Raw genomic sequence first — 288,358 nt, 5'->3', positions numbered from 1 at the left:
ATGCTGAGTTTCTTTGCAAGGTCACTCGCACATGTTACATCATTCATGTTTGCAATGAGATGTCTTAAAACACATTTTCTGTAGTGAAGTTTAAAATTTTTTATTATCCCTTGATCCAAGGGCTGACACTCTGCAGATGTGTTTGGTGGCAGAAAAACAATTTGAATGTTGGACAATTCAATGTGCGGGTGAGATGCAGCATTATCCATGAAAAGAATAATTTTTCTATTTTGATGAATCATGTTTTGGTTAAAGTGACTTATCCATTCGCTCATGATATCTTGTGTCATCCACGCTTTTTTATTAGACTTCCAGTCAACATTCAAAAGATTCAACTTTATGCCCTTGAAACAACGAGGATTTTATGGTTTTCTTTGAACAAGAGGTTGTTCAAAGTCTCCCAGCATATTTGTACACAATAGTACAGTCAAGCGTTCCTTAGAAATTTTTCCGCCCTGGCACTTTTCGTTTTTTAGACTCTGTTTTTTCAGGAAGAGCTTTAAAAAACAACCCTGTTTCATCACAGTTGTGAATATCCTTAGCTTCATAATCAGGACATAAATCTTCCAATTTGACGGTCCATTCTGTTACAACCCCAGTATCAACAGATCCACCTTCACCACTTACGGTTTCCCAAGAAATTTTATGCTGAGTTTTAAACTTGTCTAGCCATCCCACAGAAGCTTTGAACTCATTTACTCCCATAGATTTCGCAACCTCCAAAGCCTTTTTCCTAATAATAGGCCCATTAATGGGAATTTTTTTAGCACATGCGCGACAAAACCACTCATACGTAACATTGTCAATTTGAAGTCCAGCAGTTTTCGGGAATGATTTTTGAACCTGATCATTTCAGTGTTGCCAAAATTGTTTGAGCAGTTCATTTTTTTCCTTTAGGATGTTGCTTACCTGCGCTTCCCGATTTTGAATTTTGCAGCGAGATTGCAGACACTATTTTTTTGCCGATCATACGCATTATGATATCCCTTTGTTGATATCATTTATAAAAATGAGAAATAACAGTTGTCAGTGGTCCTTGAGGGACCCCCCACTCATGATGTTACACCAATCTGAAGAATATCCATTAACCACAACCTTCTGCCCTGCAGCAGTCCATCTTAGAATCTTACCAGTAATCCAAACTTGTTCGAGCTTATACAGTAACCTCTCATGAGGGACAGAGTCAAAAGCTCTGCTAAAATCGAAATAAACTATGTCCAGATCATGAGTAACTGTGTCAAAATAGCTTACTAATTTAGTTAAGCATGGTTTACCCTTAACAAAGCCATGTTGTGTGTCCTTCAGAATGCCATATCTCTGGAAAAATCTTAACCTCTTAAATTTTTCCTACCAATGAAGTCAGACTAACTGGTCTGTAGTTACTAACTTTACTCTTAGAACCACTTTTATTTTTATTTTATTGGTGATACATTGCCACTTCTCCAATATAAAGGAATCTCCCCCGAGTTCAAAGATGCCCTCATGATTAACCTTAATAGTTCAATATGCTCTGTCACGCTCTCCCTCAAACCTACAGGGTATATGCTATCATATCTGTGAGCCTTATTGCCTTTATGCTCAAAAGTTTTTCTAATAAACAATCATCTGTAATTATGACATCACTGCTCATGTTCCTCATCTCCACTGTCATGCTTGTCCATCTGCTCTAATTCCTGGAACTCCTCTGTTGTCAACTCCCTTTTGTGGTCCATCAATCTCTAGAGCCAAGGATTCACCAAGAGTGATAATTTCCTGCTCTAGAACACCTTCAGCTTCAAATCCTTCAAAATCATGGATGACTGAAGGCCATAAGTTCTTCCAGGCTGCATTGAGATACTGAGCTGGAACTTCATTCCAAGAACTGACAATCATTTGTACACAGTCTAAGATGTTAAACCTGGTCTTACAGAATTCCTTTAAGGTGCTGGCTCTGTCTCCTGAAGTCTCTTCAAAGCACTTAGCAAGCATCTTCTTTGTGTAAATTTTTTAAAAGTTGGCAATCACTTGCTGATCCATCAGCTGAAGCAGAGGGGTGGTATTGGGTGAGAGAAATTTGACAGTAATGAAGTTAAATTGCTCCTCCAGAGATTAGGCAAGTTGGGGATCATGACCTGGAGCATTATCCAAAATTAACAGTGCCTTTAAAGGAAGTTTGTTTTTTTTTAAGTAACCTTTGATTGAAGGACAAAACACTTCAAATAACCATTCATTGAAGAAGTGTCTTGTCACCCAGGCCTTGTTACACCGGCAAAAGACACCAAACCTGCTTTTCATGACCCTTTTTCTGTTTAAACACTCTGGGACTTTCTGAGAGGTAAACCAACATTGACTTAAATTTAAAATCACCACAGGCATTGGACCCTAATAGCAGAGTAAGCCTATCCTTCATAGGCTTATGACCAGGCAACGACGCCTCTTGTTTTGTGATATATGTTTGCCTAGGCATTCTTTTCCAAAAGAAGCCTGTCTGTATTACAGACTTGTTGAGGAAGGAAACCCTCCTTCTCAATGAGCTTTTGAAACACTCCACCTTAAAAATTTTTCAGCTGCTTCCTGATCAGCACTTCAAGCCTTCTCCATGCCTTTTGACACTTTTAATATCGGACCTTTTTTCTAAAACGGTCGAACCAACCTATGCTGGCTTTAAAGTCCCCATATTGCGTATCACTAGGCGAAGGTGTTTTAGTCTTTAAGTCCTCAAAACTCTGCTTTGCACGTTCAAAAATGTATTGTCCAGGAACTGTATCACCCTTCATTTGTTTTTATTTTATCCACAGCAACAAAACATTTCCATTTCTATAATCAGTTCTCTGCCTTTTTTGGACTGTGTTAGATTCATCACTTTAACTTTTTTAAGGTTTCCTTTTTGTTTCACTGTGGTAGAAATGGTTGACTGTGAAAAACCATATTCACACACTAATGAACTAATTTTAGCACCATAATCATGTTTTTTCACTATTTCTTGTTTAACTTTAATTGAAATGTTCTTCTTAACTGCACTCTTTAGGGGTCATATTATGCAATGTTGTACGTTCAAGAATTCAATACAGTAAATTTATGGAAAGTAAGCACAAAAAAAAATCACTTGAACTAAAGGATATGAAAACAAAACACATGTCCATCATGTTTACAAATGCTGCTATTGACTGAGACAAAGGACCACGTGGTCCGGTCGGAGACAATCATAAGCCATTGTAGAGTGAAATAAGTAAGCTCCAGTGATCACTGGTTATTAGAATCAGCCACTTAAATCATTAAAATGCACTACGCTTTCACCGTTTATTGCTATGTTTTGTTATAAGAATGAATTTTGAAAGCATTCCTGATATTTTTCTAAAGCACATTTCTGGATGTCATGACCAAAAAACAATACAAATAATTTGCACTTTCTGGTTTATTGGGCTTTTCTATTAGCGTAATATATTATAAACGGGTAGTAAAGTCGATCTTATTGCATTTGCGTTAATACTGATAACTGGAATTCTGTGTGTTTTTCCCTTATTATGGTGAAATGTATTTCACCTCCACTGAAATCATATGAAAAACAAAAATAATTTTCAGAATCTTCTCTTCATTCCTATTTTTTTAAGCTTCATTTAATAGAATTAATTAATTAAAATTCAATTCACAAACGTGATGACAATATCCCATGCTTATTACATATCATATAGGTATTTGAAATGAAACACATAAAATCCAAGGAAGTGAAATGGGAGCAGGTTTTTTTTTTGGCTGATGCTGTGAAAGTGATTTGATCATATAGCGAACTCATCATAAGGCGGGGGTACTGTACTGTACTGTACTGTACTGTATTATTATTTTTGAAATGAATGATGCAGAAATCCTTTATATTTATAATAAATACTGCTTATGAGAATAAAAATAACTTTAAAATAGTTTTTATTTTATTAGCATTAGCATATAACGCAAGAAAGCAAGTTTATGCAGCATCAGCCAAAATAAAAAAAATTAAAAAAAAAAAAAAAAAAAAACCCGCTCCCATTTCACCCCTCCGTTCATTCCAAATACCTGTCCAGCTCAGCGTTAAATTTATTTAGGCTATCAACTTCCACAACAAAACAAAAGATGTAAGTCTGTTCCACCAATCAACTACCCACTGGCTAAAGGCAAACTTCCGCACATCTATCCTAAAACTGTCTTTCCTTAATTTGAATTTATGCCCTCTCAGGTGATTATTCTGAACAAGAGGAAGAATCCCATCAGCATTGAGCATGCTCAAACCACTCAAGGCTTTATACACCTCAATGAGATCACCTCGCAGCTACCTAGTCTCCAAACACTGTAATCTGCAATTCTGCCCAGACACGATAGGAGGGAGTATATGATAAGAGCCCTGTCGATCAATTCGGCCCTGGAAAGATTGTGCAGGGCTAAAGGGGTAGAATTTTTTTCAGCCTGGTCTGTACTTGTTAACAGGAGAGACTGCTTCTACAGGGATGGGATACACTTAAATAGAAAGGGTGCAAGAATGTTTGCTGATGCTATCGAGGCAGTGTTAGGTGGGTCGGAAAACTGCTAGATTGGGGGGATACAAGGACTAATAGATTAACAGTAGCCACTGGCAGAGGAGAAAGTGATTCTTGCACTCCTTCTATTGGAATGAGCAGCAGCCTGGAAAATAAGATGCAGGATATTTCAGAGACTGCTGGGAATCATGGGCTACAAGTGAACACATGGGTTGTATTAGGGTGGCTAAGAGGAAGAGCAGGTGCATGTATACTTGCATGTACACCAATGCTAGGAGTTTAGTAAATAAATTTGATGAATTTGAGGTATTGCTCAAAACATCAAAGGCAGATATTGTTGGGATTTCAGAGACGTGGTGTCACACAGATATAAGGAATGCAGAACTGGAATTTGGGGAGTACAATGTCTACAGAAAGGATAGACAGGATAGGAAGGGAGGAGGGGTTATGCTATTACTTAAGAAACACATAAAATCCAAGGAAGTGAAGCCAGTCGACATCGCTGGACAGTGCAGTGTCGAGTCAGTTTGGTGTGACATAAGCATTGGGAGATCAAAATTGAGAGTAGGAGTGTGCTATAGGCCTAATGACTCTGATGAGTATAATAAGAAACTGTACAGGGAAATAGAGTGGGCCAGTAAATCAGAGAGTCTTATAAAGGGGGATTTTAATTTCCCAGATATTGACTGGAATTTGGGGGCTGGTCACTCACACACTAGCAAGGCTTTTGTGGATTTATTGAATGATTGTTTTCTACATCAGTATGTTCGGGAGGCAACTACAGGGAGTAATACTCTTGATTTGATTATCAGTAGTGATTCTTCATACATTAAGAATCTGCAGATAAATGAACCACTAGGTGGCAGTGATCACAGTGTTCTGAAGTGGGAGTTACTCAAAGTGGTAACTACCATTAGGGGTAAAGGGAAGGAGTATTGCTTTCGTAAAGGCGACTACGATGGACTGAGACAGTATTTAAATTCTATACAGTGGGATCAACTGATGATGTTACCAACAGCAAATTCAAAATGGGAAGCATTCAAAGAACTTATCTTGGAAGCTACTAGGCTTTACATACCAACTAAGAAATATTGTTCAAGGTTTAGGCCTAAATGGATGTCAGATGAACTAATGAGGCATATGGCAGAGAAGAAAAATGCATGGGATACATACAAATTAACACGTGACACAGAAGCCTATGATAGATACAAGTTGATCTGTAACCAAGTTACAAAGGAGGTTAGGTAGGCGAAGGCAGATTACGACAGATCCTTGGCAAGGGATGCGAAGAAAAACAGCAAAGAGTTCTTTACTTATGTAAACTCTAGAAGGAAGGAGATGAATCAGATTGGTCCACTTGATATCGATGGGTCAACTGTTGATGACCCTGCTCAGATAGCTAACAAACTAAATGAATATTTTGCATTGACATTCACACATGAGGAGTTATTCAGCGAGGGGAATGCCAGAGTTGTATTCAATTCTAGCAGTAAGCTAAAGAATCTTGTAATAACTGAGAGTAAAGTGGAGGAGAAATTGTTGAAGATAAACACAAGAAAGGCACCTGGGGTGGATGGGATCTATCCAGTTATATTAAAGGAGGCAGCAAAGAAAGTAAGCAAACCCTTAGCCATTATTATGAGAGCTTCCTTGGACTCAGGGGAGGTACCCATGGACTGGAGATGTGCAAATGTGACCCCAATTCACAAGGGAGGATCAAAGGCTGACACAAGTAATTATAGACCTGTGAGTTTAACTTCTGTTCCTGGAAAATTAATGGAGGCACTGGTTAAAGAAGCACTGCAGGATCATCTAGACAAGACTTCAGTTATAGCTGGGACACAGCATGGTTTTGTTAAGGGGAAGTCTTGCCTGACCAATTTGATTGGATACTATGATGCAGTCACAAAAGAACTGGATGCAGGGAATAACTTTGATATTATATACTTGGATCTTAGAAAGGCTTTTGATACTGTTGCACATGGAAGACTGCTGCACAAATTGGAGCAGTGTGGCATTGGAGGCAAATTGCTGCTATGGATAAAGGGGTGGTTGAGGGGGAGAAGACAGAGAGTGGTAATTAATGGACACTGCTCATCATGGACTAATGTTATTAGTGGAGTCCCTCAGGGTTCAGTATTGGGTCCTTTATTGCTTTCTGTATTTAGAAATGATATTGATGATGGTATATCAAGCTTAATGTCCAAGTTTGCAGACGATACGAAGGTTGGCAGGGTTGTCAAGGACACTACTGACACTATGCTGCTGCAACAGGATCTGGAAAGGTTGAGCAGATAGGCTGAGAGGTGGCAAATGAAGTTTAACATTGACAAATGTAAAGTACTACATATGGAAAACAGCAACCCCAGAGCAACGTATCAACTCTGTGGTACTACACTGACAGTGGTAGAGAATGAAAGGGACCTGGGGGTGGTTGTGCAGGCAAATATGAAGTTCTCTGAGCAGTGCAGACGGGGTGCAAGAGTAGCTCATGGTGTATTGTCAATGATATATAGGAATTTTTCTAGCAGGGATAAGGAGGTGATTATTCCCTTGTATAAGGCAATGGTCAGGCCACACCTAGAGTACTGTATACAGGCCTGGAGGCCTCATTTCAAGAAGGATGTAGAGCTGCTGGAACGAGTACAGAGAAGGGCAACAAGATTAGTGAATGGAACAAAGGGGTGCTCTTACGAAGAAAGGCTTAAGTTTTGCGAATTACAGTGTCTGGAGACTAGGCACCAGCGAGGTGATCTGATAGAGGTATACAGAGCTTTGAATGATTTGAGCATGCTCAATGCTGATGGGATTCTTCCTCTTGCTCAGAATAATCACCTGAGAGGGCATAAATTCAAATTGAGGAAAGACAGATGTAGGATAGATGTGCGGAAATTTGCCTTTAGCCAGCGTGTGGTTGGTAGGTGGAACAGATTTCCATCCCTTGTCGTGGAAGTTGATAGCCTAAATAAGTTTAAGGCTCAGCTGGACAGGTATTTCAAACGAACAGAGGGGTGAAGTGGAAGTGGTTATTTTTTATTTATATATTTTACTTTATTTATTTATTTATTTTTTTTTTTTTGGTGATGCTGCATAAGCTTGCTTTCTTGCATCAAATGCCTCTACTAATGCTAATCTGCAAAACTTAAGCCTTTCTTTGTAAGAGCAACCCTTTGTTCCATTCACTAATCTTGTTACCCTTTTCTGTACTCATTCCAACAGCTCTACATCCTTCTTAATTATATCTACAGTACTCAAGGTGTGGCCTGACCATTGCCCTATACAAGGGGATAATCACCTCCTTATCCCTGCTAGAAAAATTCCTGTATATCATTGACAAGACACCATGAGCTAACCATCTGCACTGCTCAGAAAACTTCATATCTGCATGTACAATTACCCCCCAGGTCCTTTTCATTCTCTACCACTGTCAGTGTGGTACCACAGTTGATACGTTACTCTGGGATTACTCCTTCCCATATGTAGTACTTTACATTTGTCAATGTTAAACTTCATTTGCCACCTCTCAGCCCATCTGCTCAACTTTTCTAGGTCCTGTTGCAGCAGTGTACTGTCATTAGTGTCATTAACAATCCTGCCAACCTTCGTATTGTCTGCAACTTGGACATTAAGGCAGATATAACATCATCTATATCATTTATAAATACAGAAAACAATAATAGACCCAACACTAAACCCTGAGGGACTCCACTAATAACATTAGGCCACGAAGAGCATTGATTACCACTCTGGCTTCTCCCACTCAACCATCCCTTTATCTGTAGCAGTAATTTGCCTCCAATGAAACACTGCTCCAATTTGTGCAGCAGTTTTCCATGAGCAACAGTATCAAAGACATTTCTAAGATCCAAATATATGATATCAAAGTTATTCTTTGCATCCAGTTCCTTTGTGACTACATCATAGTATCCAATCAAATTTGTCAGAGAAGACTTCCCCTTAACAAACCCATGCTGTGTCCGAGCTATAACTGAAGTCTTCTAGATGATCCTGCAATGCTTCTTTAACCAGTGCCTTCATTAATTTTCCTGGAACAGAAGTTAAACTAACAGGTCTGTAATTACCTGTGTCTCCCTTTGATCCTCCTTTGTGGATTGGGGTCACATTTGCACATCTCCAGTCCATGGGTACCTACCCTGAGTCCAGGGAAGCTCTCATAATTATGGCTAAGGGTTTGCTTAGTTGCTTTGCCACCTCCTTTAATATAACTGGATAGATCCCATCCACCTCAGGTGCGTTTTTTATGTTTAACTTCAACAATTTCTCCTCCACTTTGCTCTCAGTTATTACAAAATCATTAAGCACCTTGCTGAAATTTGATAACCTTCTGCCATTTTCAAACCTTAATAACTCCTCATGTGTGAATGTAGATGCAAAATACTCATTCAGTTTGTTTGCTATCTGAGAAGAATCATCAAAAGTCGAACCATTGATATCAAGTGGACCAATCAGATTCATCCACTTCCTTTTAGAGTTTATATAAGTAAAGAAATCCTTGCTGTTTTTCTTAGCATCTTTTGCCAAAGATTTCTCGTAATGTGCCTTTGCCTGCCTAACCTCCTTTGTGACCTGATTAAAGACAAGCTTATATCTGCCATAGGCTTCTGAGTCGCTTGATAATTTATATGCATCCCATGCATTTTTCTTCTCTCTCACGAGTCTCATTAGTTCATTTGATAAACATTTAGGCCTAAACTTTGAACAATATTTCTTTGTTGGTATGAAAAGCCTAGTAGCTTCCAAGATTAATTCTTTGAATGCTTCCCATTTTGAATTTGTGGGACCAACTGATGATGTTGGTAACATCATCAGTTGGTCCCACCGTATAGAATTTAAATACTGTCTCAGACCACCGTAGTCACCTTTATGAAAGCAAAAACCCTTCCCTTTACCCTTGATCGTAGTTACCTCTGAGTAAATCCCACTTCAGCACATGTGATCACTGCCACCTAGTGGTTCCTTTATCTGCAGATTCTTGATGCATGAAGAATCACTACTGATAATCAGATCAAGAGTATTACTCCCTCTAGTTGCCTTCCGACCATGCTGCTGTAGAAAACAATCATCCAATAAATCCACAAAAGCCTTGCTAGTGTTTGAATGACCAACCCACAAATTCCAGTCAATATAAGGGAACTTAAAATCCCCCATTAGAAGACACTCTAATTTTCTGGCCCACTCTATTTCTCTGCACAATTGCTCATTATACTCATCAGATTCATTAGGCCTATAACACATACCTACTCTAATTTTTCCTTTCCCAGTGTTTATGTCACACCAAACAGACTCAACTTTGCATTGTCCACCCACATCAATTGGATGCAGTTCCTTAGATTTTTTGTGTTTTTTAACTAACGGCATAACCCCTCCTCCCTTCCTGTCCTTTCTATCCTTTCTGTACACATTGTATTCCCCAAATTCCAGTTCTGCACTGCTTATGCCTATGTGACACCACGTCTCTGATATCCCAACAATATCTGCCTTTGACTTCCTGACTAGCACTTCAAGCTCATCGAATTTATTAACTATACTCCTAGCATTGGTGTACATGCAAGTATACATGCACCTGTTTCTACTCTTAGTTACCCTAACACAGCCCATGTATTTACTTGTTCCATTATGACTCCCAGCAGTACTGGAAAATCCCATTGCCTTGCTTTCCAGGCTGCTGCTCATACTAGCCATATGAGCATCTAAATTAGCATTTTAAATATTTGTTTTGCAGGATTTCTCTTGTAATGAGATCCTGTTTGTGCCCTAGGACTTCTAAAATGAAAAAGTTTCTGTAGTCAACACTACATGACTGACCAAAAAAAAAATAAGCCTTTAAATTATTATCCATCGCCAGGTGGGAAGGAGCAGCAGTGTGCAGCACACGCTTCTTGATTAGACTGGGGTTCGAGCCCATCACCACCAAATACGGAGGATGCGGAAAGGTCAGGGAATGACCACCGCATATCCCGGAGCAATATGGCCTTAGTTGCTAATGCTCCTAAAAACCAAATAACAAACAAGCCTTTAAATTATAGTTGATTGCATTTGATAATGCATGCATGCATGCATGATGTACTCATGGCACCATATGGTTTGCATTAATTATCTCTCTATACATTAAAAAGGTTTTCCTCCTAGTGATATTCGAGCCAATGGGAGAAGAGGGCAGGGCAGGGCAATTACATCACTACAAGTGCTCAGGTAAATAATTACATAGGCCATTTCCTGATTAGGTTTCAATCAGTACATTATAATGTTAGTATAGTGTTATACAAATAATAACATTATACAATACAAAACTATATAAATATTTACAAAAAACTAAACTGTTTACAATCATACCTTTACTATATTGGGATGATATGGGTCACTTCATCAGCTGACATTAATATTCAAAAAATGTTACGATGAACATCAAATGATGCTGGGTGTGGTAATGTATTAGACAGCGAAGCACGTGTATGAGGTTAGTGAACATTAAATGGAAGGAACACAAATCGGTTTCTGGGCAGAATCAGACACTTGTTGTTGACAATGTACAGCATATAAGTGGGACGCATGCCAGGTAAATAATTACATAGGTCATTTCCTGATTAGATATCGATCAGTGCATTTTGATAGGTGTCTTTTACTTAGAAAAAATTTGACTTACTCCGTCCGTAGCTGAGTGGTCAGGAGCGGGAGTGCAGTAGCATGCTCTTTGAGTAGACCAGGGTTCAAGCCCCTGACTGCTAAATACAGTCTATCTGCAAACCCGCACCGGACCAGCATGTCAGATTATGGTCAATTTCCCTCAGCATGAATTGTTGAGGCTTCCATCCTGCAGTGGGTTGATAATGGTGTTTACTTTTGGTTTTTTTTTTTTTTTTACTTTTAAATTTTACGTAGAAAAGCGTGCACATGGATTGGCGAGCGGGGGGCAGAGTTACCTAGTTATTATTATGAGTTTATATGAAAAGTTTCAGTACACTGTGTCAAGGAATTTTGGTTTAAAAAAAAAAAACCCCTAGAATTGTATTTTTCTGTGAAAGTGTTGGCAAGCATTCATATGATACTAGATTACAAAGCTTTGCTTTTGTTCTTTGACCTTCACAAATTTGCTTTTTTAAGTTTAAGGAATAAATAGAAGCAGAGCAGATTATTACAGTATACATATAGCGTATATTGTAATAATCTGTTCTGCCTCCATTTATTATTGTATGTATTTTAATACTACCCTACATTGATTTTGAAAGAATATTTTAAAAAGCACCAATGATGGATATATATATACTTGCTGAGGCTGGCTCCTCTACAGCTACTGTATTCAAAGAATACAATAGCTGTATAGCCATAGAGGAGCTAAAAATTTGTGAAATAAAACAAAAATAAAAAGAAAGGCTACTGAATGAAGATTTCACTTGCAGTCTGCCAAACCCCATGTACTTTTTCTGACAGAATCTCAATTATTGGTTGATTCAACTATTGCTCATCTCAATTGCCCAAATTATTTTCTGTATGATTCCTTTCGCCTCAAAGGTGGTATTTGTGCATATGTCCATTCCGATATTCCCTGTCAGAGACTTGGTAATTTGGAATCTCGTCTTTTCGATCTTCTCTGACTTAAAATCTCTCTACCTCATTGTGTCAAATTCATCTGTTGTCTCTACCATTCTCCCAACTCTACTAATCACTTGGAGCTCTTTGACTTCCTGTCTTTGCAACTTGACTTTCTCCAGTCCAACTTTCCTAACAGTGAGGTAATTTTCCTTGGTGATTTTAATGTTCACAACTCCAGCTGGCTTCCGTTTTCTAGTCACACTGATCCGGCTGGTCGAGATGCTGAGGCTTTTGCAATTACCTTGCACGGATTGTTCATTTACCTACAAGAATACCAGACAATCCTAACCATACAGCCAACACGCTTGATCTTTTTCTCACAAACAACCCTTCTAAGTATACGGTCGAAGTGAGAGGTCCTTTAGGTACCTCAGATCACAACTTGGTGATTGTTTCTTCACCAGTGGTGCCTTTATCTCATGGCTATTCCCAACCTCGTGTTGTTTGGCATTACAAGAATGCAAAATGGGACGACCTGCGTGATTTCTTTTCTTCTTTTCCTTGGTCGGATTACTTTTTCAAAACTTCTGATGTCAACGTTTGCTCAGATCATATCAGTGAAATTATTCTTATAGGGAATGCAATCCTTTATTCCACACTTCAATTTAAAATCTCGTCCTTTATCTAAACCTTGGTTTTCTAATAAATGTGCTAAGGCTGTTCAAGAGAAGAACGTTGCAAATCATAATGGGCTTGTTTCCAATTCTTCAGTTTCATTTTCTGCCTACACCAAAACTCGCAACAATTGTAAAGCAGTTATTAATCAATCCAAACTAGATTTTGAACAGGGTAAGAGTAGAAAACTTGCTTCTTGCCCTAATGGTAGCCGAGCATTCTGGTCTCTTTCCAAAGCTATTGGCCGCAACGTCTGCCCATCTCTACTCCCACCTCTGTCCAAAGCAGATGGTTCTGTGTGTCACTTCAGCCAAGGATAAAGCTGACCTGCTAGCATCCCATTTTTCTTCTGGCTCATGTATTAATGATCTTGGTAAAACACCTCCCACCATTCCCAACACGCTCCATTCAATGCCTCCTGTGGTCTTCCGTCAAAAGGATATCAGAAGGATTTTGATGAATCTTGATGCTAAGAAAGATCCAGGTCCTGATGGTATTTCTCCACTTGTTCTCAAAACCTGTGCTCCTGAACTTACTCCTGTTCTTTGCCGCTTTTTTCACTTTCTTATTCCAAAGATGTTTTTCCTTCTGCTTGAAAATTTTCTCATATCCAACCAGTTCCTGAAAAGGGTGACAAATCCCTCCCATCCAGTTATTGTCCCATTGCAATTATTTCTACTCTTTCTAAAGTAATGGAGAAATCAATAAACCGCCAACTCTTAAACTACCTAGAAACCTTCCGGCTGATCAACAATCGCCAGTATGGATTCTGTCAGTGTCAATCCACTGGTGATATTCTGGCTTATGTTACCCATTTATGGACAAATTTGAGGAAAATGTTTGGTGAAACGCAAGCAGTTGCTCTTGACATCTCAAAGGCTTTCGATTGTGTTTGGCATAAAGGTCTTCTAAATAAGCTTCCATCTTATGGTTTGCCAATTTTTTTTTTGTAATTGGTTATCCAGTTTTCTCTCTGATGGTGATGGCAGATGGCTCTGTCTTCTAACTTTTCCACTAATGCTGGTGCCCCCAAGGTTCAGTTCTTTTCCCCGCTCTTTTCCTCTTGTATATTAATAACCTTCTCCCATTGACTGGAAATCCTATCCATAGTTTTGCCGATGATAGCACATTGTATTCCACTTTCCATTTTGAGAAACCTTGCCCTGCTCAGTCAGGGTGAACTTCTCAAATATACGCTACCAATTCCTGATCTACAGTGTAATTCTCCAGTGGGGCAAAGACAACTTAGTTGATTTCAATCCTTCTAAAACTCAGTCTTGTCTTATATCTCACAAAAAGGATTCTTCTGCTCCTATGCTTATCTTTGATGACACTCCAATTTCTAGGCAAAATGATATATCTCTTTTGGGGATTACCCAACTTCTAATCTCTCTTGACACAAGCACATTACAAATATTGCTTCCTCTGCATCTAAAAAACTTGGTTTTCTCTTTCGCTCTCGGCGTTACTTTTCTTCCAAACAGCTGTTCACTCTGTACAAATTGCAAATCTGTTCTACCATGGAATATTGTTCCTACATCTGGGGCGGTGCCCCCAAAACCTCTCTCTCTCTCTCAGGCTTCTAGATTCCATTCAGAAGAGAGCAGTTAGGTTAATTAATGACTCCTCTCTAACAGAGTCTCTCCACTCTCTGTCTCATAGACGTACTGTTTCTGCTGCATGCCTTTTCTAGAGATCAGTCGAACTTCCCTATAACGAATTCGATAAATCCAGCGAAAAAATTCATTATAGAGAAATTTCGTTATATAGAGAATATCTTTTTTTTATTAGAAATGGTTATTTAATTAGAAAATGAAAATGAATCTACATTTATTTTTAATGTATTTTATTTCAAAAACACTTATTGAAATTATGTTGACACAATTTTCGCCGGTAAGTATCTCAAATGAAAAAAATCTGTAATTTTCATTTGCACAGTACAATTAAAAAATGTCTAATTCATCCTCACATTTGTTCAGAGCATTAAAAACATTATCAGGAACATTTGCACAAAACTGTAGACCCATACGAACCGTTTTAAAAGCATTAATCATTTCTTCGCGAGTTGGCTTTGCTAAATGTTGTTCTGATGTGTCTTCAACGTCATTGTTAATTTCTTCGTGATCATGGTCGCGTCTAACACTGTTCAGCAGTATTTCATCTTCATTTGGATGTTCTGTTGTAGTTAGATCTTGATCTATATAAACATAACTATCCAGTGTTATTTCATTTTCAATGTTTCCAGACGATTCTAATAATGTCCAAAAGTTTTTCAGTTGTGAAAGGGGCAGTTCATCTTGTTCGTCCAGTTGTTCAACTTCTGTATTCAATGCAAATCCCGTTTTCTAAAAACAATTTTGAATATTGTATTCACTGACATCGTTTGTCCAAACTTTTGCCAGTTCAGAGATGCAATCTCTAAGGTTAATTGTAACCTCCAAGTTTCTATTTTCTGATAATGCATTGACAATCTTCATTATTATTCTCTTTCGATAATGAAATTTAAAATTTTTAATAATGCCTTGGTCCATTGGTTGGAGTTTTGAAGTCACGTTTGGTGGTAAAAACAACAACTTCACACTTAATTTTGGCTGAAATACTGGCAGGATGTCGACCGGGCTAGCCGGGTGGGTAAAGTACCTGCCTGGCAACCCAAAGGTCGCAGGTTCGAATCCCGCCTCGGGCTTAGATCAAAGTACTGCAAAAAACCTCGGGAGGTGCATTATGGCCACAGAAGCCGATGTGCCAACAACTAACAAAAAAAAAAAATAAATAAATAAACTGGCAGGATGTGCCAGACAGTGGTCAGTTTACCAACACGATTTGCCCTTTTCTCTTGTCATACCACTTGTCTAGTTTTAATATCCAGTTTTCAAAGATATCACTTGTCATCCATGCTTTTTTATTAAAAGTGTAGTCAACTTCCAAAAATTTTGTGCCTCTAAAACATCTTGAGTTTTTTGATTTTCCGATGACTAAAAGTCTTAATTTTTCACTTCCTGTCATATTTGCTCCAACTAGCACAGTGATCCTTTCTTTGCTTTGTTTTCCGCCAAAACATTTATCATCCTTAAAAGCAAGTGTTCTATTCGGCAGACATTTAAAGAATAAACCCATTTCGTCAGCATTAAAAACATCCTTAAGTTCATATTCTTCCAAAATCTTCTTTAAGGTATTGTTCCTCCAACTGTTGCAATCTTTTTCGTTTACATTAACACTTTCTCCACAAATAACCTTTTCCACAATTCTGTGGTGCTTCTTAAATTTATCTAGCCACCCAGTGCTTGCATTAAATTCTGTATGTCCCAGGGACTGTGCAAATTTCAGAGCTTGTTGCTTAATTATTGGACCCGATATTGGTATATTCTTTTCTTGTATCATTTTGCACCCATTTTAGAACAGCTTTATCAACATCTTCATATATACACAACTTAATTCGCTTCTTGTCTGCTCCTCTTTCAATTGCATTTAAAATTGATTCTCGATTTTTTAAAATCGTAGATAAGCTATGCCATATTTCTCCGCAATATATTTTTTCCCAAAACCCTGGTCAATATCATGAAGAATCTTTACTTTATCATTAATACTTAAACACTTTCTCTTCAACATTGTTTCCGCAAATGTAAAAATTACTGGACTGCAGCTCTTGCTGATACATACACTGCCAACTTCCTTGTGCTGGCCATATAGTGAATTGTTAGTACCGCCTACTCAATGATGTTCGCTAGCCACGTGACTTTTCCTATCAATCACTTTTAAGAAATATACGACTTTCATTCATATATACACAAAAGAAAATTTACGGTTAATGTATGCTGTATGTTACCTTTCAGGAAAAAAAAAATAAAAATACAAGAGCATATAGCCTGTGTGATTGATGACAAATTGTTCTAAAAGAATGAAATTAAAAAAAAAAAATTCATAAAACCATCTACTGGGAGTCCAGTTAGATGAGAATGGACATATATAATGATTGACAGGAAGGTCACATGGTACGGTTGAGGTGAGAAGCGAATGTCACTCAGTAGGCGTTACTAAAAACCGACTATGGTAGCATTCTATGTATTGCCGCCACAGCATGCTAAAAGCTTACTGCAGCGAATTTCGTTTTCCCCTGAGCCAACATCAATTTACAAATCTACCTTATTTATTGTAAAGTTTGACCACTTTTAAGAAAACCCATTTGGTTTTATAACTAACAAAAATGAAACAAATACCCTCCTACGGGCATAAATGGCTACAAGTATTCACTAAAAGGATGATTAATTCCAGATGCTAATGTGCAATTTTGGAGGGAGGGAAGCCGTATATTTGAGTAGCTGTTTAGCAGTAAATGCTTGAAAATCTTCAAAAATGCTTTTACCAATTTTTTTAAAAATTCGTTATAGAGAGACTAATACTTCGCTATATGAGGTTAATTTTACATGTAATTTTGTTTCAAGGTGCAATGTTTTGCGAAAAAATTCCTAATATAGAAGTTCAGTGGAACACTGTACTTCCATGGGCACTGTTCTTCTGAATTGGCTTCTATAATTCCTCTCTCTTTCAAAACAGTCCGAACACATGCTGCCACCAGCTAACATCCATTTACTGTCCAACTTCAAACTCACAGAACCAACTTTCCATCTTCCTCATTGATTCATTCAACTGCCATTTTCTGGAACAGCCTATCTTCATACGTATTTCCTGAAAATTACAGTCTACAGAAGTTCAAGTCTAATGTCAACAAATATCTTCTTTCATCTTCACAACCTCCAACCCAAGCACGGTACTAAGTACTATAGGTTCTAATACCTCTCGTGTTTGGGGCTTTCATAAAAAAAAAAAAAAAAAAAAACTTGTTAAAACATATACAGTAGAACTCCGATGATCCGGAATGGTTTTCCGTCAGGGGAAAAATTCTATCGGAAAAAAAAACATTTCTGCTCCCTGACATTTGGGAGGGAATTTAAAACAATAAAAAAGATAAACAATCGATACCAAAGAACACCACATGCACAAATTGCAACTAACACAATATGCGCAAGTGAGAACAGAGTAACAAGTTACGAAACAAAAAATATGATTGAAGATTTCATGGAAGAGGAAATACATTTCACCATAATAACGTAAAAACCCACAGAATTCCAGCTGTCGGTGTTATCGCAAATTCAAAAAGATCGAGTTTACTATCCGTTTATAATAGATTGCACTAACAGAAAAGCCCAATAAACAGGGGACTGCTAAATGTTTTTATTGTATTATGGTTTTCACCTCCGAAAATCCAACTGGACCTCATGGTATGGTCAGAGACAATCATACGGTAATCTCAAGTGCTGGCCTATTCAGTTAACAGCTGCCTCTAGCATTATCCACGCGTACCCTTACCTCGCTTCTTTAGTGTGTTTTTATTTTGTTTATTTTTTGATTTTTTTGTGGTTTTGGGTTAAAAGAAGATGGCAACAAAAAGAAAGTGTTACCATGTCGATAGAACAAAAACTGAACGCGTTTTTTTTCCCTTGATAAGGGGGAAAGTTTAAAAAAGATCGCTCTTGATATAGGGGCGGAAAAACAAACTGTTTCCGATTAGAAAAAAATAGGAAAGCAATCAAACTTTTGTGCAAAAATGGTGACCAAAGATAGCTTAAGAAATAGAGCTACCATTAAGCAGGCAAAAAATGAAAATTTGAACGAGGCTTTATACATTTGGTTTTGTCAAGAATGAGAGCAAGGGTTTCTTCTTTCAGGCCCAATCCTTCAACCAAGGCCTCTTAGACTTAACGAAAAGTTAGGAGGTGAACCGTCTTTTTCTGCGAGTTTGGGTTGGTTATCAAGGTGGAAGAAGTGTCGTGAAATCCAACAGCTCAGAATTACAGGTGAAAGTCTTTCACCTGTAATTCTGATTGAGTTGCAAGCGAAGAATTTAAAGTAAAGTTCATTAATGAAGAAAGTTTAGTTCCATCCCAAATTTTTAATGCTTACGAGACTGGTTTATTTTTCAAAATGTTACCCAAAAAAACACTTGCCTCAAAACTTGACTCTACAGCTAAAGGACATAAATTGAGTAAGGAAAGAGTGACATTGGTTTTGTGCAGTAATGCATCCGGGAATTTAAAGTTACCACTGTTAGTCATAGGAAAATCTGCTGAGCCCCGCACTCTTAAAAATGTGAACTTAAATTCCATCCCAGCTAAATACACGTCACAAAACTCAGCTTGGATGAGCTCAGCTCTTTTTAAAGATTGGGTTTTCATCTCATTTGTTTCCCTAGTTAAAAAAATTTAAGGCATCAAGGACTGGAAGAAAAAGCGGTTTTATTCATTGATAATGCTCCAACCCACCCAGCAGAAGAACTGAGATCTGGTAACATCTGAGTAAAATTTTTGCCACCCAATGTTACTGCACTATTACAGCCTATGAATCAAGGAGCTACAGAGGCTTTGAAGTGATGGTACAGAAAGAAGTTGATAATCTCACTGTTAGAACAACAAGAGGCACTTGAAGAAAAATCAAACTTTATAGACCTTCTTAAAAATGTCAACATAAAGACAGTCATTTATCTACAGTTTGGGACAAAACTGACAAGACTACCCTTAACATGCTGAAAAGAACTTTGGCCTGATGTTCCAATGGATATTTCTTCGGATCCTGATGGTGACAAGGATGATAATGATTTTGTTCATTTATTTCAACGTTTAGGGAGTTGTTCAGATGTAACAAATAAAGACATTGACCCCATGGATAATGTGTGATAATGATCTAGGACATCAAATCCTCACTGAGGAAGACATCCTGCAAGCATGCTGCTCATCATCGTTACAAGCTAACAAAGATGACAACTCCGATGATGAAGTGTGTGAGGAAACAACTGGCGTGAGTCAAACTGAAGCAACCAGAATGCTGGAGAAGCTACTGATTTATTCGAGAGACAGGATGACACATCAGCTGGATGAGCTTCTGACCTTGAAGCATCTGCAAGATCGTGCGGCCCAAAAGAGTTTCAAAATTAAAGCAAAAAAACATTGAGGATTATTTCAAGTAAACTTCCCGAAAATAGTTTTGTTTTGTGTTAATTTTGTGTAATATAATGTTCGACATTAAAACTTTATTGCTTTGTACAGTATTTCATTTAATTACCATATTCTTTTACTTTCTATAATTTTTACTTTAAAATATTGTTTTATTAATTTAATATAGAAACCAATTTAGTTAAAATTTCATTATTTAGTAACTTTAAATAAAAACTGGTATGTTAAAGATAACTTCTGGTTAATTCGGACCGAGTGGGCCAGTCAAGTTCGGATTAACAAGGTTCTACTGTATATCTTGATCTACTATATAGGTGATCTTTATTGTAAGGTTCATAGGTGTGTACCTATGAACTATGAGCAGGTATCATGACTTTTTTACCCTTCACATCCCCCCGTGTAAGTCACTTAAGTCCTTGATAGTGAAAAGGCCAAACTTAGTAAAATCTGCCTTCAACTCCATATTTTAAATAATTTAGTGTGTAATTTGACTTAAATTTAATGAATAAACATTAAAATCAAGCTTTTCTGAAATGGGAATATTAATTTGTTTAGGTGAAAGTAGAGAAAAATAGAAACTATATCTATTTATATTCTTTTAATTTTAGAATATGTTTGAAGATGTGAGTGGCTTTGGTGCATGGCAAAGACGGTGGTGTGTACTTCAGGGAAATTATTTAGCATACTGGAAATATCCCGATGATCATGAAGCTGGAAAGGTATGTTTTGACAGAACTTACAATTTCATTGTTCAAATGCCGTTTATAGCCTATTTTCCAGTAGTGGAAAGTAGGGTAGTATTGTCCATTTAATAACTTCCATATTTATAGTCTGATATATGGTAGATTTATAGTACATATAAGGGGATACTATACGATCCTGACAGTAAAGTTCTTATTTTGATCCTTCATCTTGAAATAAGATGACCACCGCTCATAGTATAGATACCATCAGTCGAGAATTTCTTTTTTAAAGTCTGATTTAAATTAAACATATAGAAGAAATGATTCAATTGAACTATTAGTATGATCATCTTGCCTAATAGCATTGCCAATTCAGCACTGTTTTTAGGAATCATTAAAATTGCAGTTCTCCTAATGTATTTATCATGTCTTCATGAATATCCTTGCTGGATAACTCGTATCACAAAGACATTTTATTATGGCTAGATGTTCGATTTTAGCTGCTTTAACACGTGTGCATAAAATGCCTATTGCCTTTGCCACATCTGTCTGTCTGTCTGTCCACCCATATGTAATAACTTAACTTCCAGAAGGTCAGGGAATGACCACCGCATATCCCCAGAGCAATATGGCCTTAGTTGCTAATGCTCCTAAAAACCAAATAAAAACTTCCAGTGAACAGATTTTTGTGAAATTTTACATTTGGCTTATTTCATACATATCACATGTACTGTATATTGTAGTGTACTGAAACACTGGATATTATTTTATTATTATCATTTTACTTATTTGATGTTTTGTGAAAACTCCAAACAGAAAAGGTGTTAGACCTAATAAGTACTTAGTGCTGTGCATGGGTTGAAGGTTGCAAAGATACTTGTTGACATTAGATTTGAATTTTTATAGATTATAATTTTCAGGAAATACATGTGAAGGAAGGTTGTTTCAGATAACAGAAGTTGCAAGGATAAATTAGAAGAAGAAAAGTTGGTTCTGTGAGTTTGAAGTTGGACAGTAAATGGATGCTGAGACTGATTTTTGTGTGTGTTCAAACTAGTTTACAAGAGAGCAGGGGAATTACAGATGCCAATTAAAAAGAACAGTACCTATGGCATTGTTCTTAATTGGCATATGCAATTAACCTGATTGCCCTCTTTTGATTGGAGTCTAGAAGCCTGAGAGGTTTTGGGGCACTACCCCAGATATGGGCATAGTATTCAGTAGTAGGGCAGAGTGAGTAATTTAGAAGAAAAGTAATGCAAAGAGCATTACTTAAAACTAGAGCAAACCTAGTTTTATAGATACATTGGAAGCAAAATTTGTGATGTGCTTATACCAAGAATGATTAGAAGTCAGGGTAATCTGTAATAAAGATATGAGATCTTGGCTAGAAATCTGAGTGTCGTTTAAGATAAGCCTAGGAACAGTAGACTTTTTGCAAGGTGTAAGGCAGGACTGAGTTTTAGGATTGAAATTAACTAAATCATCTTTGCTTCATTGGAGAAATTTAAGCTATTTGTGCAGGGCAACATTGCTCAAACTGGAAGGCAGAATGCAGTATACTGTCATCAGCAAAATGACAGAAAGAATTTGTAGTCAGTGGAAGAAGGTCATTAATATACATGAGGAAAACAGTGGGAGAAAGAGTTGAATCTGGAGGAAAGAATTTTGAGCTGCTGGAAACAGATAAGTTTACAAAAAATTTTGCCATTTTTTGACCTAATTGTCATACTTAATTGTACTCCATAAGTAGATTTTCAGTCTTAGTCAAGCTTATTAATTTATTTTTTAATTTATGGCTAGATGTTCGATACATAGACCCTTGTATTGTTTGAATCTTGCTGTTATTGTTCCACAATAGCACGTAACCAGCAGTGCAGAGAAAAACAAGGTTTTAATTGCAATAAGTAGCTTGAATATTCTAATCACATGTTGGGCACATGCCTTTTTTGTATTTAGTTAAGGATATAACTAATTTAACATTCTAATCATTATGGTATAGCATAATGTGTATCTCGAACTTGATAACATAAAACTAAATGGCCTAATACATATCACTGCATTTTGGAATCTATTAGTTTAGTGTAGTATTGTCAATTAATCAATTAAATTTAGTTATCTTAACAATGTCAATTTAATTAATTAATTTAGATGGCTACGTTAAAATGATGCTTTTGCACTAACCTACATGTTAGACATTCTACCTCGCAGCATGAGACCTTTGCCCTTAAATATTTTATAGTCTTTATCACTTTAGCACACCATCAGGCATCTCTCATATTGTGAAGTTATACTTCATAACTGGGTTGTCACTATTGCAACACCAAGGTGTTGCAATAGTGACAAGGTACCTGCCCACCCACCGAAGAGAAGCCAACAAGCTTTGAAATGGTGCTGTCTGGGTGGTGGTATCCGCTGAGAATAAATAACAGTAGTCTTTTCCACTGGTGAAGTGTTATTTATTCGAGGTAGTGTAATACCATGGCAACTCGTTGTGAATGCATTCACAATATGAGATATAACCAAAACGATGCCAATCTACCAAAGTAGTTAAATTAATTAATTTAACTACTTTGGTAGATGGCTACATTAATTTTCATTATTAATCAATTAATTTGAACTTTAATGGAAATCATGCCCTAGATTAGAGCAGAAAAGCAATGTGCACAAAGCAGTGGGAGTACTGTGGCTCAGGGGAGAACCGAAACGGGCAATTCTACAATGCATCACAACCTAAAAAATTGTGCAACATGTGAAATGTTAGCATTATCATTAATAGAGGCAAACGATGCAAGAAAGCATGTTTCCAAATCTTTCTGGAACAGTACATGATCTAGCCAAGGAAGATGTCTTCATACCCCTGCACCTGTGCTAGGTGCAGGGGTATGAAGAAATGACGTGCCAACTTGTCATTCTGATGAACATCTATGAGAGTTTGAAGAGGAGGGTAGATGCCTGCAAAAGAATTAAATTGGGGTGGGGGGCATCAAACTCTCAGCCGCCCAACAGAATGCCAGAGCTCATTCTTGTGCACCAGGCAACACAGCAGCAGTCTTCAAGGCAGAATGTACTGTTCCGACAAACACCACAGGAGGTGATTTTTGTTGGTGACTATTAACAGGTAAACAGGAAATATATTGTGCAAAAAGGATAGGTGGAATAGGGCCAGGGTCTGTCTGCCAGGGGCAAAAGTAGATGATGTTGTAGAGCAGTTATCTTTTAAAAGCACAAAAGGTAATATTGCTAACATGTTGGCACTAATGACATTAAGAGTAGAAGATCTACGGACATACTTACCGAGTACAGATCGATGTAGGAAAAACCTGCGAGTAAGGGTTAAATTTGAAAGTGTCTCCAATTCTGCCCAGACATGGTAGGAGGAAGTATGATGAGAGTCCTGTCAATAAATTTGGCTCTGGAGAGATTGTGCAAGGCTTGTGGGGGTAGAATTTTTCTCAGCGTGGTCTGTGCTTGTTAACAGGAGAGACTGCTTTTACAGTGATGGGATACTCTTAAATAGAAGGGGTGCAAGAGTGTTCCTGATGCTATCGAGGCAGTGTTAGGTGGGTTGGAAAACTGCTAGTTTGCAGAGATTCACAGACTAAAAGGTTAAAAGTAGCTGTAGGCAGAGGTGAAAGTGATTCTTGCACTGCTTCTATTAGAATGAGCAGTGGACTGGAGGGTGGAGTGCTCGGTGTTTCAGGAACTGGTGGAAGTCATCGTGAAACAAATAAATACATGAGCTGTTTTAGGTTAACTAAGAATAAGAATAGATGCATGTATACTTGCATATACACCAATGCAAGTAGTATAGTAAATAAAGTTGATGAATTTGAAGTACTGGTCAAGACATCAAAGGTGGATATTGTTGGGATATCAGAGACGTGGTGTCACGGATATAAGTAATTCAAAATTGGAATTTGGGGAGACAATGTGTACAGAAAGGATAGACAAGATAGGAAGGGAGAAGCAGTTATGCTGTTACTTAAGAAATGCATAAAATCTAAGGCAGTGCATTCAGTTGACATGGGTGGTCAATAAAATGTTTGGTGTGACATTAGCACTAGGAAAGCAAAAATGAGAGTAGAAGTGCATTATAGGCTTACTGGCTCTGGTGAGTAAAATGAACAACTGTACAGAGAAAGAGTGGGCCAGCAAATCAGAATACCTTATAATAATGGATTTTAACTTTGCAGGTATTGACTGGAGCTTGTGGATTAGAGACTCTCAGACTAGCAAGATTTCTTGTTGATTTATTGAATGACTGTTTTCTCACATCTAATCTACAGTTTTCTCAAGCAGCATGCTCAAGAGGCAACCATAGGGAGTAATATTCTTGAACTGATTATCAGTAGTCATTAGCATTAGTAGAGGCATACGATGCAAGAAAGCAAGCTTATGCAGCATCAGCCAAAAAAAAAAAAAACCCTCCCATTTCATCCCCCATTCATTCCAAATGCCTGTCCAGCTCAGCCTTAAATTTATTTAGGCTACTGGCTTCCACAACAAAAGATGGAAGCCTGTTCCACCAATCAACTACCCGCTGGCTAAAGGCAAATTTCCGCACATCTAATCTACAACTATCTTTCCTCAATTTGAAACTGTGCCCCCTCCTGTCCCTGTATCACCTCCCTGTCCCTGCTAGCAAAATTCCTATATATCATTGACAAGACTCCATGACCTGCCCTGGCAGCCTGTCTGCAGTGCTCAGCGAACTTCATATTTGAATGCACAATTACCACAATGTCTTTTTCACTTTCCACTTCCCTGAGTGTAGTACCACCCAGTTGGTACGTTTCTCTTCGGTTATTGCTACCCATATGCAGTACTTTGCATTTGTCAATGTTAAACTCCAGTTGCCACTTCTCAGCCCATTATCCCAACTTATCTAGATCCAGTTGGAGTAGTATACTGTCATTAACAAACCTGCCAACCTTTGTATCATCTGCAAACTTGGACATTAAACCTGATATACCTTCATCAATATTACTGATAAATATGCAAAACAACAATGGGCCCCACACTGAACCCTGGGGAACTCCACTAATAACATTTGTCCATGAGGAGCAGTGTCCATTAATTACTACTCTCTTTGTCTCCCACTCAACCATCCCTTTATCCATTGTAGCAGCTTACACTTGATGCCATACCTCTCCAATTTGTACAGCAGTCTTCCATTTGCAACAATATCAAAGCTTTCCTGAAATCCAAGTATATGATATCAAAATTATTTTTGGCATTCAGTTCCTTTGTGACCACATCATAGTAACCAATGAAATTGGTCAGACAAGACCTCCTTTGACAAACCCATGCTGTCTTAACTATTACTGCAGTCTTGTCTAGATGATCCTGCAATGCTTCTTTAACCAGTGATTCCATTATTTTCCCTGGAACACAAGTTAAACTAACAGGTCTGAAGTTACTTGTGTCACCTTTTGAACCTCCTTTGTGAATTGGTGATACACTTGAACACCTTCAGTCCATGCGGACTTCCTTTATCTGCAGATTCTTAATGCATTATTCATGCATTAAGGATCTGCATATAAAGGAACCACTGGGTGTCACAGTGTACTGATGTGGGATTTACTCAAAGATGTAAAGGGAAGGGTTTTTGCTTTCATAAAGGTGACTACAGTGGTGTTACACTTTTTAAATTCTATAGAGTGGGACCTACTGAAGTTACCAACAGCATATTCTAAATGGGAAACATTCAAGGAATTAATGTTGGAAGCTACAAGGCTTTTAATTCCTACTAAGAAATACTGATGGATCCAATATCTCTCTATTACAGAAGATTTAGGAGAAGTCCGGTTGGCCTGCCTCCCTAAAATCCACTCATGCACACCTTCTCGATGGTAAGCCCTGTTACGTCACTTAGGTGGCAACGAACGTGTAGAGTGGTTCTCTTCAAGATGCCTGGTCAGCATGAAGAGGAAAAGACCAACCCCTCCAGCAATATGAAAGCACGACGAAACAAATGGCCCTCAGTCCCCAGCAGCTTTCACTCTCCCTCTTACGGCAGCGAGAGGATTAGAGTGGAAGCAGAGGGTGCTAAGAATCTCTGGGTACGACCAGGCTGCCATGCACGGAAACTGAACTTGGCCTGTTATAACGTAAGAACCCTCATCGGTGAAGACAGGATATTAGAGCTGGAAAAGGAATTAGAAAATGTGAATTGGAATATCATCGGTTTGGCTGAAACAAGAAGAAGAAATGAATCACTTATAAGTCTATCAAGTGGAAATCTGCTGTACACCAATGGAAACAGTGAAAGGAGTGAAGGTGGAATTGGGTTTCTGGTCCATAAAGATTTTAAAAACAACATTTTGGAATTCAAAAGTACATCACCAAGAGTGTCAAGACTAATACTAAAGATTTCTAAGAGATACAAGCTAAAGATTATAATGATTTATGCACCAACATTGAGCCATGATGATGAAGAGGTTGAAGAAATGTACACTGAAATTGAGAGTCTTCTAGATGAGCAGAAAACCCACTACACTATTATTATGGGAGACTTCAATGCTAAGGTTGGAAAAAGACAAAACAGCACAGAAAGGGGAACTATAGTCCTTGAATAGTCCTATAGGAAATTTTGGAATTGGTGAAAGAAATGAAAGAGGCGAAAGACTTGTGGAATTTGCAGAATCTCAAGGACTGTCAGTAATGAACACTTTTTTTTTTTCAAGAAAAGGGTGAACAGAAAGTGGACATGGAAGAGTCCAAATGGATTAACTACTAATGAAATCGACTTCATCCTCACTAATAGAAGATATATTGTGAATGATGTCACCGTCCTAAATAAGGTAAATGTTGGAAGTGATCACAGAATGGTAAGATGTACACTTGATATAGATGTAGGAAAGGAAAGGAAAAAACTGACTCGAGTAAATAATACAAAGGTCTTTGAGATAACAGAAGAGGAGAAAAAGCAGTATGTACTGGAACTTAAGAACAAGTATGAGCTTCTGCAGACTGCTGAGGACCAAGATATCGACGAGGAATATTACAACTTTTTGAAAGTGATAAAGCCCAAGAAACCTATAGGGAAAAAGAAATCCAAAGAAGAAAAAATTAGTCAAGAAACACTTGTCATGATGAACCGAAGACGACAAATGAAAAGCAAGAAAAACACTGACAGGGAGAAAATTGAGTATACTGAGTTATGCAAAGCCATTAGAAAGAGACTCAGAGAGGACATAAGAAGATTTAACACAAGAAAAGTAGAACAAGCATTAAGGGAAAACAAAGGATTTAAATCAGCAGCCATGAGCAGTAATACAGAAAGACAAATGATACTGAAACTGAAGAATAGCGATGGTGTACTTATAAACAGCAGAGAAGGCATAATTCAAATAGCAGAAGACTACTATAGAGAATTATACAAGGAGCAGGGGAATGATGCCAGCAGTGGGGAAGATGGATTGCAAAGTAGCAACACATACGACATACCCAATATTCTTCCTGATGAGGTAGAACATGCATTGAAGAAAATGAAGAATCAGAAAGCCCCGGGGGAAGATGAAGTTACTGTAGAGTTGTTAAAATTGGGAGGAAGAGACATAACACAAAAACTGGCAAGGCTCTTCACAAAGTGCATTAGAAAAGGTGTGACGCCTAAGCAGTGGAATAATGCAATCATAGTTTTGCTGCATAAGAAAGGAGATAAATCAGAAATTGGAAATTATAGACCAATTAGCTTGTTATCCCACATCTACAAGTTGTTCACAAGGGTCATTACTAACAGATTAGAAAGAATACTGGATGAGAATCAACCGAAAGAGCAAGCTGGCTTTAGGACAGGATTCGCAACTATGGATCACCTTCATGTAATATCACAGCTAATGGAGAAAGCAAATGAATATAAAACACCATTATGCCTGGCATTTGTGGATTATGAAAAGGCATTTGACTCCATACAGCATAAGGCAATGTTTCGGGCACTGGAAAGACAAGGCATTGATACCCCATATATTATGATTTTGAAGAAAATATACGAGAGTGCTACCTCCTTTATTAGACTAGACAAAGACAGTAGGAAATTTAAAATTGAGAAAGGAGTTCGACAAGGAGACACAATATCTCCTAAGCTGTTTACTGCTGCCCTTGAGGAAGCTTTCAGAAGATTAGACTGGTCGCAGAAAGGAGTCAATGTGAACGGAGAGTACCTAAACCATTTGCGATTTGCAGATGACATTGTGGTCATAAGCCATGATCCCAAAGAATTAGAGGAAAATCTTAATCAGTTATGCGCAGCTAGTAAGGATTTTGGACTAAAGATGAATATGGCTAAAACAAAAGTAATGATGAAAAAGTATGCCACAGAAAGAGACATAATGATTGAAGGAGCAGTAATTGAAAAGGTGGAGTCATATACTTATCTGGGACAAGTTATTATCTGTAATAATGATAAATGGCTGGAAGTCAAGAGAAGAATAAATTTTGGATGGATAGCATTCAGGAAATATAGTCACATACTGAAGAGCAATATCCCAGTTTGTCTGAAACGTAAAATAATGGACCAATGTATACTCCCCACCATGACTTATGGAAGTGAAACTTGGGCACTCACCAAAAGAATGGAAGAGAAGCTGAGAACCACACAGCGAAGAATGGAACGAATCATATTGGGAATAAGACTGTTAGATAAGAAGAGAAACACATGGATTAGGCAACAAACTCAAGTAAAGGACATTCTTATCAAAACTAAAGAACTAAAATGGTCTTGGGCAGGACACATAGCTCGAAGACATGATGACAGATGGACTAAGAAAATAACAGAATGGTATCCAAGAGGAGCTAGAAGAAAACCTGGAAGACAAAGGTGGAGATGGATAGATGAAATTCATGAGTTTGTGGGTAGTAAATGGATGTCCAGTGCTCAAAACAGAAGCAACTGGAAAGTTGCTGGAGAGGCCTTCATCCTGCAGTGGCTTGAAAATGGCTGATGATGATGATGATGATGAAGAAATACTGTTCAAGATTTAGCCTAAATGGATTTCAGATGAATTAATGAGACTCATGGCAGAGAAGAAAAATGCACAGGATTCATATAAATCAAGACTGCAAGGTTTGCAGTCTGTAATCAAATCACAAAGAAGGTTAAGCAAACAAAGGCAGGTTGAGAAATCTTTGGCAAAGGATGCAATGAAAAACTGCAAAGACTTCTTTACTTATGTAAACTCAAGAAGGAAGGGGATGAATCAGATTGGTCCCCCTTGATATCAAGGGTTCGACTGCAGATCCTGCTCAGTTTGCTCACAAACTGAATGAATATTTTGCATTGACATTCACACATGTGGAATTCTGTAGAGAAATGAAGGCCAGAAGCTTATCGAGCTCTAACAGCGAACTACATGATTTTGTAATAACTGAAAGGAAAAGGGAGGAGAGATTGTTGAAGTTTAAACATAAGAAAGGCATATCTGGTGGATAGATATCAGTTATGTTAAAGGAAGCAGCAAAGGAAGTAAGCAAACCCCTAGCCATAATTATGAGTGTCCTTGGACTGAGAGGAGATCACCCAGACTTGAGATATGCAAATCTGTCCCAAATTCACAAATGAGTGCAAAGGTGACACAAGTAATTAGAGGCCTGTTAGTTTAACTTCTCTATTGGGGAAAATAAAATAATGGAGTCACTGGTTAAAGAAGCATTGCAAGATCATCTGGACATGACTGCACTTATAGTTCAGACACAGCATGGGTTTGTAAAGGGGAAGTCTTGTCTGACCAATTTGATTGTATACTACACAAAGGAACCGAATGCAAAAAATTATTTTGATATCATGTATTTGGATTGCACATGGAAGACTACTTGAAAAATTGGAGCAGTATAGCCTTAAGGGCAAGTTGCTGCTATGGATAAAGGGATGATTGTGAGAGAGAGAGAGAGAGAGAGAGAGAGAGAGAGAGAGAGAGAGAGAGAGAGAATCAATGGACACTGCTCTTTCTGGACTAATGTTATTAGTGGAGTCCCTCGGGTTTCTGTGTTGGGCTGATTGTTGTTTTCTATATTATCAATGATATTGACGAAGGTATATGAGGCTTAATGTCCAAGGTTTGCAGGCAATGTGAAGGTTGGCAGGGTTGTCAATGACAGTATGCTACTGCAACAGGATCCAGAAAAGATGGGCAGATGGGCTGAGAGTTGGTAACACTTGCACATACCTCAAGATTTTTTGTTTGTTACTGCAACAGAACATATTAGCAAGATGTTCTGAGGGCAGAAACGTTTCAAATGAGCGGGTAGTTAATGCCAGGGAAGCAAGCTTAAATAACTTTAAGGGTTGTGTCAGGGTACTTAACTATACAAGGACACTAAATATTAATTATTTATACAGTAATATCAGAAGTATCATCAATAAAATGAGTGAATTCGAACTGCTGGTTAGGACAAGTAACACTGACATAATAAGGCTTACGGAAACGTGGTGCCACCTGGAGATAGGGGATGATGAATTTCTTTACTGAATGTATAATGTATTTAGGAAGGATAGGGAAGACAGAAGGGGGGGGGGGTCATGCTTATCAAAAAGAGCATGAGCCTGACGAAAGATTTCCTGGATTTAGACATTTCACATGCTAGTATAAAATCTGTATGGTGTGAGATAGTTGGAAGCAAAGGTATAATGAGAGTGAGTGTAATCTACAAGCCAGGTGATTGTGAAGATTATGATGAGCGCCTCTAAATGCAAATGGAATGGGCATGTAAGCATGAACGTCTTATTATGGGTGATTTTAATTTGGAGCAAATGGGAAGAGAACTCCACTTGGGGGACAAAATTTTTAAATCAACTAGATGATTGTTATTTCTATCAACATGTCAGGAAAAGTACTAGGGAAAAGAAAATTCTAGACCTCATCACAGCCCATGAACCAGATGACATAATAGGGCTGACAGTACTGGAAACACTAGCAGGAAGTGATCACAGAGTTTTACGGTGGACGATGAAGAGAATGGTATCAGTTAAAGGCAAAGGAATGGGTTATAATTTCAGGAAAGGAAATTACAATGGCTTAAGATGCTACATGGCCTCTATTAACTGGGTAGATATTTCACAGAGAGCAAATACAATTGAATTATGGATGGTATACCTTTAAAACATTAATCGGAGAAAAGGTTAGGCTGGCAAAGGCAAATTATGAGAAATCACTGACAAAGGGAACAAAGGGGGTGAGGGGATAAGCAATTCTTCACCTATATTAATGCAAAGAAGAAAAGGACAAACCAGATTCGAACCCTTATGTAATGTATGTAAATCGAACCCAGCTGAAGTTGCAGATGAATTCAACACTTACTTTGCATCGATATTTACAGAAGAAAAACCCTTTGTGTCAATGAGATATTATGGGCGAAGTTGAAAAAAATGTAAACGTAATTCCGTTGGATTGGAAAAGTGCCAACGTGTCTCAAATACACAAGGGTGGTTTTGAGAGTGAAGTAGGAAATTACCAGTCGGTTAGTCTAACTTCAGAAAATCATGGTGATCAAGGGTGGAATTCAGGATCATTTAGATAGAAATGGAATTCTGAAGGATACTCAGCATGGTTTTGTAAAGGGAAAATCATATTTAACTAATCTGGTTAGCTATTTTGACAGGGTCAAAATAGCTAACTAGGGCAGGAGGCAGAAGGTTGTGATAAATGGTTTTTCCTCAGATTGGGTTGATGTAATAAGTAGGGTTCCCCAAGGATCAGAACATAGGACCACAGTTGTTTTTGATTTTCATAAACATTGATTAAGGGATAGAGAGCAGGATGTCTAAATTTGCAAATGATGTAAATATTGATAGAGTAGTAAATGATCACTGCCAAGCAGAACTTCTTCAGAGTGACCTAGATAAACATCAGGGATGGTCAGAAAAACGGCAGCTATGCTTTAATCCAGCAAAGTGTAAGGTATTGCACCTGGGAACAGTAACCTCAAAATAACTTGTACACTTGGCAGATTTGAATTAAAGCCAGTAGTGGCGGAAAGGAATGTTGATATTACAATACAGTCAGATATGAAGTTCTCCAAGCATTGTAAACTGGTTGTAAGGAGGGCCCATGGTGTCCTATCGATAATTTATTGAACAATCACTTTATAATCCCATTATATAAGGCTATTGTTAGACCACACTTGGAATACTGTGTTCAAGTACAGAGACTGTACTTCTTGAAAGGGTCCAAAGACAGGTAACTCACCTGGTGAGATTGGCAAAAGGGAGTCCATATGAGGAAAGACTTCGAATATGTGGGTTGCAGAGCTTAGAAACTAGGCACCTTAGTGGAGACTCAATTGCGGTGTTTAAGGCTCTGAAAGGCATAAGTAATATAAGTACAAAACTTTTAGGGTTATAAATGATTCTAGAACTAGGGGCCATAATTTCAAGTTACGGGGGGGGGGGAGATGTTTAGACTGGATTGCAGGAAGTTTTATTTTAGCCAGCAAATTATAAATTACTGGAATAAGCTACCTACATGGTGGTAGAAGCTGACAGTTTGGGGAAATTCAAAGGTCAGCTGGATAATTACCTATGGGAGGAGGGAAATGCATAGCTTTTCTTTTTACTTTTCTCTTATTAATTATTATTATTTTATTCTTATTTTTTAATTATTTTATTTTATTTTTATTTTTTGGCTGGTGCAGAATAAGCCATTGGCTTCCTTGCACCATGTGGCCATTGCTAATACTAATACTAACTGAAGTTTAACATTGACAAATGCAAAATACTGTATATGGATACCAGTAACCCCAGAGTAACATACCAACTGTGTGGTACTAAACTCAGGGTAATGGAGAACAAAAAAGACCTGGTGGCATTTGTGCAGTCAGATATGATATTTTCTGAGCAGTGCAGCTCATGGGGTCTTGTCAATGATATATATGAATTTTGCTAGCAGGGATAAGGGAGTGATTATCCCTTTGTGTAAGGCAATGGTCATGCCACACCTTGAGTACTGCATCATACAGGTCTCTGGAGGCCTAATTTTAGGAAGGATGTAGAGCTGGAATGAGTACAGAGAAGGGAAACAAAGAGTTGCACTTACCAAGAAAGGCTTCAGTTCTGCAAATTGCAGCATCTGGAAACTAGGCACTTGCAAGGTGATCTGATCAAGGTGTATAAGGCCTTGAATGGTTTGAGCATGCTCAATGCTAATGGGATTCTTCCTCTTGCTCAGGTTGTGCACCTTAGGGCCATAAATTCAAATTGAGGAAATACAGTTGTAGAACAAATGTGCAGAATTTGCCTTCAGCTGCAGGTGGTTGATTGTTGTAATAACCTCCATCTGTCATTGTGGAAGTTAATAGCTTAAATAAATTCAAGGAAGAACTGAACAAACTTTTGGAGCGAATGGATGGGTGAAATGGGAAGGGGAGTGTTGGCTGATGCTGCATAAGCTTGCTTTCTTGCACCATATGCCTCTACTTAAGCTAACACTAGTAATAGCAGGAAAAGTTAGAAGATAATACTATCTACCATCACCTACACAGAGCAGTCAGTGAAAAACTCAATGACCACAAATCCAAAAAAAAAATGATCAGCAGTCCATAAGATCGGAGTTTGTTTAGAAGACATTGATGCCAAACACAATCAAAAGCCTTTGAAATGTCAAGAGAAACTGCTTGAGTTTCACCAAACTTCAAGCAAAATATGGTGAGGTATGTGCAGGGCAGTAAAAGGAATTCCTTTTATATATTATATATATATTCCTTTTATATATTAGTTAATTAATAATTAAGTGGTAAGAAGATAATTATTTATTTTTGCTTCTGATAATTGCAGAACAAGAAAAAATTCAATTAATTTAAGAAATAAAACTCAAATGCCTGAAATATAATACACTGTTCACATTACATAAATTGTTTCCATTTATATAAGCTCAAACCATAAAAAATAAAAAAAATAAAAGAAGTGTAGCAAGTTATGAACTATAACTTTGCTTGCATTTATGTAAATGTTCAAATTATAGAAAAAAATAACAAATAAATAAGCACACATGCACATGCACAAAAAATACATATCCCTTCAATGAGAGGTAGAAACTTATCAAATCATAATATAATTTGAATTTTCAGGTCTTCAGCGCAATTTTGAAACAGATAGATAACATCCTTCATGAAGCCCTGTAATGAGAAGTCAGATAAATTCTGAAGTAATGGGCAAGCACAGACAATCCATTTACCAGTGTAATAATAATCCAGAAATTATGCATATCTGGGGAAGGGAATACATGATGTGTACAGAGACACCTTGTTCAAGTATGCTGACATCCATATACATGTAAAGTTAGGAGCTAAGGAAGGTTTGCAACATGTCTAGCTAAATAGTTCTTGACTTGCTTTTGCAAAGAATAATGGTGAGGTTTCCCCCCCCTTCCTGCTCATGCTAATAATACAATACAATAATAATAGCAACATAGGAGCTGTCATGCTAATAATACAATATTCTCACATTTTCAGCACACAGATACATATATTGTAATAGCAATAGCAAATGATGCAAGAAATTAAGCTTATATAGAATCAGCCAAAAATAAATAAATAAAAACAGTGCACAGTTGACCCATCTGAGTACTCCAAGAATTTGTCTAGTTCTTCCTTGAATTTATTCAATCCATCCATTCCCACAACATATGGAAGCCTATTCCAACAATCAACCACCCGTTGACTGAATGCAAACTTCTACACATCTATCCTGCAACCATCCTTCCTTAACTTGAATTTATGCTCCCTCATGCATAGTCTCAGCAAGTGGAAGAATGCCATTAATATTCAGCTTACTCAATCCATTCAAGGCTTTAAGCACCTCGATCAGATCTCCCTGCAAGTGCCTTGTCTCAAGACACTGCAATTTGCAGAACTGAATGTCGAGTCAGTTTGGTGTGACATAAGAACTTGGAAAACAAACATGGGAGTTGGAATGTGTTATAGGTCTAATGACTGTGAATAACTAAGAGCTGTACAGAGAAATAGAGTGAACCAGTAAATCAGAATGTCTTATAATGGACGGTTTTAACTTTCCAGGTATTGATTGGAACTTGTGGATTGGTCACTCATACACTAACAAGACTTCAGTGAATATATTGGATGACATGATTGTTTTCTATGGCACATGTTAGAGGGACAACAAGAGGAAGTAATATTTTTGATCTGATTATCAGTAGCGATTCTTCATGCATTAAGAATCTGCAGGTAAAAGAAAACCACTGGGTGGTAATGATCAGTGTACAAATGTGGGATTTCCTTAAAGTTTAAGTAAATCCCACAACCTTTGACCAACTGTGGTCAAAGGTAATGGGAAGTGTTTCTGAATGAGTGACTACAATGATCTGACAGTTTTTAATTTCTATGCAGTAGGACAAACTGATAATTTTACCAAGAGCAAATACTAAATGGGAAGCATTCAGGGAAGTACTTGTAGAAGCTACTAGGCTTTCATACTAACTAAGAAATACTGTCCAAGCCCCTTGACGTGGGCACCTGTACGTGGTGAGGGAACCTCCAAGTGATGCTGCTGGCCTTCCAGGTTAGCATTGCTGGGATCTAACGCCCATACCTTGGTTCCAGGGTTACATCGTTGGAATCCATCGTATGCAGCAGTGCGCTGCAACCCGTGGAAACTCGGAAAGGGAGGGATCCTGGTGGTTGAGTGGTCCAGCCTTAATACACCATTTTGGCCCCTGCTTCGACAAGACGGGAGGTCCTGGACTGGCCCAACTGGGATCAATCAGTGGGTTGTTCTTACCGTTAAGTAAACTGTGTTCCAATAAGTCTTCCTCCCTTTGGTCCTGGGATGGGATCAAGGCTTATTGGAAACGTGGGTGTGATGCTCCTGAGCGAACTTGGCATCCCACGTGTGTAGGCAGTACCTGCTATTTCACGAGTGGGCATCCCCTCGTAGGGCTCCGTGATGGGTGAGGTACTTAGGGCATCTGAAATTTTTATCTTACTTCATGAGTAATTTAAATACCTCATTCTTCTGGGGGGGGCCCCAACAAGGCCCCTACCTAACAGATGTGATGATACCAATAATATCAATTCAAAAAGACCCAGAACTGAAGATAGATCACCATCAGTGACACTGCTCTTCCTCATTCTCCATTCCACTGGAGAGCAGTCACTTGGGAAAATGTCACCCTTCTTCATCCAGAAAGGATTAGAAGGGTTGGTAGGATCTTCAAAATCTGTCAAAAGGCTGCATTCTGGAGACATTTTAGTTGAGGCTGCAAGCCAAAAACATGCGCAGCAACTTCTGAAAGCCACACTGATGGGGGGAATACCCATCGTTGTTACCCCCATAAAACTCTGAACTTCTCATGTGGTGTTATTTCAAAATGGGACCTTCTTCATGTCCCTGAAGAAGAGATCTCCTCTGAATTGAGAGACCAAGGAGTGACAGCTGTCAAGAGGATATCGATGCGGAAGGATGGGAATCTCACTCCCAACCGAGTTCTCATTCAACACCACAACACTCCAACTTTGATCAAGGCAGGCTACTTAAACTGCCCAGTGAGGATTTACATCCTGAACCCACTGAGGCGTTTTAAATGCCAAAAGTACAGCCACTCCCAAACAGCTTGTGGCTCCCCTGCCTGTGCTCACTGTGGTGCTAAAGACCACAAGAGCAAGGAATGTTTAGCTTCTAAGCTAAACTGTACAAACTGCCAAGGAGAGCACTCGGCATACTCTCGAGCATGCCAGCGGTGGAAGGACAAAAAAGAAATTCAAAAAATAAAAACAGAGCTGAAAATATCCTATCAGGAGCCAGAAAAACGCATCCAACCAGTAAATAGCACAAAGCCAAAACCCAGATAGCATCTGGGAAGAGTACCATCGGGACCCAGACAGATATGACATTTCCACCAAGGGAATCATTTACTCCCATTGCGTGCTATTTATTAAGCTCGCAAAAGCCCACCCAAAAATCTCAGTCAGCTGCCACTTTTATATCCATACCTCCTAATGCTCCAGCACTTCCAAAACATAGTGCTAAAGAAATTGGAACAGCCACCTGTAATCCAAGAAACAATGGATGTGAAAAATAAGGAGGTACAGGAAGAATCAGCCCTGGAATTCTTTGCAGAAGAAGAAGAAATGGATACGGCCAACGTCCAGTCTTTCCTAAGAAAGAGAAATCCAGGACTGAGAAAACCAAGTCCTCAGCCCTTCAGAAGCCACCAGGCGGACCCAATAAATCTAAATAATGGGTACATTTAAATTTCTATAATGGAATTGTCGTGGATTCCATAGAAATAGTGATGACATCAAGTCTCTCCTGAGTAAGCATGAGCCAATTTGCTTTGCTTACAGGAGACGTATTTTAAGACAAATGCGGATCCTTACTTGCGTAACTGTTCAGTTATTCGCAAAGACAGAACTGGGGATGGACCTGCCCAGGGAGGAGTCGCCATCCTTGTGGGTATCCACACTCCCTTCCAAGCTATGCCAATTACCACCAACCTAGAGGCTGTAGCAGTTCGTCTTACAGTAGGGTTCCTCTTAACAGTTTGTTCCATCTATTTTCCACCTGGGAATGACATCCCCCAGGCAGACCTTGATAATCTCATTAAGCAACTGCCACCCCCTTTTTTATTATTAGGGGATTTCAATGGACATAATACTCTGTGGGGTAGTTCTTACACCAATAGAAGAGGTCGGAGTATTGAGCAATTGCTTGAAAATAATGATCTGGCCCTTCTAAATGTGGGATCTAATACCTTTTTCCACATTTCTACCCGAACCTTTACTGCCATTGATCTTTCCATCTGCTCAGCTTCCCTCTTGCCTGTGTGTTACATGGAAGGTTGAAGAAAACTTTTATGGCAGTGATCGCCATTTATAATGGAAGAAAATGCTACCAGTCTAGGATACCATGGTGGAAGATCAATCACGCAGACTGGGATGCCTTGGCCAAGTTTAATACCATCGCACTCGGGCAGGAGCCAATTAACGAGGCAGTAAAACCTTTTTAACCATTCATCATATTTTAACCGAATGTCCACGATATAGACAGCAGCGTTTTACGTATTTTAACGTTTTTAGCCATCTGACTGAGCCTTATACACTCAGTCAGATTTTATCTGACAATGACAATGTGTTAGCTGTTTTTAGGTTTTTAGAATCAATAAACCTTTTTGCTTGTATTTAAATATATCTTTATATTAGTTTACCTTGTACATATTTATAATTTTATACATATTGACATAGTGACCTAAGCAATTACGTCACTACAATTTTTACTGTTATCTGGTATGGGACGTGGTTTTGGCGCATTATAGCCCTAGTTGCTGATGCGCCATTAAAATCCAAACAACCAACCAACTGTCCAAGCTTAGATGTAAAAATGATAGATGAACTAATGAGATTTGTGGCAGATAAGAAAAATGCATCAGATGCATATAAAGTATCAGGTAATACAGAAGCCTATGATAGATATAAACTAGTCTCCAATCACATAATAAAAGAGGATAGGCAAGCTAAGATTATGCAAAGTCTCTGGCAAACAACGTAAAGACAAGCAACAAAGGCTTCTTTGCTTATATTAACAGTAGAAGAAAGGGATTGAATCATATTGGTCCTCTTGATGCTGTTGGTCTAACTGTTGATGATAATGCTCAGATCACTGAACACCCTGAATAGATATTTTGCATCTACATTCTCGCATGAAGAATACTTTCGGGAATGGGATGCCAGAAATTTATCAAACTTTAAGAAGGAGCTAAATGATTTTGTGATAATTGAGAGGAAAGTGGAAGAGATTGTTGAAACTAAACAAAAAAAGGTACCTGTGGTGGATGGGACCCCTTCAATTACATTAAGAGAGGCAGCAAAGATGTAAGCACCCCCTTAGTCATAATTATGAGAGTACCTGTGGTTTCAGGGGAAGTTCCAAAAGACTGGAGATGTGAAAATGTGTCCCCAATTCACAAAGGGGGATCAGAAGGTGATGTGAGTAATAACCTAATTAGCTTAACTTCTGTTCCAGGGAAAATAATGGAGTCATTGGTTGAAGAAATGATCAGCACCATCTAGACGGGAATGCAGTTATACTGAAATCACAACACAGATTTGTTAAGAGGCCATCTTGTCTGACCAATCTGATTCAATACTATGATGCAGTTTAACAAAGGAACTGAAGGCAAAGAAATACTTTGGATGTCATGTACTTGGATTCAAGAAATTTTTTGATACTGTTACACATAAGTATTAGTATTAGTAATGGCTGCATGGTGCAAGAAAGCCTATGGCTTCTGCTGCACCAGCCAAAAAAAAAAAAAAAAAAAAAAACCCAAATAAAACAATGATAAAAAAAATAATAATAAATAAATAATAATAATTAATAAAGGAAAAGGAAATTAAACCTATCATCCTATGTGCTTCCCTCACCCGAAGGCACTATCCAGATGACCTTTGAATTTCCCCAAACTGTCAGCCTCTACCACCCATGTAGGCAACTTATTCCAGTAATTTATAACTCGCTGGCTAAAATAAAACTTCATGCAGACCAATCTAAACATTTCCCCCCCTGTTACATGAATTTATGTCCCCTAGTTCTAGCATCATTTATAATCTTGAAAATTTCATCCTCATTCATTTTACTGATGCCTTTCAGAGCCTTAAACACCTCAATCAAATCTCCTCTAAGGTGTCTAGTTTCCAAACTCTGCAACCGACATATTCAAAGCCTTTCTTCATAAGGATGCCCTTTTGCCGATCTCACCAGGCGAGTTACCCGTCTTTGCACCCTTTCAAGAAGCTCGATGTCTTTCTTTAGGTGTGGTCTCCATACTTGAACACAGTATTCCAAGTGTGGTCTAACAAAAGCCTTATATAATGGGATTATCACGTTCCTATCTCTACTTGCAAAAGTTCGATAGATCATCGATAGGACACCATGGGCCTTCCTTGCAACCTGTTTACAATGCTCAGAGAATTTCATGTCTGACTGTATCGTAACACCCAAATCCCTTTCCTCCAGTACTGGGTTTAGTTGACCTCCACCAAGTGAATAAGTTATTTTGGGATTACTGTTTCCCAGGTGTAATACCTTGCTTTGTTGGATTAAAGCATAGCTGCTATTTTTCTGACCATTCCTGAAGTCTATCTAGGTCTCTCTGAAGAAGCCCAGCTTGACAGTGATCATTAACTATTCTACCAATTTTAACACATCTGCAAATTTAGACATCACGCCCTCTATCCCTTCATTGATGTCGTTTATGAAAATTAAAAACAACAGTGGTCCTAATACTAATCCTTGGGGAACCCCACTTCTTACATCAACCCAATCTGAGGAATAGCCATTTATCACAACCCTCTGCCTCCTGCCCTGAAGCCATCCTGCTATCCATCTAAGGATTTTCCCAGTGATTCCATCCTTTCCCGCTTATAAAGCAACCGCTGAAATCTACATAAACAATGTCATAAATCTACATAAACATAAACATAAAAACTGCTATATATGAATTGGAGTAGTTTCATATTAAGGGCAAGTTACTGCTATGGATAAAGGGATGGTTTAATATGAGAAGATAGAGAGTGGTTATTAATAGACACTGATCTTCATGGACTAATGTTATTAGTGGAGTTCCTCAGGATTCATTGCCGTGCACATTGTTGTTTTCTGTATTTATTAATGATATTGATGAAGGTATATCAGGCTTAATGTCCAAGTTTGTAAATGATACCAAGGTTGGCAGGATGGTTAATGACATTAATCAAAGTATACTACTGCATAAATATCTAAAAAAATTAGGCAGATGGGCTGAGAAATGGCAGATGAATTTCAACATTGACAAATGAAAGGTATACTGTATATGGGTAGCAGAAATTCCAAATTAATGAAACAACTGTGTGGTATGAGTACTACACTCAGGATAGTAGGATATGATGAAGACCTGGTGGTAATTGTGCAGTCAGATATGAAGTTCTCTGAGCAATGCAGACATACTGCCAGATACTGCCAGTTTTGTCAATGATATACAGGAACTTTGATAGTGAAGATATGGGGGGGGGTGATTTTCACTTTGTACAAGGCCATGGTTAGGCCACATCTTGAGTATTGTATACTGGTCTGGAGGCTTCATTTCAGGGAGGATATACATTTGCTGGAATGGGTGCAGAGAAGGAAAACAAGATTAGTAAGGGAACAAAAGGGTGGTCTTACCAAGGAAATGGCTTCAGTCATGCAAACTGCAGCATCTGGAAACTGGCACATGTGCAGTGATCCCACAGATGTTTAAGGCTTTGAATGGATTGAACAAGCTCAATGCTCCTGGTATTCTTTCTATTTCTCAGACTAGATGCATGAAGCATCATAAATTGAAACTAAGGACAGATGGTTGCAGGATAGATGCACAGAGAGAGGTTTGTCTTAAGCCATTGGGTGGTTGATTGTTGGAACAAATTTCCATCTGTTCCTGTGGAAATGGGTAGTTTGAATAAATCCAAGGAAGAACTAGACAAATTATTGGAGGGAGATTTGGGAAGTTTTTTGGCTGATGCTCTATAAGCTTGCTTTCTTGCATAATTTTTCACTACCAATACTAACAGTGTTCCCTAGAATCTGGGGCCCCAAAATTGAGTTTTACACTGGATTGTGGGGGGGGGGGGAGACGCACAAGAGATTGCATGTACAGGCAACCCTCGTACAACATGATAGTTAGGTTCCTATAAAATGTCATGTTATGCAAAACTGTGTTATACAAGAATAAGAAAAGATACAAAAATGGAGGTTACATTCCAAAAGCTAACAAAAATACGCTATTTCATTAACAAAACTAATAAAAAATACACCATTCTGGATTTCATGTATCTTCTACTCTCTTTAAAAAATCAGTAATCTGGGTTTGTTTGCTTTTGCTTGACTTTTTTGCTTTTGTTTTCTTTGTAAATTTCGTCATATGGAACTAAGCATTTTTGAAGTTCCCTTTTGAATTTTTGGCTCCTTTCATTCAAGAAAACTGCATAAAAAAAAAAAAAAAAAAAAAGATTCTAATTGCTTGGCTAACTTTATGCCTTCCCATATGCTTTTTAGTGTATAATTTGGAAGTTTAGAATTTTCATCTGCGCTATCATTTCCACCAAATCTGCTTTGCCAGCCTCTTTTTCTACCAGTAATTCTTGAACGTCTTCAGTAATCATATCTTTTTTTTTTTTTATTATTATTATTTTTTCAGGAGTATAGGCGACTAAGGCCATGTTACTCTGTGTATATTGTCTATAAATTGCATGTGTCCTGAGATCGATTTTCTCTCTTGCTGTGCGAAAAACCCGAGATACCGGGGAGGAAAAACCATGCTACTCTCGCCTGAGGACGATTAACTCAGCCATGTTGTGAAAAATACCCATAAAAATTCCTCCTGTCATCGGCGGGATTCGAACTAGGGTCTTTTCCATTTTGGAGTGGAGGGCGATTCTATCAATTGTGCTACCCATGAGGGCTTCAGTAGTCATATCATCAAAACCTTCCCCTCCTACCGACGTAGCAAGTTCTACTATTGCACCAATTCCTTTTCTGCTGGTTCGACCTTATTTCCTGAATGAACTGACTCTGGCCATACATTTTTCCACACGCATTTAACGTTGACGATTTTACTTCTTTCAGCGATAAAGCTATGATTTTGATACAGTCCATAATTGAAGAAGTTGTATTAACCTAATACAACTGTCGTGATAGGAATATAACTTCAATTTGGATTACTTAAATCTTTTGGATGGCCTGGTGTGCTATCCCAATAGTAATAAAACTTTGAAATCTAGATTTTTCCACAAGTTCAACAGCATAGAACGTAACACAGGGATTTTCCAACAAAATAAATACAGGGATTTCTCAACAATTTTTTTTTTGACTAGCGAGTCAACAGCGGGGATTCAAAAAGAGTGGAAATATTTAAAAATTACATCGAATATAATAGCAGGGTTTTCCCGGTACAAAAGTTCAAAAATACCCTGTTATGTGAGATTTACCGAAATTCTCTAACCATATTAGAGCGAAACCACGTTATATAAATACCATGTTGTGTGAGGATTGCCACAATTTATCAATCGTGTTAGAGCAAAACTGTGTTGTAAAAGTACCATGGTATACGGGAGTTGCCTGTACTTATAAAATGTACAAATTTTTAATTTGTTATAGCGATCCCATGCTTACAAACGAGGTTCTGTTTTTTGGTATGGCTAAGCATATGTCATTGCCATACTGAGTTACTGCATTATCTGTATGCTAAGTGACTGTAGCATACAAAGTGTAGCTATTAAATAATGAAATACAAAGGCACAGCATGCTACAGTCACTTAGCATACAGATAATGTATGCTAAGTGACTGTAGCGACTCTCAGTTTCTCTGTTTCGACTAGAGAAAGATTTTGCTAGCAAGTCTTTCCCTAGTCTGCAAAGTTACATTCCAACATGTTCATCATTGCAATGAGACATATTTCCATTACCTTGTGTTTTTGTAATTTGCCAGAAAAATGACAGATAAAAGAATTGAAAAATAAGTCAACTTAAAATTTTTAACAAAACTAAAGAAAACATCAACTGAAAGTTCTGAGTTATATAAAATTTATAGGAATGATAGATGTCAAAGGCTTATATCTTTGAATGGCATCAAACAATGATTGAATCACTGATTAAAGAAGTAATGCAGGACCATCTGGACAGTCATGCAATTATACTGCAATCACAGCATGGATTTGTTAAGGGTGGTCTTGTCCAAAAAATAACACGGCTTTGGCTTAGCTGTGTTATTTTTTTAAGTAGTAATACCTGGACAATGCATGGTTTAGGTTGTTCTGTTGTGAATACAGTCGGTTCTGCTATAATGTACATTTTTCGCAACACAAATTTGCTCAAATGTGACTGATATATTAGGGAACAATGTGAGTATAATGCAATTTTTGTGTTGGCTCATGCGCTATTTTGTCTGCAAGTAATACTGGGTGAACACAAAACCCGACATCAAGCTGTACGTAGCGATCTGTGCAGCAATTTATAAATTTACGAAGCTTAAAAAATGTCAAATGTGTGAGAGCTGTATTTCCCATTAACTGTAGTTGTATTGGTTGGAGAAACACTGTTGTTATTCATAAGATAACGTGATATTGTAGGCCAACTCATGTTTTCAGGAGGTCACTACCCTAAAACAATTTGCAGGTCCTGGTTTATCGGGCTTTTCTGTTAGTGCAGTCTAATTATATATGGGTAGTAAACTTGATCTTACTTCATTTGCAATAATACCTACAGCTGGAATTCTGTGGGTTTTTACATTATTATGGTGAAACGTGTTTCCGATTCCATGAAATCTTCAATCATATAAAAAAAACATAAATAAATTTTCAGAATCTTCTCTTCATTCCTTTTTTAAGCTTCATAAACTTGTCTCACTTGTGCAATTTGTGCATCCCACATTTGTCGTTATTGATTGCTTATCTTTTTTACTGTTTTAAATTTTACAATCTGAAAAAAAAAAGAAAATGTCAGTGAAAAGAAATATCAATGAAACAAACTTCATATCTTGTTAAGTGCTATATTTATTTATGTATTAGAAATTTGAAATGTTTAACCTGTGTTAGCAATTTTATTGGGTTTCAAATTTTTTTTAGTGTTTTGCTTACCAGACTGAACTTTTTTTTTTTTTTTTGAGTGCTCTGCCCCACCCCTATTTTTCCCATAAGCCCTGTTGTTTTTAATGCGCGAAATACCATAGTGCAGTGATTTTTAGGAATACATATACTGCATTATAGCAGAACTGACTCTACTAAAACCATTGCAACATTCAATGCAGTTTAAAATCAGATGGCAGTGTAAAATCAGTAAAGAAAGATAAGGGCACAGTATTTCAAGTGACTTTGCATGTAAGGTACAATTACAGTCAGTCCTCTTATAGCAGGATAGTTGTGTTCCTAGAAACCCTCGTGCAATGCAAAATCATGCAATATAAACAACAGGCCCTATGGGAAAAATAGGGTTAGGTGCCGCCCACCCAAGATTGAACACACATTTGTAACCAAAACATTACAAAACACAATAAATAATCATAATAAAATACTTAATTTTATTACAACTATTACGTAATAAAATATTGCTAATGCTTTTGCTTCTATCGTAAGAAAACTTGTTTTTTGTTTGATTTTCTATCCAAACAGATGACAGCCATTCCATCTCTTCCAATTCTTTGTGTCTTAATCTAATGGATTTTAATTACACTTTGAGTTGTTCCTGCTATGAAAGAAAGTTGTTTTTATTTTCTCTGCATTCTTTGTAATTCTCGGCATTGTCTCATTTAGGTCTGTAGCACATGCAATATCACATGGTCTTTCATTTCACTCAAAGCATTTCACAATTTCATATTTTTTCTCTATCGACAGAGGCGGACTGGCCATAAGCCATACCGGGGAAATCCCGGTGGGCCAGACGCCGGTGTGATTTTGGCCATAAACCATAGTATGAGGCCACTATAAATTTTCCCGGGTAAGAATTTTTGATCCAGTTTATCGATATTGCTTTTCTTTTTCTCTCTGAATCTGCAGTATCTTCCTTTTCCAGGATGCTTCCTTTTCACACCTTTTAAGTATTTTACTCATTTTTAGGGAATAAAGCACAATTATAAAACAAGGAGGCACGCTTGATACACATAAACAAAGCTGCGAGCGTGTAGCAACTGAATAAACAACACCGTAAAGGCAGAGATACATTATTAACACCTCACATTTTACTAAAGCACATTTCTGGAGGTCACTACCATAAAACAATGAAAACAATTTCCAGTTGCATTCCTGCTCGTGGAATCTGTTATAAATTTGTAGTAAACTCGATCTAATTGCATTTGCGATTAAACCGATTGCTGGAATTGTGTTGGTTTTTACATTATTATGGTGAAATGTGTTTCCCCTTCACTGATATAAAAAACAAGTACATTTTCAGAATCTTCTCTTCATTCCTATTGTTGCGTTCGGTTGGGGTGATTCTGCATTCGACTGCCATTTCTTGTGAACACAAAGGCGAATCGTGCATAAGCAAATTTGGTTCGTGTTATATAAGATATCGTTCCCCTATTTATAAATCGTGTATGATCGAATTCGTGTAGTGCAAACACGTGTTATACGAGGACTGACTGTATTTCATTTAACTCTCATAACACGAAGGTTTTGTTCAGATATTTATTTGGTTTTTAACGTGTTTACTTATTTCAGTAAATTTTTAAATAGCAGAATTTACAATGAAGTTATCAGATTTAGATAAATTTTATTTCTCAAAGGAGTTGAAATCATTGTTAAAGTGAAAATACAAGTACTATTTTACTAGTATAGTATACTATTAAAGATGTTCAGCTTGGCAACTTTTTTATATGTTGCCATCGAAAAATTAGTGTCCCTGCAGTTGCAACAACATTGTGAAGCTATTGACGAAAAATTGGTAGAATAAAATAAAAGGCGCCTCCGTAGCCAGGTGGGAAGGAGCAGCAGTGCGTAGCACACGCTTCTTGATTAGACCGGGGTTCGAGCCCGTCACCACCAAATACGGAGGATGTGGAAAGGTCAGGGAATGACCACCGCATATCCCGGAGCAATATGGCCTTAGTTGCTAATGCTCTTAAAAACCAAATAACTAACTAACTAACTAACAATAAAATAAAAGCTTACTTTCAGCATTACTGAAATTAAACTTTTATTTTATCATTAATCTTAACAATTAACAAATTTCAGTACTACTGTACCTGCGAATTAAGGTAATCCCCATGTATTACCAGAAACATCCTCCTGTGAAGTAACAGTGGGAAGAATCAGTCACATGTTTCCCTTGTGCAAGAATCTTGGTTAGACCCATACTTCAGTCAATTTTTGATGCTGCAAGACACTGATAATGTTGCAGTTTTTAATAAATTTACAAGTTTGCTAGGCAAACAAGTCAGGCTGTATATCTAAGCTGATGATTAGCCTGGGGTTCGAGCCCATGACCACCAAATACAGAGGATGTGTAAAGGTTAGGGAATGACCACCACATATCCCCAGAGCAATATGGCCTTAGTTGCTAATGCTCCTAAAAACCAAATAACAAACAACTATTTCATTATTTGTTGAGGTTGAGGGAAATCTAGATCACTTTTGGTGGACTCCCTACCCTCTTAAAATGATGACATTAGTCTAAAGCTTGTGTACAACCTATTGCAAAACCCTTATGCTATTTTAAGAAGATAAATGTTTCACTTGTGGGTTTCTGATTTTAAAGCAAAAATTTAACACAAGCGTTTTCTTTTCAAAATATCAGTCCACTGATATTTTGGAAAAGAAAAAATATCGAAGTACCAGTGGACTCCAACATTTTAAAGGCATAATACAAATATATTTTTTTGAACAGACCTTAACAGCATTTCACCCAGAGTGGTAAATACCCCACACTCTGCAAACCACTGCAGTAGCTTACTTCCTCTCTTGCAGCAGCTATTATTTAGATGTTAACTTGTTTTGTTTTTATTGTGAAATTATTTTTCTGTAAAGGGTGGGTGTTAATGTTTCCATCTTGGTAGACTTTGATCCACTACTATCTTGAAATAAGGTGCCTACCATTCATATAATTTACAATATGCAAAAAAGGTTTTTTCCTCATGAGTTCCTCTAGGATTTTCAATATGCATAATATGTTGATGCAATATGGTTTAAATTACTGATGCATCATAAGTGACGTGGGAAGGAATCTTAGGCCATCTGATGGGCAATGTTTTTATATCAGTCTGCAACCTTAAGTCAACATGATGACCAATCATATTATAAAAACTATATGTTTAGAACTTTTGTTCACAATTTGAATAATCACTGGAAGCAGAATCAGTATCTACAAAAAGCCTTGGGGGTATTTCTCATTCAATTATCCACTCAAATTATAAGCATGTTTGTAGTTCATAAAACTCCCTTCCATGGGGAGTTCGTGATATTCTGAGTGGGAGGGTACTTTCATTTTAATCTGTCATCTTGAAACTGGGTGATAGCCTATCAAATCATAAACACATCCATTTAGAACTCTTGTGTTCTGAGTCTGATACAAACCAGATCATCACATGATTGACTCCTGATGGGAACATTTTTATTTTGGGTCTAACTTGAAACAAAATGGAAATTGACTCCACTTCTCACCATGTTGAAAGAAGTGTTGAATGTAGATTATGTTAAATATTTGTAGAATATTTTATTTTTTAATATGATATAATCAGCTTGCACTGCCTAAACTGTAGTTCTTCATTCAAATAAAAAGCAAATATTTTATATTGATATTTTAGGATCCTATTGGGAAGATTAATTTGTGCCAGTGTATAACAGGGCAAGTTGGTTTGGTATCTAGAGATATCTGTGCTCGTTCTCATACATTTCAGCTCGTCAGTGTGAGGCCACAGAAAAAGAATGACAGAAATACTTTAATTTCCTACAGTCAAAATACCATTACTACTACCAAGTATGTATTTATATATTATATATTATCATTATAATGGAGAAAATATTTAATTTGTGCTGTAATAATATTAAACTTTATTTTCTGCATACGTGTTTTTTTTTACATTAAAGTTAATGATCTTCATGAAGCATTTTATTGACAGTGTTTAGCATGAGATGTAAAAGGATTGTATTATGTGAAGATGATATTGGGTTACTGAATAGTAAGTATCCTGTGTGATCTTCAAGAATCTGAATAAAATAAAGGTCATGGAGTAATATTAGTTACATAAAAATGAAAGTTAGGTGTGAAGCAGAAAAATTTAGTGTGTACAAAAATAGCAGAAAGTGAAACAGGTTAGTAATTGTGTATGTATCTAGGAACAGACTTAATGAAGACAGAAAATCAGCCATAGAAATAAACAATAGAATAAGTAAAACAGGAAGTGTAGGATGGCAAGTTAAACAAATTCATTTTGCAGTAAAAAAGAAAATTAGCTTTCAAAAGCTTTTAATCCTTTTTTTAACATGTACAGTAGAGTTGAGAGAAAGTAAGAAATAAAGGAATTGATCAAAAATTATAATCTTTGGAGATGAGAGTTGTGTGTATATATATATATATATATATATAAAAAAAAAATGGTAATAAATATCCAGCTAAATGTAAGTGGAAGTAAATTTAAGATGGTATGAACATGTAGAAAGAATGGAAGAAGGGAGATTAGGTAAATCATTACAACCACCCATCTAATAGCATGGTGGGTTGCCTTTTGCTGTGATTGCAGTTTGCACCCATCGTGGCATCGACTTCACAAGACTGCAGTAAGTGCCCTCAGGTACACTTACTGCAGTCTTGTGAAGTTTATGCCATGTGACTGCAGTAAGTGTCCTCAGGTATCCTGGCCAAGTGAACAGGAGATCTGAGAATTCAGCAACAGTGATGAAGCACTGGTGAATGCTGTGTTCCACCACAAACGTTCGACGAGTTTGATGTTGGGGGAATTTGGTGGCTAGGGGACCACCATTTCCTGCACAATGTGACCTTGTAACATAGGGCATTGTCTTGTTGAGAGTCCAGTGCCATCCAGATACATGGTCACCATGTAAGGCAAAACTTGGTCTGAAACAATGCTGACGTAGGATCTAGCAGTAAGGGTGTATTCAGTGGGAATGGAGGGGGACCAGGTGATGTTGATGAAAACATCCCAAACCATGATAAAACTGTTCTTAGCCTGTTTTAGTTTCAGTCTGGTTGCAGTAGCTCACATGCTCGCCATTGAATATGTATCCATCCATCAGCATGGTGGAGCTGGAACCTTGATTCATCAGATTGACTCTCTTCCAGTTGTCCAATGTCCAGGATCAGTGCTGCCATGCCCACTGCAGGCAGAGGTGTCGATGAGGGTGAGTGGGCATATGAACAGGTTGCCTAGTTCATAGGCCCCTCCACAAAAGCTACTGGATAGTGTGCTCAGAAACGTTTCTCTGTGCACCCTGGTTGTAGTTTTTTTTTTTTTTTTTTTTTATGTGAACCCCAAACACGAAAGGTATTAGAACCTATAGTACTTAGTACCGTGCTTGGGTTGGAGGTTGAGAAGACGAAAGAAGATATTTGTTGACATAGGACTTGAACTTCTGTAGATTGTAATTTTCAGGAAATGCGTATGAAGGAAGGTTGTTCCAGAAAACGGCAGTTGAATGAATAAATGAGGAAGATGAAAAGTTGGTTCTGTGGGTTTGAAGTTGGACAGTAAATGGATGTTGGCTGGTAGTGGCACGTGTTCGGACTGTTTTGAAAGAGAGAGAGCGGGAATTATAGAAGCCAATTCAAAAGAACAGTGCCCATGGAAGTATCTGTAGAAGAGGCATGCAGCAGAAACAGTACGTCTATGAGAAAGCGAGTGGAGAGACTTTGTTAGAGATGAATCATTAATTAACCTAACTGCCCTCTTCTGAATGGAATCAAGAAGCCTGTGAGAGGTTTTGGGGGCACCACCCCAGATGTGGGAACAATATTACATGGCAGGGCGGATTTGCGATTTATACAGAGTGAGCAGCTGTTTGGAAGAAAAGTAATGCCGAGAACGAAAGTGAAAACCAAGTTTTTTAGATGCAGAGGAAATTTGTAATGTGCTTGTGCCAAGAGAGATTACAAGTCAGGGTAATCCCCAAAAGAGATATATCATTTTGCCTAGAAATCAGAGTGTCACTAAAGATAAGCATAGGAGCAGAAGAACCCTTTATGCAAGATATAAGACAAGACAGTTTTAGAAGGGTTAAAATCAACTAAGTTGTCTTTACCCCACTGGAGAATTACCTGAAGATCGGCATTTAAGGAATTGGTAGCAGATTTTCGAGAAGTTGAAGCTGATTGAGCAGGACAAGGTTTTTTAAAAATGGAAAGTGAAATGCAATGTGCAATGCAAACTCTAATTTGGACTGATTAATAACTGTTTTACAATTGTTGCGAGCTTTGGTGTAGGCAGCAAATGAAACTGAAGAATTAGAAACAATTAATTACAATATACAATATTCTTCTCTTGAACAGCCTTAGCACATTTATTGGAAAACCAAGGTTTAGATAAAGGATGAGATTTTAAAGTGGAGTGTGGGATAAAGGATTCCATTCCTGCAAGAATAATTTCACTGACACGATCTGAGCAAACATTGACATCAGAAGTTATGAAACAGTAATCCGACCAAGGAAAAGAAGAAAAGAAGTTTCGCAGGTCATCCCATTTTGCATTCTTGTAATGCCAAACAGCACGAGATTGGGAATAGCCATGAGATAAAGGTTCCATTGGAGAAGAGACAATTACCAAGTTGTGATCTGAAGTGCCTAAAGAACCTCTCACTTCAACTGTGTACTTAGAAGGGTTGTTTGTGAGAAAAAGATCAAGTGTATTGGCTGTATGATTAGGATTGTCTGGTAATCTTGTAGGTAAATGAACAGTATGTGCTAGGTCATTAGTAATTGCAAAAGCCTCAGCATCTCGACCTGCTGGGTCGGTGTTACTAGAAAACGGAAGCCAGCTGGAGTTGTGAACATTAAAATCACCAAGGAAAATTACCTCACTGTTAGGAAAGTTGGACTGGAGAAAGTCAAGTTGCAAAGAGAGGAAGTCAAAGAGCTCCAAGTGATTAGTGGAGTTGGGAGAATGGTAGAGACAACAGATGAATTTAACACAATGAGGTAGAGAGATTTTAAGCCAGAGAAGATCAAAGAGAGGAGATTCCAAATTGCCAAGTCTCTGACAGGGAATATCATAACGGACATATGCACAAGTACCACCTTTGAGGCGAAAGAAATCATACAGCGAATAATTTGGGCATCTGAGATGAGCAGTGGTTGAATCAACTGATAACTGAGATTCTGTCAGAAAAAGTACATGGGGTTTGGCAGACTGCAAGTGGAAATGGACATCGTTGAGATTAGAATTGAGACCATGTATATTTGTGAAATGAATTAGGAAGTGCTTGGAAGGTTTAGATCTTTTCACAGATAAGCTTGCTCTATTAGTTTGGCAATTCATGGTGTATTCAATAGTAAGAAAAAGTGGGTGGGACATGCTGTATGAAGTAATGAAATTTTTGGATATGGCATACACATGGTATGAATATACCCAGATCCTTGTCATAACGTTGCCTCGACAATGCCCCCCGCATACACACTACTCGGACTCCCTCCAGTCACTGACTGGCAGAGTAGAGGTAGCAAGATTATACACTAGCTGATCCGAAAGCCTCCTAGAGAGTTACCAATAGGTTCGGTCCAGTGTACTGACTAGCGGCCGGCCTGCGAACACCATTTTAGAGCTGTACCCTTGAAATGTAAGGAATATTGGATCTCGCCACAATGTTCATCGTAACCTCAAAAGTCATCAATCATACTGCATGATGGAAGAGATACGGAAGGGTTGACCCGAACTTAGCTCTAGAGACTAAACATGGGTTCCACCACTTCAAGCCTCCAATGAGCAAAGTGGTGGTATTTCACTGGTTGATGAAAGTCATCTACCACCTAGTAATGCCTGGTAACATAGAGGAGCGGCGTTCCTCCATGTGGTGTGGGCGCCACACCTCAACCCCTGCTTACGTTGGTTCACACCTGGGTGGTCACCCACCATATACTTGTGCATGGAGGTTATACCGAGGATTACTAACAGTCCCACCACCGTGAAGGTGCATGCAGAGGATTTGGCTGTCACAGACTGTCCGGATTTCGCCGAAATTGGGTCCACTTGACTTGTGTCACCCGAATATCAGTTCCAGCAGCGTTTTAGACTCCCAGGTAGCAAGTACAGCTTGTCTGGCATATCTGAGAGAAAGTCTGTGACAACCTCAAGGACCAGTCTGCAGTTAATTGAGGGATTGTGAGCCATCTGTTGTCCCAGACAGCACATGCCAATTGCTGTTCACTTCAACTGTCAATCAGTGGTAGTCTTCACATCCTGCTCTCTCTACCTACTTTTCCCCGAGACCATTTCTGCAACACCTTCTTTATAGTGGCTTCGAACAGCCAACAATGCCTGCAGTTGCTGACTGCCACCTTCCTAACACTGCAAATAATTCCCCATTCAAACTCCGTCAGGTCCTTCCCTTACAGCTATTGCATGGGAATCGTATTGACAAACTGAGAGGAATTGCTTGTGCCATCATTATATATGGTGCACGGATTGGTGACATCGCTCCTAGGTGCTGTGGGATGCATCTACTCATGAAGACAGGAGTGGTTATGTTTTTGCTGAAAAGTGTAATTCTTATCCAGGTGAAAATTAAGTTGTGCATCTTTTCCTAGGATAGTTTTTATTAAAAAATCCAGACCTCAGTTATATCCAATTCATGACACAATAACTAATGGCGCCTCCGTAGCCAGGTGAGCAGGAGCAGCAGTGCGTAGCACACACTTCTTGATTAAATATTTTGCGCATTAGGTCATGATCTCTCCAAGATACTGAATTCATGATTTAATTTTAAAATATGGTTATGATTTTTATTATCTAAATCACTCCTATAAAAGTCTGGCTTTTATAATTGATTTAGAAATCAATTATATTTCAAAATCAATTATACATAATGTATATTTGGTGATGAAGTATGTTCATGCTGATGCCAAGTTGGATAGGTATCTATCCATCTGAGCTATGAATTTCCCCATGCTCGACCACTCATGGAGGCGACTTATTTCAATAATTAGCTCATTTGCTAAAAGAAAACTTCCTGCTATCCAGTCTAAATATCCCCTCCACTGTAATTTCAAGTTTCCCCTAGTTCTGTAATCATTTTATAACAGTGAAAATTTCGCTGTTCATTTCACTTTCACCGCCTTATACACCTCAATCAAAACTCCTCTAAGATTTGATCAAGGTGTTTTTCAAGCTCTTCAGCTCACACATATGAAGTCTTTCTTCATCTGAATGCCCTTTTGCAAATCTCACCAGGCACATTGCCTGTCTGTGGATTCTTAAGAAACTTTTTTGTTGTTTTAGGTGTGGTCTCGCAATTGCCTTATACGACCACTTATACAATAGCATTATCATAGGACACAATTGGCTCCCCTTACTGCCTGGAAACTACTGTTTTTAGTTCAACCCCAATGTTGTTTTAAGTTATTTTGGGGTGCTATTTTCTAACCTTGCATTTTGCTGCATTAAAACCTAGTTTCCACCTTTCTGACTATTTCTGAAATTTTTGTAAGTCATTCTGAAGAAGCTGTGCTTGGACTGATTACTCTACTAACCTTAATATTATACATGTTAGTAAACTTTGATAACACATCCTGTATCCCTTTATCAGTGTCATTTAATAAAGTTAAAATAAGTGGTCCCAGTAATGATCCTTGGGTTTCCCACTTCTTACAATAGAAATTGGTGAAATCTAAGTAAGCAATGTCAAAATTATTTCTTACTTGCAGCTGTCAAAATAGCTAACCAGCTTGATTAAATATGATTTTTCCCTTTACAAAATCATGCTGTGAGTTTCTGAATTCAATTTCTGTCTAAATGGTCCTGTAATACACACTTTTGTAATACTGCATACAACGGTTTAACCAGCCAGGTGCGCATCCAGAACGATTTATCTGAGGAATTTACCATCCAAACTGGAGTCCGCCAAGGGGATGTAGCCTCCCCGTTGCTTTTCAACATCGTGGTCGACGCCATTATGAGGCAAGCATTCAGAAACAGACAGGGCATACAATATGACAAGGATCACTATGTGACTGACCTGATGTTTGCTGATGATAGTGCTATCCTTGCCGGTAACGACGCTGAAGCCACGGAAATCCTCTACGACATTGCCCGCATTGCCCGGCCATACGGTTTGAAGATCAATGCTGGTAAGACAAAGGCCCTGACAACAGATGGGTCGCAAGCCACCATCTATCTCGAAGGCGTCCAGATCGAGCAAGTGCAGGACTTTAAATACCTTGGATCGCTGGTCCAGGAGAAGAAAGTTGCATCCACCATGGAAATTCACAGCAGAATTGGACAGGCGGCCACTGCGTTCGCCTCGCTCAAATGGTGTCTGTGGAAGAGGACCAACATTTCCACAAAGACTAAAATCCGACTCTTCCGGACTTTGATCCTGCCCATTCTTCTTTACGGATCGGAAACATGGATTTGTCTCAAGTTAGATTTGAACAAACTTGAGGTATTCCAAATGCGATGCCTGCGGCAGATCTTGGGCATCTCTCTTTGCGACCGCATCACTAATGATACCATCCGTGCCAGATGCCAACAGCAACCAACCATTGCCGACCAAATCCAGAAGCGAAGGCTCAGATGGTTTGGCCACGTATGTAGAATGGGCACGAACAGAATACCATCCACACTCCTTTGGAGACAACGACCCACCCAATGGAGCATCCAACGGACCGCGCCTAGGAAAACGTGGGCCAAGCAAGTGGAAGATGACTTGAAGAGCCGACGTCTCGACCTTAACCAGGCCAGGACTGAAGCCATGGATCGTAAGGTATGGAAGAACATCACAGAGCAAGTCCGAAACCCTGCGGCACCTACAGCAGCATACTGGTTGCGTGGCCAACCGCCTCCCCCAGCTGCCAGCTAAGGACCACAGAAGAAGAAGAAGAAGAAGAATACACTCTTTATCATTGCCTTCATGATTTTCTCTACCACTGAATTCAGTGGTAGAGAAAATCCCCTTCAATCTTAGTTAACATATAATTAAAGTTAACAGTGTTATTTATATTAAAATGTTGAACAAACATTTAAGGGGTTCTCGTTAGCTGAGGATAACTGGTTCCGAAAAATTCCACTTAAAACGGGGACCAAATTTTCGTAATATGTATTATGTACTTGTACATAGCAAAAAAATGGATTGAAGGAACTGAAAAATGAGACTATTATTTTATTAGACATTTTTTATTATAATATGTTGAACAATGTAAGGTTAATTAAAGTTTATTTAAGTTACACTACTTTTCAGTTTTACAAGAATGAATCCAGAATGAATCCAGAGTTGTTTGGGGGATTTTTTTGCCATATTTTTTCAGATGGAATTGTGTTGTAGCATTTAGCAAATGTTAAGTGTGAAGTTAAAGAATTCACACTTAACATTTGCTGCATGATCATGAAGAGGGTCATTCTCACAAAAATATTCAAGTGCTAGGTCAGTTTTCTCAAGGGCTTCCTTTAATTTTCATGTCCTCGTAACTGCAGGGACTCGGATAATGAATACTCTGATACCGGCGACCTCCTGTATGTAAGAATGCACACATTTATTTATATTTTTTCTTGCTTTATTTTTATAAAGTTAGAATATTAACTTGAGTCATTTAGTTATTCTTGTACCCAATTGCTTAACTATTTAATTAATGTTCTCAGAATAATTTCTCAAGTGGTAAACATCAATTATATATGGGGTTAGGAAAGAGATGGCTAAGTCATTATCTCTTTTTTTTTTCTTTTCTTTTCTTTTGCAGGTAACAACAAATGGCATAGCTTTAATTTTAGTACATTTAATTGTCTTAAGCTTTTCCTGGTAATGTCTTAACTGTTATAACTAATTAGTTGCTCAGACAACACAAGTAAATGAATGAAGAAAACATACCATTTAAAGGTATTCAGTTTTCTCTCTGACTGCTCACTTCAGGTACATGGCTCTAACTTCTCCACTAATGCAGGTGTTCCCCAAGGTTCAGTTCTTTTTCCCACTCTTTTCTTGTATGTTAATGACCTTCCAGTTACCAGAGTTATCCATAGTTTTGCTGATGATGGCACATTGCATCCCACCTTCCAGTTTCAGAAGCCTAAATTAAATTAAATTAGAAGTTAAATTATTTTCAATTCTTCTAAAACTCAGTGCTGTCTTTATATCTTGCAAAAAGGATTCTTCTGCTCCTATACTTATCTTCAATGTCACTTAGATTTCTAGACAAGATCACAGTATCTATATTAGGAATTACCCTTACTTCTAATTTCTCTCTCTCCATAAGCACATCACAAATATTGCTTCCTGTGCATGGGTTTTCTTTCACTCTTGGCTTTACTTCTAAACAGCTACTCACTCTCTACAAATCTCAAATGTGTTCTACCAGAAATATTGTTCTCTGAGGCAGTGCCCCCATAACCTCTCTCAGGCTTTTAGACTCCATTCAAAGGAGAGCAGTTAAGTCAATTAATGACCTATCTTTTGCCAAGTCTCTCCACTCTCTGTCTTATAGATGTTTTGTTTCTTCTGCATGCCTGTGGGCACTGTTCTTCTGAATTGGCTTTTCTAATTCCCCCCCCTCTCTTTCAAACCACTTTGAACACATTGTCACAACCAGTCAGCATCCATTTAATGTTCAAACTTCACACTCACAGAACCACTTTTTTTCCTTCATTTTTTCCTTCAACTTCTGTTTTCTGAAACAAACCTCCCTTCATACATATTTCCTGAAAATTACAATCTGGAGAAATTCAATTAAAGTAAAATTACTGAAGTAAAGTTATAATGTTATATCATTAGTCTGTACTGAAACAAAGGATTAGTTTACCTTTGTCATCAGGCCAGAAGGAGGGGCACATTCTACAAAATGCCCCGACCCACAGCAAATGTTAAATAGAGAACTTAATATACTTAAGTTTTCTATTCTATTGCAGCCCACATTCTTCTGTGTTCAGTCTACTACAATAACATGATACATGATATCATTTGCAGATGATACAAAGGTTGGCAGGGTTGTTAATGACAGTAATGGCAGTGTGCTACTGCAACAGGATCTAGATAATTTGGGCAGATGGGCTAAGAAGTGGCAACTGAAGTTTAACCTTGACAAATGCAAAGTACTGCATATGGGTAGAAGTAACCCCAGAGAAACGTACCAACTGTGTGGTACTACACGTAAGGTGGTAGAAAATGAAAAAGACCTGGGAGTAAATGTGCAGTCAGATATGAAGTTTTCTGAGCAATGCAGACAGGCTGCCAGGGCAGGTCATGGGGTTTTGTCAATGATATATAGGAATTTTGCTAGCAGGGAGGAGGAGGTGATTGTCCCTCTGTATAAGGCAATGGTCAGGCCACACCTTGAGTACTGCGTACAGGTCTGGAGGCCTCATTTTAGGAAGGATGTAGATTTACTTGAGCGTGTACAGAGAAGGGCAACAAGATTGGTGAGGGGAATGAAGGGATCCTCTTACCAAGAGAGGCTTAAGTTCTGCAAATTGCAGTGGCTGGAGACTAGGCACCTGCGCGGTGATCTGATTGAGGTGTATAAGGCCTTGAATGGGTTGAGCACGCTGAATTCTGATGGGATCCTTCCACTTGTTCAGATTACGAACCTAAGGGGGCATAAATTCAAATTAAGAAAAGACAGATCTAGAATAGATGTGCGGAAATTTGCCTTTAGCCAGTGGGTGGTTAATTGCTGGAACAAACTTCCATCTGTCGTTGTGGAAGTTGATAGGTTGAATAAATTTAAGGAGGAACTGGACAGGCATTTGGAGGGAATGGTGTAGTTTTTTTCTTTTTTTTTTGGCTGATGCTGCATAAGCTCATACACTTGCTTTCTTGCATCACATGCCACTACTACTACTACATTATAACCTTACAATTAGTACTGTTACTTCAAAAACCATTAAATCCAAGCAGTATGAAGCTTCCTTCATTCATTTACCTACAGCGATGATGAAAATTTAATACAAACTTTGTTTATAATGTATTTCTTTAAAAAAACCAGTATGCAATTTCATGACTACATAAATTTTTTAGAATTCCTACAGGTACAACATCCAAAATCCAGACAATTTTGTTTCAGATCCTTCTTTCTCCCCCCCCCCCAGTAATGTGAAATTTGTTCTTTCAGTAGTGCTGTTGGATAACGAGCAGATTCTCTCAATTTTTAAGTTAAAATTAAATAATATTTAACTTAATGCTTCTGAAAATTCATTTGGCACTTTGCTTCTCCATTACATTCAATGTACAAATGAGTGCAATCTATGTTTAGCAATCATCAGACTTTCTACTGCCATGAGCAAATGCTATTATACAGTGAAACTCCCCTTAATTGATACCTCTAAAAGGAACACCTCTTGTTGTGGACACAAGCTTGATTCCCAACCAGAAGTATTACAAATTACATGCTAGATGACTCTCCAAAACAGATACTTTCTAATACCTTCTTCTGACATATCGTTTCCCATCCAAGCCATGCATGTTGAATTTCGATTCGTCAGAAAAGATGACAATGTCCCATTGCTCTTTTGTCCATGCAACATGCGTTTTAGCCCAAGCAAGTTGCTTCTTCCTCATTTGTTGGGTCAAGAAAGGCTTCTTGAGCCGATAGGCATGCAGACCACATTCCAAACATCATCTTTGGATAGTTCGTGCACTTGGTTTAGCACCAGAGGTGCTGAAACAAGTGCACCTATCTCCAAGTCCAGTTTTAGATCAGGAGCACTAGCATGGCAATCAAGAAGGCATAGCCATTTCAAATCTTAGGAAGACGTAGCCATTTCAAATATCGATCTTAGGAAGACGAAGGCATAGCCATTTCAAATATCAATCTTACGGCCTGATCCAGGTCTCCTATTGACATCATTGGTTTCATGCTTTAATATCATCACCAGGGATACTGTTGACTTGGTCACAGTCTATTTTATCAGTGATAGCACATGGAGAAAGCCATTCCTGGCAATAGCTACACTTTTTTTTTTTCTTGGTATCAACTGAACATATGGAGCATTGCTTACACCTCTGCAAAACAGCATACTAATGAGTGTGTATGCCATATGCTTTCCAATGCCATATTTATAGAAATGGCTGATGCAAAATCCTTACTTTGCGACAAACAAAATGGCAGTAATCAAACAATATCTTATACACTACAAATGTTACTTTTAAGGTGATGCTGTTTTTTTGTCTGCCACTGTAGATGTATGTTAAACATGTAAACTTTGGGAACTGCTTGTGTGTGTGTGTGTGTGTGTGTGTGTGTGTGTGTGTGTGTGTGTGTGTGTGTGTGTGTGTGTGTGTGTGTGTGTGTGTGTGTGTGTGTGTGTGTGTGCGCCAATAAGTGAAATGTTGGAACTGTCCAATAGCAAATAATTTTATTTACAAATTGATATTTTTCAGGAATCTTCTAGCAGCTGACACTAAAGAGGAAAGAATTGTATGGTGCAATCAACTCAATAATGCATTAACAATTATTCGTAAGTGGAACACCAACAATGCATGTAAGGTTGTTAGCAAGATTGAAACAAACAAGTAAAGAACTGAGGTTTTTTTTTTTTAAATGTATTTTAAAACTAATAGTAACAATCATGGCGGATCAGCTTTACAGATTTTTAGATATTTTTGCTGATATGTTTTGTAAAAAAGACAACACAAATGGGGTTTATATATTCCTTTTAATTCTATTTAGTTTCCATGTCTGTGGCCAAAATTTGTATAATGAAGCACCTTTCTTAAATGTAAAAATTTTTTGATTAAAAATGATTTGTACATAAATTGAATCATTTCTTGCCTGTTAATTTTAAATTCAATCTGACATTTTATTTGTAGAAGAGTACTTGGTGTGCGAACGTTAGAGAATTCAGTTTTACTTTTTCATAGGATTTAGTGGAAGAAATGAACATTTTTGACTTCCTTCCTTAAAATAGGTAATTCTCATAAACTATATTATACTCAATTCACATCTGGATAAAATGGTGGATAGTGTAATATTTCAATCAGGAAGCGAAATGAAACTATGTATGTGTTCATTTCACTTCCTGATTGAAATATTGCACTAGCTACCATTTTATCTCAGATGTGAATTGAGCACAATAAAATTTACTAGAATGACTTATATATAAATCAAAATTAATGCCAGTAGCATGGCAAAACTTTTCTTAATTTTCGTATTTGTACCATTTTTTTCCCCGTTATTTTTTTAACTACTTCATTATGTTAATATATATATATATATATATATATATATATATATATATATATAAATATATATATATGAGTTTTTCAATGTAACTCTTTAAAGGAAAAGTTTAAAGAGGTATACAGCAGATGAAATGGTTTCAGTGAAAGCAAGTTTAATAAATTAGGTATGATAGATGAACCTAAAAGTGCAAAGCAGCATTAAAGGATGCAAGAGTAAGTTGTAATAATAATTAGCATTAGTAGAGGCATATGATGCAAGAAAGCAAGCTTATACAGCATCAGCCAAAAAAAAAAAAAAAACCCACTTCCATTTCACCCCTCCGTTCATTCGAAATACCTGTCCAATAATTTAATTAAGTATGTATAAATGGATGCAAAAGTTACACAAGGTGCCAGTAACTATAAGGGTGAGAAAAGTAGAAAAAGAAGATTAGTGAAAGGTGAAAGAATGTTAATATCCTAGAGGTTATGATGAAGTAAGTAAATTATGGGCTGAATTGCCAAGCCAATATAAAGTGGGGGAAGTGAAAATGGTATAGCTGTCATCAGATATGAGGGAACATTAGAAAATGCTAATTTCTTTTTGGCTTTTCACTTTTCTTCTACTACTAGGGACAAGAATGGAAATACAGTTCCTGATACATGATCAGGTGTAGTCTCCTGGTCATGTATCAATATTTATTTCTGCTGACATCAGATCAAGCATTTTATTTTGTTGTTTGTAGGATATTAACAACAAAAAAAAATGCAATATGTAAGTTGTAATTAAATTAATATTATTACAACTTATATGTATATAAGTTGGTTGATGAAGAGGACCAGAATATGAAATGAGCTACCAAATGGTAATTGGAGCTATGGAAAACACGAAAAGATATAGGACAAATAAAAAAAAGTAATTAATTTCAATATCATCTTCAAGGGTCAACCATTGAAATCACAGGAAAGACAGCAAGAAGTAAGGCTTCTTTTTCTGAAATGAAATATAGTAAATTTGAATTTAGTGGCAATGCAAATTTGGCGATAATGGGAGTTATGCCTAATAGCAGAGATATGCACAGGTGAGAGGTACTCATTTCCATGCTTATCTCTACTATGAGGCTAAATTCAAATTTCTTTGCCAATACTACCACATGCTTACATATATTTCATGTCAGAAACAGAGGCCTTACTTCTTGCTGTCTTTCCTGTGATTTTAATGATTGACCCTTAAGAATTGAAATCACAAGTTTTTCAACATTAAGTGCTTCTTTTTATTTTTCCTATATCTTTCTATGTGTTCTGCAGCTCCAATTGTCGTTTGGTAGCTCATTTGGTATTCTGATCCTCTGAACCAACTAATTTATATATCCATTGTCCGTCTACTATATATCCATCTACCGTGACCAGAGATGCAGTGTCAATAGTCCATATTACTATATTTTAATATTCCTCTTCATTCTCTTGTAAATACAATTTAACTATATACAGTGACGGACAAGAAAACTGCATCACCTTAAAAAAAAGGAACATTTGTAGTGAAATGTATAAGATATTGTTTGATTACAGTCATTTTGTTCGTCGCAAAGCAAAGGTATTGTGTCAGATAATGCTTCTATTGCATCAGCCGTTTCTATAAATATGACGTTGGAAGTGTATACACGCTCATTAGTATCCTGTTTTGTGGAGGTGTAAGCATGGCTCCATATGACTACACCGTCCCAAGATTAATATTTGAAACGGCTATGCCTTCGTAATCACCATGCTAGTGTTCCTGATCTAAAACTGGACTTTCAGATGGCCTGTGGTGTTGAAACAAGTGCACAAACTATCCAAAGGCAGCTTTTGGAATGTGGTCTGCATCCCTATCGGCCCAAGAAGAAGAAGCCTTTGTTGACCCAACAAATGAGGAAGAAATGACTTGCTTGGGCTAAAACGTGTGTTTCACAGACAAAAGAGCAATGCGACACCCTTATCTTATCTGATGAATCAAAATTCAATCTGCATGGCTCTGATAGGAAACAAAAATCAGAGACATACCATCCTGATATTAGGGATCACCACACAGAGTGACAAAACTGTATTTTTCAACAGGATTCAGCACCTTTCCACACAGCAAAATTGATAAGTTTTATGTTATTTAGATTTAATGATGAGTTTGTCTTGTCTCACAAGGCTTAAAACATATTTACACCAATGTTTTTCCTCGTTTTTCTCCCTTAAAGTGTAGTCATATCTCAGAAAAGCTGGAATTAGTATTGGAATGGTCTGGCAACAGTGTAGATTTGAACCCTATTGAAAACTGCTGGTACATAATGTCGTCTAAAATTGCTGAGAAGCCAAAATATTGAGGACTTATTTTACTGATTTACAGTACATAATACTTAATTGGCCATTTCAGTTGTACATGTAATGCAATAAAATGTATGTTTGGCTGTCATGATTTACCATTTTACCCTTTGGGAAGATATTTATGGCAATTGGATTTCATTGGATTGGATTTCATTCACAGAGTGATGCAGTTTTTTCGTCCACCCCAACGAAAACTGAATGTGACCTGTTGACCACTGGAGGTATGGGAGTGCGCAGTTAGTCGACCTACGTAGCACAGGTAAGGTGTCAGTGGTTAAGTAGGTAGTAAAATTCCGAGCATGATGGGTAAATGGAAGGATTTATCGGACATTGATAAAGGACAGATTGTGGGAACTCGATGAGCTGGTGCCACGATTTCCCAAATGGCAGAGTTTGTGGGGTGTTCGAGAGCCACTGTTCTTAAAGTATACCAGGACTGGCATCAAAATGGTCAAACAAAATTTTGTCAACTGCTTGCTGATTGTGTACACGCGCTGTTGCACTTTTTCCTGAATGGTGATGGTGTTTTCCAAGATGACAATGTGCCGAGACATCGGGCACGCCAAACTCCCCCAATATCAATCTCATAGAGTGCTATGAGATTGTCCATATTTACACTATGGTGTCTGGATACACCAATCACCTCCACTGCTAGCTGCATTACACCGCTTGGTTGGCCATACCTTCCGAAAGCTTACGCCATCTTGTTGAATCAATGCCACATCAGATAGCTTAAAGAAGTATTAGCTAGGTGGTCATAATTAAGTGATCGCTCAGTGTGCATATATATACAGTCGAACTTCCCTATAACGAATTCGATAAATCCAGCGAAAAAATTCGTTATAGAGAAATTTCGTTATACAGAGAATATATTTTTTATTAGAAAATGAAAACGAATCTACATTTATTTTTAATGTATTTTATTTCAAAAACACTTATTTAAATTACGTTTACACAATTTTCGCCAGTATCACAAATTTAAAAAAAAAATCTGTAATTTTCATTTGCATAGTACAATTAAAAAAATGTCTGATTCTCAAAGAAAACCTCAAATTTGTTCAGAGCATTATCAGGAACATTTTCACAAAACTGTAGACCCATATGAACCGTTTTAAAAGCATTAATCATTTCTTTGCGAGGTGGTTGTTCTGTGCGTCTTCAGCATCATCGTTAACTTCTTCGTGATCATGGTCGCGTCTAACACTGTTCAGCAGTATTTCATCGTCATTTGGATGCTCTGTTATAGTCAGATCTTGATCTACATAAACATCCAGTGTTATTTGATTTTCGATGTTTCCAGACGATTCTAATAATGTCCAAAAGTTTTTCAGTTGTGAAAGGGGCAGTTCATCTTGTTCGTCCAGTGGTTGTTCGACTTCTGTATTTAATGCAAATCCCGCTTTCGAAAAACAATTTTGAATAGTGTATTCGGTGACATCGTTTGTCCAAACTTTTACCAGTTCAGAGATGCAATCTCTAAGGTTAATTGTAACCTCCAAGTTTCTATTGACAATCTTCATTATTATTCTCTTTCGATAATGAAATTTAAAATTTTTAATAATGCCTTGGTCCATTGGCTGGAGTATTGATGTTACGTTTGGTGGTAAAAACGACAACTTCGCACTTTTAAGTTTGGCAGGATGTGCCGGACAGTTGACAGTTACCAATACGATTTTCCTTTTTTATTTTGTTATATGCTTGTCTAGTTTTAATATCCATTCTTCAAAAATATCACTTGTCATCCATGCTTTTTTATTAAAGGTGCAGTCAACTCAAAGATTTTGTGCCTCTAAAACATCTTGGGTTTTTGATATTCCGATGACTAAGTCTTAATTTTTCACTTCCTGTCATATTTGCTCCACCTAGCACAGTGATTCTTTCTTTGCTTTGTTTTCTGCCAAAACATTTATCATCCTTAAAAGCAAGTGTTCTATTCGGTAAATAAACATTTAAAGAATAAACCCATTTCGTCAGCATTAAAAACATCCTTACGCTTATATTCTTCCAAAATCTTCTTTAAGGTATTGTTCCTCCAACTGTTGCAATCTTCTTCGCTTACATTAACACTTTCTCCACAAATAACCTTTTCCACAATTCTGTGGCGCTTCTTAAATTTATCTAGCCACCCAGTGCTCGCATTAAATTCTGTATGTCCAAGGGACTGTGCAAATTTCAGAGCTTGTTGCTTAATTATTAGGCCCAATATTGAGATATTCTTTTCACGTATCATTTGCACTCATTTTAGAACAGCTTTAACATTGTATATACACAACTTAATTTGCTTCTTGTCTGCTCCTCCTTCAGTTGTATTTAAAACTGATTCTCGATTTTTTTTAAAATCGTAGATAAACTGCTTGAAGGTATGCCATATTTCTCCGCAACATCTTTTTTCTTAAAACTCTGGTCAATATCATAACAATCTTTGCTTTATCATTAATACTTAAACACTTTCTCTTTAACATTCTTTCTGCAAAACATGTTACTGCAGCTCTTGCCGAAACATACACTTCAAACTTCGCTGCGCTGGCCATATAGTACCACCTACTCGACGTTCGCTTGCAAATTCAACAGTATCGTGTGACCTTTCCTATCAATCATTTTAAAGAAATATATGGCTTTGTGAATTTCTTTTATTCTGCTTTCATTCATATATACACGAAAGAAAATTTATGATTAATGTATGCTACTTTTCAGAAAAAAAAAAAAAAAACAAAATACAAGAACATATAGCCTATGTGATTGATGACGAATGAAAGTAAAAAAAAAATTCATGAACCCATCTACTGGTAGTCCAGTTAGATGAGAACAGACATATCATATAATGATTGACAGGAAGGTCACGTGGTACAGTTGAGGTGAGAAGCGAATGTCACTCAGTAGGCGTTACTAAAAACCGACTATAGTAGCATTCTATGTATTGCCGCCAGGGCATGCTAAAGATCTACCTCAGCGAATTTCGTTTTCCCCTGAGTCAACATCAATTTACAAATCTACACTATTTATTGTAAAGTTTACGACCACTTTTAAGAAAACCCATATAATAACTGTAACAAAAATGAAACAAAGACCTTTGGGTGTCAATGGCCACGTGTTCACTAAAAGGATGATTATTTAATTTCAGATGCTAATGCACAGTTTCGGAAGGAAGGAGGCAGTAAATGCTTGAAAATCTTCAAAAATGCTTTTACTAATTTTTTTAAAAATTCGTTATAGGAGAGTAACACTTTGCTATATGGGGTTAATTTTACATATAATTTCGTTTCAAGGTGCAGTGTTTTGTGAAAAGATTCGTAATATAGAGAAATTCGTTAAAAAGAAATTCATAATAAAGAAGTTCCACTGTATATATAAGTTGGTGAAGACAAAACGAAAAGATGAGTTACAAATTGAAAAAGTAAAAAGCATAAATGATAAGAAATAATACATTTTAAACACAAGATAAAAATATAAGTATATATATACAGTGGATTCCGGTTATTTGGGCCACCGGTTAATCGGGGCAGCCGTTTATTTGGGGCAAATCTTAAAAAACAAAAACCAATCGAGAAAATAGCCGGGGTTTACTTCGCTTAATTGGGACAAAATGCCGTTTAATCGGGGCAGGAGACCTCAGCACTGGAGATTACCCTACGATTGTCTCCGACCGTACCACGTAGTTCGGTCGGATTTTTGGAGGTCACAATCATAAAACAATAAAAACAATTAGCAGTCACCTGTTTGTTGGGCTTTTCTGTTAGTGCAGTCTATCATAAACGGACAGTAAACTCGATCTTATTGAATTTGCGATAATACCGGCAGCTGGAATTCTGTGGGTTATTATGGTAAAATGTGTTTACACTTCCATGGAATCTTCAATCATATAAAAAAATAATTTTCAGAATCTTCTCTTCATTCCTATTTTTAAAGCTTCCTAATTTGTTACTCCGTTCTCACTTGCGCGTGTTGTGTTACTTGCAATTTGTGTGTGCCGTGTTCTTTGTTATTGATTGCTTATCTTTTTACTGTTTTAAATTTCAGCCCCCACCAACAAATGTCAGTGAACAGAAATGTCAACTAGTTTAGTTAGTATGTACATATTACAGTACGTATTAATTATTCCGATTATCACGTATATTCTTCCGATTTTCACGTATCATTTATTTTTTTAATTGGTAAGGTAATAAAGGGTAAATTTGTGCTTAATATATCTTTACTTTTATATCCTATGGATAATATTCCTCCTATTTTCGCTAATTAGAATCGCTGTTTAATAGAATTAAAATTCAATTCACAAACGTGATCACAATGACCGGCGCTTACTGCACTTCGTATAGTGAACGGTACTTTACTATTTTGAGTTCGTCGTAACGTGATTTGATTGTACAGTGAACTAATTGTAAAGGGGGGGGGGGTAAATTGTATTTTTAACTATTTACGTGAAACTTCGGATAATTGGGGCAGCCGCTTAATCGGGCCAAAATGCACAGTCCCGATGTGTCCCAAATAACCGGAATCGACTGTATATATATATATATTGTCGCATATCGCACAATCTTCAAGTGCCAACCACCAGATTTGACGAAAAAAACGACAATATAGTGTCCTCTGTTTCTAACATAAAGTACATTCCATGGCAAAGTAAAATTAATAAGAATTAAGGGGGAAAAGCAGGAAATAAATTTAGAGTACTATAATGTAAAAATATAAGCAAAAAGATGGATATAAGGGAGGATATATACACCGATGAGCCGAAACAATATGACCATCTACCTAATATGAAGTTGGTCCTCCACGTGCAGCCAAAACAGCTCGTACCTGGCGAGGCATGCACGCTACAAGATTTCTAAATGTGTCTTGTCTGGTACTAACACGTAACCATTAAATCCTGTAAAGTCCATGGTTGAGACGCTGCAGATCGGAGTTGCTGTTCCAGCACAACAGATGCTCGATGGGATTGATGTCTAGGGAATTTTGAGGCCAAGGCTACACCAGCAAGTCTTCCTCATGTTCCTCGAACCACTCGCAAACAATCCGGGTGTGGTATATTGCATTATCTTGCTGAAAGACTGCAAACCTTGCCTTGAAAGGTTGCCTGGTCAGCAATGATGTTTAGGTAGGTGATAGACGTCAGAATGCACAGCACATGGATGAGTGGACCCAGGGTATCCCAGCAGAACATCGTCAAAAGCATGACACTGCGGCCCCCTGCTTGTTTTCATCCCATGGTGCATCCAGGCGCCATCACGTCCCCAGGTAAATGACGCACACGTACCCAGCCATCCACATGTTGCAACAGGAAACGTGATTCATCAGACCAGACGACCTTGCAATCACTCAAGGTCCAGTTTCAATGCTCGCATGCTATTGCCGGAAAACTGTTGTTAGCATGGACACTCGGTGCAGCCTGCAGCTACGAAGCCCCATTTTCAGCAGAGTTCGATGTACTGTGTGTTGTGACACATTACTCCCGTCACCAGCATTCCAATTACCGGCGAGATGCGCCTTCGCTCACCTTGAGAAGCCGTGCTCGTCCAACACCTTGCCGGCAACTCATGGGTTTTCTCTCCTCAGACTACTTTCGGTAGATATTAACCATGGCTGACGGTGAACACCCCACCAGCCGGGCCGTGACCCAGTCATCTGGCCACTACAATTTGATTTGTTGCTTAGTTGGTCAAAACTTTATCATTGCGACTTGTTTGGTCTTCTGATAGTGCGGCTGGTTGTTTAGATCCCTGAACAACAAATTGTTTGAAGAGGCTCTTCCTCCTAGTGGTCTGGGCTGGGCAGCTGGGGTGATTGTTCCCTCAGCTGGCAGATAGAGCTTGTTTTGGATTGGTTCTTTTTGTAATTTCGTGTAATCAAAATTTTGATTTTGTGAGTGTTCTAGAAAGTCCTAGAGCATCATGCCAAGAACTAGGAAAAAGATTCTGGCTCCTCCAGTGGAAGAATCAGAAGAATCTTCGGAGGAAAGTTCGGAGTCGTCAATTGAAGTTACAGGAGAGGTCTCGAGTAGACCACCTGCAAGGAAAAGAATTCCAGATGGGAAGAGTTCAAAACGAAGACACCTTTGGATTCACAGGAGAGTTCCTCGGAATTTGTACGGTGTATGTTAGAACCTACCACCTTGGAGAATTTAGATCATTATAGAAGTAAATTAAGGGCTTTTGTATCAACTTTAAGAAAGCCAAGTATACACGATCTAGATATTGTAATGGGATACTGGGACAAGATGGCTGAGCTGGTGCAGTCCTTAACTGTTCGAAATGTGTTCCTTCACCTTGACGGAGCAGAAAGAACAAGATGCGGCTGTTCAAAGATCATATGCAGAGGCTGTCAGTTCTAGTGAGGTAAAGTCCAAGAACAAAATGATTATAGTGAAGGCAAAGGCGGACAACTATAGTACTAGTGACCAAGTTAAGAGTGAGTTGATGGGACGAGTTGCCCCTGTCTTAACTGACGTCAAGATAGTATCAGTTCGACCTATAAGAAATAAAAGGGTAATGATCGAAACTGCTTCTGAAGTCGATGCTAAGAAAATTGAAGAGTGTACGGAGGTACAAAAGCTTGGGATGGAGGTTGAAAGGCCCCTTCGTCGATTACCAAGATTAGTAATTTTCGATGTTGATTCAGATGTAGATCGAGAGTCCCTAATAAAGGAATTGTGGGAAAGAAATTTGGTTGACGGATTTGTCAATAAAGACCAAGTTCTCTCCGAAATAAAAATACTTGCTAAAAATAAGGCAAGGAATTCTCCTGGGTATAATGTTGTGGTGGAGGTTTCCCCACGTGTAAGGAGATACCTTTTAAAATATTCAAGAGTGTTTTTGAATTGGAGCTCACACCGTGTTCGGGAGTTGTGGACACCGACACAATGTTACAAATGTATGGCGTATGGCCATGTGGCCCGGTACTGTGATGCGGGCGAGTTCTGCAGTCACTGTGCCGGGAGTGGTCATACCTTTAAGTCTTGTACGCAAAGAGCGGATGCTCCAAAATGTGTAAATTGCTGGAGGAGGAAGGTGCCTTCTGCACATGGTGCTAATGATCGAACTTGTCCAGAATATTTAAAGGCGGTAGATACTTTAAAGAGAAGAACTGAACAAGATTAGTTGGTATCATGTCGGGGTACCCCTTTTCCAGTAATTGTAGGGAGACTTCTCCTGGTTGGTGGCTAGGGGTCGTCGGTCACAGTAATGTCAGTGTTGGTGTTCATGGGGACTGGACCGGTGTGAGTAATGTATGATCAATTGTTAAAATGAAATTGAAAGATCAATTGTTATAATGAAATTGTAAGATCAATTGTTATTATTATTTAGTCTGACAGATACCAGACTGTGTTTCACTAGATAGGGCAACCTACCTCCTCGTGGTGGGGACGGAAACTCGTGGTGGGGGCGGAGATGGCGACTCCACCACGAGGCTAAAGGTTGTGCTATCTTTGATTTTTGTCATTAGTCAAGTTAGACTTTTGTAATTGTTTGATGTTTTTGTTAATTTGATTGACCAAGGTTGTTAACAAATAAAACAGTTATGATTGTAAGTGGCAGATGAGCTACGGCTCAGGTGGCCAATTGATTTAGCTTGATTAATGAATTTAATGAATGCCTTTCCCATCTGAAGAACAAGAGTAACACTGATTAATGGAGTTCAGTATCAGGTGTTTTTTATAGTGTCCAGACCCACGCACGCTCAGTAGCTCAGTTGCTTTGATTTGCATAACGACTTGCTGGTCATAATATTTTGGCTCATTGGTGTAAAGCCAGCATGTAATTTACAGTTGACATGACAGGAAAGAACAGAAGACAAAAAGAAAAATTTATATACATCTAAAGAACTAAATTAAAACAAAGAACTATGAGTATAGGAATGAGCCCACAGTCATAAGGAGCACGTGGTAGAGGTGCATAATACTAAGACAATGGCTACCAAAAACTAAAGAAAAATTATGTGGCATGTAGTAGATAAATGTATTTTTTTTTTTTTTTATTATGTGAACCCCAAACACGAGAGGTATTAGAACCTATAGTACTTAGTACCATGCTTGGGTTGGAGGTTGAGAAGACGAAAGAAGATATTTGTTGACATTGCACTTGAACTTCTGTAGATTGTAATTTTCAGGAAATACGTATGAAGGAAGGTTGTTCCAGAAAATGGCAGTTGAATGAATAAATGTGGAAGAAGAAAAGTTGGTTCTGTGGGTTTGTAGTTGGACAGTAAATGGATGTTGGCTGGTGGCGGCACGTGTTCGGACTGTTTTGAAAGAGAGAGTGGGAATTATAGAAGCCAATTCAGAAGAACAGTGCCCATGGAAGTATCTGTAGAAGAGGCATGCAGCAGAAACAGTGCGTCTATAAGAAAGCAAGTGGAGAGACTCTTGTTAGAGATGAATCATTAATTAACCTAACTGCCCTCTTCTGAATGGAATCAAGAAGGAGGTTTTGGGGGCACCACCCCAGATGTGGGAACAATATTCCATGGCAGGGCGGATTTGCGATTTATACAGAGTGAGCAGCTGTTTGGAAGAAAAGTAACGCTGAGAGCGAAAGAGAAAACCAAGTTTTTTAGATGCAGAGGAAGCAATATTTGTAATGTGCTTGTGCCAAGAGAGATTAGAAGTCAGAGTAATCCCCAAAAGAGATATCATTTTGCCTAGAAATCGGCGTGTCACTAAAGATAAGCATAGGAGCAGAAGAATCCTTTTTGCGAGATATATGACAAGACTGAGTTTTAGAAGGGTTGAAATCAACTAAGTTGTCTTTGCCCCACTGGAGAATTACCTGAAGATCGGCATTTAAGGAATTGGAAGCAGATTTTCAAGAAGTTGAAGCATCAGCTTCAACTTCTTGAAAATAATAAGCAGGACAAGGTTTCTCAAAATGGAAAGTTGAATGCAATGTGCTATCATCAGCAAAACTATGGATAGGATTTCCAGTCAATGGAAGATGATCATTGATAAACAAGAGGAAAAGAGTGGGGGGAAAGAACTGAACCTTGGGGGACACAGGCATTAGTGGAGAAGTTAGAAGACAGAGAGCCATTTACCATCACCCTCAGTGACCGATCAAAGAGAAAACTGGATAACCAATTACTAAAAACAGTTGGCAAACTATAAGATGGAAGCTTGTTTAGAAGACCTTTATGCCAAACACGATCAAAAGCCTTTGAGATGTCAAGAGCAACTACTTGGGTTTCACCGAACCTTTCATTGAATTAGTCCATAAATGGGTAACATAAGCCAGAATATCACCAGTGAATTGACACTGACGGAATCCATACTGGCGATCGTTGATCAGACGGAAGGTTTCTAAGTAGTTTAAGAGTTGGCGGTTAATTGATTTCTCCATTATTTTAGAAAGAGTAGAAGTAATTGCATGGGATTGATTTGTCACCCTTTTTAGGAACTGGCTGGATATGAGCAAATTTCCAAGCAGAAGGAAAAACACCTTTGGAATAAGAAAGTGAAAAAAGGCGGCAAAGAATAGGAGTAAGTTCAGGAGCACAGGTTTTGAGAACAAGTGGAGAAATACCATCAGGACCTGGAGCTTTCGTAGCATCAAGATTCATCAAAATCCTTCTGATATCCTTTTGACGGAAGACCACAGTAGGTATTGAATGGAGCGTGTTGGGAATGGTGGGAGGCGTTTTACCAAGATCATTAATACATGAGCTGGAAGAAAAATGGGATGCTAGCAGGTCAGATAAATGTATTATTTGTATAGTGAAAACTAAAGAAAATATAGATGAAAGAGAGAAGAGAACTTACCTAATATGATTGAAACTAACTATAGGAATCAGAAGTTTTCACTGGTACCCTGTTGTTGCAATAGTGACACTGTCTCTACTGGAGACACCCACCACCAATGATAGGCCAAATAACCTTAAAACAGCTATCTGGGTGGTGATATCCACCAAGAATAAGTATGGACAGTCTTGTGCACTGGAGAAGCGTTTCTTATTCGAGGTAATGCAATACCAGGCAACTCGTTGTGAAGGTATTCACAATATGAGATATGATAAAAACAATGCCATTTTACCAATGTGGTACTTCACTTATGAAAAGACATGATGTAATGCACTAACTTTTTCGTTAAGTCATTAATGCTTTAAAAAGTTAAATCACCCTTTTAAAGTTTTCATCAGCAACTAAATGCTGATTTACTGTCTCAGATAACACACAAAAGAACAAATGTAAATTGGAAAAAGGATGCTTGCAGAATGAACATGTGGAAATAACTCAGTCAAACTGTGATTGTTGGAAGAAACCTTCCACTTTGTGTTATGGAATTAATTTAAAGTTTAACAAATTATTAAAAAGCAGAAAGAGCAGAGCAGTACATGCAACTGAGTTGACTGTGGTTCAAGCCTGCATAACTATTAAATGGGGGTTTACTACTGTATTCATTGTCACTGTGATTAGTGCTAAAATGCTCTGTTCTAATGGTCATGCGAGAGTATAAATGGAGCATCCCTAGCTGGTGCAGTATGACCTTTCTATAAATGCTTATGCCAACACAGCAGAAAAAACTCCACTGTTTTTTTCATTAGTTGTGTGGGTATGATATTACTTTCAAAGAAATATCAACAGCTTAATCCAGTGTCTAATGAATAAAGAGGATACCATAACAACGTCTTTTAAACAAATGGAAAATTTGTTTGTTGTGTTAGAAGTCAATAACAAGTTTGATGCAGTCCATCAAAAATGTACTCCATTGTGCTGCAAGAATATAAAGACTCTTCACAAATTAGTAAAACCTCCTGCTTTATTACTGCATAATGTATTCCCAGCAGAGATCAGACCAGAGCAGGATCGTTCATGGGATGGTTCCCGTCCATTCTGCAGTCAAAAGGTCCAGGTTCGCTTGTGGGATCTTTCTTGGGTCATTTCCCATCCGTGTTGGTATTTGCGTTACTGTTGTTTATAGAGTCATTTCTCATTGATTCGACTTTAGATCTACTTCAGAGTTTTGTTTATCATCGGAGGCCATTGGGTTCTAGGCGTCTTTTGTGTGATGATGTCCTTCGAGGTTTGTTCATTTCCTTATTGTGTCTGTGGTTGGTTGCAGTTCGCTGCAATAAGAGCCCTCTGTCTCGTGAACAGGGCCAGTGCATAATTGGGGAAAGCTGATATTCCTCCCTGGTGTCCAAGATGTGCTCCTGGCCATATGGTAGATACTGTATTTTGGTAATGAATGCGCTGCAGTCATCACAGAGCTGGCAATCATGCAGGAGGTGCTGCCAGCTCCCCCCCCCATGTGGGATCTTCCTGTATTCCAAGTAGGGGGGGATAGCTTTGCATTCAAAGCTCCATGACCTGTCAGAAAGTGTTACTTGTAGGCCCGGGGAGGTCAGGGACTTTGGAAAAACCTGGCCAATGTTGGGCAGAAACTTTCTGGTGATTTTGCCTTTTTAAAGGTGGCCCATCTATCCTGCCACAGGTGAGCATGCAGCTTTTTCTTCTCCATAGTCTTGCTATTGGTGATGTTGGTGGCGAATCCCAAACATGTCTTGGGATGCCCTTGTCCAGATGGTGTGTGAGGCCCCGTTGAATGATCTCTAAGTCTAGTGGAAGGACACCAGCAAGGACTTCAGGACATGCATGCTCACTCTGCTGCAAGCTCGAGTAATGGTCAGAAGGATTGATCGGTGAATCAAGTTAATGATTCATTTATTGACAACAGTTGTGGCTTTGTGATACCACGTGCCAGATGCATACATGACTATTGGGGTGAAGATGGTTTTATAGAAACGACGTCTGTCTAGGCCCCAGTCTCTGTGAGTGACTCTGACAACCAATGCGGTTTGAGTATTTCAGGTGGTCCTGAAATGATAGGTTGGATCTAGGATCACTCCTAGTACTTCAGCTGCTTTGGGAATTTTGTTTTCTGATTAATCTTGATTTGTGGGGACTGCCTGAGCTTGAGCAGGATGGATTTTATCTTTGCAGGGAATATTCTAAGTTGATTTTGCTTTTCCCATTCCTGAAGGATGGCCAGAGCCATTCTGCCAAGGTATCCAGTTGTGCCCTTGAGTCTGCTGACACTGTCAGCATGAGGTCGTCGGCAAAGACCTGTGATTTTACCTCATCAAAGTTAGGAAGGAGTCCATTACTACGTTCCACAGTAGTGGTCCAAGGACCAAACCCTGTGGACAGCCACAATGTATTCCAGGAGAGAATCCCATAGGGAGCAACAATCCTGATGGATCTGTTTGTGAGGATCTCTTGATGATGCTGTAAAAGTTGCCTTGGATCCCAGCAATCCGAAACCTCGCCAAGACGTTCGGCCACCAAAGTGAGTTGAACGCCCTGACAAAGTCCATGGCAATCACGAGGAAACACTTCTTGGTGCATCTTCTTACTTGTTCTTGTAGGTGCATTAAGGTGTCCGTGACTGAGCGAACCCCGCCTGAAGCCAAATTGGTTGGGTGAGGTCAGGCCGGCCCTGTCATAATATTGCTGTATTTGTCCATAGAGAAGGTGTTCGAGTAGTTTACTTGCAACTGTGAGAAGTGCGATCGGTCTGTATGAGTCCAGGAGGACTCGCACAGATTGCACTTCTCACTTGGTTCAATTTTTCAGAATTAGTTTGACGTTTGCTTTCTTATATGAAGTTGAAAAGATTACTGCGTAATGTGAATCACAATACTAAACATCAGATCAAGTTTTTTGCAACCTAGTACTGAGGATTTGTCATGCACTCAACATGGACACCTGTGCATGGTGTGGGCACCTCCCAGTAATGTTGCTGGTCTTCCAGCTAAGCATCACTGGATCCAATGCCTATAGCTTGGATTCAGAGTTAAACCACTGGAATCCAGCATATGCAGCTGTGCAACCCATGGAAACTTGGAAAGGGGATCCTGGTGAGTGAGGGGGATCCCAGCCCTTATACACTACTTTGCCCCATTCTTTGACAAGAGTAGAGGTCATGGACTGGCTTAACTGGGATCAATCAACAGGTGGTTCTTACTACAACAGTTGGCATTCCAATAGGTCTCTACCGTTTAGTCCTGGTATCAAGATCTACTGGAAATGTGGATATGATGCTCTAAATGAACTTGGTGTCCCATTTGTATATACAGTACCTTCTAGTTCATGAGTGGACATAAGAAACTTTTCTGTATTCTTATGGGTAATTTAAATCCTTCTTTTGGGAGAGTCCCAAAACAAATGACAAATTAGACAAATGACAATACATCTGTCAAAAGAGCCAGAACTGAGGATATGCCATTAGTAACATTACATTTTCCCCATTCCATCAAGAAGCAGGCAATCAGGAAAATGTCACCTTTTTCTCATCAAGAAAGGATAAGAAGGGTTGGCAGATCCAAAAAATCTGTGAAAAGGTTGAGAGCTAGTTGAAGCCTTGTATGCAAAACATGCCCAATAAGTTCTGAAAGCCACATTGATAGAGGGAAATACCCATCATCATAACCCACCCATAAAACTCTGAACTCACATGGTGTCATATCAGGGTGGAATTTTCATGTCTGTGAAGAAAATAACTGCTCTGAATTGAAAGATCAAGGTGTGACAGCTGTAAAGTGAATATTGATGTGCAAGGATTGGAATCTTGTTCCTACTTGAGTTTTCATGCTTGCTTATACAGTAATACCCCGAAGTTACGCGATAGGCGGGTCCGACGAAAATCGCGTAAGTCGAATTCGCCTAAGTCGGGGTACAACTTTGCATATAAATACATATAAATTTTGCTTAATTGGGACCAAGGACTAACAAAAACACTAGTTTAGAAGAAAAATATTAATAAAATTGCAGTTCTTTATACATATTAATACAAAATATGTATTAAAAAAACAAATGACTTACGTTAAAAAGTTATTTCGATGTCGATGGCTTCATAAAATCTAACAAATTCGTCTGACGACACAGCGCGTTCTTTTTTTCACGCAGAATTTCTTCGTAGCTAGCTAATAATTTTTTTATTCCTTGCTTTGTAGCTATAATCGTTGGAGTCTGTTTTCTAAAAATTTTAAGCCCTTTACAATTGAGCCCTTTTCAATTTTCAACCTGTCAAGTTTGCCTTACCTGTCAAGAGAAATTTTCTCGAAATTCAAAAGTCATGTGCTTTTCGCCGTTGCTTCATTTAGGCCTGTAGCACGTGCAATATCACATGGTCTTTCATTTCGCTCAAACCGTTTCACAATTTCATATTTTTTCTCTATCGACAGAGGCGGACTGGCCATAAGCCTTACCGGGGAAACCCCCGTGGGCCAGTGTGATTTTGGCCATAAACCATAGCATATGAAGCCACTATAAATTTTCCAGGGTAAGAATTTTTGACCCAGTCCGCCTCTGTTTATCGATAATTGCTTTTCTTTTTCTCTCTGAATCTGCAGTGTCTTCACCAGGACGCTTCCTTTTCACACCTTTTAATTAAGTATTTTACTCATTTTTAGGGAATAAAGCACAATTACAAAACGAAGAGGCACGCTGGATACGCATAAACAAAGCTGCGTGCATGTAGCAACTGAATAAACAACACCATAAAGGCAGAGATACGCTATTAACACCTCACATTTCTAGGGGTTACTACCATAAAACAATAAAAATCCAGTTGCGTTTCTGCTAGTGAAATCTGTTATAAACTGGTAGTAAACTCGATCTAATTGCATTTGCGATTATACCGATAGCTGGAATTTTGTTGGTTTTTACGTTATTATGGTGAAATGTGTTTCCCCTTCACTGATATAAAAAACATAAAAGCAGCAAAGTTGAATTTTGTTCATCTTTCGCTCTCATTCTCCGCCGTCGCACCGTATATCGATAACATATGAAAAACGACCTTGAAGATAGTGGGCGGCAGCGTTGCCAAACGAAAAAATCAAGAACCGCGTAACTCCGAGTTCGCGTAAGTCGGGGTAGCGTAAGTCAGGGTATTACTGTATTCAAAACCCCACAGCCTCCAAGTTCCATCAAGGCAGGCTACTTCAAATGCCCAGTAAGTATTTACATTACAAATCTGCTGTTTTAAATGCCACAGACCATGATAGCAAGGAATGTTCAGCTTCCAAGCCAATTTATACAAATTGCCAAGGAGAGCAACCTGCATACTCTTGACATGCGAGCTGTGGAAGAAAGAGAAAGAAAGTCAAAAACTAAAAAAAAACAAAACTAAACATTTCCTATCAATAAGTTAGAAAATGCATCCAAACAATAAATAGCAGCAAGCCTTCTGGGAAATTTGCCATTGGGAAAAAAATGGAGATAACCATACCACCATCAGTCATTCGCTTCTATTGCCCACCATTTATTGAGTTCATTAAAACCAACTCAAAAATTCAACTCAACTAAGAAAAAATGGATGTAGAAGTGAAGGAGGTAACAAAAGACTCTGTTTTGGAACTTTTTGCTGAGGAAGAAGTGAATTTTGAACATGTCCATACTTTCCCATAAAGGATAAACTGAAGTCTGAGAAAACAGTCCTCAGCAGATAATCAAATTGATCAACCTTAAGAAATCTGTGCCATGACTATCGTTGCACTCGTGAAGATGGATGTACTGATCATGCACTACTATTTTAACCTATGACTCCATTATTTTCCCTGGCAAAGAAGTCAAGCTTGCAGGTCTGCGATTACTCACTTTGATCTTTGTGAATAGGAGACACATTTGCACCGGGACATAGATAAACCTTTAAATTTATGGTTAAAGGTTTATCCGTCTTCCGCACTTCTGTTAATATAATTAGATAGATTCCATCAGGCCCAGTGCCTTATATTAAATACTTTTATCTTCATCAGTTTCCATTTGATATCAACATTCCTAAAAAAAATTAATTTGTGAATGTAGATGCAAAATATTTATTCATTCAGCAGGTTTGCATAAAACGATCAATAGTTGGGACATCTGCATCCAGTGGACCAATGTTTTTTGAACAAGCAGGTCACATCATTGCTTCATGTCCCAATAAAAGCAGTATAAGAATCAGTTTTATCTCTCCTTATAGCTGCAATAAACCACAGTAAATCATTACAGTGCATACTATTTTAACAAAAATATTGCTGGGTTGCAGCCGGCTTCCCTTATTATTAGTTTTCTGGCAGTCCCATTTGTATGAAACTGTTCTGACAAAAAATTCAGTATAAAACTTTTCAGTCTGCCAAAAGTGCTATGATGAAAGGAACACTTTATTTTTGCTTGAAATTTTGTTATTTTGTTTGCTGTTATTTTTGCTTGAAAGAAGAAATGGTAGTTTTAAGATGCAAAAGGATTTGGTAACACTGTTCTATGTTTTTCACATTTTGTGCATGTTTAGATTCTCTCTCTCTCTCTCTCTCTCTCTCTCTCTGAGTATGGGTATAGTGTATTGGCCCGTTTTTCACAAAAAAAAAAAAAAGAAAGAAAGAAAGAGTTTGGTACCCATCTTTTATTTTTTTAGTAAAAAAAGAGAGAAACAAAATGAAAGAGATCCAGCGTTTTCACGATTCTTGGAAATATTCCTAAGCCAAGAAGTTCTCAATGCCATGACTCTCTAAAATGATAAATGAACTTGTTTGGCAGGCTGGTGGGGGCTGCTATTTATTTTTTGCCCAGCTCTACTCCAAATTACGCTTGGAGGAAGAGCTGAGCAAAAAGTAAATATATTGCTCTCTTAATAATTAAATTTTAATCTATACGAAATAAATCAATGATAGAATCTTACAACTTTCTAAAATAAAAGCATTGGAAATAGACAAAAATTACATTTCAGGCGTTCAGGTGGTTGCCCCCCCCCCCCAACCTGAACGCCTGTAAATAAAATGCTGGGGGGGACAGGAAATAAAAGGAAAAAATTGTGACCACCATTTAAGAACCCTTGCTGTAAACAGTTCACTCAAATTTGTAGAATTAGTAATCCTGTTACTTGTACAGTTTTGTCAGTACATTTTTCATTAATTGTGAATTTTCATATTAATATGGAGAGAAAAAAACATTAAACATCAAAAAACAAATATTAATAATAAGGTTGTACCTATACTATATACTCTTCTACATAGCGTACATTCAAAACAATACTCTCTGAACAAAATATTTTTATTCTTGTAGTATTATTTATTTTAAAATCAGTATATAAATAAAGTGAAAATTGCTACTTCTATATATTAGAAAAGTGCAGCAGAAATTATTTGAGCAAATAATGATTCTTTTGAAATAATTTTTGGCAATATTCATTAAAATGAAATTGTGGTACAAAATAATTCATGCATCTCTGAAAAGTTCATTGTAACAGGATTTTATTGTATTATTCTGTTTCCCAGCCAGCTTAGTGGCTTGATAGAATCAGCAAATATCCTTGTACCTCCTGTTAATGAGCTGTGCCAAGAAAAATTCTACCCTATGAGCCTTGCACAATCTCTTCAAGGCCAAACTGATTGAAAAAGCTCTTAGCATACAGTCACATCTATCGTGCCTAAGCAACATTCCAGACAGTTTAAAATTTAGCCTGAACTTGCAGCTGTGGCTAAATCTTGGTAATCTCCTATGCTTAATATCTTCTATAATTTTGTCAGTACATGTACAATATCACATTTTGCACCTTAAAAGATAATTGTTTTAGTGTGGTGGGGGTTTTTTCAGCAGTGGGCCACATTGTTAGAAATGCCTTGTGTACCACAAGGGGCACCCAGAAGCTGCCAGTCAGTCCATAATTCCCCCCCCCTCACACACACACACATCTGTACCTAGAACTCCTGTAACACATTAAATATTTTTGGTAACCATGTAAAGGAATTATATGGCAAGTGCTTATAATAAAAAAAAAACTAAAACAATTTTGTTTATACTTAATGAATTTATTTTTTGGATTAACATATCCATGTTCGTTTATACAGAATTGATATCACGAGGAGCTTGCTAACCATCCGTCTTGCCCTGTTAAATTAACATTAAAAAGCTGGTAAATATGAAGTGTAGATTCCTGTCACGTTGAAACTTTTTTGTCATAATTTGTGGCAATGAAATTGTAGGCTGTGTTTATCTTTTTCTGATTTTTAAAATCAATTGTATAATTTTTTGCATTGTTTTTCCCCCAAAGTAAGAAGGAAACCAGTGACAAGGGCCGCACATATCAATTACTCTGTTCTACAGTGTCACTAACATTTGCTGGGAGGGGGGGGGGGGAAGAAACATACCCCGCTGGCAAATATTAGTGACACTGGTGCTCTTCCAGGTTAACTGAATCAGGGGTTCCCTAGCTTGTTTCTGGAAGTCATACCATACATTAAGCAGACTCTTATGGATGAGAGTAGGCATCTCCTTATTTCTGTAATTTTTCAATTTTATTTAAATTTTTGTTCACATGCAGGTGACAGCTGACATGTCATCAGTATTACTGATTGCAGTTTGCAATAATCTCTTCAACATGGTATGATAGTACCTTCATAAAAAAAAAGCATACTTTTTATTCTGATTGCGTTTCATTTTTCAGTTCTTCCCATTTGTACTGAAGTCACTTGAATCATGATTCAATGCCATCGTGGGCACCACAGTTGGTGGAATTGTCGTCCTCCCTACCTATATTGGGTGAAAAAGACCCGAGTTTGAGTCCCGTCGATGATGCAAAGAATTTTTATGGGACTTTTTCACAATGTGGCTGAGTTTGTCAGTCTCAGGAAAGGGTAGTATGGTTTTTTCTTCCAGCAAAACAGAAAATTGACCTCAGAACACAGGCAACATACAGACAATAGGCAGACTGGCCATAAGACTTATTGAGGCAACCACAGTAGGCTGGAGGCCAGTGTGATTTTCAATTTACACACTGATCTATTTGTTTTCCCCAGTCCACCTCTGCATATAGACAATATACATGGAGAAATATGGCCTTAGTCAGTGATGCTCCTTAAACCCTACTAAAACAACTTTATTCAAAGCAAATAATAACTTCATAAAGAAGTCCATTGGTGTACCTATCAATTTTCATCTCGTGATTGCAGCATTTTCCATTACACTGGCATTATTTTCAGTCACCTATTCTTTACTATAACCACACATTAATTCAATAGGATTTAAGTCCAATATATAATGGAATTAATAACATCATGCTGATTAGCTGAATTATCTTGTCTATTTTATATTGGTATATAAATGGGAGTAGTGCCAATATTCAAAAGGGGCTGCTTTTAGCCTTTGTTCATAACCATTCTATATATATATATATACAGGCATACCTCGAATAACGAATAGGATGCGTTCCACGAAATTACTTCGTTAAGCGAAACTTCGTTTTCAGAGGTAAAAATACTATGGCCAGAATAGGGATACGTTCCTACGTAAAGAAAATGAAAAGCTTTTTTTTTTCGAACAAAGAAAAGTTTTATTAAATAAACAGTCAACTTACATACAAAGTGAAATCTCATTTTAAAATATGAGTCTAAAGTTGATTGTTTATGCTTTTTTCCTCTTTCATTTAGCGATTGCCTATACGGAGTTATTGCATTTAACACTGATCGCTTAACAATAACACTTCTTCCTAAATCAGGATCATTTTCACTAAAAAAATTTGAAACGTTTTCAATGTCATTTAAGCACCCTTTTAAATCTTTGGTTGTTAACACTTTTTCGGCAGGAACTTCTTTAACTTCGTCTTCATCATCTTTGTCTTCGTTGCTAACAAGGTTTTCTAAATCTTCCACTGAAAAACCATCTTCTGCATTCAATAAATTTCTAACATCCTCTTCATCGACATTTTCGAAACCTAGTGATTGAGCCATCTGGATAACTTCATTTCTAATTTCTTGGATGTTATTTTCTTCTTCTAGTACAACTTCTGGCCATATTTTGTGCCAAACTCCATTTAAGCATTTCTTAGTGACTTCTTTCCAAGAACTATCAACGTTTTCAATTGCGTTTTTAATGGTGTAGTTTTTCCAAAAAGTTTTAACTGTCATTTCCTCTTTATCCTCTAGTTCAGTTAAACTGCTTAATGTTCGACGCAGATAATAAGCTTTAAATGATGCTATTACTCCCTGATCCAATGGTTGAATCAGGGAAGTTGTGTTTGCTGGAAGAAACACAACTTTGACAGGAATGCATGTGTCCAACGTGTTAAGATCAGTAGGATGTCCCGGAGCATTGTCTGACAACAAAAGAGCTTTTTCTTCAAAGTTGTTTTTTTTGACAATACCGTTTTACTTCAGGACAAAAGTGGTTAACAAACCAATCAGTAAATAACTCCTTGGTAACCCACGCTTTTCTATTTGCTTTCCATATTACAGGTAAATTCATTTTTATGTTACCTTTTAACGCCCTCGGATTTTCTGAATGGTAAACTAATAACAATTTTAATTTATAATCGCCAGAGGCATTTGATCCAAAGAGTAACGTTAAACGGTCTTTGGCTGCTTTGAACCCAGCAGCTGATTTTTCTTCAATAGAAATAAAGCTTTTTGTTGGTAGCCGTTTCCAGAACAAACCGCTTTCGTCAACATTGAACACCAAATTTGGAAAATTTTGACGTTCAATTATTTCCTTTAGTTTTTCTGGAAACTTATTTGCAGCTTCTCCTGTTAATTTTACACTATGAATCCTGGCCCGTTTTTTAAATTTCTCGAACCAACCACGAGAAGCTCCAAAGGTTTCCGTAATTTCTTCAGTTTGTTTAGATTTCAGGTGATTAAACTGGAATATATTTTTTTTTATGTTAAATGGGGATTGAAATTTCCGACTTCGTTATATCGAAGCTTCGTTAGCAGAGGTAATGTTAACCGAGGTATGCCTGTATATATATATATTTTTTTTTTTCCAGTTATGCATTCATAGGTTTTTTTTAACAGATGCCCCTTAGCTTTTGTTGCCAATTATGACAGAACTGCATGCTGCAACCAAAGCTGAAAGTGGGGGGGGGGATTGTTTATATAAGCCATGTCCCCAAAAATTTTCGGGATATATACAGCTGTTTTATAACCCCCTGTAATTTTTCAATATTTCCAAGAAAGACAATCGGTTTAAAAAATCTGTTGTTGCATTCTGGTTACAGTGTTTTGTCCTTTATTTAGCACTAAGTATCAACACTGGTATATGTGGTAATTATGAGTGATGTGTTGTTATTAAATACATCACTCAGCTGCCTTTAAAATAACACTACTTTTATTACTATTGATGAGTATTAACAGTGGTAAAATAGAAAAGATTTTTTCCAGTACAGTTTTCTATAAAAAATATATAAGATCTATAGTATCCTAAGTATAAACTCAGACTAGTTCAAACTGTAGTGTTTAAAATACAATATTTACATAATTCTTGAAGGACTAGAATGATAATAATAAATGATTAGAATGCTACATTATATATAAGAACAGTTAGGGAAAGAATAGTTTCAAATTCAAACTGATACAATTCTAATTGTAATCATTTTGAAAACTAAATTGCAATTAAATTTTGTACATTCATCTGGACAAATTCATTGAGCTATCTCAGCTTGTTTCCAATTCCAAGGAATGCAGATCTCACCATCTTGTAATACAGAATAGTAATGTGAAACTCGCAGTCGTGAATCTCGCAAATAAGCTGCCCAGAGATCAGCATTTTCTATTAAACGCTCACAGCACTTTACCATTAAGTCTGGCGTTATATTGTCATCTTTCTTTAATGACAATAATCCTAATACTGACATACTCAAGCAATGAACTTCCCACTCTAGAACTTTCATTCTGTCAAAAAATAAAAACAGTTGTATATGTAATTATTTGTATTATAATCATAATTGTATTAATAATATATTATTCCTACTAATCGTGTAGGAAAAATATATGTTGAATATGAATGTTTATTTCTGGAAAAATTTCAGCTTAATTACATATAGTCTGTTCACGACTGGACAAGCCTTGGCATTGTAGGTGACTACAGTGGTCTCAGCCAGTTCTTGAATTCTATACAGTAAGATCAATCGATGATGTTAAAAACAGTGAATTCTAATATGGGAGACCTTCAGGAAATTAATCTTGGAAGTTACTAGGGTTTTCATACCCATTAAGAAATATTGTTCAAAATTTAGACCTAAATGGTGTCAGATGATGTTCTTGTTGTTGCTTGGGTTTTATTGGTGCATTAGCGACTAAGGCTATGATTCGCCAAAACCTGGTCATAAAAAGTAAAATTTTCAGTGGCCTAATGATTTAGATCACTAAGTCAAGGTATAAAAATAAGTATAAATTAAAAGACAAATATCAGTAAAACAAGTAACAATAACAAGGTAGATTTTTTTAAATATGAGTGAAAAGGTTTACTGATTTCAAAAAGCTAAAAATAGCAGGCACATGGTCATAGTTGGATAAAATCTGACTGAGTGTATACGGCTCAGTAAGACGGTTAAAAGCGGTAAAACGGATATTGCTATAATCTGGACAGTCAACTAAAATTTGTCTAATTGTTAAAATTGTGCCACATGACTCACACATAGGAGGGTCATCAGCCCTCAGCAAAAACGAATGAGTCAAATGACTATGTCCTATGTGGGTCTGGGCAAGAACAACTTCCTCCTTACGATTCCTCCGCAGACTAGACTGGCACGGTTCAATTACAGGCTTTATACGATATAATTTATTCGTAGTCTGTCTATTCCACGAATCTTGCCATTGGGAGTGTATCTTCTCGTGTATTATTTGCCTGTAGTCTGTATAGGGGACTGACAGGCAGTGGTTATTATTGGGAATTGCTGATTTGGCTGCGGTGTCAGGCAAATCATTTCCCCTAATCCCAACGTGGCTAGGAATCCAGCAGAAGCGGATATCATATTCACGTTCACGGAGGAAGTGAATCTTCTGCTGAATGCTCGACAGAACTGGATGAGAATTATATCTTACAGTTATTAAAGCATGTAACACGCTGAGAGAATCGGAATATAAAATGAACCGTTGGTATAGGCATTTACTAATCTGATCCAAGGCTAACTCTATAGCGTGCAGCTCTGTAGTAAATATGCTGCATTCAGAGGAAATCTGCTTCGATGTAGTGCAGTCTGTAAAGACAGCAGCAGATCCCACATATGATTCTGACTTCGAACCGTCTGTGTAAACTGGCGTGAAGTCAGAATGTTCAGCTCGGTGTGCTGAATAAAGCTGCAGGTAGACAGATGATGGAGTGTCCGACTTTCCCCAATTTCTAAGGGAGAAGTCGCATGTTGGAACATGAGCATGCCAGGGTGGAAGGGGTTGCTTTGGTGTTTGGGCAACCTTGTCATTAAGGTCTTTGAGCATGACACTAAAAACTGATTCTTGTGGTACTCCCTCCTCTTGGCTAAAGGAACGAGAGAGTGAGTATCCCACATGAACTTGGAAAGATCGATTGGCTAGAAAGTTTTTAATAAAAATGGGAAGTTGCCCTCTAAGACCAAGGCTATGCAAATCTTTTAAGATGCCAAATCTCCAAGTTGTGTCATACGCTTTCTCCATGTCAAAGAATACAGACACCAAATGTTCACGTCTTAGAAAGCATCCCGGATGGATGTTTCCAGTCTAATAAGATGGTCCAAAGTGGACCCTGCGGAAGTCGCACTGGATGTTGGAGACAAGGTCATTTGATTCTAAATACCATATTAAACGAAAATTAACCATTCTCTCCAGGATTTTGCACAGACAGCTAGTCAGAGCAATAGGACAATAATTAGTAGTGACTTTTGGATCCTTTCCTGGCTTAGCAAAGGCAAGAACGATTGCCTTACGCCGGGAATCCAGAAACTGTCCTTCAATAAAGATTCTGTTACATAGAATGAGCATATAATCCATAGATTTTGGTGAAAGATGCTTAATCATTTCATAACGGATGCCATCTGGTCCAACAGCACTTGCTTTGGAAAGAATAAGAGCTCTTTTCAATTCCTGTATAGTGAATGGCCTGTTGTACGGATAGATGCTCTTAGACTTAAAATTAAGTGCCTGTTTTTCGATTTTATGTTTCAGGACAGGAACTCTGGGGAATAGGAAGATGTTGCAGAAATGTTAGAGAATGTTTCCCCAAGAGAATTGGCTATTGCAGTTGTATCTGCAACAGTGCATCCATTATAATCTAGGATTGAAGAAGGGTGGGATGTATATTTTCCCTTCATTTTCTGGATTTTATTCCAGACCGACTGAGTAACTGATGAAGTAAAACGGATCCACGATTCCTTCTGACTCTGGCGGCGGATATAGCATGCTTTGGCTCGTGCGCGTTTAAAGGCTATAAGGTTTGGTTGTGGTAGGATATCGGCAAAATATCCCCCACGCTTTGTTTTGAGCCTTTTTTGCTGTTGTGCATTGTTAATTCTGCCAAGGTTTGGGAAATGGTGGAAACCGTTCAGATGTTTTTGGAACAGCATTCGCAGCTGCTTGGACGATAATTTCTGTGATGTACGTTACTGCATCATTGATAGGCTCCTGACTGATGGTACTGAGGTCAAAATTTGCCTGTTGTTGGAAGGCAGTCCAGTCAGCCTGATCGGTCTCCCACTATGTAAAGAGGTTATCACAGGGAAGTGATCACTTCCGTATGGATTCTCCTCCACTTCCCAAGTGAGCGAACACTTGGGAAGTGGAGGAGGAGTTTCTTTTTCATCCTTCCACCGCTGGCATGCTCTAGAGTAGGCGGGGTGCTCTCCTTGGCAGTTGACACAGGTCGGTTTTGGAGCTAAACATTCCTTGCTCTCCTGGTCTTTAACACCACATTGAGCACAGGCAGGGTTACCACGACAAGATGTTTGTGAGTGGCCATATTTTTGGCATCTAAAACACTGCAGTGGGATAGGATATAAATCCTCACTGGACAGTTTAGATAGCCTGCCTTGGTGGAACTTGGAGGGAGTGGGGTGTTGAACGTGAGGATAAGAACTCGGGTAGGGACGAGATTCCCATCCTTCCGTATCGATATTCTCTTGACAGTTGTCACTCCTTGGTCTTTTAATTCAGAGCAGATCTCTTCTTCAGAAACATGAAGATGGTCCCACTCTGATATAACACCTCGTGAAGAATTCAGAGTTTTGTGGGGGGCTACGGTGATAGGTATTCCCCCTATGGATGTAGAGTTCGAGATTTTTTGTGCTGGAGGCTTCAAATCCTTTTTCAAATCAGAGCCTTCAAAACCCTTGTAATCCTTTCTGGATAAAGAAGGGTGACATCTTTCCAATTGACTGCTCTCCAGTGGAATGGAGAATGAGGAAAAGCGGTGTCACTGATGGTGGTGGTTTATCCTCAGTCCTGGCTCTTTTTGCAGAGGTGTTTTCTATATCATCGTCTAGATTGGGTAAGGGCCTTGTTGGGGCCCCAGAAGAAGATGGATTTAAATTACTCATAGGAGTAAGATAAAAATTTCAGATGCCTTAAGTACCTCACCCACCACGGAGCCCTATGAGGGGACGCCCACTTGTGACCTAGCAGGTACTGCGTACACGAATGGGACGCCAAGTTAGCTTAGAGGCACCATACCCACATTTCCAATAAGCCTTGATCCCATCCCAGGACCAAAGGGAGGGACTCTTATTGGAACACAGTTGACCCTAGCAGTAAGAACCACCCACCGATTGATCCCAGTCGGGCTGGTCCGGGACCACCCGTCTTGTTGAAGCAGGGGCCAAAGTGGTGTATTAAGGCTGGGCCCCTCAACCACCAGGATCCCCTTTCCGAATTCCACGGGTCGCGGCACATGGCTGCACACGCCGTATTCCAATGATGTAACCCTGGAACCAAGGTATGGGCGTAGATCCCAGTGATGCTAATCTGGAAAACCAGCAGCATCACTGGAACGTCTCCTCACCATGTACAGGTGTCCACATTGAGGGGATGTCAGATGAACTAATGAGGCTTGTGGCAGAGAAGAAATATGTATGGAATGCATATAAATTATCAGGCGGCACAGAAGCCTATGGCTAGTCTGTAATCAAGTCACAAAGGAGGTAAGGCAAACAAAGGCTGATTATGAGAAACCAAACCATTTTGCAAAAAGGGTAAGGTAAAGAGGTAGAAAATGGAGTGATCAGCCAGCCTCACACCTGACGTGTAAAAAAAAAATAAATTTACTGTTTATATTCCTGCACAACAACCAAGTAAGTAGTTTACAATAAATCGTCAATACAAATATTTATCATATTTAGTAGTTACGGGCTTGAATCCCGGTCCACTCAATTGTTATTTGTTGCACTATTCACGAATTCTATAGGTTTAGAAAGGTGTTCACACTTTAAATAAATTGGTGCCAGTTATAAGACAAATTTATGCATAAAATTTTGAAACAAATGGGGCTTAAATGTAAGAAAACAAAAAACCCAACAGAAAGTCTTAGAAAGAGAAATTTGTTCAATGAATTATTTGGAGCCATGGACTGTGGTCACACTGGAAAAAGATTATAATGAGTGCAGGAAATACAAACAGCTTTATTTCAAACTCGATGCTTACATATAATGCTGAAAACAACTACCATGAAGCCAAATGAATCAACATAATTTGAAGCTTGGCTAAAGCAACTACTGCCAAATTGGGCAAGTTCTGTAATAGTTTTTGATAATGCACCATATCATAGCAGTCAACAAAACAAGCCTTTAAACACTTTGTTGCAGAAGTAACATATTATAGAGTGGTAATGCACAAATGTATCATTTCAACCTAGTATGCATAAATATGAATTATTAGCCATTTAAACATTCCACATTGAATAGAATACTCCACGAGTTCAGACACGCTGCCTTAGATTTACTGCCAAACCATTGCAATTTGAATTAATATGAGCTAAATTGAAAAATTTTATTCAAAATCTAAATGAAATGGAATAAACGAAACAAGGAATAACTAGCATAAATCAAGAAAAATGGAAACTGTTTTCAAGATAAGAAACAATGTATCATTGAAAAATTTACCAGGTCTTTAATGTTTGCTACAAGTGATAGTGAAATGAAAACAGATCAACAGGATGATTAATGTAAGGTTTTAATTATGTTACTAATATTTATTGAATATTAAGATGTGAACATTTATGCTTGTATTTCTCAGTAATCTAGTATTAAAGTTAACTACTAAAAGAGTTATCATTTTACCAGCTTCATGCTCTTTATTTACCGACCCCTATTTCAGAGAATAAGGGTGCCTACTTAGCCACATCCTCAAGTATCTTCTCACAAAGGGAAGATTTTACTATCTTGCAGAGAGTAAGGTCCTCCATTAGTTGCAACAAAAACAACAGGGGGGGGGGACATAGCTGGACACTTCACATTCACTCTTCCTTCAGCCACTGTTGAATCATTCCAGCCCATATGGAAATGAGATATTAAAGTTCCAAACGTGAAGAATATGTACATTATAAACAGTGCTTATATCAGATCATACAGTACATACCTACCTATACAGTAATTTACCAATTAATCTTAATTTTATGTGCTAAAATTATCTTTACTCTCATTTATGAGAATAAGCAGAAATGTAAGATTAAGTTCCCATTTTTCCATGTCTTAATACAAACGGCGAATCTGGTACACCTAGTCCAAAAAGTTTGCAAAATTAAACGTGTATCAATTTACTTACACTCATTAATAACTGAAATTCATACCTTAAAAGGTAGTCAAAACAAGAATACAAAACATGTTCAAGCTCCAGAAAAAGCATTTATAGCTTTCTTTCAATCATTATACTATTACTCTTAATGAACAAAACCAGATAATTGTTATCATTTGTCATACATTGCATTCAAAATTGAAGCTTTACTGTCCAACAGAAAAACATTTTCCATGTTTTCTTCAAATGAGATGACTAAGCTTACTTAAATACACAACACTTATGGAATTCATCAATTTCAGCATATATCGATGAAAAAGACTTAAAGAGGCAAGTTCTGTAATAGTTTTTGATAATACACCATATCATAGCAGTCAATGAGACAAGCCTTCAAACACTTTGTTGCTTCTGCAACAAAGTGTGACAAGTAGTAGTAGTGGCACTTGATGCAAGAAAGCAAGTGCTTATGCAGCATCAGCCAAAAAAAAAAAAAAAATCACACCATACCCTCCAAATGCCTGTCCAGTTCCTCCTTAAATTTATTTAACCTATCAACTTCCACAACGACAGATGGAAGTTTGTTCCAGCAATTAACCACCCGCTGGCTAAAGGCAAATTTCCGCACATCTATTCTACATCTATCCTTTCTTAATTTGAACTTATGTCCCCGTAGGTTCGTATTCTGAACAAGTGGGAGGATCCCATCAGAATTCAGCGTGCTCAACCCATTCAAGGCCTTATAGACCTCAATCAGATCACCGCGCAGGTGCCTAGTCTCCAGCCACTGCAATTTGCAGAACTTAAGCCTCTCTTGGTAAGAGGATCCCTTCATTCCCCTCATCAATCGTGTTGCTCTTCTCTGTACACGCTCAAGCAAATCTACATCCTTCCTAAAATGAGGCCTCCAGACCTGTACGCAGTACTCAAGGCGTGGCCTGACCATTGCCTTATACAGAGGGACAATCACCTTTTCCCTGCTAGCAAAATTCCTATATATCATTGACAAAACCCCATGACCTGCCCTAGCAGCCTGTCTACATTGCTCAGAAAACTTCATATCTGACTGCACAATTACTCCCAGGTCTTTTTCATTTTCTACCACCTTAAGTGTAGTACCACACAGTTGGTACGTTTCTCTGGGGTTACTTCTACCCATATGCAGTACTTTGCATTTGTCAAGGTTAAACTTCAGTTGCCATTTCTTAGCCCATCTGCCCAAATTATCTAGATCCTGTTGCAGTAGCACACTGCCATTACTGTCATTAACAACCCTGCCAACCTTCGTGTCATCTGCAAACTTTGACATTAAGCCTGATATACCTTCATCAATATCATTGATAAATATACAAAACAACAGTGGACCCAACACCGAACCCTGTGGGACTCCACTAATAACATTAGTCCACGAAGAGCAGCACCCATTGATTACCACCCTCTGTCTTCTCCCACTTAACCATCCTTTTATCCATTGTAGCAACTTACCCTTAATACCATTCTGCTCCAATTTGTACAGTAGTCTTCCATGCGCAACAGTGTCAAAAGCTTTCCTGAAATCCAAGTATATGATATCAAAATTATTTTTTGCATCCAGTTCCTTTGTGACCACATCATAATAACCAATCAAATTTGTCAGACAAGACTTTCCCTTAACAAACCCATGCTGTGTCTGAATTATTGCTGCAGTCTTGTCTAGATGATCCTGCAATGCATCTTTAACCAGTGACTCCATTATTTTACCCGGAACAGAAGTTAAACTAACTGGTCTGTAATTACTCGTGTCACCCTTCGAACCTCCTTTGTGAATTGGGGATACATTTGCACATCTCCAGTCCGTGGGAACCTCCCCTGAATCCAAGGATGCTCTCATAATTATGGCTAAGGGTTTGCTTAGTTGCTTTGCCGCCTCCTTTAATATAACTGGATAGATCCCATCCACCCCAGGTGCCTTTCTTATGTTTAACTTCAACAATTCCTCCTCCACTTTGCTCTCAGTTATTACAAAATCATTAAGCACACTGGTACAATTTGATAACCTTCTTCCATTTTCAAACTGTAATAATTCCTCACGTGTGAATGTAGATGCAAAATACTCATTCAGTTTGTTTGCTATCTGAGCAGGATCATCAACAGTCGAACCATCGATGTCAAGTGGACCAATCATATTCATCCCCTTCCTTTTAGAGTTTATATAAGTAAAGAAATCCTTGCTGTTTTTCTTAGCATCTTTTGCCAAAGATTTCTCGTAATCCGCCTTTGCCTGCCGAACCTCCTTTGTGACCTGATTACAGACTAGCTTATATCTGCTACAGGCTTCTACGTCGCCTGATAATTTATATGCATCCCATGCATTTTTCTTCTCTGACACGAGTCTCATTAGTTCATTTGATAACCATTTAGGCCTAAACCTTGAACAATATTTCTTCATCGGTATGAAAAGTCTAGTAGCTTCCACGATTAATTCCTTGAATGCTTCCCACTTAGAATTTACTGTTTGTAACATCGTCAGTTGATCCCACTGTACAGAATTTAAAAACTGTCTGAGACCACTGTACTCCCCTTTACGGAAGCAAAAACCCTTTCCTTTACCCCTGACGGTAGTTACCTCTTTGAGTAAATCCCACTTCAGCACACTGTGATCACTGCCACCTAGTGGTTCCTTTATCTGCAAATTCTTAATACACGAATGATCACTGCTGATAACCAGATCAAGAGTATTACTTTCTCTGGTTGCCTCTCGAACATGCTGCTGCAGAAAACAATCATCCAATAAATCCACAAAAGTCTGACTAGTGTGTGAGTGACCAACCCACAAGTTCCAGTCAATATCTGGGAAGTTAAAATCCCCCATTATAAGACATTCTGATTTACTGACCCACTCTATTTCTCTGTACAATTGTTCATTGTACTCATTCGAGTCATTAGGCCTATAACACACTCCTACTCTTATTTTTGCTTTCGCAGTGCTTATGTCACACCAAACTGACTCAACAGTGCACTGTCCATCTATATCAACTGGATGCACTTCTTTTGATTTTATGTTTTTCTTAATTAACAGCATAACACCTCCTCCCTTTCTGTCCTGTCTATCCTTTCTGTACACATTGTACTCCCCCAAATTCCAGTTCTGCATTCCTTATATCTTTGTGACACCACGTCTCTGCTATCCCAACAATATCCGCCTTTGATGTCTTGACCAACACTTCAAATTCATCAAATTTATTTACTATACTTCTAGCATTGGTATACATGCAAGCATACATGCCCCTATGCCTATTCCTTGTTACCCTAACACATCCCATATACCCAACTATTCCAGGATGACTGCCATCCGTCCCTGAAACCCCCAACACCCCTCGCTCCAGGTCGCTTCTTATTCTAATAGAAGTTGTGCAAGAATCACCTTCACCTCTGCCTGCGGTTACTGTTAAACTATTAGTCTTTGTATCCCCCCAAGCTAGCAGTTTTCCGACCCACCTAACACTGCCTCGATAGCATCAGCAAATATTCTTGCACCCTTTCTATTTAAGTGTATCCCATCCCTGTAGAAGCAGTCTCTCCTGTTAACAAGTACAGTCCAGGCTGAAAAAAATTCTACCCCTTGAGCCTTGCACAATCTTTCCAGGGCCGAATTGATCGACAAGGCTCTCATCATATACTCCCTCCTATCGTGTCTGGGCAGAATTGCAGACACTTTCAAATGCAACCCTAATTCTCGGCTTTTTTTCAACAGTGACCTGTACTTGTTGAGTAATTCTGCCGGTCTCCTACTCTTAATATCATTAGTGCCAACGTGTACAACTATATCACCTTTTGTGCCCTTGAAAGATGATATCCGCTCTACAACGTCATCAACCTTTGCCCCTGGCAGACATACCCTGGTCCTGTTCCACCTATCCTTTTTACATAGCATGTTCCCCGTTTCCCTGACAATAGAGTCACCAACAACTAATAGTTCCTGTGGGACCAGCGCATTCTGCCTTGGGGTTTGCCGCTGTGTTGCGCGATGACCAAGTGCAAGCTCTGGCGTTGATGTGGGCAGCTGAGAGCTTGATGGGCCCCTCAATTTATTTCCTTCGAGGGCATCCACCCTGTCCTTCAAACCCTCATATAGGCCCATAACAACGCTGAGTTGTCGCCTGATTTCCTTACACTCCTTACATCTCGCACACACAAAGACATCCCCCATGGCAATATCATGTTCCGTTCCAGAGAGTTCGGCAAACATTTCACAAGTTGCACATTTTTTTAGGCTGTGACGCGTTGGAGAATCGCCCCCCTCAGTTCTCCCCCGAGTCACAACACTCCTGCCACTTTGTGCCCGTTGCTTTGCTGCTCTAGTTCGGGGCATGGTAGTTTAAATTAATAAAATCAATAAATTAAATGTCAGTAGTATTTGAATAGAAACTATGAAATAGAAACAGTGAAGCGTATTACTATATAATTATGCGTTAGAGCTACCTAGCTACCTCAATTAAAAAATTTGAATTCCCTACAAAAACTTTGAATTCCCTATATACAAAAACAATGGCTACAAAAATCAAACAAAAATAACGGTTTTACCTATCGTAAGTAAAATCCACAAAAACTCTTTATCTAAATTAAAATAAAAAATAACCAGCGTAACTATAACTATATGACTACGTATTAAGTACAATATAAAACAACGATCATGTAAATAAAAGGCAAACACTTATCGTTTTTGCGGAGCTTGTAACTGACAGCTGTAACTTTTAAATAGAGTCAGCGCCCTCTCAAGTATGACAAGAAATTTTCCATTCAGTGTATAGAAAGAGGTGGTTAGGAAGGTACACGTCTTCTCTGTTTAAGACTGGTAAGGACAAGGATGTAATTATGCCTCTATCTAAGACAATAGTTAGGTATACTTGCAATACTTATTCAGGTCTAGATTCATTAAAAAAAAAAGTTTGCAGGGAGTTCAAAAATGGCTTGAAAGGTGTGTTCAGCAAAGTTTCACAACTAAACATGTATGGGGGAACACTGACTGAGGTGTGTAAAGCACCCACACACTAGCACGACTTTTGTGGATTTATTGGAGAATTGCTATAGCAACATGTTGGAGGGGCAACTAGAGAGGGTAATACTCTTGATTTGATTATCAGCAGTGATGATGCATGCATTAGGAAATTGCAGATAAAGGAACAACTAGGTGACAGTGATCAGTCTACTGACATGGGATTTAACTACCATCAAGTGTAAAGGGAAGGGTTTTTGTTTTCGTAAAGGTGACTACAGTGGTCTCAGGCAGTTTTTGAATTCTATACAGTAGGATCAATTGATGATGTTAAAAACAGTGAATTCTAATATGGGAGACCTTCAGGGAATTAATCCTGGAAGTTACTAGGCTTTTCATACCAATTAAGAAATATTGTTCAAGATTTAGACCTAAATGGATGTCAGATGAACTAATGAGGCTTGTGGCAGAGAAGAAATATGTATGGGATGCATATAAATTATCAGGTAACACAGAAGCCTACGGCTAGTCTGTAATCAAGTCGCAATGGATACAAAGAAAAACAACAAAGACTTCTTTACTTATGTAAACTCTAGAAGGGCATGAATCAGATTGGTCCACTTGATATTGATGGTTCAACAGTTGATAATCCTGCTCAGATAGTTGACAAACTGAATGAGTATTTTGCATCTACATTCTTACTTGAGGAATTCTGTAAGGAAGCAAAGGACAGAAGTTCACTAAACTCTAACAGGGAGCTAAATGATTTTGTAATAATGGAGAAAAAAGTGGAGTAGAAATTGTTGAAATTAAACATAAAAAAGGCATCTGGGGCAAGATAGAATCTATCCAGTTGTATCGAAGGAAACAGCAATGGAAGTAAACAAATCCTTGGCCATAATTATGAGAGCATCCAGATTCAGGGGAGGTCCCATTTACTGGAGATGTGCAAATGTATGGCCCCAATTCACAAAGGGGGTTCAAATAATTATAGACCTGTTAGTTTAACTTCTGTTCCGGGGAAAATAATGGATTCACTGGTTAAAGAAGTGATGCAGGATCACCTAGACAAAACTGCAATAATAATTCAGACATAGCATGGGTTTGTTAAGGGAAAGTCTTGTCTGACAAATTTGATATTATATAATGAACCTCGATAACGGCCCACCACTGCAGGTGCACTATCTGTGGCTACTGCTGTTATATTAGTAAATGGAATATCATACATGTAAATATTCCTCCAATCGCTGAAAAATTGTCAACCCCATTTCATCACTTTCAAGATATTTTGCAAATAAAAATTCGTCAATAATTTGATGTTTGGTTTTACTATAATATCTTACATAAGAATAAAAGAACTATCGAATGTAGATTCATCAAGTTGGATAGAGAACTTACTATTTTTGAGTTCTGATGCTACAGTTTTTTCTACATCTTCAGCCATTTCATCAATACGCCTTTTCATGGTATTCACACTCAATGGTAAGCATTTTAAAACAGGGCCAGAATCTTTTTTCATTTTGGTTTCAATTACTTCTTTGATTGTGGGCATAACAATGTCCTCTGCAATTGTATATACTTTTCCTTTTTTTTTTTTTTTTTTTGCTATATTAAAAGCAATATTGTAGGAGGCTGTTAATCCTTGTTTATTGTCAGCTTTGGGCAGGTGCTTTCATAAATGATTTTATAGTTGGTCGATGTGTGTATTTCTCTTTCAGTTCTTTAAAAAAGTCAAGATCTTTATCTTTCTTATCGGGATGGAGTCTTTGAAGATAATCTTTCATTTTTGCTGGTTTCATTGCATTGTTACTAAAAGTTTTTTCACAAAGAAGACACATAGGCCTCGTTTCATTTGTTAATGAAGCAATAAACCCAAGTTTCAAATATTGTCTGCATTTCTTTTTAGAATCTGAAGCTGCCAATGTGGATACTGGATTAACAAAATAATTAAAATTGAAGTCAGTAAGCAAAAGTAATAAGTCTAAATAATATACCTACTCACGTATTTCTATAGGATGCACAAAACTACCAGCCCTGCTCAACTCTTCAACATAGAGAAGTTTAGTTTGTGAATGAATAACAATTGAATTATAATATGTATGTTGATGAATTTTAGAACATTAACACTCACTTGTATGTCGATGGGCAAAAATTATACTGGGATCGAATACATGTAAGTATAAGTAAATAAGCAACCAAGCACGTGTTGCAATCTCGCTCCTGCCATGCTGGCCGGGCAGGAACCATCGACATCCGTTTATTTTATTGGTAAATACGTCATTTTGGCCTACTTGATTGGCCTCCGTAACTATTTTCATAACCTTGCTCCGTCTTACAGGTCCTATTCATGTCACTGTTCCCACTATTCACTCTTAATTGCGTTGTCATTCAGGATGGAGGTAATCCAAGTTAACCGAATTAAATATTACCCGTACAATGATGTCTTATATTTTTCTATTGACCCCTGAGCCCCGAATCGACCCCAACAATGTTATATTGACCCCTGGTCTAGCATAAGGATGTAAGATTACACATAAGTGAAATGATAATATCATCTTTAATGGAAACACTGTTTGCAATGGTGAGCATGATAACAGGGTTATATATAGCAGCCTTCCTAATGAACCTGAAGCCATTCAGCTTCCTATACAGTGCTTGCTGATTTCTGGTGGCAATTCTGGGTTTAAAAAAGTGCATATAAACATGGGCCTGATTTCAAACAATTACAGAACTGTGGCTGTCCAAATTTTAGAAAAAAAAAACAAAGAAATTATGAGTGATATAAAATAAAAACAAACTCACAAAGATAACTGACATCTGGTTACATATGACTACAGTAGATTCTCAAAAACCTTCAACACAGTTTGCTGCCCATAAGTGAATCATGTGCACTGCTGGCCTAAGCTCATCATGGCCATCTTTTATGTGGGCCACAGCATTCAATTTGCAATCAAGTAATACATCTTGTATTTGAACCTTTGTATGGTATATGAGATCTTTCATCCACTCCCCCCCCCCACACAGGCAAAACAAAATCTAGAAATTTTAAGTGTGGTAACCTAAGTGGCCAATTTTGTGGACCATTTACTTCAATATATAGGCTTTGGATAAGGAATGTTCAAAATGCTCCAGTAGCAATATAAATTGCTGATGGTGGATGTGGTCCAACAATCACAGGTACACAGTTTAGACTGATGCATATACTTGTAACTGGTAATCTAGTTTAGATCATACAAACACATAATAAAGTGCATCAGCTGGACCTCAAGAAGTAAGATTACATGGAGGATTTGTGTTGTGCACGAAGTATTAGTAATGGCAAATGATGCAAGAAAGGCAGCTTATACAGCATCAAAAAAAAAAAAAACTTCCACATCACTTATCCATCACTTGAATTTATTCAAACTCTACACCTCCACAACAAGAGCCAAGTTTGTTCTGACAATCAACCATCCACTGGCTAAGGCAAACTTTTGCACGTCTATTCTGCAACTATTCTTCCTCAATATGAATTTTTGGCCCCTAGGTGTGTAGTCTGAGAAAGAATCCCATTAGTATTAAGCTGCTCACTGCTCCAGTCAAAGCCTTAAACACCTCAATCAGATCACCTTACAGGTGCTACAATTTTCAGACAGAAGTCTTTCTTGATAAGACCACCCTTTTGTTCCCTTCATCAATCACATTGCTGTTCCCTGCACCAGCAGATCTATATCCTTCCTAAAATGAGTCCTCCAGACCTATATGCAATATTCAATATGTGTGGCAAACCATTGCCTTATACAATTAGGATAATCACCTCCTAGCAAAATACGTCATGAGTGTACTGGCTGCCTGTTTGCACTGCCCAGAAAACTTCATATCTGACTGCACAATCCCCCCACCTCCCACATCTTTTTTTTGTTTTCCACTACATTGAGTGTAGTACCACACAGTTGCAGTTCGTACATTAATCTGAGATTACTGCTACCCATATGTAGTATCTTGCATTTTTAAATGTTAAACTTCAACTGCCATTTCTCATCTGCCTAATTTTTTTAGAATCTTATTGCAGTAGCATACCTTGATTACTCTCATTAACCACCCTGCCAATCTTTATATCATTTGTAAACTTAGACAATAAGCCTGCTATACCATCATCAGTAAATAGTGAAAACAACAATGGGCTCAGCACTGAACCATGGGGAACTCTATTAATAACATTGGTCTACAAAGAGCAATGTCCAATGATAACCACTCTGTCTTCTCCTGCTCAGCTATCCTTTTATATACATTAACTTGCCCTTATTGTCACACTGTTCCAATTTGTACACAGTCTTATGTGCAACATTATCAAAAGCATTCGTGAAATCCAGGTATCAAAATTATTTTTTGTTCCAGTTCCTTTGTTAGCCCCAAAAATCTGGTCTTGTGTACTACTGGGTAGCATTTTGTCCATGCCTCAATTCAGATTCAGGATGAAGATTACACCTGCAGAAAAAATAAACTTTCATAATTATAACCTGAAGCCATTGCTGTTCCCTGCACCAGGAGTTGAGGAAATCAACATCGTGCAGCTACCTTTCCATAATCATCATGCTGCACAACTGAGAATAAACAGTAAACCCCCACTATTCGCGGGGGTTACATTCCTGAGAAATGTCGCGAATACTGATAATGCGAATACTGAGTTATGGCTCCCATAGTAATAAAGGGGTTCCGTTCCAAAGTATGAAATATATAAGAAAAACTAGTCTAAAATTTTGTCTATGTATGTATTATACGTACCTTCATAATATGACTATGTACATAGACAGTACATAGTGAAATGCAAGCATATGGCATCGAATTGAAAATAAGAAACAATTTAATATTAAATGTAATATTTATTAGAAATTTCAAACAAATCTTTCAAACCAGCGCCTTTGCTAGCTAAAATACTTATCCCGCCAGTGCTATCACCAGTTTCGCTAATGTTGATAAAGGAGTTTTGCCTTTTCACGAATGATGAATGAACTTAACGGAATTTTATTTTGAGTTCGGTCTTCTATCCACAGATTTAAAGCTTTATTCTTTTTTTCTAATTTAATTTCACGAGTTACAGAGCAAATTTTTGAAGCAATTAGCGTGTTTTCACGGACACTACGGCGGATTTTTTCTTCCGATCTTTTGATTGATCGTACCATTGACTCGTTGATTTTATAATGTTTTGCCACTGAAGAGACACTTTCACCATTACAAAATTTGTCTAATAACTCAATTTTATTCGCTGATGTCATCACCTTCTTTGATCTTTTCACATTTCCCTTGTTATTCGTAGCCATATTTTTGTACGGGTTAGAAAGAACTTGTCCACAATAAAGTCACTTTCTTCCGTTAACACGCTCGAAAAAGTCTGTTTTACACTGCAAAATGGTACAATTATCACTTTTGTAAGCATATCAATTTATAAATTGATAAATTTATTCAATTTATAAACACATAAATTAAAAGCAAACAACGAAACCTTCCATGACAAGCGCATAACACATACTGAACAAGGATTAGCGAGAAACATCCACCCTCGCGATTTTGTCACCCCTCTCCTCCCACCCACTGAGCGCTGTTTTGACCGGGAAAGATAATTTTAGCCACGCCCATGTTTTTTTATGGCGAAAAATATTCACGGCGCTTTAAAATTCACATTTTTTTAGGTTTCATTTTATATTAAATCAGTGATCGTGAAACCACGAATACAGATACCACGAATAGCGGGGGTTTACTGTATTTTAAAATTGTCAACACAGAAGGTGATGTTTACAATTGGAGGAAGTTATCCTGTAATAGAATTCACTTTTATGGCATAAAAGTGTAATGCTTAAAACTGATGCTCAGGGTTCTCCCTCCTCTTGGCCAAAAGGCTGAGAGAGAGAGGATGGATGGATCCCACAAAAAGCTGGAAAGGACGATGAGATAAGAGATCCTTAATAAAAAAAAAAAAAAAACGGACATGACCTCTAAAGACTCAAGTTATTTTATTTATTATTTTTTTTCCCTTTATAAGTTGTTGGCGCATCGGATTCTGTGGCCATAATGCACCTCCAAAGGTTTTTGCAGTACTCTGATCCAAGCCCGAAGCGGGATTCGAACCCGCGACCTTTGGGTTGCCAGGTAGGCACTTTACCCACCCGGCTAGCCCGGTCGGCGACTCAAGTTATAAAAGTCTTTTAAAATACCTATCTCCAGGTTGAGTCATAAACTTTTACCATATCAAAGAAAACTGTCTCTAGGTGCTCATATTAGGAGAACATCTCAGACAGATGTTTTCCCATCTTATTTAATGATCAAAAGTGGATACCTATATTTTGAAACAGCCAGGATAATAATTAATATGACAGGGAATCCTTTCCTGGCTTAGTGAACGCTGGGATGTTTGCCTTATACCAAGCATCCAGAAACTGCTCTTCAAGAAAGTTTCTTGTTATAAAGGAAGAGCACTCACATAGATATGGTGAAATATTTCGCCATAGATATGGCAAAAGTGGTCCAAGGGCACTTTCCATAGTAAGAATTAACTCTTTCACTGATTAACTGACACTGATTAACTCTTGTATGGTGAATGGCCCCTTTAATATGAAATTAGTCAGTTTTTTGTTTATCAGTTTTGATCAGAACAAGGAATTCCGAGAAGTAAGATGTTCGAAAGTGTTTCCTAAGAGTACTGGCTCGAGCTGTTGGGCCTGATATGCCTTCAAAGGTCAATTTTCACCAAGATAACATTTTCTGTGTCACATATGATTTTGTGGGGTCCCATAATGGTGTTACACCTTTAAGTAAATCCCACATCAGTATACAGTGATCACTGCCACCAAGAGGTACCTTTATCTGTGGTTTCTTAATGCATGAATAATCACTGCTGATAAGTATTACTTCCTCTAGTTGCCTCTCAAACATGCTGTAGACAACAGTCATCCAGTAAATATCTGGAAAGTGAAAATCCCCCATTATAAGACATTCTGATTTCCTGGTGCACTATTTCTCTGTACAATTGTTCATTGTATTCATAAGAGTCATTAGGCCTATAACACACTCTTACTCTCATTTTTGTTTTCCTAGTGTTTATGTCAACCAAACTAACTCAACATTGCACTGTCTACCCATGTCAATTGGATGCTCTACCTCAGATTTTGTTTCCTAACAGCATAACCCCTACTCCCTCTCATCTGTCCTTTCTGAACACATTGTACTACCCCAAATTCAAATTCTGCATTCCTTATATCCATGTGACACTAGGTCTCTGATATCCCATTAATATCCGCCTTTGATGTCTTGACCAGCACTTCAAATTCATCAAATTTATTTACTATACTCCTAGCTTTGGTGTATATGCAAGTCACACACTTGTTCTTATTCTTAGTCACTCAAAAACAGCTTATGTATTTACTTGTTCCATGATGACTACTAGCAGTTCTACAAATCCTCAGCACCTTGCTTTCCAGGCTGATGCCCACTCCAATAGAAGCAGTGCAAGAATCACTTTCACCTCTGCCTGCGACCATTGTTAATCTATTAATCTGTGTATCCTCCCAAGCAAGCAGTTTTCCAACCCGCCTAACACTGTCTCGATAGTATCAGCAATATCTTCAACCCTTTTCTATTTAAGTGTATCCCATCCCTATAGAAGCAGCCTCTCTTGTTAAAAAGCATAGACCAAGCTGAGAAAAATTCTACTCCATAAGACTTGTACAATCCCTCCTGGGCCAAATTGATTGACAAGGCTCTCATCATATACTCCCTCCCATCGTGCCTGAACAGAATTGCAGACACTTTCAAATTTAACCCTAACTCGTAACGTTTTTTTCAACACTGACCTGCACTTGTTTAGTAAGTCCACAGATCTCCTACTCTTAATGTCATTGGTGCCAATGTGTACAACAATATCACCTTTTGCTCCTGGTCCTATTCCACCTATCCTTTTTTGCACAATACATTTTGCGTTTCCCTAACAATTGAGTCACCAACAATGACTAGCTCCTGTGGGACCAGCCCATTCTTGAAGATTGTCGCTGTGTTGCCTGATGCACAAGAGTGAGGTCTGGCACTGAGTTGGGCAGCTTAGAGCTTGATGGCCCCCCCATTTTAATTCCTTCGAGCATAACCCCTACCCCTTCGAGGGTTTCTACCCTACTCTTCAAACTCTCATAGATGCCAGAAAGGTCCAGAACATTTCAGAAGTTGCACATTTTTTTAGGCTGTGATGCATTGGAGAATCATCCCCTTCGGTTTTCCCCTGAACCACACCTCTCCCACTACTTTGTGCTTGTTGCTTTACTGCTCTAGTCTGGGGCATGATTTTCATTTAAATACTATTTAACTGATTAGCAATGAAAATTACTAAGGTTAATTGATTAATTGATAATACTACACTAAGCTAACAGATTCCTAAATGCTGTGATATGTACTATGCTATCTTGTTTTCTGTTACACTTACGCTACCAAGTTTGAGATATAAAATAGATAATAATATTATCTACTTAATGCCAACGTACATTAATTCAAACTTTCGAGATACCCATTTATTTATGTAATACAACTTATTAAGATTATTAGGTCAATGAATTGGCAAAACTTTTCAAAAAAGTTCTGTTCTCAGGAGTTCAAAATTCTTTGACTTCGCAGTTTGCATATTTTAGGGAACCTTTAAAGTGTCTGTTCCAACAATATATATCTTTATAATTTATTGCAATGTTTTTGAAAAATATGGCAATAGACTAAAAACAAAATGAATATACAATATTACTAAAAATTAAGACCATTTTTACCAAGCTTTGATTTGTTTTAATAGTCATATTAAAGGAAATTGCAATACTGAATGTCATTAATTCTGTAACACATTTTGAGAAAAAGATTTTTAAAAATAATATTCTTTTTGAGGGAAAAAAAAAAGCTACAGGAATTAGAGAAAATATATACACAACATGAATACTTACTTTTTATAGTTTTCCATAAGCAAAATGGCTTCAGACAAATTCTTAGAAATAAAGTCTACCAGAAGAAATGCAGGACATGATGCAGGGGCAATGAACTGGCCTGTAGGAGATAACATCAATGGCCCTGCCTCACTGAAAAAAAAAAAAATAATAATAATAATAATGAAATAAAATGAATTTTATATTAAAAGAAATATCTTTAAATTCTGTTTTTCACCTAATATATATTTATTTGTCCTTATGGTAAATAAAAATAAGAGAAACAAGTTTATTGAATTTTTTTCTCCCTCCAACTGTTATACCTATATTAGCATTAGTAGAGGCATGTGTGCAGGAAAGCAAGCTTATATAGCATCAGCAAAAAAAAAAAAAAAAAACCCATTTCACCCAAAAGTCTGTTGAGTTCCAACTTGAATTTATTTCAGCTGTCAACTTCTACAACAACAGATGGAAGTTTGTTCCAGCAATCAATCACCTGTGACTAAAAGCGAATTTCTCCACATCTATTCTACAACTGTCTTTCCTCAGTTTGAATTTATGTCCCCTTGGGTGACTAATCTGGGCAATAGGAAGAATCCTATCAAGATTGACCTTGCTCAAACCATTCAAGCCCTTACACACTTCAATCAGATCACCTTGCAGATGCCAGTCTCCAGACACTGAAATTTGCAGAACTTAAGCCTTTCCTTGTAAGAGCCAATCTCATTGTCCAATCTCATTGTCCTTGTCGCAGCATCACTACATCCTTCCTAAAATGAGACCTCCAGACCTGTATACAGTATAATACATTGCCTTATACAATGGGATAATCACCTTCTTATCTCTGATATAAAAATTCCTGTATATAAAAATTCCTGAGCTACTCTTGCAGACTGTCTGCACTGCTTAGAAAACTTCATATCTGACTACAATTATCCCCAGGTCCTTTTCATTTTCTACCAACCTGAGTGTAGTACCCACACAGTTGATACATTACTCTGGGTTTACTGCTACCCATATGCAGTACTTTACATTTGTCAATGTTAAACTTCAGTTCCCACCTCTCACCTGTTCAACTTTTTTAGATCCTGTTGCAATAGCGAACTGTCATTAATGCCATTAACAACCCTACAAACCTTCATATCATCTGCAAACACAGACATTAAGCCTGATATACATTCATCAATATCATTAATAAATACAGAAAACAACAATGGATCCAACACCGAAACCTGGCAGATTCCACTAATAACATTAGTCCACAAAGAGCAGTGTTCACTTATTACCACTCTCTTGTCTTCTCCCACTCAACCATACCTTTATCCACAGCAGCCATTTGCCCTTAATGTCATACTGTTCCAATTTGTACAGTGGTCGTCCATGTGCAAAAGTATCAAAAGCTTTCTTAAAATCCAAGTATATGATATCAAAATTATTTTTTGCTTCCAGTTCTTCTGTGACCACATCATAGTATCCAATCAAAATTGGTCAGACAAGAATTCCCCTTAACAAACCCATTCTGTATCTGAATTATAACTGCAGTCTTGTCTAGATGATCCTGCAGTGCTTCTTTAACCAGTGCCTCCATTAATTTCCCTGGAACAGAAGTTAAACTAACAGGGCTCAAATTACTTGTCACCCTTTGATCCTCCTTTGTGAACTGGGGTCACATTTTCATTCAGTCCATGGTGACCTCTCCTGGGTCCAAGGAAGCTCTCATAATAATGGCTAAGGGTTGCTTACTTCCTTTGCTGCCTCCTTTAATATAATAATAAATAAGATATTTACTGTAAGGTTCACTGATACACGCAGGTACCGTGACTGTACAATACCCATCACGGCACCATGCCACGGGGTTAACAAGCCGGAGAGATAACCTGGCCGGAATTATGAACATTAAATTATAGGCAGATTATGAATATAGAAAAAAAAAAAATTCTGATAGTAGATAATAACTTGGAAGGAAACTAATACAAAAAATAGTTTCCTTGAGTTCAGTTTTCTGTGAGATTCTTGCCCAGCCGTAACAATCTGAAATCAGTTGGTAGTTGTGGAGACTGCATGCAGATCTAGGATGAGCCATCTCATCCTAGATACTTTTTATCATCTATGATTTTAAACAAGTCAGAATCCAGGGATTGAATTAGATGGGAGCTTCTGATAAGGGAGGAACCGATCTTTAAAATGTAGCCTCAAAGGAAGAGCAAGAAGCTAGTGTAGTGGAGAGCTGGTGGGGGATCTGTCAGCACACAGTGTTCCAAATGTTGGGCACTGAGACTCTCCCAGCAATCATTTTTATGGTGAAGATGAGTCTTCTCTCGTGTGTTAATGCTGAAAGCCTGAATAACTTCAGCGCTTTGGCCATCGGTGTTGTGTGCTGCTGTGGTGGGAGATGACACTTCCAGGTTGCACACTTCAGGAACTTTTAACGGTTTAATTGTGGTGTTTGCAGTACACCTGTGAAAATCATCATCCTGATATACATTTTTATCAGGTTTGTGTTCTGAATGTGTAGCAAGTGCTGCCCGGCAACCCACCTGGATAGATCCCATCCACCCCATATATATAACAAGATTGCAGGAGTACATGTTTAAGCTTGTATTATGCTACACAACTGAATGTGAACATGTGTATGATGTGGGGGAATAAAGAATTAATTTCAGAATTACATATATGGCAGCAGTTTCATGAATTTTTGATGACTGTACAGATTCAATAGGTAATTTTAACCCTTTATTTGGGTATGTTGATGGTGAATATCCACCAAAGCAGCTTAAATTTAAAAATTAAAAGCATTCTAAAATACCTATTTAATTTGCATTAACATAAATGTGAATTTTAATATTCCTCTTATTATTGACCTAACTTTCAATCTCTATCAATAATTCTTATATTATAGAAGTTTGGCCATAAAAAAATAATAAAATGAGAATCTGTTATTTGTGCATATAATTACAAAGTGCTCAAAAGCAAAAAATTTTATTTCTTATAAAAGAAGTTCAACCACAAAACAAAGAGTTTATTAGGCTTCGTGAAGACAATTCTTGCATATAATTACCAAGTGCTCTAAAACAAGAGTTTAAAATTAGTGGCATCTGTCATCCACTAAATGATAGCGCAATCTTTCAGCTGAATCAAGTTAATGGAAAGACAAGTTGGAGACATATATTTATGTCTGAAGCAAGCTTTTCAGTTGCATCCAATCACCGCAGCACATGGTATTTTTTTATATTTGTTTCATTAAGATTTCAGTGACTGTGAATAAAATTTCAGTAAAGATAATGCCTAAACGTAAGTGTTAAAAAATTTTATTAAAAGTGCATGCCTAAAACACATGAGGATTTTATTTTAAAAAATTAATTAAAAATATGATTTTCTCAAATCTATATGATATCAAAATTATTTTTTGTATATAGTTCCTTTGTTACTGCATCATAGTATTGAATCAGATTAGTCAAGGCAAGATTGCCTCTTAACAAATCCATGCGGTTGCTGTATAATTGAATTCCTGTCTAGATGCAACTGTAATGGTCCTGCATTATGTCTTTAAACATTAATGATTCCATTATTTTCCCCTGGAACAGAAGTTAAGCTAACAGGTCTGTAATCACCATGTCACCTTTTGATCCCCCCCCCCCCCTTTGTGAATTGGGGATACATTCCCACACCTCCAGTCCACAGAGACCTCCCCTGAAGCCAAAAATGCTCTCATAATTATAGCCTAAAGGTTTGCTTGACTCTTTTGCCAGCTCTCTTAACATAACTGGACATATCCCATCTGCCCCAGGTGACTTATCTATATTTACCTTCAACAATTTCATCTCTGTTATCACAAAATCATTTAGCTCCCTTTCAGAATTTGATACTCTTCTGGTATCCCCGTCTCTAAAAAATTCCTCATGTGTGAATGTAGATGCAAAATATCTATTCAGTTTTTCAGCAACCTGGACAGAATCGTACAGTAAAAGTATTCATATCTAGTGGACAATGTGACACATGCCCTTCCTTCTTATATTTACATAATAGTTTTTACTACTTTTCTTTGCATTCTTTGCCAGAGAATTCTTGTAATCTCTCTCTCTTAGCTTGCCTAACCTCCTTTGTGACTTTATTGCAGACTAGATTTACTATATTCTGAATGGCTTATCAAGCTCAATGCTGATAGCATTCTTCCTCTTGCTCAGTCTACACACATGGGATGCATAAATTCAAATCGGAGAAGGATGTTTGCAAGATAGATGTGCAGATGTTTGCCTTCAGCCAGCAGGTAGTTGATTGTTGGAACAAACATTTGTTGTTGTAGTAGGTTTCTGTATCACTTGATAATTTATATGCATACCATGTATTTTGCTTCTCTGCACATCTCAATAATTAACACTTGTGGCAGTAACATCAGTTGGTCCCACTGCACAGAATTTAAAAAATTGCCTAAGATCATTGTAATCACTTTACAAAAGGAAAAGCCCTTGAGAGCAGTTAGATCTTTAAGTACAGGCAACCCCCGTATAACATGGTACTTCTACAACACTGTTTCACTCTAACACAATTTATAAATTGCTGTAATCCTCGCGCAACATGGTACTTATATAACACAGTTAGATAATTTCGGTAAACCTTGCATAACAGGGTATTTTTGAGCTTTTGCGACTTATCTATATTTTTTATGTTGGATGTAATTTTTTGATGTTTCCACTCTTTTTGAATTCCCTGCCATTGACTCGCTAGTCAAAAAAAAAAAAAAAAAAAGAGAGAGAGAAATCCCAGTATTTTATTTTGTTGGGAAATCCCAGTGTTACATTCTGTGCTATTGAACTTGTGCTTGTTGAAAAATCTAGATTTCAAAGTTCTATTACTATTGGATAGCACACCGGGCCATCCAAAAGATTTAAGTCATCAAAACGTTGAAGTTATGTTCCTACCACCACAGTTGTACTAAGTTAATACAACTGTATGGAAAATTTGTATGGCCAGTCAGTTCATTGAGGAAATATGGTTGAACCGGCTGAAAACAGAATCCGTGCGAGTGGAACTTGCTACATCGGTAAGGGAGGAAGGTTTTGATGATATGACTACTGAAGCCCTCATGGGTAGCACAGTTAATAGAATTGCCCTCCTCCCCACAATGGGTGGAAAAGACCTGAGTTTAAATCCCGTTGATGACAGGATGAATTTTATGGGTCTTTTTCACAATGTGGCTGAGTTATTCAGGCTCATGCAAGGGTAGCATTGTTTTTTTATGGAAACCCGGGTGTTTCGTCCAACAAAACAAAATCAACCTCAGGACACATGCAATTTATAGACAATATACACAGAGTAATATGGCCTTAGTCACCGATGCGCCTAAAAAAATATATGATTACTGAAAACGTTCAAGAATTACTGGCAGAAAAAGAGGCTGGCAAAGTGAATTTGGTGGAAATGGCATCAGAGATAAACCAAATCAATTCAGAGGATGATAGCAAAGATGAAAATTCTAAACTTCCAAATTTTCACTAAAAAGCACACAGGAAGGCATAAAGTTAGCCAAGCAATCAGAATATTATTTTTTGAATGCAGTTTCTTGAAAGGAGCCCAAAGTTCAAAAGGGAGCTTCAAAAATGCTTAGTTCCATGCAATGAAATTCACAAAGATTTAACAAGCAAAAGCAAACAATCCCAGATTACTGATTTTTTAAAGAGAGCAGAAGATACACAAAATTTAGAATGACGTATTTTTTTGCAGTTTTGTTAACATTTTGTTAATGAAATAATGTATTTTTGTTAGATTTTGGAACGTAACTCCCCCTTTTGTACTTTTTCGCTTAGTCCTGTATAACATGATTTCGCACAACACAACATTTTATAAGAACCTAACTACTGTGTTATACGTGGGTTACCTGTATATCGCACATCAATACACTTTGATCCCTGCCACCTAATGGTTTATTTATTTATTTACAGATTTTTAATACTTGAAGAGTCACTGCTGATAATCAGATGAAGAGTATTGTTTTTTTCTTGTTGCCTCTTGAACATGCTGATGTAGAACTAATCATCCAATAAATCCACAAGTCTTGCTGGTGTGTGTCACAAACACATCTAGATATTATAATTCCCCATTACACAACATTCTGATTTAATGGCCCACACCATTATTGTAAATTATTAGTAGTGGTATTAGTATTAGAGGCAAATGATTTACGAAAGCAAGCTTATCTAGTTCTTCCTTAGATTTATTAAAACTACCCACCTCTTCAACACCAGATCAGAGTTTGTTCCAAAACTCAACCACCTTCAGGCCGAAGGCAAATTTCTGCACATCTGACCTGCAATCACTCAGTTAAGTACACAAAAGGATGTGACAGAAGCAATATATGACAGGCTAGCAATGGTGTTATATGCTTCAATAATTAGAAGAGATGTACCAGTGAAGAAAATAACAAGAAAGTACAAAACTTAAACTGCCTTTATTGTAATGTTAAGGGTACATTTAATGAAATGGATGGTTTGAGACTACTGTTTAGCTATGCAGATGCTAATATTATAGGGTTAATTGATACTAGGTGTCACTCATCGTTCCCTGATATAGGGAATAATCAGTTTCCATTTGGAAAATATAAGGGCGTATCCAGGTATTATCGTAGGGGAGGGGGGGGATGGCGACCAAGCTTTTGAGTTTTTTTTTGAATGCCTCCTGCATTCTGTTTCTTCAATTTCAAATTTTTTGTTAAAGGTGGGGCATATGCTCTCTCTGCTCATCCCTGATGTGTATAGTATAGGAAGCATAAACAAGAATGGAGGGATATATTTCTAATATAAAGCTGCTTAGCATTAGCAGAGACACACGATGCAAGAAAGCAAGCTTATGCAGCATACGTGGGAAAAAAAAAAACCTTCCATTTCATCCCTCCATTCATTCCAAATGCCTGTCCAGCTCAGCCTTAAATTTATTTAGGCTATCAACTTCCACAACAAAAGATGGAAGTCTGTTCCACCAATCAACTACCCGCTGGCTAAAGGCAAATTTCTGCACATCTATTCTACAACTGTCTTTTCTTTCCTCAATTTGAAACTGTGCCCCCTTAGGTTCTTAATCTGAGCAAGAGGAAGAATCCCATCAGCAATCAGCTTGCTCATTGCTGATGGGATTCTTTATCAGCATTCAAGGCCTTATACACTTCAATCAGATCACCTCGCAGGTGCCTACTCTCCAGGCACTGCAATTTGCAGAACTTAAGCCTTTCTCGGTAAGAGCACCCCCTTTGTTCGCCTCACCAATCTTGTTACCCTTCTTTGTACTCGCTCTAGCAACTCCACATCCTTCCTAAAGTGAGGCCTCCAGACCTGTACACGGTACTCTAAGTGTGGCCTGACCATTGCCTTGTATAACAGGATAATCACCTCCATGACCTGCCCTGGCATTGCTCAGCAAACTTCATATTTGATTGCACAATTATGTCAGGTCTTTTTCACTTCTGAGTGTAGTACCACACAGTTGGTACATTTTTCTTTTTTTCTACCCATATACAGTACTTTGCATTTGTCAATGTTAAACTTCAGTTGTCACTTCTCAGCCCATTTGCCCAACTTATTTAGATCCAGTTGGAGTAGCATACTATTTTTACTGTTGTTAACAACCCTGCCAATCTCTGTATCATCTGCAAACTTGGACATTAAACCTGATATACCTTCATCAATATCATTGATAAATATACAAAACAACAATGGGCCCAACACCGAACCCTGGGGAACTCCACTAATAACATTTGTTCACAAAGAGCAGTGTCCACTGATTACCACACATTGTCATCTCCCACTCAACCATCCCTTTACCCATTGTTGCAACTTACCCTTAATGCCATATTTCTCCAATATGTACAGCAGTCTTCCATGTACAACAGTATCAAAAACTTTCCTGAAATCCATGTATACCATATAAAAAATTTTTTTGTCATTCAGTTCCTTTGTGCCACATGATAGTATCCAATCAAGTTGGTTGGACAAAGACCTCTCTTTAACAAACCCATGCTGTGTCTTAACTATTACTGCAGTCTTGTCTAGATGATCCTGCAATGCTTCTTTAACCAGTGATTCCATTATTTTCCCTGGAACACAAGTTAAACTTAACAGGTCTGTAGTTACTTGTGTCACCTTTTGAACCCCCTTTGTGAATTGGTGATACAATTTGCACCCAGTGGTGCTTTTATCTGCAAATCCTTAATGCATGAATAATCACTGATAATCAGATCAAGAGTATTACTCCCTCTGGTTGTCTCTCAAACATGTTGCTGTAGGAAACAGTCATCCAATAAATCCACCAAAGTCTTGCTAGTGTGCAAGTGACCAACCCAGAAGTTCCAGTCAATATCTGGAAAGTTAAAATTCCCCATTATAAGACATTCTGATTTCCTGCCCCACTCTATTTCTCTGCACAATCGCTCATTATACTCATCAGATTTATTAGGCCTACAACACACACCTACTCTCATTTTTCTTTTCCCAGTGCTCATGTCACACCAAACAGACTCAACATTGCATTGTCCACCAACATCAATTGGATGCACTTCCTTAGATTTTATGTGTTTCTTAACTAACAGCATAAATCCTCCTCCCTTCCTGTCCTGTCTATCCTTTCTGTACACATTGTACTCCCCAAATTCCAATTCTGCACTGCTTATATCTGTGACACCAAGAGATGTGCATAAATTTGCCTTTAGCCAGCAGGTGGTTGATTGCTGGAACAAACTTCCATCTGTCATTGTGGAAGTTGACAAACTTTTGAACTAAACAAACATTTGGAGTGGATGGATGGGTAAAATGGGAAGGGGATTTTTTTTTTTTTTTGGCTGATACTATATAAGCTTGCTTTCTTGCATCATATGTCTCTACTAATGCTAAATTCTTATCATATACAAACCCCAGAAATTTGACTCGGTGCTACTGGAATGACATTTGTTAAGCTTTAGTTCTTGTCCATGATGGAGGCACTGTTTGTGACAAATGTACAGTCTTCGGAGGTGAGAACCTGAAACCATTAGTCAATGCCAGGAAATGAGGTGGTAAATGGCTTGGAGCAATTGTCTTTTGATGACCCTCACATTGCATAACAATACTGGTAATCAACAAAGAGGTCACTGTGTGCAGTTGAAAGAAGTTTTTCAGTAATAGAATTAACTCTGATAGCAAAAAAAGTGCAACACTTAGAACTGACCCTTACAGAAATCCTTCCTTTTGTCAAAAGGACCAAGAGAGAGTGAGAGTAAGAGTAGACCCTCCAACACAAACTTCAAATAACCAGTTTGATGTGAAGTGTTTAATAAAAACTGTAAGGTGATTGCAAAGACCGAGGTTGTCTTTTAGAATTTGAAATCTCCAAGCTGTGTCATACACCTATCCACACCAAAGAAAACTGATGCCAGATGCTCATGTTTCAGGAAAGCATCTAGGATAGTTGTTTCCAATTCAATCAAGCAGTCAAGGATTTACAGATTTATTCAAAAGCCACACTGGAAAAGTGGTCATTTGCTTCCAGATACCATATAATATAAGCATGGGCACCAGCAGCATGGTGCAAGGTGGTGCAAGTGCACCACTTTTGGTTGTTGAAGTAATAAACAATTTTTAATATTCTTATTAATTTATTGAAACATTCAAACAATACAAATTCTACAAAAAAAAAAAAAACAAATTATATTCAAATAATTTATTAAAACCAGAACAAAATTAAAATAACTCTTGCAAAACAGAATTAGACCCCATTAATTTTTGTCATTATGTTTAAATAAAAATTGCAATATTCTCGGCTTCTCTGCGAATATAGTTTGATATAGTTGCGTTCATAAAATCTTAATTGCCAATGACAAAATTTCACGCCTTTTTCTTTTTCACTCTGCCTGAATGTGCTCACAGTCTGCACAGTACTTTCTCCCACCAATCATTAAACGTTGGCTTGGCTGTAGACATAAATCGGTCAAATTTGACTTAATTAAGATATTGCATGTATTCAAAAATTTGTTGAACAAACCATTTATTCCCACATGCACCACCTTCAGTCTGCACGGGTAGCACAGTGGTATTGTTACTGTCCTCCCCACACCGCATGGAAAAGGTTTATGGGTTTTTTCGCTCTGTGGCTAAGTTAGTCAGTCTCAGGTGTAGACAGCAAGGTTTTTTTCCCCAGAAACAGGTTTTTTTTTGTCCAGCAAAACAGGCAAATTGTCTACAGAACACACGCAATTTACAGACACAATACACATGGGTATATGTAATATACTTACCAGGTGACCCTATTTTTATACAGTAGAACGTCGATTATCCAAACTGATTGGGACCAAGGTTGGTTCAGTTAATCAAACAGTTCGGATAATCAAACATACATGAGAATACCCAGTTTATACAAAACAAAGTATAACTAGGCCTACAATTAAATTATTGTACGCAAGGTTATTGCTACTGTATTTTTAAATATGAAGTATTATAAAAAATAAAATAATAGATTTAGGAAATGGTTTGTAAATAATAACCAAAACGTTTTGAAGAAACAATGTATATTACATATTACATTTATTTTAAACTTACCTAATTGTTTTACATGGTTTCAACTATACATCACTTTTTTTTTTCTTTTTTTTTTTTACATAAACAGACATAAACAAGTAATTGCACATAAATAAGAGTATAACGAATCTTAGAAAAGTTTATTTTTTTAAAATATGTAACCTTGAATTTTTCTTTGAACCATGTGAGATTTTTTTTTGTGCCAAGGTATCTCATCCTCTTTAATAGCAATATCTCCATAGAACTGCATTCAGACAGTTGCCCACACCATGCCATTGCAGTTTCTAGCCAGTGAAGGCCTCCGCGTAAGCGGGCTGGCTCCTTCTTCTTCTTTGTCATCAGGATCACCTTGGTTAAAGTCAGCACATTCTTCATCTGGGACTAATGCAACAATTTCTTCGGTTAAAATACAGATAACCAGGATCATCAGCATCGTTGTTTAACCATGCCTCTGCATCACCTTGCCCACACTCGGAAAACCCGGGAATCCCTTGAAATAAAGTTACGATCTCACCTACATCTTAATTCAAATCTTCAACATTTGTGACCATCTCTTCAGCAGCACCCCAAAGTTTATGCCATGCCTTTTTCAGATTTCTCTCTGACAACATCGATGGTTGGTTGACAACATCTTCAAACATCGATGGTTCGACTGTTGATGATCCTGCTCAGATAGCAAACAAACTGAATGAGTATTTTGCATCTACATTCACACATGAGGAATTATTAAGGTTTGAAAATGGCATAAGGTTATCAAATTGTAGCAGGATACTTAATGATTTTGTAATAACTGAGAGCAAAATGGAAGAGAAATTGTTGAAGTTAAACATAAGAAAAGCACCTGGGGTGGATGGGATCTATCCAGTTATATTAAAGGAGGCGGCAAAGCAACTAAGCAAACCCTTAGCCATAATTATGAGAGCATCCTTGGACTCGGGAGGTTCCCACGGACTGGAGATGTGCAAATGTATCCCCAATTCACAAAGGGGGATCGAAGGGTGACACGAGTAATTACAGACCAGTTAGTTTAACTTCTGTTCCGGGTAAAATAATGGAGTCGCTGGTTAAAGATGCATTGCAGGATCATCTAGACAAGACTGCAGCAATAATTCAGACACAGTATGGGTTTGTTAAGGGAAAGTCTTGTCTGACAAATTTGATAGGATATTATGATGTGGTTACAAAGGAACTGGATGCAAAAAATAATTTTGATATCACATATTTGGATTTCAGGAAAGCTTTTGACACTGTTGCGCATGGAAGACTATTGTACAAATTGGAGCAGAATGGTATTAAGGGTAAGTTGCTACAATGGATAAAAGGATGGTTAAGTGCAAGAAGACAGAGGGTGGTAATCAATGGGTACTGCTCTTCTTGGACTAATGTTATTAGTGGAGTCCCACAGGGTTCGGTGTTGGGTCCACTGTTGTTTTGTATATTTATCAATGATATTGATGAAGGTATATCAGGCTTAGTGTCGAAGTTTGCAGATGATACAAAGGTTGGCAGGGTTGTTTATGACAGTAATGGCAGTGTGCTACTGCAACAGGATCTAGATAATTTGGGCAGATGGGCTAAGAAGTGGCAAATGAAGTTTAACCTTGACAAATGCAAAGTACTGCATATGGGTAGAAGTAACCCCAGAGAAACGTACCACCTGTGCGGTACTACACATAAGGTGGTAGAAAATGAAAAAGACATGGGAGTAATTGCGCAGGCAGATATGAAGTTGTCTGAGCAATGCAGACAGGCTGCCAGGGCAGGTCATGGGGTTTTGTCAATGATCTATAGGAATTTTGCTAGCAGGGAAGAGGTGATTATCCCTCTGTATAAGGCAATGGTCAGGCCACGCCTTGAGTACTGCGTACAGGTCTGGAGGCCTCATTTTAGGAAGGATGTAGATTTGCTTGAGCGTGTACAGAGAAGGGCAACAAGATTGGTGAGGGGAATGAAGGGATCCTCTTATCAAGAGAGGCTTAAGTTCTGCAAATTGCAGTGGCTGGAGACTAGGCACCTGCGCGGTGATCTGATTGAGGTGTATAAAGCCTTGAATGGGTTCAGCACTTTGAATTCTGATAGGATCCTTCCACTTGTTCAGATTACGAACCTAATGGGGCATAAATTCAAATTAAGAAAAGACAGATGTAGAATAGATGCGCGAAAATTTGCCTTTAGCCAGCGGGTGGTTAATTGCTGGAACAAACTTCAATCTGTCGTTGTGGAAGTTGATAGGTTGAATAAATTTAAGGAGGAACTGGACAGGCATTTGGAGGGAATGGTGTGATTTTTTTTTTTTTTTTTTGGCTGATGCTGCATAAGCTCATACATTTGCTTTCTTGCATCTCATGCCACTACTACTACTACTACATGTTCCAGGTTGGTTGGTTATTAGGAGTTTTATGGCACATCAGCATCTAAGGCTATTGTGTGCCACATGTTCCAGGCATCTGCTAACATGTAACAACAATCCTTAATGTTGAGCTTCTTTGAAAATTCAACCATGCTCTCTTCATCTCCCTCTGGTAGCAGCAAGCAATGCAAGACTTGTTTTTGTACATCTTTTTTAGTTTTTCTGTAACACCTTGATCCACTGGCTGCAGCAGGGCTATAACATTTGGTGGTAAAAATCTGACAATGAAGTTCTCATCAATTGAATTAATTTTTTCAAGGAGGGTGGGATGGTGCATTATCGATAATAAACAAAACTTTACCAGCTTTACCCTCATTTTCTCGATGTCCCTTCACATTTGGAACAAAATCTTGGCTAAACTAATCTAAAAAATGATGGAATTCATCCAAGCATTTTTCTGTCCATTATATCGTACTGGTAGGCACTTTACACCTTTAAAGCATCTTGGATTCTTAGATTTCCCAATCACCAACAATGGTAAAACATGCTGTCCACTTGCATTTGCACACACCATAACTGTAACACACTGTTTGTTAGCTTTGAAACAAGGAGCAGCCATTTCGCATCGTGATGCAAGCAATTATGAGGGAGTGACTTCCAATTAAGACCAGTTTCACCTGCATTGTAAATGTCATCCTTGGAAAACCTTCTTCCTCCGCCATTTTCAGAAAAGACTTTAAAAGCTTCTGCTTCCAGGACATCACCTGATAAAGCTTCTCCTTGAATTTCAAGTTCCCTTATACTGTGGCAAGATTTGAAAATTTTCAACCATCTTGTACTAGCTTTAAATTCAGATGGGCTTTTAAAATTTTGATTCAATTGTAAGCTGTTTCACATAACAGAGGTCCAGAAATAGGTTCGCATTTACTTCTCTTTTGTCAAAATCATAAATAAACAGTATCTTCTAATTTCTCTCATCACTAGCTTTTTTCATGGTTTTCCTTTTTTTTAGAGCCATGTTTATTGTCTAACTTTGAAGTAAACTTCAAATTTTAATTTTTTTTTTCTTCTCTTTATGTCAGATATGGTTGCTTTACCAATGTTAAAAATCTTAGCAAGAGATACACCAGTTTTGCCCTTTTCCAGTATATTAATAATTGTTATCTTGTCTTCTGTCAACAACACATTGCAGTTTCTTTTGCCTGTAGACGCCATTATTACCAGAAAGGGATAGCAGTATTAAAATTTAAAAGCAAAATGAGACAATATTTCACTTTGAAATAGCCACGAACATTACGTGATCAGAAACAAAATGACTGAAACAACCTCACACTTCAGTGGCTCACAGCAGACTGAGTGAAAGCTAACTGCCCCCCCCACCCAAACATACTCCTGAGGTCACAACGGTACAACAGACAATGATGCAACAATGTCACGGGAGACTATCCTGAGTCCACACAGTAGTTAAAGCCAACATTTGATTTTTAAGTCCTGTAATGACAAATTAAGACTATTTTTATGTTATACTGCATATAACTTCAAATAAATAATCGGAAACAAATGCATAAAAATTGGCAAGAGTAATATTTCAGCATAACAACCAGCGCACTAAAAGTTCAGATACTGTAATATTTTTGGGGGGCAGAGGCAGTTCAGATAATCAATGTTCAACTGTATTTTTTTTTTTTTTTTTTTTTTGCACCACCTTTCAAAATATCCTGCAGGCATTAATCATTCTTTCCAGGATCTTCTTGCACAAGCAGGTAATCAGAGCTATAGGATGATAGGTGTTTTGGATTTTTAGATCCTTTACTGGTTTGGTGAAAGCATAATTGCTTTATCTTAAGAGTCAAGCAACTGCTCTTATATATTACTTGTTGTCTATACAAGATATGTTGTATAAACAACAAGTAATATATAGATTCTGATGAAGGATGTTTAATTATCTCATAATGGATGTCATCTGACCCAATGGTTGCCTGGGAGAATGAAAGGCTGCCATTTTAAGTTCCTGCTTTCTGAATGGCTGACTGTAAGGCTCAGAGGCAACAGAGGACAGCTTCAATGGCTGTTTTTAGGTTTTCTGTTTCACAGCCAGAAACTCCAAGAAGTACAATTTCATTACAAATACCCCTGCAAAGGTTACGTAGAGGGATGGTAATTTCAGTGGAGTCTGCAGTTGCACATCCATTATGTTCTACAATTGATGAAAAATGCAAATGTATATTTGCCTTTCATTTTCTGTACTTTGTACAGAAAATGAGTGGTCTTTGTCACCCTGGTGATGAAAGTTTACTTTGGAATTGCAACTGATGCTGCTGCTTTGAAAATACTTTGTAATGTACTCACTGCTTCACTGATTGGTTCCAACTGAGTTTACGAGGGGGGTATCAAAAAGTAATTTGTACCCTTATCTAGAAATAATAGCCCTAGAAAAGTGAAACTTCACAGGAACTTTAATCCTTTTCTATGTATTCTCTATGTATAATAACACATTTCTCCAATCAATGAATCAGTTGTTTAATGCCTTGATCATAAAAGTCCGCACTTTTTGCCTGAAACCACGATTTCACTTCATTGATGACTTCCCGAGACGAATCAAAGCGGCACCCATGCAATGGTTTCTTTATTTCTCGAAGCAAGAAGTCTGGCGATGCTAGGTCAGGAGAATAGGTTGGGTGCTGTAGTAGTTCAAAGCCGCAATGGGCAACAAAGTTGGTGGTGGCAACAGCCACATGAGCCAGCGCATTGTCTGACAGAAGACGAACACCTCTGGTTAACATTCCATGCCTTTTCACCTTCAAAACATCGTGTAACTTTTTCAAAAGATTTCTGTAGTTTTCTCCAGTAAGTGTGGAACCACAAGGTAGATAATTTGTCAGGATAACCCCTTTTCTGTCCCAAAACACTGACAACATCACCTTCTTCGCAGATGGAGTGGTCTTTGCCTTTTTTAGAAGTGGGGAGGAGGTTAGCTTCCACTGCTTTGACATGTCTCTAGTCTCCAGATCATACTGGTACACCCAGCATTTGTCATTTGTCCCCAACAGATCAAAAAAGTTCTCAACATCTACATTACACAAATTCAACAGTTAGTGAGATTGCAGTTTGCATTCAACATTGCATCTGCAAAGGCATCAGCAATCTTGGAACCCATTGTGCAGAGACCTTAGATATGTGCACATGGTCATGTAAAATGCTGTGGGCAGACTCATAATTAATTTCCACTGCATTTGTGATGAAATGAATTGTCACTCAGCACCAACTGCTCAACCTTTGCAACAGTCTCACTGTCTGTGATGTTGATGGCCTTCCTTCTCTTGGCTCGTCAAAGACACTTGTATGGCCACACTGGAACTCCCATTTCCACTTTTTACAGTGTCATAAGATGGACAATTTTGCCCATGCACAGCTTTCATTTCTTTGTCAATTTCCTGAGCTTTCTTGCCCTGCAAATGGAGGAACTTGATCACTGCTTGATACTCCACTTTGTCAACCATAGCGTCCTTCCTCAGATTCTGAGCTCCACCTCTGGTGTACGATCACCTACGGGAATGAAATTTCACATGTTAGTTATTGAATATATGTAGACAACTTATATTAAAAACAGCATCTTCTTACTGATGTTTTATCTAAGTCAGGGTACAAACTTGTTGATACCCCTCATAGTGGTATTGAAAGCTGGCAGGTGTTTAAAAGCAATCCAGTCAGATTGATCAATCTTCCAACAATATCTTCAATGAGGGGCACAGTCTCATTACATGGGTAAGTCACTCCCATATAGATTTTCTTTGATTCCCCCCATGTACAAACAGAGAGGGGAGCAGGGAGGGGGGAGAGATTAATGGCAGTAAATGTGCAGGTAGGAATGTGGATAAAGTTCTCGGAGCCCACATTTAGAAGGGCGAGGTCATTATTTGAGGTGTGGTAGCTGATTGACTCCTTTGAGTTAGTTTTGACAAACAGTAAATGATGAGCAAAGAGTAATGACTGATGTCAGTACAATCATCTGTTTGTGTCTTGATAGTATAGAAGGAATTTGGATAGTATAGCATTTCCTGGCCTCTTCATAGAAAATAATCAGTTCTGTTGTCTGTTTCTGAATTTCTTTCTCCACCACTGGTATGTACGGTGTTCTATTTGGCAATTTGTACAAATTGCCTTCAAAGCTGAGCATTCCTTGCTGTCATGGTCTTTGCCACCATGACATACTGTTTGGCATTTAAAACACCTCAATGGATTTGGAATACAAATCCTTACTGGGCAGTTTAAGTAGACTGCATTGATAGAACCTGAAGGCTGTGGAGTGTTGATAAGGTTGAGTGGGAACGAGGTTCCCATCCTTATGCATAGATATTTGCTTGACAGCTGTCACACCTTAGTCTTTTGGTTTAGAGCAAACCTTTCTTCAGAAATGTGAAGATCCCACTCTGACATTACACCATGTGATGAATTCAAAGTTTTATGAGATGTTACAATGAATAGGTATTCCTCCCTCCCATCAACATGGCTTTCAAAGTTTGCTGAGCATGTTTCGAACATGAGGCTTCAACTAAAATATTTCCAGAACCCAGTCTTTTAACAAATTTTGGGAATCACCTTTTCTAATCATTTCTAGATGAAGAAGGGTGACATTTTCTCAATTTCCTGCTTTCTAGCAGAATGGAAAGAGGAAGAATGGTATCAGTGATGATGATGTATCTTCAGTTTCGGGTTTTTTCAGCATATTTTCATTATTATGTTATCATTGTCACTTGATTGATTCGGTAGGGGCATTGTTGGGGTGCCCCAGAAGAAGAGGAATTTAAATTACTGATATGAGTAAAGTGATTTCATATACCCTAGGTACCTCATCCACCATGCAGCCCTATGAGGGAATGCCAAATCTTGAACTAGCAGGATGCATAAGAAAATGGGATGACAAGCTTACTTAAAGCATTGTAGTTGTATTTTCAATGTCTTGATACTATCTCAAGACCAAAGGCAAGGAGATCTAAAATACTTTAACCCCCAGCAGTAAGAACCACCTGCTGATTTATCCCAGGACTTTGCATCTAGTTGAAGAAGAGGGGGGACAAAGTGGCATATTAGAGCTGTCCCCCCTCATCAACCACCATGAATCCTCTTTTCCATGGGTCACAGTGTATGGCTATACATGCCAGATTCCAATAATGTACCCCTGAGACTAAGATGCTGGATCCCTGTGATGCTAATCTGTAAGGCCAGCAGCACCACTAGAAATTCCCCTCACCACACATCTGGTGGGCTCAGGTTTTTGCTATCTGCTGTGGTTTACACATTTTCCTGCTGGGAACAATCGCCGTAGTTATATGTATTAAATTCAGAATTGATGATACAAGCAGATCAGTGAAAAGATACAAGCAGATCAGGTCTGCACAGTGGGTCTTACAACAATAATAGTTTCAGACATGAAATATCCTAGGTAGTTATAGCCTTGCACTTCAGATAAATAAAAATGGAACTCATCTTTCCATCTTCCACAGCTTCTTAATTCATGACAGACCATAGGAAAAGCAAAAGGCAGAAAGTTCTTATTACCTTTATTTCACATCCATAAATATATACTGCACTACCAACTATTCAACACAAGTGTAACAAACTTTGCTCCCATATGCCTTATTAACAAAAAAGGAATTGGTATGTATGCGTAATATTTTTTTCTCCCTTTGAAATAGTAGTAGTAGTAGAAGTAGTAGTAGTAGTAGTGGCACATGATGCAAGAAAGCAAGTGTAGGAGCTTATGCAGCATCAGCCAAAAAAAAAAAAAAAAAATCACACCATTCCCTCCAAATGCCTGTCCAGTTCCTCCTTAAATTTATTTAACCTATCAACTTCTACAACGACAGATGGAAGTTTGTTCCAGCAATTAACCACCCGCTGGCTAAAGGCAAATTTCCGCACATCTATTCTACATCTGTCCTTTCTTAATTTGAACTTATGTCCCCGTAGGTTGGTAATCTGAACAAGTGGAAGGATCCCATCAGAATTCAGCGTGCTCAACCCATTCAAGGCCTTATAGACCTCAATCAGATCACCGCGCAGGTGCCTAGTCTCCAGCCACTGCAATTTGCAGAACTTAAGCCTCTCTTGGTAAGAGAATCCCTTCATTCCCCTCACCAATCGTGTTGCTCTTCTCTGTACACGCTCAAGCAAATCTACATCCTTCCTAAAATGAGGCCTCCGGACCTGTACGCAGTACTCAAGGCGTGGCCTGACCATTGCCTTATACAGAGGGACAATCACCTCCTTTTCCCTGCTAGCAAAATTCCTATATATCATTGACAAAACCCCATGACCCGCCCTAGCAGCCTGTCTGCACTGCTCAGAAAACTTCATATCTGACTGCACAATTACTCCCAGGTCTTTTTCATTTTCTACCACCTTAAGTGTAGTACCACACAGTTGGTACGTTTCTCTGGGGTTACTTCTACCCATATGCAGTACTTTGCATTTGTCAAGGTTGAACTTCAGTTGCCACTTCTTAGCCCATCTGCCCAAATTATCTAGATCCTGTTGCAGTAGCACACTGCCATTACTGTCATTAACAACCCTGCCAACCTTTGTGTCATCTGCAAACTTCGACATTAAGCCTGATATACCTTCATCAATATCATTGATCAATACACAAAACAACAGTGGACCCAACACCGAACCCTGTGGGACTCCACTAATAACATTAGTCCACGAAGAGCAGCACCCATTGATTACCACCCTCTGTCTTCTCCCACTTAACCATCCTTTTATCCATTGTAGCAACTTACCCTTAATACCATTCTGCTCCAATTTGTACAGTAGTCTTCCATGCGCAACAGTGTCAAAAGCTTTCCTGAAATCCAAGTATATGATATCAAAATTATTTTTTGCATCCAGTTCCTTTGTGACCACATCATAATAACCAATCAAATTTGTCACACAAGACTTTCCCTTAACAAACCCATGCTGTGTTTGAATTATTGCTGCAGTCTTGTCTAGATGATCCTGCAATACATCTTTAACCAGCGACTCCATTATTTTACCCGGAACAGAAGTTAAACTAACTGGTCTGTAATTACTCGTGTCACCCTTCGATCCACCTTTGTGAATTGGGGACACATTTGCACATCTCCAGTCCGTGGGAACCTCCCCTGAGTCCAAGGATGCTCTCATAATTATGGCTAAGAGTTTGCTTAGTTGCTTTGCCGCCTCCTTTAAAATAACTGGATAGATCCCATCCACCCCAAGTGCCTTTCTTATGTTTAACTTCAACAATTTCTCCTCCACTTTGCTCTCAGTTATTACAAAATCATTAAGCACCCTGCTACAATTTGATAACCTTCTTCCATTTTCAAATTGTAATAATTCCTCACGTGTGAATGTAGATGCAAAATACTCATTCAGTTTGTTTGCTATCTGAGCAGGATCATCAACAGTCGAACCATCGATGTCAAGTGGACCAATCATATTCATCCCCTTCCTTTTAGAGTTTATATAAGTAAAGAAATCCTTGCTGTTTTTCTTAGCATCTTTTGCCAAAGATTTCTCGTAATCCGCCTTCGCCTGCCGAACCTCCTTTGTGACCTGATTACAGACTAGCTTATATCTGCCACAGGCTTCTGCGTCACCTGATAATTTATATGCATCCCATGCATTTTTCTTCTCTGTCACGAGTCTCATTAGTTCATTTGATAACCATTTAGGCCTAAACCTTAAACGATATTTCTTAATCGGTATATAAAGTCTAGTAGCTTCCACGATTAATTCCTTGAATGCTTCCCACTTAGAATTTACTGTTTGTAACATCGTCAGTTGATCCCACTGTACAGAATTTAAAAACTGTCTGAGACCACTGTACTCCCCTTTACGGAAGAAAAAACCCTTTTCTTTACCCCTGACGGTAGTTACCTCTTTGAGTAAATCCCACTTCAGCAAACTGTGATCACTGCCACCTAGTGGTTCCTTTATCTGCAAATTTTTAATACACGAATGATCACTGCTGATAACCAGATCAAGAGTGTTACTTTCTCTGGTTGCCTCTCGAACATGCTGCTGCAGAAAACAATCATCCAATAACTCCACAAAAGTCTGACTAGTGTGTGAGTGACCAACCCACAAGTTCCAGTCAATATCTGGGAAGTTAAAATCCTCCATTATAAGACATTCTGATTTACTGGCCCACTATTTCTCTGTACAATTGTTCATTGTACTCATTCAAGTCATTAGGCCTATAACACACTCCTACTCTTATTTTTCCTTTCGCAGTGCTTATCTCACACCAAACTGACTCAACAGAGCACTGTTCATCTTTATTAACTGGGTGCACTTCCTTTGATTTTATGTTTTTCTTAATTAACAGCATAACACCCCCTCCCTTCCTATCCTGTCTATCCTTTCTGTACACATTGTACTCCCCAAATTCCAGTTCTGCATTCCTTGTATCTTTGTGACACCACGTCTCTGCTATCCCAATAATATCCGCCTTTGATGTCTTGACCAACACTTCAAATTCATCAAATTTATTTACTATACTTCTAGCATTGGTATACATGCAAGCATACATGCTCCTATGCCTATTCCTTGTTACCCTAACACATCCCATATACCCAACTATTCCATGATGACTGCCATCCGTCCCTGAAACCCCCAACACCCCTCGCTCCAGGTCGCTTCTTATTCTAATAGAAGTTGTGCAAGAATCACCTTCACCTCTGCCTGCGGTTACTGTTAAACTATTAGTCTTTTTATCCCCCCAAACTAGCAGTTTTCCGACCCACCTAACACTGCCCCGATAGCATCAGCAAATATTCTTGCACCCTTTCTATTTAAGTGTATCCCATCCCTGTAGAAGCAATCTCTCCTGTTAACAAGTACAGTCCAGGCTGAAAAAAATTCTACCCCTTGAGCCTTGCACAATCTTTCCAGGGCCGAATTGATCGACAAGGCTCTCATCATGTACTCCCTCCTATCGTGTCTGGGCAGAATTGCAGACACTTTCAAATTCAACCCTATTTCACGGCTTTTTTTCAACAGTGACCTGTACTTGTTGAGTAATTCCGCCGGTCTCCTACTCTTAATATCATTAGTGCCAACGTGTACAACTATATCACCTTTTGTGCCCTTGAAAGATGATATCCGCTCTACAACGTCATCAACCTTTGCCCCTGGCAGACATACCCTGGTCCTGTTCCACCTATCCTTTTTACAAAGGATGTTCCCCGTTTCCCTGACAATAGAGTCACCAACAACTACTAGTTCCTGTGGGACCAGCGCATTCTGCCTTAGGGGTTGCCGCTGTGTTGCGTGATGACCAAGTGCAAGCTCTGGCGTTGATGTGGGCAGCTGAGAGCCGATGGGCCCCTCAATTTAGATCTTTCGAGGGCATCCACCCTGTCCTTCAAACTCTCATATAGGCCCATAACAACGCTGAGTTGTCGCCTGATTTCCTTACACTCCTTACATCGCGCGCACGCACAAAGACATCCCCAATGGCAATATCATGTTCCGTTCCAGAGAGTTCGACAAACATTTCACAAGTTGCACATTTTTTTAGGCTGTGATGCGTTGGAGAATTGCCCCCCTCAGTTCTCCCCCGATTCACAGCACTCCTGCCACTTTGTGCCCGTTGCTTTGCTGCTCTAGTCTGGGGCATGGTAGTTTAAATTAATAAAATCAATAAATTAAATATCAATAGTATTTGAATAGAAACTATTAAATAGAAACAGTGAAGCGTATTACTATATAATTATGCGTTAGAGCTACCTAGCTACCTCAATTAAAAAATTTGAATTCCCTACCACTATATCCAAAAACAATGGCTACAAAAATGGAACTAAATAACGGTTTTACCTATCGTAAGTAAAATCCACAAAAACTCTTTATCTAAATTAAAAATAAAAAATAACCAGCGTAACTATAACTATATGACTACGTATTAAGTACAATATAAAATAACAATCATGTAAATAAAAGGCAAACACTTATCGTTTTTGCGGAGCCTGTAACTGTTAGCTGTAACTTTTAAAGAGATTCAGCGCCCTCTATGCTTTCTTTTTCAATCGTGGTTGTTATTCCTATATTTACAGGAATGATGACCACATTCATAAACTTAAGGTAAGTCAATTATAACTGACTTACCTTAAGTTTACTTTCCTATTTGTAACCCAACGAAAATTGCCTTCTTTGCTTTTAGTACGAGATAAAAAAAAAAAACAGCAACATGTGTCAGGTTTATTTACTCAGCCTTTTGTACTATACTGCACTACCAAACTTGCAAAGGTAGACATAACCATAGGTTTACTTTGATTGTTCTACACAAACTAAAAGAGTACACAGAATGATGCTCCCTTGAAGTATAATGTCCACTTATATAACAATGCCATATTTCTCTGCATGTGCTATTTACAATCATATGAGAAAATTTGATAATCAGTTTGCCAACCATTTAATAGCAATAATATAAGACTGCAAGAAATATTTCAACAGTGTTGAAATAAAATTTATATATGTGTCCAATTTTTAGTAATGGGGATCAATTTTGCTCCCGACGGAGGCTGAGTACTCTTCTTTCAGTAAGGCTTGGGCTTTTGTTCAACTTGAAGACATACGCATTGTGACAATTGGAAAATAAGACATGTTTTGAGATGAGTGCTGGTGTTGCCATCTGCTAGAAATAAACATGAAATGAAAGAGTGATTGTTTTCCCTCTAGCATCACAGTCAAGGTCAGCGGAAATTGCAGCCATTTCAGAACATAGTGTGAGCTGAACTCTCCTGTGTCTGTGTTGTGAAGGGACAATGGAACAAAGAACAAACATTGTTTTGTGTTCGACTGGGCAAAAGTGCCACAAAAAAGTTTCAAATGATGAAACAAGTGTATGGAGAGAATTGCCTGTATCATGCACATGTGTTTGAGTGTCATAAATGTTTCACCCATGGAAGAGAATCACTAGAAGATGACAAAGATCCGGGCACAGCAAAAACAGTTCAAACACCAGAGTTGATTGAAAAGGTGCAAGAAATCACTACCAATGACTGATATGCAATGCTCAAAATGATTTCAGAGGAGCTATGCTTTAATAAGTAAATCATTCAACAAATAATAACCAAGGGTTTGAAGAAAAGGTCTGTGTGCAGTTCATTCCACATTCATTAACAGATGGTCAATGACAGGCACAAGCTGAACACCGAAGAGAAAACTCATTGAGACCACTGAATGTAAACCCTACTTCCCGAATATGATTGGTACGGGTGACGATACATGGTATTTTTAGTATGATCCTACAATGAAGCGACAGAGTGTGGAGTGGAAGTCAGCAAACTCTTCCAAAGCCAAAAGAGTTCGCCAAGAAAGGGCAAAACGTCAAAACCGTACTCATGACTTTCTATTACAGCAAGGGAATTGTGCACAAAGAGTTCATACTCAATGGCCAAAGTGTTATTGCTGCCTACTATCTGGATGTTTTGAAATGTGTGTTGCAGAAAATCTGTCATGTGTGGCCTCAGTAGTATGGAGAAGATGGTAGTTGGTTCCTCTTACATGAAAATGCACCAAGACAATACTCTTGCTGTTCGGGAGTTTTTGGCAAGCAAAAAAAGTCTGTATTTGAGTTTCCCAGGGCACCTGGGAAACTCATGTTTCCTGGGAAACCTATATGAAACATCTACACAATACAATATAGAGTATTGTGCAGTATTGTGAATCAAAACATTATGACCACGTACCTAATTGTGTGTTGGGATACCCTTCACTGCGAAAACTGATTGCACCTGGTGTGGTATCAACTCCACAAGACCATGGAAGGTGTTCACAGGTATTGTGGACCAGCTGAACAGAAGGAACATCCCAGAATTCAGCGGTGGGTCAAGTTGTTGTTGTTGTTATTTGGTATTCAGGAGCATTAGCAACTAAGGCCATATTGCTCCGGGAATATGCGGTGGTCATTCCTTGACCTTTCCGCATCCTCCGTATTTGGTGGTGACGGGCTCGAACCTTGGTCTAATCAAGATGCGTGTGCTATGCACTGCTGCTCCTTCCCACCTGGCTACGGAGGCACCAGGTGGGTCAAGGCACTGGCATGGACTGACAAATGCAGCATTTGATTGATGTTTGGGGGATGGATTTGGCAGCCAGTGAAGCACACAAAATGTCTGGACATTATCCTTGAACCATTCCCGCACAATGCAGGAATTGTGACATGGGACATTGTCTTCTTGAAAAATCCAGTGCCATCTGGATGCATGACTACCAATATGGAAAAATTTGGTCAGAAATGATGAGTGTATATTTAATGGAAATGATGAAACCCAGCGATATCCACAAAAATATCCCCCAAAAACTATGATACCACCTCTCTTCTCTCATCGGCCAGCCTGTTTTTGTCCATCCATACAGTCTGGTTACAGTCTGGATGAATCTGATTGGTCCACTTGACATCGATGGTTCGACTGTTGATGATCCTGCTCAGATAGCAAACAAACTGAATGAGTATTTTGCATCTACATTCACACGTGAGGAATTATTAAGGTTTGAAAATGGCATAAGGTTATCAAATTGTAGCAGGATACTTAATGATTTTGTAATAACTGAGAGCAAAGTGGAAGAGAAATTGTTGAAGTTAAACATAAGAAAAGCACCTGGAGTGGATGGGATCTATCCAGTTATATTAAAGGAGGCGGCAAAGCAACTAAGCAAACCCTTAGCCATAATTATGAGAGCATCCTTGGACTCAGGGGAGGTTCCCACGGACTGGAGATGTGCAAATGTATCCCCAATTCACAAAGGGGAATCGAAGGGTGACACGAGTAATTACAGACCAGTTAGTTTAACTTCTGTTCCGGGTAAAATAATGGAGTCGCTGGTTAAAGATGCATTGCAGGATCATCTAGACAAGACTGCAGCAATAATTCAGACACAGCATGGGTTTGTTAAGGGAAAGTCTTGTCTGACAAATTTGATAGGATATTATGATGTGGTTACAAAGGAACTGGATGCAAAAAATAATTTTGATATCATATATTTGGATTTCAGGAAAGCTTTTGACACTGTTGCGCATGGAAGACTATTGTACAAATTGGAGCAGAATACTCTATATTGTATTGTACAATGGATAAAAGGATGGTTAAGTGCGAGAAGACAGAGGGTGGTAATCAATGGGTGCTGCTCTTCTTGGACTAATGTTATTAGTGGAGTCCCACAGGGTTCGGTGTTAGGTCCACTGTTGTTTTGTATATTTATCAATGATATTGATGAAGGTATATCAGGCTTAATGTCGAAGTTTCCAGATGATACAAAGGTTGGCAGGGTTGTTAATGACAGTAATGGCAGTGTGCTACTGCAACAGGATCTAGATAATTTGGGCAGATGGGCTAAGAAGTGGCAACTGAAGTTTAACCTTGACAAATGCAAAGTACTGCATATGGGTAGAAGTAACCCCAGAGAAACGTACCAACTGTGTGGTACTACACTTAAGGTGGTAAAAAATGAAAAAGACCTGGGAGTAATTATGCAGTCAGATATGAAGTTTTCTGAGCAATGCAGACAGGCTGCCAGGGCAGGTCATGGGGTTTTGTCAATGATCTATAGGAATTTTGCTAGCAGGGAAAAGGAGGTGATTATCCCTCTGTATAAGGCAATGGTCAGGCCACGCCTTGAGTACTGCGTACAGGTCTGGAGGCCTCATTTTAGGAAGGATGTAGATTTACTTGAGCGTGTACAGAGAAGAGCAATAAGATTGGTGAGGGGAATGAAGGGATCCTCTTACCAAGAGAGGCTTAAGTTCTGCAAATTGCAGTGGCTGGAGACTAGGCACGTGCGCAGTGATCTGATTGAGGTATATAAGGCCTTGAATGGGTTGAGCACGCTGAATTCTGATGGGATCCTTCCACTTGTTCAGATTACGAACCTAAGGGGGCATAAATTCAAATTAAGAAAAGACAGATCTAGAATAGATGTGCAGAAATTTGCCTTTAGCCAGTGGGTGGTTAATTGCTGGAACAAATTTCCATCTGTCGTTGTGTAAGTTGATAGGTTGAATAAATTTAAGGAGGAACTGGACAGGCATTTGGAGGGAATGGTGTGATTTTTTTTTTTTTTTTTTTTTGGCTGATGCTGCATAAGCTCATACATTTGCTTTCTTGCATCATATGCCACTACTACTACTACTACAGCTGTTCATCTTCACCTGCTCTGTCAAATATGCATCCATCCACTGGGATGGATGTATATTTGACAGAGATCAGGCAACTCTTTTCCAGTTATCGAATATTCAGGACTGGTGCTCGTGTCCACTGCAAGTATCAAAGGTGTCAATGACAGTTCTTCAACGTGGTCACGTGAACAAGTCACCTAATCCATAGGTCTATTGGCAAGAGAGCAGCTGCTGAATGGTTGCTCAGAAACATTCCTCTGTGCACCCTTGTCATAGTCTGCCAATAATTGAGGGATTGTGAGCTATCTGTTGTCCCAGACAGCACATGCCAACTTTAACCTCAACTGTCAACCAGTAGTGCTCTCCATCCCAGCACAGTTTTTTTTTTTTGGTAGTTGTTGGCGCCAGTGTTGCCAACTCTTAATAATATTTCCCGCTAGCCGCATACTCAAAATCCGCTATTTTTAACACTTAACCCGCCAAATTTTTAAAATTTTCATTTGTTTGTACTTTGTAGTGAATAAAAACAAACAAACAAATAGTATATATAAATAGTTATTTATTTTCTGTTTTTAATATAAAATCAATATCTAAAAATCTAAATTAATTTCGAAATTCAATATCTCCTTATCATATGCTTCTTCTGTACCTATTTTGCGAAGCACTTCTTCAGGTAAAACAATTTTTACAACACTTTTCAACTCTTTTGAGCCCGTATCGTACTGATAAGATTGCATTAACCATGCCAACACTCATTCTGTTGCGTGTTTTGTTTTTTACTAGATTTAAGTTGCTGAATATTCTTTCCACATCTGCATTGGATAATGGCAAAATTAAAATACCCAATGCAAATTGGCTAATTTCTTTAAATGGATTTTCACCGCTTGCATCTGGATATTTCTGAACTTCTGACCAAAACTTCATTGTATTGTTGATGTTTTCTCATTTAACAAGAGTAATGTTTATATACTGTTGCTCATTTTTTTCAATTTGATTCAAAAGATTTGTTTACTCTTTGTACTTCAGATAAGATAGGTTTTAAAAATAAAATATACGCTAAATTACTTTCATCTTTGAACATTGAATAAAGAAGTTGTGCAGTATAACGTTTGTCAGTCAAACGAGTTATTTCAAAATGGGCTTTTATTTCAATATACTGTTCTAAAATTCTTGTTATAGCAACTTCAATGGATAATCACCTTGTTTGACACGAATGAACTATCTTTTTCGGATCTGCACCATCGTTTATGGCACTTTATAAATATTTAAATTGATTCTGTCAGCTAGTGGATTTACTAAACCAATTATAAGTTTCAGCGATCATGAATTCTAGAATTCTAGGGAATATTTCGCGGGTTGCATGAGATACTGCTAATTGCAAAGAATGACATACGCATTTAATTAATATCAATTTCGGTACATCGGACTTCAAATGTGTATAAACGCTGTTATTAACTCCAATCATAACGCTAGCATTATCTGTCCCAATGCCCACAAATTATTTAAATTCTGGTTTAAATCGTTTCAGCTAATTCTTAATATTATTTTTGGTATATTGTAATTATGGAAGGTAGATTAAATGATACTGAAAACAGACTGGCTCTGATGCCGTAGCCTAGTGGTCAGGCGCGCGGGTGCATAAGTACACGTGCTTTGAGTGACCGGGGTTCAAGCCCGTGACTGCTGAATACGGTACTGTTTCTTGTATTCTGTGTATCTTGTAAACTCCTCTGACCGTTTCGTCGTCCCCGAGTATAAACAGAAAATTTATTAAAGGAAGTTTAAAATTTTCCAGCGTTATTTTAATTGAATTTGAAATATTTTCAGCGTTACATTGATCTAATTCCACAAGAGCTAAGAATGTAGAAACTCTTTTATCGAATTGCTCATCATAATACACAATTGCAATACCTAATAGTTTTGTTACACTAATATCGTTTGATTCATCTAGTAACAAACTATAATTTGAAAAGCCATTGGGCACTGACTATAATAAATCTTTCTGAAAGTGGGGGTGTAGGATATATTTTATAACGCCGTTGCATTTTGTTCGATGAATTTTTAAAGTTTTGGCTGTTTGATCTTGGAATGCATTCTTACATAATTCACCAAGGTGGTCTATTGCCAGTATTGACGAGTGAGCACAAACAAACAAACTTAACTTTGCTTCAGCTTCCACTGTTTGTAAATTCTTGGTGGGAAAATTTAATTTAGATTGGTTGCCTGATCTATTAGGTGAAAATGGTTCTTCTACTGACTTAATATGTTTGAAAGTTTTTAAATGACTTTTAATGTTATGTCGGTAATTCGGATCGCATTTCTTGGAAGCCAATCAAATACGACGAATAAAAATTATTCAATGCCATTTCTTCGCGGTTTCAAAAAAAGGCGTCATTAGAATTTTTCCCACATTTTTAGATTTGATTCAACAATTAAAGCTATGACCCAACAGTCAGGTCGTTTGACCGCGGGCGTAACTACGTAAAATTGTTGGGGTTCTCCTCAGGGAAATTCCAGAATAATATAAAACCGATTCTTCGCTTTAAAAAAAAAAAACAAAAAAAAACTATGAAATATGATATCCCTACTATGTTTACGATGTATATCGATAAAACATTTCAATTATGAAATATTTTTATTGTTAATTAAATAATTACTTGAACAATTAATTTAAAATATAAATATAAAATTAAAATATAAAATTGAAATAAAACATTTCAATTATGAAATATTTTTATTGTTAATTAAATAATTACTTGAACAATTAATTTAATATTTGTTAAATAAATATTTTTTAATTTAAATGTTACATTGCCAAAATATATAAAATGCTAAACATTTATACTCTTCCCGCTAAAACATCCGCTATCCGCTATTTCATATTTTAATCCGCTAAACCTGAAGCAATTCCGCTAAATCTAGCGGGAAAACCGCTAAAATGGCAACACTGGTTGGCGCATCGGCTTCTGTGGCCATAATGCACCTCCCAAGGTTTTTGCAGTACTTTGATCCAAGCCTGAGGCGGGATTCGAATCCGCGACCTTTGGGTTGCCAGGCAGGTACTTTACCCACCAGGCTAGTCCGGTCGGCCCCAGCACAGTGGCTAGCTGTGTATCCCTCTTTGGATCATTCTCACCACACTTTCACTACAGCAGCCCTTGAATAGCTGACAATGTCTGCAGTTGCTGAGATGCTGGTCCCCACCTTCCTAGCAGACGAAATCATTTCCCATTCAAACTCCATCAAGTCCTTCCCTTTCTCCATTGCATGGGCTTTGCAGTGACAAACTGACAGGCACAACCTGTGCCATCACTATATCACTCTTAGGCTATGGGTTGCATACACTCATGGAGACAGGGGCAGTCAATGTTTTGGCTCATCAGTATTTATTGTATGTTTTACTGCAAATTTATATATTTTAAAGTTTAAATGTTTCTGCTACATTTAATATTGTTATATAAAGAAATGATGCCTTAAAATCAGCCATAAATACTGGTCACACCAACCATTTAAGATTATTTACATTATATCCAATAAATAAATCTCTCCCACATAATGCAAAAATCACTTAGTGCTCAGTTTTAACAACTCCAATTGAGAGTACTAAGCAGTGGATGCCTATAATATATTTTGTTGAAGTGAACAGCCAAGTGGAACATGGAAGTAAAACTTCAATTTACACACATAACCACTACTATGTGTGCTTTAACAGTGGGCTGCTTTTGCCCTATGCAATACAATAGCATAGAATCATAGAGGGCCTTGGTCTCAAGTGAGAGCAGAATGATCCCATGATCAAAAATCAAATGCAGTAAAGCATATAAATTTTATTTGAAAAAATGCAATATTATATTTGAGCATTTTATTCAAAAATGCTTCAATAAAAGTGATGTTTGCAAAAAAAATCTGTGCGGCAGAGACAAATGTACAGCATTTTTGAAATAAGTGTATAGGACATACATAATTAGGACATACATAATAAAAAAAACTGTTTTTTTGATTTTGAACTAATATACATCCAAAATAACTTCATCACTCATCTCATTTCAAGATGGCAATTAAAAAAAATATCTGCACCAGAATAACTTAGGATTTCTTCTATGTTTATGCTGAATAGGGCAATAAACATGGGAGATCTAGACGGATGATGCTTACAAGTAAGCATCTTATTTCATGATGCCAAATTGAAATAAAAACATTCCTGTCTATGAACGCTAGGATACTTCCACTTTATTGTAGATTCTTAAAATCAAACTGTAAACAAATGCTAAAAATGTAAAAATCTACCTGCCTCTTTACACATAGCAAAATAATTTAGGTTAGTTAAACATAAATTTTGTTCATAAATCTTGAATCATCATCATGAACTTGGTCCGGCTTAGGTCTTTTGAGACCTGTTCTGTTGTAGCTCTTGGAGGTGGTCTTGATCTCGCCATCGTTGTCTTGGTCGACCAACATCTCTCTTGCCTGTAGGTTTGTAGTTAAAGGCTAATTTTGGGATTCGGTCTGGGTTCATTCTTTCTATGTGGCTAATCCATTTTTCCTGATACGGTTTTATGTCATTTACTATGTTATCTACTTTTAATTTCTCACAGATATCTATATTTCTTTGGTGGTCTAGTCTTGTAAAGCCTAATAATGGTCTTAAAAATTTCATTTGTGCTGCTTCTAGTTTGTGTGCATCTTTCTTATTTATGACCCAAGTCTCACAGCTGTAGAAGAGGGCTGGTTTTGAAGTGATGTTGTGCAGTCGTAATTTTGTTTCAGTTGTCATTTGTTTTCCGAAGTAGCATTTAATCGTTCCATTCATTTTATTATATTTTTGTAGTTTAATGTGGATGTCTTTCCCTTCATTTGATATTAAATTTCTCAAATAGGTGAAGTCAGATATTTGTTCTATTATTTTATCATCAATAACAATTTTGACTCTTTGTATGTTTTTTCCACATAATCCCATTGATTTTGTTTTTGAGGTGATTTTCATCTTGTACTTTTTACCTATTTTATTAAGTTCATTTGCTGCTATCTGTAGTTCATCTTCGGATTTTGCAATTATAACTCGATCATCAGCATATAATATAGTTTGGATTTTATTCCTGTTGTTCAACTGTATTCCATTGTTAATTGTTTGTTTCCATTCTTTAAGAATTTAATTGATGTAGATATTAAATAAATTTGGTGATAGTCCACATCCTTGTTTCACTCCTTTATTGGTGTTAATTGGGTCTGATAGTTGGCCATTAGAATATTTTATACAGATTTTTGAGTTTTTATATAGGCTTTGGATTGCTTTCCAGAGATGGGTTGGAATATTTTCTTCACATAGAATCCGCCAAAGTTTTTCCCAGTTTACATTGTCATATGCTTTTTCATAATCAATAAAGAGCAGACATGTTGGTCGATTGAATTCTCTTCTTTTCTCCAAAATTTGCTGTAGTGAGAAAATGGCATCTATTGTGCTTCTCTGTTTTCTGAACCCACATTGTTCTTCTTCTAAGAATTGTTCACTGTATTTATTAGAGTATAGCTTTGCAGCAGTTGACAGCAGTGTTATCCCTCTGTAGTTGTTAGGTTTATTTCTGGAGCCTTTTTTGTGTAAATTGATTAGTATTCCTGTTTCCCAATCTTTGGATATCTGTTGCTTGTGCCATATGATGTTAAATAATTTTAGTAGTGCGTTTTTTAGTAAGGTGGCCCCATATTTAAATAGTTCTACATTCAAATGGTCTATGCCTGGGCTTTTTCGGTTTTTTGATTTTTGTAATATTAACTCTAGTTCTTCCATTGTTATATTTGTCATCTTTGGTTATCACAGATTCATCTTCCAATTCCCTAGTGCCTGGGTTATACCATAGTTTGGAATAGTGTTGCTTCCATTCTGCTTGGGAGATGGAGTTGGTTTTTATTTGATCATTTGTGTCTAGTTGTAATTTCTTAAAAATTTTAAAACCTCTTCTCTGTGGGCCCGTGATATCATGTTCTAAAGATTTAACAAATTTATCCCAGTCATCTCGTCAGATTCTTCTGGTTAGTTTTCTGACTTCTGCTCGAAGCTTTTTATATTTTATGTGTAGATGTAGGTCTTTAGTTTGTAGGAACAGTTTATAGGTCTTTTTTTTCCTCATTGATTGTTTGTTTCAATTCTTCATTCTTAGCCAGTTTTTATTTTTTATAGGTTTATAACCAAGACTTTCTTCAGCAGCTCCCAGAATTGATTTTTTCATGTTTGACCAGATTTCCTCAACATTATCACTTTCATTTGATTTGAGTTTATCTTTCAATCGACTTTCATACAGGAATTTAGTGCTTTCGTCTTCCAACAAATGTATTTTTAATTTCTTAGTAGTTTTTGTTGGTATTTTCTTCTTTTTATTAAGATAATTTCTTTTTATTTTGAAAGTGCTTTCTACTAGGTAGTGATCACTGTCAATTTCACTGCCTCTGAATACTCTAGTGTCTCTAATTTTGTCATTTAAGTTTTCATTAATGATAATATAATCTATTATAGACCTTGTGTTTCTTGCTTCCCATGTGAATTTATGGATATTCTTGTGTCTGAAAAAAGTATTTGTAATTTTAAGTTTATTAAAAATGCAGAAGTATATCAGGCATCTTCCATTATTGTTGACCACGGGTTCGCCTTCTGATTCTATACATTTGTCTACTAATTGAGCACCAACCCTTGCATTAAAATCTCCTGCTAGTATGAGATACTCGGAGGGCGCTGAATCTCTTTAAAAGTTACAGCTGTCAGTTACAGGCTCCGCAAAAACGATAAGTGTTTGCCTTTTATTTACATGATTGTTATTTTATATTGTACTTAATACGTAGTCATATAGTTATAGTTACGCTGGTTATTTTTTATTTTTAATTTAGATAAAGAGTTTTTGTGGATTTTACTTACGATAGGTAAAACCGTTATTTCGTTCCATTTTTGTAGCCATTGTTTTTGGATATAGTGGTAGGGAATTCAAATTTTTTAATTGAGGTAGCTAGGTAGCTCTAACGCATAATTATATAGTAATACGCTTCACTGTTTCTATTTAATAGTTTCTATTCAAATACTATTGACATTTAATTTATTGATTTTATTAATTTAAACTACCATGCCCCAAACTAGAGCAGCAAAGCAACGGGCACAAAGTGGCAGGAGTGCTGTGACTCGGGGGAGAACTGAGGGGGGGCAATTCTCCAACGCATCACAGCCTAAAAAAATGTGCAACTTGTGAAATGTTTGCCGAACTCTCTGGAACGGAACATGATATTGCCATGGGTGATGTCTTTGTGTGTGCGCGCGATGTAAGGAGTGTAAGGAAATCAGGCGACAACTCAGCGTTGTTATGGGCCTATATGAGAGTTTGAAGGACAGGGTGGATGCCCTCGAAAGATCTAAATTGAGGGGCCCATCAGGCTCTCAGCTGCCCACATCAACGCCAGAGCTTGCACTTGGTCATCACGCAACACAGCGGCAACCCCTAAGGCAGAATGCGCTGGTCCCACAGGAACTAGTAGTTGTTGGTGACTCTATTGTCAGGGAAACGGGGAACATCCTTTGTAAAAAGGATAGGTGGAACAGGACCAGGGTATGTCTGCCAGGGGCAAAGGTTGATGACGTTGTAGAGCGGATATCATCTTTCAAGGGCACAAAAGGTGATATAGTTGTACACGTTGGCACTAATGATATTAAGAGTAGGAGACCGGCGGAATTACTCAACAAGTACAGGTCACTGTTGAAAAAAAGCCGTGAAATAGGGTTGAATTTGAAAGTGTCTGCAATTCTGCCCAGACACGATAGGTGGGAGTACATGATGAGAGCCTTGTCGATCAATTCGGCCCTGGAAAGATTGTGCAAGGCTCAAGGGGTAGAATTTTTTTCAGCCTGGACTGTACTTGTTAACAGGAGAGATTGCTTCTACAGGGATGGGATACACTTAAATAGAAAGGGTGCAAGAATATTTGCTGATGCTATCGGGGCAGTGTTAGGTGGGTCGGAAAACTGCTAGTTTGGGGGGATACAAAGACTAATAGTTTAACAGTAACCGCAGGCAGAGGTGAAGGTGATTCTTGCACAACTTCTATTAGAATAAGAAGCGACCTGGAGCGAGGGGTGTTGGGGGTTTCAGGGACGGATGGCAGTCATCATGGAATAGTTGAGTATATGGGATGTGTTAGGGTAACAAGGAATAGGCATAGGAGCATGTATGCTTGCATGTATACCAATGCTAGAATTATAGTAAATAAATTTGATGAATTTGAAGTGTTGGTCAAGACATCAAAGGCGGATATTGTTGGGATAGCAGAGACGTGGTGTCACAAAGATATAAGGAATGCAGAACTGGAATTTGGGGAGTACAATGTGTACAGAAAGGATAGACAGGACAGAAAGGGAGGGGACGTTATGCTGTTAATTAAGAAAAACATAAAATCAAAGGAAGTGCACCCAGTTAATAAAGATGAACAGTGCTCTGTTGAGTCAGTTTGGTGTGAGATAAGCACTGCGAAAGGAAAAATAAGAGTAGGAGTGTGTTATAGGCCTAATGACTTGAATGAGTACAATGAACAATTGTACAGAGAAATAGAGTGGGCCAGTAAATCAGAATGTCTTATAATGGGGGATTTTAACTTCCCAGATATTGACTGGAACTTGTGGGTTGGGCACTCACACACTAGTCAGACTTTTGTGGATTTATTGGATGATTGTTTTCTGCAGCAGCATGTTCGAGAGGCAACCAGAGAAAGTAACACTCTTGATCTGGTTATCAGCAGTGATCATTCGTGTATTAAGAATTTGCAGATAAAGGAACCACTAGGTGGCAGTGATCACAGTGTGCTGAAGTGGGATTTACTCAAAGAGGTAACTACCGTCAGGGGTAAAGGAAAGGGTTTTTGCTTCCGTAAAGAGGAGTACAGTGGTCTCAGACAGTTTTTAAATTCTGTACAGTGGGATCAACTGACGATGTTACAAACAGTAAATTCTAAGTGGGAAGCATTCAAGGAATTAATCGTGGAAGCTACTAGACTTTATATACCGATTAAGAAATATCGTTCAAGGTTTGGGCCTAAATGGTTATCAAATGAACTAATGAGACTCGTGACAGAGAAGAAAAATGCATGGGATGCATATAAATTATCAGGTGACGCAGAAGCCTGTGGCAGATATAAGCTAGTCTGTAATCAGGTCACAAAGGAGGTTCGGCAGGCGAAGGCGGATTACGAGAAATCTTTGGCAAAAGATGCTAAGAAAAACAGCAAGGATTTCTTTACTTATATAAACTCTAAAAGGAAGGGGATGAATATGATTGGCCCACTTGACATCAATGGTTCGACTGTTGATGATCCTGCTCAGATAGCAAACAAACTGAATGAGTATTTTGCATCTACATTCACACGTGAGGAATTATTACAGTTTGAAAATGGAAGAAGGTTATCAAATTGTAGCAGTGTGCTTAATGATTTTGTAATAACTGAGAGCAAAGTGGAGGAGAAATTGTTGAAGTTAAACATAAGAAAAGCATCTGGGGTGGATGGGATCTATCCAGTTATTTTAAAGGAGGCGGCAAAGCAACTAAGGAAACCCTTAGAGATAATTATGAGAGCATCCTTGGACTCAGGGGAGGTTCCCACGGACTGGAGATGTGCAAATGTGTCCCCAATTCACAAAGGTGGATCGAAGGGTGACACGAGTAATTACAGACCAGTTAGTTTAACTTCTGTTCCGGGTAAAATAATGGAGTCACTGGTTAAAGATGCATTGCAGGATCATCTAGACAAGACTGCAGCAATAATTGAAACACAGCATGGGTTTGTTAAGGGAAAGTTTTGTTTGACAAATTTGATTGGTTATTATGATGTGGTCACAAAGGAACTGGATGCAAAAAATAATTTTGATATCATATACTTGGATTTAAGGAAAGCTTTTGACAGTGTTGCGCATGGAAGACACTGTACAAATTGGAGCAGTATGGTATTAAGGGTAAGTTGCTACAATGGATAAAAGGATGGTTAAGTGGGAGAAGACAGAGGGTGGTAATCAATGGGTGCTGCTCTTCGTGGACTAATGTTATTAGTGGAGTCCCACAGGGTTCGGTGTTGGGTCCACTGTTGTTTTGTGTATTTATCAATGATATTGATGAAGGTATATCAGGCTTAATGTCGAAGTTTGCAGATGACACAAAGGTTGGCAGGGTTGTTAATGACAGTAATGGCAGGGTTGTTAATGACAGTAATGGCAGTGTGCTACTGCAACAGGATCTAGATAATTTGGGCAGATGGGCTAAAAGAAGTGGCAACTGAAGTTCAACCTTGACAAATGCAAAGTACTGCATATGGGTAGAAGTAACCCCAGAGAAACGTACCAACTGTGTGGTACCACACTTAAGGTGGTAGAAAATGAAAAAGACCTGGGAGTAATTGTGCAGTCAGATATGAAGTTTTCTGAGCAATGCAGACAGGCTGCTAGGGCAGGTCATGGGGTTTTGTCAATGATATATCGGAATTTTGCTAGCAGGGGAAAGGAGATGATTGTCCCTCTGTATAAGGCAATGGTCAGGCCACGCCTTGAGTACTGCGTACAGGTCTGGAGGCCTCATTTTAGGAAGGATGTAGATTTGCTTGAGCGTGTACAGAGAAGAGCAACACGATTGGTGAGGGGAATGAAGGGATTCTCTTACGAAGAGAGGCTTAAGTTCTGCAAATTGCAGTGGCCGGAGACTAGGCACCTGCGCGGTGATCTGATTGAGGTCTATAAGGCCTTGAATGGGTTGAGCACGCTGAATTCTGATGGGATCCTTCCACTTGTTCAGATTACCAACCTACGGGGACATAAGTTCAAATTAAGAAAGGATAGATGTAGAATTGATGTGCGGAAATTTGCCTTTAGCCAGCGGGTGGTGAATTGCTGGAACAAACTTCCATCTGTCGTTGTGGAAGTTGATAGATTAAATAAATTTAAGGAGGAACTGGACAGGCATTTGGAGGGAATGGTGTGATTTTTTTTTTTTTTTTTGGCTGATGCTGCATAAGCTCCTACACTTGCTTTCTTGCATCATGTGCCACTACTACTACTACTACTCCTTTTTGTTAGTTTGGTCTATGATCTGTTGGCCGACCGGGCTAGCCGGGTGGGTAAAGTGCCTGCCTGGCAACCCAAAGGTCACGGGTTTGATTCCCGCCTCGGGCTTGGATCAAAGTAATGCAAAAACCTTGGGAGGTGCATTACGGCCACAGAAGCCTATGCGCCAACAACTACAAAAAAAAAAAAAAAATGATCTGTTGTAATTCGTCATATAATGCTGTGGTTTCATCAATGTTGTCTTCTACTGGTGCGTAGATAGAATTTTTAGTCTTAATTTCAATATTCTGGGTGATAACCAAGAGTAGTCTAGTATTTTGTTTTCCCATTCTTTCTTTATTATAACAGCAACTAAATCTTGAATCTGTTTATAAATTTTGTTCAATGAAATCTGTATCCCAATTGGAAAATATATTAATGACCTACCCCTCTACCACAAGTTGACAATGACCCAAACGAAGAGGCCATGACATTGGGTATCCATGTTGCCACTTGTATTTATAGAGAGCTGTTGTCAGCTTTCCAAGTTGCTGTATATATTTCTGTATCATGACAGCAGGTTGAAATCTACGGTGATCAATTTCAATTCCTCTCAAAACATCAGAGAGAGCTTTTTCTGCTGCTGGAAGCTGGTCTTGAATTGAATCATACTGACGCACACATTGTATAAGCTGAAAAACAATAAAACAGGGGTATATTAATGTATGATTAACTGAAATAATTATACAGTAAAAAGTTTATAATTTTCATTTTTATAACTGTATACAATTCACTTTATGATTCAATTTATGAGCATAGGCTACATGTGACTAAACATTACCAATGAATATTTAATCAACAAATTAGTTTACTGTTAAAAAACAGTAAACTCTGTCAGTCTATATATTAGTATAAACAGAAGCATCTTGCTTGTTTAAGGCTCCAAGAAAGCTAGCATTTTTTGGAAAAAAATGGATGCCAACAGAGACAGCCAGTAGTCTGAGGCTCCTTTTGATTTTGAGCTAATATACCAAAACAGCCTTCATTTAAATTTGTATAGCCAATATCATATTAATATATAGTAATATATCACTGATTTTAATTTATTTTATTTATTTATTATTATATTTTTTCCCCTATTAGAAATAATCACGATTTTATTAGTATAAAATCATGTGTATGTATGATTTTCAATTTTATATAGCATGAAAGCTAAGAAGACATCTTTGTTTGTGCTTAAAGTCCCCAACATATATAAGCTAATGATAACCTATTGACAAAATACTACACTGGCAAGGTACAGCCTCTTAAAAGCTGCTTATTATTATTATTATTATTATTGTTGTTGTTCTTATATTATTTCTCCCTGATTGGGGGTTGCACCTCGTGATGGGTATTGCTACCAAGATTGCTACTTTGTAAACATAACAACAATCACCCTGTGTACTTACACAGGGTGGTTGTTGTTATGTCTGGTGTTACTGTTGGTCGAGGAACTCTCTGACTATCCTACAGGTATTCAGGATTGCGACTTTCTGGAGTTCCTTGTAGGTGTTCACTGGGAGACCTATTGTTGCTAGGCTGTTATGTAGGGTCTTTGGCACCATACCTGTGGTCGACACGATGATTGGGATGGTCGTTACTTGTTGCATATGCCACATCTCTTTGATCTCCTGTTTTAGGTTCGTGTACTTCCTAATTTTTTCCCCATGGATTTTCTGCAGGTTGCCAGTGTTGGGTACCGCTATGTCAATCAGATAGGTAGTGTTTTGCTTCTTGTCCACAAGGGTTATGTCCAGTCTGTTGTGTGGGATTGTCCTATCCATTATTATGGCGCAATCCCAGTACAGCTTGTGGGTTGGGGTCTCTAGTACTATCTGGGGTTCATATTTGTAGTACAGTACACTTTCTTCGACCAACTGGTATTCCATTGCTAGATTCTGATATATTATCCTGGCTACCTGATCATGTCTATGAGTGTACTTAGTCTGGGTGATCACCTTGCATCCTACAGTGATGTGTTGGATCGTCGACATGTGTCATCGGACACTCCGGGTTCCTTGGCTATGTATTTTCTATAGTTCCTGCTGTTGATTACCTGGTCTTGGATGGTGAGCACGAATCCTTCAGTCTCAGGGAAAAGTATCGTGACCACTCGTGAGCCATGCATTGGAAGCAGTTTTATCTATGAACTTGATGGAGATCATTGTAGTGTCTTCTCTGCCCATCTTTCTAACTTCGTTTGTACCTCCTGGTTGGGGGACTCCTCACTTAGGTTGAGTGGGGTATACCACTTGTCTATCTTCCTTATGGCCTGGTGGAGTGCTGCTGTGTTCCTGGAAATAATCCTTCAGGTTAACTATCGCTGTCTTCTGTTGCTCAATGAGGTCTATCAGGCCCCTTCCTCCTTCTTCCCAGGCAATTATCAGTCTCTCCACAGCAGATTTCGGGTAGCGTTGGCAGCTCTTGGTCATCATTGTCCTGGTCTTTCTCATGATATCCTCCAGCTCGGTGTTAGTCCAATCTATGACCCCGAAGGAGTATGTTAGCACTGGGACTGCATAGGTGTTTATGGCTTTACTGTGTTCTCTCTGTTCAGCTTTTCTTTCAACAGGCTTCTGAGTCTCTGATGGCATTTTTCGGTGAAGCAGGCCTTAATTTTCTTGTGCTGTAACCGCTGAGCCTGCATCATCCCCAAGTATTTGTAGGCCTCTCCCTCTGCCATGGCTTTGATCTCTTTACCACTCTGCAGCTGGTAGTTTCAGTTGACTAATTTTCCCTGACTCAATCGGAGGGTCTTGCATTTGTCCAGACCAAATTCCATCCTAATATCATTGCTGAATTCTTCGGTGATCTGAAGTAGTTGCTGAAGGTGCTTCTCAGTTACCACATAGAGCTTGATGTCATCCATGTACATCAGGTGGGTGAGGGGGTACAGGTTCTTCCTTCCTTCTTTGATATTATATCTGTGCTTGCTACTGTCGAGCATGGTAGATAGCGGGTTAAGTGCTAGACAGAACCACAATGGGCCCAGGGCATCTCCCTGAAAGATTCCTCTCCTGATGGGGATTGGCCTGGTCGTGATGTTTTCAACCTTAATGATGGTACTCCATTTCACGATCATTTCTCCTAGGAAGTTTATCACTATTGGATTGACTTTGTAGATGTTCAGCGCCTCTATTAGCCAACTATGAGGCACGGAGTCGAAGACCTTGTGGTAATCAATGTAAGCTGTGTACATGTTGCGGTGCTTCTTGTAGGCTTGCTCCATAACCGTGGTATCTATGGTTAATTGCTCCTTGCATCCTTTGCTCAGCCACTTGCATCCTTTCTGCTGTTCGGCCATTATGTTCTGGCTCTACAAGTGGTCTGATATCTTCCCGGTTATGCAGCTGGTCAGGATCTTGTACATTTTTGGGAGGCAGGTGATTGGCCTATATTTCGCTGGGTTTCTTGTATCTTCGTCTTTAGGCTTCAGATATGTGATTCCTTGAGTGAGAAACTTCGAGATTGTCTCTGGGTGCCTTATCATTCAGGTGAACTACTCTGCCAGGTGCTTTTGTGTGTGCAAGTGAGCTTCTTGTACCGGTATTGATGTGGAGGTCTTATTTCCCTGCTCCATGTTTCCCCAGAACTCCTCAGTCGTCTTCTTCTCGGGTGGTCCATTCCCTTCTTTCCCGTCTTCTCCAAGATTCCTGTAGAAGCCTCTTTGGTTCTCATCGAAGATTCGGATGTTTATTTTCCTCTAGGAGCTCTCTTTGTATTGGCGTAGTCTCTTGCTGAGTGCAAGGAGGTTCTGCTTCAATGTGTCTAAATACTCTCCTATTCTCTGATTCTTTGTCTCATGTTTGCTGTGGACACTGTCTCTCTCTTGAGGATGTTCTTCACTTTTCCAATTAATTCCTTACTCCTATTGCGTCAATTGGCCTATCTTGACTCTTAATTCTTCTATCTTCTGTTAAAGTCTTCTTTCTCAAGCTGGTGGTTCCTTCTGTTTTCGGTTCTTCTGCTGCTGGTCTCTTGCTTCTCTTCCATTAATCCTCGTGGCTGCTACCGCAGCACAATACATGGCTGTGTGGATGGCCTCCAGTGTTGCACGATTGCTGTTGAGGTAATGCAGTATTATGTGCCGATTCGGGTGGTCTGTCTCTCTCCACAAGGTTCTATTCGGCCTCTGCTTCGGTATCACGTGAGTCTTTGTGGGATCCATTCCTTCGAATTCTGTTAGAGCCTTCTTCCACTCGTCCTCTATTCTGGATATCATGACCTCGTCTGTTTCCTCTTCAGCTGCTGTGGGTTGTATTTCTTCTTGCTCTTCCTCCTCTGGTTCGGCGGTGGTATGTTCTTCTTCTTCTTCTTCTTCTGGTTCCTGGAAAATAAGATGCAGGATATTTCAGACTGCTGGGAATCATTGGGGTACAAGTAAACACATGGGTTGTGTTAGGGTAGCTAAGAAAAAGAACAGGTGCATGTATACTTGCGTGTACACCAATGCTAGGAGTTTAGTAAATAAATTTGATGAATTTGAGGTATTGCTCAAAACATCAAAGGCAGATATTGTGGGGATTTCAGAGACGTGGTGTCACACAGATATAAGGAATGCAGAACTGGAATTTGGGGAGTACAATGTCTACAGAAAGGATAGACAGGATAGGAAGGGAGGAGGGGTTATGCTATTAGTTAAAAAACACATAAAATCCAAGGAAGTGAAGCCAGTCGACATGCATTTATAAATGTGTTGCTTCACCCAATAGAATTTTCTTAGGCTGGAGCTCACACCATCATCGACACATTACCATTGTAACAAGATGTTTTCAGTGCTTGGGTCACCATTAGCATAAGGCATATGATGCAAGCTTATATAGCATCAGCCAAAAAAAAAAAAAAAACTCTCCCATTTCACCCATCCATTCACTCCAAATGCTTGTCTAGTTCTGCCTTTTAACTTATTTACGTTTTTGACCTCCACTACCACAGATGGAAGTTTAGAAGAAGAGAATACAGCAGAGCCAGTGGAAGCAGTAACTAAAATAAATTTAATAAGTTTTAATACGACAAGTAGTTTTCGGGGTAACACACCCCTTCCTCAGCAATCCAAAAGGTGCATACATACAGAAATGCAAACATAAAATAAATTAGGAATGGAATTAACAAACTAAATAGGCTCTGCTTGCTCAGATGACTGGAAGAGTGTGTACATGAGCACGAGAGTGTTCAGTCATTCACTAGGCCAGATCAGGTGATTGCTTTTGGTGTGCAGCGCACTTATGGGATTGCTGCCAGCGTTTGTCATGTTTTAAAGCTACAGACTCCAAAATTGGGTGTAGTCTTGTACCTCTAGTTTGAGGGCACTGACTCTCTTTAAAAATTACAGCTGTGAATTACGGGCTCCGAAAAAGTGATAAGTGGTTGCCTTTTTATTTACCTAATTGTTATTTTATATTGTACTTTAAACGTAGTCTTATAGTTATTGTTACGCTGGTTATTTTTAATTTAGATAAAGAGTTTTTGTAGATTACTGCTTAATATACGTCAAACCGTTATTTCGTTAGAATCTTGCAGCCACTGTTTTTGTATGGATTGTAGGAAAGTCAAATTTTTAATTGTGGTAACTAGGCAGCTCTAACGTATAATTATATTGCGTAGTAAAAAAGTTAAAGTGCAGCCATTATCAACCCACTGCAGAATGGAAGCCTCCTCAACAATTTATGCTGAGGGAAATAGACCATAATCTGCCACGCTGGTCCAGTGCAGGTTGGCAGATCGACCATATTCAGCTGTCAGGGGCTTGAACCCCGGTCTACTCAGAGAGCATGTGCTAATGCACTCTCGCTCCTGACCACTCAGCTAAGGAGGCCGCCTATTGGCAATTAATTAATTAAATTTATTGATCTTATTAATTTAAAATATCATACCTCAGACTAGAGCAGCAAAGCAACGGGCACAAAGTGGCAGGAGCGCTGTGACTCTGAGGAGAACTGAGGGGGGTGCAATTCTCCAACACATCACAGCCTAAAAAAATGTGCAACTTGTGAAATGGTTGCCGAACTCTCTGAAACAGAACATGATCTAGCCAAGGAGGATGTCTTTGTGTGTGTGTCAGGTGCAGAGTGTGTCTAGAAATTAGGTTGTTGTTATTTGTTTTTTAGGAGCATTAGCAACTAAGGCCATATTGCTCCGAGGATATGCGGTGGTCATTCCCTGATCTTTCCGCATCCTCCGTATTTGGTGGTCACGGGCTCGAACCCCGGTCTAATCAAGAAGCGTGTGCTACGCACTGCTGCTCCTGCCCACCTGGCTACGGAGGCGCCTAGAAATTAGGCATCAACTCAGCGTTCTACTGGGAGTCTATGAGAGCTTGAGGTGTAGGGTAGATGCCCTCAAAGAAATTAATATGAGGGGCCCGTCAAGCTCTCAGCTGCCCAATTCAATGCCAGAGCTCACTCCTGGGCATCAGGCAACACAGCGGCAATCTCCAAGGCAGAATGCGCTGGTCCCAAAGAAACTAGTTATTGTTGGTGACTCTATTGTCAGGGAGACGGGGAATATATTGTGTAAAAAGGATAGATGGAACAGGACCAGGGTATGTCTGCCAGGGGCAAAGGTTGATGACGTTGTAGAGCAGATATCATCTTTTAGGGGCACAAAAGGTGATATAGTTGTACACGTTGGCACTAATGATATTAAGAGTAGGAGACCATTATGCATTACACAGTTCAAATGTATATTATCAGGGCACATATTACAACTTGACTAAATTAAAACAAAAACTGCTAGATATACACAAAGACTTCGTAATTACACCGGTAGATAAAGCAGCCAATAATTTTGCATTCATTTGCAAATATTTTTATACATATACTTTAACTAATCAACTTGACTCAAGCAATACCTACAAACCGATTTGCAGTACATGTAATATCATTACAAAAAAACTAATGGCCTTCAACAAAAAACTAAAGCTCAACTTAAGCAATTACAACTTACCTTACATCTACTTCATCCCTAAATTTCATAAAAAACCAATAGGCTTCAGATTCATAACCTCATGCAAAAATAGTTATGTACACAAATCGGGAAAAACACTTGAACAACTACTGCAACCACTGATGCATAACATAAATAACAGCAAAATCATAGGCAACAACCAGCCCGTATTAAAATTTTTGCAAAGTAATACAGTCAATAATATTCAAACCTTTGATTTCCATAGCCTATTTACCAGTATCAATCAAACCAATCTCAAATTGGTACTCAAAGATATCTATGATAAACATAAGGATTTTATTTCCTGCAACACCTATTACTGGAACAACATACTGAACTTATGTATTTCCAATAACTTCATATATGATGGTAATACAGTATATCAACAAACCAATGGAACACCTATGGGCAGCCCAGCCTCGTACATAATAGCCAACCTATACCTATACTGGTCAGAAACCTCATTTCGACAGGACCTATTACTATTCAGATATATAGATGACCTCATGGTAATTAACTGCCCGAATTTCATCCAGGATTATGGACATCTATACCCTAACGAACTTGTACTAGAAAGAACTAACAATTCGGATACAGCAGCCCATTTTTTGGATTTAGATATTAATTTAAAAAATGGTATAGCCTCCATCAATTTGTACAACAAACGTGAAGCATTCAACTTTAGCATAGTAAACTTTACACAATGGAATTCCAATATTTCCAAACAGGTACATGCTAATGTTATATTAGCACAGTGCATCAGAATAGCACAGTGCATCAGAATATGCAGCGACAAAACAACAGTTATTGATAACATCAGAATATTATACAGTAAACTGACCAAAAATTTTTTTCCTATTACATACCTGCGTCATCATATCAATAAAGCCCTTAACATATTAAGGCACAAGAACTTAATAGATATCAATATAAACAGCATTATTAGTTCATAACTTATAATTATTCCCATATGCATCGAGTTTGTATATAGTGTAAATACAATACACTAGGCCTCTTTGTGTCTTACGGTCTGGAAAACTTGTACCCACCGATTGGCCTGACATAGTGTATTTACCTTGTAATTAATTTTAAACTTATCTTGATTTATTTATTTATTTATTTAATTGTTAATTATAATATACATGTTACACTTTTAACACAACTGACTTAAGCACATGATGCACGAACTCTCGGACATTCGTTCAGGGTCCTAACTATAGGAACGGGTTTGCAACCCCGAACTACCCTAGCCCAACTACATATCCCTAATTTCATCATCTTTTTGCTTTACTAATTTCTACTTTTTATGCTCTGTGAGCCATTAGTTTACCGACCGCAATAATCAGAGTACTATTTTTCTTACTATACCCAATCTATATTTTTTCGTCTTAAAGTTTAGCTGCCTTCTACTGCTACTTTGTAAGCTATTATATTTCTTTGCTATCCCGGGTGTTTGAGCATCATGTACTTAACTTTAACCTAGCGTAGCTCCACCGCATACGTAAATTAGATAATATACAGACACCAAAATTCGTCTAACGCTAGGCGCCGCTAGCGTTTCTACACATATATACACGGGTTAGCCTCCGGCTCTGTCTTTTTCTGTCAACCCGTCCAGTAGCGGTAAGTTAGCATTAGCATTAGCATTAGCAGAGGCATATGATGCAAGAAAGCAAGCTTATTCAGCATCAGCCAAAAAAAAAACCCACTCCCATTTCACCCCTCCGTTCGTTCGAAATACCTGTCCAGTTGAGCTTTAAATTTGTTTAGGCTATCAACTTCAACAACAAGTGATGGAAGTCGGTTCCACCAACCAACCACCCGCTGGCCAAAGGCAAATTTCCGCACATCTATCCGACATCCGTCCTTCCTCAATTTGAATTTATGCCCTCTGAGGTGATTATTCTGAGAAAGATGAAGAATCCCATTGGCATTGAGCATGCTCAAACCATTCAAAGCCTTATACACCTCTATCAGATCACCTCGCCGGTGCCTAGTCTCCAAACTCTGTAATTTGCAAAACTTAAGCCTTTCTTCGTAAGAGCAACCCTTTGTTCCATTTACTAATCTTGTTGCCCTTCTCTGTACCCGTTCCAGCAGCTCTACATCCTTCTTGAAATGAGGCCTCCAGACCTGTATACAGTACTCAAGATGTGGCCTTACCATTGCCTTATACAAGGGAATAATCACCTCCTTATCCCTGCTAGAAAAATTCCTGTATATCATTGACAAGACACCATGAGCTACTCTTGCAGCTTGTCTGCACTGCTCAGAGAACTTCATATCTGCCTGCACAATTACCCCCAGGTCCTTTTCATTCTCCACCACTGTCAGTGTAGTACCGCAGAGTTGATACGTTGCTCTGGGGTTACTGTTTCCCATATGCAGCACTTTACATTTGTCGATGTTAAACCTCATTTGCCACCTCTCAGCCCATCTGTTCAACCTTTCCAGATCCTGTTGCAGAAGCATAGCGTCAGTATTGTCCTTAATGACCCTGCCAACCTTTGTATCATCTGCAAACTTGGACATTAAACTTGATATCCCATCATCAATATCATTCATAAACACCGAAAACAACAACGGACCCAACACTGAACCTTGAGGAACTCCACTAATAACATTAGTCCACGTTGAGCAGTGTCCATTGATTACCACTCTCTGTCTTCTGCCACTCAACCATCCCCTTATCCATAGCAGCAATTTGCCTCCAATGCCACACTGCTCCAATTTGTGCAGCAGTGTTCCATGTGCAACAGTATCAAAAGCCTTTCTAAGATCCAAATATATAATATCAAAGTTATTCCCTGCATCCAGTTCTTTTGTGACTACATCATAGTATCCAATCAAATTGGTCAGGCAAGACCTGCCCTTAACAAAACCATGCTGCGTCTAAGCTATAACTGAATTCTTGTCTAGATGATCCTGCAGTGCTTCTTTAACCAGTGCCTCCATTAATTTACCTGGAACAGAAGTTAAACTAACAGGTCTATAATTACTTGTGTCAGCCTTTGATCCTCCTTTGTGAATTGGGGTTACATTTGCACATCTCCAGTCTATGGGTACCTCCCCTGAGTCCAAAGAAGCTCTCATAATTATGGCTAGGGGTTTGCATACTTCCTTTGCTGCCTCCTTTAATATAACTGGATAGATCCCATCCACCCCAGGTGCCTTTTTTATGTTTATCCTCAACAATCTCTCCTCCACTTTCCTCTCAGTTATTACAAAATCATCCAGCTCACTGCCAATGTTTACTTTACCTACATCATTCTCCTTCCTGAATAACTCCTCATGCGTGAATGTAGATGCAAAATACTCGTTTAGATTGTTAGCCACCTGAGCAGGATCCTCAACTGTTGAACCATCAATATCCAGTGGACCAATCTGATTCATCCCTTTCCTTTTCGAGTTCAAGTATGTAAAGAACTCTTTTCTGTTTTTCTTTGCATCCTTTGCCAAGGATTTTTCATAGTCTGCCTTTGCCTGCCTAATCTCCTTTGTGACTTGGTTACAGACCAACTTATATCTATCATAGGCTTCCATGTCACCCATTAATTTGTATGTATCCCATGCATTTTTCTTCTCTGCCACATGTCTCATTAGTTCATCTGACAACCATTTAGGCCTAAACCTTGAACAATATTTCTTAGTTGGTATGTAAAGCCTGGTAGCCTCCAAGATTAGTTCCTTGAATGCTTCCCATTTTGAGTTTGCTGTTGGTAACATCATCAGTTGGTCCCACTGTATAGAATTTAAATACTGTCTCAGACCATCATAGTCGCCTTTACGAAAACAAAAACCCTTCCCTTTACCCCTGATGGTAGTTACCTCCTTGAGTAAATCCCACTTCAACACACTGTGATCACTGCCACCTAGTGGTTCATTTATCTGCAGGTTCTTAATGCATGAAGAATCACTACTGATAATCAGATCAAGAGTATTGCTCCCTCTTGTTGCCTCACGAACATGCTGATGTAGAAAACAATCATCCAATAAATCCACAAAAGCCGTGCGAGTGACCAACCCACAAATTCCAGTCAATATCTGGGAAATTAAAGTCCCCCATTATAAGACTCTCTGATTTACTGGCCCACTCTATTTCCCTGTACAATATCTTATTATACTCATCAGAGTCATTAGGCCTATAGCACACTCCTACTCTCAATTTTGATTTCCCTATGCTTATGTCACACCAAACTGACTCGACACTGCCCTGTCCATCGATGTCGACTGGCTTCACTTCCTTGGACTTTATGTGTTTCTTAATTAATAGCATAACCCCTCCTCCCCTCCTGTCCTGTCTATCCTTTCTATACACATTGTATTCCCCAAATTCCAGTTCCGCATTACTTATATCTGTGTGACACCACGTCTCTGATATCCCAACAATATCTGCCTTTGATGTTTTGAGCAATACCTCAAATTCATCAAATTTATTTACCAAACTCCTAGCATTGGTGTACACGCAGGTATACATGCACCTGTTTCTATTCTTAGCTACCCTAACACAACCCATGTGTTTACTTGTACCGCAATGACTACCAGCAGTCTCTGAAATATCCTGCATCTTGTTTTTCAGACTTCTGCTCATTTCAATAGAAGCAGTGCAAGAATCACTTCCACCTCTGCCACTGGCTACTGTTAATCTATTAGTCCTTGTATCCCCCCCAACTAGCAGTTTTCCGACCCACCTAACACTGCCTCGACAGCATCAGCAAAATTCTTGCACCCTTTCTATTTAAGTGTATCCCATCCCTGTAGAAGCAATCTCTCCTGTTAACAAGTACAGTCCAGGCTGAAAAAAATTCTACCCCTTGAGCCTTGCACAATCCCTCCAGGGCCGAATTGATCGACAAGGCTCTCATCATATACTCCCTCCTATCGTGTCTGGGCAGAATTGCAGACACTTTCAAGTTCAACCCTAATTCACGGCTTTTTTTCAACAGTGACCTGTACTTGCTAAGTAATTCCGCCGGTCTCCTACTCTTAATATCATTAGTGCCAACGTGTACAACTATATCACCTTTTGTGCCCTTAAAAGATGATATCCGCTCTACAACGTCATCAACCTTTGCCCCTGGCAGACATACCCTGGTCCTATTCCACCTATCCTTTTTACAAAGTACGTTCCCCGTTTCCCTGACAATAGAGTCACCAACGACTACTAGTTCCTGTGGGACCAGCGCATTCTGCCTAGGGGGCTGCTTCTGTGTTGCCTGATGACCAAGTGCAAGCTCTGGCGTTGACAAGTTCTTGTCATTCAGACACTACCTTCCTTTGTCTTCGCTTTTTTGGCGGGCTACTTACTTCTGTAAGGTCATCCATGTTCTGTATGTTATACTTTAGTGGCACATAATAGTTTTGCTTTACTTATATTTTATTTTTTCAAAATTTATTTTTAATTTCTACCACGTGGCTACTTACACGTGTTTTTTGACATACAGAACATGTCAGAAACAGAAGTAAGAGTATTGCTGTTCTTTTTCATAATTTGGGTGGATGACCTCTGAAGAAGACACATAAATTATGAAAGATACTGCAATGCTATTTCTACCTTGGTCGTTCTTTTCAAAATTTGCATTTCGTTTTTTTCAAAATTCACACTTTGTTTCTTCTTGTTTATAACGTTACTCTTTTATTTTCCTCTCTTCCCCCTTTATTCAACATATATCGCTCTCAGGGTACACCGTATTTTCTTTATTAGCATTGGTTAAATAATAGATGTATGCCTACTGCATTCTACACATAAAAAATAATATAATTTTATATATACATTATGGTTGTAGGGTACCTTTGCTCTTGCAGTGTCCCTGATCCATAATTCATATTATCGCTATTCAAATTCATATCCTATTTCTCTACTAAATTTTAATTTTATTATTCGTAATTATTATATATAACAATAAAAATAAATTAGAATAAGAATTAAAAAATAAATAAACAAAAAAAAAATAATGCCAGCAGCATGGCAAGACAAGAGGGAAAATAGTCAAAATTAAACATAACGATCAAACCAACAGGGAGGGAAATAAATAAACAATAAATAAATAATAATAATAATAATCCATTAAATTTCGAATGCCAATTAAATAGAAATTTCATGGCGCTCCCTCTGACCGGCACCAGGTCCAAATTTATGTGAAATATCACCAACAGAGATGTAAACCACTGCAATAAAATAAAACAAAAAAAAAAACCAAAAATAGACTGACCATTACATCCGATCTCAACAGAGGACCACAAGGCCAATAATGGTCAGGGAATAGCTTACCTTTTTATTTTATTTTTATTATGAAAGATTCAGTTTCCAACTATTTCAAATGTTATTCAAATATATGTATAATTATATCACATGACAGTAGTCGGTGGATTTGCTAACGCTGCGCCTGTGCTGCCATCTATAGTTAATTATTCATTTGTATAATCGGAAACTGAACTTGGCCTGTTATAACGTAAGATCACTCATCGGTGAAGACAGGATATTAGAGCTGGAAAAGGAATTAGAAAATGTGAATTGGAATATCATCGGTTTGGCTAAAACAAGAAGAAGAAATGAATCACTTATAAGTTTATCAAGTGGAAATCTGCTGTACACCAATGGAAAGAGTGAAAGGAGTGAAGGTGGAGTTGGGTTTCTGGTCCATAAAGATTTTAAAAACAACATTTTGGAATTCAAAAGTCATCACCATGGGTGTCAAGACTTAGACTTTTCCTCTAATTCCAAAGAATTAGAGGAAAATCTTAATCAGTTATGCACAGTTAGTAAGGATTTTGGACTAAAGATGAATATGGCTAAAACAAAAGTAATGATGAACAAGTATGCCACAGAAAGGAAAATAATGATTGAAGGAGCAGTAATTGAAAAGGTGGAGTCATATACTTATCTGGGACAAGTTATTAGCTGTAATAATGATACATGGCTGGAAGTCAAGAGAAGAATAAATTTTGGATGGATAGCATTCAGGAAATATAGTCACATACTGAAGAGCAATGTCCCAGTTTGTCTGAAACGTAAAATAATGAACCAATGTATACTCCCCACCATGACTTATGGAAGTGAAACTTGGGCACTCACCAAAAGAATGGAAGAGAAACTGAGAACTACACAGCGAAGAATGGAACGAATTATATTGGGAATCAGACTGTTAGATAAGAAGAGAAACACATGGATTAGGCAGCAAACTCAAGTAAAGGACATTCTTATCAAAACTAAAGAACTAAAATGGTCTTGGGCAGAACACATAGCTCGAAGACATGATGACAGATGGACTAAGAAAATAACAGAATGGTACCCAAGAGGAGCTAGAAGAAAACCTGGAAGACAAAGGCGGAGATGGATAGATGAAATTCATGAGTTTTTGGGTAGTAAATGGATGGCCAGTGCTCAAAACAGAAGGAACTGGAAAGTTGCTGGAGAGGCCTTCATCCAGCAGTGGATTGAAAATGGATGATGATGATGATGATAATCTGGTTAAGATTACTTTTTGTCAGTGGTGTGGTTTTGCATTGGAGTTCTCGTATCTGTTCTATTTTTAATTTTTGCTGCATCAGGACCACCGCTATTCAAGTCCTCTGCATTGGTGGTTCGATCTGGGGATCAGGTGGCAGACTGATCTTTTGATCGACTCGCCTTTGCGGCGATTTGTCTAGCAATCGAAATGCAGCGATTCCCTGACCATTATTGGCCTTGTGGTCCGCTGTTGAGATGGGTGTAATGGTCAGTCTATTTTTGGTTTATTTTTGTTTTATTTTATTGTAGTGGTTTACATCTCTGTTGGTGATATTTCACATAAATTTGGACCTGGTGCTCGTCAGAGGGGATGCTGTTAAATTCCTATTTAATTAACATTCGAAATTTAATGGATTATTATTTTATTATCATTAAGACGTTCTAAATCATCTTAGTTTCTGCTGCAATATTTTTACTCTTGTTACGCCTCTCTTCCCTCACTGTTGGTTTGGTCATTATGTTTAATTTTGACTATTTTCGCACTTGTCTTGCTATGCTGCTGGCATTATTTTTATTTATTTTTTTTTAAATTCTTATTCTAATTTATTTTTATTGTTATATTTCAAGCATCATGTAGAGGAATATGCTTTTTGCTGCCTCTGATGTTTGCTTTGCCTTTTTATTTTATTTTTATTATGAAAGATTCAGTTTCCAACTATTTCAAAAATTATTCAAATATATGTATAATTATACAGGGTGTCTCGAAAATATTGGTACAAACGTTTAGGGGAGGTAGGTGCGATTCACATCTAAAGGAATGTGAATCGCATAGGAACCCATAACCGGAAACGTCACGGGAAAGTAGTAGCAGAGGCGCCTCCGTAGTCAGATGGGCAGGAGCAGCAGTGCGTAGCACATGCTTCTTGATTAGACTGGGGTTCGAGCCCGTGACCACCAAATACGGAGGATGCAGAAAGGTCAGGGAATGACCAACGCATATCCCTGGAGCAATATGGCCTTAGTTGCTAATGCTCCTAAAAAAAAAAAAAAAAAAAGAAGCAGAAATGACACAAGACAGTAATTAGTGGCAAACATTTATTTGACATAACATTAACAATGGAGTACGAGATGGATGCATTTCATGATGTTACAACAGATACTCGAAGATTCCACCATTAGACGCAATGCATGCGTGACACTGACGCAGCATGGATTGGCAGACACGGTCGAACACACCTGGAGTTCCTTTGACAGCAGCAGCACAGACGAGTCTCGCCACGAGATCCATTTCCGTCTCCACAGGCAACTCATACACGATAATTTGAGGACCCCCCACAGAAATAAATCAAGGCTCGATAAATCGGGTGAGTGTGGGAGCCAGGCAATGGGTTCACCACTGTCAATCCATCGACGCCCAAAATGCCTGTTCAAATGATCACGAACACACCTTCCATAATGGGCAGGCGCCCCATCATGTTGAAACCAAATGTTGCATCTCACATTTGCTGGAACATTGTCAAGTAACCCTGGTAGAACTTGTTCAAGAAAGATCCGATATTTAGCGGAATTCATGCAGGATGGGCCGACTAAGCAGTCACAGACCATACCTGCCCACACATTTATTGGAAGCGATGTTGTGCCGCATGGGGGCACACACCGTGTGGGTTGTCGTGAGCCCACACATGAGCATTGTGCTGATTGAATAAGCCTTCCCGAGTGAAATAAGCTTCATCCGTGAACAAAACATTGAAATTTTCTCTCTCGCAAACTGATGAACAGTGCTGTCTACCGCCTTACGGTGACGTTTCCGGTTATGGGTTCCTAAGCGATTCACATTTCTTTAGATGTTACCTACCTCCCCTAAACGTTTGTATCAATATTTTTGAGACACCCTGTATATATATATATATATATATATATATATATACACAGACAGCCCTCGATTTATGCTGGGGGTTAGGTTCCCGGACAGGTGCAAATGGAACCCTTTATATCATAGAGTCAATGGGAAATCACAAGGGTAGGTTCCGGGCACTAAACATTTTACCTACCCTTTTCAATACCAGTATATTTAAAGCAAAGAAATAAACTTTTTTAATTAAAAACATGTTTTATTTTTAACCTACATAAATATAATAGTAAATAAAAAATAAATTAATACATACATAAAACATTTTGGTGAAATAATGCCAAAGTTTTAGTTGGCTTTTGAAGGCCCTGGGTGATGATGTTCTGCTGACGATCCTGGTTGATGTTCTGTTGACGGCCCTGGTTGTGAAGATTGCCTTTTTTTGAAGAAAGGATCAAGCGCTGATTGCCTGGATTTCTTCCTTCTTTCTTTAAGAATTTCAAAATAAGGGCTCAGGGTTAATGACACCCCTTTTAACTGTGGCACTCCTCTCCCAGTCATGATCAATGTCACAGAGTTCATTAGTGAGGGACTCTACACTTGCAAGGATCTGTTGTAGATCACTGGTTTTCGTAATTTTTAGAGGAGAGTCTTCTTTCTCTTCCTCTTGGCTAAGTTCTGCAGCTAAATTCTCAACTTCAAGGTCTTCATTTGAAAGACTCTCTGCATAACTTTTCTAGAGCTCAGTTAATCTTCAACTGTAACTTCTAACCCTGCCTCTTGTGCCAGCCTGCTGATGTCTTCTACAACATTCTATTGTGGCTCGAATCCTCTGAAGTCATGCATGAGATCTGGGAGAAGTTTACACCACACTCCATTTAGACAGTTGACAGTTACTTCTTGCCAGGCTGTGTTAATGTGATTGATGCCCTTTAAGACATCAAACAACTGCCAATATTCTCTGATGATAATGTTGGACATGTCCAAAGCTTTCACCATTTCTATAAATGTTTGTCATAGGTTTAAAGGTGGCTATTACTCCCTGGCCCATGGGTTGCAAAACTGATGTTGTATTGGGGGCATGTAGAAAACATTAACTTTAAGAGGCATTCTGACTTCACCCAGATTTGTAGGATGTCCAGGCATTGTCCAAAAGAATGGATAATAGCCTTGGTTAGTAAATTTTTGTCATTGCAGAATTTGAGAACAGTATGGAATTTGAGTTGGTATACCAACTCAACTTTTTTTTTTTTTTAATTTAGCTAGTAACTTTGTAAGTTACAACTTGCCACTCATACCACTATCGCATTGGTGTTTTGGCGTATTGTAATATTGTAGTGTAATCAGTAGTGTAGAAGAATAGTTTTAATTGTAATAAATAAGCATTTTGAAAGTTTTTATCACTTTTTGGGTATATATCTTTTGTATTTAGCTAAGTATATAACTAATTTAGCATTGTGATCGTTGCGGTATAGCATAATATATATCTTGAATTTGTAACTAAGGTATAACGTAAAACTATATTAGCAGAATATGTATTACTGCATTAGCTCAGTATAGTATTGTAGAGTCAAGTATAGTATAGTATAGTATAGTATAGTATAGTATAGTAAATTAATCAATTAAATTTATTAACCTTATTCATTTTCAGTGTTAATTAATTAAATCATATTTAAATGGAAATCATGCCCCAGAGTAGAGTAGCAAAGCAACCGGCACAAAGTAGCGGGAGTGATGTGACTCGGGGGAGAACCGAAGGGGTCAATTCTCCAACCCATCACAGCCTAAAGAAATATGCAACTTGTGAAATATTTGTAGACTTTCTGGGATGGGACAAGATGTTGTCAAAGGGATCTCTTTGCGTCTGCTCGATGCAATCAGTGTGAAGAAGTTAGGTGCCAACTCAGTGTTGTTATGGGCCTTTATGAGAACTTGAAGGAAGGGGGGATGCCCTCAGAGGACTTAAATTGGGGGACCTATCAAGCTCTCAGCTGCCCCATATCAATGCTGAAGCTTGCACTTGATCATCAGGCAACACAGTGGCAACCTTCAGGTCAGAATGCACTAGTCCCACAGGAGCTAGATATTGTCAGTGACTCTATTGTCAGGGAGACAGGAAATATATTGTGCAAAAAGGATAGGTGGCATAGGACCAGGGTATGTCTGCCAGGGTAAAAAGTTGATGACGTAGAGCATATATCATCTTTTCAGGGCAGAAAGGGTGATATTGTTGTACATGTTGGAGATCTGCAGACATACTTAACAAGTACAGGTCAATGTTGAAAAAAAGTTGCAAGTTAAAGTTAAATTTGGAAGTGTCTGCAATTCTGCCCAGACATGATAGGAGGGAATATATGATGAGAACCTTGTCAATAAATTCGGCCCTGAAGAGACTGTGCAAGGTTCATGGGGTAGAATTTTTCTCAGCGTGGTCTGTGCTTGTTAACAGGAAAGGGATACACTTAAATAGAAAGGGTGCAAGAATATTTGCTGATGCTATCGAGGCGGTGTTAGGTGGGTTGGAAAACTGCTAGCTTGGGGATATTCACAGACTAAAAGATTAATAGTAGCCACAAGCAGAGACAAACGCAATTCTTGCACTGCTTCTATTGTAACGAGCAACAGCCAGCAAAGCGAGGTACTGGGGATTTCAAGGGCTATGGGAGTCATCATGGAACAAGTAAATACATGGGTTGTGTTAGGGTAACTAAGAGTAAGAATAGGTGTATGTATAATTGCATGTACACCAATGCTAGGAGTATAATAAAATTATTTTTTTCATCTAGTATCTTTTTTACTGCATCATAATATCCAATCAGATGGGTCAGACAAGATCATTCCTTAACAAATCCATGCTGTGGCTGCCATATAACTGCATTCCTGTTGAGATGGTCCTGCACTACTACTTCAACCAATGACTAAATTATTTTTCTTCTCACAGAAGCTAACAGGACTGTAATTAATCACTACACCCTTTGTGAATTGGTGAGACATTTACACAACTCATCTCCAGGAACCTACCTCGAATTTGAGGATGCTCTCATGATTATTATTTGCTTCATTTAATATAATTAACTAGATCCTATAAGCCTTATTTACTTTTAGCTCCAACAATCTCTTCCACTTTCAGTTATCAGAAAATCATTTAGCTCCTAATTATACCTTAGTGTACTTCTAGAATTCGCATCCCTAAAATTTTTTCACTAAGATTTTAGGTGAATGTCAATGAAATATTCATTCAGTTTATCAGAACCCTGAAAATTATCAATACTTAAATTACTCATATATAGTGGGTCAACATGATTCATTCCATTCCTTCTAATGTTAACAAAAGCAAAAAATTATTTTATAGGTTTGTTTTACATTCTTATTCAAGGTCTTCTCATAATCTGCAGCCTCTTTCAAGTTTAATCCTGTCAACTTTTTTCTGAACACTGCCCTGTACTTTTTAAGTCAGTTCTCATATCTTCTGCTCTTAAAATCATTAATATCAAAATGTGCAACAATATCACCTTTTGTGACCTTAAAAGATACAGGATAAACCTTTACAGTTTAACATTTTTGCTGTGACTTTTCCGAAGATGGTTTCAACCTGGGAATGAAAACCACAGTATTGAGTCAATCTAGAGAGGAAAGGGCAGAAACATTTTTGGACTTTCTTCTCACTATAATTATTAATTCACCAGAAGCTGAATTAATCAGCTTCCGATGAAAGTTGGCGTGACGAAAATATCCAGTTTTTCTTCTGTCAAATTGAAAGAAAAAGTTCAGAAAGTAGGGTGTTTCTCCCCAAATGGATTAAAATCCAAAGCCGCATATTTGCATTAAGGAAGCAGTGAATGTGTTAAAGTGAATACAAAAAATAAATAAATAAAAATAATCTTTCTACAACAACAACAACAATAAACAAATGAATGCTTACATCTAACCAGTTATGTCTTACATCTTCACTACTCAAGATTACATGCCCATCAAGACTAACTCCTGTCTGTTGTCCAAATACAACTGTACGTCCTATAATAAGAAAATGCAATTTCATATATTATTTTCCCCCCAATAAAAAACTAAAAATGGTATAAGCTGGGTAAAATATGCATGGTAATACTATATACAGGCCATTTTTAAAGTTGCTGAACCATTAAAATTGAACATATTTCTAGCTGTCAATACAGTTATACTTGCACAAACAACATATAGGGTTCCTATAATTAAAGTGCATGTTAAACCACCTCTAGACGGGAAACTGTTAATGGTAGATTTGAAATGGACACTACTCAAAATGGAAAAGTATAAAAATTAGTTCCAACAACTTCCACAAGTGAGAAATTTGAGCTGTGTGACCAGAATGCAAATCTAACCCCTCAATCACAACATGAGGTTAGATTTGCATTCTGATATTTCTGAGAGAATTTTAAAACAGGAATGACAAATGCAGTCAATGAATCTCAAAATGATATTATAAAAGAAGATTTGTGTTTTGCTGGCAAACTTGATTGACCGGAACAATGACAACTCCATAACCACACAACACTTTTGCTGCTGCCTTTTCCCATGACAGTTTCAACCTGGGATTGAGTCAATCTGAATTTGAAAGGGCAGGAACATTTTTGGATTTTCTTCTCACTATGAATGAATTAACCATCCCCTGGTGAAGACTACTTGAAAAAGATATCTGGTTTTTTTCTTCTGTCAAATTCGAAGAAAAAGCTCTAAAGGTAGGGTGGTTTACCCTCTAAGTGGATTAAAATCCGAAGCCGCATTGCAAGCAAGAAGTAGTGAATGTGTTAAAGTCAGCATTTAAAATGATTAAGAAGAGGACAACTTTCCCAAAATGGGCTGCACAAAATTATGAAAAATTTCAAAGAAACGGGTGAAATCTATAGCTTATGGCAGAGGATGTTCACCAGTCAAAGCAACTATTGTTGGAGAGATCACTGTTGATGTGGCTACTGATGCAGCATAAAATCAACATTCATCCATTAGTTACATTATTGTGACAACAATAATGTAACTAATGGATGAATGTTGAACATTATAGTAACAGCTGAACATTCCATGATCAACCATCTTTAAAGTACAGCCTATACTTTAAAGTTAATCAATTCATCATTCACTGGTACCCATACAAGTGACACAACAGCTAACATGAACTGATCTAAATCAACTTAATGACTTTGCTCTATTGTTTTTGGTATGGGTGGAGGTCAATATATGTAGATGGGGAACATCTCATAGACCAATGAAGCTCATTTCTATTTAACTGTCAGGTATGGGGACAATCACTTCCAGGTGTTGTTAATGGAAGCATCTCCCCATTGTATTCATTACTGTTTTGGTGTGGATTTGCAGTAAATTTCATAACTGGACCATTTTACGAGGAGATTCAAGCTCATGGCACAGAGAGAGAGACCATGGCAACTACAAATTACTGCTCATTCTTCTCTGCCAAAATGTGACTCCTGCTCTTCAAGAGAAAGAGCATGGATGTTTGAAAATAACTGTTTTGATGCAGGATGGGGCTCCTGTGAACATTAGTCAGCCATTAACTTGATTGTTTGTAAGACATCCAATGGTGATCACATCACTTAACTTAATAACAGATGGCAATGCACCTTTTGAGCATGCAAAATCACTTGAACAGAAAAGCCATTGACTAACTTTAGTGAGCTATGGTGTTAATCCTACAATAGAGGTACTTCATTGTGAAGCAATATCTATTTCCTTCCAGAAGTCAGACAGGAATATGGACAATATTTCAATACATAACAAGTTCATACTGAGAATTTAACAAAGTTTTGTGAGATTGGCTATGTAACCTACACCTGTTAATTGCTGCAATTCCTCTGGATGTGATTTTCCAGATCACCAAAAATGTATTGCCAAGTTAGAGCATGTTTAGCACAGGATGGTGGACACTTCCACCATCTCTTATAATGCACTGTGACCTTATACAACTCGTCAACAAGTAAACCAAACTATATGTTGTTCCTGCAAGTATAACCATGAGATATATGCAATAGTATGGGTTCAACACTTTTAAGAACAGCCTGCACTTTAAAGATGAAAAATTACTATGTTAGCAAAATTTGTAAAATAAGATTTTACATCTGTTTCTCTCATCCAAGCTAAATAAATGCATTTCTACCGTAACAAAGATATTTTTAAAATTTTCCAGATTTAAGAGATTTAGTGGCTGAGCAGTTTTGGAAAAGTATGAACAACTGAACTTATTAACATTTATAAAAACAAAAGTTGTGCGAGTGGTTGTAAATGTAAATAACAGTGTTTTTTTTTTTTGTTTTTTTTTTACATTTGTAGCAAATGACAATAAAAGTCACAACAAATGATGTCATGTAATATAATGTTCATTTTAAATGCATATCTAGTACAGTATCAAAATATCAACATATGTGCTTGGGGGTGGGAGGAGATAACAATACTTTCACACTGAAGGATAAAAAAAATAACTAACCATGGCCTTAAGATTTAATTTTGAGGTATAGGCAATCTTTAACAATATATATGATATTTTGATTTTAATAAAATACCGTAGAGAAATTCAATCAATTTCTCACATGTAATAACAAAGACTGCTAAGTTTCGTTTTTGCTGCCATTGTAACTTGTCATGCAGCTGGTTAACTGTGCGGCTAGTCATGGTAACAAATATGGTAACAAAACATTTGGCTGCATCCAATTTTTTCTGAGCATTAGTAAGTTGCCATTTGTGTAAAATATAAAGATTGCAACTCTGTTAAGAAGTTTACTAATTAAATGACAGCGCACTAATAGAGAGAAATGTTACTCTTTTTGAATGGATTCTTAAAAACAATTTTTGATGAGTGAAAGATTATTTTCTTAATATTTCTGTAAATTTCTTAACTTTTTTTATAAAATGTGCAATTTTAGAGAATTTTGGATTTTACACAGTTTCTATAGTACAGCTATGCATATCTCAGCATTTGACAAAATGAAACCTATTCTACAGGTGAATGCTGATGCTAGAAAGAAGAAAGAAATAATAAAATTTTTATTTTTGACCGTATCAGAATTGCCACCTTTCCATAGCAACAAGAATGCTGAACACACCACCATATATATTTCAGATACTGTTGAATTTTTGGTGTCTATATGTTTTTTTTTTTTTTTATGTGGCTATTATTTTATATAATACAATAATAACAAGTTAGTTAACATATGTATTGCATTACATTTTGGGACATCAATTATCAAATAACAAGTCGCTGTACATTTTGGGCATAGCCTCTATAAGCATCATCACAAGTTTCTTTGGTATTGCACTTATCTAAATAAAAAGCACTGGTCCAATGGAGAAGTATATTGCATTTTATTTAAAGTGTTTGCCATTACCCAGGTTTCAATACTTGTTGGAATCTCATCGGCAGGCAGATAGGCATTGTAAAGACCCAAACAACCCAGTGACAAGGTATATTCGTATGTGTGTGTGTGTGTGTGTGTGTGTGTGTGTGTGTGTGTGTGTTGCAATAAGTGAATTAGACATAAGTTTGGTGCAAAAGCCTCAAGCTATAAAAAGTTGTACATGGCTTTCATAGCCTCTTTCTACACACAGCTTTGAGCAGGCATCCTACTAGTGCAGTAATTTCATACTGTGAAGTAGTTCACCATGAGATGCTTCATACTGTGCTACTTTAAATAAAAAGAACTATTCCAATGGAGAAGTACATTGCTTCCTATTTAACGTCTATGCCACCACCCAGATGAGTTTTGATCCTTGTTGGGATCAAAATATTGAAAAAAAAAAAGAAAAGAAAGAAAGAAAGAAATTATTAAAAAAACTTTCTACTAAATAGACCTAATCAAATTCTCAAACCCCTCGTGGGTCCCTCATAATTCTGCTGATTATTGGTTGAGAAACACTGCCATAAAGAATATTTCCGTGCCAGATGGGCAGTAGCATTCTCTCGTTTTCATTAGTATGTTTTTTTATTATTATTATTAAGTATGTTTTTACTGCTTCATGTTTGTAAAATATTTACCAAATATTCCAATGCCAGATATCTGATTAATTACTTACATGATTTAGTTTAAAGTTTACTTCAAACTTATATACCTACCTAATGTGTTTTTATTAAGAAAAAAAATTATAATTCTATAACCTATAGTTATAGGTTATAGAATTATAATTCTATTCTTATAATTTCATTTCATTTTAAGGTAGAAATACGAGTGTTTTAAAAAAAAAATGTTGATAGTCTCGTATTGAGACAGTTTATTTTAAAGGCAGCTCATATGGTGGTAAAGGTTGCTGTCTCCTGATCAATCAAGGTGGTTCAAGAAACAAATTCTACTACTTAGTGCATTAATATGCACTAAGAATGATTTGAGCAAGCTTAATGCTAATGGGATTCTTCCTCTTGCTCAGATTACTCACCTGAGGGGACATAAATTCAAATTAAGGAAAGACAATTGTAGAATAGATGTGCGGAAATTTGCCTTTAGCCAGCGGGTGGTTGATAGTTGGAACAAACTTCCATCTGTTGTAGTGAAGGTCTACAACAGATGGAAGTTTGCCTAGTTCTGCCTTAGTGAAATGGGAGAGTTTTTTTTTTTTTTTTGGCTGATGCTATATAAGTTTGATTTCTTGCATCATATGCCTCTACTACTGCTAATGCTAACATTTGGAGTTCAAATCCTCCAGAATAATATACTCTCATTTGTATATATAGCTGCTGTTCATCCCACTCAATGAAATCATTAGGTTTGTAGGCATACTACTGTTCTCCATTTCACTCTTTGACTATATCATACAAAACTGATTCAGTGTTAATCTGAATTTGTTCTCTCCATCCAGTGGATGTACATTCTCCTTGAATCTATACGACTGATTTGAAGCATATGCGTAAATCCCTCCTTATACATTGTATACTTACCATATTAAAATTCTGCAGCCAGCATATCAGAATGGCATCCCTATTATGTCAGCATTTGAAAGATTTAAAGAGTACTTCACCTTCAAATTTATTAACTAAACATCTAGTATTAGTATAAAACTGTCTTACATTTTTTATATCACTATCCCATTCCAAGTAAATAGAATTTTACAAATGGACATTTGATTAGTTGTAGCATTTCCTAAACATTTTCTCTCATTGTATTAGCATTATAAGCACTCTGAGCAGGTGCTGCACTACACCATTACACTTAATAGCTGCAATAACTAACAGTTTTAAGTAGTGCAAGCATCTTTGTCCATGTTACTAATCTGCAAATCTCCAACGACTCTTCAAGCTATTCCAGTTCTCAGTTTTTCTCTGACTCTTAATGACTCGATGATATTCATGAAGATCCTAGCATCTCCTTTGTTCAAATGAATTTTCTTCACCAAGCAGAAGCAAGCCATGCTGCAAAAAATTGTGCCATCGACCTTACAGATTCCTCAAGTATGAAGTTGAGGGTGTCATAGACATTCTCTCAGATATGACAAGTTGTGCTTGCTGCCTGAGGGTCTAAAACGCTGATGGAACTGATATTCGGGTGATACTCAAGTCAAGTGGACCGAATTTCGGTGAAGTCCGGTCAGTCTGTGACAGTCAAATCCTCTGCTTGCACCTTTACAATAGTGTGGGACTATTCACTGAGTGATAACTGAATTATGACTACTCCTATGAAAACTGAATGCAACCTGTTGACCACTGGAGATACAAGAGTGCAGAGTTAGTCAACATATTGTTTGTTATTTGATTTTTAGGAGCATTAGCAACTAAGGCCATATTGCTCCGGGATATGCGGTGGTCATTCCCTGACCTTTCCGCATCCTCCGTATTTGGTGGTGACGGGCTCGTACCCCGGTCTAGTCAAGAAGCGTATGCTATGCACTGCTGCTCCTTCCCACCTGGTAGTCAACATACATAGCATTGATAAGGTGTCAGTGGTTCAGTAGGTAGTAAAATTCCAAGTGTGATGGGTAAAAGGAACAATTTATCAGACTTTGATAAAAGACAAATTGTGAGTGCTTGATGATCTGGTGCCTCAATTTCCCAAACGGCTGAATTGGTGGGGTGTTCAAGAGCCGCCGTTCTTAAAGTGTACCAGGACTGGCGTCAAAATGGTCAAACAACAACCGACGGTAAGACTGCAAAGGTCAGCGAAAGGTTGATGTTAGACGTGAGCACCTGGTCCGACGACTCATACAAGCGAACAGTTATTTATTTGGTTTTTTTAGGCACATTAGCAACTAAGGCCATGTTGCTCTGGGGATATGCGGTTGTCATTCCCTGACCTTTCCACATCCTCCGTATTTGGTGGTCACGGGCTCGAACTCCGGTCTAATCAAGAAGCGTGTGCTACGCACTGCTGCTGCTCCTGCTCACGAAGGCGCCACAAGCGAACAGGTGCAGCACTATTGAAGAGTTGACTACCCAATACAACATGGGCCAACCCGGAACAATATCTGGCATGACCATGAGTCACATGCTCGCACATATGGGCTATACCAGTAGACAACCCCTACAGCATCCTCTGCTAACCAAGGTTCATCAGCATAAAAGACTCGCCTAGTGCAAAGAGCATGCAAGTTGGATGTTAGAAGACTGGAAGAAGGCGTGCTGGTCGGATGAGCCACATTATTTACTCCACACTGTGGATGGTCATGTATGGATTTGGCATCAACAACATGAGGCTCTTCATCCATCATGCATGGTATCAAAAGTGCAGGCCGGTGGAGGCGGTTGTATGGTGTGGGGCATGTTTCACTGGCAAGAACTTGGGCCCCTGTTGCATGTGGAACAATGTATCACTGGTATCCACTATCATGAACTGCTTGCTATGTACACCCCGCTAGGTTACACTTTTTCCCGAATGGCGATGGTGTCTTCCAAGATGACAATGAGCCGAGCCATCGGACACTTGATGTGCAGGAATGGTTCGAGGAACACAGTTCTGACTTACAGCATATCGATTGGCCTCTGAACTTCCCCGATATCAATCCCAAAGAGCACTTGTGGGACACTATGGAAAGGCATATCGAGTGTCTGGATACACCTATCACTTCCATATCTGCATTGCTAGCCTAGCCGCATTACACACAGCTTGGTTGGCCATACCTCCCAAACGCTTCCAATATCTTGTTGAATCAATGCCACGTCGGATAGCTGCTGTACTGAAGGCAAAAGGAGGACCTACGAAATATTAGGTAGGTAATCATAATTCAGTGATCACTCAGTGTAAGTAACCCTGGATATGACCCCCCAGGTGCAAACCAATATAAGCAGGGGTTGAGGTGTGATGCCTACACCACACAGAGGAATGCTGCCTCTCTGTGTTACCACGCAACACTAGGTGGTAGATGACTCTCATGAACCAGGGCAATACCACCACTCTGCTTATTGGAGGCTTAAAGTGGTGGAAACCATGTTTAGTCTCCAGAACAAAGCTCCGGTTACCCTCCCCCATACCTTCCATCATGCAGTATGATTGATGTCTTTTGAGGTTATGATAGATATCATGGCAAGATCCAATCTTCCTTACATTTTGAGAGTACAACTCTAAAACAGTGTTTCGCAGGCTAGCCACTGGTTAGTACACCAGACTAAACCTATTGGTAACTCTCTAGGAGGCTTCCGGATCAACTAGCATATAATCTCGCTGCTTCTAGACCTAAAGACAAGGAAACCTTTAAGGAAACAGTCATAAATAAACTTAAACTACATTTGAAAGATATAAAAGTATATAATCTAAGAAAAACCATAAATACTGGTGCCATACCAGAGGTGGCAACAAAAGAAGACTTGATCAGGGTACAAAATCACCCTGAAATACCAAAACTGGGCTTAAAATTAGACAAACTCAAAAGGAAGGAATCCGAATATATTAATTTTTAATATTACAGAGTCAATTCTCGAAACGGAGCTTATAACTGACTTCTATTATAAAAACTTCAAGGACATCCTAACCATATATGAGTTTGCTAATGAATTTATACTGAAAAGAGGAACTAAGAGTAGAAAGAATGGGCAGCTTAATTTTACTGCTGAAATTTCACCGAGACTTCAGCAACATTTAAAAGGACAACAAAGAATCTATGTTGGTTGGACTAGCATATAATTTAGGGGACATTTCCCAATAAAATGTTATGATTGTCACAAATATGAGCGCACTTCCAGGGATTGCAGTCAGAAAGAATCTGTCTGTGGTCACTGCACAGTTCTTGGCCACGATTACAAATATTGCAAAAATAAAAATCAGCAGCAGCCGATGTGCTACTGCAAGGCAGCATGGCTGACTGATCATGCACACAGTATTAGGGATGACAAATGCCCCTGTTATAAAAATATAATTAAACTTATATACAATCTAGGAGCAATTATGGGCCAAATTAAAAACATAAATGTGACTAGAGCTCTAAATCTCATTTTATTGAATACTCAAAGAGCAAAAACTGTTGTAGATCAGATCAAACTCAAATTAGAAGAAAATAATATAGGTACCTTAGTAGTGGCAGTGTGCACCCATATCACCAGTGCTGTGGGACAGTTCATTGTATTCCAGACCAGGTGAAGATATAAATCACACTATTGAATATCTACAAGTAGTTACAGATTTGTTACCTAATGCTAATATTATTGTGTGAGTGTTGATGTCAACTGCAGGAACGTTATGGTACAGCCTTGCAGAAGATAGAGCAGGCACACACACACACAATGGCCAGATACTTCTGAATACATAGTCAGGTATTTCAAGTATTAAATCAGCAAAATAACCTGCCAAGTTTCAGCAGCACCATGTGGAGGAGTGACAATGATGTCACTCTTGCTACAAATTTAATAGCTTATAAAAGTACAGACTGGTGTGTCCAGCCAGCCTGGACCACATCAGATCATAGAGCAATTACTTTCAAACTAAACAAACAGTAACAAACATCCAAACAATCCCTTTTGGATATCAAAAGGATAAGCTCCTCAGATCACAACTTGGTGATAGTTTCTTCTCCAATGGAGTCCTTTTCTTGTGGCTATTCTCAGCCTCCTGTTGTTTGGCATTACAAGAATGCAAAATGGGATGGTCTACAAGATTTCTGTTTCAAAACTTCTGATGTCAACATTTGTTCAGATTGTGTCAGTGAAATTATTCTTGTTGGAATGGAATCCTTTATTCCGCACTCCACCTTAAAATCTCTTCCTTTATCTAAACTTTGGTTTCCCAATAAATGTGCTAAGGCTGTTCAATGGCAGACTGTTGCATATTGTAATTGGCTTGTTTGCAAATCTTCAGTTTCATTTTCAGCCTACACCAAAGCTCACAACAATTATAAAGTAATTATTAATCAAGTCCAAACTATATTTCAAATGGGCTAAGAGTAGAAATTTTGCTTCTTCTCCAAATGGTAGCCGAACATTTTGGTCTCTTGCCAAAGCTATTAGACACAACTTTGGCCCATCTCTGCACCTCTGTCAAAACCAAATGGTTCTATTGCTACTTGAGCCAATCATATCAGCTTTATCATAAAGCTGATAAAGCCTATTTTCCTTCCAACTCGTGTATTAATGATCTTGGTAAACCACCTCCCACCATTCCCAGTATGCTCCATTCAATGGCTCCTGTCAAAAGGATGTCAGAAGGATTTTGACAAATCTTGATGCTAAGAAAGCTCTAGGTCCTGATGGGATTTCTCCACTTGTTCTCAAAACCTGTGCTTCTGAACTTACTCTTGTTCTGTGTAGCCGTTTTTCACCTTCTTATTCTAAAGGTGTTTTTCTTTCTGCTTGGAAATTTGTTCACATCCAGCCAGTTCCTAAAAAGGGTGATAAATCCCTCCCATCCAATTATCACCCCATTGAAATGACGTCTACTCTTTCTAAAGTAATGGATAAATCAATTAACAGCTAGCGCTTAAACTAAAACCTCCTAACCTTCCAATAACCTTCCAACTGATGAATGATTGCCAGTATAGATTCAGTCAATATCGACCCACTGGTAATATTCTGGCTTATGTCATGCATCTATGAAAAATTCAATGGAAACGTTTGGTGAAACTAAAGCAGTTGCTCTTGACCTTCAAAGGCTTTTGATCATGTTTGGCAAAAAAGTCTTCTAAATAAGTATCCATCTTATGGATGCTTTGCCAACTGTTTTTTTATAATTAGGTATCCAGTTTTTCTCTCTGACCGCTCATTGCAGGTGATGGTAGATGGCTCTCTGTCTTCCAACTTCTCCACTAACGCTGGTGTTCTCCAAGGATCAGTTCTTTCTCCCACTCTTTTTCTCTTGTATATTAATGACTTTCTTCCATTGCCCAGAAATCCTATCCATAGTTTTTCTGATGATAGCACATTGCATTCCACCTTCAGGTTGAGAAACCTTGCCCTGCTCAAACAGCTTGAACTTCTTGAATATCTGCTACCAATACCTTAAATGCTGATCTCCAGGAAATTCTCAGTGGGGCAAAGATAACTCTGACTTCTAATCTCTCTCTTGGCATAAGCACATTACAAATATTGCCTCCTCTGCATCTAAAAAACTGGGGGTTTTCTTTTGCTGTTCCTGTTACCTTCCTTCCAAACAGCTCTTCGGTCTATACAAATTGCAAATCCATCCTACCATGGAATATTGTTTCCACACCTGGGGAAGTGGCCCAAGCCCCCCCCCTTCTCTCTCTCTCTCTCTCTCTCTCTCTCTCTCTCTCTCTCTCTCTCTCTCTCTCTCTCTCTCTCAAGGCTTCTAGATTGCATTCAAAGAGGGCAGTCAGGTTAATTAATGACTCATCTTTAACAGAGTCCCTCCACTCTCTATCTCATAGACATTGTTTCTGCTGCATGCTTTTTCTATAGATACTTCCATGAGTACTGTTCTTCTGAATTGGCTTCTATAATCCCCACCCTCTCTTTCAAAGCAGTCCAAACACATGCTACAACCAGTCAACATCTTTTTTGCTGTCCAATTTCAAACTCACAGAACCAACTTTTCTTCTTCCTCATTTATTCATTCAACTTCCATTTTCTGGAACAACCTTCCTACATACGTATTTCTTGAAAATTATAATCTACAGAAGTTCATGTCAACAAATATCTTCTTTCCTTTTCTTAACCTCCAACCCATGCACAGTACTAAGTCTATAGGTTCTAATACTTCTCGTGTTTGGGGTTTTCATAAAAAAAAATAATAATAATAACTAGGGGGCTTTACTCGCCAACTCCCGCACTCACTGTGCTTGGTTTGTTTCATCAATGCTTCTCCGTCGTCATAAATGCTGATTTGGCCGAATTGTGGAGTCTCTAATGGACATTAAACTTGTCATTCCTTTCACACCATGGGGCCTTCTCATTTTCGCATTGTATAAGTGCCACTGCCATCTTGAAAGTCCATGTTTTGGGCATTAAAAGACGTAAAAGTGTATTGTAGACCCAAACATTTTCTCAGAAGTGTCTCCCTTTTTCCATGTTGTCAAACAACAACATCTTTAAAGCATCTGGATAGGTATCTGCCATCGGCATACCTTCCTTCCATGACAACGTGAAACTGCAGCTCTTCCAAGTTCGCTGTGAAAAGATGCCGCAATGTTGACATTCATCTACCATATCACCTAAATCACAATATGATACTTCGGTGGTTTTTTCATTATCAAGATCTTGTGACGGTCTTACGTTATGTCTGAGCCGTTTAACGATTCACTGAGTTTCGGCCTGTTCTCCATATTAGCTACCAGCTTCCTCTCGCACTGATTTTCCACTTGCTCTGCACTCATTAAACTTATTCTCTGATTAGTTTGTAACCTTTCACTCTATGTTTCCATGAATACTACTGACGCCCGTTGTTTTCTCTTGGAATTGGTGATTGCTAATCTAGGTAGCGGCATTGGGTTAATTAATACGTTAGGAAATCAAAAACGTCATGGATTCGAGACACCTGTCAAAACGTACTGATCGATATCTAATCAGGAAATGACCCATGTAGTTATTTTGTGCATTTGTAGTGATGTAACTACCCCCCCCCCCCACACACACATTTATACCATGTGACCTACACCCTCTTCTCCTATTGCCTACCCCACCACGCAGCATTCTTGAGGTCAAATAAACAGCACTGGAAGGAAAACTTTTTCTCAAGGTTGAATAAATATCACCAGTAGGAAAACTTTTTAATGTATAGAGAGATAATAATCAACAAGAATCTCATCACAGAAGCCCTCCTGTTGTAGCCAGATAAGATTGCAGACATTTTTTACCTATCCAATACCATTTTTCCAGTATGACCATAAATTTAGTTTGTTTGTTTGTTATTTGGTTTATAGGAGCATTAGCAACTAAGGCCATATTGCTCCAGGAATATGCGATGGTCATTCCCTGACCTTTCTGCATTCTCCGTATTTGGTGGTCACGGGCTCGAACCCCAGTCTAATCAAGAAGCGTGTGCTATGCACTGCTGCTCCTGCCCACCTGGCTATGGAGGTGCTATATAAATATATATATATATATATATATATATTTAGTGACCAGGTCCTTGGTTCGATTTTGCTTCAAGCCATTAATTCTCATGGATAACTACAAACTCTTTAGCCTCCTTCAAGAACTCAAATTTGGTAACATTGATAGCACCAGTAAAACATAATCTGGTTCTGTTCCACTTCTTTTTATTACACAAAATATTCCAGTTTCCCTAATAACTGAATTGTCCATTAAAATTACCCATTCAGAGCCAAACAAATTGGCACCTGATGAACTCCTCTAAAGCCAAATCCTCTGGAACTTGGAATAGCAATGGATACTTCAGTAACTGCAAAGTCTCTGGACCTAATTACTCATTAGGGCATCAGCTTGCTTTTTCAATCTCATCCGGTAGCACACAAAATGTTGACAGAAGATTGTCAAACTCCCTACATCTAACACATGAAAATACATCACCAATAGCTTGAGAAAGCTCTGCATACATGCCACAGTGAGCACAAGCAATGACCTTTTGATTCATAGGCAAACTGCCAGAGACAATTTCCTCCTGCATCATGCCATGCTTACCTTTCTATTGGAAACCACATTAACTAATGAAGTTACAAAAATATCACAAAATATTTAATAAAACATTAGTTATCTACAATGAAGGGCTTTTTAAAAATATCCTACATTAAAATTTTAAATATAGGACCACACTAAATATATGTAATTGTGAACTAGTGCAAGTAAACTGTGACACTAATCAGACTATATTAAAAACTATTGATTGCATTTGAACTACCGCTCAGAGCAATAGTACAAACACCATCTCCAAAATATACTACGAATACACCAAAATATACACGAATAAACCAAAATTAATCGAACTGTAGGGAGCAAAAAAAAAAAAAAAAGTCAAGCAGAACTCAGTCAGCACCTTTTACCAATTCTATGTGCTTCAGAACAAATCAGGAAAAGGAAAAATATTCTGCATTGGGATAAAATTCTAAAAATTAAGCTAGAAATCAAGAAGTTATAAAAAAAAAAAAAAAATTAGAAGTTATGAAAGTACAAAAAAAGTTATATATTTTATGGAATATTAAATTTTCCTAATTTGCAATAGTAACCTCATATAAATCTGTATCCTTCAGGTAAATGGCAACAATTATAAAAGAAAGAGGCAAATTTTCAATTCACATTACTAAGAATTTTAGAGTTCACTTACATTATATATAATTTCATTTATTGAAAAACTAATTGCTTACCTTGTAACACTTTCATGTCTGCTGAATGCTGCACTGAAAGACCACGGAAACTAAGCAAACATCCACGAAAATGGCTTACTTCCCAACCACAGTCCCATATAATGTCTTTTAGATTCAAAGTTTCCTTTAGCTCTCTACATAACCTTTCAGTTTCTTCTCTTATGGGTTGGCAAGCTCGAAGCTTATCTTGAGCTTCTCTAATATTTTCTATTAGCCAATTTCTATAAATGTACAAAAACAACAAGAAAAAATTTTCTAATATCTATGGCTAGCTTAATGAAAAAATTTTTTAAAAACATGCATGGAACTTAGAAGCACGATATTCAGCACTGTTAAATAATAGTTTTTATTACTTAGTAGCAGCTGAGTAAACTGACATAACTTAGAAAAAAAAATCATTTAACAGATTAAATCAGTGGTAGCTACTAATTTATCTTTTTCTAATTTTTCCACTTTTCTTCCTGCAGCATCCCATATGTTATATTGGAAATGCATTATATGCTACCTAGGGTGGATCCAAAAACTATCAGAATCAATGCCCCAACATCCAGTGATCCACATGCCAGACCCCCACCAATTGTTTTTGCTAACTATTCCTTTATGTAGTATAAAGGAATTTTATGCTAAATGCTTGTAATAAAAACAATTAAACCATTTTACATTTATAAAATAAATTTAATATAGGTTAATGCAGACAGGTTCTGTATAGTTTAATATTTATTTATTTTATTTTATTTTATTATGAAAACCACAAACACGAGAGGTATTAGAACCTGTAGTACTTAGTACGATGCTTGGGTTGGAGGTTGAGAAGACAAAAGAAGATATTTATTGACATTAGACTTGAATTTCTGCAGACGGTAATTTTCAGGAAATACGTATGAAGGAAGGTTGTTCCAGAAAACGGAAGTAGAATGAATAAACAAGGAAGATGAAAAGTTGGTTCTGTGAGTTTGAAGATGGACAGTAAATGGATGTTGGCTGGTGGCGGCACGTGTTTGGACTGTTTTGAAAGAGAGAACAGGAATTAATGAAGCCAATTCAGAAGAACAGTACCCATGGAAGTATCTGTAGAAAAGGCATGCAGCAGAAATAGTACGTCTATGAGACAGCAAGTGGAGAGACTCTGTTAGAGAGGAGTCATTAATTAATCTAACTGCCCTCTTCTGAATGGAATCTAGATCCCACATCTGGCACCACCCCAGATGTGGGAACAATATTCCATGGTACGGCGGATTTGCGTTTGTACAGAGTGAACAGCTGTTCGGAAGAAAAGTAATGCCAAAAGAGAAAACCAAGTTTTTGAGATGCAGCGGAAGCAATATTTGTAATGTGCTTGTATCAAGAGAGATTAGAAGTCAGGGTAATCCCTAAAAGAGATATATCATTTTGCCTAGAAATTGGAGTGTCATCAAAGATAAGCATAGGAGCAGAAGAATCCTTTTTGTGAGATATAAGACAAGACTGAGTTTTAGAAGGATTGAAATCAACTAAACTGTCTTTGCCCCACTGGAGAATTACCTGGAGATCAGCATTTAAGGAATTGGTAGCGGATATTCGAGAAGTTGAAGCTGATTGAGCAAAATGGAAAGTGGGAGGCAATGTGCTATCATCAGCAAAACTATGGATAGGATTTCCAGTCAATGGAAGGTCATTAATGTACAAGAGGAAAAGAGTGGGGGAAAGAATTAAACTTTTGGGGACACCAGCATTAGAGAAGAAGTTAGAAGACAGAGCCATCTACCATCACCCTCAGTGAGCAATCAGAGAGAAAACTGAATAACCAATTACAAAAAACAGTTGGCAAACCATAAGATGGAGGCTTGCTTAGACCTTTATACCAAACACAATCGAAAGCCTTTGAGATATCAAGAGAACTGCTTGTGTTTCACCGAACTTTTTCATTGAATTTGTTCATAAATGGGTAACATAAGCCAGAATATCACCAGTGGATCAACACTGACGGAATCCATACTGGTGATCGTTGATCAGACAGAAGGTTTCTAGGCAGTTTAAGATTTGGCGGTTAATTGATTTCTCCATTACTTTAGAAAGAGTAGAAGTAATTGCAATAGGACGATAATCGGATGGAAGGAATTTGTCACCCTTTTTAGGAACTGGCTGGATATGAGCAAATTTCCAAGCAGAAGAAAAAACACCTTTGGAATAACAAATTGAAAAAAGATGGCAAAGAACAGGAGTAAGTTCAGGAGCACAGGTTTTGAGAACAAGTGGAGAAATACCATCAGGACCTGGCGCTTTCTTAGCATCAAGATTCGTCAAAATCCTTGTGACGAAAGACCACAGGAGGCATTGAATGGAGCATGTTGGGAATGGTGGGAAGTGTTTTACCAAGATCATTAAAACATGAGTTGGAAGAAAAATGGGATGCTAGCAGGTCAGCTTTATTCTTGGCAGAAGTGACAACAGAACCATCTGGTTTTGACAGAGATGGGCAAAAGTTGCGGCCAACAGCTTTGGCAAGAGACCAGAATGCTCGGCTACCATTAGGGTAAGAAGCAAGTTTTCTACTCTTAGCCTGTTCAAAATCTAGTTTGGACTGATTAATAACTGCTTTACAATTGTTGCGAGCTTTGGTGTAAACAGAAAATGAAACTGAGGAATTGGAAACAAGCCAATTACAATATGCAACATTCTTCTCTTGAACAGCCTTAGCACATTTATTGGAAAACCAAGGTTTAGATAAAGGACAAGATTTTAAAGTGAAGTGTGGAATAAAGGATTCCATTTCTACAAGAATAATTTCACTGGCACGATCTGAGCAAACGTTGACATCAGAAGTTTTGAAAAAGTAATCCGATTAAGGAAAAGAAGAAAAGAAATGAAATCGCGCAGGTCATCCCATTTTGCATTCTCGTAATGCCAAACAACACGAGGTTGGGAACAGCCATGAGATAAAGGTGTCACTGGAGAAGAAACAATCACCAAGTTGTGATCTGAGGTGCCTAAAGGATCACTCACTTTGACCATGTACTTAGAAGGGTTGTTTGTGAGAAAAAGATCAAATGTGTTGGCTGTATGGTTAGGATTGTCTGGTATTCTGGTAGGTAAATGAACAATCTGTGAAAGGTCATTAGTAATTGCAAAAGCCACAGCATCTCGACCAGCTGGGTCGGTGTGACTAGAAAACAGAAGCCAGCCGGAGTTGTGAACATTAAAATCACCAAGGAAAATTACCTCACTGTTAGCAAAGTTGGACTGGATTAAGTCAATAAACGTGGAATTTATATTAATTAACAAATGCTCCTTACATTGAAAGGGTAGGTAGGTAAGCATTAATTCCTCTCTATGCACATAGCCTTTCTCAGAACAGAAGCATATTCATTAAGTGAGAGCAAACCAAAATGAAAATAATGCTAATAGCATGCCAAATTTTGGCAACACACCGAAAAGCACTGCTGTATGTATTTGGTTCATATCAGATTTTAAAATTAATTGTACAATTGTTTTTTTGTTTTTTTTTTTAACATTAGGACGCATGCCACTAACAAGAGCTACATGGGCCACAAGTATTGCACCTATATATAATGCAGTTCTTAAAAACCAAGACATTCCCTCCCTAATTGCTAAAAAAATTATCCATGACACAATAACAAGTTTTTGTTATTAACAATTAACAATATTCTTTTAATTTGGTATATATCTGAAGGGCATTCAGACTCATTCCTTCAGAATATTTGCACAGTAAAAAGTCATTTGCTCTTAGGTTGAGAAGGGGGGGGGGTGGCCTTACAGACCATGCAATCTGACCAAATCTTGAAACAACATAGTTGGCAAAGTTATGTTAGATGTGTGGCAAAGAAAGTGTGGGTTGCTGTGTTAGAAATAAACATTATTCTGATCAATTCCTGGCCTTAAAGCTCATTTTTGTAAAAATGTCTGCAATAAATGAATGTACCTGTATTCATTTATTGCATTCATTATTGCCATTTGAGTCTTTCCCTTAAAAATACATGATTCCAAATATTTTAACTATATATTATACTGTGACCTTCAGGAATGCATGAAAGGCTGTGAAACAGCTTTTCAAGCAGTTCTCTAGGATTTCTTTGAGACCAATTGGTAAGGATATCTGAAGAAAATAGTTTTTCATGATTGTCCTTCAAATAGTTCTGAATTAAAAGGGAAGATTCTATAAGAAATAAAGATGAAAACTTACGTTGTGTCATGAAAAATTTTCAGCACAGATTAGAAATACAGCTGAAAAATGGGAGCACATTTCCCAAATTAGCTTTTAAGAACTAAAACTGCATTATTTATACTGTTAAATAAAGTATTTTCAAAGTTTTGTCAATTTTTTTTTCACCTAATATTGTAAAATAAAAATCAGTAGTTCTCAGTGCCATGTACATATTCTAATTTCGATACACTAATTTCTGATTTTACATTACCATTAGAAAATTTAAGGTATATAATAACATAAGTGAAGTAGTTTGCAGAATACAAGTCAGTGAAATTTGGTATAGAAATAAATCACATTTTGATGCAATTTTTAGACCTCAAGATGCAAATTTCAAGTAACGGCCACTTCTAGTGGCCAATTACTTGAAATTTTTCTCCATAGAACATTCTATAAATTCTCAATTATGGATACACTAGCAGTCATTCCATTCTGGAAGTACTCACAATCTGAAGAAAATCCAGTTGAACTCTAAGAGAAAGCAATTATAAAGCTTTAAGGCATTAGAAAAAAAATGAAGGCCTACCTTCCCTATGGCCTGTCATAAAATTCAAGGTTGTTATTCATAAAAATGCAAATTGCATTCATCGCTGTCTAGTACTTGTGCTGAGGCACCCAATTCCATGAGTGTCAGTGTGTTTTATGAATAGACTGTGTGCATTCTATGGACTGTGTGTATTCTATACTCTGCTTGCCTGTTTTGAAGGCTGCAATTCTCCCAGAAATTAATGTTTGTTTTCATTGGGTTTTAGGCATGTCAGCAACTTAGGCCACTATGTATACTGTCTGTAAATTGCACGTGTTTTGTGGTCGATTTTCCTGTTTTGCTGGACAAAAAAAAAGCTGAAGTTTCCAGGAGGAACAACTGTGCTACCCTTGCCTGAGACCAAATAATTCAGCAACGTTGTGAAAAATACCCATAAAAATTCCTCATATCAATGTAAAAAAACATTTGTCATTTTTATACAATTGTAATGGACTTTTCTTATACTTCACAGCCAATTTCTCTGTTAAAGATGGAGTTCATATATGCATTAGACACCAATACATCTATTTTATTTTTTTACATCTAATAGAATAAAAAATAAATAAATAAAATACAATAAAGTGGGACACGTTGGCTCCTCCTAGAAGAAGGGACCAAGGTCAGCAGCACAGCATGGATTCGAACTCATGACCCTAAGATTAACAGTCTAGTGTTCTGATGGCTAAGGTAAATTTATTTCTGTTATTTAAAATGATTGAGTTCCTAGGCAACATTAGAGAAAAAAATTGTGGTGATATTCTTAAAATGCTAGACACTTAAAAATATAGGTAATATGAAGATGCAGTTGCAATTAAAAAATTTTCCATCAGACCAGGGTGCTGTAAGTGAAGTAGCTTAATAAAACCATTAGCCACATTCACAAAAAAAAGTGATTTTATAAAAAGACAACTGAACAAGGAAAGAATCTAAATATGCTGGCTGACTACTGTTGGATTTGATCAAGAAAGTTACAATTAGTTATAAAAGTAATGAACAAAAATATTTTGTATTTAATTTGTTCTATTATTAATTAGAATATGAATAAATCTTTCATTTCTTTTCCATTGAAAATAATTTTTTTTTTTTTTTTTTTTGATTTGGTAGTTGTTGGCGCATCGGCTTCTGTGGCCATATTGCACCTCCCAAGGTTTTTGCAGTACTTTGATCCAAGCCCGAGGCGGGAATCGAACCCGCGACCTTTGGGTTACCGGGCAGGTACTTTACCCACTCGGCTAGCCCGGTCGGCATTGAAAATAATGATGGCAAATAATTTACACTCAAAATTCAGCACATTCAGATTTACAAGTATCACATTTAGAAGAAAGAAACCTATTCCCATTTAGATTAACAGGGGAAAAAAATTCATTTATGTGGGACAAAGTCAACATAAGCCATCCAGAAGGACTCACAAACACAAAAATTATGTTTAACTTGGTTGGTTCATCCAACCAAGGATAGATCTGAGGTTAACACCTCAGATCCATCCTTGCATTCAACAATCTCCAAGGTTCAACATAGACTGAGGAAACTATTTTAGAGTCATTCTTCATTAGGGCTGTTGCCAACTTCATCAGGGCTTTCCCCAACTCTACCTATTGGTAGAGTTGGGGACAGCTCTAATGAAAAAACTGAGGAAAAGTGGTCATGGCACAGGCTTCCTACACATCCCAGGCACAACTCTTGGTAGCCTCATTTTGGATTCAAAAGGGGTCCCTAAACACTGGAGATGTACTAATATCTTTCCTATTAAAAAAAAGGGAGGGGGATAAAAGGGTAAAGTGAGCAATTAAAGCTCTGTAAGCTTGATTTCTGTGCCATATAAAATAATGTAGCAAGTGGTTAAAGAAGTAATGCATAATCACGTTAAGAGGAATGCATTTATATGGCAATCACAGCATAGATGGTATATTATAGCCTTAATGAGCCAATAAAACCCAATCCAACCAACCAGCATGGACTGTTTAAGGGAAAAAGCTGTCTGACCAATCTGATTAGTCACTCAGAAACAATAAACAATTTTGATAACATATAATTAGATTTAAGTTTTGATACTGTTCCTCATCAATGACTGCTGTACAAATGGAGCACTATAGTTAAGCATTATAGTCAAGTTACTGCTATGGATAAAGAAATGATGAATGGAATGATCAGTACAGTTAATAGTGGTCACTGCTCTTTATGGACTAACATTACTAGGGAGTCCTTCATTTGATGTAACCCATACTGTTTTCAATATTTATGATATTGATGAAGGCATATCAATTTTAATGTCTAAGTTTGCTGATGACACAAAAAGGACAGAACGTTAATGACAGGAATCAGGGTATGCTACTCTAGCAGAACCTGGATAAATGGGAATATGAGCAGAAAAGTAATAATTCAGGTTTAACACTGATTAATGCAAGGTACCAAAAAAATGCAAGGCAAAAAGTACTACAAGAAAAAAATTTGAGTCTAAAAAAAAGTTAATGCTTCTAGAGTTGATGGCATATACCCAATAATTGAATTTGAATATGAATTTGAAAGTGTCTTTTCAAATTGAATTTGGAGTTTCAAATTGAAAGTGTCTTTTCATTTGAATTTGAAAGTGTCAGTAATTCTGCCCAGACACGATAGGAGGGAGTATATGATGAGAGCCTTGTCGATCAATTCGGCCCTGGAAAGATTGTGCAAGGCTCAAGGGGTAGAATTTTTTTCAGCCTGGACTGTACTTGTTAACAGGAGAGATTGCTTCTACAGGGATGGGATACACTTAAATAGAAAGGGTGCAAGAATATTTGCTGATGCTATCGAGGCAGTGTTAGGTGGGTCGGAAAACTGCTAGCTTGGGGGAGACAAAGACCAATAGATTGACAGTAGCCACTGGCAGAGGTGAAAGAGATTCTTGCACCGCTTCTATTAGAATGAGCAGAAGCCTGAAAAACAAGATGCATGGTATTTCAGAGACTGCTGGGAGCCATTGCAGTAAACACATGGGTTGTGTTAGGGTAGCTAAGAATAGAAACAGGTGCAGGTATACTTGCGTGTACACCAATGCTAGGAGTTTAGTAAATAAATTTGATGAATTTGAGGTATTGCTCAAAACATCGAAGGAGATATTGTTGGGATATCGGAGACGTGGTGTCACACAGATATAAGGGATGCAGAACTGCAATTTGGGGAGTACAACGTCTACAGAAAGGATAGACAGGATAGGAAGGGGGGAGGGGTTATGCTATTAGTTAAGAAACACAAAAAAACCAAGGAAGTGAAGCCAGTCGACATCGCTGGACAGTGCAGTGTTGAGTCAGTTTGGTGTGACATAAACATTGGGAGATCAAAATTGAGAATAGGAGTGTGCTATAGGCCTAATGACTCTGATGAGTATAATAAGGAACTGTACAGGGAAATAGAGTGGGCCAGTAAATCAGAGAGTCTTATAATGGGAGATTTTAATTTCCCAGATATTGACTGGAATTTGGGGGCTGGTTACTCACACACTAGCAGGGCTTTTGTGGATTTATTGGATGATTGTTTTCTACATCAGCATGTTCGGGAGGCAACTAGAGGGAGTAATACTCTTGATTTGATTATCAGCAGTGATTCTTCATGCATTAAGAATCTGCAGATAAATGAACCACTAGGTGGCAGTGATCACAGTGTGCTGAAGTGGGATTTACTCAAAGAGGTAACTACCATTAGGGGTAAATGGAAGGGTTATTGCTTTCGTAAAGGCGACTACAATGGACTGAGACAGTATTTAAATTCTATACAGTGTGACCAACTGATGACGTTACCAACAGCAAATTCAAAATGGGAAGCATTCAAAGAACTTATCTTGAAAGCTACTAGGCTTTACATACCAATTAAGAAATATTGTTCAAGGTTTAGGCCAAAATGGATGTCAGATGAACTAATGAGGCATATGGCAGAGAAGAAAAATGCATGGGATACTTCCAAATTAACACAGACACAGAAGCCTATGATAGATGCAAGTTGATATGCAACCAAGTTACAAAGGAGGTTAGGCAGGCGAAGGCAGATTACAAGAAATCCTTGGGATTTCTCGTAATCTGCATCCCTTTTTCTTTGCATCCCTTTTCTCGTAAAGGGATGCAAAGAAAAACAGCAAAGAGTTCTTTACTTATGTAAACTCTAGAAGGGGATGAATCAGATTGGTCCACTTGATATTGATGGGTCAACTGTCGATGATCCTGCTCAGGTAGCTAACAAACTAAATGACTATTTTGCATCGACATTCACACGTGAGAAGTTATTCAGCGAGGAGAATGCCAGAGGTGTATTCAACTCTAGCAGTAAGCTACAGAATCTTGAAATAACTGGGAGTAAAGTGGAGGAGAAACTGTTGAAGATAAACACAAGAAAGGCACCCGGGGTGGATGGGATCTATCCAGCTATATTAAAGGAGGTAGCAAAGGAAGTAAGCAAACCCTTAGCCATAATTATGAGAGCTTCCTTGGACTCAGGGGAGGTACCCATTGACTGGAAATGTGAAAATGTGACCCCAATTCACAAAGCAGGATCAAAGGCTTACAAAAGTAATTGTAGACCTGTGAGCTTAACTTCTGTTCCAGGAAAATTAATGGAGGCACTGGTTAAAGAAGCACTGCAGGATCATCTAGACAAGACTTCAGTTATAGCTCAGACACAGCATGGTTTTGTTAAGGGGAAGTCTTGCCTGACCAACTTGATTGGATACTATGATGCAGTCACAAAAGAACTGGATGCAGGGAATAACTTTGATATTATATACTTGGATCTTAGAAAGGCTTTTGATGCTGTTGCACATGGAAGACTGCTACACAAATTGGAGCAGTGTGACATTGGAGGCAAATTGCTGCTATGGATAAAGGGGTGGTTGAGTGGGAGAAGACAGAGAGTGGTAATCAATGGACACTGCTCATCGTGGACTGATGTTATTAGTGGAGTCCCTCAGGGCTCAGTGTTGGGTCCATTATTGTTTTCTGTATTTATAAATGATATTGATGATGGTATATCGGGCTTAATGTCCAAGTTTGCAGACGATACAAAAGTTGGCAGGGTTGTCAAGGACACTACTGACACTATGCTGCTGCAACAGGATCTGGAAAAGTTGAGCAGATGGGCTGAGAGGTGGCAAATGAAGTTTAACATTGACAAATGTAAAGTACTACACATGGGAAACAGCAACCCCAGAGTAACATATCAACTCTGTGGTACTACACTGACAGTGGTAGAGAATGAAAGGGACTTGGGGGTGGTTGTGCAGGCAGATATGAAGTTCTCTGAGCAGTGCAGACGGGCTGCAAGAGTAGCTCATGGAGTATTGTCAATGATATACAAGACTTTTTCCAGCAGGGATAAGGAGGTGATTATTCCATTGTATAAAGCAATGGTCAGGCCACACCTAGAGTACTGTATACAGGTCTGGAGGCCTCATTTGTAAGATTAGTGAATTAAAGATTAGTGAATGGAACAAAGGGGTGCTCTTACGAAGAAAGGCTTAAGTTTTGCAAATTACAGTGTCTGGAGACTAGGCACCAGTGGGGTGATCTGATAGAGGTGTATAAAGCCTTGAATGGTTTAAGCATGCTCAATGCTGATGGCATTCTTCCTCTAGCTCAGAAAAATCACCTGAGAGGGCATAAATTCAAATTGAGGAAAGACAGATGTAGGATAGACGTGCAGAAATTTGCCTTTAGCCAGCAGGTGGTTGGTTGGTGGAACAGACTTCCATCCCTTGTGGTGGAGGTTGATAGCCTAAATAAGTTTAAGGCTCAGCTGGACAGGTATTTTGAACAAACAGAGGGGTAAAGTGGAAGTGGGTTTTTTTTTTTTTTTTTTTTGGCTGATGCTGCATAAGCTTGCTTTCTTGCATCAAATGCCTCTACTAATGCTAATGCTAATAACGTAGTAGTAGTAGTAGTGGCATGTGATGCAAGAAAGCAAATGTATGAGCTTATGCAGCATCAGCCAAATAAAAAAAAATAACACCGTTCCCTCCAAATGCCTGTCCAGTTCCTCCTTAAATTTATTCAACCTATCAACTTCCACAACGACAGATGGAAGTTTGTTCCAGCAATTAACCACCCGCTGGCTAAAGGAAAATTTCCGCACATCTATTCTACATCTGTCTTTCCTTAATTTGAATTTATGCCCCCTTAGATTCGTAATCTGAACAAGTGGGAGGATCCCATCAGAATTCAGCGTGCTGAACCCATTCAAGGCCTTATATACCTCAATCAGATCACTGCACAGGTGCCTAGTCTCCAGCCACTGCAATTTGCAGAACTTAAGCCTCTCTTGGTAAGAGGATCCCTTCATTCCCCTCACCAATCTTGTTGCCCTTCTCTGTACACGCTCAAGTAAATCTACATCCTTCCTAAAATGAGGCCTCCAGACCTGTACGCAGTACTCAAGGTGTGGCCTGACCATTGCCTTATACAGAGGGATAATCACCTCCTTTTCCCTGCTAGCAAAATTCCTATATATCATTGACAAAACCCCATGACCTGCCCTGGCAGCCTGTCTGCATTGCTCAGAAAACTTCATATCTGCCTGCACAATTACTCCCAGGTCTTTTTCATTTACTACCACCTTAAGTGTAGTACCACACAGTTGGTACGTTTCTCTGGGGTTACTTCTACCCATATGTAGTACTTTGCATTTGTCAAGGTTAAACTTCAGTTGCCACTTCTTAGCCCATCTGCCCAAATTATCTAGATCCTGTTGCAGTAGCACACTGCCATTACTGTCATTAACAACCCTGCCATTACTGTCATTAACAACCCTGCCAACCTTTGTGTCATCTGCAAACTTCGACATTAAGCCTGATATACCTTCATCAATATCATTGATAAATATACAAAACAACAGTGGACCCAACACCGAACCCTGTGGGACTCCACTAATAACATTAGTCCAAGAAGAGCAGCACCCATTGATTACCACCCTCTGTCTTCTAGCACTTAACCATCCTTTTATCCATTGTAGCAACTTACCCTTAATACCATTCTGCTCCAATTTGTACAATAGTCTTCCATGCGCAACAGTGTCAAAAGCTTTCCTGAAATCCAAATATATGATATCAAAATTATTTTTTGCATCCAGTTCCTTTGTAACCACATCATAATATCCTATCAAATTTGTCAGACAAGACTTTCCCTTAACAAACCCATACTGTGTCTGAATTAATGCTGCAGTCTTGTCTAGATGATCCTGCAATGCATCTTTAACCAGCGACTCCATTATTTTACCCGGAACAGAAGTTAAACTAACTGGTCTGTAATTACTCGTGTCACTCTTTGATCCCCCTTTGTGAATTGGGGATACATTTGCACATCTCCAGTCCGTGGGAACCTCCCCTGAGTCCAAGGATGCTCTCATAATTATGGCTAAGGGTTTGCTTAGTTGCTTTGCCATCTCCTTTAATATAACTGGATAGATCCCATCCACTCCAGGTGCTTTTCTTACGTTTAACTTCAACAATTTCTCTTCCGCTTTGCTCTCGGTTATTACAAAATCATTAAGTATCTTGCTACAATTTGATAACCTTCTGCCATTTTCAAACCTTAATAATTCTTCACGTGTGAATGTAGATGCAAAATACTCATTCAGTTTATTTGCTATCTGAGCAGGATCATCAACAGTCGAACCATCGATGTCAAGTGGACCGATCAGATTCATCCCCTTCCTTTTAGAGTTTATATAAGTAAAGAAATCCTTGCTGTTTTTCTTAGCATCTTTTGCCAAGGATTTCTCGTAATCTGCCTTCGCCTGCCGAACCTTCTTTGTGACCTGATTACAGATTAACTTATATCTGCTATGCTTCTGAGTCGCTTGATAATTTATATGCATCCCATGCATTTTTCTTCTCTGTTACGAGTCTCATTAGTTCATTTGACAACCATTTAGGCCTAAACCTTGAACAATATTTCTTAATAGGTATGAACCTTTTAGTAGCATCCACGATTAATTCCTTGAATGCTTCCCACTTAGAATTTACTGTTGGTAACATCGTCAGTTGATCCCACTGTACAGAATTTAAAAACTGTCGGAGACCACTGTACTCCTTTACGGAAGCAAAAACCCTTTTCTTTACCCCTGATAGTAGTTAAATCTTTAAGTAAATCCCACGTCAGTACACTGTGATCACTGCCACCTAGTGGTTCTTTTATCTGCAAATTCCTAATACATGAATGATCACTGCTGATAACCAGATCAAGAGTATTACTTTCTCTGGTTGCCTCTCGAACATGCTGCTGCAGAAAACAATCATCCAATAAATCCACAAAAGTCTGACTAGTGTGTGAGTGCCCAACCCACAAGTTCCAGTCAATATCTGGGAAGTTAAAATCCCCCATTATAAGACATTCCGATTTACTAGCCCACTCTATTTCTCTGTACAATTGTTCATTGTACTCATTCAAGTCATTAGGCCTATAACACACTCCTACTCTTATTTTTGCTTTCGCAGTGCTTATGTCACACCAAACTGACTCAACAGTGCACTGTTCATCTATATCAACTGGATGCACTTCTTTTGATTTTATGTTTTTCTTTATTAACAGCATAACACCTCCTCCCTTCCTATCCTGTCTATCCTTTCTGTACACATTGTACTCCCCAAATTCCAGTTCGGCATTCCTTATATCTGTGTGACACCACGTCTCTGATATCCCAACAATATCCGCCTTTGATGTCTTGACCAACACTTCAAATTCATCAAATTTATTTACTATACTTCTAGCATTGGTATACATGCAAGTATACATGCACCTATTCTTATTCTTAATTACTCTAACACATCCCATATACCCACCTGTTTCACGATGACTGCCATCCGTCCCTGAAATCCCCAACACCCCTCGCTCCAGGTCGCTACTTATTCTAATAGAAATTGTGCAAGAATCACCTTCACCTCTGCCTACGGCTACTGTTAAACTATTAGTCCTTGTATCCCCCCAAGCTATCAGTTTTCCGACCCACCTAAAACTGCCTCGATAGCATCAGCAAATATTCTTGCACCCTTTCTATTTAAGTGTATCCCATCCCTGTAGAAGCAGTCTCTCCTGTTAACAAGTACAGTCCAGGCTGAAAAAAATTCTATCCCTTGAGCCTTGCACAATCTTTCCAGGGCCGAATTGATCGACAAGGCTCTCTCATATACTCCCTCCTATCGTGTCTGGGCAGAATTGCAGACACTTTCAAATTCAACCCTATTTCACGGCTTTTTTTCAACAGTGACCTGTACTTGTTAAGTAATTCTACCGGTCTCCTACTCTTAATATCATTAGTGCCAACGTGTACAACTATATCACCTTTTGTGCCCCTAAAAGATATCTGCTGTACAACGTCATCAACCTTTGCCCCTGGCAGACATTCCCTGGTCCTGTTCCACCTATCCTTTTTACAAAGGATATTCCCCGTTTCCCTGACAATAGAATCACCAACAACTACTAGTTCCTTTGGGACTAGCGCAATCTGCCTTGGGGGTTGCCGCTGTGTTGCGTGATGACCAAGTGTAAGCTCTGGCGTTGATGTGGGCAGCTGAGAGCCTGATGGGCCCCTCAATTTAGATCTTTCGAGGGCATCCACCCTGTCCTTCAAACTCTCATATAGACCCATAACAATGCTGAGTTGTCGCCTGATTTCCTTACACTCCTTACATCGCGCACACACACAAAGACATCCCCCATGGCAATATAATGTTCCGTTCCAGATAGTTCGGCAAACATTTCACAAGTTGCACATTTTTTTAGGCTGTGATGCGTTGGAGAATCGCCCCCCCTCAGTTCTCCCATGAGTCACAGCACTCCTGCCACTTTGTGCCCGTTGCTTTGCTGCTCTAGTTTGGGGCATGATATTTTAAATTAATTTAATAAGATCAATAAATTAAATTAAATTAAATGTCAATACTACGCTATCTAATAGAAACAGTGAAGCGTATTACTGTTTCTATAATTATACGTTAGAGCTACCTAGCTACCTCAATTAAAAATTTGAATTCCCTATCACTATAAACAAAAAACAATGCCTGCAAGATTCGAACGGACTAACGGTTTTATAAAGTATTACGTATATCTACAAAAACTGTTTATATAAATTAAAATAAAAATAACCAGCGTAATTAGAACTATAAGACTACATATTAAGTACAATATAAAATAACAATTATGTAAATAAAAAGCAAACACTTATCGTTTTTTTCAGAGCCTGTAACTCGCAGCTGTATTTTCTACGTACAAGTGTGAATTTGATTACCTTCAGAATACAAGTGTTTTCAGTGGGGATGTTTGATGAAGTGTACCTGCTGGCATGCAAGGACTGATGAGGTGGGTTTTTTTTTTTTTTTTTTCAGGCTGTTTCTTGACAATTTAATGTTTTTTACATTAATTGTATGAGTTGTTAGTATCAGGTTCTCTTTATATTGGCGGCAGGTGGGGACAGCAGCCCCCAGAACAAAAAAATAAGCATTTCTGTTGAGGCGCATGAGCAATTCTCATTGATAATGCATATGAAATCGCCTAGTAATGTACGGGTAACAAGAATCAGTGGTTGTAAGTGGTGTTAATTTTCATTAGCTATTTAAGAAAAAAATTGCTGTTTTTTGTTCATTTCAGCTCTAACATTGTGATGTCAAGTGACATTCCCCAGTAACATGCAGGATAGGAGATAAAACAGTGAGTGGGAGGTGCCTTCACATCCTATCACTGTCTTCTTCCTCTCTTTCCGGCTGAAGTACGGGGTTGTACCCACGTTCTGGAATATAAGCCTGTGAAATATAAATAGAAAACAGATATCCAGATAATAAGCAAATTAATGTAAGTCTTCAATTTCATGTACTGTATTTATTACTGGTAAACGTAAACCAATACTGGTAAACATAAACCAATTAGATGACCAGTGCAACTCCTGGGTATGTGGGACAAGCAGATAGGTTTTAAGAGTACCACGAGTTGCAGGATGATAAACCCCTTTGACTCTTAATTCGTGCTTGCAGCACTAATTGCCTCAATTGCCTGAAGGCTAGAGGTGCGGATAATGCATTCCCAGTTGTCTCTCATAATCCATTCATTATATGGAAATTTTCCTTGATCTACAGAATCTATTTTAAATATAATTACCAAGGCGAATTCAAAAAATATTGCAAAATAGAAAATTTCACTATAAAGAAGTTTGTTAAACAGAGGTTCGACTTGTATGTCAAAAAGTTTTTTGAAGCCTTCATGAACTGCCACCAGTTAGTGATGCTTGCCTCGCCTACCCATTTGCAGTGGCCCTGTATACTGTGTAGACTGAACAAAAAAAAAAATTTTTTGAAACTTAATGTTTATAAGTACAACATAAACACTAAACTGTTATCTGTTGACGCTTCACGATTTTTTTTTTCTAAATCCTGTAACTAGACAATTTACAACATAAGTGTTGTAAATTAAGACAAGCAAGCACATTTAATAAAGGATAAATCACAATTACAATATAATACACAATGAAGTTTCTGAAATTTTTCATAGCATATAAAACAAGAAATTTAAATTGAGAGGTCATTGTTGAAACAACTTCCATTTGTTGTTGTGGAGGAGGGTAGTTGGAATAAATTCAAGGAGAACTAGACAAATTGGATGGAAAGGACAGGTGATGTGCGGAGGTTTTTTTTTTTTTTTTTATCTCTCTCTAATGTTTTATAAGCTTGCTTTCCTGCACCATTGGTCATTACTAATACCAATTTGTAAATGGGAATCATTCAAGGAATTAGTCATAGAAGCTACTAGGATTTTCACACCAAGAAATACACTTCAAGGTATAGGCCTAAACGGATATCAGATGAATTGATAAAACTTTTGGCATAGAAGAAAAATACATGGGAAGCATACAAATTATCAGGCAACACAGAAACCTATGGTAGATAAAAACTAGTTCTGTAATCATGTCACAAAGGAGGTTAGGCAAGCAAAGCCAGATTACAAGAAATCTTTGGCAAAGGATGCAAATAAAAATAGCAAAGACTTCTTTACTCATATTAACAGTAAAAGGAAGGGGTGAAACCACATTGGTTCATTTGATGTCAATGGCTTAACTGTTGCTTAAACTGCTCAGGTTGCTGACAGACCATTACACATGAAAAAATCTTTAGGGAAGGGGATGTCAGAAGTTTATCAAACTTTAACAGAGCGGTAAATGATTTTGTAATAACTGAGAGGAAAGTGGAAGAGAATTTACTGAAGTTAAACATAAGAAAGGCATCTGTGATGGATGTGATCTATCCAATTATATTAAGGGAGCCAGCAAATGAAGTAAGCAAGCCCCTAGCCATAATTATAAGAGCATCCCTGGATTCACAGGCAGTCCCTGTGGACTGGAGATATGCAAATGTATCCCCAATTCACAAAGTGGGATCAAAGGGTAACAAGATTAATTACAGAACTGTTAGTTTAACTTCTGTTCCATGGAAAATAATGGAGTCACTGGTAAAAGAAGCACTGCAGGATCATTTAGAAAATGATTGCAATTATACTTCAAACACAGCATGGGTTTGTTAAGGAGAAATCTTATCTGGAAAATTTCATTGGATACTACGATGTAGTCACAAAGGAAATGAAAACAAAAAATAATTTTGATATCATATACTTGGATTTCAGGAAAGCACTTGATACTGTTGCACATAAAAGACTGCTGTACAAATTGGAGGAGTGTGGCATTAAGGGCAAGTTGCTGCTATGGATAAAGGGATGGTTGAGTGGGAGAAGACAGAGTGGTAATCAGTGGACACTGGTCTTTGTTGACTAATGTTATTTGTTGAGTTCCCCAGGGTTGAGCCTATTGTTGTTTTCTTTATTTATCAATGATATCGATGAAGGCATTTCAGGCTTAATGTACAAGTTTGCAGATGGTACAAAGGTTGGCAGGGTGGTTAATGGCAGGAATAACAGTATGCTACTGCAACAGGAGCTAGAAAAGTTAGGCAGATAGACTGAGAATGGCAACTGAAGTTTAACAAATGCAAAGTACTCCATATGGGTAGCAGTAACTCCAGAGTAATGTACCAACCGTGTGGTACTATTCTCACGGTAGTGGAAAATGAAAAAGACCTGGGGATAATTGTGCAGTCAGATATGAAGTTCTCTGAGCAATGCAGACAGGCTGCCTGGTCAACTCATGGAGTTTTGTCACTGATACAGGAATTTTGCTAGCAAGATAAAGAGGTAATTATCCCATTGTATAAGGCAATGTCTTGAGTATTGCATACAGGTCTGGAGGCCTAATTTTAAGAATGATGTAGAGCTGCTGGAATGAGTACAGAGAAGGGTAACAAGATTGGTGAGGGTAACAAAGCCATGCTCTTACCAAGAAAGGCTTCAATTCTGCAAATTGCAGCATCTGGCAAATAGGCACCTGTGAGGTGATCTAATTGAGGTCTTTCAGGCTTTGAATGGATTGAGTAAGTCCAATTCTGATGGGATCCTTCCTCTTGTTCGGACTACACACATGGAGGGGCACAAATTCCAACTGAGGAAGAATGGTTTCAGAATAGATGTGCAGAAGTTTGCTGGTAGGTGGCTGCTTGCTGGAACAAACTTTTCTCTGTTGTTGTGGAAGTTGATAGCTTAAAAAATTTCAAGGAAGAACTAAAATTATTGAAGGGAATGAATAGGTGAAATGGAAAGTGTCTTTTTTTTTTTTTTTTAGCTGATGCTGTATAAGCTTGCTTTCTTGCATCATTTGGCACTACTAATTATAATGACAATTTGATGGATAAGATCGCAATGGATTTTCACAAAACAATTGTGTGGAGCAGTCTTGAATAATAAGAGAATAATTGCTGAAGGTGTTCAGTTTCTCCCCTGTCTCACCTCACTTTGAGATGCAATAAAAAATATCAACAACACATTAACTACATATGGAATACTCCTGAACTAAAAATTTTCTTCAGAAGGGATGAGGGGAACCATTTACCATTTTTGTCAGTTAAAATTTTTTGTAAAAAGCAGCACACGACATTCTTTTCAAGGATGAAGCTATACAGGCAACTCTCGGTTTACAAACGAGTTCCATTCCAGGATGTCGTTCATTATGTGTATCTTGCATTCTTGAGCTTTTACGATATGTATACATTAGCAGCCATTTTAAAGCGTTAAAACTGTGTGCTAAGCATTGAATGGTCTACACAATATGTTTTATTATAATGTATGTATGCATTATAGTTTTTTGTATACGATACGTAACATAAAATAAAATAAGAAAGGAATGAAAAAACAACATATCTTACTTGTTAATTTTAATTAAGAACATAAAAGAGTTGCAAAATAGAAATAAAGAAAATGAGTACAGTACTAACATAATATAGGTACTGTACATACATATATACTGTATTCAACTTTTACTCATCAATATCTTCATCAGAGTTCAATATTTTCCACATAAGTGATATCAAGTGCAGATGAGGTAGATGGAAGGGCGTCTGATAATGAAGAAACAACTGGGTTTTCACTTTGTTAAAATATGCTTTATAAAAGATTGCACAGTTAGTTTCTTTTTTAATTCAAAAATCTCACTGTAGCATGCTAGACTTTTGCAATTCTTTCCATATTTGTGTAGTCTTCAAAGACTGGCAACTCCTCAGAAATTGATTTAAAAGCTGCAGCCATTTTCTCCCAAGAGAAAACATTCTATGCGGCGTGACATGTAAACCAATGTTTTTTACTGGCTAGATTAGTTTTATTAACCAAGAATAGTTCAGTATAATTATCATATAATAATTTTCTGATAATTATTGTAATGAATACATTTTTTAAAAGTTTATTTATTTAAATTTTACAATTATGTTCACTATACTTTTGGCATTTCATTTTATAAGGAACTCTCATCTATTGGCAACTTTAAAAAATTTTGAATGAATTGTGACGTTTGTTATAGTGAATGTTCTTAAACCGAGTTTGCCTGTATTTGGAATGACAAAAATTGCTAAAGGCACAACAAACTGTGCATCAATCAATGAATAGTTTTTATATATATTTTATAGATTATTTCTGTTGGCTGCAGTTAGTATCCTTAATTATACTGCAGTATTATAGATTAAGTACTGTAAAGTCATTATGGGGGGATAAGGTTTTTTTTACCTTCAAATATGATCACTTAGCTATGGCAGCCATTAGATTATGCAAGCCATAAGATTACGCAAAATAATCAGTTGTGCCTATTTCCAGTATATGCACCTACACTGTAAATTAGAATCCCTGTAAACAAGTTTCACTTGGAAGTGTGGGATTGTTATAAAAAGTATCAATTTTGAACTTTTATTTTTTTGAAGTATGTGAAGCGTCCCTGTTTAATATTTTATTGTAAAGTACAGCATTATTAAAAAACTACACTAAAGGTGTTTTGCCATTTAAAAATTTAACCCATTTTGTTCACACAACACAAGAGTAAAGCTAAATATAAAACAATAATAACAATAGTAAGTACTTGCTTAATAGGTGATATTTTAGTTGTGCATTCATATTAAAAAATTGGAGAAAAAAACTGAGAAAAATTTTATTTTTCACTATAACTCATTTTACTTAATAATGTGGGTATTAAATTTGTCCCCCAACACTAGCATCATACAGATTATATAAAATTGCATTAGTAAAATAATAAGAAGAGTCTACCTCAATATAGTGCGTAGAACCCTTCCATATGATACCCTCCAGAAATTAAAACGGAAAAAACGAAAAATTGATTTGTATTGTGTTAAATTGATTATTTAATTATTTATTTTTTACTCTAATGTACCGGTAAGTTTGCCGATTTTTTCGTTTTTTCCGTTTTAATTTCTGGAGGGTATCATACGGAAGGGTTCTACGCACTATATTGAGGTAGACTCCTCTTATTATTTTACTAATATTATTATCAACGTAGAACATATTGAGTAGCACAGCTCTGATTCATACTATAAAATTGCATTGTATATGCATTTTCGATGAGTGGAATCTGTAGCTGTTTTCTATGGGAATGTGTGTATAGATATAAAAAAACTAACACTAACATATTAAACACATTAAATATTTAAATTTATCTCCTGCTGATTACAGTCTGTACACATTGATGAACACTCAACAGGGGATCAACACCCATCAATGTATAGTGAATGCAATCAACATAAACCTATGCAATCAACTATGGAATATGCATCATAGAAACCTATCTGTTTCTATGATGCATATTCCAGTTGCCACTATTGCCCTTAGTTGCATATAGTAATTGGTACATTAGAAATTCCAGTACATGAACACAATTTAAAATTTAGCTATGGCATGTATTATAGGTTATTACTCAAATAATTCAAATGGCATAGTAGATATAATTATATCAATAAATATACATATATGTTTCAAAATCATTTCATAATGTATCCCATTCATGCACAAATTATCAAGGTGTCTGAATAGATGTTGCCATATCTTATGTTTTCAAGTAATTTTAAACAATTATTATAGATGATGGTAAGAAAATAGCTTCAAAAATTGAATAAAAACTCATACCTGTTAGTATCACCTGTCTGATTTGGACATACAAAAGTGTCAAAATTAAATGAATTCTATGGAATTCTGTTTCATAAGTTAATGAAACCACACAACACACATAAAGTGAAGAGTATATTACTGCAACAAAAAGAAATTTATATCTTTTTTATTTTTTCATGATTTTTTTTTGTCACAAAATTCTTTTTATTTTTGATTTGATTATTTTTCACTCCAATGCTGATCAACTGAGTCAAAATAAGAACAAATTATATATTTAATAAGTTACGTTACGTTTCATTCAATTATTTATTTTCAAAAAACTTAAAAATGAAACAAACTCCAAAAAGCACACTGCCATAGAAACTCACTGCTTTAGCCAAACTGCAAGCAATCAGAAAATTCACTGCTAAAGGCCTACATGTATGTTAGAGAACTCACTTGTGAAGTGACTAAGGAATAATTATAAGACAGTAGGTGCAATTTTACCAATTTATGTGACATTAATTTTAATAAGGTACTGTGCAGAAATTTAATCAATTTCTCTGTCATAATAACAAAGGTCACAAAGTTTCAATTTTGCAGCCATCATAACTTATCGGGCAGCTGAAAAGCTGTACGATTAGTTATAATGACAGCAAAAACCTTGGCTGTGTGTAATTAAATCTATTGTTAGAATCATGAGTTGCTTGTTTAACCTGTGGAATGCATTCAGTAGTCACTGTAGAAGACAATCACAAGGAGCATACTGATCATGATAAAACTTGGTGCATTATAATGATTACTTTGAATACTGCTGAAGAAATGGGTGATTGCACAAAAAATAAACCAAGGAACACATCAGGGACTCAAGTATCTAGTGAAGTGCCAGTGTCCCCAACCCCAAATGTCCGAATCTCCTTGGATAGGTTTAAGAGGGGGTCAGAAACATGGTCAACTACATTTTAATGCAGCAAAATGCAAGATTACACTTGGGGAACAGCACCAAAATAACTTATACACTTGGGGAACAGCACCAAAATAACTTATACACTTGGTGGTGTTGAATTAAAAACAGCAGATCAAAAAAGGGATTTGACAGTTATGATAATAATAAATAAATTTTCTGTTTATACTCCGGTATGGCAACCAAGTCAGCAGAGTTTACAATAAATCGTCAATACAAATATTTATCAATATGAGCAGGCTGAACGTTTGCAGCGAAGGCAGACAGCAAGCAAGCAAGCAAGGCCAATGACTTATACCTGTCTGTATAAGCAAATGGCACAGCTGAGTGGTTGGGAGCAAGAGTGCAGTAGCATACACTCTTTGGGAGTGCTACTGCACACCCAAAGCCACTGACTGCTAAATATTATTAATGACTGTATTCATGATTTATTGAAAACTTCTCTGACCTGGTGGTCATGCCAGAGTATAAATAAGGACACATGTTAAATGACTAATCGAGCATTCGTGTTGCGATAGGGAGGTCATAGAGACCTCCCTATCGCAACACATATAGAGACCCTAAAAACACACAGTCTTCTTGAAAGGGTCCAAAGATAGGCAAAATCTGCAAAAGGGAACCAGCATGAGAAAAGACTTCAAATATGTTAGCTACAGAATTTTAAAACCAGGCACCTTATAAAGTCTATAAGACTCTGAGGAGAGAGTAAATGAATGCAGATGACATTTCCATCATTGTAAATAACTGTAGAACTAGGAGCAATAAATTCAAATTACAGGGAAAATGTTTAGAATGGAGTATAGAAAATTTTATCTTACTGTATTCATGATTTATTGAAAACTTCTCTGACCTGGTGGTCATGCCAGAGTATAAATAAGGACACATGTTAAATGACTAATCGAGCATTCGTGTTGCGATAGGGAGGTCATAGAGACCTCCCTATCGCAACACATATAGAGACCCTAAAAACACACAGTCTTCTTGAAAGGGTCCAAAGATAGGCAAAATCTGCAAAAGGGAACCAGCATGAGAAAAGACTTCAAATATGTTAGCTACAGAATTTTAAAACCAGGCACCTTATAAAGTCTATAAGACTCTGAGGAGAGAGTAAATGAATGCAGATGACATTTCCATCATTGTAAATAACTGTAGAACTAGGAGCAATAAATTCAAATTACAGGGAAAATGTTTAGAATGGAGTATAGAAAATTTTATCTTACTGCCAGTGCGTGGTGAATTACTGGAATAAGTTACTTCCATTAATAGTTAAACCTGACAGGTTTATATATATATAAATAGCAAACATGAAATGAATTATAACTCTTATTAGACTTGAATTTCTGTAATACTGAAATTTTAAGAAAATGCATATGAAGGATGGTTGTTGCAGGGATAACTGAGGAAGAAGAAAAGTTCTTTCTGTGAGTTTGAAGTTGAACAGTAAATGAATGCTGACTGGCTGAAACACATGGTCAGAGTGCTTTGGAAGAGACCATGGATATTACAGATGCCAACTCAAAAGAACAATCCTATGGAAGTATCTACAGAAAAGGCATGCAGCAGAAAGAGAATGTGCATCAGACAGAGTGGAGAGACTTAAGAAATAGGTCATCATTTGAATGGAGTCTAAAAACCTGTAAAGTGCTGGGGGGGGAGTATATGAGTAATTGTTTAGAAGAAATGTAATGCCAAGAGTGAAAAAAAAAAACAATTTCTTTTGATGCAGAGGAAGCAATATTCATGATGTGCTTATGCCAACAGAAATTAGAAGTTGGGGTAATCCTTAATAGAAATATGTGTCCTTGCCCAGAAATCTGGGGATCACAAAGATAAGCATAGACTTTTTTTTGTGAGATTATGACAGGACTGAGTTTTTGAAGGGCTGAAATTAACTAAGTTATCTTTGCATCACTGGAGAACAGCATTTAAGGAACTGGTGGTGGATATTCGAAAAGTTAAAACTGATTGTGCAGTTTCACAAACTAAAAAAGGTAGAATGCAGTGTGCTATCAGCAAAACTATGGATAGGATTTCCAGTCAGAAGAAAACCATTAATATACAAGAGGAAAACTGCAGAGAAAAACTGAACTTTGGGGGGGGGGGAACCAGCATTAGTGGAGAAGTCAGAAGACAGAAATGCATCTACTATTAACCAAGAGAGAGGGTTATCACAGATAAAACTATATATCCAATTTTAAAAGCAGTTGGCAATCCATAAGATGGGAGCTTCTTTATGCCAAACATGATCAAAGGCTTTAGAAATGTCAAGAGCAAGTGCTTGAGTTTCATCAAAATTTTCCTGTTAATTTGATATATTGGTTTACATTACCCATAGATGAGTAACATAGGCCAATAAATCACCAGTGGATCGATACTGATGGAATTCATATTGCCAATCATTATTCAGAAGGAAGATTGAGACAGTTTAGGTGTTATGGTTAATGGATTATTCCATTATTTCGGAAAGAGTAAAGGTAAGTACAATAGGATGACAACTGGACAAGAGGGATTTGTCACCTTTTTTTAGGAACTATTGCCAAGTGGAAAAAAAAAAAAATAATAATATATATATATATATATATATATATATATATTAAAGGAAGCAACGTTTTAAGATATTATTAATAATAAAAATAATAATAATAATGGTTTATGGACCTGGGACACTGCTATATGCAGAACACATTAACACATTACCGTAACGTTAACACATTGCCTTTCACAACTACTAACTTATATACAGTAGACTCTCGATTTTCCGGGATAGATGGTAAAATAAAAATCCCAAATAATCAATTTCCCGGTTAATCCGAAAACACAGTAAGTCCCCCACATGCATTCCAGGACTTCTTACGTAAGTAGTTTTATGTAACTAGGGAATGACTAATAAAATATTGTTCCTATATCCGTGACATGCCAAAATTACGAAAACCACATAATATCCTCAGAAGAATAAAGAAAAATAGTTATATATTTTTAATTAATTCAATAAAAAACCTTATGTGGGGACAGCAGTGAAGTTAATGGAGTGGCACATAAGAAAAGAAAACATTAAAGGAAGAAATTGTACAGTAAAAACTGATATGTATTTCGTAGCCTTGGTTATCAGTTGACTTCAATCCCTTCACCGCTTCTCGTATTCTTCCTTTATTATCAACAGTGATTGTGTTCACTGTTGACACTGACAAATCAAAATTCTGCAAGATACATGTTCATTTTGACCATTTTCAAACATCCTTATTTTAATTTTCTGATCTGAATTGATCGCTTTCCTTTTTTTTTTTTTTTTGATAGATTTACTAGTACCGCTCTCACTTATTCTCTTAGTCAGCACCATGATAACGGTCAAAATGATAAAGGTGGAGTCATACTTATCTGGGACAAGTGATTAGCTGTAATAATGATAAATGGCTGGAAGTCAAGAGATGGATAAATTTTGGATGGATAGCATTCAGGAAATATAGTCACATACTGAGGAGCAATATCCTAATTTGTCTGAAACATAAAATAATGAACCAATGTATACTCCCCACCATGACTTATGGAAGTGAAACTTGGGCACCCACAAAAAGAATGGAAGAGAAGTTGAGAACCACACAGCAAAGAATGGAACGAATTATATAGGGAATCAGACAAGATAAGAAGGGAAACACATGGATTAGGCAGCAAACTCAAGTAAAGGACATTCTTATCAAAACTAAAGAACTAAAATGGTCTTGGACAGGACACATAGCTTGAAGACATGATGACAAATAGACTAAGAAAATAACAGAATGGTACAAGAGGAGCTAGAAGAAAACCCAGAAGACAACAACGGAGATGGACAGATGAAATTCTTGAGTTTGTGGGTAGTAAATGGATGGCCATTGCACAAAACAGAAGGAACTGGAAAACCTTCATCCTGCAGTGGATTGAAAATGACTGATGATGATGAAGAGTCGCCAGTCTTGAGGATTGTGCTCAATATTAAGTGAGTTCATTAGACCACTAACATTGGTGCAGGCAAGAAGGTTTCTTACCATCCATTTTAAAAAATTGGGTTAAATCCTTTTTCAGTGGAACAGGGGAAGGAGATTCCACAGTTACAGTCTTGAGCCTAAAATTTCTGCCTTATTTTTTGGAAAATCAAGATCTCTGATAAAATCATTTAATTCATTTTGCATAATTTTGTGTGGCTCTGCAAAGGGGAAATTGGAAATAAAATCAGGATCTGTTGATGTGGAGGGTTCAGATGATTTATCACAGCCATCGCCTGACTCTTCATCAGATTCTAAAACATATTCAGCTGGCGATTCACAAATGGGAAGTCATTCTCTGTGGGGTACCAGTCGAATACCAGATGGTATATTCTGGTAGCTTAAGGCTCCCTTTTTCTTCTTGGAAATCCTCTGCTGTAGAGGTGGTATCATACAAAATAATAGTCCGTTATATGATCTGAAGAATCTCTCCATATCATAGACACAGTGAAAGGCATCGAACGACCTTTGTGATTTAACCAGCCGCAGAAATTAGAAGCACAAATATTGCAACAAATATGAGGTACCTAGTTGTTGTCCTGGCCCCTAACATTGCAGGCGAAATAACAGTTGTCTGCTATTTCCATTTGTTATTATTATTATCGGAGTAATGGCATGCTTCTGTGATGCAAATGCCACTTCACCACAAGCATAAAAATTATCTGCAATATTTAAACACTTACGCAGTATTCTAAATTTTAAGTTTTTGCTCAGTTGAAAACAACAAGTGTAGCACAGGTAAATGCCTGGCTCAGACTGATTGACACGTCTAGGCAAGAAATAGTGGGTCTCAGCATCAGTGGCTGCAATGTTGCCACACTTGTACCTCAAGGCCAAATTTCTCTGAAAATCAAGCAAAAACACAATGAAAATGACATCTATGGTATCATCAAAACTAGAGCCAATAATCAATTTTAACTGTTTTATTTCCATTTGGCACATTAATATTAGTTGAAATTGATTAATTTTATTACTGAAACATTTTAGCTCATGACCAGCATATTTTTAAGGAAAACCATTTAAAATGAGAGCAAAATATATACAAACCTAAGATACACTTCAGAATGCTTTTGAATACTGTACTGCATATCCTCTACAGTCCTTTCAGCTTTTTGCCTTTCCTGCATAAAATCTATATCAAAAGCATAGCTAGAATGTGGATATAGTGTTTCAGATGATGTAGACTGTGTAGTCTGGTGTGCTTTTCTCGCTGATAACTGTTCAAGATAACTGGTAGAGAGATGACATGTAGAGAGAATAGTCTGAACGGTTGTCTGTAAATCTTTTCCATCTAGATTAATGTTTATGGATCTGAAAGGTATGACACCTAAAAACAAAATTTTAAAAAAAATAAATAATAATAAGTGAACTCTCCCAGAGAATAAGTTTATTATTATTAAAAATTTCAAAATGTTTTTAGCTAAACAACAATCACATGGACTCTTAATGATATGGGGAAATTTTTCAATGACATAACCATAAAAAATTTTCCCATGTAGTCACTACTTCAAGAAGTCAACAAACAATATCTAATGTTATTTTTGTTCAGCCGTTGCTTGCTGATATTGAAGGAAGTAAATAATCAGAAATTTTAATAACACTGTTTGTCTTAAATATTTCTCCATTTGTATTTTATATTTAATTAATATGATTGTATTCTACTTTTAATGCTACTTAAAAATTACTTTTCTAAAATAGAGAAAAATTAGAAGCCAATTTCAACTAATGCAAGTACAATTTTAGTTTTTAATTTCTTTTAAAAAGTGGAGAGTTTGGTGGCTGTGTGTGTGTGTGTGTGTGTGTGTGTGTGGTCAAAGTTTTATATTCTGTACATTATGACAAATTTAAATGTTGGCATTAGCAGAGGCATAAGATGCAAGAAAACAAGCTTATACACCATCAGCGAAGAAAAAAAAAAAAAAAAAACCTTCCAATTCAATCCAAATCTTTGACTAGTTCTGCTTTGAACTGATGTAAGCTGTCAACTTCCACAATGACAAATGAAAGTTTATTCTAGCAATAAACCACCAGCTCACTAAAGGCAAATTTCCACACATCCATTCTACAACTGTCTTTCCTCAATTTGAATTTATGTCCCCTCAAGCGATTAATTTCGAAAAGAAGAAGAATCCCATCAGCATTGAGCTTGCTAACCATTCAAGGCCTTATACACCTCAATCAGATCACCTCGCAGGTACCTAGTCTCTAGATGTTGCTACTTGCAGCACTTAAGCCTTTCTTGGTAAGAGCAACCCTTTGTTCCACTAACTAATCTCATTGCGCTTCCCTGTACTCATTCCAGCAGCTCTACATCTTTTCTAAAACGAGGCCTCAAGACCTTACACAGTACTCAAGGTGTGGCCTGACCATTGCCTAATACAAGGGGATAATCACCTCCTTATTCCTGCTAGAAAAATTAGTGTATATCATTGACAAGACACCATGAACTACCCTTGCACACTGTCCCCACTGCACAGAAAAGTTCATATCTGACTGCACAATTACCCCAGGTCTTCTTCATTCTCCACTACCCTGAGTGTAGTACCACAGAGTTGATATGTTACTCTGGGACTGCTGCTACCCATATGCAGTATTTTACATTGGTCAATACTAAATTTTAGTTCTCGCCTTTCAGCCCATCTGCTCAATTTGTCCAGATCCAGTTGCAGTAGCATATTGTCATTAGTGTCATCAACAATGCTGCCACCTTTGTATCGTCTGCAAACTTGGACATTAAACCTGATATACTTTCATCAATATCATTCATAAATACAGTAAATAACAATGGTCCCAAAAAACTGAACTTGGGGTGAAGGGAATGCACTAATAACATTAGCCCATGAAGAGCAGTGTCCATTGATTACCACTCTCTGTCATCTCCCACTCACTCATCCCTTTATCTATAGAAGAAATTTGCCCTTAATACCATACTACTGCAATTTGTACAGTAGTCTTCCATTTGCAACATTATCAAAAACTTTCCTAAAATCCAAGTATACGATAAACAAAATTATTTTTTGCATCCAGTTCCTTTGTGACCACATCATAATATCCAACCAAATTGGTCAGACAAGACTTCCCCTTATTAAACTCATGCTGTGTCAGAACTATAACTGCAGTCTTGTCTAGATGATCCAACAGCACTTCTTTAACCAGTGCTTCCATTAATTTTCCAGGAACAGAAGTTAAACAGATCTGTAATTACACGTGCCACCATTTGATCCCCCTTTGTGAATTGGAGAAACATTTGCACATCTCCAGTCTGTGGGGACCTCCCCTGAGTCTAATGCTCTAAGGAAGCTCTCATAATTATGGCTAAGGGTTTTCTTACTTCCTTTGCTGCCTTCTTTAACATAACAGGATAGATCCCATCCGCCCCAGGTGCCTTTCTTATGTTTAACTTCAATAATTTCTCCTCTACTTTGCTCTCAGTTGTCACAAAATCATTAAGCACCCTGTTACAGTTTGATAAACTTCTGTCATCAACAATGTTGCCACCTTTGTATCATCTGCAAACTTGGACATTAAGCCTGATATACTTTCATCAATATCATTCATAAATGTACAGTAAATAACAATGGTCCCAAAACACTGGTTCAGTGTTTTGGGACCATTGTTATTTACTGAATATCTTCTCATCTATGAATGTAGATGCAAAATATTCATTCAGTTCGTCAGCTACCTGAGCAGGATTATCACAGTCAAACCATCGATATCAAGTGGACCAACCAGATTCATCCCCTTCCTTCTAGAGTCTACATAAGTAGAAGTCTTTGCTGTTTTTCTGTGCATCCTTTGCAAAGCTTTCTCGTAATCTGCTTTGCCTGCCTAACCTGCTTTGTGACGTGATTACAGACCAGCTTATAGCTGCAATAGACTTCTGTGTTGCCTGATAATTTATATGCATTCCATGCTTTTTTTTTTTCTCTGCCACAGGTCTCATCTATTCATCTGACATTCATTTAGGCCTACACCTTGAACAATTTTTCTTAGTTGGCATGAAAAGCCTAGTAGCTTCAAACATTAATTCTTTGAATGCTTCCACTTAGATATGCTCTTGGTAACATCATCAGTTTGTCCCACCGTATAGAATTTAAAAACTGTCCGAAACCACTACTGTCACCTTTACGAAAACAAAAACCCTTTACTTTACAGCTGATGGTAGTTACATCTTTGAGTTTTTTTTTTTTTAGGAGCATTAGCAACCAAGGCCATATTGCTCTGGGAATATGCGGTGGTCATTCCCTTGACCTTTCCACATCCTCCATATTTGGTGATGACGGGCTCGAACCCCAGTCTAATCAAGAAGCATGTGTTACGCACGTCTGCTCCTTCCCACCTGGCTACGGAGGCGCCACATCTTTGAGTAAATCCCCCATCAGTACACTCTGATCACTGCTACCTAGTAGTTCCTTTATTTGCAAAATTCTTAATGCATGAAGAATCGCTGCTGATAATCAGATCAAGAGTATTACTCCCTCTGGTTGCCTCTCGAACTTGCTGCTGTACAAAACAATCATCCAATAAATCCACAAAAGCCTTGCTAGTGTGTGCAAGTAACAAACCCACAAGTTTCAGTCAATATCTAGGAAATTAAAATCCCCCATTACAAGACAGTCTGATTTACTTGCCCACACTATTTCTCTCTACAGTTACTCATTGTAATCATCAGTCATTAGGCTTACAACACACTCATACTCTCAATTTTGCTTTTCAGTGCTTATGTCAACAAACTGACTCAACATTGCACTGTCCACCCATATCAACTGGATGCACTGCCCTAGATTTTGTGTTTCTTAAGTAACAGCATAACCCCTCTTCCCTTCCTATCCTCTCTGTACACATTGTATCCTCAAATTCTGCACTCCTTATATTTGAATGACAATACATCTCTGATATCCCAAGAATATCTGCCTTTGATGTTTTTACCAGCACCTGAAATTCATCATATTTATTTACTAAACTCCTAGCATTGGTCTACATGCAAGTATGCATACACCTGTTCGTACTCTTAATTAAACTAAAACAGCCCATGTATTTACTTTTTCCACAGCTCATAAGGTTTTGTCAATGATATACAGGAATTCTGCTAGCATGGATAAGGAGGTGATCATCCCATAGTATAAAGCAATGGTCACGCCACATCTGGAGTACTGCATATACAGTGGCAGACAAAAAAATTGCATCACCTTTAAAAAAGTAGCATTTTTAGTGACATGTATAAGATATTGTTTGATTACAGTCATCATTTTGTTTGTTGCAAAGCAAAGGTATTGCATCAGATAACAATTCTATTGCATCAGACAGTAATAGTAGGGTACTGCATCAGCCGTTTCTATGGAACGGTATACATATACATGCTCATTAGTATCCTGTTTTGCAGAGGTGTAAGCATGGCCCCATATGTTCGGTTGACACCAAGAAAAAAATGCGTAGCTGTTGCTCTGTCCCAGGAAAGGCTTTCTACACGTGCTATCGCTGATAAAATAGGCTGCCACCAGTCAACAGTATCCCTGGTGCTGAAATTAAAACATGAAACCGGTAATGTGAAGAGAAGACCTGGATCAGGCCATAAGAGAGGACTACGCTTCTCAAAGATCAATATTTGAAATGGCTATGCTTTCATAATCACCATGCTAGTGCTCCTGTTCTAAAATGGACTTGAAATGGCCTCTGTTGAAACAAGTGCATGAACTATCCAAATAAGGCTTTTGGAATGTGGTCTGCATGCCTATCGGCCCAAGAAGAAGCCTTTGTTGACCTAACAAATGAGGAAGAAGCAACTTGCTTGAGCTAAAACGCATGTTTCATGGACAAAAGAGGAATGGGACACCCTTATCTTTTCTGACGAATTGAAATTCAACCTGCATGGCTCGGATGGGAAGCGATATGTCGGAAGATGAAAATCGGAGGCATACCATCCTAACTGCATAACACCGACTGTAAAATTCCCCGCCGGTAAGATGGTCTGGGAATACATAACAATCAAAGGGGTCAGGCAAATTAAGTTTATTAACAGAACAGTGAATGCAGAAACCTACATGCATCTTGGAGGAGTGCCTGAAACCTGTTATTAGGGATTACCACATAGACGTCCAAAACTGCATTTTTCAACAGGACTCAGCATCTTGCCATACAGCAAAATTGTTAAGTTCTATGCTATTTAGATTTAATGATGAGTTTGTCATCTTGTCTCACAAGGCTTAAAACATAATGTTTTCCCTCATTTTTCTCCCTTAAGGTGGAGTCGTACCTCAGAAATGCTAGCATTAGTGCTGAACTGGCCCAGCAACAGTGTAGATTTGAACCCTATTGAAAATTGCTGGTACATAATGTCATCTAAAATTGCTCAGAAGAATCCAACAAGTAAGAGTCAGCTGCAAGAGAGCATTGTAAGGGTGTGGCACCACAAAATTGAGCAACAGTATGTCCAGAAGTTGATTAACCCTATGACAGATCATTGCAAGGAGGAGGAAAAACAAAATATTGAAAACTTATTTTGTTGATTTACAATACATAATACTATTACGTTAACTTGTCATTTCAGTTTGCAATAAAATGTATGTTTGGTTGTCATGCAATAAAATGTATGATTGGTATTTGTATTTGGTTTGGTATTTATTGCAAATAAATGCAATAAAATGTATGTTTGGTTGTCATGATTGCCATTTGCATGATTTCTCATATTTCCATTAATTAGGCATTTTACCCTTTGGGAAGATATTTATGGCAATTAGGTATATCAGGTGGAGTCTTTTTATTGGATTAAATTCACAGATCATTAGCATTAGTAGAGGCATATGATGCAAGAAAGCAAACTTATGCAACAACAGCCAAAAAAAAAAAACGATCCCATTTCACCCCTCCGTTCATTCCAAATACCTGTCAGGCTCAGACATAAATTTATTTAGGCTATCAACTTCCACAACAAAGGATGGAAGTCTGTTCCACCAATCAACTACCCGCTGGCTAAATGCAAACTTCCGCACATCTATCCTGCATCTGTCTTTCCTCAATTTGAATTTATGCCCTCCCAGGTGATTATTCTGAGCAAGAGGAAGGAACCCATCAGCATTGAGCTTGCTCAAACCATTCAAGGCTTTATACACCTCAATCAGATCACCTCGCAGGTGCCTCGTCTCCAGACACTGTAATTTGCAAAATTTAAGCCTTTCTTTGTAAGAGCAACCCTTTGTTCCATTCACTAATCTTGTTGCCCTTCTCTATACTCATTCCACCAGCTCTACATCCTTCTTAAAATGAGGCCTCCAGACCTGTATACAGTACTCAAGGTGTGGCCTGACCATTGCCTTATACAAGGGGATAATCACCTCCTTATCCCAGCTAGAAAAATTCCTGTATATCATTGACAAGTCACTATGAGCTACTCTTGCAGACTGTCTGCACTGCTCAGAAAACTTCATATCTGCCTGTACTATTACCCCCAGGTCCTTTTTGTTCACTACCACTGTCAGTGTAGTACCACAGAATTGATACGTCACTCTGGGGTTACTGCTTCCCATATGTAGTACTTTACATTTGTCAATGTTAAACTTCATTTGCCACCTTTCAGCCCATCTGCTCAATTTTTCTAGATCCTGTTGCAGCAGCGTACTGTCATTAGTGTCCTTAACATCGCTGCCGACCTTCGTATCGTCTGCAAACTTGGATATTAAGCTTGATATACCATCATCAATATCATTTATAAATACAGAAAACAACAATGGACCCAACACTGAACCCTGAAGGACTCCACTAATAACAGTAGTCCACGATGAGCAGTGCCCATTGATTACCACTCTGTCTTCTCCCACTCAACCATCCCTTTATCCATAGCAGCAATTTGCCTCCAATGCCACACTGCTCCAATTTGTGCAACAGTCTTCCGTGTGCAACAGTATCAAAAGCCTTCCCAAGAATCAAATATATTATATCAAAGTTATTCCCTGCATCCAGTTCCTTTGTGACCACATCATAGAATCCAATCAAATTGGTCAGGCAAGACTTTCCCTTAACAAAACCATGCTGTTTCCGAGCTATAACAAACTCTTGTGTAGATGATCCTGCAGTGCTCCTTTAACCAGTGCCTCCATTAATTTTCCTGGAACAAAAGTTAAACTAACAGGTCTATAATTACTTGTGTCGCCCTTTGATCCTCCTTTGTGAATTGGGGTCACATTTGCACATCTCGAGTCCATCGGTATCTCCCCCGAGTCCAAAGAAGCTCTCATAATTATGGCTAAGGGTTTGCTTACTTCCTTTGCTGCCTCCTTCAATATAACTGGATAAATCCCATACACCCCGAGTGCCTTTTTTATGTTTATCCTCAACAATTTCTCCTCCACTTTCCTCTCAGTTATTACAAAATCATCAAGCTCACTGCCAGAGTTTAACTCGCCTCTGGCATTCCCCTCCCTGAATAACTCCTCAATGGTGAATGTAGATGCAAAATACTCATTTAGTTTGTTAGTCACTTGAGCAGGATCATCAACAGTTGAACCATTAATATCCAGTGAACCAATCTGATTCATCCCTTTCCTTCTAGAGTTTACATAGGTAAAGAACTCTTTTCTCTTTTTCTTTGCATCCTTTGCCAAGGATTTCTCATAATCAGTCTTTGCCTGCCTAATCTCCTTTGTGACTTGGTTACAGACCAGCTTATATCTATCGTAGGCTTCCATATCACCCATTAATTTATATTTATCCAATGCTTTATATGTTTCTTCTCTGCCATATGTCTCATTAGTTCATCTGACATCCATTTAGGGCTAAACCTTGAACAATATTTCTTCGTTGATATATAAAGTCTAGTTTCTATGTAAAGTCTATGTAAAGCTTCCAAGATTAATTTGTTGAATGCATCCCATTTAGAATTTGCTGCTGGTAACATCAGTTGGACCCACTGTATAGAATTTAAAAAAAAAATCTCTAAGACCACTATAGTCACCTTTATGAAAGCAAAAACCCTTCCCTTTACCCCTGATGGTAGTTACCTCTTTGAGTAAATCCCACTTCAGCACATTGTGATCACTGCCACCTAGTGGTTCCTTTATCTGCAGATTCTTATTGCATGAAGAATCACTACTGATAATCAGATCAAGAGTATTACTCCCTCTAGTTGCCTCCCAAACATGCTGATGTAGAAAACAATCATCCAATAAATCCACAAAAGCCTTGCTATTGTGCGAGTGACCAACCCACAAATTCCAGCCAATATTTGGGAAATTAAAATCTCCCATTATAAGACTCTCTGATTTACTGGCCCACTATTTCCCTGTACAGTTCCTTATTATACTCATTCAGAGTCATTAGGCCTATAACACACCACACTCCTACTCTCAATTTTGATCTCCCAATGCTTATGTCACACCAAACTGATTCGACACTGCACTCTCCAGCGATGTCAACTGGCTTCACTTCCTTGGATTTTATGTTTCTTAACTAATAGTATAATCCCTCTTCCCTTCCTATCCTTCCTGTACACATTGTACTACCCAAATTACAGTTCTGTATTCCTTATATCTGTGTGACACCACATCTCTGATATCCCAACAATATCTGCCTTTGATGTTCTGAGCAATACCTCAAATTCATCAAATTTATTCACCAAACTCCGAGCATTGGTGTAAATGCAAGTATACATGCACCTGTTCCTATTCTTAGCTGCCCTAACACAATCCATGTGTTTACTTGTACCGCAATGACTCCCAGCAGTCTCTGAAATACCATGCATCTTGTTTTCCATGCTGCTCCTCATTCCAATAGAAGCAGTGCAAGAATCACTTTCACCTCTGCCAATGGCTACTGTTAATCTATTAGTCCTTGTATCCCCCCAAACTAGCAGTTTTCCGGGCCACCTAACACTGCCTCGATAGCATCAGCAAATATTCTTGCACCCTTTCTATTTAAGTGTATCCCATCCCTGTAGAAGCAGTCTCTCCTGTTACAAGTACAGACCAGGCTGAAAAAAATTCTACCCCTTGAGCCTTGCAATCTTTACAGGGCTGAATTGATCGACAAGGTTCTCATCATATACTTTCTCCTATCGTGTCTGGGCAGAATTGCATACACTTTCAAATTCAACCCTAACTCACGGCTTTTTTTTTTCAGCACTGTCTTGTGCTTGTGAAGTAATTCTGCCGGTCTCCTACTCTTAAAATCATTAGTGCCAACGTGTACAACAATATCACCTTTTGTGCCCTTAAAAGATATCTGCTCTACAACATCATCAACCTTTGCCCCTGGCAGACATACCCTGGTCCTATTCCACCTATCCTTTTTACATAGCATGTTCCCCGTTTCCCTGACAATAGAGTCACCAACAACTACTAGTTCCTGTGGGACCAGCGCATTCTGCCTTTGCGTTGCCGCTGTGTGGCCTGATGATCAAGTGCAAGCTCTGGCATTGATGTGGGCAGCTGAGAGCTTCATGGGCTCCTAAATTTAGATCCTTCGAGGGCATTCACCCTGTCCTTCAAGCTCTCATATAGGCCCATAACAACACTGAGTTGTCGCCTCATTTCCTCACACTTCATACAATCACACACACACACACAGACATCCCCCTTGGCAATATCATGTCCTGTGCCTGATTGCTCCACAAACATCAAGCAGTGCATTTAAAAAGGCTGTGATTCAGAGGGTAACTGCCCCCCCTCAGTTCTCCCCTGAGCCACAGCACTCCATTTAGCTTGGGCCTTTTGCTTTGCTGCTCTGGTCTGAGTCATGATTTCGATTCAATTTCAATAAAATTTCAATTATAGTACAAAATTATAACCCTAAACTTCTATCCCAACGCAATTGTAACAATATATATCTACATATATTTTTTTCAGTATCAAGTATTATCTTCGAGTTTCTTTATATAACTTCCATATCAAGTTATGTATTAATTAATTATGTTACGTTTGTAAAATCTAAGTCGTTATATGTATTTAATTAAAAAGTACAATTTAACTGACAATGAAGTTCAACAAGATTAATAAATTTTACTGATTAATTGATAATATTATATACTATACTAAGCTAATGCTATCTAGTTCGGGATATAACGTCGTATTGTATAACAATGGCGGCAAGTTACGAACGGTAAATCTACGGACACTTAAGTATTAATTAACTTCCAAAATCTCGCTGTCTCAATTCAGAATAAACCAAGGATCTTAACTGGGTCTATAAGCTACTTATAGAAAATAATTTAATATAACAATTAGTCAATAAAGCGGCTAAATATAGCTAAAAAACTTCCCATTCGGCAGCTCTGCAAAATTTGTAAAACACATGGATTGGATACCCTTACCGATACTAAGTAATAACCTACAAAATCTCTATCTACATTAAAATTTTAACTAAGTATCGTAACTAGGAATATAAAGCTACACTAGAAAACAAGTTAATATGCTAATTTAAACCAATTTAAGTTAATAAAACAGAAAAAACTTCTCTACTTTCCTGAGCCGTAAAAACTTCACCTGCAGCACAAGACTATATATATATTTATATATATATATATATATCTCATATATATCCCATCTAACAAATGCATTTAGAACATTTGTGCAACCCACAATGCAGTGCAAAACACATTTATTTGCAAAATTCACAAGTGATGCAGTTTTTTTTCCGCTACTGTAGGTCTGGAGGCCTCATTTTAGGAAGGGTGTAGACCTGCTGGAACAGGTACAGAAAACGACAACAAGACTGTTTAGGTGAACAAAGGAGTACTTTTACCAAGAAAAGCTTGAGTTATACAAACTGCAGCATCTGGAGCCAGGCACCTAAAATGTAATCTGATTGAAATGTTTAAGGCTTTGAATGATTTGAGTAAACAATGCTGATGGGTTACTTCCTCTTGCTCAGGCTATGCACATGAGTGAGCATAAATTCAAACTGAGGAACGAAAGTTGAAGAATAGATGTGCAGAAGTTTGTGTTCAACCAACAGGTGGTTGATTGCTGGAGCAAGTTTCCCTCCGTTGTGGAAGTGGATAATTCGAATAAATTCAAGGAAGAACTAGACAAATTATTGGAGGGGATGGGTGGGTGAAGTGGAAAAGTTTTTTTGTTTTTTTTTTGCTGATGCTGTAGCTTGTTTCCTTGTATCATTTGCCACTATTAATACTAATGGCCATATTCTGCTCAAAATTCACTCTTTAGTCAAAAAGAAAGAAATTCCTATAGAATTGCAATAAGAAATGTTCTTTATTTTACCATCAATATACTATAATTAAATATGTAAACCATAAAAGACAATGGGAGGAGGTAAACCAGTTCACTGGGGAAGGGTAATAAATCAATCATTAGAGCAGTGGAAACCTCAACACACTGAGGTTTCCACTGCTCTAATGGCTGGTTTATTGCTCTTCTTAACACTAATATTGCACACCAATTTTGTGAAAAAGTAGAAAACCTGCCTTTCAGAGCTTCTTTCTGCTCCTACTTATGACAGCACACAACTTAACTAAACTATAATATTTATAACCTTGCCGGTAGAGGTTGTGTGTAAACTTTTTTTTTTTACCCTGTCAAAGATTTATACATATATCACAAATAAAAATTGCTGACACATGGTTATTGTTGGATAAAAACTGATAATGTATAAGCTCAGTCAGGTGATTAAAAAGTGATAAAACGAACGTGTCTAAAATTTGTAAATTCTGTTAAAATATGCTTCAAGGATAAAACGGTATCACATTGCTAACACATAGGAGAGTCATCAGCTCTCAGCAGAAAGGAATGTATCAGATGATTGTGTCTTATGTGGAGCCGAGCAAGAACAACTTCCTCCTTAAGATACCTGTGCAGACCAGACTGCCATAATTTGATCACAGGCTTGATCTGATAAAGTTTGTTTGTTACCTGCTGATGCCACAAATAATGCCACAGGGAGTATAATTTATTGTAGATTACTTGCCTGTAGTCTGTATAGGGGATTGACAGGTCAAGATTATTCGAGTGGGTGGCTGATTTGGCTGTATTGTCAGCCAAATCATTTCCTTTAATCCCGATGTGGCTGAGGATCCAGCAGAAATGGATATTGAAACCACCTTCATAGAAGGTGGTTTCAATATCCATTTGAAACCAATGTTTTGAAATCATTTGAAACCATTTGAAACCAATATCCGTTTGAAACCAGAATTGGATGCATTACTCATCCAATTCTGTCCCAGAATTGGATGAGTAATGCATCTCACTGCTGATACAGCCCGTAGCACACTCAATGAATCAGCGTATATAATAAACTGTCGGTATCAGCGAGTTCTAGTGGGTCCAAGGCTAACTCTATAACATGCAGTTTTGCAGTGAATGTGCTGCATTCCAGGAGAATCTTCTCAGATATACCACAGTCAGAAAAGACAGCTGAGGTCCCACATATGATTCTGACTTTGAGCCATCTGTATACAAAGACAAGAAGTCAGAATGTTTGGATCGGCGTTGTGAGTAAAGCTGAAGGTAGATAGCAGGCAGTGCATCCGATTTCATCCAGTTTTTAAAGATGAAGTCACATGCTGTAGTTACAGCAGGCCAGGGTGGAAGGGGCTGCTTTTGTGAACAAGCAACCTTGTCTACCGTTATGTTAACCTCTCTGAGTATCTCTTGGACCTGAATACCAAATGGATGGTTGGCAGTCCGAGATGTGTTAAAGATTTTCCCACTGTGATTCAAAAAGGATGACCACGTGGGGTGGTCTGGCAGGGAGTTCAGCTTAAAGACATACTGTAGAGAACTGTTTCAGTCGAAGTGACAACGGTGGTTCATTTGCTTCAACGTACCGACTTTGGACAGGTGATGTTCTGAATGCAACAGTAGCAATACAAATGGCCTGATGGTAAATGGGGTCAAGCCAGTGAAGTAGGCTATTCATGATGGAAGAATACAGCTGAAACCCATAATCTAATTTTGAGCATATAAGTGTGCACAGTACAAATGGAGTAAAGTGCATTTGTCTGCTCCCCAAGAAGTAAAGTAGAGAGCACAAAGAATGTTAAGCCCTCTCGTGCTTATGGATAGATGATGAATGAGTTGGAGGAATGTCAGCTTTCTGTCAAATATGAGTCCCAAGAATTATTCTCCACTAGTACTGGAATGGTTCTTTGTCCAAGTCTTAATTCAAGTTCGGGGTGAAGGTTTAGCTTGCGGAAAAAATGGACGAAAATGGTCATCTCCAGGAAGAACCTGAAACCATTAGTTATTGCCCAGGAGTTAAGACATTCAATGGCTTGTTGCACGATTTGTTGCACGATTTGGGTAAATATACTAATGCCATCGACATAGAGGGCATTGTTTACTGTTGGAAGAAGTTGTTCGGTAATCGAGTTTACTTTATTGGCAAAAAGTGTAACACTTAAGACAGATCCTTGCAGTACCCCCCTCTTCTTGGCAAACGGGCCGAGAAAAGGTGGATCCTACTTGAACTTGGAAGAAGCAGCTGGATAAAAAGTTTTTAATAAAAATAGGAATATGACCTCTTAGACTGAGGTTATAAAAGTCTTTTAAAATACTAAATCTCCAAGTTGTATTGTATGCTTTTCTGTATCAAAGAAGATGGACACCAAGTGTTCTCTTTTTAGGAAAGCATCTCGAATAGATGTTTCCAGTCTAATTAAGCGGGCCAAGGTGGACCTGTTCCTTCAGAAGCTGCACTGAAAGTGGGAGAGATCATTTAATTCTAAGTACCATAAGAGACGAGCATTGATCATTCTCTCCAATATTTTGCACAAACAGCTAGTCAGAGCAATAGGACGATAGTTTTCTGGAAATTTAGGATCCTTTTCTGGCTTGGCAAAAGCAGGTATAGTTACTTTGCGCCAGGCATGTGGACACTGTTCTTCAAGGAAAATTCTGTTGTACAGGAGAAGCAGAAGGTCCATGGACTTTGATGATAGATGTTTGACCATTTCATAATGGATGTTCTCTGGTCCAGCAGCCGTAGCCTTTGTAAAGGCAAGTGCTGTTTTTAGCTGGTAGATGGTAAATGGCACGTTATATGGGTAAAAACTTTTGATGTAAAATTAAGGGCCTATTTTTAAATTTTAAGTTTAAAGATCAGAAACTCTGGAGAGTAAGATGTTGCTGAGATGTTAAAAAATGTTTCCCCAAGAGCATTGGCTATTGCAGTAGAGTCTGCAATAGAACATCCATTACATTCCAGGATCGATGAGGGGTGTGTGCAGTGTATTTTACCTTCATTTTACAGATTTTTTTTCCAGGTCACCTTAGTGCTGGTTGTCTGGGTAATAGATGATGCGAAATGGATCCACAATTCCTTTTGACTCTGATAGCAGATGTAGCATGCTTTAGCTCATGCACATTTAAAGGCTAGAAGGTTGGCCATAGTAATCCAAAGTGGTGTGTTGAAGCTGGGTCCCTCAACCATCAGAATTCCACGAGTCAGTGCACGGCAAACCAGTCAGATTCCATTGATGTTAGCCAGGAAACTAGGCTGTGGGTGTTGGATCCCAGTGATGCCAATCTGGAGGGACAGCAGTGTCACTGAGAGGTCCCCTCACCATGTACAGGTGCCCACTTTGAGGGGTAAAATAAAAGACATCATCTATAAGGGTTATTTCAAAAGAGATGCATGTACCCTTATGCATATACCAGTTATGCAAAGTGAAGTTATAGTGCCTCAAATATAAAACTCTTCCTTTACATTAACTGATTCGTGATGTTCTTCCAGTCAAAACTGTAGGATGGCTCTGGAGGCACACTGGGTGTAACTGCTTTAAACAATACAAAAAAAATAAATTAACTACAGTAGCTATATGTAACAGTCATTCTTTGAGGCACTTTTGGTCACTACAATACTATTAGTATCATAAAATATGATCATCATCTGCTTCACACTTTTCACTGTGCTGACAAAGCTTTCTCAGAGAAGGTAATAAAGGATGAGTTTAAATTAAAAATACAAATTTCACCAATGACAATTCTTCAAAATATCACATTCTTCAACTTCTTAATGATGCAGCTGCATGCAACAGTTTTCAAAACTGTTCAGCTTTTTGTCTGAAAGCAATGAGGAAACTGATTCTCAAACTGATATCCAGCTTTTCTAAAGGATACCAGTCAATCCAGTGACAAGAAAGTCTTCAATAACCCAAATCCCTAGCAATTACTTAGCACAGCATTCATCTGTCCTCTTCCTAGACAGTGTTTCCAATAGCCACAGATATGTTATTAATTGATATGGATGGTCTAAAAGATCTTAAATCATCTTGCAATACTCTCACTTTTGTACAGAAGCAAAATGTCCAATGAAACAATGTACTTCAGTCCACAGTTATAATTATTACAGCCCTTACTTCAAGGCATTATGGATTCTATAGGGTTCTGATCACACAGTACTTTAATTTTAATGTATAGATAACAATTTACAAGTTGCTTCTGAACTGAATTTCAAAACTCTGTAGTTCCCTCAGAACTCATGAAATGACAAAAATTGTACAACTATCACTAAGAGTTTAACCTCAAAATGATATTACAGTTAATAGTAAGGAACAAGCAAGCTAATGACTGTACATATGCCATGGGCATTACTCTTTTTTGGGATAAACCTTGCAAAGCAACTTGTCAAATTTTCATAAAGAATATAATAAAGGAATTCAAAAGACATTTTACCTTTAACTCCATTCTGCTTTGATCTGGTATCTCTGAGAAAGAAAGCAACAGTAGTTGGCTTGTTAACAGTATGATTATTAAGAAGACTTTCCAAGTAAGAATTCAGCTGTTTTAATGAGTTTTCGTTTATCTCCTATTAATAAAAATAAAGATGTTCATTTTCCTATTCATACTTAGTATGCTTTAGTGAAGAGTTACAGATTATAACCTATTATATATTTAATATACAAGGAGTTCTAAAAGTCTTGAATTAAATGTAAAAATTCATTTAAAAAGTACTCTACGAGGGACATTTGAAAAGTACTTGGCCGGAGTATGAAGGTCAGTGGTCCATCGTTAAAAATTTCTGTACTTAAATGCATAACACCTCAAAAGTAACCCACCAAGTTTCTGCAGAATGTTTCCATGCATTGGAAACATCCTGCAGAAACTTGGTGGATTAATTACAGGTCCCGAAGTCAACAAAACTGTGTGAATGAGACAAAGATGGACAAAGTCAGTTCCTGTGCAGTCATCCAATATTTGGGAAAGAAGGGACTAATGCCAAAGGCAATTCATGAGGATATGATTATCCTCATGAATATGAGGATAACCTTCTTATTCCATGGTTAAGAAATGGAAAGCAGAATTTAAATGAAGGAGTGAGAGACCTGAAAAGTGACCCACATTGTAGAATACCTGCAACGTCCATCACTCCACAATGTTGATGATCTAATGATGAGTGATCGACGAGTGACAGTTTGGCACATTGTCAATGTCTTGGGCATCTCATCTGAATATGTGTACTACATAACAGAAGTGCTTGCTATGAAAAAGGTGTCAGCACAACAGGTCCGAAAACTGTTGACAGCTTGGGATAAAAAACATACAAGAGGTGTTTGTCAAGTCAAGTAAGCATTTTCTTCATTTTCAAGCAGATTCAGCAAATTTCCATGGTTTGTGATCAGGGCAGATGTGGGAGCATCACTTTCAGCCAGAGACCAAGGAGCAGTCTAAACAGCAAACATAGCTCATCTCCCCCCCCACCACCCCTCCAAAGAAACTAAGTCAATTCCTTCTGCTGGAATGATGATAAGGTTGGGTTTTTGGTATGCTGATGGATTGTTGATAGTGGATTACCTTTAGAAAGGCCAGTCAATCACAGGCACACATTACACAGACCTTGTGAAGCATTTACGTGAAAACTTCAAAGAAACATAACAAGGAAAACTTAGCAGAGGCGTCTTTGTTCGACCAGGACAAAGTTTCTGCTTACACGTCTGTTAGCATTAACAGAGGCATACGATACAAGAAAGCAAGCTTATGCGGCATCAGCCAAAAAAAAAAAAAAAAAAAAACCCACCTCCCATTTCATCCCTCCATTCGATTCAAATGCCTGTCCAGCTCAGCCTTAAATTTATTTAGGCTATTAGCTTCCACAACAAGAGATGGAAGCCTGTTCCACCAATCAACTACCTGCTGGCTAAATGCAAATTTCCTCACATCTATTCCACAACTATCTTTCCTCAATTTGAAACTGTGCCGCCTCAGGTTTTTAGTCTGAGCAAGACGAAGAATTCCATCAGCATTCAGCTTGCTCAACCCATTCAAGGCCTTATACACCTCAATCAGATCACCTCACAGGTGCCTACTCTCCAGGCACTGCAGTTTGCAGAACACAAGCCTTTCTTGGTAAGAGCACCCCTTTGTTCCCCTCACCAATCTTGTTGCCCTTCTTTGTACTCGTTCTAGCAACTCTACATCCTTCCTAAAATGAGGCCTCCAGACCTGTACACAGTACTCTAGGTGTGGCCTGACCATTGCCATGTATAATGGGATTATCACCTCCCTGTCCCTACTAGCAAAATTTCTACATATTATTGACAAGATTCCATGACCTGCCCTGGCAGCCCGTCTGCACTGCTCAGCAAACTTCATATTTGGCTGCACAATTACCCCCAGGTCTTTTTCACTTTCCACTTCCCTGAATGTAGTACTACCCAGTTGGTACATTTCTCTTTGGTTTTTGCTACCCATATGCAGTACTTTGCATTTGTCGATGTTAAACTCGTTGCCACTTCTCAGCCAATTTTCCAAACTTATCTAGATCCAGTTGGAGTAGCATACTGTAATTACTGTTGTTAACAACCCTGCCAACCTTTGTATCATCTGCAAACTTGGACATTAAACCTGATATACTTTCATCAAAATCATTGATAAATATACAAAACAAAAACAGTCCTGGGGAACTCCACTAATAGCATTTGCCCACGAAGAGAACATGAACCATGAACCATCCCTTTATACATTGTAGCAGCTTACCCTTGGTACCATACCTTTCCAATTTGTACAGCAGTCTTCCATGTGCAACAGTATCAAAAGCTTTCCTGAAATCCAAGTATATGATATCAAAATTATTTTTGGCATTCAGTTCCTTTGTGACCACATTATAGTAAGCAATCAGATTGGTCAGACAAGACCTCCCTTTGACAAACCCATTCTGTGTCTTAACTATTACTGGAGTCTTGTCTAGATGATCCTCCAATGCTTCTTTAACCAGTGATTCCATTATTTTCCCCAGAACACAAGTTAATATAACAGGTCTGTAGTTACTTGTGTCACCTTTTGAACCTCCTTTGTGAATTGGTGATACATTTGCACACCTCCAGTCCATGAGGACCTCCCCTGAGTCCAAGGAAGCTCTTATAATTATGACTAAGGGTTTGCTTACTTCCTTCCTTTGCTGCCTTCTTTAATATAACTGGATAGAACCCATCTATCCCAGGTGCCTTCCTTATGTTTAACTTCAACAATTTCTCCTCCACTTTGCTCTGTTATTACAAAATCACTTAACTCCCTATTAGTATTTGATAAACTTCTGGCACTCCCCTCACTGAATAACTCGTCATGTGTTAATGTAGATGCAAAATACTCATTCAGTTTATCAGCTACCTGATCATGATCATCAATAGTCAACCTATCTATATTAAGTGGTCCAATCTGATTCATCCATTTCCTTCTAGAGTTTACATAAGTAAAGAACTCCTTGCTGTTTTTCTTTGAATCCTTTGCCAAAGATTTCTCATAATCTGCCTTTGCCTGCCTAACCACCTTTGTGACTTGATTAGAATAATTTATACCTGCCATAGGCTTCTGTATCGTCTGATGCTTTATATGCATCCCATACATTCTTCTTCTCTGCCACTAGCCTCATTAATACATCTGACATCCATTTAGGCCTAAACCTTGAACAGTATTTCTTAGTTGAAATGAAAAGCCTGCTAGCCTCCAAGATTAAGTCCCTGAAGGCTTCCCATTTAGAATTCAACATTGGTAACATCATCAGTTGATCCCACCACTGTACAGAATTTAAAAACTAACTGAGACCTCTGTAGTCACCTTTTCGAAAGCAAAAGCCCTTCCTTTTACCCCTGATGGTAGTTACATCTTTAATTAATTCCCAAATCAATACATTGTGATCACTGTTGCCCAGTGGTTCCTTTATCTGCATTTTCTTAATGCATGAAGAATCACTACTGATAATCAGATCAAGAGTATTACTCCCTCTGGTTGCCTCTCGAACATGTTGCTGTAGAAAACAAGTCATCCAATAAATCCACAAAAGTCTTGCTAGTGTGCGAGTAACCAACCCACAAGTTCCAGTCAATATCTGGAAAGTTAAAATCTCCCATTATAAGACATTCTGATTTACTGGCCCACTTTATTTCTCTGCACAACTGCTCATTATAATCATCAGATTCATTAGGCCTATAACACACACCTACTCTCATTTTTCCTTTCCCAGTGCTTATTTCCAAACCAAACAGACTCAATATTGCATTGTCCACCAGCAATCAATTGGATGCACTTCCTTAGATTTTATGTGTTTCTTAACTAACAGCATACCCCTCCTCCCTTCCTATACACATTGTACTCCCCAAATTCCAACTCTGCACTGCCTATATCTGTGACACCACATCTCTGATATCCCAACAATATCTGCCTTTGATGTCTTGACTAGCACTTCAAGCTCATCAAATTTATTAACTATACTCCTAGCATTGGTGTACATGCAAGTATACACGCATCTGTTCCTGCTCCTAGCCACCCTAACACAGCCGATGTATTTACTTGTTCCACTATGACTCCCGGCAATCCTAGAAATCTCCATTACCTTGCTTTCCAGTCTGCTGCCCATTCTAATAGAAGCAGTGAAAGAATCACTTTTGCCTCTGCCTCTGCCTGCAGCCACTGTTAACCTTTTAGTCTGTGTATCCCCCACATTACTGCCATCAATGCACTGAATGACTGCAGCTTTGAAATCTTGGACAATCTCCCATATTAATCAGATCTAGCACAATTGGACCTTCTGTCTGGCATCCATTTTCCCACTCACAGTGACATTGTTGCAGTGGGTGCATTGCTGGAGAGGCACCTCCGTAGCCAGGTGGGAGGGAGCAGCAGTGCGTAGCACATGCTTCTTGATTAGACCGGGGTTCGAGCCCATGCCCACCAAATACGGAAAATGTGGAAAGGTCAGTGAATGACCACCGCATATCTCCGGAGCAATATGGCCTTAGTTGCTAATGCTCCTAAAAACCAAATAACAAACAAACAAGCATTGCTACGTCCATGGCAAAAATATTGATTCCAAAGGGGACATGTTGAAAAGTAACATATTACCAGGCTCCTCAAATAAACCCTTCATACTCAGGCCAGGAACTTTGCAAACAGCCCTCATATTCACAATTTTGTGCCTTCATAATTTGCGCATAAAAGGCATTGGGCCGCTTGCTTATTTTTAAGTTTCGATCTTTTGTCTTCTGGATCTTTTTTCAAATATTTGAGCAGAAATTTTTGAATATGATATTAAAATTGAACTAAGTGTTATAGTTCATTTTTAATTTAAATTTCACCTAATCAACTGCTTTTTTTTCAACAGGAAAGTTGTTCCCAATCCTCAGTTTAGCCTAAAAATGTTACTGGGATACTTTTGAAATGAAAATATTTCAGAAGTTTTCCAATAACATTTTTATTTGATTCAAAGAAAAAAATTAAAAACAAAAAAGTTGTATGTGATGCTCACTATTCACAACACACTTAGCTATGTAGAAGTTCTAGCTTACAAGGACAGTTGGAGTCTTCTCTACTCACATTACCACTATTGCAGTTCTTTTTTGTCAAATAAACTCAGTTTACTTTCAATTCAGAAATGCACCAATAATGTTTTTAGAATGAACTGAAGGCAGAGAACAACATTCCCACTCAGAACAAAATGGAGCTTATTAGCAAATTGAAATTTAGAAATGTTAAAATCAAATTTTTCAGCTTATTAGCATTGAAATTTGCTAATAAGCTCAAACATTCAAGTCAAATGGACGCAATTTCAGCGAAGTCTGGACGGTCTGTGAGAGCCAAATGCTCTGCTTGCACTTTCACGATGGTGGGACTGTTAATAATCCTGGGTATAATTTCCATGCACAAGCACACTGTGGGTGACCACCGAGGTGTGAACCAACGCAAGCAGGGATTCAGGTGTGGCATCCACACCGCATGGAGGAATGCTGCCACTCTGTGTTACCAGGCAATACTACGTGGTAGATGACTCTCATCAACCGGTGCAATACCACCATTTTGCTTATTGGAAGCTTGAAGTGGTGGAGACCATGTTCAGTCTCCAGAGCTAAGTTCCGGTCAATCCATATCCATCTCTTCCATCATGCAGTATGACTGATGACTTTTGAGGTTATGATGAACATCATGGTGAGATCCAATCTTCCTTACATTTTGAGGGTACAGCTCTAAAACAGTGTTCGCAGGCTGGCCGCTAGTTAATACACTGGACCGAACCTATTGATAACTCTTTATGAGGCTTCCGGATCAGCTAGTGAATAATCCTGCTACCTCTACTCTGCCAGATAGTGACTGGAGGGAATCCGAGTAGTGTGTATGCAGGGGGCATTGTCGAGGCCACGTTATGTCAAGGATCTGGGTATAAATTTTCCTTGGTGATTTTAACGTTCACAATTCCAGCTGGCTTCCGTTTTCTAGTCACACCAACCCAGCAGGTCGAGATGCTGAGGCTTTTGCAATTACTAATGACCTTGCACAGATTGCTCATTTACCTACAAGAATACTGGACAATCCTAACCATACAGCCAACACGCTTCATCTTTTTCTCGCAAACAACCCTTCTAAGTGAGTGGTCCTTTAGGCACCTCAGATCATAACTTAGTGATTGTCTGTTCTCTAATGGAGCCTTTATCTCATGGCTATTCCCAACCTCGTATTGTTTGGCTTTATAAGAATGCAAAAAGGGATGACCTGCAAGATTTCTTTTCTTTTTTTCCTTGGTCGGATTACTGTTTCAAAACTTCTGACGTCAACGTTTTCCCAGATCGTGTCTGTGAAATTATTCTTGTAGGAATGGAATCCTTTATTCCACACTCCACTTTAAAATCTCGTTCTTTTTCTAAACCTTGATTTTTCAATAAATGTGCTAAGGCTGTTCAAGAAAAGAACGTTGTATATCGTAAATTGGCTTGTTTCCAATTTTTCAGTTCCTTTTTCTGCCTACACCAAAGCTCGCAACAATTGTAAACTTGCTTTTTACCCTAATAGTAGCCGAGCATTCTGGTCTCTTGTCAAAGCTATTGGCCGCAACTTTTGCCCATCTCTGCTCCCACCTCTGTCAAAACCAGATGGTTCTATTGTCACTTCAGCCAAGGATAAAGCCGACCTGCTAGCATCCCATTTTTCTTCCAACTCATGAATTAATGATTTTGGTAAAACACCACCCACCATTCCAAACACACTCCATTCAATGCCTCCTGTGGACTTCCATCAAAAAGAAGTCAGAAGAATTTTGATGAATCTTGATTGTAAGAAAGCTCCAGGTCCTGATAGTATTTCTCCAGTTGTTCTCAAAAACTGTACTTCTGAACTTACTACTGTTTTTTGCCGCCTTTTTTCACTTTCTTATTCCAAAGGTGTTTTTCCTTCTTCTTGGAAATTTGCTCATATCCAGCCAGTTCCTAAAAAGTGTGACAAATCCCTCCCATCCAATTATCGTCCCATTGCAATTACTTCTACTCTTTCTAAAGTAATGGAGAAATCAATTAACCTCCAACTCTTAAACTACCTAGAACCTTCCATCTGATCAACGATCGCCAGCATGGTTTCCGTCAGAGTCAATCCACTGGTGATATTCTGGCTTATGTTACCCATTTATGGATAAATTCAATGGAAAAGTTCAGTGAAACACAAGCAGTTGCTCTTGACATCTCAAAGGCTTTCGATCGTGTTTGGCGTAAAGGTCTTCTAAACAAGCTTCCATCTTATGGTTTGCCAACTGTTTTTTGTAATTGGTTATCGAGTTTTCTCTCTGGTTATCCAGTTTTCTCAACTTCTCAAATATTCGCTACCAATTACTTAAGTGCCGATCTCCAGGTAATTCTCCAGTGGGGCAAAGACAACTTAGTTGATTTCAATCCTTCTAAAACTGTCTTCTCTTATATCTCGCAAAAAGGATTCTTCTGCTCCTATGCTTATCTTTGGTGATACTCCGATTTCTAGGCAAAATGATACATCTCTTTTGCGGATTACCCTGACTTCTAATCTCTCTTGGCACAAGCACATTACAAATATTGCTTCCTCTGCATCTAAAAAACTTGGTTTTCTCTTTTGCTCTCGGCGTTACTTTTCTCCCAAACATCTGTTCACTCTGTACAAAATGCAAATCCACCCTACCATGGAATATTGTTCCCCACATCTGGGGCAGTGCCCCAAAAAAACTCTCTCAGGCTTCTAGATTCCATTCAGAAAAGGGCAGTTAGGTTAATTAATGACTTCTCTCTAACAGGTTCTCTTCACTCGCTGTCTCATAGACATACTGTTTCTGCTGCATGCCTTTTCTACAGATACTTCCATGGGCACTGTTCTTCTGAATTGGCTTCTATAATTCCCACTCTCTCTCTCTCTCTCAAAACAGTCCGAACATGTGCCGCCACCATCCAACATCCATTTACTGTTGTTGTTGTTGTTGTTATGGGTGTTTAATGGTGCATAAACTACTATGGCTATAACGTGCCTATTCATTTTTTATATAGGGAAATCAAAAAATTTTTATAAAATCAGAAAAGATTAAAAAGTCCAATCTGCTTCAGAAAGTTGAAAAATTCAAAAATATTTGCCTTGTCACCAATGAGATTCTCTAAAGTTATTGGTTTATTAAGATTTACCAGTGATAGCAGGGTTGATGCTCTGTCTTGTCTATAGTAGGGGCAGTCAATGAGTATGTGTTTAACAGTCAGATTTATATAGCAATGTGGACACTGTGGTGGATCGTCTCCTCTAAGTAAATAAAGATGGGTTAGATGGGTATGACCTATTCTTGCCCTTGATAGGACTACTTCTTCTCGTCTTGATGTACGGATACTGGAGCACCAATTTTTTGGATCGTGTTTAAATTGAAAGAATTTATTATTTGTTTGAGAGTGCCAGATTTTTGTCCATTCTGACAAGCATGCAGCTTGAATAGCTACTGCAAAGTCTGATGGTGGAACAGGGATATTAGTTAAGTCTAAGCTATTTGGATTTTTTGCGGCTTTATCAGCCAGTTCATTGCCCAAAATACCAGAATGTGCTGGAATCCAATAGAAGATGACCTGTTGACGGCGTTCTTCAATTTTTAGTAATATGTTTCGTATTTCTTCTATAACAGGGTGAACTTTAGCTGAGAAATTACATAAAGCCATGATTGAACTAAGCGAATCGGTGTAAATAACTGATTTTAAAGATCGATCAGCACAGAGATTTTATAAGGCCAGTTTAATTGCATATAATTCAGCTGAGAAGATACTGAATTCAGGTGGAAGGGATACTAAAATAACGGTATTCGGAAACACTGCAGCTGCTCCAACGTTTGAATTTGATTTAGAGCCATCTGTATAAATTGGGGAAATATCACTATATCTTTGAGTGTGAACTGCAAGAAGTTGTATGATATTAGATGCTTGTAAAATGTCTTTTCCCCATTGGCAGAGATAAGTGTCACAAGTCAGCAGAGGAAGAGAAGCCCATGGTGGTTGACAGCAGGTTGCTACCTGTTGTATGGAATGAACGGAAAGATTCCAAACTTCCATCAGTTCAAGGAGACGAAGACCAGCTGGCTTTACTATGCAAGGTTTATTTCTGAAGAGGTTTTCTAGTGGTGGATTGAACAAATATGACTGAATCGGATGCAAGGCACAGCTTTGTATCTTAACGGCATACTTTAGTAACAGTGTTTTTCTACGTAACGATAATGGGGGCTCATGAGCATCAATATAGAGACTATGTTTGGGCGACGTTCTAAAAGCACCAAGTGCAATCCTCAAAGCACTGTGTTGAATGGGATCAAGCCAGCGTAATGCGCTCATTCTGGCAGAATCGTAGATGGGAGCTCCATAATCAAGGCGGGATCTGATTAATGACCTGTATAGCCGAAGCAGAGAAGTACGATCTGCACCCCATGTTTGGGCAGATAAAGCTCTGAGTATGTTTAACTTTTTTAGACATGAAGTCCGTACATTTTTAATATGATCTAGGAAATTTAACTTATTGTCAAGGGTTAATCCTAGAAATCGGATGTTGCTGGTGACCGGGACAAAGACGTTAGAAATTTGAAGTTCAGGATCTGGATGAAGTTTGCGTTGTCTACAGAAATGGATGGCAACTGTTTTCTGTTGTGAGAGCCGATAGCCGTTGAGGCTCGCCCATTGTTGAATTTTGTTAAGTGATATCTGAAGCTGTCTTTCAATAGACCTCATGTTTTGAGAATGACAAGAGATGGAAAGGTCATCTGCATAAAGGTAAGTCTCAATTGTATTTGGAAGCTGCTTAGTAATAGAATCTATTCTCAGAGCAAAAAGAGTGGCACTCAGTACTGATCCCTGTGGAACACCTTCTTCCTGGATGAAAGTTGGGGAAAGGGCATGTTGATATCGAACTTGAAATGATCTAGTATGCAGAAAGTTCTGAATGAATATAGGAAGATTGCCTCGTAGTCCGAGAAAGTAAAGATCACTAAGTATACCATACCGCCAGGTGGTATCAAAAGCCTTCTCTATGTCTATTGAAACCATTACTAGATGTTCATGTATGACAAAAGCATTACGGATGGCAAATTCGGCCTTGACCATAAGATCTAAGCATGATCTGTTTTGGCGAAAGCCATATTGACAATGGCTCATTAGATGTTCCGACTCAATGATCCAGACAAGTCTTCTGTGGATAATTTTCTCAAGGATTTTACTGAGGCAGCTTGAGAGAGATATGAGTCTATAGCTATTTGGGTTGGATGGATCTTTTCCAGGCTTCAGGAATGCCAAAATTGTAGAGTGATGCCAAGATGCTGGAAAAACATTTTCTAAAAATATGCGATTGTAAAAGACCAGGAGGCAGCGCAGAGCTTTGTCATTAAGATGTTGTAGCATGACAATAAATCTCATCTGGCCCAGCAGCACCATTGCGAGCTGTTCTAATGACATGTAAAAGTTCAGAATATTGCAGAGGTTTGTTATATGGGAGAAGACGGGTAGTTTGAAAATGAATAGCATGCTTTTCTTTAGTGTTTTTAATTCTTTGGAATGAGGTAGTATAGGCTGACATTGCTGAGATTTCTGCAAAAGCTACTAGGCTTTACATACCAACTAAGAAATATTGTTCAAGGTTTAGGCCTAAATGGTTGTCAGATGAACTAATGAGGCATATGGCAGAGAAGAAAAATGCATGGGATACATACAAATTAACACGTGACACGGACGCCTATGATAGATACAAGTTGATCTGTAACCAAGTTACAAAGGAGGTTAGGCAGGCGAAGGCAGATTACGAGAGATCCTTGGCAAGGGATGCGAAGAAAAACAGCAAAGAGTTCTTTACTTATGTAAACTCTAGAAGGAAGGGGATGAATCAGATTGGTCCACTTGAGATCGATGGGTCAACTGTTGATGACCCTGCTCGGGTAGCTAACAAACTAAATGAATATTTTGCATCGACATTCACACATGAGGAGTTATTCAGCGAGGGGAATGCCAGAGGTGTATTCAACTCTAGCAGTAAGCTAGAGAATCTTGTAATAACTGAGAGCAAAGTGGAGGAGAAATTGTTGAAGATAAACACAAGAAAGGCACCTGGGGTGGATGGGATCTATCCAGTTATATTAAAGGAGGCAGCAAAGGAGGTAAGCAAACCCTTAGCCATAATTATGAGAGCTTCCTTGGACTCAGGGGAGGTACCCATTGACTGGAGATGTGCAAATGTGACCCCAATTCACAAAGGGGGATCAAAGGCTGACACAAGTAATTATAGACCTGTGAGTTTAACTTCTGTTCCCGGAAAATTAATGGAGGCACTGGTGAAAGAAGCACTGCAGGATCATCTAGACAAGACTTCAGTTATAGCTAGGACACAGCATGGTTTTGTTAAGGGGAAGTCTTGCCTGACCAATTTGATTGGATACTATGATGCAGTCACAAAAGAACTGGATGCAGGGAATAACTTTGATATTATATACTTGGATCTTAGAAAGGCTTTTGATACTGTTGCACATGGAAGACTGCTGCACAAATTGGAGCAGTGTGGCATTGGAGGCAAGTTGCTGCTATGGATAAAGGGGTGGTTGAGGGGGAGAAGACAGAGAGTGGTAATCAATGGACACTGCTCATCGTGGACTAATGTTATTAGTGGAGTCCCTCAGGGTTCAGTATTGGGGCCTTTATTGTTTTCTGTATTTATAAATGATATTGATGATGGTATATCAGGCTTAATGTCCAAGTTTGCAGACGATACGAAGGTTGGCAGGGTTGTCAAGGACACTACTGACACTATGCTGCTGCAACAGGATCTGGAAAGGTTGAGCAGATGGGCTTCGAGGTGGCAAATGAAGTTTAACATTGACAAATGTAAAGTACTACATATGGGAAACAGCAACCCCAGAGCAACGTATCAACTCTGTGGTACTACACTGACAGTGGTAGAGAATGAAAGGGACCTGGGGGTGGTGGTGCAGGCAGATATGAAGTTCTCTGAGCAGTGCAGACGAGCTGCAAGAGTAGCTCATGGTGTATTGTCAATGATATATAGGAATTTTTCTAGCAGGGATAAGGAGGTGATTATTCCCTTGTATAAGGCAATGGTCAGGCCACACCTAGAGTACTGTATACAGGCCTGGAGGCCTCATTTCAGGAAGGATGTAGAGCTGCTGGAACGAGTACAGAGAAGGGCAACTAGATTGGTGAATGGGACAAAGGGGTTCTCTTACGAAGAAAGGCTTAAGTTTTGCAAATTACAGTGTCTGGAAACTAGGCACCAGCGGGGTGATCTGATAGAGGTGTACAAAGCCTTGAATGGTTTGAGCATGCTCAATGCTGATGGGATTCTTCCTCTAGCTCAGAAAAATCACCTGAGAGGGCATAAATTCAAATTGAGGAAAGACAGATGTAGGATAGATGTGCGGAAATTTGCCTTTAGCCAGCGGGTGGTTGGTGGGTGGAACAGACTTCCATCCCTTGTCGTGGAAGTTGATAGCCTAAATAAGTTTAAGGCTCAGCTGGACAGGTATTTCGAACGAACAGAGGGGTGAAGTGGAAGTGGTTATTTTTATTTATTTATGTTACTTTTTTTTTTTTTTTTTTTGGCTGATGCTGCATAAGCTTGCTTTCTTGCATCAAATGCCTCTACTAATGCTAATGCTAAAAGTATTGCCTAAAGCATTGGCTAGATCTACTGGATTAGAGAGATCTTTTCCATTCCAGGAGAGGATTGGAGAAGGTATGGTAGGAAACTTACCAGACAGCTGTCTAATTTTTTTTCCATATTATTTTGGGATCGGTATTTCTCTGAAAAGTGGATGCAAAATGGGTCCAGGATTCTTTCTTTGCTTGTTTTTGTATGAAGCGTGCTTTTGCCCTTAATTTCTTATAATTAATGAGATTGACTGTGCTCGGACATTTCCGAAACAAATTCCAGGCTTTATTTTTTGCTCTCTTTGCAGTGGTGCATTTATCATTCCACCAGTAATTATAATGCTTTCGGCCTGGCAGATTTGATATTGGTATTGTGTCTTTAGCCACATTTAGAAGATGCGACGTGATGTAATCTGTCACATCATCAATGTGCTGGAGGCGGATTTTTTCCTCATCGAGGTCAATTGATGATTGAAATTTTGCCCAGTCTGCTCGGACAAATTTCCACTTTCTGCAGGGTTGAATTGAAGGAGTCTTTGCTTTCAGAAAGTTGCATACTATTGGGAAGTGGTCACTGCCCATGGGATCGTTCATTACATACCACTCTATGGCTGGGACTGGGACTAGTACTGGTGAACAAATTGAGAGATCTATTGCTGAGGTGTGTCCTGTTGGAAGCTGTACGTGTGTCAGTGCACCTGTATTGAGTATAGTGAGATTTCGTGCATCCAAAAAACTTTCAATTAGTCAGCCTCGTCTATCCAATTTAGGAGAGCCCCATAATGGGTGGTGCCTGTTAAAGTCCCCTAATATACAGAGAGGTGGAGGTATCTGTACAAAGAGGTCTTCAAGATCTTTTAAAGAGTTAGTACAGTTTGGCGGTAGGTATATTGAGACTAGTGTTATTGCACTATGGAGAATTATACGAACAGCAACAGCTTCTATATTAGTTTGGAATGGGATATGTTTAGTTGGGATCTTTGAATTTACTAGGATTGCCACACCACCATGGGCAGCGCTAGCAGTATTTCGATCTCTTCAATAAATGCAATAGTTCTTTATCGAAGGAGAAATTTGTGTGGTTAGGTATGTTTCCTGTAAACAAAAGGCAACCGGAGAATATTGATTAATTAGGTATTGAATATCATCTGTGTTTGAACGAAAGCCTCTGCAATTCCATTGTAAGATGCTGTGGGTCATTTTGGTTTAGTTGAGGATGATTCATCTGACTGTTTTTTGTTTGAGGAGGATTTTTTTTTGGTCTCTTTTCGGGAAGATAGGGTGACCGGTATCCATAGTATCGTTTGCGTGAAGTTCTAGTATTGGTTCTTCATGATCTGGGTTTACATCTACTTCCATACTACCAGTGGATGATTCAGGTTTATTGTTGTGTTTAGTAGTTTTCAGTTTTTCTTTGTCATGCGGGACTGTCCGAGTCTCAACTGGGATACTGATTGGAGTGTTGGTTGATTCACTGATTTTAATTTGATGTGTGTCTTTGACAGGGTTTGATAATGTGTTTTTAACCCAGTTAGCTAGAGATGTGCAGGGAGGTATGGATACATCTGTTTGAGCTGCTGTTGAATTAAAGCTTCGAGTGTGAGCTGCATATGAACGACTGGGCATGGTCGACATAACCTGTCTGCGTGCCTCGGGGTACGTAACTTTGTGCTCTATTTTATATTTTTGGATTTTCTTGCCCGTTTTCCACATTTCACAAGATTTGGAAAAGGCTGGATGACTTTCTTTGCAGTTGGGACAAATGGGACTTGAGGCTGAACAGTCTGTTTGTGTATGCTCCTTGGAACCACAGATTGGACAAATGGCATCACCTCTACATGCTTGTTGCGAATGTCCATATTTTTGGCATTTAAAGCAACGTAGAGGATTAGGTATGTAAGGCGTATTCGGCAGTTTAAATAGCCAGCTTTTACTGAGGATGGCAAGTCTGGGGTGCTGAATGTTAAAATTATGGATCGGGTTGGAACAAGATTTCCATCTTTTTTGGTTTTTATACGTTTTGCACTAATTACTTTTTGATTGCCCAGTTCCTGTACTAATTCCTCTTCAGATACTGTAATCAGGTCCCACTCTGTGATGACACCTTTTGACGAGTTTAACGTATTGTGGGGAGTTATAGATACGGGTATCCCAGCAAAGGTTGTTGTTTTAAGCAGCCATTCTGAATGTTTTGAGGAGGCTGTTTCGATTAGGAGGTCTCCGGATTGCAGACGTTTAACCATTTTGGGTGTACCAGCAATGGATTCCAAAAATCTTTGGATGACAAATGGTGATAATTTGCCGACAGGCTGGTTGGAGAGCGAATGTATTACAAGGAAGTTTGGCATCTCATTGCTCTGCACATCTCTTCGGAGCCTTTTTGGATGGTTTAGGTCATCATCATTTGGTATGTCTGGCCTTGAATTTGAAGGCTCTAGTGGTGGACAGTCATTTATATCCATCGTTACTCCTTTTCGCCCCGGAGGATAACTTTTCCCCCAAGTTACCGGCCCCGCCAGGGGGAGGCAGGAGCAGTGCCGCTCGGAGGCCAAGCGGTTGAAGTGTTAGTTAATTAGTAAAAATATAAATAGCGGAAAATGTAAAGAAAGGTGTATTTCCTTCCGGTGTTCTACTTGTTACTTTTCAAGTATAGAACTGTTTTTAAAGTAAAACTGTTTATAGAAATGTGAACGTAAAATATAATTTCAATCGCTTATCAAGAGCACTTTATAAATCGCAAGAATATAGCTTGGCCTCGAAATACGCTTGGCACCCGGGGCCCCATTTACTGTCCAACGTCTAACTCACAGAACCAACTTTTCATCTTTCTCATTTATTCATTCAACTGCTGTTTTCTTCCTTCCATCGTTCTACAGAAGTTCAAGTGTAATGTCAACAAATATCTTCTTTCGTCTTCTCAACCTCCAACCCAAGCACGGTACTAAGTACTATAGGTTCTAATACCTCTCGTGTTTGGGGCTTTCATATATTAAAAAAAAAAAAAAAAAAAAAAAGTCTGATAACCTAAAATTAATCCTACATCATAAAATTACAGGGTTCACTTTTTTTTCTTTTTTTTTTTTTGTGACACAACCTTGTCAAAGTATAGTGTAGGGTAAATGAAAATTTAACTTTCATTTATTATTATTATTATTATTTAGCCAACTCCTTTAAATGAAAATATTTAACTTCAAAAACAATTAGGGACATTCACAAAATTACAGATTCTGGAGTAATATGTTTCTTATTCTGATAGAAACCTTTATTTCTGTTAATTAAACTAAATTACTTTACTGACTACAGTTAGCACTGTAAATTAGTCTCAAAGCAATTACTCTCTACCTAATTTTGATTTGTAATTGATCGTGGAAGAGTCAAAATGGCCCTTCAACAACTACTCATGAGTAACACAGGTGTGTGTGTGCGTGCATTTTGCACAAACTATTCTATTTGCATAAAAATAATTCTCAATACTTTACAAGGTAATTTTTACCTTGAAAACTTAAAATTTTCAGAAAAATCTCTATTGCTACACCTTGTATGGGGGGGGGGGGTAAAAAAAAGATTTATACTCACCAAGTAGTTATGATAGAAAAATTAAATTATTTTTGTTTGATACCTTCAAATCTGTATAGCAAATCACACAAATTTTGGTTTAAACCCGACAATTCACTTTTTTTTTTTTCTTTGCAGTGCCGAATGAAGTGAAGCATCACAATGGATAAAACAGAATACAGATTGGTGATTCAGTTACTCTTTCTCCAAGGGGAAAAGACCCAAAACAATCCAGGAAGAAATGGTTTTTGTTTATGGAGAAGACTGCCTGGGTTAAAGTGTTGTTGCACATTGGTATAATTTAAATGTGGAGGAACCTCAGTTCATGATGAAGAAATCTTAGGATGCCTAGCAATTGCTGTAACAGAAGAGTGCTGCAAAATTCGAGGCATTAATCCTGGGGGATCACTATATTAACACCAAAGAACTAACTGCAGAGGTACAAACTAGTCTTCCAAACAAGAGCTCTAAACTAGGTCTGTGGAGAACTCTATCCATCAGCAGTTGCATATGAGTAAAGTGTCCGCTAGATAAGTTCCCAGACTTCTAACACCTTACAAGAAGAAGGAAAGGGCACAATATGCACTTGAAATGTTGCCAATGTGGCAGGAAAAACTGAAATATTGCCACATCCTGCTTATTCCCACGACCTTACACCCCCTGATTTCTTCCTCTTTTTTTTCCCCCGAAGTCCTTTCTTCGTGGAAAACACTTTGCTGCTGATGCGGAAATTTCTGCTGCTGAGTCATGGTCTGAAGGACAGTTGGAGGACTTCCAGTAAACTGGCTTGTAGAAGTGTATAGAGAGGTGACAAAAATGAGTTATTTTTACTGGTGACTATGTTGAAAAAAGTGTAATACATAGTGTTTGTTTCAAACTTCTATTACATCTTCTGGGTGAATACAAATCTTTTTTGAACCCCCCTCCCAGACTGTATGATTCCATGCAATAGTCATTCATAAGATTTTTTTGGCATGTGAAGAAAATTTTTTCTGATCCCTGCCAGAGGCCAGTATAAATAATGTATTATTTCCATGATTTAGTATCTTGATTGAAATTTCAAACAAAACCAACACAAGGTACAATGCAATGTAATTTAACCATGCAATGCTGGTGCTACACTTGTGAAGTATTGTACTAAGTATATCAAGCAACCATGGAAATAATACATTTCTTGCTTGGTATGGTTTCTGAACTTTTATTTATCATTTTCCCACAACTACATCACAAGGGCATACAGCAGGTGCAGCCCACATCACGTTTGTTCTACTTTTAACTCATAGTAATGTTAGCATAAGAAAATTACTGCTACTGACATAACGAAGTTGCTCATAAGAATTGTGTTTCTGGTTCAATTTGTTCAGAAAACTCTCCCACGTGATTATTAATTGTTTTAACAGCATATCAACTAAGTATTTTTGAAAGATTTGTTATTATTTTTGAAAAATAAAAATGGTAACATAGAAGACAGTAAATCACTCGGGATAAAAATTAGCAATGTGGGTAATATTCAAATTTCAGTGAAGTCTGGTCTACAAAAACCTATTCTTTACATAGCTGGATACAGTCCTCCCCCACTGTTTCTTTCTCCCACTCTTTTACTCTCGTATATTAATGACCTTCTTCCACTAACTGGAAATACTAAGCATAGTTTTACTGATGACAGCACATTGCATTCTAAGTTTCAGTTAGTGGAACTTAGAATGCAATGAGCCACCATTCCCTAAATGCTCACCTCCACATAATGCTCCAATAGAGTAAAGATAACTTAATTAATTTCAATCATTTTAAAACTTGGTCATGTCTTGCAAATAAGAGCCTACAGCTCCTATGCTTATCTTTGATAGCATTCAGATTTCTAGACATCACCTACCTCTATTAGGAATTACCCTGACTTGGTATAAACATATCACAAATACTGCTTCCTCTGTATCTAAAAAACTGGGTTTTCTCTTTTAACTCTCTGTGCTACTGTTTTTCTAAACAATTGATTGCTCTGTATAAATCTCAAATCCACCTTACCATGGAATACTGTTCCCACATCTGAGGTAGTGCCCCCAAAACCACCCTCTGGCTTCTAGACTCCTTTCAAAAGAGGGCAGTAAGATTAATCAATAATCCACCTCTCAAACCAGGGCCATACTTACACTTCATGGGGCCCAAGGTGCTAAGCTCTTGAGAGACCTCCTTTTAGAATACCAGTCCAAAAAAAACTTGCATATATAAATAATATCAAAATTTGTGTTTGAAAAATATAAAAACATCCACATCTTGTTTGTTAACAATAAATAATAGCAGGTGCATTATAAAACAGCAATGTAATAGCTAAATTATGAGTTTATACAACTTATGTGCATAAATATTTTTTCCTTGTCTTTGCCTTGGCAAAAATATCTATTAAATCATCATAATTAATGCTGTTTACTAGTTCAGATTCAATAAATAACAATGACAAATTACTCATTTTATCTTCAATTAAACTATTTCTCAAATAGTTTACTCGTTTGAAAACAGAAAATTGTTCCCAGCTTGCGTCTGTCACAGGCATTATGAGAAATATTTTCAGAACTGTTTCGACATTCGGAAATGTCGATCTAAATCCATTATTAATAATATTGTACACATACTCAATATTTGAAACATTTTATTCTTTGGCATTGCTGCTGTTATGATTAATGCCTTTTTAAATATTAATATATCATTGTTTTAATTACTGCTTCATTTAATTCATTATTTTACAAAATCAGATTTTTAATTCAAATGAGATTATAGTAACATAACTGATAATGATTCAATATAAAAAATTAACACTTGAATCAATTCATATTTTAAGAGTGAGAAAACAAAAATCTTTCAATAAAGGAAACGTATGCCACAGTCACAATAGATAACGAAACATTACATAGATTTGATATTTACTCTGTTACAACAGAATCAAAATTTATTAAACTACAAACACTACTTTCAGAGAGATACATATGTACCTATATTTATTTCAGTGTATGCACTCCTACATATCACACTTTAACTTTGCATATCAACAATTAAACTAAGTTTTACAGTTTCAGGTCTCAAATTACAAGGCTGCTTTTTAAAATTTCTTCTTTGTATATGCTTTTTTTTTATTATGTTTGTTTGTGATAGGAAATTACCGACTTTTCATACTCCATGGGTAGTCCAATTAAAATAGTTTCTGCAGAGCAAATAAAATTTCCATATGACGAACGTGTTTTGAGAGAGGCTGGGTACAAATCGTTCGCACCTCTGGCCTTTAGGCAATAGAGCTGCTGCTGTGGAAAGCATGAAGAGCTATAAGGATTAACAATCTGCAATATACATTTATGTAATACATTTACAACTACCTCTCCCACATGCTATACCAAGAAGTCGCACTGGTCATTGCTTTCTTGTGTTCATAACCAGTGGAAAAGATTAAGACATTCCTGATGCAGATAATATACCATGGTCAGCCTGTGTTCTATTCTATTAGAGAATTAGGAGAGAGTGATTTCCTTTATTCTGGAAATTAATCTGTTCTTTTGGAGAAATGAGTCATTCACTTTCAGTAAATTTCACCTGTCTCTGTTTACAATGTAAACAAGGTAGGCACAAGTGAGCCCTAATTTAGATCAAGGGTTTAATAAAAGAAATCGCTTTAAAAATTTACTATTACAGAGATCCCTCTATCGTGAGACCCAAAGCTAGCACCTCATGTGCCTATTTATAAGTACAGCCCTGTCTCTCACAAATTCTTTCCACTGTCTATATACATCCTGTTTCTGCTGTAAACTTTTTCCATAGATACTTCAATGGACACTGTTTTTCTGAAATGGGATTCACTGCTCTCTTCAAAACTAATCCTAATACATGCATGCCACAAGTAGTCAGCATCCCTTTATAGTCCAATTTCAAAACTTACAGAACCAACTTTTCTTCTTCCTCATTGATCCCTTCAACCTCTATTTTCCGGAACAATCTTCCTTTGCACTTATTTACTAAACATTACAATCTCTTAAATTCTACGTCAACAATTATATTCTGTCTTTTCTGTTCTTTGCAATCTTGAACCCATGCACAGCATTAAGTACTATAGGTTCTAATACCTTTGGTGTTTGGGATTTTCATAAAAAATAAATTTTGAAAAAGGAAGTAAATAACAGCTTCTAATATGCACTTTTCTTTTAAATTAATTATATATATATATAATTAATTTATATATATATATATATATTCTTTATAGCAATCCTCTTTTTAATGTCCCAACACGTTATAAATGGCCTATGTGGTTGGTTCCGGCCAATTTCTCATTAATCTAATGCTATTTTACATTCAGTACGACTGACATTAAAAATAAAAGGATTTTTTTATAATGACCATAAATTTCTACCTCTTAATCTGAATTTTCACTTTCTTATTACAATATTCACATTTAAAAATAACAGAATGCTTCAAATATATTGAGTAATTGCAGCCTGCCCATGAGAAATAATTTAAGATTTCCCACGCTCTTTTCTCGCATTGCAGTAATCGGCTAGAAGTCAGTTACAGTGTATGTTTATTGGTATGGCTCCAAGAGAGCAAATAGCTTTGCCAATTGCAAAAAAATTAGGATTTTGCAAACTGTAGATAATGGTGTACATTCTAAGATTGATATCGCCAAAAAGTTCTGCATTCCTAAGAGTACTCTATTCACTATTCTGAAAGATCAGAAAAAGATTGAAAGTATAGAGAAATCTGCTGCTGCACCAGGTAAAATTAGAGCACAAAAGGCAAAATATCTGGATCTTGAAAAGGTAATTTTGGAATGGCTAATGATGATGCATGCAAAAAAAAAAAGTTCCCGTAGATGATAATCTTTAAAAAGCTAAGGCTGAATCGTTTGAGCATCGAATGGATATTGAAGGATTTAAAAGTTCAGATGGATGGTTCCAGAAATTTAAGACTCGTCATGGCCTGTCTTTCAAAAGTGTGTGGTGAAAGTGCAGCCATGGACAGTGATGCTACAAAGGATTAGAAGGCAAATTGCTTAAAAAATGTTTTGCTGACATACGACCATAATGATATCTTCAGTGCTGATGAAACTGGACTCGTTTTTAAATTGCTATTGGAATAAACACTTACATTTAAAGGCGAGAAATGTAGTGGCAGAAAAAAAGGCCAAACAATGGTTTACCGTTCTCCCAACAGCAAACATGACTGGCACAGAGAAGCTTCCTTCTTTAATCATTGGGAAAGCCCAGAAGCCTCGATGCTTTAAAGGTTTGAAGATATTACTATGTATCGAGCAAACCAAAAGGCATGGATGACTTCACAAATCTAAAAAGAATGGATCAAAGACTTAGATCATAGGATGAGTGAGAAGAATAGAAAAATTCTGTTGTTTGTGGATAACTGCACTCCTCATTGTCAAGTAAATGACCTACATGCAATCACTGTCGAGTTTGTTTGTTATTTGGTTCTTTAGGAGCATTAGCAACTAAAGCCATATTGCTCTGGTGATATGCGGTGGTCATTCACTAACCTTTCTGCATCCTCTGTATTTGTTGGTCACGGGCTCGAACCCCGGTCTAATCAAGAAGCGTGTGCTACGCACTGCTGCTCCTGCCCACCTGGCTATGGAGGCACCCACTGTTGAGTACCTACAACAAAATGTGACATCAGTTCTTCAGTCACTTGATCAAGGTTTAATCGTTTTTTTATGAAAAACTACCGGATAATGCTATTAAATAAAAGTGTGCTATGTCTTGAAAGCAAAATTCAATACAAAATCGACATCCTGCAGACAATGATTAAGCATGAAATGAAGCTGATGAAAAATTGATCAACTGCTTCAAAAATGCAGGATTTACTAGCTTGAATGATGCAATGTGTGAAATTTTGCATGCTTCTTCCTCTATTAATTTAATACTGTAGTATGTATTATAAATCAGATTAAAGTACATTGTATTAGTAGAATTACATTAAATATTCAAGCTTTTGCATATTTTGTTGGGGATTTTATGAACAATCGATATAAAGTTTGATATATGACCATTTTCCTCATTCCCATGGAAGGTCGTTACATAGAGCTTCAACTGTATATATAATAAGTAGAAATAAATCACATGCGTACTCTTTAAATTTTGTGCATTTAATGGTTTTTTAAATTGTAAAAATGGAAGAAACTAATAGCCTCATTTTATTATTATTATTTTCAACATAATTATTTTTCAAAAATAAAATGTAAAAACACACATTACATTTTAAATATTGAATTTTTTTTTTTTTTTTTTTCAAAAACTGGAAGAAAAAAAAAGCATACAATAACAAAAGATAAAATATTGGCATACTCCAAACAGAATTTAAGATAATCAACAACTTTTTCCAGAAATTAGAGAGTTCACACCTCTCAGATGTATCACCACCATGTTGCTAACAATTAGGGATGCCACTAATGCCCTTTCAAATAACGTAATAGACAATAAAACCATAACTTTTAGGGCACACAGGGCTGAGTATATGAGGTGTGCTCAAAAAGGTTCAGTAACATTTTGGATTTTGAAATTGCAGCATACCAGCAAATTAAAACTTGTTGCAACATTAGTATTGGTCTGCAAGAAAGCAAGCCCACCAAAAAACCCCTTCCCATATGACCTGTGCATCCCCAACAGTTTATCTAGTTCTTCCTTGAATTTATTCAAACTACCTACTTCCACAATAACAGATTTTTCTACCAACAATAAACCACAGGCTGGCTGAAGGCAAACTTCCACAGATCTATTCTACAACCATTCTTACTCAATTTGAATTTATCCCCCACCACATGTATAGACTGTGCAATAGGAAAAATGTCATCAGCACTGAGCTCACTCAACCCACTCAAAGCCTTACACACCTCAATCAGATCACCTCACAGGTGCCTAGTCACCAGATACTGAAATTTGCAGAACTGAAACCTTTTTCGGTAAGAGCATCCCTTTTGTTCCACTCACCAATTTAATTGTCCTTCTCTACACCAATTCTAACAGATCTACATCCTTCCTAAAATGAGCTCTCCAGACCAGTATTCATGATGCAGCCTAACTACTGCCTCATAGAATGAGATAATTACCTCTTTAACTCTGCTAGACTTGTATCCTGTATTTCACTGACAAAATGAAATATGTGGCAGCTTATTGGCACTGTTCAAAGAAATTGATATCTCACCAGTGTTCTCTCCAGAAAATTTTTCCAGCCGGGTGGCATTATGAAGAAACCGGGTGGGGAAGTAATACTTTGCATAGTATGTTCAAATTAATATTGATCCAAATCAGTGAGCAATACCATGCGGTACTGTGAGAATCGTTTAAATTTTAGCCGGTGCACCCATTCAATAGGTCCTGGGGAGAACACTGCTCACTGAACAATAACCCACCAACCCAAATCTTTTTTCGTTTTCCACTATCCTAATAGTACCACACAGTTGGTACGTTAATCTGAGATTACTGCTACCCATATGCAGTACCTTGCATTTGTCAATGTTAAACTTCAACTATCATTTCTCAGCCCATCCACCTAATTTTTCCTAGACCTTGATACAGTAGCTTACCTTGATTACCATCATTAACCACCCTGCCAACCTTAGATTGTTTTTTATTTGCAAACTTAGATGTTAAGCCTGATATACCTTCATCAGTATCATTAATATGAGGGGCGTGCGATAAATTATCTACCTAAGGTACTTCCCACAGTTATATTTCAATGATTTATGATTTATCATGTTCCTACATATCTTAACTTGAATCCTACTAATTTTGATCCCACTATGTTTTTAGGATGTGCTGCTGTAACAGAAAGAAGGAAGACACCTGTATAAAATTATGGATTTGCTGAAATTGGAGCATCGTTCAGTCATCAAGTTTTTCACCAAAGAAGGAAATGGGCCAAAGGCCAATCATGAAAGGATGGTGGCTGTGTATGTGGCAACAGTGCACCTTCAGAGTATCAGGTGAAATTCTGGTCAAAACAATTCAAGGGGGGTAGAGAGTCCATGAAGATAATCCACGTCCAGGAAAGCCTGTGACAGCAAGCACTCCAGAAATGTGCCAAGCTGTGAAAACCCTTGTGCTGAATGACAGATGTTTAAAGGCATTCCAAATCTCTAGGGAAGGTGACATATCTGAGGGAACAGTTATAACCATCCTCCATGAACATTTGGGGATGACTAAGGTCAGTACGCAAGGTGGGTCACCAGATTTCTGACCCCTGTGCAGAAGCAATTTAGATTACAGTGTTGTGAGGAGAATTTAGAGCTTTATGGAAGAGATCATGAAACTTTCATTTCCAGAATTGTTACGGGTGATGAAACATGGGATCATCGCTGGGATCCTGAGACCAAGCAAGAATCAATGCAATGGAAGCATGGAAGCACAAGGGTTCTCCCCCACCAAAATAATTTTGGACAACCTTCAGTTGGCAAGATTATGGCCACCATTCTTTGGGATGCTTGGAAAATTTTGTACATTCACTACTTGGAACATACGCAGACAGTCTCATAAAGGAAAAACACCATGGAAAATTTTCCATAGGTTTTCTGCTTCTTCAGGACAATGCACCAGTGCACAGGTCACATGCTGTTGCTGCTGATATGAGACACTGACTTTACAGAACTTACCCATCCACCTTATAGGTCGAATCTGGACCCCAGTGACTATTTCCTGTTTTGACACCTCAAGAAAAACGTACATGGACGTCGCTTTGCTGATAATGAACCTTGATACAGTAGCTTACCTTGGTTCTTGTTTGTTATTTGTTATTTTGGTTTTCAGGAGCATTAGCAACTAAGGCCATATTGCTCCGGGAATATGCGGTGGTCATTCCCTGACCTTTCCGTATCTGGTGGTGACGGGCTCGAACCCCGGTCTAATCAAGAAGCGTGTGCTATGCACTGCTGCTTCTTCCCACCTGACTATAGAGGTGCCCTTACCTTGGTTCTACTGTAGATTAGTAGATCTACTGTAGAAAAACAGTAGATTTCACGACCTGAAATCTACTGTTTCTGCATTCTTTGACGATCAGGACAAAGAATTTGTCCTGTCCATCAAATCAAAAAAATCACGGCTGAAGGAAAAAGGTTCACCTGGACTTTTGATGAGTGGACTTCTTTCAAAAATAGGCATACTACTTAAATATAAACGTATTTTATTTATCAAATATAAAAAGACTTTCTCATACTGCACAATACGTTGAGATTATCTGACTGCAATTAATTACGTGAACTGCAGGGCTTTGATGCCTTATAATGGAGCAGGTAAATTAAGTGCAAAACTTCCATGTCTTATAATGGAGTGGGTATTAATACTGTAAGTCTGTAATTATCTGTACAGTATTGTAAATAGTGATGGAGATGGCAAAAAAGCTGGCTGAGATTGCCTATTAAATAAATAAAAATAAATGGTACCTTTTATTACATTGGATTAGTTCCTGTGAATGAAAGTATACCAGCAGAAAAGTGTATCCCTTTTGATAAGAAATTAGAATACAATGATGCCCCATCTGTTGTAACACAGATGTAGTCTGTGTTACAACAGATGGGGCATCACTTATGAATAAAAATTGGAAGACTGATCAATGCAGGAGCTTTTCTTTGCTCATGGAATTCATTTGGCAGTTACAGATATCCTGTATAAGTCCAAACAAAACAATGAAATATTTGAAAAACGTGAATTACCTAATACTGAATGTGAAGATGACAAAAATTATGAGGATGACAATAATATTGGTGATGGTTTAACCAGAGAGGCAGATTCTATAGGCATTCCTAATAATCTCACTCAAAATGAACTTTCCCCACTCATTATAAAAATGTGAAAAATAGTTAATTTTTTAAAATGTTCACCTACTAAAAATGAGAAATATTTTCGATTTATGTTAAAGCAGAATTTGGAAAAGAAATTTTTTACTGCTCGATTCAAAAACTCAGAATAGTTTACTTACCATGCTTGAAAGATTTTATCAGTGAAGATTCTATGAAGATTTTATCAGTGAAGATCCAAAAAGGCTTTAATAGACTTAAATTCTGGAATAAATTTTTTAAATGATGAATGAAGTTTATTATCTGCAAATAACTTTGCTCTTATGCCAATCAAATTAGCTGTGGAAGCAACATGTAACAAAGATTGTAATCTTTTAACTGCAGATGCAACACTAAAATTTATGATGACAACTCTTCACAAACAAAATTTGGAAATAAGAAATCAGTCAAACTGCTTAGAAATTCTGTATTTCACAGAGATGCACAGATCTCTCACAAATTCTTTAGTATTTGTATACTGGATCACAAAATGAAAGTGAATTAGGATTAACTTTATTTCCATGACTAATAAAGCTGCCATCATAAAAATAGTTAAAATTGTGCCACAGATATCTGATAGTTAAAATTGTGCCACAGGACTCACACATAGCAGGGTCATCAGCCCTCAGCAAAAACGAATGAGTCAAATGACTATGTCCTATGCGGGTCCGGGCAAGAACAACTTCCTCCTTACGATTCCTGCGCAGACTAGACTGCCACGGTTCAATTACAGGCTTTATATGATATAATTTATTCGCAGTCTGTCTATTCCACAAATCCTGCCATTGAGAGTGTATCTTTTGGTGTATTATTTGCCTGTAGTCTGTATAGGGGACTGACAGGCAGCGATTATTACTGGGAATTGCTGATTTGGCTGCGGTGTCAGCCAAATCATTTCCCCTAATCCCAATGTGGCTGGGAATCCAGCAGAAGCGGATATCATATTCACGTTCATGGAGAAAGTGAATCTTCCGCTGAATACAAGACAGAACTGGATGAGGATTATATCTCACAGATATTAAAGCCTGTAACACACTGAGAGAGTCGGAATATAAAATGAACCGTTGGTATTGGCATTTACTAATTTGATCCAAGGCTAACTCTATAGTGTGCAGCTCTGAAGTAAATATGCTGCATTCAGAGGGAATCTGCTCCGATTAGTGGTGTCTGTAAAGACAGCAGCAGATCCCACATGATTCCGACTTCGAACCGTCTGTGTAAACTGGCGCGCATTCAGAATGTTCAGCTCGGTGTGCTGAATAAAGCTGCAGGTAGACAGATGGAGTGTCCGACTTTCCCCAATTTCTAAGGTACAAGTCACATGCCAGGACATGAGCATGCCAAGGTGGAAGGGGGTTGCTTCGGTGTTTGGGCAACCTTGTCTACCTTGATATTAAGTTCTATGAGTAGCTCTTGGAGACGAATACCAAAAGGACGACTGGCAGTCTTACGGGTGTTATACAAATTTTCCCATCGTGGCTCAAAAACGAATGGCAAGTAGGATGGTCTGGCAATGATTTCAGTTTTAGAGCGTACTTTAGAGACAAATGCTTACATCGAAGCGATAACGGTGGTTCGTTTGCTTCGATATATAAACTCTGGACAGGAGATGTTCTATATGCTCCAGTAGCGATACGGAGAGCCTGATTATGGACAGGGTCCAGCCATCGAAGGGCACTGTCTCTGGCTGAAGAATATACCTGGGACCCATAATATAATTTGGATCGCACAAGTGCACGGTAAAGCCATAGAAGGATGCATCGGTCTGCACCCCAAGATGTAGAAGAGAGCAAGCGGGGAATATTAAGGCCTCTTGTGCACTTTGTGCAGAGTTGACAGATATGATCCAGAAAAAGTCAGCTTTTTGTCAAATATGAGTCCCAAGAATTTAGTGTCTGCTGCTACTGGAATAGCATTTTGTCCGAGCCTTAATTCAGGTTCAGGATGAAGATTACACTTACGACAAAAGTGTATGCAAATGGTCTTCTCCGGTGAGAACCTGAAGCCATTAGCAAGTGCCCAGGAGTTGAGGCGATCAATGGCTTTCTGCAGTTGTCTTTCAATAACCCTCATGTTTCATGAGTGACAAAATATGCTAAAGTCATCAACATAGAGGGCACTGTTTACAGTTGGAGGGTTGTTCTGTGATGGAATTTACTTTGATGGCAAAAAGCGTGACACTTAATACTGATCCTTGTTGTACACCCTCCTCTTGGCTGAAGGAACGAGAGAGTGAGGATCCCACACGAACTTGGAAAGATCGATTGGCTAAAAAGTTTTTAATAAAAATGGGGAGTTGCCCTCTAAGACCAAGGCTATGCAGATCTTTTAAGATGCCAAATCTCCAAGTTGTGTCATACGCTTTCTCCATGTCAAAGAACACTGACACTAAGTGTTCGTGTTTTAGGAAAGCATCCCAGACGGATGTTTCCAGTCCGAAGTGGACTGGTTCCTTCGGAAGCCACACTGGATGTTGGAGAGAAGGTCATTTGATTCTAAGTACCATATTAAACGAGAATTAACCATTCTCTCCACGATTTTGCACAGACAGCTAGTCAGAGCAATAGGACGATAATTGGTAGTGACTTTTGGATCCTTTCCTGGCTTAGCAAAGGCAAGAACAATTGCCTTACGCCGGGAATCCGGAAACTGCCCCTCAATAAAGATTCTGTTATATAGAAAGGATAATCCATAGATTTTGGTGAAAGATGTTTAATCATTTCATAATGGATGCCATCTGGTCCAACAGCACTTGCTTTGGAAAGAATAAGAGCTCTTTTCAGTTCCTGTATAATGAATGGCCTATTGTACGGATAGACGCTCTTAGACTTAAAATTAAGTGCCTGTTTTTCGAATTTATGTTTCAGGACCAGGAACTCTGGGGAATACGAAGATGTTGCAGAGATGTTAGAGAATGTTTCCCCAAGAGAATTGGCTAATGCAGTTGGATCTGCAATAGTGCATCCATTATAATCTAGGATTGAAGAAGGGTGGGATGCATATTTTCCCTTCATTTTCCGGATTTTATCCCAGACTACCTTAGAGTTAGAGTAGGTTAATAGATGATAAAACGGATCCATGATTCCTTTTGACTCTGACCGCAGATACAGCATGCTTTGGCTCGTGCACGTTTAAAGGCTATAAGGTTGCTCGTGGTAGGATATCGGCGGAATATCCCCCACGCTTTGTTTTGAGCCTTTGTTGCTGCTGTGCATTGTGAATTCCACCAAGGTTTGGGAAATGGTGGAAACCGGGCAGATGTTTTTGGAACAGCATTCGCAGCTGCTTGGATGATAATTTCTGTGATGTACATTACTGCATCATTGATAGGCTCTTGAATGACGGTGCTGAGATCAAAATTTGCCTGATGTTGGGAGGCAGATCAGTCAGCCTGATCAATCTTCCACCATGGTAACCTGGAAGGAAGACACGGTCCCGCACTGTGTAACGAGGTTATCACAGGGAAGTGATCACTTTTGTGTGGATTCTCATCCACTTCCCAAGTGAGTGAAGGGAGTAGAGAAGGGGAGCAGATAGAGAGATCAATGGCAGAAAAAGTATGGGTAGGCATGTGGAAGAAGGTGTTTGTTCTAATATTTAGAAGGGAAAGGTCATTGTCATTTAGAATGCGCTGTATGACTCGTCCCCTTCCATTGATGTTAGCACTACCCCACAGGGTGTTATGTCCATTAAAATCCCCGAGAAGTAAGAAAGGGGGAGGCAACTGCGTTACAAGATCATCAGGTCTTCCTGGGAGATGTCAGTCCCAGGTGGAAAATAAATAGAGCACACAGTTAATAAAAATCCCAGTGAAAGGCAAATTGCAACAGCCTCTATGCTGGTTGCCCACAAAGATAGCCACTCCTCCATGAGCAGGACCATCCGCAATTCTATCCTTTCGAAAAAATGTGATGTTATGCATGGTGGCATCATCGTTTGCCTTTAGATAAGTCTCCTGCAAGCAAAAGCAAACTGGCTCGTGCTTTCGCAGGAGGGCCTTGATGTCATCAGTATTTCGCCGGAATCCACGACAATTCCATTGTAGGAATTTAGCCATTATTTTGGCTTGGTGGTTCTGTCAGCGGCTTCCGAGGTGCTGAGGGCTTACTTTTGTCAGTCTTGGATTTATCTTTTTTGGGGAAGAATGGATGCTGTCCAGTGTCCATTTCTTCCTCCGCAAAGAGTTCCAAGACTGATTCATCCGGTACCTCCTTGTTCTCTACATCCATTGTTTCTGGTATCACGGATGACTCTTCTGAAGTTTTTGGCTTTTCTTTACCACTTGGTTTTGGTAGTGGTGGAGCACTAGGAGGTACGGATATAGGAGTGGTGGCTGACTGTGTTTTTTTTGGTGGGCTTTTGTGAACTCAATAAATAGCGTGTAATCAGGGTGAATGACTCTCTTGGTGGTATAGTCATCTCAGTTTGTGTACCGATAGTGCACTTCGCAAAACCTTCTGGGCATATGAAGGTTTCCCGCTATTTATTGGTTGGATACATTTCCTGGCCTCTGGGTAGTAAATATTCTGCTCTATTTTCAGTATTTCTTTTTCATCCTTCCACAGCTGGCATGCTCTAGAGTAGGCGGGGTGCTCTTCTTGACAATTGACACAGATCGGTTTTGGTTGTTGTTGTTTTGGGGGTTTTCTGGCGCATAAGCTGCTTTGGCTATAATGCGCCTATTCCTTTATTGTAATAAAATATTAGAATTTCTTGTCACGTCAGAAAAGGAGAAATCAGAAATGAGTAAAAAGGCCAATTTTCTTCAGAAAATTAAAAAATTCAGGAATATTTGCATTGTCACCAATGACATTCTCTAGGGTTATTGGTTTCCGAAGGTTAACCAAAGATAGTAGGGTTGTATTTCTGTCTTGATTATAGTGTGGGCATTCAATGAGAATGTGTTTCACAGTCAAATTTAGAGAACAATGTGGACACTGTGGTGGATCATCTCCTGTGAGTAAATGAAGGTGAGTCAAATGTGTATGGCCTATTCTTGATCTTGAAAGAAGTACTTCTTCTCGTCTTGATGAACGGACACTGGAACGCCAAATTCTAGGATCCTGTTTAAATTGAAAAAGTTTGTTATTTGTTTGAGAGTGCCAGAGTGCTGTCCATTCTGTTAGGCATGCACCACGAATGATTTGTGGATAGTCTGATGCTGGAACAGGTATATTGGTTGAATTTAAGGTAGATGGATTTTTTGCGGCTTTATCGGCCAGTTCATTACCGGAAATTCCAGAATGTGCCGGAATCCAGCAGAAGGTGATCAGTTGGTGGCGCTCTTCAATCTGCAGTAATAATCTTCTAATTTCATTTAGAAAAGGGTGATCTTTATCTGCGGAGTTAGATAATGCCATAATTGAGCTGAGGGAGTCAGTGTAAATAACAAATTTTAATGAGCAGTCAGAACAGAGATTTTCTAAGGCTAGCTTAATTGCATATAATTCTGCTGAGAAGATACTGAATTCAGGTGGAAGGGATGCTGAAATAGTGGTATTTAGGAACACTGCTGCTGCTCCAACGTTTGAGTTAGATTTAGAGCCATCTGTATAAACTGGAGAAAAGTCAGAATATCTGTGAGTGTGAATTGCATGAAGTTGTTTCACATTTGATTCTTGAAGAACATTTTTTCCCCACTGGCAAAGGTAAGTGTCACAGGTGGGTAGAGGAGTACACGTCCATGGTGGTTGAGCGCATGTTACTACTTCTTGTACAGAATGAATGGGGACATTCCAAACCTGCATCAGTTCAAGAAGGCGAAGACCAGCTGGTTTTACTATGCTAGGCTTAATTCTGTAGAGGTTTTCTAATGGTGGATTGAATAAGTACGACTGAATTGGATGCAAGGCACAACTATGTATTTTAACGGCATACTTCAGTAGCAATGTTTTCCTACGTAGAGTTAAAGGGGGCTCATGTGCATCGATGTAGAGGCTATGCGCTGGTGATGTTCTGAAAGCCCCAAGTGCAGTCCTCAAGGCGCTGTGCTGAACTGGATCAAGCCAGCGCAATGCACTTGCTCTGGCAGAATCATAGACAGGTGCACCATAATCGAGACAGGATCGGATTAATGCCCTGTATAACCGAAGTAAGGAGGTGCGATCTGCACCCCATGTTAGGGCGGATAAAGTTCTGAGTATATTTAACTTTTTTAAACAGGAAGTACGTACATTTTTAATATGGTCTAAGAAATTTAATTTGTTGTCAAGGATTAATCCTAGAAATCTGATGTTAGTAGTGACTGGGATGGAGACGTTGGAAATTTGAAGTTCAGGATCCAGATGGAGTTTGCGTTGTCGACAAAAATGGATAGCAACTGTTTTCTGTTGTGAGAGTCGATAGCCGTTAAGGCTGGCCCATTGTTGTATTTTATTCAGTGATATCTGAAGCTGCCTTTCAATTGATCTCATGCTTTGGGAATGACAGGAAATGGAAAGGTCATCCGCGTAAAGATATGATTCAACTGTGTTTGGAAGCTGTTTAGTGATGGAATCGATTCTAAGAGCAAAGAGAGTGGCACTCAGTACAGATCCCTGAGGAACACCTTCTTCCTGAATGAAAGTTGTAGAGAGGTCGTTTTGGTATTTTACTTGAAACGATCTAGTGTATAAAAAGTTCTGAACAAATATGGGAAGATTGCCCCGTAGACCGAGAGAATAAAGATCACTAATTATGCCATGTCGCCAGGTGGTGTCAAAAGCCTTCTGTATATCTATAGAAACCATTACCAGATGCTCATGTTTAACGAAAGCATTGCGAATGGCAAATTCAGCCTTGATCATGAGATCTAAACATGATCTGTTTTGTCGAAAGCCATGCTGACTATTGCTCATTAGATGTTGTGACTCTATTATCCATACAAGTCTACTGTGGACAATTTTTTCAAGGATTTTGCTGAGGCAGCTGGACAGAGATATTGGTCTATAGTTATGGGGATTGGTTGGATCTTTTCCAGGCTTCAGGAAAGCCAAAACAATAGAGTGGTGCCAAGAAGCTGGATAAACATTTTCTAAAAAAATACGGTTGTAAAAGACCAGGAGGAGGCGCAAAGCTTTGTCGTCAAGATGTTGCAGCATGATATAATAGATGCCATCTGGTCCTGCGGCACCATTACGAGCTGTTTTAATGGCATGCAATAATTCAGAATATTGTAGAGGTTTGTTATATGGTAGAATGAGGGGAGTTTGGAAGTTAATAGAATACTGTTCTCGACTGTTTTTAATTCGTTGGAAAGATGTAGTATAAGCTGATGTTGCTGAGATCTCAGCAAAAGTATTGCCCAAAGCATTAGCTATATCCGAGGGACTTGATAATTCTCGCCCATTCCAGGAGAGGACTGGAGAAGGTATGGTTGGAAACTTACCAGAAAGCTGTCTAATTTTTTTCCAAATTAATTTGCTGTCAGTGTTTCTGTTAATTGTTGATGCAAAACGGGTCCAGGATTCTTTTTTGGCTTGCCTCTGTATGTAACGTGCTTTTGTCCTTTCTTTCTTATAATTTATCAGATTGGCTGTGATTGGATATTGCCGAAACAAATTCCACGCTTTATTTTTTGCCTTTTTTGCTTTGGTGCACTCCTCATTCCACCAATAATTATAGTGTTTACGGCCCGGTGGATTTGATAATGGTATTGTATCTTTAGCCACGTTTAAGAGATGCGACGTGATGTAATCTGTCACATCATCAATACGCTGGAGATGGATTTTTTTCTCATCGAAACAGATTGATGACTGAAATTTTGCCCATTTTGCTCTTGTAAATTTCCATTTCCTACAGGGTTTAGTTAAAGGAGCCTGTGCTATCAATACCTTGCATACAATTGGGAAGTGATCACTGCCCATAGGATCGTTTATAACATACCACTCTATGGTCGGGACCAGTACTGGAGAACAAATGGAAAGATCTATTGCTGAAGTATGTCCAGTTGGGAGCTGAATGTGAGTGTGCGTGCCAGTATTCAGTATGGCTAGGTTTAGTGCCTCTAATAGGCTTTCAATGAGTCGACCTCGTCTATCTAATTTAGTAGTGCCCCACAGTGGGTGGTGACCATTAAAGTCTCCTAAAATACAGAAAGGTGGAGGTATCTGTATGATGAGGTCTTCAAGTTCTTTTAAACAGTATGTATGGTTTGGCTGCAAGTAGATTGACACAAGTGTTAGTGAAATATGGAGCGTTATACGAACAGCAACAGCTTCTATTTCAGTTTGCAGTGGGATATGCTTTGTTGGGATCTTTGAATTTATCAGAATTGCAACACCACCATGGGCAGCATTTGCTGTATTACGGTCTCTTCGATAAAGACAATAGTTCTTTATCGAAGGAGAAATTTGTGAAGTTAAGTAAGTTTCTTGGAGACAAAGAGCAACTGGCGAATACCGATTTATCAGGTCATGAATATCATCTGTATTGCAACGAAAGCCTCTGCAGTTCCATTGCAAAATACAAGGCATTATTTGTGTTTAACTGATGGAGCTGTATCTGACTGTTTTTTGAAGGTGACTGGCTTATGACGTTCTAATTTTGATTTATCTTTTTTGGAGAAAACTGGCCGACCAGTGTCCATTTCTTCTTCTTCAGCGTGAATTTCTAAAATTGGATCTTCTTGTATAGATGTACTATCTGTATCCATGGTTGTGTTCTGGGTAATTTTCATTGCATTTGAGTTTGTAATATCGGACGTAGTAGTACTCATTGGAGGAGGAGATGCTGCTGGTATTGTCAGAGGAGTATTATTTGCCTGGTCTGAGACTTTGGGCTGTTGTTTGCGTACACTTGGTTGTTTCTCAGAGAGGACAGTTCTAGCCCAATCAGAAATTGATTTATTAGTGGAAACTGTGACATCGGTTTGGGTGGAGACTGTTTCATATTTTTTTACTGCATTGGCATAGGTTAAATTTTTGTTTATTGTAGGTGTAACTTGTTTTCTTGCTTCTTGGTAGCTGACTTTATTCTCAACCTTGTATTTTACGATTTTTTTCTCTGTTTTCCATTTTTCACAAGTTTTGGAATATGCAGGGTGGTCACCTTTGCAGTTAGCGCACGTCATTTTTGTAGCCGAACAGTCACTTTGATTGTGTTCAGAGGACCCACAATTGGGGCAGACTGGAACTCCTCTGCACACAGTTTGCGAATGGCCATACTTTTGGCATTTGTAACATCGTAAAGGATTGGGAATATATGGGCGAATGCGGCATAGCAAATAACCTGCTTTTACAGAGGTGGGTAAGTCAGGGGTATTAAACGTGAGAATAATGTTTCTGGTAGGTGTAAGTTGATTGTCTTTTTTAGTCATTATGCGCTTTGCTTCAATGACATTTTGTCCCTGCAGCTCTTGGGTTATTTCTTCCTCGCTGACATTTAGAAGATCCCAACTGGATATCACACCCTTCGATGAATTTAGGGTTGCGTGAGGAGATATTTTTACTGGGATACCAGCAAAATTACTTAGTTGTAAAAGTTTCTCCGAATGTCTGTGGTTATTGGTTTCCACTAATAGGTCTCCTGATTGCAGTCTCTTGACAGTCTTAGGACATCCTGCAATACTTTCTAGATGTTTCTGAATTACAAAGGGAGACAGTTTACTCATAGGTTGACTAGAGAGGGAATGGAAGATTAGAAAAGATGGGCAGGGTTGCTCCATCCTATCAGTTTTCAGTCTTTTGGTGTTGTTACCTAAATCATGATTTGTGTCATGGTCATTGTAATTTTCTACCCTGGAGCTCGAAGGCTCTAATGGTGGATAAGTATTTTTATCCATGTTGGCTCCTTTTGGCCCTGGGGGTTTTTCTTTACCTCCCAGGTTACCGGCCCCGCCACGGGGAGGCAGGAGCAGTGCCACGAGGTGACCAAGCGGCTGTTAGTTAAGTTAGTACTAAAGGAAAAAGAAACAGAAAGGTGTCTTTCCTTTCTGGGCCTTTGCCTACTACTTGTAGAACGAAAGAGCTACTGAAATATAAAATGAAATGAAGAAAACGCTATTCAGAAATAAACAGAATATGTATTGGCAAAAGCTCTTTAGATAGTTCACTTGTATAAACGCACTGAAATCGCTTGGCCACGGAACGCTTGGCACCCGGGGCCGATCGGTTTTGGAGCTGAACATTCCTTGCTCTCGTGGTCTTTAACACCACATCGAGCACAGGCAGGGTTACCACGACAAGATGTTTGTGAGTGGCTGTATTTTTGGCATCTAAAACACCGCAGTGGGTTTGGGATATAAATCCTCACTGGGCAGTTTAGATAGACTGCCTTGATGGAACTTGGAGGCCGTGGAGTGTTAATAGGATGAGAACTCGGGTAGGGACGAGATTCCCATCCTTTCTCATTGATATTCTTTTGACAGCCGTCACTCTTTGTTCTTTCACTTCAGAGCAGATCTCTTCTTCAGAAACATGAAGAAGGTCCCACTCTGAAATGACACTTCGTGAAGAGTTCAAAGTTTTGTGGGGGGTTACGATGATAGGTATTCCCCCTATTGTTATGGCTTTCAGGATTTTTTCCACCTGTTTCACAGTTGTGGCTTCGACCAAAAGGACGCCAGAACGCAGTCGTTTTACAGATTTGGGTGATCCTGCCAACCCTTCTAATCCTTTCTGGATAAAGAAGGGTGACATCTTCCCAATTGACTGCTCTCCAGTCGAATGGAGAATGAGGAAAAGTGGTGTTACAGATGGTGTTTTATCCTCAGTTCTGGCTCTTTTGACAGAGGTGTTGTCAGTGTTATCGTCTCATTTAGGTAGGGGCCTTGTTAGGGACCCAGAAGTAGAATTTAAATTACTCATATGAGTAAAATAAAAATTTCAGATTTGGGTGATCCTGCCAACTTAGGGTGATCCTGCCCTAAGTACCTCACCCACCATGGAGCCCTACGAGGGGACGCCCACTCGTGAACTAGCAGGTACTGCTTACACGAATGGGACGCCATGTTAGCTTAGTGGCACCATACCCACGTTTCCAATAAGCCTTGATCCCATCCCAGGACCAAAGGGAGGGAGGCTTATTGGAACGCAGTTGACCCTAGCAGTAAGAACCACCCGCCGATTGATCCCAGTCGGGCCGGTCCGGGACCACCCGTCTTGTCGAGGCAGGGGCCAAAGTGGTGTATTAAGGCTGGGCCCCTCAACCACCGGGATCCCCCTTTCCGAAATCCACGGGTCGCGGCGCACGGCTGCACACGCCGGATTCCAAAAGATGTAACCCTGGAACCAAGGTATGGGCGTTAGATCCCAGTGATGCTAGTCTGGAAGTCCAGCAGTGTCACTGGGAGGTCCCTTCACCACGTACAGGTGCCCACGTCGAGGGGCTGTAGTAGGGTTTTATGAGCATCAGTGACTAAGGCAATATTACTCCATGTATACTGTCTGAAAATTGTGTGTTCTGTAGTCTATTTTCTGTTCTCTGGATGAAAAGTCTGAGTTTCCCAGAGGAAAAAACCATGCTACCTTTGCCTGAGAGACTGACTAACTCAGCCACATTGCAAAAAAGCCCACAAAAATTCCTCCCATCATCGAGGTGGCTTGAACTTGGGTCTTTCCATTCAGTGCGAGGAGGATGGCAATTCTACCAACTGTGCTACCCAAAAAAGCAGTTAAGATAGGCTGAACTGCATAAAATGTCAATTCCAGGTGAGTGGTCAATTCCCTCATTGCCAATCAACAATCACTAGTGATTGTTGGCCCAAAATCTCACTCAAATGATGCTGCTTTACAAGGCAAAGAAATAACTGAGCCAGCCACTTCTTGCCCTTATATACTGTAATATAAAGTTCGCCTTCTTAATTTTCAAAAAGACTAAAAACATGGGCACTACTGTGCATAACCATCTGCAGGTCATGAAGAGTAGTTCCCTGTTTTTTAAAAGAACAAAATGGATGTTTCAAAATGGGCAATGGTCATTTAATTATTAATAGAAGAATCTTATTTTTTTTTTTCATTATATATTTTTTATTATCTTAACCTTTACTAGAGTGAATGAAATAAGTTATCAACATTTGTTCAATTTAACAAATGTGCAGCTATCAAATCAGAAAAAAAAAAAAAAGTCACAAAGGGAAATCAGTAGTTTGTTTGTATTCATCATTGGCCAATGTTCCCATTTTTTTTTTTTTTTTTAAGAAAGCAACTTACTTTCAGTAATTCGTTTTTGAAGGTCCCATGTAATTCTGTCAGCCACAAACTAGCTGCCAGCTGGACACTAACAAGTCATATGACACCCAGATGACAAAAGATTTAATATAGGAGAAGTGTTCTTGCAATTCAGGTTATTAAAATGTTCTGTTTATACTCCATTAAAACCATAAAGTCAGAGGAGTTTAGTTACCTGACAACAGTATTATCATTATTTAGTTATTTGACAACAGTATTATCATTATTTAGTTATTTGACAACAGTATTATCATTATTTAGTTATTTGACAACAGTATTATCATTATCTTAAAGAATGCATAGAAATTGTTTAGAACAGTTTTAATGGAGAAAAGAGGATGTCACAAAATATTCTGTGAAGAGGAACTTGTCTGCCTTGCTCGATTCTTCTACGGCTTCACTTGGTTTTGAGTAAAGGCCTCGCAACTGTAGATACAGTGTCCTGATGTCTTGTATAATATCAATAGTATTACCTTTAATCATATTTAGCTGCCACATGGAACTGAATCACTTCAATCACATCAATTCAAATACTTGTACTTTAATTCCTGCACTGACAACTCAGCTATGTCACATAAGTTCAGTTAAATACCGGCATTAATATTTCTCACATGTGCGCATTTTACAAACAAGATGTTTTATGCATTACAAATACTTCATAAAAAAGGCAAAAATCTTGGACATTCAAATTAATTTGCTTACATGCCTTTTCCTTAGGATACTGCCAAAAAAGATCTGGATGTACAGAAAAATAGAAAGGGCGCAATGCTGTTGCTACTTCTTGGGCACTCAGAAATGCTACTTGATGGTAGACACAAAAATTAGTTCCAGTTCTCATTAGATGGAATACAGGCCTGAAACAAAGAAATAAATACTATAAAAAGTTTTAAATTAAAAATAAAATTACATTATACAACTCTTACAATGCATTGAAATTTAAAAAAAAATTAAATGTTTTGATGACTATTGCCAGGGCGTCACATCTGGTGAGTATGAGCTTGGCATACCCAGGATCCTGAGCTGAATATCATCATTCTTCTCTTTCTTGGTGATTCCCTCTACTTCTGACTCTTGTTTTCTCTCTCTCTCTCTCTCTCTCTCTCTCTCTTTCTCTCTCTCTCTCTCTCTCTCTCTCTCTCTCTCTCTCTCTCTCTCTCTCTCTCTCTCTTTCTTTCTCTCTCTCTCTCTGTCTCTCTCTCAGGAGTAACACAGAAATTTGTTTTTTTGGGATGGTGTAGCAAAAGCCTGAGGCTTCCTTGCACCATATGAATAATAATAATAATGATAATATTAATTCAGTAATCACCAAAAGCTACTATAAAATGCTAAGATTAATCTCAATTTTTTTCTTCTTACAAAGATCCCACAAAACTGATTATTAATAAACTATTAAATCAATAACGCTCAGTGAAACTTGCATTTATTTCATTTCTGTGAATCAACACATATATAGTATTAATAGTAATACCATTAATCATATTTAGCTGCCACATGAAACTGAATCACTTCAATCACATCAATTCAAATACTTGTACTTTAACTCCTGCAATGACAACTCCGCTATGTCGTAATTGAGGTGTATGGTTTGAGCAAGCTCAATGCTAATGGGATTCTTCCTCTTGCTCAGATTACTCACTTGGTAAAAAACTGCAGCCATTATCAACCGACTGCAGGATGGAAGCCTCCTCAACAATTCATGCTAAGGGAAATGGATCATAATCTGCCACGCTGGTCCAGTGCGGGTTGGCAGGTCGACTGTATTTAGCAGTCAGGGGCTTGAACCCCGGTCTACTCAAAGAGCATGTGGTACTGCAATCCCACTCAGCTATGGAGACCGCATAAATACAAACTGAGGAAAGATAATTGTAGAATACATGTGTGGAAATTCGTCTTTAGCCAGCAGGTGGTTAATAGTTGGAAAAAAATTCCATCTGTTGTAGTGGGGGTCAGCAACTTAAATAAGTTCAAGGCAGAACTAAGCAAACATTTGGAATGAATAGATGGGTGAAGTGGGAAAGTTTTTTTTTTTTTTGGATGCTATATAAAAGCTTGCTTTCTTGCATCATATGCCCTACTAATGCTAACGCAGAAGATTTTATAAATTACAAAAAAAATTCAGGCATGACAAAGAGAATGTGCTGCTACACTGTTATTCCTGACCGAGTGATCAAGAATGACAGTGCAGTAGCACATGCTCTTTGAATGGACCATGGTTTACGCCCACATGACTGTAAAATACAGTTAATGGTTGTATTCACAATTTACTGTACTTCTTTGATCTGATCTGATGGTCATTATTATTATTATTATTAATATCCATATGATGCAAGGAAGCCTGAGGCTTATGCTGCACCAGGAAAAAAAAAAAAAAAAAGTTCCCGAGTAACCCTGAGAGAGAGAGAGAGAGAGAGAGAGAGAGAGAGAGAGAGAGAGAGAGAGAGAGAGAGTGTCAAAAGTAGAAGGGAATCACCAAGAAAGAGAAGAATGATGATATCCAGCTCAGGGCCCTGGGTGTGCCAAGCCCATACTCACCAGATGTGAGCCCCCAGGGTTATGCTGAAGTATAAACAAGAACAAGTAATAAACTGATACATTCTATAAATTATTTATCAGCCCAAAAATCAAAATTAAATTCCCTTTTTTATACTCAAGTAAATTGTGACCAAACACTTCAGAGTAATGGTTGAAGGCACACATTTCAAACAGCAAAAATGTAACAAAATATCTTGGAGCTATTTCTATAATTAAATGCATCCACAAAATAAATGAAAAATAAAACAATAATAAAAAAAAAACACAGGAATCAATTCATATTAATACAAAGAATCAAATAATTGCAATAAATTTAAAAATATAAGAAACAGATTGTTTTTGCTTGCTTTCACTAACCAATACAGATACCATGAACTCCATACATGTAGCCATTGATGCCAATTGCCAGAAAGTATGCTATCCACTGTCACATTTATGCCTAAAAAAATTAGAATATTACATGCTGCATGCAAGGCAGAGAACAACAAAGAATTGCTTATTTATTTATTGAAATAATTTGTTATTCATGTCTAATATATTAGGATGTGCCCACTCTTCATGTCGTGCAGTCCTTGTGATAGAATTCTGCCCCAGTGCTTTTTCACCTTAATTTCAAAAAGAATATTTATGAATGATATATGAAGCCGGGGTGGGGGGGAATAAATAATTTTACAAAAAAAGATTTTTTGATGACAACTTATAATTACATATGCGATAATTTATTTTTAAAATGTTAACAGTAGTACTGCTGATCATCAGAAAAAAAAAAAAAAAAAAAAAAAATTATGAGATCTATTCACAAGCAGTAAAGCATTACTATTTGTTATGCTCTTATTTAAAAAAAACACACACTACACAACCACTGTTAAAAATATTATTTCATGTATACAAGGTGTGGCAATAAAGTTCCTGGAGTAGTGCAATAGAAAGAACACAAGGAGCTCAAAAACGGTTTTATTTTTATTCAAAGTAATCATCACCTGATTGAATGCACTTATTACACTGTTCTAAAAGTTTCTGAAAGAGTCTATAAAGGTGTCCAAACAAATGATGTTCAGTTTAACAGTTACATTTTTCTTTATGCCCTGTTGTTTGTTTGTTTGTTATTTGGTTTTTAGGAGCTCAAACCCTGGTCTAATCAAGAAGCATGTGCTACGCACTGCTGCTCCTTCCCACCTGGCAACGGAGGCGCACCTCTTTATGCCATCATCATCCCCGAGATCTCTTTCCTCTGAGTTTGATCTCTTTCCGATTTGTTTCCTCTTTGATCTCTTTCCAATGTGTTTTCACATTGGAAAGAGATCAAAGTCCACTGATGTTAGATCAAGAGAGTAGGGTGGATGGTTGATGTACCATGCCACATTTTGTCAAAAATGTTCTCACAAGTGTGGAATGGGAAAGCACACTGTCATGCAACAAGAACCAGCACTTCAGGTGCAAACATTGTCTCTGTGTCATACCAAAACTCCCACACTCAGTGACAATACAGTCAAAGAAATTATGATTGTCTTGATAAGTCCGGATGAAGTCTTCACACAATGACACTCTTCATTGCTTCTGCTCATCCATGGGGCTGTGTGGGACAAATCTTACACAGTCCATCCTTTTCCCTAAATCTTTGTGCAGAATTTGATGAATCATCTCATTCGTATCCAACTCATCACCCATCATTCTGATGGTCAAACAATCTTCTCCCACCATAAATTCCCGAACTTTTGTAACCCTGTCCTCAATTCAAGAAGTTGATGGATGCAAAATTCTTGAGTCACCATATGCATCTTCACATCCATCTCATCTCTGAACTGCTTATACCATTCAAACACACTGGTATGACTTAACATTCTAACATAAACAGTTTTAACATTTCATACATTGTTGTTGCAGATTTTCCCAGTTAAAAGCGAAACTTGATATTCGTCCATTACTCCATTGCAAAATCGTAACGTGAAACATTAACACAACTAATGAAACTGGCTGTCACCATCAGCCTACTGGATAATCGCTGTACTGCCATCTCTGTTGGAAGAAGTTTGAAGTACAACATATCACTTCCATTTATTTTCATCCTAATTGAACATGACTTCAACAGTACCAGTTTGGGAACTTTATTTGCTACACCTAATATATGCACATAATTGACTGGAAGGATAGAACTAATTGCTGTTGTAGTTTTGCTTGGATTTTTCTGGTGCAAAGGCTACTTAGGCCATTTGCACCTATCATAGTAGTTAATACTAATTTTATTGGGTTCTGTGGAAGCAGTTAGAAACGGTTATATAAACCTATTTGTTTCAGAAGGAAGAAAAATTCTGTAAGGTTTGAATTTTTCTTATGACATGGCTAAGTGACAATTCCTGTAAGTATGAGAGAGCAATGAATAAATTAGATGGGAATTGTTATACAAGGTGAATTCCAGGAGTATATGTATTATGTTGTTGTTATTTGGTTTTTAGGAGCATTAGCAACTAAGGCCATATTGCTCCGGGAATATGAGGTGGTCATTTCCTGACCTTTCCGCATCCTCCGTATTTGGTGGTGACTGGCTCGAACCCCAGTCTAATCAAGAAGCATGTGCTACGCACTGCTGCTCCTTCCCACCTGGCTACGGAGGCACCATATATGTTTTATTGTGAGTGGCCTGTGTACACTGTGTAGGGTCATTACCTAATAACAGGAATAGATGGGTCAAGTGAGTGTGGCCTATTCGGGCTCTGGCCAGGACTACCTTTTCTTGTCTGTTTGTACAGAAATTGTAGACCCATAATTGCAGTACAGGTTTAATTTCAAAGAGTTTGTTATGTATATGCATTTGCTACCAAAGTGTCCATCGTTCCTTACATATATTTCATATATGCATTTTGTAATCACTGAACGGTACCAGAAAATTCACTGGAGCTGTGCTGGATGGATGCTTGGCAGCAGCACCCGCAATTTCATTTCCTGGTATTCCAGTATGGCCTGGAATCCAGCAAAAGACAACCTTTTGCCGAAGATCTCTGAGATGAATCAACTCTGATCTGATGAGCTACAGTAATGGAGGTGTAAGTGGGAAAATCTTTTGCACTGCTAATAGGACACTTTGAGAGTCTGTATATATTTTGCTCTTTTGGATTGAGAGATGGGAAATGATTTCCAGAGCACGTTTTATGGCATATAATTCAGTGGTGTAAGTACTGCATTCTGTCGGAAGTGATACAGAAATGGTAGTGTCATGGAATACCACTACTGCACCTGTTCCATTCCCGGACTTCGATCCATCAATATAAATTTTAGCGAAATCAGGATAACATTGTATATGTGCAATGTGAAGCTGTTCAATGTTAATACCTGTTAAAGAATGTTTTCCCCATTGGTGGAAATAATTGTCACAATACAGCATAATGACAGACCATGGAGGAATGTGATCTATAGGTTCTTGGACCTTATTGAGTTGTATATTCCAGTTTTCTTCTAGTTCCATTAACCTAATACCTGCAGGCCTAGTTGCTTGTGGTTTTTTCTATAAAAGGTCGCGAGTTGCGGATCATTAAATATTGACCAATTAGGATGGGTCGACTGGCTTTGGACCTTGGTTGCATAGTTCAGTAATAACATCTTTCTTCTGATCTTTAGAGGAGCTTCATAGGCTTCTACATACAGACTTTGCACTGGAGATTTTCTAAACACACCTAGAGCTATTCTAAGAGATAAAGCACTTTCCCTAGCAGAATCGAAGACAGGCACGCCTTAGTCCAGGCGAGATCTGATTATGGATCTATATAAGTAAAGCAAGGTGTAATGATCTGCTCCCCAGGTTGTTGCTGATAAGGCTCTGAGCACGTTCATTTTTTTTTTTGACAAGCTGTCCGGAGATGTTCAATGTGTTTTTGAAAGTTTAGCTTGCTATCAAAAATTAAGCCAAGCAGACAAATACTATTTGCTATTGGAATAGGATGGCTATCTAATGGGAATTCAGGATCAGATCCATTTTACATCCTAATCAGCTTTAATCATAAGGTCCAATGATGATTGATTTTTTCTGAATCAAAATTCCCAAGCTCCTGGCATCATTCCTACATACTGGCTATCCCAAAACCTAGATACAAATTTTGGGACTCAAGATACATTTTACATTGAATGGCAGTAGATTTCTGGCTGGATGGTCTGTAACTGTTTTGTGTCATCCAAATCTGGATCCGATTTACTGATATCTGCAATTGTCTCTCAATACAGTTCATGTTTTGAGAGTGGCAGGAGATTGTGAGATCATCAACATAAAGATATGGGTCCACTGTTTTCGGAATGAGTTCAGTAAAGTGATTAATTATAATAGCAAATAGAGTGGTGCTGAGAACGGACCCTTGTGGGATTCCTTCTTCCTGGACAAATTTTTTAGAGAGAGTTCCCTGATAACGAACTTGAAAGGACCTTTGTTATAGGAAATTTTGGATGAAATATGGCAAATTTCCTGTCAGGCCAAGAGATGTAGATCCTTTAAGATGTTGAAATGCCATGTTGTGTCAAAGGCTTTCTCAATATCCAGACAGACCATAACGAGATGCTCATTTTTAATTAATGCATTTCTGATATTTGCTTCAGCTTTAATCATAAGGTCCAATGATGATTCGATTTTGATTCAGAAAAAATTGATCGTTGTCCCAAATCAAATTTTGGGACTCAAAATACAAAGTCAGACGGCGATGATTCATTTTTTTTAGGGTTTTGCTCAGACAGCTGGTAAGTGGAATTGGTCTGTAGTTATGAGGATCAGATTAGTTTTTACTAGGTTTTGGGATAGCCAGTATGTAGGTATGATGCCAGGAGCTTGGGAATGTATATTCAGTGAAGATTCGACTGAAGAAGATCAGCAGTGACGAGTGTGATTTTGGATTAAAATATTTTAATATATTATCATTAGCTATATGGTGCAAGGAAGCCTGAGGCTTTTGCTGCATCAGTTGAAAAATAAAATAAAAAATCCTGAGAGAGAGAGAGAGAGAGAGAGAGAGAGAGAAAGAGAGAGAGAGAGAGAGAGAGAGAGAAGGGAATCACCAAGAAAGAGAAGAATGATAATATCCAGCTCTGGACCCTGGGTGTGCCAAGCCCATACTCACCAGATATGAGCCCCTGGGGTAAAATTTGTGAGCATTACATAAAATATCCCATCAGGGCCAGCAGCACTGTTCCTTGTGTCGGTAAGAACATGCTGCAGTTCAACCATGGCGAATGGTTGATTATATGTTAATGCACATCTGTCAGCGAAATTCAGTTTGGATTTTTCAGTTACATCTTTAATTTTTTGAAATGATTGGTTATAAACAGTTGAGGACAACTGAGAAAAATATAGATCCTAGTGCATTTGCGATTTCTAAAGGGGTGGAGAGTTCCTGTCCATTCCAGTTAATTAGTGGAGTAGATTTTGGAGGAAATTTGCCATTTAACAGTTTTATCTTATTCCAGATGTCCGATGTCTGTATTTTTATTAACTGAGGAAGCAAAGCCCATTATATCAGACGGAAAGCAAATTTTGCTTTCCGTCTGATATAACGGGCTCTTGCTCTTAAGTCACTTATAATTAATAAGATTGGAAGTGTTTGGATGTTTGTGGAATTGATTCCATGCTTTGTTTTTTTCTTTTTTTTGCACTCTTCGTTACACCAATAATTACATTTTTGCCTTTTCCTGACTTAGTATTGTGGAATGGCAGCAGTTGCAGCTGTCAGAATTTGGTTTGTTATGTGTTCAGTAACATGATTGATAGAAGAGAACTCTATGATATGGTTGTTCAATGAGACAAGCCTGCTGTATTTTATCCAGTCAGCCTTTGGAAATTTCCATTTTACTGGATTATCTCTTGGTAATGAACAAGAAGTTTGAATTTTGTATATTATTGGGAAATGATCGCTGTTGTGAGGATTGTTAAGAGTTACCCAATCGATACTTGGAAAGAGCACTGGAGAGATCTACTGGAGAGGTAATGGAAAGAGCACTGGAGAGGTTATTAGTGGAGTCCCTCAGGGTTCAATGTTGGGTCCATTGTTGTTTTCTGTATTTATAAATGATACTGATGATGGTATATCAGGCTTAATGTCCAAGTTTGCAGACGATACGGAGGTTGGCAGGATTGTTAATGATACTAACGACAGTATGCTGCAACAGGATCTAGAAAATTTGGGTAGATTGGCTGAAAAGTGGCAAATAAAGTTTAACATTTCCAATGATCCGGTACGAAAATGAACATAGGTAGGAGAGCCAGTATAAAACAATGTTAAATCCTGTCTGTCTACCAAAATTTCAATAAGCTTTCCGTCTAAGCTGGAAGAACCCCATAATGGGTGGTGAGCAGTAAAGTCACCTAGTAGACAGAAGGGAGGTGGTAGTTGCAACACAAGATCTTCGATTTCCTGAATAGAATATGGACAATTAGGTAGAAGATAAATTGAGATCAATGTAACAGTGATTCCAATTACTATGCATGTGGCAACAGCTTCTAAGGAGGGTTGCAATGGAATGCATCTGGAGGGAACTCTTGAGTCCAACAGGATGGCTGTGCCTCCATGGGCACTATTACTATAGATCTATCTGGTCTGAAGACAGTGTGATTTTTGACTGAAAGGGAAACTTCTTGTAGGCACATGGCAACAGAATTTAAGCAGTGAATTAGTTCACTGATTTCATCAATGTTGCTGTGAAAACCTCCACAATTCCATTGAACGATGTGTTCCATTATTTGGTTTTGTTTGCGGAAGATGTATCTGACTGCTTTTTATAAGCTGATTATTTATCATGGTCTGGTTTTGATTTTACTTTTCAGGGAAAAGTGAGACATCCTGATTCATTGCCATCTTCCATATCATCAGGGTTTGTTTCAAGCAGTTCTTCTTGATTGATAGTATCATCTGTATCCATGCTTGTTAGACATGATCTGTTGATGATGATGTTGATGATCCTGCTCAGGTGACTAACAAACTAAATGAGTATTTTGCATCTACATTCACCCATGAGGAGTTATTCAGGGAGAGGAATGCCAGAGGTGAACTAAACTCTGGCAGTGAGCTAGATGATTTTGTAATAACTGAGAGGAAAGTGGAGGAGAAATTGTTGAAGATAAACATAAGAAAGGCACCTGGGGTGGATGGGATCTATCCAGTTATAGTAAAGGAGGCAGCAAAGGAAGCAAGTAAACCCTTAGCCATAATTATGAGAGCTTCCTTGGACTCAGGGGAGGTACCCATGGATTGGAAATGTGCAAATGTGACCCCAATTCACAAAGCAGGATCAAAGGGTGCCATCAGTAATTACAGACCTGTTAGTTTAACTTCTGTTTCAGGGAAATTAATAGACGCACTGGTTAAAGAAGCACTGCAGGATCATCTAGACAAGACTTCAGTTATAGCTCGGACACAGAATGGTTTTGTTAAGGGGAAGTCGTGTCTGACCAATTTGATTGGATACTATGATGTGGTCACAGAGAAACTGGATGCAGGGAACAACTCTGTTGTCATATATTTGGATCTTAGAAAGGCTTTTGATACTGCTGCACATGAAAGACTGCTGCACAAATTGGAGTAGTGCAGCATTGGAGGCAAATTGCTGCTATGGATAAAGGAATGGTTAAGCGGGAGAAGACAGAGAGGTAATCAATGGATACTGCTCTTCGTGGACTAATGTTATTAGTGGAGTCCTTAGGGTTCAGTGTTGGGTCCATTGTTGTTTTCTGTATTTATAAATGATACTGATGATGGTATATCAGGCTTAATGTCCAAGTTTGTAGATGATACAAAGGTTGGCAGGGTTGTTAATGACAGTAATGGCAGTGTACTACTGCAACAGGATCTAGAAAATTTGGGAGGATGGGCTGAGAAGTGGCAACTGAAGATTGACAAATGCAAAGTACTGCATATGGGTAGAAGTAACCCCAGAGGTATGTACCAACTGTGTGGTACTACACTTAGGGTGGTACAAAATGAAAAAGACCTGGGAGTAATTGTGCAGTCAGATATGAAGTTTTCTGAACAATGCAGACAGGCTGCAAGAGCAGGTCATGGGGTTTTGTCAATGATATATAGGAATTTTGCTAGCAGGGAAAAGGAGGTGATTATCTCTTTGGTCAGGCCATGCCTTGAGTACTGCATACAGGTCTAGAGGCCTCATTTTAGGAAGGATGTAGAGTTGCTTGAGCATGTACACAGAAGGGCAAAAAGATTGGTGAGAGGAACGAAGGGTCCTCTTAGCAAGAAAGACTTAATTTCTGCAAATTGCGGTGATGGAGACTGGGCACCTGCGAGGTGAACTGATTGAGATGTATAAGGCCTTGAATGGGCTGAGTGCGCTGAATTCTGATGGGATTAGCATAAGTTAAGGTATATGATGCAAGAAAGCACGCTTCTATAGCATTAGCCAAAAGAAAGAAAGAAAAAAAAAACCTTCCCATTTCACCCATCCATTCACTCAAAATGTTTGTCTTGTTCAGCCTTAAATTTAGTTAAGCTATCAACTTCCAGAACAACAGATGGAAATCTGTTACAGCAATCAACTACCCACTAGCTAAAGGCAAACTTCTATTCTACAACTGTCTTTCCTCAATTTGAAACTATGCTCCACACAGTTTCTTAATCTGAGCAAGCAGGAGTATCCACTCAGCATTGAGCCTGTTTATACCATTCAAGGCCTTATACACCTCAATCAGATCACCTCACAGGTGCCTAGTCTCCAGATGCTGCAACTTCAGAACTTAAGCCTCTCTCTCTCTCTCTCTCTTAGTAAGAGCACACCTTTGTTTATGTCACCAATTTTTTTGCCCTTCTCTGTACTCGTTCAGCCAACTCTACATCCTTCCTAAAATGAGGCCATCAGACCAGACCTGTATGCGATACTCAAGGTGTAGCCTGAACATTGCCTTATACAAGGGGTTAATCACCCCTTGTCTCTGCTAGCAAAATTCCTATATATCATTGACAAAACTCAATGACCTGACCTGGCAGCCCATCTACACTGCTCAGAGAACTTCACATCTGACTGCATGATTAACTCCAAGTTTTTCTTTCATTCTCCAGTTCCCGAGTGTAGTACTACACAGTTGGTATGTTTCTCTTGGGTTACTGTTACCCATATGCAGTACTTTGCATTTTTCAATGTCAATCTTTAGTAGCTACTTCTCAGCCCATCTGCCTAACTTTTCTAGATTCTGTTGCAGTAGCATACTGTCTTTACTGTCATTAACAACCTTGTATCATCTGCAAGCATAGACATTAAGCCTGATATACCTTCATTGATATTGATAAATACACAAAACAACAATTGGCTCAGCGCTGAACCCTCGGGAACTCCATTAATAACATTAGTCCACATAGCACAGTGTCCATTTATTACCACTCTAATGTCTCCCACTCAACCATCAATTTATCCATTGCAGCAACTTGCCCTTAGTGCCGCACTACTCCAATTTGTAAAGCAGTCTTACATGTGCAACAGTAGCAAAAGCTTTCCTGAAATCCAAGTATATAATATATCAATATTATTTTTTGCATCCAGTTCCCTTGTGACCACATCATAGTATCCAATAAAATTGGTCAGACAAGACTTCCCCTTAACACAATCATGCTGTGTCTGAACTATTACTGCAGTTTCGTCTAGTTGATGTGATCCTGCATCACTTCTTTAAGCAGTGACTCCATTATTATCCCCGGAACAGAAGTTAAACTAACAGGTCTATAATTATTTGTCACCCTTTATACCCCTTTGTGAATTGGGGATACATTTGCACATCTCCTGTCCATGGGGATTTCCCTGAATCTAAGGATGTTCTCCTAATTATGGCTAAGGGTTTGCTAACTTCCCTCGCTCCCTCCTTCAATATAACTGGATAATTTCCATCCACCCCGGGTGTATTTTTTATGTTTAACTTCAACAATTTCTCCTATGCTTTGCTCTGAATTATTTCAAAATCATTTATCTCCCTGTTAAGTGTTTAGTGAACTTCTGCAGAATTCCTCACGTGAGAATGTAGATGCAAAAATACTCATTCACTTTGTCAGCTTTCTGAGCAAGGACATAAACAGTCAACCATTGATATCAAGTAGACCAATCTGATTCATCCCCTTTCTTATAGAGTTTACATTAATAAAAAGTCTGTTGTTTTTCTTTGCATCCTTTGCCAAGGATTTCTCATAATCAGCCTTCACTTGCCTATCTTCCTTTGTGACTTGATTACTCCACAAACTCTTCCCTTCTGTGTTGCCTGATAATTTATATGCATCCCCACACATTTTTGTTCTCTGCCATGAGCCTCATTAGTTCATCTGACATCCATTTAGGTATAAATCTTGAACAGTATTTCTTAGTTGGTATCAAAAGCCTAGTAGCTTCCAAGATTAATTCATTGAATGCTTCCCATTTAGAATTCGCTGTTTTAAACATCAGTTGATCCAACTGTAGAGAATTTAAAAACTGTCTGAGACCACTGTAATCACCTTTATGAAAACAAAAACCCTTCCCTTTACTCTTGATGGCAGTTACATCTTCAAGTAAATCCCACATTAGTACACTGTCATCACTGTCACCTAGTGGCTCTTTTATCTGCAAATTCTTAATGCATGAATAATCACTGATGATAATCAGATCAAGAGTATTACTCCCTCTGGTTGCCCCTCGAATATGTTGCTGTAGAAAACAATCCACCAATAAATCCACAAAAGTCTTGCTAGCGTATGAGTGACCAACAACAAGTTCCAGTCAATATCTGGAATGTTAAAATACCCTATTACAAGACATTCTAATTTACTGGCCCACTATTTCTCTGCACAATGGTTTCTTGTATTCTTCAGTCATTAAGCCTATAACACACTCCTACTCTCATTTTCACTTTCCTAGTGCTTATGTCACACAAAACTAACCCCTCCTCCCTTCCTACCCTGTCTATCCTTTCTGTACACATTGTACTCCACAAATTTCAATTTTGCACTGCTTATATCTGTGACACACCATGTCTCTGATATCCCAACAATATCTGACTTTGATATCTTGATCAGCACTTCAAATTCATCAAATTTATTTACTATACTTCTAGCATTGGTCTACATGCAAGTATACATGCACCTGTCCATACCCTTAGTTACCCTAATAAATCCCATGTATTTACTTGTTCCAGGATGATTTCCAGCAGCTCTTGAAATCCCCAGTAACCTGCTCTTTGCTGTTGCTCGTTACAACAGAAGCAGTGCAAGAATCACTTTTGTTTCTGCCTGTGGCTACTGTTAATCTTTTAGTCTATGAATCCCCCCCCCAAGCTAGCAGTTTTCCGACCCACCTAACACTGCCTCGATAATATCAGCAAATATTCTTGCACCCTTTCTATTTAAGTGGATCCTATCCCTGTAGAAGCAGTCTCTACTGTTAGCGGGAGAGACCTCCTTCCAGTTGTGCAGATTACAAACCTGAAGGGGCATAAATTCAAATTGAGGAAAGACAGTTGTAGAATAGATGTGCGGAAATTTGCCTTTGGCCAGCAGGTGGTTATTTACTGGAAAAAACTTCCATCTATCATTGTGGAAGTTGACAGCACAAATAAATTCAAGGAGGAACTAGACAAATTTTTAGAGGAAATGGTTGTGTGAAATTTTGGAATTAAAAATAGATACAGTGCATGCCACTTCCTTATATGGATAATGTTATTATTCATGTAATACTGTCAGACATATCACACAAAAAAAAAAAAAAAAAATTTATTGCAACCAGCGCCTCAGTTTTTTTTATGCTTTTTTGCCTTATTACAGTTGTGAAGTGAAAGTGATTATCTAACTGACCAATTTTTTCTTGAACTCAAGCAATCTTTGTGGCTAGCTGCTGATGGCGATTCATGAATCATTATCATATGTGAAGTCAAAGTGATCATCTAACAGACCAATTTGTTCTTGAACTCAGGCAAACTGTGTGGCTAGCTGCTGATGTTAATTCATGAAGTTCATATTGTTTTTGGTGTCATTACTTCATCAAAGAAAATACTGTATCCGTACTCCTATTAAATACTGTTTTACAGTTTTTTTAATTTTAATTTAACTAAAGGCCTAAGGATCATCTAGACAAGACCTCAGTTATAGCTCGGACACAGCATGGTTTTGTTAAGGGGAAGTCTTGTATGACCAATTTGATCGGATACTATGATGCAGTCACAAAAGAACTGGATGCAGGGAATAACTTTGATATTATATATTTGGATCTTAGAAAGGCTTTTGATACTGTTGCACATGGAAGACTGCTGCACAAATTGGAGCAGTGAGGCATTGGAGGCAAATTGCTGCTATGGATAAAGGGATGGTTGAGGGAGAGAAGACAGAGTGGTAATCAATGGACACTGCTCATCGTGGACTAATGTTATTAGTGGAGTCCCTCAGGGTTCAGTGTTGGTTCCATTGTTGTTTTCTGTATTTATAAATGATATTGATGATGGCCTAATGTCCAAGTTTGCAGATGATACAAAGGTTGGCAGGATTGTTAAGGACACTACTGACGGTATTCTGCTGCAACAGGATCTGGAAAGGTTGAGCAGATGGGCTGAGAGGTGACAAATGAAGTTTTTTTTTTTTTTTTTTTGGTAGTTGTTGGCGCATTGGCTTCTGTGGCCATAGTGCACCTCCCCAAGGTTTTTGCAGTACTTTGATCCAAGCCCGAGACGGAATTCAAACCAGCGACCTTTGGGTTGCCAGGCAGGCACTTTACCCACCTGGCTAGCCCGGTTGGCTAAATGAAGTTTAACATTGACAAATGTAAAGTACTACATATGGGAAACAGTAACCCCAGAGCTACGTATCAACTCTGTGGTACTACACTGACAGTGGTAGAGAATGAAAAGGACCTGGGGGTTATTGTGCAGGCAGATATGAAGTTTTCTGAGCAGTGCAGATGGGCTGCAAGAGTAGCTCATGGTGTCTTGTCAATGATATACAGGAATATTTCTAGCAGGGATAAGGAGGTGATTATTCCCTTGTATAAGGCAATGGTCACACCACACCTTGAGTACTGTATACAGATCTGGAGGCCTCATTTCAAGAAGGATGTAGAGCTGCTGGAACGAGTACAGAGAAGGGCAACAAGATTAGTGAATGGAACAAAGGGTTGCTCTTACAAAGAAAGGCTTAAGTTTTGCAAATTGCAGTGTCTGGAGACTAGGCACCAGTGAGGTGATCTGATAGAGGTGTATAAAGCCTTGAATGGTTTGAGTATGCTCAATGCAGTTGGGATTCTTCCTCTTGCTCAGAATAATCACCTGAGAGGGCATAAATTCAAATAGAGGAAAGACAGATGTAGAATAGATGTGCGGAAATTTGCCTTTAGCCAGCAGGTAGTTGGTTGGTGGAACAGACTTCCATCCCTTATTGTGGAAGTTGATAGCCTAAATAAATTTAAGGCTCAGCTGGACAGGTATTTCAAACGAACGGAGGGGTGAAATGGGAGTGGGTTTTTTTTTTTTTTTTTTGGCTGATGATGCATAAGCTTGCTTTCTTGCATCATATGCCTCTACTAATGCTAATGCTATAATGAAGGAGCCACAAATGGTCAAAATAGCACTGGCCTAATATTCATGATATTTCCACCTATACAAAATGCAATAATTAGAAGAGACATGGCCAGATTTAAGCTTAAGTTAAATAACCCATTGCTTGGGTTACCATCTCCTTTCGTGAAAATAAAAATTTACAATTTTTATTTTCACAAAATCCCAAAATTTACATATTTTGGGATCTCCCCCACAGGTGTAGTTTTGTGTTCCCTCTTTATTTATATATTCACCAGTGTAACTCACAAATGTCCTTCCTTCTATAAATATTTAAAACAAACCAGGAATAACCCCAGGGGCTCACATCTGGAAAATTTTCTTCTTTCTTCATTTCTCATCATTCTTCTCTTTCTTGGTGATTCCTCTCTTTCTCTCTCTCTCTCTCAGGGTAACTTGGGAATTTTTTTTTTGGCTGGTGCAGCATAAACCTCAGGCTTCCTTGCACCATATAGCTAATAATAATAATAAGCTATGACAGAAGGAGAGACCGACAAATACCTAGGGATGATGAATGCTGAGCAGTTAGAGCACAAGGAAATCATAAATGCCTGACTGAAAAATATCATCAGAGACTCAGAAGCCTGCTGAAAGCAAAATTGAAAGGAGGGAATGCAGTTAAAACCATAAACACCTATGTAGCTCCAGTACTAACATACACATTTGGGGTCATAGATTGGACTAACGCCGCGCTAGAAGATATCATGCGAAAGACAAGGACAATGATGACCAAGAGTCACCAACACCACCCAAAGTCAGCAGTGGAGAGAATAACAATACCTCGGAAAGAGGGAGGAAGGGGCTTTATAGACCTGATAGAACAACAGAAAACAGCGATAGTTAATCTGAAGGATTACTTTGAAAACAACACAGCCACCACTCCACCAGGCCATAAGGAAGATAAATAAGTGGTATACCCCACTCAACCTAAGCGAGGAAACCCCTCCCGCCCAGACAGTACAAGAAACGAAGTTAGAAAGATGGGCAAAGAAGACACTCCATGGCAGACACTACATGACCTCCACCAAGATAAGATCGATAACATTGCTTCCAATGCATGGCTCACAAACGGAACACTCTCTTCCCCGAGACTGAAGGATTCATGCTGGCCATCCAAGACCAGGTAATCAACACCAGAAACTATAGAAAATACATCGCAAAGGAGCCTGGAATGTCAGATGACACATGTCGATGATGCCACCTGGCCTCAGAAACGATCCAACACATCGCCGCGGGCTGTAAGGTGATCACCCAGACTGAGTACACTCGTAGACACGACCAGGTAGTCAGGATAATACATCAGAAGCTAGTGAAGAAATACCAGTTGACCAAAGAAAAGTGTACCATACTACAAGTACGAACCCCAGGCAGTACTAGAGACCCCAACCCACAAGCTATACTGGGATCGCGCCATAATAGCAGATAAGACCATCCCGCACAACAGACCTGACATAACCCTTGTGGACAAGATGGAAAAGGCTACCTAACTGATTGACATAGTGGTGCTGAACATCAGCAATGCCCAGAAAACCCATGAGGAAAAAATTAGGAAGTACACGAACCTGAGACATGAGATCAGGGAGATGTGGCATATGCAAGAAGTATCAATCATCCCAATCATCGTGTCAACCACCGGTATGGTACCAAAGACTATATAGCAGCCTAGCAGCAATAGGTCTCCCAGAGAACGCCTACAAGGAACTCCTGAAAGTCGCAATTCTGAACACATGTAGGATAGTCAGAGATTTCCTCGACCAACAGTAACACCAGACATTACAACCACCCTGTGTACTTGGTAGCTGTACCCGTCACGGAGTTGAACCCCCCCCCCATCAGGGAGAAATAATATAAGAGCAATAACAATAATGTAATTAACCAATTAACTTAAATAACTAATTTTTTCTCTCTCTGACCTCTCACTGTGTGTGTGGGGGGGGGGGGGTAGTAGACAGCTATCCTAACTTCTCCACTAATGCAGGTGTTCAACAAGGTCCAGTTCTTTCTCCCACTCTTTTCCTCTTATATATTAATGACCTTCTTCCATTGACCGGAATTCCTATCCATAATTTTGCTGATTAAAGCATATTGTATTCTACCTTCCAGTCTGAGAAAACTTGCCCTGCACAAACAGCTTCAACTTCTTGAATAGCCAATACCAATTCCTAAAATGCTGATCTAAAGATAATTCTAAAGTTGGACAAAGATAACTTAGTTAATTTCAATCCTTCTAAAATTCAATCCTGTCTTATATCTAGCAAAAAGGAATCTTTTGCTACTATGCTTATCTTTGTTGACACTCAACTTTCTAGACAAGATCATGTAAGATCCCAAGTCTTACAAGGATAAATAAAAGGAATAATATTATTTCTATTAGTTAGAAAAAAAATTCTTCTAATTAATTTCTCTAATTCTTCTTTGTACTTAGCTACAAAGAATCTAAGACAGGGTAAGCTAAGTACTTTTGCATCTAAATCCACATTCATCAGAAGTAGACTGCTGATTAGTTATGCCAATGTGAGCAAGTACAGTACAATTGGAAGGTGACAATGGATGGCAAGTTTGATTTCGAAAAATATAATGGTTCGGAATGCAGATAATGGCCGAAAAGATATGTTGGGAAAGGAATAAAGTCACCGTCCCAAATTATCCATTAATCTTGGTAGTTGCATAAGTAGAGGAATGGATTGTGACCCTGGTAATGGAAGATAACTTAACCTTCTGGTACCTACAATGAAACTGACCCTAGAATGCATTAGGGAAATAGAAGGGGTGTCTGTTTCTGACAACAAGATTAAGGGAAAGTACAGTTTGGGAAAAGTTCCAGAAGGAAGTGGCTCTGCAACCTTTGTCCTTCGGGTGGGAAGGATGCCTGGCCATACAGCACACGATGAAAACAAAGTTTTGAAGTGAAAGACGAATTAGAGTAGAGATGCTGGAAAAGAAGGTAATTGTGACTGGTTAAAAAAAAAGCGGGAGCACAAGAAAAAAAAATTTTTTTTGGCATGCGTGTGAGAGAAGAAAAGTTGTCATTGGTGAGTGGTATCAAAATATTAATGTTGCAATTTCATGTTGTAAAGGAATGGTCGTGTAGAAGTCCTGTGTTTAATGTGAACGTTTGGAAGAGTGAAGTAGTCACTGGAAATTGAGATGTTAATCTAGTGAACGGCCTGCTGGATGCTTAAGAAGCCCAAGCCTCATCATAATGAGAAAATAAAGATAAATGGATGCAAATCATCGCCATCGATTTCTCTAAAGGAGAGCCTAGGAAAAAAATGACTGAAAAATCCGTAAGCCAAGTAAAAGGAAGACAGCAGCGTAGAAAGACCAGAGGTGGAGGATCATCAGTCGGATGTCTGCAGAAATAAAGAAAAGTAAGTCCCCAGACAATTACATTGGTTAATAGTTAGAATTTGCTCAGGACTGATAATTGTTAGCCTTATCGACCGATAGCTGGGATAAGCCAAGAACATGTAGTAAGAAACTGGGTTAGGTAGGTAGGTAGGTAGGTATATATATATATAGAGAGAGAGAGAAAGAAAACACTTATCTCAGATATAAAAGCATTGTGAAGGACATATAAAGGAGATGCTCAGGATAATGTATAAGTGCTTTACAGAGAATACAGTAGAACATCGGTTATCCGGAATAATTTGAACAGCTGATGATCTTTTTTTCTTTTTTCATTAATGGTAGTACAGTAAGCTCCGGTTACAGTTGATCACATTTGCAAATTGAATTTTTTTATTATAATAAGAGAAAGATAGTTTACTACCTGTTTATAACAGATTGTACAAACAAAAAGCCCAATAAACTGAAAACTGCAAACTGTTTTATTGTTTTATGGCTGTGACCTCTAGAATTCTATGTGACCTTCATAAATGTGCTTTAGAAAAATATCGCCAAGACTACTGGGTTTGCTTGGAAACCATGACTGAGTTTCAGATTAGTTTAGCTCCAGATTTGATAAGAATAATATCGGCCCAAAATTGTGCGATTTATTATTTTTCTCAATTTTTTACAGTAAAATGTGAACGAAAAGAAAATGCGTAGTTTTAACACTGCAACGAAACACAGAATTATTAAGAGAATTAGAAAAGGTGAAAATTTAGGAAACCTCTTAAAAAAGAGTTTAATGTGAGGACTTCAATTTGACATCAAGAAAAATTCCAGTGCTATAACAGAATTGTGTCGATTATGGATAGTGAAGGAGGATCTAGCAGGAAAAAGACGATGTCGAAACCTGAAATTTGTGGTTTCTTCAGAAGCGAAGTTTAGGTGAACCAGTATCTGGCCCAATGTTGCATGAAAAAGCATTGGATTTTAATAGAAAATTAAGAGGTAATGAAGATTTTAAGGCAAGCACAGGTTGGCTCAAAAACTTGAAATTGAGACACGGTATGGTTGAACTAGATATTCAAGTTGAATATCTAGTTCAACTTTCTGCAGTTCAACTTTTAGTTCAACAATTTAGTTCAACTTTCTGCAGACGAATCGGCAGCAGTGTCCTTTAAAAGTAAGTTAGCTTCAGTTAAGCATATTACGAGAAAGAAAACGTTTATAATGTTGAATAGTCTGGCTTATTATGGAAAGCATTACCGAGCAAAACCCTAGATACTAAAAGAGAAATGCCTGCCCTGGGTTTTAAGATGAGAAAAGGGTGACTTACAATTGCTGTGTGCAAATGCTACTGGGATGCACAGATTGTCAGTGCTCATTATCGGTAAGTCAAAAAACCAAGAGCATTTAAAAATATTCTAATTTTCCTGTTTTGTATAAAAATCATAAAAATGCCTTGATAGATGTTTCTGTTTTCTCGAGATTGGTTTATAATTTTTTTTCATTTAATTAATCTTATTTAATTTAATCGTAATGTAAAATTAAATTTATTTAATCCGGTAATAATATATAATCTGGTAAGATTAAATTTATATATAAATTTAATCTTACCAGATTATATATTATTACCAGATTAATATAATTTGGTAATAATATATAATTACCAGATCTGGTAATAATATATAATTTTCCAGTAAGATTATAATCTTACTGGAAAAAATTACCCGGAAATTTTCCGTTTCGATTATTTGGAAAATTTGGCTATCTGGAAGAGGTCTGACATCAATTATTCCAGATAACTGATGCTCTACTGTATATATACATATATCCCTAAGTTGCATATGTTTGAAACAAAAAAAAAGAAAAAAAAAAAAAAAAAGGTACATAGTTGAATGATAATTGGCTTCAGGAATAGGATTTTTTTTGTAAGGCTAAAAGGATTGTTTTCAGAGAGTAGTATAGTCTGAGACTGTTAAAGGAAATATGTATAAAAAAAAAAAAAAAAAAGGAGATAAGATTAATAAAAAAAATATGTATGATGAATATGTATAAAGAAGGTAGGAGGAAAGCTTTTATAGATCCTGAAGTTAACCTTAATTAAAAGTAGAGCTGTACAATTTTCAGAAAGTGGCGATAATATTTCTTAACATTAAATGAGATAATCCTGTGTAAATTTTAACATTGAAATAAACCTTTGTTATGTTTAGAATTTTAAATAAACACCTCATTGTTCTAAGAGAAATGTACACTGCCCCTCAAAAAAAAAAAAAAAAGGAACAGAATTCATCTGTACAACGGAAATGGAAATAAATATAAACTCAGTGCCCAGAATCTTCTGTGACAGAAAGAACAAAATTAGCTGTCAGGTAGCTTGTAAACTTTGGAGGAGTGAGATACCAGTTTGTTTTAAAACTGAAATAATAATCAACTATCTATTTGGATTTCAAAGTACAGGGTATAACTACACATGGCCATAAAGATAAATATATAAATAGGAAAAAACCCCAGTTCTCACAATCACATACTTCATAAGAGGTATGTGATTGTGAGAACTGGGGTTAGAGGGGGCATGGTGACCAGGGTTTTTTTTTTTTTTTTTTAGAATGCCTGGTGCGTTCTTTTTCTTTAATTTCAAAATTTTGGTACGGGGAGCCATATTCCCCTTCTGCCCACCCCGGAATATGCCCCTGCCCTGACTTCTAATCTCTCTCTTGGCATAAGCACACCACAACTGTTGCTTCCTCTGCATCTAAAAAACTGGTTTTTTTCTCCTATGCTCTCAACATTACTTTTCTTCCAAACAGCTGCTCACTCTGTACAAATCCACCCTACCATGTAATATTGTTCCCGCATCTGGGGTAGTGCCCCCAAAAATCTCTCTACAGGGAGCCATATTCCCCTTCTGCCCACCCCGGAATATATTCCTTTCAAAAGAGGGCAGTGAGATTAAACAATAATCCATCTCTCACAAATTCTCCCCACTTTGTCTCACAAACATTCTGTTTCTGCTGCAGCCACTCAGCATTCCTTTACTATCCAATTTCAAAACTCACAGAACTAACTCTTCTTCTTCATTTATGCCTTCAACTTCCCTCCATATGTATTCCCTGAAAATTACAATCAACAGAAATTCAAGTCTAATGTCAAAAAGTATCATCTTTTATCTTCTCAACCTTCAACCATGCACGGTATTAAGTGCTATAGGTTCTAATGCCTCTCGTGCTTGGGATTTTCATAAAAAAATAAATAAAATAAAAGAAATTGCCCTACAACAGAACAAGAATTGTCCCCCCCATGGTAGAATAAACATAGTCTTCCCCTGTTGAATAGTCCAGATTTTCCAACATAACCAATACATGAACACACTTCTATACTTATATTAACAGTAGAAAAATGGGACTGAATCACATTCGACCAACTGATATGAATGGGTTAACTCAGTGGTTTTGTTATTTGTTATTTGGTTTTTTTTTTTAGGAGCATTAGCAACTAAGGCCATATTGCTCCGGGATATGCGGTGGTCATTTCCTGACCTTTCTGCATCCTCCTTATTTGATGGTGACCGGCTCGAACCCCGGTCTAATCAAGAAGCGTGTGCTGCACACTACTGCTCCTTCCCACCTGGCTACGGAGACGCCTTTAACTCAGTGGTCTCCAAAGTTGGGTGAGCGAGATAATCTGCAATAAATCAATATTTATTAATTACGAAAACTTTAGTTTTTCAAAATGTAATTGAAAATAAAAATTATAAATAAAAGTCTGTATAAAATATTCTAATGGTCACTATCAGACCCAATTAACACCAATAAAGGAGTGAAACAAGGATGTGACTATCACCAAATTTATTTAATATCTACATCAATAAAATTCTTAAAGAATGGAAACAAACAATTAACAACGGAATACAGTTGAACAACAGGAATAAAATCCAAACCATATTATATGCTTATGATCAAGTAATAATTGCAAAATCCGAAGATGAACTACAGATAGCAGCAAATGAACTTAATAAAATAGGTAAAAGGTACAAGATGAAAATCTCCACCTCAAAAACAAAATCAGAGGGATGATGCGCACATTAAAAAAAACATACAAAGAGTCAAAATTGTTATTGATGATAAAATAATAGAACAAATATCTGACTTCACCTATTTGGGGAAATTTAATATCAAATGAAGGGAAAGACATCCACACTAAACTACAAAAATATAATAAAATGAATGGAACGATTAAACGCCACTTCGGAAAACAAATGATAACTGAAACAAAATTACGACTGCACAACATCACTTCAAAACCAGCCCTCTTCTACAGCTGTGAGACTTGGGTCATAAATAAGAAAGATGCACACAAACTAGAAGCAGCACAAATGAGATTTTTAAGACCATTATTAGGCTTTACAAGACTAGACCACCAAAGAAATTTAGATATCTGCGAGAAATTAAAAGTAGATAACATAGTAAATGACATAAAACGGTATCAGGAAAACTGGATCAGCCACATAGAAAGAATGAACTCAGACTGGATCCCAAAATTAGCCTTTAACTACAAACCTACAGGCAAGAGAGATGTTGGTCGACCAAGACAATGATGGCGAGATCAAGACCACCTCCAAGAGCTACAACGGAACTGGTCTTAAAAGACCTAAGCCGTACCAAGTTCATGATGATGATGAATACTTCAATATGTGGCTTTATTTGATCATGCCGTCAGTTTCGCCCATGTCTGAAATGAAGCAGCCACGTGCTCGCTTCAGGCTTGGAGTACATCTTCCATCCTTGTTTAACTTACTGAACAAATGTACATCAAGAAAGGATGGATTGTGCTTGTGACTATCGCTGAGCTGACTATCATGTACAACCGCCATGAGCGTCATAGCTGTATTTGTCCGTAGGCTGTCGTTACTTGCGGGACTGTGTTTATATTTTAAAAACACACCACGGTAAGAATCTTCACATGTATTTATCACCAGAGCTGGGACACATTTAAATACTTTTTAGCAGTGCTTTTTTTGGGATGGTACACAGCGCTACGGCGTACCGGCACCTTTATTAACAGTGACGTATGATATTTGGATGCAGTGCATTTCAAAATTTGTAATATTCCGTAAATTTTTTTCACATGTTTATTCAAATAAGCTTAAAATTATTTAACTAAATTTGCATTTTTTACTGTCTACTTTTAAGATAATTTCTATATAAAACTGTATAACCATTTTTATAATTCTAAATTACTCAGTCGGGTCTCTGTTTAACGAAGTCCTTTAATAGAGGTAGCAGTAGTAAAAGGCAAAGGAATGGGTTTTAATTTCAGAAAAGGAAATTACGATGCCTTAAGGTACTACATGGCCTCTATTAACTGGGTAGATATCGCGCAGAGAATGAATACAATTGAACTGTGGTACGCTTTTAAAACATTAATCACAGATGCCTTGAATGCGAATATACCATTAAAAAAATACTCCACGAGAAGGGTTCCAAGTTGGATGAATAGTGAAGTTGCCACATTACTTGAGCAGAAAAAGGTGGCATGGAAAGGTTACAGAGCAATAAAAAGTACTGAAGCCTATAACAGCTACAAGGTGATGTGTAATAGAGCCACAGAAAAGGTTCGACAGGCAAAGGCAGTTTATGAGAAATCACTAGCAAACAGACCAGAGCGGGGATAAAGAATTCTTCACATATATAAATACTGCTGCACATAAAAGACTACTGTATAAACTAGAGTAATGTAACATTAAGGGCAAGTTACTGCAATGGATAAAGGAATGGTTAAGTTTTTTTTTATGAAAACCGCAAACACGAGAACCTATAGTACTTAGGTTGAAGGTTGAGAAGACGAAAGAAGATATTTGTTGACATTAGACTTGAACTTCTAAAGACTGTAATTTTCCGGAAATATGTACGAAGGTTGTTCTAGAAAATGGCAGCTGAATGAATAAACGAAGAAGATGAAAAGTTGGTTCTGTGAGTTTGAAGTTGGACAATAAATGGATGTTGGATGGTGGCGGCACATGTTCGGACTGTTTTGAAAGAGAGAGCGGGAATTATAGAAACCAATTCAGAAGAACAGTGCCCATGGAAGTATCTGTAGAAAAGGCATGCAGCAGAAACAGTATGTCTATGAGACAGCGAGTGGAGAGAATGTTAGAGATAAGTCATTAAGAAACCCAACTGCCCTCTTCTGAATGGAATCTAGAAACCTGAAAGAGGTTTTGGGGGCACTGCCCCAGATGTGGGAATCCATTTTATGCGGATTTGCGATTTGTACAGAGTGAACAGCTGTTTGGAAGAAAAGTAACACCTAGAGGGAAAGAGAAAAACAAGTTTTTTTAGATGCAGAGGAAGCAATATTTGTAATGTGCTTGTGCCAAGAGAAATTAGAAATCAGGGTAATCCCTAAAAGAGAGATATCATTTTGCCTAGAAATCGGAGTGTCACCAAAGATAAGCATAGGAGTAGCAGAATCCTTTTTGCGATATATAAGACACGACTGAATTTCAGAAGGAATGAAATCAACTAAGTTGTCTTTGCCCCACTGAAGAATTACTTGGAGTTCGGAATTTAAGGAATTGGTAGAGGATATTCGAGAAGTTGAAGCTGATTGAGCAGGGCAAAGTTTCTCAAACTGGAAAGTAGAATGCAATGTACTATTATCAACAAAGCTATGGATAGAATTTCCAGTCAATGGAACAAGGTCATTAATATACAAGAGGAAAAGAGTGGGGGAACACCAGCATTAGTGGAGAAGTTAGAAGACAGAGAGCCATCTACCATCATCCTCAATGAAGAATCAGAGAGAAAACTGGATAACCCATTACAAAAAAAAAACAGTGTGCAAATCATAAGATGGAAGCTTGTTTAGAAGACCTTTATGCCAAACATGATCGAAAGCTTTTGAGATGTCAAGAGCAACTGCTTGTGTTTCACTGAACTTTTCCATTGAATTTGTCCATAAATGGGTAACATAAGCCAAAATATCACCAGTGGATCGAAACTGATGGAATCCATACTGGCAATCATTGATCAGGTGGAAGGGTTCTAGGTAGTTTAACAGCTGGCAGTTAACTGAATTCTCTATTACTTTAAAAAGAGCAGAAGTAATTGCAATAGGATGATAATTGGATGGGAGCAACTTGTCACCCTTTACAGGAACTGGCTGGACATGAGTAAATTTCCAAGAAGAAGGAACAACACCTTTGGAATAAGAAAGTGAAAAAAAGGCAGCAAAGAACAGGAGTAAGTTCAGGAGCACAGGTTTTGATAACAAGTGGAGAAATACCATCAAGACCTGGAGCTTTCTGAGTATCAAGTTTCGTCAAAATTCTTCTGACATCCTTTTCACGAAAGACCATAGGAGGCATTGAATGGAGTGTGTTGGGAATGGTGGGAGGTGTTTTGCCAAGATCATTAATACAAGAGTTGGAAGAAAAATGGGACGCTAGCAGGTCAGCTTTATCCTTGGCTGAAGTGCCAACAGAACCATCTGGTTTTGACAGAGATTGCAACAGAGATGAGCAAAACTTGCGGACAATAGCTTTGGCAAGGACCAGAATGCTCGGCTACCATTAAGGTGAGAAGTCAGTTTTCTACTCTTAGCATGTTCAAAATCTAGTTTGGACTAATTAATAAGTGCTTCACAATCATTGCAAGCTTTGGTGTAGGCAGAAAATGAAACTGAAGAATTGGAAACAAGCCCATTACGATATGCAACATTCTTCTCTTGAACGGCCTTAGCACATTTATTGGAAAACCAAAGTTTAGATACAGGACGAGATTTTAAAGTGGAGTGTGTAATAAAGGATTCCATTCCTACAAGAATAATTTCACTGACCCGATATGAGCAAACGTTGACATTAGAAGTTTTGAAACAGTAATCCGACCAAAGAAAAGAAATCTCACAGGCCATCCCATATTGCATCCTTGTAAGGCCAAACATGAGGTTGGGAATGGCCGTGAGATAAAGGCTCCATTGGAGAAGAGAATCACCAAGTTGTGATCTGAGGCGCTTAAAGGACCACTCACTTCGACCGTGTTCTTAGAAGGGTTATTTCCTTCTACTTTTCTCTCTATCTCAGGGTAATTGAGATTTTTTTTTTTTTTTTTTGCCTGGTGCAACATAAGCCTCAGGCTTCCTTGCACCATACGGCTAATGATAATAATAGTAATAATAACTACGGCGGACTGAAAAGATAAAACTGGCATGGAAAAGAGATAAACACCACACATCAACAGAAGAGTTTTAACCGGTGCTTAAATACTACTAAAATTATAAATATATCCCAATAACGACGGTGGCATTCTGACAATTTCAACACTTTGTTATACATAATTTTTTACCTCTTAATAAAGATTGCTCTCATGATTTATATGCACTATCGGCACTCAACTGATCACTTATCAGATATCATGAACATCGCAAAACCTAGATCACCTGTAACAGTAAACAACAGCACGCACAGCCATGTTACTCTCGCTCCAGACCCCAACCATTGACCACCATGCGGTAAACTGGTGCTCAAATGTTAACGGAAATACATGAATAAATACAAATAGAAACTGGGTACCTTTCTATTTCTACCAGTTTTTATAACCTGCGACCACTGCGTTACAAATCAAACTGAACCAGTGTAAAGTTATCTTTATATTTACATTTTTCTTTATGTAGATTTACCTTTTATAGTTCGTAAATAAGTTTAAAGGCAATAAAGGCTGCATCGATAGAGTGAATGAAAATGTTTCTACTGGGGAAGGAGAATTAACAAGTACCAATAAAGGAAATGGATCGTTTGTAAACAAACAATAGCCATCCAACCTCGAAAACAATCGCACACAACCTCTCACAATATGAGAGAGAGAGAGAAAATCTTTATTGTACAGTAAAGATACAGACACAATAATATGCCCGCCACAGCCAGGAGGCCAGGGGCTTGACAATGATATAGGATAATATAAAAATATGTACAGTATAAAAATTTGTGCAGTATAAAAGATTACATAACAATTAAAAACGTAGCATTAGCCATTCAATAGATATTGGTATGTACATAGTTGTGAGGCAGACAGTACACCAAGGTATGTGCACGTTCATATGTACAAAGCACATATTTAAGCATATTCACACAAGGTCAGAATATTTCACAGTGCCAAATTGATGTTCGGTATTGCATTTTCTTGTGAGACAGTTCGTCGATTTGCCTGCGACGTGCCGTTATGCGCCTCATAGGAGATAGCAGATGGAGATATCAGTATGAGTCGACATCAGGGGCCAAACAAAAGTGGAACAAGTTCGGCCAACGAGCGCCTGTAATTGCGATCAGAAGCGAATTTCTGCAGGTCAACTCCGATCATTAGCAGGGCTTGTACTTTAGGAAGTACTTGTCCAGGTAGGAATCTGTCACTGTTCTTCAGCCTGTTCCGTTGTAGCTGAAGAAGAGGTGTGGCTCGTAAGGAAGGAAGTGGAACATGCCACTGGCATATATCCCAGAAGTCAGGGGAGTTGATTTTGCCAACCAGCATTTTGACTGTGGTCACAGTTCTCCTCATGCTGATTATTTGAGGCAGCCGCGGGATTTGGAGTTGGTCGGCCATGCTGGTGGTCCTCTGCTGAGGGGGAAGTCGATGTTTGTGGGTTGCCCACTTCAATATCCAGTATTCACTGGCGAAGATGGGCTTCATGAGAGAAGGTACTGCGGATGCCCATATTTCAGAGGCATACAGAAAGGTAGGATACACAATGGTTTCCAGATATCTGATTGTGGTTCTTGCGTCTGTGTTATGAAGAAGATGTTGACGGGCAATCCAGCGCATTCGGTTGATCTTGCGTAGAACACATTCGATGTGACAGTTGAACCTAAGGTTTGGGTCGAAGGTTACACCGAGATCTTTGTGTTTAGTAACACTTGGAATAACTGCACCCTGCAGTGAGGGTTGTATGGATGTGGGACACTTCTTCAGCGAAAAAACCATAATAACGGATTTTGGGGGGTTCAGTTTGAGACCGAAATGGTTGAGATGGCTAGAGAAAGCTGTGATCTTATTACAGATTTCCGATGTGATCACTCCCCTGTCGGCTGATGGTGGTATTTCCGTTAGGAACTTTATATCGTCGGCGTAGGTAATGACATCATCTCTGTTATACACAAACGGAATAAGGAGGGCGGTAAAAAGTAACCCCGATAAAACGCCACCTTGCGGCACACCAGCATTGATGGATCGGGTGCAGCAGAGGTTACGATGAGTGAGGTACACTGTTCTATTCCGGAGGAGCGAGTGCAGAAAAGCGAAAACGTCACCTTTGATCCGAAAGAAATTGGTTAGGAGATTCAGAAGGGCTGAGATGTTGAGGCTATCAAAAGCAGCTTCAATATCGACATAAACAACCGCCATTTGTGATTTGGCCTCAAATGCATTTAAAATTTCCGTTTGGACTGCCAGAAGGTTGGAGACAGTTGATCTATTAGGGAGAACATAATGGAGTTGTTTTGATGATTGTGGAAGAAGATGGCGTGTTATATACGGAAGAAGGACTTTTTCCAGTAGCTTTAGGAGCGTGGATGCAGTGGAAATCGGTCTATAGTGCTTCCCCTGGCTTGATAGTTGAACTTTAGGTAGTGGGGCAAGACTGTATTTGCTCCAGGAGGCAGGAAACACTCTATGAGAGAGGATGGAGTTGAACAAGTAGAGCAGAGGATCAAGGATATATGGACTGAGGCACTTTACGATGAAATGCGGGACTTTATCGATGCCAGCAGTGCATGACGGACGCAGCGAGTTGATGGCTTGACGAAGCTGCTGTCGATCGATTTGAATGGAAAACAGTTCATCATCTGGACTAGAAATGGGGTCTGGTTGGTAATCATATGGTTCTGTGATGTTGTCTTGGAATCTGGCTATATAGTTGATCCATTCAACTGGATTGAAATTGGAATCTGGTTCAGAGTTACGGGTATATGGCATTTGCCTTTGGATAAGGTCTTGTCAGTATATTCTTTAATGGCTTGCGATTTCAGTCTGTTAAACAGTGCTCTAGCTTTGGAGTACTGAGTTCGGTCATATGCTGTACCAGACTGTTTCC

The 288,358-nt window shown here is 38.1% G+C and overlaps 2 protein-coding genes across 3 annotated transcripts in view; one reads left to right on the top strand and one right to left on the bottom strand.

Annotated features, from left to right (window-relative positions):
- Positions 1 to 60,632, top strand: part of LOC150079136 (uncharacterized) — a 381,717-nt gene extending 321,085 nt beyond the window's left edge. For both annotated transcript variants that reach the window (XM_090382718.1, XM_090382717.1), the window contains exons 18-20: positions 20,329 to 20,439; positions 48,663 to 48,835; positions 60,388 to 60,632. In XM_090382718.1, coding sequence (XP_090238844.1) covers positions 20,329 to 20,439; positions 48,663 to 48,835; positions 60,388 to 60,523 — 420 coding nt within the window. In that variant the 3' untranslated portion in view covers positions 60,524 to 60,632. The remainder of the gene's footprint in view (positions 1 to 20,328; positions 20,440 to 48,662; positions 48,836 to 60,387) is intronic.
- A 24,146-nt stretch (positions 60,633 to 84,778) lies between these two features.
- Positions 84,779 to 285,752, bottom strand: LOC150079135 (T-cell activation inhibitor, mitochondrial-like). Its single transcript, XM_090383819.1, has 9 exons — positions 285,622 to 285,752; positions 258,590 to 258,737; positions 219,665 to 219,797; positions 204,093 to 204,372; positions 176,876 to 177,096; positions 163,131 to 163,222; positions 143,370 to 143,614; positions 104,866 to 104,997; positions 84,779 to 85,146 (listed from the first exon to the last, which is right to left on the bottom strand). Exons 1-9 carry the CDS (start codon positions 285,642 to 285,644, stop codon positions 84,897 to 84,899), a joined length of 1,524 nt encoding a protein of 507 aa, XP_090239945.1. The 5' UTR covers positions 285,645 to 285,752; the 3' UTR covers positions 84,779 to 84,896.
- Positions 285,753 to 288,358: the final 2,606 nt, after the last annotated feature.

Source organism: Mastigoproctus giganteus, chromosome 10 (assembly GCF_048544385.1).
Source record: "Mastigoproctus giganteus isolate SK-2022 chromosome 10, ASM4854438v1, whole genome shotgun sequence".
Classification (NCBI taxonomy): Eukaryota; Metazoa; Arthropoda; class Arachnida; order Uropygi; family Thelyphonidae; genus Mastigoproctus; species Mastigoproctus giganteus.
This window is presented reverse-complemented; position numbering and strand designations above follow the sequence as displayed.

Excerpts from the sequence above, each read along its gene's own strand:
- LOC150079135 (XM_090383819.1), bottom strand. The coding sequence starts at position 285,644 with ATGAGAGCAATCTTTATTAAGAG. Across the intron at positions 258,738-285,621 it reads AGAGCAATCTTTATTAAGAG|GCCTGTATTCCATCTAATGA; the intron begins GTAAAAAATTAT and ends TCTTTGTTTCAG. Across the intron at positions 219,798-258,589 it reads GGCAGTATCCTAAGGAAAAG|GAGATAAACGAAAACTCATT; the intron begins GCATGTAAGCAA and ends TTTTATTAATAG.